Source organism: Leucopleurus acutus (assembly GCF_964270905.1).
Source record: "Leucopleurus acutus genome assembly, chromosome: 13".
Lineage (NCBI taxonomy): Eukaryota > Metazoa > Chordata > Mammalia > Artiodactyla > Delphinidae > Leucopleurus > Leucopleurus acutus.
The window spans coordinates 58,696,144-58,918,720 of NC_139155.1; the positions used below are offsets into that span (position 1 = coordinate 58,696,144).

Consider the following 222,577-nt stretch of genomic DNA (forward strand, 5'->3'; position numbering starts at 1 on the left):
TTCTTATCCACTTTTATGTGGTTTTAGATGTCAAAGGCTTAGCCCAGTCAATAATTTTAATCACTTCAGTGCATCCAAGGTTGTGTGACAACTTTCAAGTAACTATATGATATGGAAGCCCACGTCAATACCAATATCATTGGATATAACCTGAATTTTTAGTCATCAAGTTAACAAACTGATTAGAGAAGAATTTCCAGTAGACACATAAACTAATTTTTGTGTGGTTAAAGAAGTTCTTTTTACTAATTTTTACTTTTCTTTTTTTTACTAATCTTATTCTTAATGAATAATTTTATTTTTAATGAATAAACAAACCCCTACAATTAAAACTCAAAATTGCTGGTCACCTAAGTGTTGAAAAAACTGTCTTTGCCTTATGAAGAGTTGTTTTTTAAAATAGTTACAGTAATCTGTAACAGTGAATAGTGTAAAAGCAAACATGAATAGTATATCTGCAAACAAAAGAAGAGTCAGATACTGGGCTTCTAAATTCTTTTCTTGATAGCTTCCCACCTCATCTCTTCCCAAGCGCTCTTGGTGTACAGTTAGGAAAATTATATCTACGAAAACATTAGAGAAAGTTAACGTTTTAGGAACAATTATTCAGAAAAAAAACCCCTAGAACAGGCTCATTCTTTCCTCCATTCTATGAAAGAAGATCCCTTTGCTAAACAGCTCACTTGGGGATATGATTCTTGGAGTCATTGAACAATGAGTTTAGTGAGTTCAAGGAGTGACCTTTGAACAAACTGGAATATTAATCTCTTTACAATGTATATACAATATAAACTACCTCACTTGTCTTTCTTGGGAGAAAAAAATAACAGACGTTAACAATTTTTGTTACAAACTGTTCCTGAATCTTATTATTTAAGTCACTTCAGTTAGCTTTCAGTGTACATTTAATAATAGACATTTAATGATGTAAAATATTGTTAGCAAAAGCTTTAAAACCAAATACTCTGTAACTATGATGTGTGGTGTAGACGCTGAGAGAATCCGTGTCCCTTAGTCATTGTCTTGTGTGTTTAACTGTGCTGAATCACAGGTTTTCAAATGTAGAAATGCACTTCATCTTCTTTCATGCATTTTCAACCGCTTTCCCCACATTGCACTTGACTAAAAGTAGCGTGAGATTAAACTTCTATCAAGCATATTTCAACTGTTTTTCATAAATGTATCACATGTCTGAAAGGAATATATATTACAGGATTGAATAGTTTCTGTTTTCTGACAGGCACTTTCAACTGTTTTTTTTTTTCCATAAATATGTCACTTAATAAAAAATAATATGACATGGATTAAAATGTTTCTTTCAAACATTTTCAACAGTTGTACACACACACACACACACACACACACACACACACCTTAATTTAAAAATAACATCTTTTAGGCATTTTCCAACTTTTCTAAAACTATGTGCTTTGATTGAAAAATCATGTTGTCACTAGGTTGCCAATTTTTTATGTTGTCTCCCATCTCAAAAGTTAATGTTCTTTCATCCCATCAGTTTCATTGTTAAGTATATGTATGTTGCATTTTATCCATAAAAATAAAGAGGAAAAAACTAAAAACATTATCATGAGAATTCTTATATTCAACTAGTCTGAGGTTACCATGGTGCTGGTGAAAGAAAAGGAGCTTTAAATTCAAAAGGTTTGTGTCTGAGCCCAGTTTCTGTCACCTACTAGCCAGATGGTGGTCTTGTGCAAAAATCACGAGGCACTAAGGTAATGGTGGATGTTTGTGCAAAAACTATTTACTAAACTTGTTTGAGTGCTTTTTAATCTGCGCTTAAAAAAAAAAAAAGAATCTTTTCAATAGATAAGAGTCAAAAGAGGCCTTTGAAAAGGCCTAAAGGTAGGAATAAAGGGAGTTTTCCCAGTTTGTGTTCTACATCTCGACATGGGTAGAGTTGCTAGACAGAGCCTTGGCTTTCCACTCGGCGGAGGAGGACATCGCTGAGCCTAGCACGGCAGGGACCTCTGCAGCCTGTGTCTCTGAAACCAACAGGGAAGGTCCAGTGCTCACCCGGGCAGAGCAGGGCCTGCAGCTGCCCACACACATCGTGTGGATCGTGCCCTCCAAATTGGACAGTTCATGGATTCCTCCACTGAGGGGACATGGTTGCTGCTTCCTCGGGTGGGGAAGGAACCCTGTCCACCTTCCTTCAGTGAATCACAGCTCCTCAAGATGAAATGACAAAAGTCAATCATCCAAAGAAGACCTATCAGGGAACCAATGTGCCAAATGACATTCCCAGAAGCCTCCATCCTAGGCTAGCCCTCTCTCCCCTAACGCCCACCGCAATAGAGCTCTACCCGCCAGATGCATTAATATCGTTTCGTGAGGAAATGACACGCCTGCCTGCAAAAGAGCAAAGGCTTTCCGGAAAACCCATGGATTCAGCAAACTAACCCTCCGAACCCCACCTGGAGAAATCCCATCAACTCTTACCTTTACTGCAGGAATCCTTTCCAGCCTGTGTCAGCTACATCAAGCTCATCACCAGTTCTGAATAAACCGTCAGTGATGGCAACCAAGGACAGTTATCTGAGGTCTGTCAAATCCACAGAGAACTGAAGTCCCCGGTCACCACCTGAACCTGACCTCACAGCAAGGGGACAAGCTGCAACCAGGCCCTGCATGGTGGTCTGTGCATGAAGTGAGGGAACTTGTGAAGGAGGCCGCTCCTCAGACTGTGGCATTCCTGGAAGAGCTCTGCAGTGGACACGGAACTGTCGAAGGTTCCTGAGGGACTGATGTGATGATGCAATTCATGAGACTGAGGCTAAGGTAGCACGAATGCTGGTCCCCACATAAAGAGACATGACAGTCGACAAACTGTGAGTCCATCCAGACCGTATGTACTTCTCAGGCACACGGATGCCTTCTTAATGTTCAAGTGTGTGTGCTGCCCCAAGCTGTCTTTCTTTAGCAGAAGACCACCCCCCCTAAAAAGTGTAAGACTGACGTTCAAAATCTACTTCTCTAAAAGCTTCTCGAGGTATTAGTATACACAAATTTGAGTTCTATATATCTTAATTTTTAAAAATTGTACAGTTTACAGATATACTTTGTTCAGGAAAATGGAAACGTTTTCTTGATTTAGGTAAATACATTTAGAACAGGTAAATCCCAAAGAGTAAAATATCAGGGATGAACATTTTCCATACGTAAGTCCACAAAAAAGTTTCCTTAGAAGAAAACTTGAAGAGGGAACTACCTCGTGCTTTCTCAACCTGGCACTGTTGGTGTTTGGGTCCAGATCATTCTTGGCTGTGCAGGCTGTCCTGGGCATGGTAGGGTGTTAGCAGCACCCCTGGCCTCTCCCCACTAGATGCCAGAAGCCCCTCCCCTTCCTACTCAGTTGTGACAACTAAAAATATTTCCAGACCAATGTCCCCTAGGGGGCAAAACTGCCTCTGGTTGAGAACCACTCAATTAGATGTACCTTCTCTTTCGTGAACATTCTCTCTGTGTGGTGCTATAATGCTCCATTCATGTACTATTTGTTTCCAGAAAGGGAAGAGCCATATAAAGTACTTCCTTTGCTGTTATTAGTTTATATCCTTTCTTTTTTAAAAAAGAAAAAGCTTGTAAGCTTTGGGGGAAAAAAAAAAAGAAAAAAACTTAGGTTTGCCTGAGTTCAGAGCCTCTGCCATGAGGCTGGAAAATCTAAAGACGGGTCATTGTACCCTAGTTTCTGGAAAGGCTGTAGAGGAGAAACATTTGCAAAGTATTTTTCATAAGAGGCTTTGTGAGCAGCTATAACAATGAAAGCCCCAGATGCTATCAGATGAAGGGCTGGTCTTACAGATCAATCCCGTGAAACTCAAAAAGAGAGATGCAATTTCTATTTCAGAAAAAAAAAAAAAAAGTAATTTCGGTGTCTGGATATCTCATGGGTTTAATGACTGACTTTCAGGGCACTCAGGAACTTCAAGTACCAAACATGGGCTGTGGTCACACATGTCTGCCTTGGGTGTCCCACCCTCCTCCTCTGAGAACAGATGTGTGTTCCTGACATGCATTTGACATGTAACTTGGGATTCTGCTTCCACGTCTGCCAAGTTGGGGTCTGGGCTGGGAGCAGGGGAAGGACACCGGCTCTGAACTGTCAGACTCATGAAAAGGCATTGCATTATCAGCTCTGTAACAGTGAGGAGACCTCTCCACTCCATCAGCGAATAACTGGCAGTTGGTGATAGGTGTTTCTACTGTTTCTCAACTGCTCTGACACTGGGGTGAGGCGGGGGGACCCCATCCAGATTCAGCACCCACGTTGCCATTTACAATCTCTAATCCCATGGCATCCACTTTGGTGCTGCTGATGCCCAGGAGGACACCATTCTCTGAGGAGGTACGAAACTCCAATGTAATGTTCACACCTGATTGCACTTTGTAGCCTTTTTTTTTTTTTTTTTTGTGGTACGCAGGCCTCTCACTGCTGTGGCCTCTCCCTTTGCGGAGCACAGGCTCCGGATGCACAGGCTCAGGGCCATGGCTCACAGGCCCAGCCGCTCCGCGGCATGTGGGATCCTCCCAGACCGGGGCACGGACCCGTGTCCCCCACATCGGCAGGCGGACTCTCAACTACTGCGCCACCAGGGAAGCCCTGTAACCTCTTTGACTGAAAAACAAAAGGAAGACCCCCAGTTGGGGGGAACAGTAGCATGTTCTTTTCTTAAGGAAAGAGGAAATACAGGCTTGGAGAATTAAATGATGAATTTAGAACCTTAAGCAGAGAGACGTCTCATTGCCAAAGCCATGCTCTTTTCACTGTCAAGCTCTGTCTGCCTGGCAAATGGTTGCGCAGTGCTAGGAATGGGGATGACCATTGTTCTGGTGGCTGCATCCTTACCTTCAATCAAGTTTAAACTGGCCTCCCTGTAGCTTCCACCTGTTGGGGCTGGCCTTGCTGTCTGAAGCAAGAGAATTAAAAAGGTAGATGACACCTCGAGTTCAGAGGAGACCGTGCCTGCCCCCAAATCCACATTAATCGGGAGAGCTTCCCCAGGAGCGGCGGCAGCCCCGGGGCCCCCACTATTTTCAACTTGCCCTCAACTGAAGGTCACAAACGGCCTCCTTTTGCTGCCCGCAACCTGTCCCCGCATTCCTGCGCCTCAGAGAATTCTCCTGTTAGAAGGTGCCCATCACGCCTCTAGCAACTGTCCCAGGTGAGCCTGGCCCGTTCCAGGGCTGCTTCACTAACGGCACACGCTCGCCTCCCCTCCTGAGTGGCTTAAGAGCCCCAAGTCCACTCTGGATAAACAGAGTAATTTTACTCCGCTTTCTAATTTACGAAAAGAGATCATGAAATCACGATGTCCAGCTTCTCTGCAAATACCCTCTGGCTTTTGAGCAATCAATCACTGAGCATCACTAGGTGACAACGCACCGTTCCCAGCTTCTCTCCCCACCTCTCAGGCCTCGCAGGGTCCTTGCTTCTCGGAGCAGATGCTCTTTGCAGCGTGGGGTGGCGGCGGGTTTCTGCTTTCTACCGAGCTGGACAGCCTGGGTATGACTGACCCCGCCCCCGGGGCTGAGACCACACCACCAAACCGTCAACGGCCACCAACTGTCCTACCAAAGTCACAAAAGGCCGGGCAGTCACCTCTGGGCCCTCTAGCAACTTCCCTACTCCGCCCTCCGCCCCGGCTGCAGGTCGACTCCGCCCACTCTGCCAACCACCACGCCCACCGCCAGGCTGGTCCCATCCCTCTGTGCACCTTCCCGCTTCCCCGACCCCGCCCCTCTGAGGAAGGCCAACCCCGCCCATCCCACCCCATCGCCACGCCCACTACCAGGTCGGCCTCACTCCCCTCAAGCCCTGCGTGGAGCTCAGGCCACACCCTCTGACGTGGTAGCTGCGCGCGGCCTTCAGTTCCGGGGCGCACATCCTTTCCCGCCACGTCTAGCGCCCGCGGGCCTGACTAGCGTGATAGACGACGCTTTCCGCACTTCAGGGCGTAGCGCGCGCCTCACAACGCTAACCTGAAAGGTGAAGCTCTGAAGAACTTTGCCCCGGGTTTCCCGGTCTAAGGAGAGGAAAGGGCCCCAGAGAACCATGAAACTGCCCAAGCCGGCGGGGCCGAATATTCCATCAGGAGTCCAAGGCGGGCGAGGGCCGGGCCTCCGACGGAGAACGGCGGCTCCTGGGACTCCCGAGACCCGAGGCCGGGAGCGGCCCGTCCGAGGGGGCGGCTCGGCCGCGGAGGGGGCCCAGGCCCCGGCCACTCCGGCCCGGTCTCCGCGCCGGCCTCTGGCCGGTCCCCCCGTGTTTTCTCCTCCCGGTTGTTTGCACCGTCCCTTCCGCGAGTAAATGACACCCACGGCCCCGTGACAGTGACCGGGAGGCGTGCACGCGCTGGACCCGGGCTGGGCCGGAGCTGCGGACCCGAGAGGCCGCCGGGGCTCGAGGCGGCGAGGCTTCCAGGTGAGACCCGGGGTCAGGGAGCCAAACCCGGGCCGAGGCGGGGCTGCTCCGTGGGTGAGTGGGGGCCGCGCCCGGTAAGAGTCCGGTGCTGGTGGTGGGAGCTCAGGTTCGGCGTGGTCTGGCCGATGCCCCGGGGGACACGGTAGGGCGTCACCGGCGCTGCCCCGGGTGGACGCTGATGGCTGCTGAGCAGAGAAGTGGTCCCGGAGAGGTGACCTTTAGAGTCACCCTGGTCTTCGCTGGTGACCTCAGTGCAGACCGTGTCAGGGGACCTTGGGGTGGACGCCGCATTGAGGAAAGAGGGAGAAAGGGAGGCGGGGGTGGAGACAGCCCTCTAAGAAGCTCAGACTTCATAGGACGTGCTCCTCCACTCCCATATCTCAGCACCTCTGCGCCAGCTGTCCCTCCTGCCTAACAGCCTTCCAGTGCCACTCTAACCTCCTGCCCCGCAGCAGCAGACCCGTGCTTCATGCTCAGCCGTCAGACCTCAGCGTCTCCATCACGTCCTCAGAGAAGCTTCCTCTGGCCCCCCAGAGGACCAGGTTAGATCAGTCCTCCGAAGTCCCTTCAGGCTGCTAGGACAAAAATGCCGTAGCCCGGCTGGCTTATAAACGACATCAGTTTACTTCCCCTAGTTCTGGAGGTGGAAGTCAGATCGGGGTGCCAGCATGGTTTGTAATCATATCGTTTTGAGATTTCTTTTAAAAACTTGGTATATATCTCATTCATCCTACACCCTACACACTGGATTGTAAACTCTGTGAGGATGGGAGCAAATACCTGTTTTGCTTACCGTTGGATTCCTAACGTCTAACATGGCGGCTGGCGCGCGGTAGTTGCTCAATATATATTTATTGAGGAAGGAATGTTGTCTTTAACACCTTGGAAGTATAAGATTTTGTGGCTCCTTTCTTTTTTTCTGTTGTTCATTATCTACATTTGATCCCTGAGATCCATTTCTGTAATAAACAAAACTCCATCAGCATGACCTTGATTAATAATTTGGCCTAAAAATCCTTCCCTATAGATTACTTTTGGTCTAAGTCATCCAGGGAAAACTTCGTTTGTCAGGTCAGTGCTGCCATTCAGGAAGTAGGTAGCTGTTTCCAAAGGTTTTTAAAACAACATTCGGATTACTTGTGCCTCCTTGTTATTTATTAGGTGTGAAAAGTTTCATAAAGGATTTTGACACTGAGCCTCAGCTTCCTCCTCTGTAAGGTGAAGAACCTTACACTTACTGTGCCTGCTGCCGGGCATCAGTATGGTAACATGAGGTCGTATACGTAAGAGCACTTTGAAAATTCTAGAACTCTTTCTAGAACCCTAAAATTCTAGAAACTTGAAGAAATATTTTTGTTATTCTTCCTTTTCAGTAATTGATCCAGGCCCCACTTCTCCAACCTTATGCGTTGTTTACAGCTCACATTACCCATATGGAAGAATGAAAACACACTTTTTTGCTATCCTCCCTTTAAAACTTTGGTTTCTTCTTAAAGACACTTGGTGTCTTCTGAAAGGTTTCTTAAAGGTACTTAGAGTTGCAAGTAATCCTTTTATCATCTGTGCAGGAGCTAAGCTCTCTAATGTTTTATTTGCATCTTACAGTAAATGTAATGCAAAGCACATTTTCTAGTTGCTGCTCAATGGCAAGAAAACAATTCATTTGTGGATTGGAATCTTTAGGTATAAAATGTGCCATTCTTGACTATAGTATCTAAAAGCACATTAAACTTGACGTATTTCTACAGAATGCAGACCAGTGCTCACCTAAGACAACCCATGAGAAGTCTTTCTAATCAGGCATAAATATTGCATAGATGGTCTCATTTACATGATATATGCAGTACCTATAAATTTGTCACAAGCCATACAGAAAAATCCATTTCATTACTTTATAATCTCCCTTAATCACTATAATCATACTTAGTATGGTAATTAAGAGCGAGGGAATAGGGAGAGGTATACAGGTATAAGCACCTCTATTCAGGTTTCACTCTGCTACCTACCAGTTGTATAAGTAAGTGCAAATTATTTAACTTCTGTAAATGTCTTAACCCAAGGCTGGGAGGATGAAGGTGGCCAGGTGGAAAGCTCTGCTGTCCTAGAGGAAATGGGGATAGGGGTATGGGATGGAAATCACCTGAGCAAGTTAGGAGGGGAGTTTGTTTGCACTAGTGTGGCCCAGGGTGAATGGGGTAAGGGAAAAGGGAAAAGAAGGATCACTTTTTGGCTAAGCATTCAGCAGCAGGGAGAGAGTGGAAGCAATAGGGAATAGACTGAGGCCTAGGCAAAACAGGTGACAGTATTTTCCTAACAAAAACATGAGAACTTGTGGACAAGTACAAAGGAACTTATGCGGATAGTGTTACTAAATATCTAATTTGAATAGTTGAAGAAAGTATGGTGTTTATGGTAGCCATACAATAGGAATGATCATTGGGGTGGGCTTGAAGAGATGGCCTTAACTATCCCTTGGTGTCTGTCATCTTTTCCCCATTCCTGGAAATCAACAAATCTTATTTTCTTCCTTTCTCCATCTTTTCTCTCTTTCTAAACAAGCCTTAATAAGGAAATTAAGAATGTTTTTATTATTAGCTTTTATATCTTAAAGAGTGGGAGAATTGAATATTTTACATTTTTCTTCAAATGTCAACTAAGCTATTATTGTATAGACTCTCAAATGATATTTTCCCCTTTGATTGAAGTCCCCTCACTTCTTTCTAACAAAATGTAAACATCCTTTGTTACTGAGCAAGGGCTTACTGCCCAGTGTGCATGGAAGCCAATACTATTGAACCAGGCTTGAGGAAATAAGAGCTTTATTACTAGGTCCACCAGCAAGGAGAACAGGAGTCAGGGCTCACCTCTGTCTTCCTGATCTTGGGTTTGGTCAAACTTTTATGAGTTCGGGAGGACAAACTGGTATGCAATTTCTTGCAGTCAGATATATTGCATCAACTATTGTTTAACTTAACTACTTAAGATTGGTGAAAAGACAAACATTTAAAGATAAATAACAATGCAGTTAATAAGGAGTCTTTTGCAATGCAATAGATGCCCCAAGGTAAACCATGATTAATTGCCAGGTATATGTGATAAAATAATTCAGAAGTGGGCAAGAAAGGTTGAAGTGGGCTGGGAAGAATTCACATAAGAGGGGGAATTTAAGAATGTCACATGTAGAGAGATGAGAAGAATAAATTTTAGATGGAGAAGTATAACAGGCAAGAGTAATGAAGTGGGAATGAGCCAAAAGCAAAGATCCAATTTTGGCTGGGACAGAGGGCCCGGGAGGTAAGGAGTTTGGGATGGTCCTCTATAGACTGTAGGGGATGGAACTCTAAGAGGGTGGAATTTATCTGACAGAGCCCTTGAGAGGCAAGAGGGGGCATAGTGACATAGCAAAGGAGCACTTTAGCAGTGCAAGCAGGCTGCATTGAGTAGACAGCCCCCTCAAGCTGGAAGAGACTGACATCAAGGTGGTAGGATAGATGAAGTCAGGAGGGCGTGACTTGGTCTGTTTTGTTCGTACCCCAGGACCAAGAATAGTGCCTCTCATATAGTTATTGCTGTATATGTATTTATTGAATGAGTGGAAAAAGACAAAAACTAGCAAATGGAAATAAAGTTGGGAATGCAAAACACATTTTGAAGGGAAAAGCAGTAACACTGGCTGACTAGTTGGATATGAGTATTAGCATTATCCTGACATTTCTAACAATGGGATAATTTATAACCTATTGAAAGAATAGTAGCACCAATAAAAATAGGGAAATCCAGAGATGAAATTAATTGTGTGGGCTAAAGGTGGGGAGGAAATAGGCATGTTTGGACAAGGTGAGTCTGAGGTGCTGGGTGACACATCCAACTGGAAATGCCTCGTAGCAGCAGGAACTGGATTTTGAAGGACAAGTCAGGACTGTGAATATTGATTTTTTGAATCTTTTGGAATACTTTGCACCTCGGATATGTTTGAAACCTTATATGTAGATGAGGTCAAAGTTAAAGACAGGAGAAACAGAAAGACAAAGTCAATATTGGAAATTTGGGGAGCATCCACATTTAGGGGATTGGAAGTGAAATTTATTAACTTTATCTGAGAAAAACACACACTGAATGTCTGCAGAGTGTGAAGTCAAGCAAAATGGAATTTTAGTATTTAAAGACTATTTTGTACATGATTAAAAACATAATATTAAGAGTGATAGTGATCGATGACCTGAAATGACTGAAATGAGTTCTCAATGATTTAAGATCAGACTGGTAAGAGAAAAAAATATATAACAAAAATCAAGAACCATATTTTATTTTTTGTGGGGAAAGCATAGCATAGCAATAAATATTCTCTTAGCCAGCCTTATATTCACCTCCCCCGCTTCTAAGCCCACCCCTTCCCAAGCCCTCAATGTTCATTCCCTGGCATATTCTCCTGTTTTCTGCATGGGCGTGTTAGACAGGTCTGAGAATTGTATTTAATTTTAAAAATTTCCTTCCAGAGTGTTTTGGGTCAGATCATATAAGCCTTCTGTCTTTTCTTACCTGCTATTTGTACAGGTTTAAAATGACTACCCTGAGGCCTAGCCAGATCCTCAATCAATTAAAAATTCATTTCTCATCATTTCATAGACAGTAAGTTAATTGGAGAAATCTGAAACACATGGAAATTTGTAGTTAATACTGACATAAGCAGAGATTTCAATTACCTTGAATATTTCACTTAATGAAGAACTGCAAACCCCCCAGGTCCCTGGTCAGTCATGTAAAGTGATTGCAGGGACGGTGTCTTCCCTGCAAGAATGTTCAGTGTTATAAGCATGCTTTGATGTATCACATTCAAATGCCCTTGTGGAATTTAAATTGAGCCTGTTAATAGCCATAGGACTAAAGAGAGAGGATTTGTGTTGTCAACATTTTTTGTTTGTTTGTATTTTGTTTTTGTTTTGTTTTTATTTAAAATTAACTATTTTTTTTTTGCTTTACAATGGTGTGTTAGTTTCTGCTTTATAACAAAGTGAATCAGTTACACGTATGTTCCCATATCTCTTCCCTCTTGTGTCTCCCTCCCTCCTACCCTCCCTATCCCACCCCTGCAGGCAGTCACAAAGCACCGAGCTGATCTCCCTGTGCTATGCGGCTGCTTCCCACCAGCTATCTACCTTACCTTTGGTAGTGTATATATGTCCATGCCTCTCTCTCGCTTTGTCACAGCTTACCCTTCCCCCTCCCCATATCCTCAAGTCCATTCTCTAGTAGGTCTGTGTCTTTATTCCTGTTTTAACCCTAGGTTCTTCATGACATTTTTTTCCCTTAAATTCCATATATATGTGTTAGCATATGGTATTTGTCTTTCTCTTTCTGACTTACTTCACTCTGTATGACAGACTCTAGGTCTATCCACCTCATTACAAATAGCTCAATCTTGTTTCTTTTTATGGCTGAGTAATAGTCCATTGTATATATGTGCCATCTTTATCCATTCATCCGATGATGGGCACTTAGGTTGTTTCCATCTCTGGGCTATTGTAAATAGAGCTGCAGTGAACATTTTGGTACATGACTCTTTTTGAATTATGGTTTTCTCAGGGTATGTGCCCAGTAGTGGGATTGCTGGGTCATATGGTAATTCTATTTGTAGTTTTTTACGGAACCTCCATACTATTCTCCATAGTGGCTGTATCAATTTACATTCCCACCAACTGTGCAGGAGAGTTCCATTTTCTCCACACCCTCCAGCATTTATTGTTTCTAGATTTTTTGATGATGGCCATTCTGACTGGTGTGAGATGATAACTCATTGTAGTTTTGACTTGCATTTCTCTAATGATTAGTGATGTTGAGCATTCTTTCATGTGTTTGTTGGCAGTCTGTATATCTTCTTTGGAGAAATGTCTATTTAGGTCTTCTGCCTATTTTTGGATTGGGTTGTTTGTTTTTTTGTTTTTAAGCTGCATGAGCTACTTATGAATTTTGGAGATTAATCCTTTATCAGTTGCTTCATTTGCAAATATTTTCTCCCATTCTGAGAGTTGTCTTTTGGTCTTGTTTATGGTTTCCTTTGCTGTGCAAAAGCTTTGAAGTTTCACTAGGTCCCATTTGTTTATTTTTGTTTTTATTTCCATTTCTCTAGGAGGTGGGTCAAAAAGGATCTTGCTGTGATTTATGTCATAGAGTGTTTTGCCTGTGTTTTCCTCTAAGAGTTTGATAGTTTCTGGCCTTACATTAAGGTCTTTAATCCATTTTGAGCTTATTTTTGTGTATGGTGTTAGGGAGTGATCTAATCTCATACTTTTACTTGTACCTGTCCAGTTTTCACAGCACCACTTATTGAAGAGGCTGTCCTTTCTCCACTCTACATTCCTGCCTCCTTTATCAAAGATAAGGTGACCATATGTGCGTGGGTTTATCTCTGGGCTTTCTATCCTGTTCCATTGATCTATCTTTCTGTTTTTGTGCCAGTACCATACTGTCTTGATTACTGTGGCTTTGTAGTATACTCTTAAGTCAGGGAGCCTGATTCCTCCAGCTCCGTTTTTTGTTCTCAAGATTGCTTTGGCTATTAGGGGTTTTTTTTGTGTTTCATTACAAATTGTGAAATTTTTTGTTCTAGTTCTGTGAAAAATGCCAGTGGTAGTTTGATAGGGATTGCATTGAATCTGTAGATTGCTTTGGGTAGTAGAGTCATTTTCAAAATGTTGATTCTTCCAATCCAAGAACATGGTATATCTCTCCATCTATTTGTATCGTCTTTAATTTCTTTCAGCAGTGTCTTATAATTTTCTGCATACAGGCCATTTGTCTCCTTAGGTAGGTTTATTCCTAGATATTTTATTCTTTTTGTTGCAGTGGTAAATGGGAGTGTTTTCTTGATTTCACTTTCAGATTTTTCATCATTAGTGTATAGGAATGCTAGAGATTTCTGTGTATTAATTTTGTATCCTGCTACTTTACCAGATTCATTGATTAGCTCTAGTAGTTTTCTGGTAGCATCTTTAGGATTCTCTATGTATAGTATCGTGTCATCTGCAAACAGTGACAGCTTTACTTCTTCTTTTCCGATTTGGATTCCTTTTATTTCCTTCTCTTCTCTGATTGCTGTGGCTAAAACTTCCAAAACTATGTTGAATAAGAGTGGTGAGAGTGGGCAACCTTGTCTTGTTCCTGATCTTAGTGGAAATGCTTTCAGTTTTTCACCATTGAGGATGATGTTGGCTGTGGGTTTGTCATGTATGGCCTTTATTATGTTGAGGAAAGTTCCCTCTATGCCTACTTTCTGCAGGATTTTTATCATAAATGGTGTTGAATTTTGTCGAAGGCTTTCTCTGCATCTATTGAGATGATCATATGGTTTTTCTCCTTCAATTTGTTAATATGGTGTATCACGTTGATTGATTTGCGTATATTGAAGAATCCTTGCATTCCTGGAATAAACCACACTTGATCATAGTGTATGATTTATTTAATGTGCTGTTGGATTCTGTTTGCTAGTATTTTGTTGAGGATTTTTGCATCTATGTTCATCAGTGATATTGGCCTGTAGTTTTCTTTCTTTGTGACATCCTTGTCTGGTTTTGGTATCAGGGTGATGGTGGCCTCGTAGAATAAGTTTGGAAGTGTTCCTCCCTCTGCTATATTTTGGAAGAGTTTGAGAAGGATAGGTGTTAGTTCTTCTCTAAATGTTTGATAGATTTTGCCTGTGAAGCCATCTGGTCCTGGGCTTTTGTTTGTTGGAAGATTTTTAATCACCGTTTCAATTTCAGTGCTTGTGATTGGTCTGTTTATATTTTCTATTTCTTCCTGATTCAGTCTTGGCAGGTTGTGCATTTCTAAGAATTTGTCCATTTCTTCCAGATTGTCCATTTTATTGGCATAGAGTTGCTTGTAGTAATCTCTCATGATCTTTTGTATTTCTGCAGTGTCCGTTGTAACTTCTCCTTTTACATTTCTAATTCTATTGATTTGAGTCTTCTCCCTTTTTTTCTTTATGAGTCTAGCTAATGGTTTATCAATTTTGTTTATTTTCTCAAAGAACCAGCTTTCAGTTTTATTGATCTTTGCTATCGTTTCCTTCATTTCTTTTTCATTTATTTCTGATCTGATTTTTATGATTTCTTTCCTTCTGCTAACTTTGGGGTTTTTTTGTTCTTCTTTCTCTAATTGCTTTAGGTGTAAGGTTAGGTTTTTTATTCGAGATGTTTCCTGTTTCTTAAGGTAGGATTGTATTGCTATAAACTTCCCTCTTAGAACTGCTTTTGCTGCATCCCATAGATTTTGGGTCGTCATGTCTCCATTGTCATTTGTTTCTAGGTATATTTTTATTTCCTCTTTGATTTCTTCAGTGATCACTTCGTTATTAAGTAGTGTATTGTTTAGCCTCATGTGTTTGTATTTTTTACAGATCTTTTCCTGTAATTGATATCTAGTCTCATAGCGTTGTGGTTGGAAAAGATACTTGATACAATTTCAATCTTCTTAAATTTACCAAGGCTTGATTTGTGACCCAAGATATGATCTATCCTGGAGAATGTTCCATGAGCACTAGAGAAAACTGTGTATTCTGTTGTTTTTGGATGGACTGTCTAATAAATATCAATTAAGTCCATCTTGTTTAATGTATCATTTAAAGCTTGTGTTTCCTTATTGATTTTCATTTTGGATCATCTGTCCATTGGTGAAAGTGGGGTGTTAAAGTCCCCTACTATGAATGTGTTACTGTCAATTTCCCCTTTTATGGCTGTTAGTATTTGCCTTATGTATTGAGGTGCTCCTATGTTGGGTGCATAAATATTTACAATTGTTATATCTTCTTCTTGGATCGATCCCTTGATCATTATGTAGTGTCCTTCTTTGTCTCTTCTAATAGTCTTTATTTTAAAGTCTATTTTGTCTGATACGAGACTTGCTACTCCAGCTTTCTTTTGGTTTCCATTGCATGGAATATCTTTTTCCATCCCCTTACTTTCAGGCTGTATGTGTCTCTAGGTCTGAAGTGGGTCTCTTGTAGACAGCAAATATATGGGTCTTGTTTTTGTATACATTCATTTAATCTGTGTCTTTTGGTGGGAGCATTTAGTCCATTTATATTAAGGTAATTATTGATATGTATGTTGCTATTCCCATCTTCTTAATTGTTTTGGGTTCGTTATTGTAGGTCGTTTCCTTCTCTTGTGTTTCTTCCCTAGAGAAGTTCCTTTAGCAGTTGTTGTAGAGCTGGTTTGGTGGTGCTGAACTCTCTCAGCTTTTGCTTGTCTGTAAAGGTTTTAATTTCTCCATCAAATCTGAATGAGATCCTTGCTGGGTAGAGTAATCTTGGTTGCAGGTTTTTCTCCTTCATCACTTTAAATATGTCCTGGCAGTCCCTTCTGGCTTGCAGAGTTTCTGCTGAGAGATCAGCTGTTAACCTTATGAGGATTCCCTTGTGTGTTATTTTTCCCTTGCTGCTTTTAATATGCTTTCTTTGTATTTAATTTTTGACCGTTTGATTAATATGTGTCTTGGCATGTATCTCCTTGGATTTATCTTGTATGGGACTCTCTGTGCTTCCTGGACTTGATTAACTATTTCCTGTCCCATATTAGGGAAGTTTTCAAGTATAATCTCTTCAAATATTTTCTCAGTCCCTTTCTTTTTCTCTGCTTCTTCTGGAACCCCTATAATTCGAATGTTGGTGCGTTTAATGTTGTCCCAGAGGTCTCTGAGACTGTCCTCAGTTCTTTTCATTCTTTTTTCTTTATTCTGCTCTGCAGTAGTTATTTCCACTATTTTATCTTTCAGGTCACTTATCTGTTCTTCTGCCTCAGTTATTCTGCTATTGATCCCATCTAGAGTATTTTTCATTTCATTTATTGTGCTGTTCATCGTTGTTTGTTTCATCTGTATTTCTTCTAGGTCCTTGTTAAATGTTTCTTGCATTTTGTCTATTTTATTTCCAAGATTTTGGATCATCTTTACTACCATTCTGAATTCTTTTTCAGGTAGACTGCCTATTTCCTCTTCATTTGTTAGGTCTGGTGGGTTTTTATCTTGCTCCTTCATCTGCTCTGTGATTTTCTGTCTTCTCATTTTGCTTATCTTACTGTGTTTGGGGTCTCCTTTTTGCAGGCTGCAGGTTCATAGTTCCTGTTGTTTTTGGTGTGTGTCTCCAGTGGCTAAGCTTGGTTCAGTGGGTTGTGTAGGCTTCCTGGTGGAGGGGACTGGTGCCTGTGTTCTGGTGGATGAGGCTGGATCTTGTCTTTCTGGTGGGCAGATCCATGTCTGGTGATGTGTTTTGGGGTATCTGTGGACTTATTATGATTTTGGGCAGTCTCTCTGCTAATGGGTGGGGCTGTGTTCCTGTCTTGCTAGTTGTTTGGCATAGGATGTCCAGCACTGTAGCTTGCTGGTCGTTGACTGAAGCTGGGTGCTGGTGTTGAGATGGAGATCTCTGGGAGATTTTCGCCATTTATTATTATGTGGAGCTGGGAGGTCTCTTGTTGACCAGTGTCCTGAAGTTGGCTCTCCCACCTCAGAGGCACAGCACTGACTCCTGGCTGCAGCACTAAGAGCCTTTCATCCACACGGCTCAGAAGAAAAGGGAGAAAAAGTAGAAAGAAAGAAGTAGTAGAAGTAGAAAGAAAGAAAAAGAAAAAAAGAAAGGAGGGAGGAAGGGAGGAAGGAAGGAAGGAAGGAGGGAAGGAAGGATAAAAAGAGGGAAAGAAGATAAAGTAAAATAAAGTAACATAAAATATAATAAAGTTATTTAAAAAATTATTAAGAGAAAACAAAGAAACAAAAAATGGACGGATAGAACCCTAGGACAAATGGTGGAAGCAAAGATATACAGACAAAATCTCACACAGAAGCATACACATACACACTCACAAAAAGAGGAAAAGGGGAAAAAATCATAAATCTTGCTCTCAAAGTCCACCTCCTGAATTTGGGATGATTCGTTGTCTAAAGGAGGGAAGGAAGGAAAGAAAGAACGAAGATAAAGTAAAATAAAATAAAGTTATTAAAATGAAAAGTAATTATTAAGAAAAAAATTAAAACAAAACAATACAAAAACGGATGGATAGAACCCTAGGACAAATGGTGGAAGCAAAGCTATACAGACAAAATGTCACATAGAAGCATACACATACACACTCATAAAAAGAGGAAAAGGGGAAAAAAATCATAAATCTTGCTCCCAAAGTCCACCTCCTCAATTTGGGATGAGTCATTGTCGATTCATGTATTCCACAGCTGCAGGGTACATCAAGTTGATTGTGGAGCTTTAATCCGCTACTTCTGAAGCTGCTGGGAGAGATTTCCCTTTCTCTTGTTTGTTCTCACAGCTCCCAGGGGCTCAGCTTTGGATTTGGCCCCGCCTCTACGTGTAGGTCGCTGGAGGGCATCTGTGTTTTCGCTCAGACCGGACGGGGTTAAAGGAGCCGCTGATTTGGGGGCTCTGGCTCACTGAGGCCGGCGGGAGGGAGGGGCACGGAGTGCGGGGCGGGCCTGCGGCGGCAGAGGACGGCGTGACGTTGCACCAGCCTGAGGCGCGCCGTGCGTTCTCTCGGGGGACTTGTCCCTGGATCCCGGGACCCTGGCAGTGGCGGGCTGCACAGACTCCCCTGAAGGAGGTGTGGATAGTGACCTGTGCTCGCACACAGGCTTCTTGGTGGTGGCAGCAGCAGCCTTAGCATCTCATGCCTGTCTCTGGGGTCCGCGGTTTTAGCCGTGGCTCGTGCCCGTCTCTGGAGCTCCTTTAAGCAGCGTTCTTAATCCCCTCTCCTCGCGCACCAGGCTGTGTTGTCAACATTTTTAAATTATTTTTTTTACAACTCTCTTGAGGTATATTAAGTACAGTTAAACAGCAGATATGTAAAATGACTGGTTTTGTTATATGTATAGACCCATGAAACCATCACCACTAACAAAATAGTCAGCAGTTCCATCACCCCAAAAAGGCTCCTCATGCCAATTTGTAAATCTATTCCTCTCTCCTTGACCTCAGTCATTTTCTAGATTTTTATATAAGTGATATCATACAATATGTATTTTTGTGTAAGGCTTTTTTCATTCAGCATAATACTGATATTTCTAAGATTCATCCATGTTGTTGATATATCAATTGTTTATTCCTTGTTATTTCTATGTAATATTCCAGTATATGAATATACCACACTTTATCAATTCTTATATTGATGGACATCTGGGATGTTTCTAGTTTTGGGCTACTACAGATAAATTTCCTAAGGATGTGTATCTACAAGTCTTTGTGTAGATATATGTTTTTATTTCTCTTTGATAAAAACCAAGAATAGAATAGAATGGATATGTGGTGGGTGTATATTTCACTTTTTAAAGAAATTACCAAACTGTTTTCCAAGGTGGTTGAACCATTGTACATTCCCACCAGCAGTGTGCAAGAGTTACAGTTGCTCAGCATCCTTGTGAACACTTCGCCATTCTAGATGGTATATAGTCGAATCTTTTTGTGGTTTTAATTTACATTTTCCTAATGACTAATGATGATGAGTATCTTTTCTTCTGCATTTGGTCATTCATATTTCTTTTTTTGTGAAGTATCCGTATCTTTTTCTCCTTTGTAATTGGGTTGTTTGTATTATTGTTGAGTTATAAGAGTTCTGTATATATTCTGGATACAAGAGCAGGACTGCTCCTGATGAATTATCTTTGTTTTCTTTCATCTGAGAATGTCCTTATTTCGCTTTTATCTCTGAAAGATACTTTTATATTTTCACCGGATGTAGAATTCTGGGTTGATAAACCCGTTTCTTTTTGTACATTAAAGATGTAGTTCTGCTATCTTCTGGCCTTTGGGATTTCTCCTGAGAAATTCATAGATATTTGAATCATTGTTCCTCGGTATGTAATGTGTACTTTTTTCCTCTAGCTGATTTCAATAATTCTTTAATTATTTTTGGATTTTAGAAGTTTGATTATTGTTGTTGAGGCATTGTTTTCTTTGAAATTTTTCTGTATGGAGTTTGCTGAGTGTCTTGAATCTGTAAATTTATGTATTTCACTAAATTTGGGGGACTTTTTGCCATTCTTGATGAAAAAATTTTTTTTGTTCCGAACACTCTCTCTTCTGCCTATAGGACTCCAATTATGCTATGTTAGATCTGTAGAAGTTATCTACCTGACACTCTGGGGTTTTTTTCAATTTTTTATCTCTCTGTTATGTTGGATAATTTTCATTGTTCTATTTTCAAGTTTGCTGACCCTTTCCTTTATCATCTACATTCTGATACTGAGTCCATCCAGTGATTTTTTTTCACTTCAGATATTGTATTTTTCAGTTCAGTAATTTTCAGTTGGTTCCTTTTTCTATTTTCCATTTCTCTGTTGAGAATTTGTATCATTTCATTCATTTCAGATGTGTTTACCCTGACCTTTATGTAGCATAGATATAATCACTGCTTTAAGGTTTTTGTCTGATAGTTCCATTTTGAGGTTGGCATTTTTTCCCCTTGAGAATTCGCCCTATTTTCCTGGTTGTATATATCAATATGTTGAAAGATTTTGAGTTGTATCCTGGACATAACAAATGTGAATGTTATGTATTGTAGACCCTGGGTCCTATTATACGTCACTGAAGAATTGTTGATGTTTTGTGTTTTAGTAAGAAATCGACTAGATTATGTTCAGACCATAAGTTCTGTCACACTTTCTGTTGGTTATATATCAACTAACACACACACACACACAAATGCATACCTTTCACTTGACTTCGGGAATTGCTATGAGTCAGCAATAATTCACTGATTTGTCTAGTCACTTTATCAGTTTAGGATTCCTCTCCTTTTTCTCCCCAACTTTACTCAATTCCAGTATAACAACGAGAGGAGGAAAAAGTGTTCTCTTTTAGGTTAGCCTATTAAGAAGTGCTTTCTTCAGTTCATTTCTGATCTCACCTAGAAGATTGAAAGATTTTCACAGAGTCTTCTGAGTTTGAACATATTTTTCCAGCCAGACTTAGTGAGTTTAGCCTGCCAGATGATTTTCCACATTTTGCCTTTCTCACTCGTATTTTTTTCTTAAACTCCATGATCAATTTAATCAAACTTCAAGGTACAGAATTACACTTTAAAAATTTTTTATAAATTTGTTTATTTATTTAGGGCTGCATTGGGTCTTCATTGCTGCGCACGGGCTTTCTCTAGTTGCGGTGAGCGGGGGCTACTCTTCTCTAGTTGCGGCGAGCAGGGGCTACTCTTTGTTGTGGTGCATGGGCTTCCCATTGCAGTGGCTTCTCTTGTTGTGGAGCACGGGCTCTAGGCACGTGGGCTTCAGTAGTTGTGGCTCGTGGGCTCAGTAGTTGTGGCTTGCAGGCTCTAGAGTGCAGGCTCAATAGTTGTGGTGCACAGGCTTAGTTGCTCTGCGGCATGTGGGATCTTCCTGGACCAGGGCTCGAACCCATGTCCCCTGCATTGGCTGGCGGTTTCTTAACCACTGCGCCACCAGGGAAGTCCCAGAATTACATTTAAATCAAACAGTATTAATCAGACTCATTAATTTCCTAACCACACCTAAATGCTGCTTACCTTTCTAGTCTGGTTGCAAATGGTTACACACCATTTTGGTTACATACCACATGTAACCTCTGGTGTGTCTGTTCCTCACAAACTCCCATCTGCTCCCTTGACTGATGTTCTTTCCCTAATTGTTCTCTTCTGAGCACCTAATAGCGACACAACTCAGTGCTTTTCAATTTTTATTAAAGCTTTTTACTGTGTTTTTATTCATAACAGACAGTCACATTTGGACTTTGAACACATGCTAAAAATTAAATTGTTGATGAAATGCTTGATGTTTATAATGGTTCTGACTAAAACAAACTGCCATAAACTTTACTCTTTCATGTCAATGAAATTCCTCTAATTATGTAAACAGAGACCACCACAGCTTTTCAATATTCAAGATAGGAGTTTGTGTTTTAGTAGTTTATAATTAAATATTACCCACTACATATACTCTGAGAAGAAAATATCATTTCTAAATTGTGTTACTCAGAAAAAAATGATTTCCATTATGTTTTCACCCAAGTCCTTGCTTCAGACAACTGTGATGGGTCCCATTGCTGGACCCTGAGAGAGTTTGAAAGGAACATGAGCTATGTCTTTGTCACAGTTTGAAAAAATCCTGATAGTTTTGACACTTCAGAATATTAAGCTGAAAATTGCACTACATATTGATATTATGAAAACTGTTCAGCCTATAGAACTTCTTTTGGGAATATCTTGCAAAAGAGGCTTATTCTGCCGTTTGCTCTGTGCTTTTTAGATGGCTCAGAGGAATTACATTTGCAAAGAACTTTTGACATTTATAGGAAGAACTACACTGCTGAGGTATTTTTGGAAAAAAATGATAAACTAATATTCAACTCAACAATTATCTACTAATAATCTCCCATAGGTCCTAATTATTTTAGCTCCGGGAGAAATGCCCAAGAAATATCCAACACAATATAGACCTTCCAGGAGCTATGAACCAATTAACAGATTGTTGAGGAGCACATACAATCTGAGGGGGAAAATGAGCATAAATAAGAACCATTAAAAAGCAAAAATACTAATTTGAAAAGATACATGCATTCTACTGTAGCACTGCAATATAGCAGTGTAGTAGCATTATTTACAGTATCCAAGTTATGGAAGCAACACAAGTGTCCATCAACAGACAAATGGATAAAGAAGATGTGGTACATGTACGTGCAGTAGAATACTATTCAGCCATTAAAAATGTAAAAAGAATGAAATTTTGCTCTTTTGCAACAACATGGGTGGAATTGGAGGGTATTATGCATAGTGAAATAAATCATACAGAGAAAGATAAATACTGTTTGATATATAAATGACAAAGCTTGCAGTAGTGAGACGAGTCCTGGGCCAGTCCTTAATCCAGCCAGCTGGCTGAGACACCTCCATTCAGACGTTCTCACCATTCTCTCAAATTCAATACATTCAAAGCTTAAGTTCATAATTTTTCTCAATTTACCTCCTGTCTGTGGAACCACCGTTCTCATTGTCCAAGCTCCCGGTCTTTTACTGCCTAAAGCTAATGTACTGCTGGAGCCTCTAACATTCCTATACACCTCTCTTGTCCTTTATCACTGCCCTGGTATCAGCCACCACTCAATTAGTGTTGCTCAACTGGCTGACTCAGGCTGCACTCTCCAGCTAGTTTATGATTTCAAATGCACCGTTTCATCACACCACTCTCCTAATGGAAAACCCTGACACTTCATAAGGCATTGCATCCAGTCTCTTTCCTATCTCCTTAACTTTTGGGCTCTCCATGATTAGGCCCCATCCACTCTGTTCTCTCTCCACCTACCCGTTCTCCCACCTGCCCCCCATTATTCCTAACAGTCCCCTTTCTTTCAGCTGGGCAGCTTAGACCCATGTGTCATGGTTCCACACCTCCTCTCTAGACCCAAACAGCACCATGCATAAAAAAGCACTTTGTAAATTGTCTGTGGCCCACAAAAGCTACTGTTGTGCATTCTGCAAAGCCTAGTTACAGCTGCCTCTTTAAACCTTCCCAGACCTGTCTTTCTCATGGTACCACAACTTAGCCCTTGATTTATAGTGTTCTAAGGTGAGAATACACGTGTCTCCTGGCCCATCAGTTCTAACAGAGCATTTTATCTATTTTCATCTCAATTTCTGGTTTGGATACTAAATTGGCACTTAATTCATAAGCCTGTGTTGAATATGGTTGTTCCATATCCAGTCACATGTACATCATCCCTAATTATGATGCATCCTTTTAGAGATGGTTGTACAGACAGACAAAATAGGAAAATCAATAAGGTATTATATAAATCAGGCTTCATAAAGGTTATACCAGCTGTGTTAAATGCATTGGTTAGTTTTCTTTTTCTTGTTGCTGGTGTTTAATAAAGCTTGTCTTTAAACCAACTGATCCTTGCACTTTTTTTTGCCAGCAGCTGTGACTGAGGATTACATTTCACTGAGGATTAAGGTCAGTGTTATTGGCTTATCCAGATGTTCTCCTTTTTGAGTCAATTTTAGTAATATTTCCAAATATATGCCTTTCCATGGTTGGTATCATAACCACACCTTACAGGTAGAAGATTGAGGCTTAAAAACAGCACTGGAGGGCTTCCCTGGTGGCACAGTGGTTGAGAGTCCGCCTGGCAATGCAGGGGACACGGGTTCGTGCCCCGGTCCGGGAAGATCCCACATGCCGTGGAGCGGCTGGGCCCGTGAACCATGGCTGCTGAGCCTGCGCGTCCGGAGCCTGTGCTCTGTAACGGGAGAGGCCACAACGGTGAGAGGCCCACGTACCGCAAAAAAAAAAAAAAAACAGCACTGGATACTATGGGAAAAAAGTATGGTTGTTCCTCAAAAAATTAAAAATAGACTTAGACTTACCATATGATCCAGTAATTCCACTTCTAGGTATATACCCAAAAACATCAAAAGTAGGAACTCAAAGAAATATTTGTTTACCCATATTCAAAGCATTATTCACAATAGCCAAAAGGTGGAAGCAACCCCAGTGCACACTGATGGATGAATGGATAAACAAAATATGGTATATACACATGATGGAATATTACTCAGCCTTAAAAAGGAAGGAAACTAACACATACTACATCATGGATGATCCTGTAGGACATTATGCCAAATGAAATAAGCCAGTCACAGACAGACAAATGCTGAATGACTCCACTTATATGCGGTGACTAGAGTAGTCAAACTCCTACAGACAGAAAGTAAAATGGTGGTTGCCAGGAGCTGGGGAGAGAGGGGAGCTGGGAATTAGTGTTTAATGGGTACACAGTTTGTTTCGCAAGATGAAATGAGTCTTGGAGCTGGATGGTGGTGATGGTTGCACAACAGTGTTAAAGTACCTAAAACCAGAGAACTATACACTTAAAAATGGTTAAAATAATGGTTAAATAACTTAAAACATGGTTAAGATAGTGGTAAAAATGTTTTTAAAATATATTTTTGGCTGTGTTGGGTCTTTGTTGCTGCTTGCGGGCTTTCTCTAGTTGCAACGAGCGGGGGTTACTCTTGGTTGTGGTGCACGAGCTTCTCATTACGGTGCCTTCTCTTGTTGTGGAGCACCGGCTCTAGGCATGTGGGCTCAGTAGTTGTGACACATGGGCTCAGTAGTTGTGGCACACGGGCTCTAGAGCGCAGGCTCAGTAGTTGTGGCGCACGGGCTTAGTTGCTTCGCGGCACGTGGGATCTTCCCAGACCAGGGCTTGAACCCGTGTGCCCTGCATTGGCAGGTGGATTCTTAACTACTGCACCACCAGGGAAGCCCCAGTAAAAATGGTTTTATGCTATCTATATTTTACCACAATTTTAAAAAACAGTGATGGATTAACAAACTAAGCAAATGCTTGGGCCACCAAAAATAGGTTTTGAAAATAATCTGATGTTTCAATAAAAGCATCATGGGAAAAATATGATCTTCAACAAATTATGTTGCATGTCTTTTAAGACGTAGATTTAAATTTTTTTTTGAATTATTTGGTAGGGAGGGAAGGGGTATCAATCTTTCTAGGCCCTTGGAGACTGTAGAGTGGGATTGCCAGATTTAGCAAATAAAAAATATATGATATCATGGAATAGTTAAAAACATGTTCATTGTTTATCTGAAATTCAAATTTAACTGGGAGTCCTGTAGTTTATCTGGCAACCTTACACTAAAGACCTGAATCCTGCCTTGCTGAGAGAGGTTAAGGAACCAGCAGAAGGCCCTGCAGTGAGAGTCAGAGCCAGGTGTCTTAGCTGCAGCCCAGGTTCTTTACCATCACGGGGAGACAGCCAAACCAAGGGTGGCTCTACGCATGCTCTGTAAAGGCCAAAGCGGACAGAGCTGGGTGCTCCCTTGAGGGGGTCTTCTAAGAGAGGCCTTGGGAATAGTTATAACCACAAAAGGCCCAAACTCTGTTTTAGCTTTATTAATAAGTTGGGAGGGGGAGAGAGGGGCAAAAGCCCATGGCAACTCTATAACCTGCTGTCTGTCCTGGTTTGGATCTTTTCCTCACCCAGTGTGATAAACCAAGGTCTAGAATGTCTGAGCTGTCATCTCCCGCTGTAGATGGTTTCCATAGAAACATGAACAGAAAGGCCACCCACGGCACAGTGAGGAGGCCCCTTGTGCATTTTCACTGCTGAGATGGCAAATGCCCTTTTCCTAATCCAGCTGTTAAGTGAGCTGCCTTAAGTCTGCAGTTGTCTGAATTCCTTAAATTGCCAGATGCTACAGAACAGACGGCACTCCCGCAGTGGGCTGCTACCTTTCCTAATATCTTCATGCAGTTGTTTACTGGGAAGGAATTGCATCAGCCAGGAGGTGCAGATGGCCACAAGTGTTCAGAAACATGAGCAAGGTGCAGAAGGACAGGGCCCAGGACCACATTTGTCTTCCTTGTTTATGAAATTAACCTCTCTCACAGAAATAGAAATTGAACCTATCACCTTCCATATTATAAAAGCAGGTCATTTCTAAGAGTGGTAGAGACCTCTCTTCAAGTAATCATTTGCAAGGTGCAATCATTTTTCTGAAGCAAATGGAATAGTAGCCATTTTTTTAACATCTTTATTGGGGTATAATTGCTTTACAATGGTGTGTTAGTTTCTGCTTTATAACAAAGTGAATCAGTTAAACATATACATATGTTCCCATATCTCTTCCCTCTTGCGTCTCCCTCCCTCCCAACCTCCCTATCCCACCCCTCCAGGCTGTCACAAAGCACTGAGCTGATCTCCCTGTGCCATGCGGCTGCTTCTCACTAGCTATCTACCTTACGTTTGGTGTGTATATATGTCCATGCCTCTTTCTCGCCCTGTCACAGCTCACCCTTCCCCCTCCCCATATCCTCAAGTCCGTTCTCCAGTAGGTCTGTGTCTTTATTCCTGTCTTACCCCTAGGTTCTTCATGACATTTTTTTCCGTTAAATTCCATATATATGTGTTAGTATACGGTATTTGTCTTTCTCTTTCTGACTTACTTCACTCTGTATGACAGACTCTAGGTCTATCCACCTCATTACAAATAGCTCAATTTCGTTTCTTTTTATGGCTGAGTAATATTCCATTGTATATATGTGCCACATCTTCTTTATCCATTCATCTGATGATGGACACTTAGGTTTCCATCTCCGGGCTATTGTAAATAGAGCTGCAGTGAACATTTTGGTACATGACTCTTTTTGAATTTTGGTTTTCTCACGGTATTTGCCCAGTAGTGGGATTGCTGGGTCATATGGTAGTTCTATTTGTAGTTTTTTAAGGAACCTCCATAGTGGCTGAAGCAATTCACATTCCCACCAGCAGTGCAAGAGTGTTCCCTTTTCTCCACACCCTCTCCAGCATTTTGTTTCTAGAGTTTTTGATGATGGCCATTCTGACTGGTGTGAGATGATATCTCATTGTAGTTTTGACTTGCATTTCTCTAATGATTAGTGATGTTGAGCATTCTTTCATGTGTTTGTTGGCAGTCTGTATATCTCCTTTGGAGAAATGTCTATTTAGATCTTCTGTCCATTTTTGGATTGGGTTCTTTGTTTCTTTGTTATTGAGCTGCATGAGCTGCTTGTAAATTTTGGAAATTAATCCTTTGTCAGTTTCTTCATTTGCAAATATTTTCTCCCATTCTGAGGGTTGTCTTTTGGTCTTGTTTATGGTTTCCTTTGCTGTGCAAAAGCTTTGAAGTTTCATTAGGTCCCATTTGTTTTTTTTTGTTTTTATTTCCATTTCTCTAGGAGGTGGGTCAAAAAGGATCTTGCTGTGATTTATGTCATAGAGTGTTCTGGCTATGTTTTCCTCTAAGAGTTTGATAGTTTCTGGCCTTACATTTAGGTCTTTAATCCATTTTGACCTTATCTTTGTGTATGGTGTTATGGAGTGATCTAATCTCATACTTTTACATGTACCTGTCCAGTTTTCCCAGCACCACTTATTGAAGAGGCTGTCCTTTCTCCACTGTACATTCCTGCCACCTTTATCAAAGATAAGGTATCCATATGTGTGTGGGTTTATCTCTGGACATTCTATCCTGTTCCATTGATCTATCTTTCTGTTTTTGTGCCAGTAACATACTTTCTTGATTACTGTCGCTTTGTAGTATAGTCTGAAGTCAGGGAGCCTGATTCCTTCAGCTCCGTTTTTCGTTCTCAAGATTGCTTTGGCTATTCGGGGTCTTTTGTGTTTCCATACAAATTGTGAAATTTTGTTCTAGTTCTGTGAAAAATGCCAGTGGTAGTTTAATAGGGATTGCATTGAATCTACAGATTGCTTTGGGTAGTAGAGTCATTTTCACAACGTTGATTCTTCCAATCCAAGAACATGGTATATCCCTCCATCTATTTGTATTATCTTTAATTTCTTTCATCAGTGTCTTATAGTTTTCTGCATAAAAGTCTTTTGTCTCCTTAGGTAGGTTTATTCCTAGATATTTTATTCTTTTTGTTGCATTGGTAAATGGGACTGTTTTCTTATTTTCACTTTCAGATTTTTCATCATTAGTATATAGGAATGCCAGAGATTTCTGTGCATTAATTCTGTATCCTGCTACTTTACCAAATTCATTGATTAGCTCTAGTAGTTTTCTGGTAGCATCTTTAGGATTCTCTATGTATAGTATCGTGTCATCTGCAAACAGTGACAGCTTTACTTCTTCTTTTCCGATTTGGATTCCTTTTATTTCCTTTTCTTCTCTGATTGCTGTGGCTAAAACTTCCAAAACTATGTTGAATAAGAGTGGTGAGAGTGGGCAACCTTGTCTTGTTCCTGATCTTAGTGGAAATGCTTTCAGTTTTTCACCATTGAGGATGATGTTGGCTGTGGGCTTGTCATATATGGCCTTTATTATGTTGAGGAAAGTTCCCTCTATGCCTACTTTCTGCAGGGTTTTTATCATAAATGGGTGTTGAATTTTGTCGAAAGCTTTCTCATCTATTGAGATGATCATATGGTTTTTCTCCTTCAATTTGTTAATATGGTGTATTGATAAATTGCATTGATAAATTTGCATATGTTGAAGAATCCTTGCATTCCTGGAATAAACCCCACTTGATCATGGTGTATGATCCTTTTAATGTGCTGTTGGATTCTGTTTGCTAGTATTTTGTTGAGGATTTTTGCGTCTATGTTCATCAGTGATATTGGCCTGTAGTTTTCTTTCTTTGTGACATCCTTGTCTGGTTTTGGTATCAAGGTGATGGTGGCCTCGTAGAAGGAATTTGGGAGTGTTCCTCCCTCTGCTAAATTTTGGAAGCGTTTGAGAAGGATAGGTGTTAGCTCTTCTCTAAATGTTTGACAGAATTCTCCTGTGAAGCCATCTGGTCCTGGTCTTTTGTTTGTTGGAAAAATTTTTTTTTTTTTTTTTTTGCAGTATGCGGGCCTCTCACTGTTGTGGCCTCTCCCATTGCGGAGCACAGGCTCTGGACATGCAGGCCCAGCGGCCAAGCTCACGGGCCCTGCCGCTCCGCGGCATGTGGAATCCTCCCAGACCAGGGCATGAACCCGTGTCCCCTGCATCGGCAGGCGGACTCTCAACCACTGCGCCACCAGGGAAGCCCTGTTGGAAGATTTTTAATCACCGTTTCAATTTCAGTGCTTGTGATTGGTCTGTTCATATTTTTTTATTTCTTCCTGATCCAGTCTTGGCAGGTTGTGCATTTCTAAGAATTTGTCCATTTCTTCCAGATTGTCCATTTTATTGGCATAGAGTTGCTTGTAGTAATCTCTCATGATCTTTTGTATTTCTGCAGTGTCTGTTGTTACTTCTCCTTTTTCATTTCTAAATCTATTGATTTGAGTCTTCTCCCTTTTTTTCTTGATGAGTCTGGCTAATGGCTTATCAATTTTGTTTATCTTCTCAAAGAACCAGCTTTCAGTTTTATTGATCTTTGCTATCGTTTCCTTCATTTCTTTTTCATTTATTTCTGATCTGATTTTTATGATTTCTTTCCTTCTGCTAACTTTGGGTTTTTTTTGTTCTTCTTTCTCTAATTGCTTTAGGTGCAAGGTTAGGTTTTTTATTCGAGATGTTTCCTGTTTCTTAAGGTAGGATTGTATTGCTGTAAACTTCCCCCTTAGAACTGCTTTAGCTGCATCCCATAGGTTTTGGGTCGTCGTGTCTCCATTGTCATTTGTTTCTAGGTATTTTTTGATTTCCTCTTTGATTTCTTCAGTGATCACTTCGTTATTAAGTAGTGTATTGTTAAGCCTCCATGTGGTTGTGTTTTTTTACAGATCCTTTCCTGTAATTGATATCTAGTCTCATGGCGTTGTGGTTGGAAAAGATACTTGATACAATTTCAATTTTCTTAAATTTACCAAGGCTTGATTTGTGACCCAAGATATGATCTATCTTGGAGAGTGTTCCATGAGCACTTGAGAAAAATGTGTATTCTGTTGTTTTTGGATGGAGTGTCCTATGACTATCAATTAAGTCCATCTTGTTTAATGTATCATTTAAAGCTTATGTTTCCTTATTGATTTTCATTTTGGATGATCTGTCCATTGGTGAAAGTGGGGTGTTAAAGTCCCCTACTATGAATGTGTTACTGTCGATTTCCCCTTTTATGGCTGTTAGTATTTGCCTTATGTATTGAGGTGCTCCTATGTTGGGTGCATAAATATTTACAATTGTTATATCTTCTTCTTGGATCGATCCCTTGATCATTATGTAGTGTCCTTCTTTGTCTCTTCTAATAGTCTTTATTTTAAAGTCTATTTTGTCTGATACGAGACTTGCTACTCCAGCTTTCTTTTGGTTTCCATTGCATGGAATATCTTTTTCCATCCCCTTACTTTCAGGCTGTATGTGTCTCTAGGTCTGAAGTGGGTCTCTTGTAGACAGCATATATATGGGTCTTGTTTTTGTATACATTCATTTAATCTGTGTCTTTTGGTGGGAGCATTTAGTCCATTTACATTTAAGGTAATTATCAATATGTATGTTCCTACTCCCATTTTCTAAATTGTTTTGGGTTTGTTATTATAGGTCTTTTCCTTTTCTTGTGTTTATTGTCTAGAGAAGTTCCTTTAGCATTTGTTGTAAAGCTGGTTTGGTGGTGCTGAACTCTCTCAGCTCTTGCTTGTCTGTAAAGGTTTTAATTTCTCCATCAAATCTGAATGAGATCCTTGTTGGGTAGACTAATCTTGGTTGCAGGTTTTTCTCCTTCATCACTTTAAATATATCCTGGCAGTCCTTTCTGGCTTGCAGAGTTTCTGCTGAGAGGTCAGCTGTTAACCTTATGAGGATTCCCTTGTGTGTTATTTGTTGTTTTTCCCTTGCTGCTTTTAATATGCTTTCTTTGTATTTAATTTTTGCCAGTTTGATTAATATGTGTCTTGGCATAATTCTCCTTGGATTTATCTTTGTATGGGACTCTCTGTGCTTCCTGGACTTGATTAACTATTTCCTGTCCCATATTAGGGAAGTTTTCAAGTATAATCTCTTTAAATATTTTCTCAGTCCCTTTCTTTTTCTCTTCTTCTGGAACCCCTATAATTCGAATGTTGGTGCGTTTAATGTTGTCCCAGAGGTCTCTGAGACTGTCTTCAGTTCTTTTCATTCTTTTTTCTTTATTCTGCTCTGCAGTAGTTATTTCCACTATTTTATCTTCGAGGTCACTTATCCTTTCTTCTACCTCAGTTATTTTGCTATTATTGATCCCGTCTAGAGGATTTTTAATTTCATTTATTGTGTTGTTCATCGTTGCTTGTTTCATCTGTATTTCTTCTAGGTCCTTGTTAAATGTTTCTTGCATTTTGTCCATTCTATTTCCTTGGATCATATTTACTATCATTATTCTGAATTCTTTTTCAGGTAGACTGCCTATTTCCTCTTCATTTGTTAGGTCTGGTGCATTTTTATCTTGCTCCTTCATCTTCTGTGTGTTTTTCTGTCTTCTCATTTTGCTTATCTTACTGTGTTTGGGGTCTCCTTTTTGCAGGCTGCAGGTTCGTAGTTCCCGTTGTTTTTGGTGTCTGTCTCCGGTGGCTAAGGTTGGTTCAGTGGGTTGTGCAGGCTTCCTGGTGGAGGGGACTAGTGCCTGTGTTCTGGTGGATGAGGCTGGATCTTGTCTTTCTGGTGGGCAGGTCCGCGTCTGGTGGTGTGTTTTGGGGTGTCTGTGGACTTATTATGATTTTAGGCAGCCTCTCTGCTAATGGGTGGGGTTGTGTGCCTGTCTTGCTAGTTGTTTGGCATAGTGTGTCCAGCACAGTAGCTTGCTGGTCGTTGAGTGAAGCTGGGTGCTGGTGTTAAGATGGAGGTCTCTGGGAGATTTTCACCGTTTCATATTATGTGGAGCTGGGAGGTCTCTTGTTGACCAGTGTCCTGAAGTTGGCTCTCCCACCTCAGAGGCAGAGCCCTGACTCCTGGCTGCAGCACCAAGAGCCTTTCATCCACACGGCTCAGAATAAAAGGGAGAAAAAGTAGAGAGAGTTAGTAGAAGTAGGAAGGAAAAAAGAAAGAAAGAAAGAAAGAAAAGAAAGGAGGGAAGGAAGGAAGAAAGAAAAAGAAAAGAAGAAAAGAAGGCAAGAAAGGAGGGAGGGAGCAAGGAAGGAGGGAGGGAAGGAAGGAAAAAGAAAGAAGACACAGTAAAATAAAATATAATAAAGTTATTGAATTAAAAAATAATTATTTAGAAAAAAAAGGGACAGATAGAACCTTAGGACAAATGGTGGAAGCAAAGCTATACAGACAAAATCTCACACAGAAGCACACACATACACCCTCACTAAAAGAGGTAAAGGGGAAAAAATCATAAATCTTGCTCTCAAAGCCCACCTCCTCATTTTGGGATGATTCGTTGTCTATTCATGTATTCCACAGCTGCAGGGTACATCAAGTTGATTATGGACCTTTAATCTGCTGCTTCTGAGGCTGCTGGGAGAGATTTCCCTTTCTCTTTGTTCAGGCGTGTTTTTTACTCAGACAGGACGGGGTTAAAGGAGCTGTTGATTCGGGGGCTTTGGCACACTCAGGCCGGGGGGTAGGGAGGGGCACGGCATGCGGGGCAGCCCTGTGGCGGCAGAGGCCGGCATGACGTTGCAGCAGCCTGAGGCCCGCTGTGCGTTCTCCCAGGGAAGTTGTCCTGGGAACCTGGCCGTGGCGGGCTGCACAGGCTCCCCGGAAGAGGGGTGTGGATAGTGACCTGTGCTTGCACACAGGCCCCTTGGTGGCGGCAGCAGCAGCCTTAGCGTCTCCCGCCTGTCTCTGGGGTCCGTGCTTTTAGCCGCGGCTTGCGCCCGTCTCTGGGATCCGCGCTTTTAGCCGCGGCTCGCGCCCGTCCTTGGGGTCCACGCTTTTAGCCGCGGCTCACGTCCGTCTCTGGTCCATGCTTTTAGCCGTGGCTCGCACCCGTCTGGAGTTCCTTTAAGCAGCGCTCTTAAGCCCCTCTCCTCGCGCACCAGGAAACAAAAAGGGCAGAAAAAGTCCTCTTGCCTCTTCGGCAAGTGCAGACTTTTCCCCGGACTCCCTCCCGGCTAGCCGTGGTGCACTAACCCCTTCAGGGTGTGTTCACGCCGCCAACCCCAGTCTTCTCCCTGCGCTCCGACCGAAACCCAAGCCTCAGCTCCCAGCCCCGCCTACCCCGGCGGTTGAGCAGACAAGCCTCTCAGGCTGGTGAGTGCCGGTCAGCACCGATCCTCTGTGCGGGAATCTCCCCGCTTTGCCCTCCGCACCCCTGTTGCTGTGCTCTCCTCCGCGGCTTCGAAGCTCCCCCCTCTGCCTCCCGCAGTCTCCGCCCGCGAAGGGGCTTCCTAGTGTGTGGAAACCTTTCCTCCTTCACAGCTCCCTCCCACTGGTGCAGGTGCTGTCCCTATTCATTTGTGTTTTTTTTTTTTTTTCTTTTGCCCTACCCAGGTACGTGGGGAGTTTCTTGCCTTTTGGGAGGTCTGAGGTCTTCTTCCAGCATTCAGTAGGTGTTCTGTAGGAGTTGTTCCACGTGTAGATGTATTTCTGGTGTATCTGTGGGGAGGAAGGTGATCTCTGTGTCTTACTCTTCCGCCATCTTCCCAGCCAGTAGCCATTTTGACTCCAGCCACAGCTGCAGAGCAAAACTAAATTATATTTGCAGGGAATTAAATGATCCTTCAGAGATCTTAGTTTAAACTGCTTAGTTTGTTAAAATGTATTTATGGCTTTAAAATTTTCCTTCTTCTGGAATTTACACACATTCTCCCAGAAAAAGTAGCTGATCAAGGAAAACTGTTTCATCCCAAGGAGTGAAAATAAAATTAACAGTAAAGGAAGAGCTAACTAGTTATGATGCCACTTTTTTTTTCTTTTGTCTTGCAAAATACTCTGTTAGGTTCGGTCCTTACCAAATAAGGATATATCTAGAGGAGGCTCTGCCTTCTTCCTGTGTTCCCTTTGCCTGTGACTTGCTGGAGTCTGTTTAAAGTGCTTTTGGGTCAAACAGCTGGTGCCCTCAGCCGGAACGTACCCAGTAGTATTATTGAATACATGTTCTTTGTAGGAACTGGAGCTTAAAATCTTGATAAAGAAATGAAAGTATTCATACTCTGCTCTAATCTATTATCGTCTATAGTGATATTTTATTTTTTAAAAGCTCAAAATGCAAAACATGAAATACTGTCAAGTAATCAATAGAATATTCAACATTTTAAAAGTTTCATTTAAAAAACTTTAAAGAAAGAGCCAGTGAATTCAATTTACATTTTAAACTATTTAATAGAGGTATTTGTTGTACATGTGGTTTTAGTTTTAGATTTTTTAGAGAAAAAAATTTCTCTCTGGAAACATTTAACCTGAGTTGGAAATGAAATCTGAACTAAAGGTTTTAATCCACCAAATAATTTTCCTCAAAATATAAATGATGATTCCCAACTGAGGAGTTCCCCAAAGTTCAGGACTCAGTCCCAGGACAGGAATGAGGGAAAACTCCTTGTAGGTCAAAAGCTGTGCTGAAGTCATAGGATTGCACTTGTGGGCCCTTAACTAGAGTGAGTTTTCTCAAACAGCCCCGGAAGGAGGTCTGGCTGCTCAGGCAGTTTTGCTTTACATCAGCTGTTTAGGAAAGAAGAGAAGATAGTGTTAAATTTTGCTAAATGACATAGGTAGCACAATAGGAACAAAAATAACTTCTTGTGGTTTCCAGATCAAAATTAGAAGAATATTTTTCTACATAAGTGGCTTCAGTGATAGCAGAATTCATAGAAAACTATTAATAAACAATGTTAAGGTATAGTGACTTAAAAAGTCATAAAAGGGATTTTTATTTTATTAACATTTGTATCAATTACTTGGAACATCTAGAATGCATAATTTGAATCCAAAAAGCGATATGAGAGGATAAGACACATTTTTATCCTCTAAAATGATTACTGACCCCTAAAATGATTCCCAACTTGGGGGTCATCTGAGAAGATGTTTCTCAGTGAAGTCATCCAGCTTCCTGTATATCACATCTGATGTTCTCGGAGTCTTACCTAGTGATTACCTTATATGCGTAGATTATTTTAATTTTTCCAAGAATTCCTAGGAATTTGAAATAGACTTTCTAAAATGGTAAAGGATTTATCACCCAAGCCATGTATTTTTCTTCATCCCTATTCTATATCCACATGAACTAAGACTTTCCCCAGTGGCAATGCCCCTCAAAAGTGAATGAGCAGAGCAGACGACATACGCACCAGGATAGCCACCAACATAAATGGGATTGTTGGTGTCAGCAGAGGTAGACTGGGTGTGTAGACTTTCAGCTCGAACTGCATTCCCATCGACAATCAGAACCACGCGATGTTTGCTTTTGTTTGCCTGAAGTGTGTGCCATCTTCCATCACAGAGAGTATTGGGAGCACTGGGTTCGTATGTGGCTGTTATCCTACCAGCGCCATTGTTAACGTGAAACAAGAGCTAAACAAACAATAGACACAAGCAAATATCTTGGTGAATTTTTCCCTATTTAAGGAAACCAGTCCATTCACATAATGTTCTTGGAGTGGAAAACATCAGAGCATTCTTCTAAAAAGGAGGGCTAACTATGAAAAACAAACAATGGTTTTGAAAAATAGCCTCTTAAGGATTCTGATGCTATCCTAGGCCCGAGGTTTCAGAATGGAAAATGCCCACCTCCATGGGAACAAGCCTGAGCCACGATCTTAGCAGCGCATCCTCAGATCTGTGCCTCATTTTCAGCACAACAGGAGTGCATGGGTTTACTGAGGGTGTCAGTTCCTAGAAGTTGCTATAGCACCTGTGAAGGAACATTTACTAACTCCCTTCTGACAAACCATAGATGCTCTACTACAGCAAGTGGTAGCACAAAAAACTGGAGACCTGCAGAAGGTGCGAGGGAAGAATTGTGACTATCCTGTTGTAAGGTTCTTATGCTATATGTGAAGCTACTCATTTCAAGGTAGACTGTGACAAATTAAAGAGATATACTGTACAGACTTGGGCAACCACCAGAAATATTTTTAAAAGAACAATAAATAATAAGCTAATAATAGAAGTAAAATATACAGTACGTCAGAAATTACATTTTTGCAACTTACACTTATGATAACATTTTTCAGATGTCACATAAAAATGTGCAAATGGGGCTTCCCTGGTGGCGCAGTGGTTAAGAATCTGCCTGCCAAGGCGGGGGATGCAGATTCGAGCTCTTGTCTGGAAAGATCCCACATGCCACGGAGTAACTAAGCCCATGAGATGCAACTACTGAGCCTGTGCTCTAGAGCCTGTGAGCCACAGCTACTGAAGCCCACGCGCCTGGAGCCCGTGCTCCACAACAAGAGAAGCCACTGCAATGAGAAGCCCGCACACGGCAGCAAGGAGTAGCCCTCGCCAGAACTAGAGAAAGCCCGCACGCAGCAACAAAGACCCAACGCAGCCAAAAATAAATAAATAAATAAAATAAAAAATTTTTAAATGTACAAATGGATAAAAAAATTTTCAAAATTCTTTTGAAGTACAGCTAAGAAAAGATATTGGCTATAAGCCAGTGCAGAGCGTCAGCAATAGGATGTAAAGGCACTTTTGTTTCAACATGAAGATGACATAAAGGGGGAGAAGAGGTGAAGGACTTGTGACTTTATTATATCCTCCCCACCCCCATTCTAGGATATCCTAGGGGCCAAAGTCCCAGTGGGGAGTAAGTAGGGAAATGCGAGAAACAAGCTAATAAGCTTGGGAGAATGAAGAGACTTGTTCCTTGCCTTCTAGGAGGCAGTAAGCAGCTCAGGAAGAGTCAAGCATCATAGTCCCACAACATGAGTTGACCACAGTGCAGTAAAAGTGCATTAGGGAGGGAGAGGACCCGAGAGACCACCACCTTGACTCCCCATGTCTGATGAGTGGTATAGCAGACCTTCCCAAGTTCTCATCTGGCCCTCTGGGGATAAGGAAGTTATAGAAAACAATTATGTTTTTGTATTAAAAAAAATTAAGACTGTTATGCATCCATCTTATGGAATACTCTGCAATAAAAAGCAATGAACTGTCTTCGACATTCACAACAAACCTGGATGAACTGCCAGGAAATGAGACAGTGTAAAAAGCCAATCTCAAGAGAATACATACTACATGACTTACTTTATGTAACAGTTGTGAAATAACAATCAGAGCGACAGAAAGCAGATCAGTGGTTGCCAGGGGTGAGGGAAGCAGGGAGAGAGTCGGCGTGGATATGAAGGTGGTGGCTTGAGGGAGCCTTGTGGTAATGGTACCACTGTCCTGATTGTGGTGGTTACATGAAGCTACACGTGTGATAAAACTGTGAAGAGCTACACACACTCTGGTAAACACGTATAACTAGCGTAACTGAATAATCTCTGTGGATTGAGCCAATGTCAGTTTCATAGATTTGATATACTAGTTATGCAGGATGCTAACCCTGGAGAAACCTAGGTGAAGGGCGCACAAGGACCTCCCTGTACATTACATTGCAGCTTCTATCATCTATAATGATTTCCAAATAAAAAGTTAACCAATATTACGGAGAGTGGGGCATTAGGTTGGTAACTTACTTTCAGATGGTTTTCAGGGGAAAAAAAAGTTTTTTGTATTGTAGTTGCAGTTTTGCTTTACATTTAATTTCAAAAATATAAAAAATTATTTTTAAAAAGCTTTTTTAGGATTATCTATTTTTAAATACTAATCAGCCTTTTCTCCATTCCACTAAAGTGAATAATTGGAAATTTGGTTCTAAATATGTCTACTGTTTCTTAACTGCTCTGTCTCTGACACTGGGGTGAGGCGGGGGGACCCCATCCAGATTCAGCACCCACCTTGCCATTTACAATCTCTAATCCGATGGCATCCACTTTGGCACTGCTGATCCCCAGGAGGACACCATTCTCTGAGGAGGTACGAAACTCTAGCGTAATGTTCACATCTGATCGTACTTTGTAGCCTTCTTTGACTGAAAAACCAAGGAAGACCCCCAGTTGGTGGTGAGGCCTGCCCTGCCCAGGAAGGCCCAGGCTCAGAATGGCCTCAGGCTGGGCTGGCTGGCTGTGCATTTGGGCTCCTGATGAGGGTCAGGAGAGCTAGCTCCACCTCTCTCTCTGAATCCGGCTCCACCCCCACCAGCAAGTCATTTCCAACCCCTGAGCCTCAGCTTGCACCTCTGTAGGATGAAGCTGACTAGAGCTGAGGTAGGCACATCCTCCCAGCTACAGCCATGTGGGTAAAAAAATCACAAGGGATTTGATCCATGTAACTCCATCATCATCTATCCAGGAAGAATGCACTTTATTTTCCCAATATCTACTTACTGGGTATGTCATTATTTGCTGAGTATATTAGTCGGAGTCCACACTAGGCTTTTTTTTAATTGAATGAATTTTTCATTCAGGTGATAAAAAAGCAGAGATAGGTTAGGGATATTAGCAATAGCAGGCAGTTGTTCCCGTGCCCAGGGCTGAAGGAAAAATGGGAGAAGGTGGTGCTACTAGATCTTGGAAGCACAGAGTGAAGGAAGGAAGCCTGCTGGCTTTCCCCTCCTCCCTCCCAACCTCAGTCTTCCACTAGAGCCTTCCTGGAAGCCAGGGCAAAGGAGCCCAGAAATTAGTTCTCTGTGATAGAAAGAAGAACAGGGCCAGAGAAGCACGGTTCTGAGTGCAAACAGGAAGTTAATCAGCAAATCAAACATCTAAAATGGGGAGAGAATGTAAGATATATTACAAGGGCTAGTTCTACGCCTTGAGGACTTTACATTCTAAGGCATTTTAGAGATTTACATTCCTCTACTTATAACTGATTAATATTTCAACAACCTAAATGGGGTTAATTTCTTCATCAAATCTGACTCACATTTGGCTGGCTGGTCCAGACATTTTATGCTACTGATTTTGAATTCAAAGGTCCTAATTAACTTGGACAGCGAAAGTATGCCTTATGTAAATTTGGGGAAAGTACAGATGAAACCAGCACCACGTGCTGCACTCCATCTGGAGTGGCACCACCCCTGGTGGGAGGAAGCCACCTGGATAGCATAAGAGGTGAGAAGGCTTTTACGCTAGAAGCTGAGAAACCAGAATACACTAGAACATTTCACGAAACATGGTCTTGCTGCAGCTTGTGCAGTGGGTCCTGTCCTATCATATAGTTCTTGGACCCATATCATCTTAGGAGTGCAGGTGCGTCCCAGAGATTTCTTTCGAGATTGTTGATTATACATACCAAGGGCTGCATATCCACTTCCTTCAAAGAAAGTTCCTTCCTGGGCTGCTGCATAGCACCTGTTTACTGCAAATGCAGACACTGGGCTGTCCTTGTCCAGCTGTTTGCTGTTCACTGTCACCTCCCCAATGCAAGCAGGGATGCTGTGGGTGATCTAAGCCAAATGATGCAGGAGTAGATGATGGTGAGGACAGTGAGAAGGGCAAGCACAAATTTTCCCTACACGTCAACACATTAAAATACTGCTTTTCGGTTTTAAAAATCTAATTGCCACAGTACTTCACATGAATGTCTAACTTAAAGCTACTATAATGTAGTAAAAGGGTTTTATATTATTTTGAGTAAATATTGTGGAAATTAAGAATGTGGGGTAATTAAGAATGTGGGGTTTTCTAATCTGCAAATACAAATTTGCCAGACTTTCCTGCACTGTACTGGGGCTAAGTGGCTGTAGAAAGGGAACTGTTTGTTAACTAACCAGCAGGAAGGCTGGTTGGGCTTCAAGGAGGAGCTCCAACACACAATCTAGGAATGTGGATTGAAAGGCTTGCATCTTGCAGCCAAGCCCTGGGCGCAAACAAGATAATGTAAACATAAATATATTCCTCCACAAAACAAACACAACCACAGTAAAGGCAAAATGGGCCCAGAGAGAAAATGCTGCTTACATTTCCAATGTTCCTGGCCCTGTACTCGGAGGGAAGGCCTCCTAGGTACAACTTTCCTTCCACATCCAACGTGGTAGCATCTCCCGCCGTGGTCACCATGGGCGATTCCTGGCCGTCAACTGTCATGAAGCCCTTCCTTTTAAAGTACTCTGTCTTGACCTAGAGCGATGTGAAAACATGCATAATTTCTAAGGAATCTGAGAAATAGCAGTAATAACCTGAATGAAATCCTAAAGGTATGGCTCAGGTTTTCACACAGTTGGTGTTGAGAGGAGGCTGAGCCTGGAGCCGGTTAGAACACAGCGTGCTCCAAAAACAGAAATAGAGATCAGTGGAACAGGATAGAAAGCCCAGAGATAAACCCACGCACCTATGGGCAACTAATCTATGACAATGGAGGCAAGGATATACAATGGAGAAAAGACAGCTTCTTCAATAAGTGGTGCTGGGAAAGCTGGACAGCTACAGGTAAAAGAATGAAATTAGAACACTCCCTAACACCATACACAAAAATAAACTCAAAATGGATTAAAGACCTAAATGTAAGACCAGACACTATAAAACTCTTAGAGGAAAACATAGGGAGAACACTCTAGGACATAAATCACAGCAAGATCTTTTTTGATCCACCTCCTAGAGTAATGGAAATAAAAACAAAAATAAACAGACGGGACCTAATGAAACTTAAAAGCTTTTACAAAGCAAAGGAAACTACAAACAAGACAAAAAGACAACCCTCAGAATGGGAGAAAATATTTGCAAATGAATCAACGGACAAAGGATTAATCTCCAAAATATATAAACAGCTCATGCAGCTCAGTATTAAAAATACAAACAACCCAATCCAAAAATGGGCAGAAGACCTAAATAGACATTTCTCCAAAGAAGCCATACAGATGGCCAAGAGGCACATGAAAAGCTGCTCCACATCACTAGTTATTAGAGAAACGCAAATCAAAACTACAATGAGGTATCACCTCACACCAGTTAGAACGGGCATCATCAGAAAATCTACAAACAACAAATGCTGGAGAGGGTGTGGAGAAAAGGGAACCCTCCTGCACTGTTGGTGGGAATGTAAACTGATACAGCCACTATGGAGGTTCCTTAAAAAACTAAAAATAGAATTACCATATGACCCAGCAATCCCACTACTGGGCATATATCCTGAGAAAACCATAATTCAGAAAGACACATGCACCCCAATGTTCACTGCAGCACTATTTACAATAGCCAGGTCATGGAAGCAATCTAAATGCCCATCGACAGACGAATGGATAAAGAAGATGTGGTACATATATACAACAGGAATATTACTCAGCTGTAAAAAGGAACGAAACTGGGTCATTTGTAGAAACATGGATGAATCTAGGGACTGTCATACAGAGTGAAGTAAGTCAGAAAGAGAAAAACAAATATTGTATACTAACACATATATGTGGAACCTAGAGAAATGGTATAGATGAACAGGTTTGCAGGGCAGAAACTGAGACACAGATGTAGAGAACAAACATATGGACACCAAGGGGGGAAAGTGGTGGGGATCGGGGGGTGGTGGTGTGATGAATTGGGCAATTGGGATTGACGTGTATACACTGATATGTATAAAATGGATAACTAATAACCTGCTGTATAGAAAAAAACAAATTAAATTAAAAAAAAAAAAAGGAATACGGCATGCTCCAGAGTCCTAGTCACAAGAACACAAATGCCATGATGTCAGGTTTGGCCCATTCATGCCACCCTGGGCTTGATTTACTTCTCATCAAGCCAAGGACATTTCTGGTGACTTTTTTTCATTTACCAATGTTTGCTGAGTGCCTACTAAGTGTCAGGCACTGAGTGAGGCCCTGAGGATATTTCCAGAAGCAGAAAAGGTCCCTGCCCGCAAGGAGTTTACATTCTATGGGGCAGATGTCAGACACAAAGCAAGCTGGAAATCAAAGGGGATGATCCCAGTACCGTGAAATGGCGTGGACACTAGGGACACGTGGAGCAAAACTCAGAACGAGTGATCACAGCTTCCTGAGAGCGTACCGTGTGCCACTGGCCATCACTGAGCAGCGCAGGGTGCGAGACTTTTGTCCTGCCCTTCCCAAGATCGAACATGAAGTGGAGGCGGCCCCCGTGCAGCTGCAGCGTGGCGTAGTCAACCTGGTTCTGATGAGCCATGTAGTAAACCAGGCCACTGGAGGCGAACGTTCGGATACTTAGCTGGACCAAGAGCCTGGAGGGAAGAAAGAGCTCAGCTCTCAGGGATATGCTTTCACTTTTACTCTTTAACCTCAAAGAGAGACCCCAATAAGTGTTTCAACATTTATATTTAACATCTCAGGTCACTCATCCCTTCATTTACTTGTTATCCATTCATTCAACTCATGGTTACTGCGTACCTCCACCTGCCAGGAACGGTTGTAGGAGCAGAGGATCAAGCAGTGAACCGAGGAAGGTTCCTTCCCCGCTGAAACTAATACCAGAAATATATCAGAGGGTTAATACTGGGGCATGTGAAGGCCCAAGTGGTGGCTACATTAAGTAGTCAGGGCAGGCGACTGAAAGATGGTTATTTCTGAGATCTGAAGGAAAGACAGGAGGAAGCCCCACAGACCTCTGCAGGAAAGGCCTGCATTTCGTTTTCAGACAGTGCAGAGTATGTGAAAACAACCGGTTGATTCTGGTGGTCGGCCAGGAATCCCCAAGGGGGCCATGTGGGAGACGGCCCCACATAGGGGTGGAGGAAGGTTTCGTCTGGGTGTCTTCCCACAGAAGGGAGCACAGGGTCACTGAGGCACACGGGGACAGGGGAAGGAGAGTGTGGCGGATTTCAGTGTAAGTGCAGTGGGAAGTCACGGGAGGGTTTTAAGAAGGGGGATGGGCATGGCTGGACTTATGTCTTAAAAAGAAACTGTGATGCGAAAAGCAAATCAGATGGGGCCAGGGTGACAGCAGGTGTCAGGCTGGCAGCTGTTACAAGAGTCCACAGAGGCCAGGTTGGGGCTCAGACCAGGGTGGTTGGGGGGCGGGAACGCGGAGGAGATGAAATGTTTTGGATGAAGAAGCCTCAGGACTTGCTAAGGGACTGAATTTGGAGAGCAAGGGAAGGAACAAGCTCTAGATGTGGGCCTTGGGCAGCCAGGTGAATGGTGGTGACGCCTACAGAAATGCAGGTTTCGGGGAGACAGTGAATTCTCTCTGGGTGCACTGAGGCTGAGAGGCCTGTCCCCATCCACGTGGAGATGTCCAGGCGGTTGGGTGTACAGCCCGAGTTCTAGGTGGAGCTCAGAGCTAGTGATGTGGATGCTGGTGCGAATAGATGGCATTTCACAGCCACTGGAACACAGAAGGCACCGTGGAGGGGAGGTGGGAGGGGCGCTGCCCCCTCTGATAGCAGAGGAGCCGGAGGAGGAGACTGAGCAGCGGGCGGGGCAGGGGTGAGGGGAGCGTGGCGCCTCGGCCGTGAAGGACGCAGAGGGGCCCGGGGCGCTGATGCCGCTGAACGCCTGGAGGGGGCGGCACCACCACGCACGGACATGGCTGCAGCAGGGCTCCGACGACCTGGCGAGGAGTGAGGCGAGGCTGACCGGGTGGGGAGAGGAGGGAATGGGAGGTAGGGAAAGACAGACAGCCACGTACGGCAACTCTTCCAAGATGTTCCACTGTGAAGCAGAGCCAGGATATTGAGTGGGGTGGGCTGGGGTGTGCAGTGTACCAGAGCATTTCTGTTTTAAAAGTTAGGAACTCCTAGAGAGGAAGTCGGCGCAGTGGTCACAAGCACCTGGGTGGGAGTCTGAGCAGGTGCCTCAATTTCCTGGTCTATAAAATGAAAATAATATCCTCCTCACAGGATAATTATGAGGACTAAGTTGGGGTTTGTGTGTAAAATACCGAGACGGTCTCTGGTACAAGTGTTTGCTCCTTGGTCTCCCTGATGACGCGGTGATGGAGGTGATTCTGTGTGCTGACAGGATCAGGTACGAAAGAGGGAGAAATGGATGCTGCCCGTGTCCTGGGAGGAGGGGTGACGGCTCCAGTGGGCAAGACGAGGACCCTTCCTCCATGTGGCAGGGGAGGGGCGGGGGGACAGAGGCAGGATGCTCCTTCTGATGGTGGACAGAACGGGCTCTTTCTTCTTAGTGACGCAAGACAGCAGCTGGGGCATGAAGGGAGCTGTGGGGATGCATAGAGTTTTGAAAGAAGAGAAGAAGCTGCGAAAAATAAAAAATGTGAAGGTATTAGAGACGTATACTGGCTCCCCATACGTTTGGAGTTTAGAGGTTCCATCTGAGATCTGTGGCCACAGCTTTAAAGTCAAACCAGGTAGAAAAAAGAGATGCATCTCTGCAGCCCTGACCACCAGCTCGGGTTCTGGCATGGATTAGGCCCCGTATGGGCTTTACCTGGGGCCACAGTGAAGAGATGAGAGGGTTAAGGGAGTTTGCAGAGGAATACCTGTAATGAAGGCATCAAACCTATCTGGGTAAGGGGGTAAACTGTGCTGTGGGAGATAGAAAAAGGGTGATGATGCTGAGAAAGCATGAGGGCTCAGGGGTCTTGATGCGGTTGAGGGACTGCTGGAGCCAGAAGTAAGGAGGAGGAAGAGGGTTTAGTAGGATGCTTAAGGTAGAGGTTGTGGAGGTGGGGTGGGTACTTATGTAGTACTCAAGGGTGTGAGCGTGGGAGAGGGTGGCTCAGAGGGAAGGACGAAAAGACAGATCTAAGCCAGAGGACCTCAAAGATGAGGTGCTGGGCAGCTGCTGAACTCATGGGGAACGATGGCAGGGGCTGCAGAGAGAAGACGCTGAGCCGAGATGTGTACTGGGGCGGTGAGCTCAGATGACACGGCAGAGGCACAAGAGCATGGCAGGCCTGAAGGTGCGGACCTCAGGGCTGAGCCACAGGAAGAGCAGGGAGGACTGTGGGTCCTCGGCCATGAGATCCCTGGGATGTGAGCCGGCTTCACTGAACGGAGAAGGGTACCTGGGACAGGCATGTGTGAGGGCCGGGGGAACGTGCAGACTGGTGTGGGTGTGGCACCAGGAATTTGGGGGCACAGTGAAAGTTTGGGTAGGCAGTTTCATCAGATTAGTGAACGCTTACTGTAGAATGGGGTTCAAAGGCCAGATGATAGATCCAGAGAACCTGGGATTCCAGAAGGAAGGGGGATTTAAGATACCTACATGCTTTCCTACATACACACAGACAGGCAGCAACCAGCCATCATCAAGATGGGGTAAAGACAAACCACAGCACCCCACTTCATCACGTTTAAGCATCTGAGGTCCACAGAGGCTGCCTTCCCCTCTTTGCCTTCTCACTGCTGCCTTGTGGTGGCAAGTTGAACACTCCATGGTGAAACACAAGAAGCTTCTTCTAGAAAAGACCCATTGCTGAAGAATACGTCCTGGACTCATCTAGCAGTGAGATACCTCATGAGGACGTTAGAGCAACGCCTACCTCTTTCTGACAGCCAGCTGATTAAAGGGCAGCACCAAGTGGCTGCCTCCTGCGAGGCCGAACTGGCGGGCGTTGGGGACGTACTCCGGGGCTCTGTCCACGGCACACAATTCCTGTAAGACATGCACATGGTTCTCAGCCACACACGACCAGGACCCCCACTAACACTGACGCGTTTTTCCACGAGGGAAACATCTCAGAAGCAACTGTGTCAGAGCACCAGCAACACAAACACACAGCACCGATTTTACCTTCTTTGCTTCGAACAGTTTACTACACATCCCTTTATCTCTCTGAGAAGGCAATTAGAGTTTTTGTTTTTCACCTCAGCCCCACTCAAGTTCACCTAAATTCCCATGAATTTTCATCAGGCCTAAGGGGCAAAGGCCTTGCTCTGCACCCCTGTGCCCCTGAAACCCCTGCTCTGGGGAGGGCCTGAGGATGTCAGCGGTTACAGGAGCACCTGCCTCACAAGCACCGGGCAGCTGTAAGTGCCCACAGGTGACAGGCCGAGCCAGTTCCACCCAGACAGGAGCGGGTGCAGCCAGGAGGAGCTGGCCTGAGGGGCAGGTGCCCTGACTCCGGACCAAGTGAGGCCTTAGACTCAGTTTTCCAGGTTGGTGGATGGATGCTACCAAGACAACTGTCCTGAACTCAAAGATGGGCCCTGCTTGCAAGGTACTGCTTTTGTGTGATTGTGCCATCTAAATCAGAGTGTAAACTTTCAACCAAGGAAGTAGAGAAATCAGAAATAGTGAAAACTGACAATGGCTACTGTTAAAAATACTTGGTCAAACTGGCCTTTCCTAGATGAATCAAATCTTTTTTTTTTAAAGCAACAATGATACGTACGATGGCCTATATAAATACTTATTTTCATGTTTCTGACTAAATCCAAAGTGATACTGAGTCCTTATTAAAGCCTCTGCCTCAGAGCTGGCTGTGTGGCAACCAAAAGACGCACCCGAGCATTGGAGCTTGCAGCTCGGGACACTCTGCCATGTCTGATACGCTGTTTTCTCAGAGAGCCATCCCGCTTGCCCCGCTGCTTCTCATCACAGGGGTGACCCTGTAACTCTCCCAGATTCCTTTGGAAAGTGGCTTCCAGCTGGTTCATCCAGCCAATGGAAGGCAGTGCTGGGAGGCTGGAGAGTGAATGGGAGAAGCCGCGTGTCTCTCCCTCCTTCCTGCCTCCCTGGCAGGGCCTGTCTTCTCTGTGCTCCAGCGCCCACTGGGAGACGCTCTGCTCAGACTCGCTCCCTGGGCAGCCCCGGCTCTTCCCTCTGCTCCTGCGGCTTTATCATGAGGTCCCCATTTAATGTCCTCTGGGTGGTGCTCTTTTTTTCTGACTGGACCTGAACCATAGAATTAAAGAAAGCCCTTCTTACTGGACTTGGTAAAGGCTGGGGCTCTGGCGGGAGTTCGCCGTCCTCTCCATGGAGAGCCAGCTTTGGCCGTTCTGAGAGCAAGCAGGAGTCCAAGTCCACGTGTTCATAGCCAGTGGCACTAGTGAAATCCAAAAGTCTAGATACAAACAAAGTGTTTTCAAAATTAATGGAGACAATACAAACCAACCCATGAACCAAGGTCATGTGATTATTGAACACTTAAAATCCATTAAAAAACATTAATATACGCATGTCACAACTACTGAAGCCCGAACGCCTAGAGCCCATGCTCCGCAACAAGAGAAGCCACTGCAAGGAGAAGCCCACGCACCACATAGAAGAGTAGCCCCCACTTGCCGCAACTAGAGAAAGCCCGCATGCAGCAACAAAGACCCAATGCAGCCAAAAATAAATTAATTTTTAAAAAATCTACACACTACAATTCTGAAAGGCAAAACTATAGAGACAGAAATGAGATTAGCAGCTGTCAGGGACTAAGCATGTGGGAGATGACTGACTATAAAGGGGCACAAGGAAACTTTTTGGGGGTGATGGCAATCAAATGTGTAGTAGTTAGATAACTATGTATTTGTCAAAGCTCATCAAACTGTACACCTAAAAGAGTTAATTTTGCTGTATTTAAGTTATACCTCAATAAACCTGACTTTTTAAAAAACAAACATTAATATAATACTCTTAGAGTAACCAAATTGACCGTCTCCCACAGTGACTAGAAGTCCACATAACCTCCCTCCCTTATCTATTGTCTTGTTTGATTCTTCTGCCTGAAATGGCAGCCCATCCCCCCGTGTCCACCTGGCCATTCCTGAGTGTCCCTCAGGAGTCGGCTCAAATGCTGTCACCTGCTCCTGCAGCCTTGGCTGGGCTGCCTCAGGGCAAGAAGCTGGCTGTGGCTCCCACAGTGCTGCACAGCAGCCTCCATGAAACACTGGCTTCTTTCTCACAGTTTCCCTTTGCCAGGAAGTCGTGAACTACCCTTGTCATATGTCCCTTTACTCTACAACATGTCCCCTGTCTGCACGTCCTTTGTTGGCACTTTCTGAGGACATGGCTGTGAACAGTAGTACATAGATGTTTCTGCCCTATCAGGTTCCCAGTCTCACGGCTTTCAGGAACAAGAAGGTCACTCTCCACACCTCCCCTCCCAGGAGCCTGTGCGGCCCACCACTATCAGGGTCCCGTGATCCAGGGACAACTTCCCCGGGAGAACACACGGCGTACCTCAGGCTGTTGCAATGTTACGCTGGCCTCTGCCGCCACAGGCTCGCCCCGCATCCGTACCCCTCCCTACCCCCCCCAGCCGAGTGAGCCAGAGCCCCTGCATCAGCTGCTCCTTTAACCCCATCCTGTCTGGGCGGGGAACTGACACCCTCAGGCGACCTACACGCAGAGGCGGGGCCAAATCCAAAGCTGAACCCCAGGAGCTGTGTGAACAAAGAAGAGAAAGGGAAATCTCTCCCAGCAGCCTCAGGAGCAGTGGATTAAATCTCCACAATCAACTTGATGTACCCTGCATCTCGGGAATACCTGAATAGACAACAAATCATCCCAAAATTGAGGCGGTGGACTTTGGAAGCAACTGTAGACTTGGGGTTTGCTTCCTGCATCTAATTTGTTTCTGGTTTTATGTTTATCTTAGTTTAGTAATTAGAGTTTATTATCGTTGGTAGATTTGTTAATTGATTTGGTTGCTCTCTTCTTTTTTTATGTATAGATATATATATTTTTTTCCTTTTTCTCTATTTTTTTCCTTTTTTCGTGGCACGTGGGCCTCTAACTGTTGTGGCCCCTCCCGTTGTGGAGCACAGGCTCCGGACACGCAGGCTCAGCGGCCATGGCTCACGGGCCCAGCCGCTCTGCGGCATGTGGGATCTTCCCGGACTGGGGCACGAACCCGTGTCCCCTGCATCGGCAGGCGGACTCTCAACCACTGTGCCACCAGGGAAGCCCTCCTTTTTCTCTTTTTGTGAGTGTGTATGTGTATGCTTCTTTGTGTGATTTTGTCTGTACAGCTTTGCTTTTACCATTTGTCCTAAGGTTCTGTCTGTCCATTTTGTTTTTGTTTTTCTTTTTTTAGTTTTTAGCAATTGCTATCATTGGTGGATTTGTTTCTTGGTTTGGTTGCTCTCTTGTTTCTTTCCTTTTACTACTTTTAAATTTTTTTAATTTTTAATAATTTAAAAAATTTTTATTTTAACAACTTTATTTTATTCTTTCTTTCTTTCTTTTTCTCTCCCTTTTCTTCTGAGCCATGGGGCTAACAGCATCTTGGTGCTCTGGCCACATGTCAGGCCTGTGCCTCTGAGGAGGGAGAGCCGAGTTCAGGACATTGGTCCAGCAGAGACCTCCCGGCTCCACGTAATATCAAATGGCAAAAGCTCTCTCAGAGATCTCCATCTCAACGCTAAAACCCAGCTCCACTCAACGACCAGCAAGCTACTGTGCTGGACACACTATGCCAAACAACTAGCAAGACAGGAACACAACCTCACCCATTAGCAGAGAGGCTGCCTAAAATCATAATAAGGTCACAGACACCCCAAAACACACCACTGGACACAGTCCTGCCCACCAGAAAGACAAGATCCAGCCTCATCCACCAGAACACAGGCACCACTCGCCTCCACCAGGAAGTCTACACAACCCATTGAACCAACCTTAGCCACTGTGGGCAGACACCAAAAACAACGGGAACTACAAACTTGCAGCCTGCAAAAAGGAGACCCCAAACACAGTAAGTTAAGCAAAATGAGAAGACAGAGAAACACACACAGATGAAGGAGCAAGGTAAAAACCCACCAGACCAAACAAATGAAGAGGAAATAGACAGTCGACCTGAAATAGAATTCAGAGTAACAATAGTAAAGATGATCCAAAATCTTGGAAACAGAATGGAGAAAATACAAGAAACGTTTAACAAGGACCTAGAAGAACTAAAGAGCAAACAAACAATGATGAACAATGCAATAAATGAAATAAAAAATTCTCCAGAAGGAATCAATTGCAGAATAACTGAGGCAGCAGAATGGATAAGTGACCTGGAAGATAAATAGTGGAAATAACTACCACAGAGCAGAATAAGGAAACAATGAAAAGAATTGAGGACAGTCTCAGAGACCTCTGGAACAACATTAAATGCACCAACATTCGAATTATAGGGGTTCCAGAAGAAGAAGAGAAAAAGAAAGGGACTGAGAAAATATTTGAAGAGATTATACTTGAAAACTTCCCTAATATGGGAAAGGAAATAGTTAATCAAGTCCAGGAAGCACAGAGAGTCCCATACAAAGATAAATCCAAGGAGAAATACGCCAAGACACATATTAATCAAACTGGCAAAAATTAAATACAAAGAAAGCATATTAAAAGCAGCAAGGGAAAAACAACAAATAACATACAAGGGAATCCCCAAAAGGTTAACAGCTGATCTTTCAGCAGAATCTCTGCAAGCCAGAAGGGAGTGGCAGGACATATTTAAAGTGATGAAAGGGAAAAACCTACAACCAAGATTACCCAACAAGGATCCCATTCAGATTCGACGGAGAATTAAAACCTTTACAGACAAGCAAAAACTAAGAGAATTAAGCACCACCAAACCAGCTTTACAGCAAATGCTAAAGGAACTTCCCTAGGCAGGAAACACAAGAGGAGGAAAAGACCTACAATAACAAACCCAAAACAATTAAGAAAATGGGAATAGGAACATAAATATTGATAACTACCTTAAATGTAAATGGATTAAATGCTTCAGCCAAAAGACAAAGACTGGCTGAATAGATACAAAAACAAGACCCATATATATGCTGTCTACAAGAGACCCACTTCAGACCTAGGGACACATACAGACTGAAAAGTAAGGGGATGGAAAAAGATATTCCATGCAAAAGGAAATCAAAAGAAAGCTGGAGTAGCAATTCTCATATCAGACAAAATGGACTTTAAAATAAAGACTATTAGAAGAGACAAAGAAGGACACTACATAATGATCAAGGGATCAATCCAAGAAGAAGATATAACAATTGTAAATATTTATGCACCCAACATAGGAGCACCTCAATACATACGGCAAATACTAACAGCCATAAAAGGGGAAATCGACAGTAACACATTCATAGTAGGGGACTTTAACACCCTACTTTCACCAATGGACAGATGATCGAAAATGAAAATCAATAAGGAAACACAAGCTTTAAATTATACATTAAACAAGATGGACTTAACTGATATTTATAGGACATTCCATCCAAAAGCAACAGAATACACATTTTTCTCTAGCGCTCATGGAACACTCTCCAGGATAGATCATATCTTGGGTCACAAATCAAGCCTTGGTAAATTTAAGAAAATGGAAATCATATCAAGTATCTTTTCTGACTACAATGCTATGAGACTGGATATCAATTACAGGAAAAAATCTGTAAAAAATACAGACACATGGAGGCTAAACAATACACTACTAAATAACCAAGAGATCACTGAAGAGATCAAAGAGGAAATCAAAAAATACTAGAAACAAATGACAGTGAAAACATGACAACCCAAAACCTACGGCATGCAGCAAAAGCAGTTTTAAGGGGGAAGTTTACAGCAATACAATCCTACCTCAAGAATCAAGAAACATCTCAAATAAACAACCTAACCTAACACCTAAAGCAATTAGAGAAAGAAGAGCAAAAATCCCCCAAAGTTAGCAGAAGGAAAGAAATCATAAAGATCAGATCAGAAATAAATGAGAAAGGAATGAAGGAAACAATAGCAAAGATCAATAAAACTAAAAGCTGGTTCTTTGAGAAGATAAAAAAAATTGATAAACCATTAGTGAGATTCATCAAGAAAAAAAAGGGAGAAGACTCAAATCAATAGAATTAGAAATGAAAAAGGAGAAGTAACAACTGACACTGCAGAAATACAAAATATCATGAGAGATTACTACAAGCAACTCTATGCCGATACAATGGACAACCTGGAAGAAACGCACAAATTGTTAGAAAAGCACAAACTTCTGATACTGAATCAGGAAGAAATAGAAAATATGAACAGACCAGTCACAAGCACTGAAATTTAGACTGTGATTAAAAATCTTCCAACAAACAAAAGCCCAGGACAAGATGGCATCACAGGAGAATTCTATCAAACATTTAGAGAAGAGCTAACACCTATCCTTCTCAAACTCTTCCAAAATATAGCAGAGGAAGGAACACTCCCAGACTCATTCTACAAGGCCACCATCACCCTGATACCAAAACCAGACAAAGATGTCAGAAAAAAGAAAACTACAGGCCAATATCACTGATGAACAAAGATGCAAAAATCCTCAACAAAATACTAGCAAACAGAATCCAACGAGCACATTAAAAGGATCATACACCATGATTAAGTGGAGTTTATCCCAGGAAGGCAAGGATTCTTCAATATACGCAAATCAATGTGATAAACCTTATTAACAAATTGAAGGAGAAAAACCACATGATCTCAATAGATGCAGAGAAAGCTTTCGACAAAATTCAACACCGATTTATGATAAAAACCCTCCAGAAAGTAGGCATAGAGGGAACTTACCTCAACATAATAAAGGCCATATATGATAAACCCACAGCCAACATTGTTCTCAATGGTTAAAAACTGAAAGCATTTCCTTTAAGACTGGGAACAAGACAAGGATGTCCACTCTCACCATTATTATTCAACATAATTTTGGAAGTTTTAGCCACAGCAATCAGAGAAGAAAAACAAATAAAAGGAATCCAAATTGGAAAAGAAGAAGTAAAGCTGTCACTGTTTGCAGTGACATAGAGAATCCCAAAGATGCTACCAGAAAACTACTAGAGCTAATCAATGAATTTGGTAAAGTAGCAGGATACAAAATTAATGCACAGAAATCTCTAGCACTCCTATACACTAATGATGAAAAATCTGAAAGAGAAATTAAAGAAACACTCCCATTTACCACTGCAACAAAAATAATAAAATACCTAGGAATAAACCTACCTAAGGAGACAAAAGACCTGTATGCAGAAAACTATAAGACACTGATGAAGAAATTAAAGATGATACAAACGGATGGAGAGATATACCATGTTCTTGGATTGGTAGAATCAACATTGTGAAAATGACTCTACTACCCAAAGCAATCTACAGATTCAATGCAATCCCCATCAAACTACCAATGGCATTTTTCACAAAACTAGAACAAAAAATTTCACAATATGTATGGAAAAGACCCCAAATAGCCTAAGCAATGTTGAGAAAGAAAAACGGAGCTGGAGTAATCAGGCTCCCAGACTTCAGACTATACTGCATAGGTACAGTAATCAATACAGTATGGTACTGGCAGAAAAACAGATATATATAGATCAATGGATAGAAAGGATAGAAAGCCCAGAGATAAACCCCTGTACCTATGGTCACCTTATTTTTGATAAAGGAGGCAAGAATATACAATGGAGAAAAGACAGCCTCTTCAATAAGTGGTGCTGGGAAAACTGGACAGCTACATATAGAAGAATGAAATTAGAACACTCCCTAACACCATACACAAAAATAAACTCAAAATCGATTAAAGACCTAAATGTAAGGCCAGACACTATAAAACTCTTAGAGGAAAACATAGGCATAACACTCTATGACATAAATCACAGCAAGATCCTTTTTGACCCACCTCCTAGAGAAATGGAAATAAAAACAAAAATAAACAAATGGGACCTAGTGAAACTTAAGAGCTTTTGCACAGCAAAGGCAAACATAAGATGAAAAGACAACTCTCAGAATGGGAGAAAATATTTGCAAATGAAGCAACTGACAAAGGATTAATCTCCAAAATTTACAAGCAGTACATGCAGCTCAATATCAAAAAAACAACCCAATCCAAAAATGGGCAGAAGACCTAAATATACATTTTTCCAAAGAAGATATACAGATTGCCAACAAACACATGAAAGGCTGCTCAACATCACTAATCATTAGAGAAATGCAAATCAAAACTACAATGAGGTCACACAAGTCAGAATGGCCATCATCAAAAAATCTACAAACAGTAAATGTTGGAGAGGGTGTGGAGAAAAGGGAACACTCTTGCACTGTTGGTGGGAATGTAAATTGATACAGCCACTATGGAGAATAGTATGGAGGTTCCTTAAAAAACTAAAAATAAAACTACCATATGACCCATCAATCCCACTACTGGGCATATATCCTGAGAAAACCGTAATTCAAAAAGAGTCATGTACCCCAATGTTCATTGCAGCACTATTTACAATAGCCAGGACATGGAAGCAACCTAAGTGTCCACTGACAGATGAATGGATAAAGAAGATGTGGCACATATATACAATGGAATATTACTCAGCCATAAAAAGATACGAAATTGAGCTATTTGTAGTGAGGTGGATGGACCCAGAGTCTGTCATACAGCGTGAAGTAAGTCAGAAAGAGAAAAACAAATATCATATGCTAACACATAATATGGAATCTTGAAAAAAAAAATGGTTTTGAAGAACCTAGGGGCAGGACAGCAATAAAGACACAGATGTAGAGAATTGACTTGAGGACATGGGGAGGGGAAGGGTAAGCTGTGACAAAGTGAGAGAGAGGCATGGACATATATACACTACCAAATGTAAAATAGATAGCTAGTGGGAAGCAGCCACATAGCACAGGGAGATCAGCTCGATGCTTTGTGACCACCTAGAGGGGTGGGATAGGGAGGGTGGGAGGGGGATGCAAGAGGGTGGAGATATGGAGATATATGTATATGTATAGCTGATTCACTTTGTTATAAAGCAGAAACTAACAAACCATTGTAAAGCAATTATACTCCAATAAAGATATTAAAAAAAAAGCACATGCCAAAATGTATTTGACCTCTGCTGTGTGTTGACAGTACTATGGAACTAATGTTTAGTGGTTCTTTTTTTCTCATGCATGATGGCCCGATTTTTCCATCATTCTAGTTTAATAAAGCCATTTGGGGGAGTTTATAGAACACGGGACTCGCTTGTTATTCGGGAACTTGTAGAATTTGGGGCCATCTCAAACAGCAAAATTACGTTGTACGTTAGTGTCAGTGCTGGGCATTAAAAGATCAGGAAGTGCAAAATCATGCTGAGAGCACAGTCACACTTACTCCATGTTAAAGATCAGGTTTTGGATACAGCCATGGAATGAGCTTCTCATCTTGAGCATGGGTGTCCCCTCGCCCTCTGGAACACCACCTATGTACAGCTTGGACACACTTATTGTCCTGCTTTCTGCTGATGGGCCCAGCTTCATTTCCACAGGAGCTGTCTCATCCAGTTGGACAGTGATAATTCTAAAAGGTTAAAGGAGAAAATAAAGGTTTTCAAATATAATGAAACATAACTGTCCATTTTAATATCTAATTCCAGCAAGTTCTTACTGAATTATAAAAGTACCTTGAAGATACATTTTAACATGACATTTAACATGTGTGCGAATAAAAAAGTGAATCTTGAATATTAAAACTTACAGGTAAACGTTCTCCAAAAATGAATGGAATGTGATTAAATATTGTTCAGTTCAATTGCTTTTTGGAGAGAATCTTTTACTTCTTTACCTGTGACAAAATGTGCAGTGTTTTTTTTAAAAACTTTTGGTCTACAGTTTTGGAGAGAAATTATACAGAAATGTTGATATGACACTGTTTACTATTTCACTGTTTACATTCTACTATTTACTATGTCACTATTTGCTATTTTACCATTCACTATTAGAATTTACTAATACTGTAACACTATTTGACACAGAATTATTCCAGTGTAAAGACACTTTATGCCGGGCCCCAGAAAAGGGCAGGTTTAAGGCTGTTCAATTATGAAAATTCTGCAAATATCTTATTACAAAGCAGATCAAATTGTTTTCCAAAGAGGTATTCTATCAAGCTTCTAGAATTATTTTGGAATTATAAAGACTCTGAATGACATCATACTAATTATCCCAATCATTTCACTGCATACAGGCCTCCTACTGGGGAGCCTTCGTAAGGTGACGCAAATACCTCCCGGTCCTTATCAAGGAGATGGAATGCTCTTGACCGTCGCCATATGTGCCCGTGGGAGCATGCAGGAGAGCTCTTCTCAGGCTGGTTCCATCCCCAGGATTAACATGCACTTCAATGTGGCCTTCAATTAGCATGATGGAAAAGAAGGGCTGGGAAGGTCACACAGAGAATTCCCAAAGAAAAGACATTACTATAGGATTTAAAGAATTATCATCTTATGAAGGTAAGGTGGGAGTATTGGCACCAAGGAAGCAGTTCCTTAAGAATATCACCATCTGACAACTATTTTATACTTTGTATATTGCTTTCTAACCTCTGCTGACATAACTTACATTCTGCATTATGCTATTATCACTAACCATATCAAAGATTTCCATTTCTACAGTCTTCATACTTATTATTTATTGCTACATTATGTACTAACAAACAGTTACATTGTAAGTAATTGATCTGTTTCTCCCTTTCCCATTTTACTGAGATATAATTGACATGTACCATTGTGTTAGTCTTAGGTATACAACAGAACCATTGGATATTTGAATATACTGTAAATGATCACCTCATATAGTTACAAAATTTGTTCTTGTAGTGAGAACTTTTTAAGATCTACTCTCTTGGCAACTTTCAAATATGCAATATGATATTGTCACTATAGTCACCATGCTGTACATCACATCCCCAGAACTTATCTTACAACTTGAAGTTTGTACCTTTGACCCCCTTCACCCACTTCTCTCCTGCCCCTACCTCTGGTAACCACTAATCTGTTCTGTCTCTATGAGTTTTTTTTAAGATTCCACATATAAGTGAGATCATACAGTATTTGTCTTTCTCTCTTTGACCTATTTCATTTAACGTAACGCCCTCAAGGTTCATGCATGTTGTTTTCAATGGTAGGATTTCCTCCTATTTTATGGCTGAATAATATTCCACTGTATAAATAAATAAATAGATAGATATTGATATATATGTATACATATACACACACCACGTCTTTATCCATTCGTCTACTGATAGACACTCAGTTTGTTTCCATGTCTTGGCTACAGTAAATAATATAGATATCTCTTCAAGGTAGTGATTTCATTTCCTTCAAATATATACCCAGAAGTGGAATTGCTGGATCATATGGGAGTTTGATTTTTAATTTTTTGAGAAAGCCCCATACTGTTTTCCATAGTGGCTGTACCAATATATTATACATTCCCACTAGCAGTGCACAAGGGTTCCCTTTTTTCCACATCCTCACCAGCACTTGTTATCTCTTATCTTTTCTTTTTTTTGTTTTTGCGGTACGCGGGCCTCTCACTGTTGTGGCCTCTCCTGTTGCGGAGCACAGGCTCCGGACATGCAGGCTCAGCGGCCATGGCTCACAGGCCCAGCCGCTCCGTGGCATGTGGGATCTTCCCGGACCGGGGGCACGAACCCGTGTCCCCTGCATCAGCAGGCGGACTCTCAACCACTGCGCCACCAGGGAAGCCCATCTCTTATCTTTTTTGATGGTTGCCATTCTCAGAGGTGTGAGGTGAAACCTCACTGTGGGATCTATTCCTTTTTTAAAAATGTAGGTAGTTTCTAACTTTTTATTACCATACGTAATGAACATTTAACTGTTTTTTTTTTTTTTTTGCCTGTGAAATTTTTCTAAGATTTCTAAAGGTGGGATTAAAGAGTTGAAGGTTTGAAAATGTTTAAAGCTCTTAACACTCTTTTGCCACAATGAGAGAGGTCCACCAGCAGAACTGGAATGGGAATGTTTCACAAGGTCTTGCCAGCACTGGATGACACCGTTCCTTTTTGCTGACTTAGTAGCAAATTTTGATTTACAAGAGGTCCTATTAAGATTGGTGGAGAGGGCTTCCCTGGTGGCACAGTGGTTGAGAGTCCGCCTGCCGATGCAGGGGACACGGGTTCATGCCCCGGTCCGGGAAGATCCCACATGCCGCGGAGCGGCTGGGCCCGTGAGCCATGGCCACTGAGCCTGCGCGTCCGGAGCCTGTGCTCCGCAACGGGAGAGGCCACAACAGTGAGAGGCCCGCCTACCGGAAAAAAAAAAAAAAAAAAAAAAGATTGGTGGAGAAAAACAGTTTGATAGTTCCTCAAGAAGTTAAACATAGAACTCCCATATGACCCAGCAATTCCACCCATAGGTATATACCCAAAAGAATTGAAAACAGGTACTCTAACAAATACTTGTATGCAGATGTTCGTAGCAGCATTATTCACAATAGTCAAAAGGTAGAAACAACCCCAAACGTCCATCAGTGAACTAATAAATTATGCTCTGTATACAGTGGAATAACATTCAGCCATGAAAAAGAAGGACGTGCTGATACATGCTACAATGTGGATGGACCTCGAAAGCATGCTAAGTAAAAGACAGTATATCACTCATTTGAGTCCACTTATATGAAATATACAGAATAGGTAAATTCATTCCTAGATACAGAAAGAAGACTGGTGGTTGCCAGGGTTGGGGAAGGGGGTGAATGGGGAGTGACTGCTTAACAGGTATAGGCTTCTCTCTTGGGTGATGAAGATGTTTTGGAACTTGATAGAGAAAGTGGCCTCACAACATTATGAAAGCACTAAGTGCCACTGACTGTTTCACCTAAAAATGGTTACTTTTATTTTATGTAAATTTCATCTCAACTTAAAAAAAGGAAAAAAGCTTGGTGGAGCGCATAAACCAATCTGTCCTTGTCAGACCTTCACTCAGTGTCTTGTGAGGTATCTGGGGTCTACAGACTGGTGTTCCAGGTCAGGCTCTGAAATAACGGCTGTGTGATCTTGTGCAGGTTAGCCAGGCTCTCTGAATCCATTTCTCCCTCAGCAAAATACAGGAAGCAGCATTCACCCTGAAGTGTGGCTGTAATAATTATACAGCAATGTCTGTAAAATACCTTGCACAGTAGAGAACAGTACTCTAAATTGTAGCTGCATGGCTTCTACTTCATTAATACAATACATTAGTATTCTGTGAATCTCTTCAAATTACATAATATATCAAGTTCAAGCAGAGGAAAGGTAAATATCACCTATCCTATAAGAATCCTAGGTAGACAGCAAGGATCTTTCTTCTCAATGGCTAAACAAGGAAGATGGATTATGCAACACAAAGAGACCGCTGATTCCTAAGGGAAAGACATTCAGCAATAATCTCTTTTGCTTATTAAAAACGCACACCCATTAACAACCAGGCACACATGTTGTAGAATACATGTTATGACTAAGTCATCTTCCATCCAGTGTTTCCTGAAGTCATTTCCTTCCTGAGCTCCTGGCTTGAGAGCCTTTGAACCACTCACCTTGTGGGCCTGCCGGTGACCTTGCTTCTCCCCATGCTGGCCCAGGGCAGCCAGGATGATGCCGCTGCTGTTCCTGGTGGCAAATGTTGCCAACAATTCCGAATCTGGTGACAAGGACTTGGGTGGCAATTCAACGTAGCCGCCTCTCAAGAAGCTAACGCTTCGGACAGGCTGGTCACAAAGGAGAGGAGAAAGCACCGTGAGGCCCACTCGCATGCTGAACCTCCCACCCTGGAGGCTGCTGCCGTTTTCCCCACCACCTCTTTTCTGTTCACACCCCTGGTTTAGATCCTGTTGCCTTATGATGTTAGTAAATCAGTGGACATTTATAGAAACTCATCCCAATATTAATAAAACACTTCCACCTCCAGTATACAGCCTTTTCTCACTCCGTAGGAATTTCTGAGTAAATCAAAGGTCGATCTAGATATTTCCAGGTTTTTGATACAGCCCACGTAGCTTTTGCTGGTGACACCTTTCCTGTAGGGAAGGGCAAGAGAACAGCGGCAACAAAATTGGATTTTATAACTCCAGTTTTGAAAGAAGAAATAAAAATGGACCTACAAATAAGAAAAGATCTCTTTCCATGTGTCATTCTCATAAATGTCTAGGTCTCCCTCTAACAAGACTACTGATGGTGAGAATTCAGGTCAAACATGTACTCTCCTTAGGACTAAAGAAAGGGATTGAATTTGGTGAGGCTGATTACCTAGACGGCTACCTAGATAAAAGCATGCTTAATATTTTAAGGGAAACTATTATAGTCATTACCATTTAGATATACTCACTAAAACAGAGGCTAATTATAAGAGAGACAGTGCACTGCCATAAGGAAATTATAGCACTTAGATTTCAATCCAGTCTCCGTGTAGAGCAAACATTCACCTCCCACGGGGGCAAGTGTGGGCAATGTGATTTCCCAGGATCTCTTGGTTAGAGACAGCATCGGCTCTTGTCCATACCACATATTCATGAACTTCCTCCTGAAGGAAATAACTGCATTTGGTGAAGTCTGGGATTATCCAGAACCCTTATTTCTTTGATACTAAGCCAATTCCATATTTTTATTAACAGAAATTCCCACTCTGCTGGGTGAGGTGAGCTTCAATGTACTCAGGCTAACATTTCCAAATGATGGAGACTACTGAACATCTACCAGTTACACCCTGAAGCATCAGCTAGTGACAGGAGAACTGTGCAGGAACATGGCTTCTTGCTACATGTCATATCTCACTTTTTCTCTGTGCTATTCAATGAGCTGTCGGCCATTAAGAAACCACATGATTTAGGGCAAATTTCAACCTTTCCAATCTCCGTTTCTTCCATTGTAAATGAGGAGACTGGCCCCGATGATACCCGAGACCCATCTATCATGAAAGTCTGTGATTTGAGATGTCTTCCTAGTAAAGGAACTCTGTCCTTTTCTCCAGGGTCTACGCTGTGTACCATTTAGGTAAAGAACAAATGAATTACAACACAGCTTGTAACCTCAGAAACATCCCCAATGCCACTATGTTAGGAATGACATCTGTAATCAGGGATTAGGGGAGAGGCTTCCAGTCCTGGCTCTGCCTTGGCAGAGGGGTAAGACCTGGGACAAGTGACCAACTCCCCTGAAGTTTTGGGACATTTATTTCCAAGACCCTGAAGGTGGGTGACTGCGGTTGTAAACTATGTTCCTTGGAACTTTCACACATTTCTGGCAGAGAAGGGGGTGTGTCAGGAAGTGGATTCTGGGCTGCTCAACCCATAGCAACTGGAGTGGCTGCACTTCTGTATAAGAACCCGGCTTGAAGATGAGGTACTGCTACAAATATACATTTGAAAACCACGGGGCTGAGTGACTCGGTTTGGACATTTGGTGATTCCACTCCCTGGAAGCTAGGCTGCCTTGACTGCTGGCCGTATATGCCTTTTTATAATGGTGTGAAAGAAACTTAGAGCTTACTTTGTCCCCAGTCCAAAATTACAAAATTGAGGACAGTAAACTACAGAAAGTTTATGAAATTATTAAAGTCACAAAGCTAAACAAGAACAAGAATCAGTGCATCTCTCCTCTGCTACCTTTAATCCAACTTGCTGATGCTGGTCTTTAAACTTTCACATACATTATTCATTCTAATCACCAAAAGGGGAATCCAGATAAGTCTGCAGAAAGCATGATTCCTTTCTTTTTGTCACCAAAAAGATTCTACCACTCTAGAATGTCTGGACAGGAGAGTGACGTGTGATGGAAAGTGGGTCTCCAAATATTGCACAGTAACAATTTTTAGATGTTTTATAGGCAATAAACAGAAAATCATCAATTCTATTGCAGAAGGCTTTCTTTACTTCCCAATTATATGGCATTCTAATCAAAACAGAACGTTATAGGTTAAATGGTGTTTCCCCACCCCGACCAAAAGATTTTGAAATCCTAACCCCCAGTACCTGTGAATGTGACCTTATTTGAAAATAGGGTCTTTACAGTTGTAATCAAGTTAAGGTGAGGTCAGTACGGTAGGTCCTAATCCAGTATGACTGGTATCTTTATAAAAAGGGGAAATTTGGACACTGAGAGACACACACAGAGGGAAGACAGCATGTCCACACAGATAAAGAATGCCACCTACAAGCTGAGCAATGCCTGAAGCTACCAGAAGCTCAGAGAGAAGCATGGAACAGATTCTTTCTCACAATCCTCAGAAGGAAGCGGCCCTGCTGACACCTGATTTTGGAACTGTAGCCTCCAGAACTGTGAGAGAACACATTTCTGTTGTTTAGGCTGCCCAGTCTGTGGAACTTTGTTACGGAAACTAAGGCAGTTGGTAATTAGGGACATGAAAATTCTGCAATGTGATATCATACCTTACAACTCTTGACCTAGGTAATCCACCCACATAAATTGGATCCTTATCTAGACGATTGAGGTCAGAAGATGCTCCTGGAGTTTCCCCTTGCTTGGTTTCTTTGTAGCTGGTGTTATATGCATCAATAACTGCCAGGAGTCCTAGAGAAGATCAAGAGGAATAGACAAGAAAATGAGTCATTTTCTACAATAAAGTAAACACAGACGTCTAACAAAGGTCATTTACAAAGACATATTCTTTTACATTCTGCAAATTTGACCAGGGGATGTTCTTGACTGTTAAAAGACAAATGAAAACCCTCTTTACAAAAGTCAATAAATCCAGAATATACATGCTAAATGGTAGCAGTATGTGTGTCAAAGAAAACAGAATCAATTTTATCCTTGATTCCAATTCAGCATTTAACGTTAAATAATGCATTTGGAAACCATAGACGAGAAAGAATATTCCTCCAGCAAAATGTGAATCCTGGTGCTCAGTATTCCAAAGAAAACAATAGCTTTTGATTAGAATATCATTTAAGAATACCTAGAAAGCTAAAGTAAAAAAAGACTGCTGACCTTGGAAAGATTTCTATTCCTATGAGGGCAACCGACATTCCGTCCGTCTACCTGTGCATTTACCTTGCTTTCTGTTTCGCTGGAAGGCAATTTTGTACCAGGTTCCATTATTATAGCGTCTGTCAGTAGTAAGAGCAAGAGACCCAGAACCCAGGTCAACTGTAACTCTAACTCTGCCGTCGACCAAGTCGATGGATAAAAAGTCTTTCTGTAATAAAGAAAAGTTACCCAAGCCTCCATTATTATCACAATATTTCCTTTCTCTTCAAGTCAGGGATGGCGGAAACCTCCTACAGTCAAACTAAGAAAACAGGATCTGGCCCAACAGTCCAACATTAAAAGTGTCCACAAAGGCTTTCTAGAATAATATACAGACATATGTCAGATAAACTCATGGTCATCATAATCTACAATGCAGGAAGAGAAGTGGAATCTCTATTTTTTTCCTTTAGATTGACAACTGGGCCAATCCTAAAAATAAAACTAGAAGATTGAGAAAAATCAGCAGCACATAAGATAAAAATAAGAACATGAACTTCCTGCAATGGAATTCAAATAAGGTGGTCAGAGTGAGTAAAACAAGACGTCTTATTCAAGCTCAAAATTTAATAATAAATGTTCAACTGATATTTATAATGATAGGAAGCTATTTTCTACTTGATATGCTTCTATGTTTTCCAAACATTCTTCAATAATTTTGTACTGACAGATCATTTAAAAGGGGACTGACATGGCATACATACGTATATATTATACTAGCATGTGCTCATAAAACAATCATCAAACATAAATATCCTCATAGCAATCCAACTGTATACACACAGTAGGGTGCAGGGCCCCACAGACTCTTACGGTGCCATTTGAAGCCAGGTAGAGAAGCAGCCCATTAGGTGAAAAGGTACTAAAAAGCATAATTATCTGCGTCACAGTAGCCCGGAGCATCTTCTCCACGACAGAATACCCACTCCCGTCAAAATGGAAGGAAGCACCTTCATTTTGGGGGCTGCAAGGACAGAAGGTGAAATACAATCTGTTCTTAGGAAGGTAGTTAAATAGAATACATGATACTTTTACTGAGTTCTTCCTCACTAAAGTTGTGATAGAGCATTTATTTCCATAATTTGATAACAAGTGTAAGTCATAATATCTTAAAATATGCTCCCCATGAGATCATGCGAGGCAAGCACCCAGTTGCCTTGTAAGGAAATGAAAGTTAACATGGGCAGTGTTCACTGTAGTAAAAAGAAATTCCCTCAAAGGATGGATTACTGCTATAAATAGTTCTACTTAGTGACTAGATTTTCATTTGTTCTAATTCTCTTTAATGTGACTTTGATGTCCCTTAATGTCTAGTTTCCTTTAATGTCCTTTCTTAATTCCAGCACTTTCAGAATAAATTTTTTACTGGCATGTATCACCTTATGCTCGTTTTTAACTAATTCAACTAAACTGGACTAATGATGGAAAACAAATATGTACCAATGTGCCAAAAGGATCAGTTTGCAAAAATATTGACAAAAAAAAATCTCAAAAATCTGCAGGATAAGCTTACAGCAGTTATATACCATGGACCCCAGCACTTCTTAGAGTGTTTTCCAGTTTTCCCAACGTCTCAAAAAGCTGACTTGATTCACTCTTCAGGTACAAAGTACTTACAACATATTCTTGTGTTCAAAAAGTACTTTTCTGGAACGTCATAGGGCTCGAAAGTGAATTAGATTAGGGTGTTTTGGGGTAAGAATTTGCATTTTTCCCAGTTGAAGGTGCAATAACCACTCTGTGTCACATCTCCAAGCAGAAACAGAATAACCCAACAGTGAAACTGTTTCCATTAACAAAACAAAATGTAGCAGTGCTTTGTAAAACCTGAGGTTTCAAATTTATAGCTTTCTACAGTCCTTTTTCTAAAAATTTCCGTCTTGAGATCTCTTATAAGGAAGTATAACTCTAAGGAAATGCACTCTGCATAAACAAACTGTGGCCTAATTCTCAATTATTTAATCCTTAAAACTTTGGCCTCCTAGAAGCATGTCCCATTGCTTTATCTTTTGGCAACCGGTTTCATGTAGCTAAGGACACACACTCTAGAACCAGATTGCTAGGGTTCAAATCCCAGCTCCCCAACTTACTAGCTGTGTAACCTCAGAGAAGTTACCTAACCCCTCTGTGTCTCATTTCCTTCATTTGTAAAATAGGGGTAACACTAGAACCTCTCTGGAAGAGCTATACATGATTTAATACATGTAAAGTTCTTTAAATGGTGCCTGGTACATAGCAAATGTTCACTCTGGTTTAGCTCTGAGAATTGTACTGTGTTCAGAGGTCCTAGTGGGGTCCCATTTTGCCTATTAAAAGCTGAGCCTAAAAGATTAAGTTCTTGCCCAAGAACACACACAAGAAAATGCAAAGCCAGGTTTCAAACGAAATTCCAGAAATCCGTCTGCCCTCTCCCTCCCCAGAGCTCAGGAGTTCTCTGTTCTCAGGAAGGTTGAGTCTTTGGTTCTGGCTTCTCTCCTTCAGCAGGGCCTGCCCCAGTCAGGAGGCCACCAAGAGGGATGACTGCAAAGGAAACGATGACTGAATGCGATTCTCCTGAGAAGGCTCACATCCCTCGGGTCAGCGGCACATTTCTGGGGCTCGTCCCCTGTGGGTCGGACTTCCGTTCTATAACCATGAGGCCCATATGCCTTTCCCCAGCTGGGCCTCAGGAAGGCAGCTCCAGGCCCCTGCCTGGGTAAGAGGCCGGGACAAATGACAAAGGGTCTGCCACAGCACTTCATGGCTGGCTCTCCTCCAGCGCCCAGCATTTATGGGAGGCTGGGGGGAGCCCTGCGGTCAGGAGGACCGGGCAGACGCCCTCCCTCCCAGCTCTCAGCCCCGTGACCCTGGAAGAATGACTAGACTGCTCTGATCCAAGCTGGCACCCATGAGATGGGGACCTGTCAGACTCCGTGCAGCTGTCCCGTGAGTGAGGAGGCATCACTCGGGCCCCACGCCCAGGATGCTCTACCTACCATCGCCCCTACAGCGCGGAGCTCTTTTTTATGTTACCACAAAAAAGTATTTTAGGTAATTTTCCGTAGACCATGAGACATTGAAGGAGATAAGCTTGGGTGGCTGATGTTGCCATCACCAGTACCGAGCAGAGGGCCCAGAAACAGATGACTGTCCGGTCAAGGTCAGCCATGCAGCCAATGCTCTATTGCAACAGTCTCTCAAAACTAACACAAGAATAAAGGCCTGGGCTTCCTTGGTGGCGCAGTGGTTGAGAGTCCGCCTGCCGATGCAGGGGACATGGGTTCGTGCCCCGGTCTGGGAGGATCCCACATGCCGCAGAGCGGCTGTGCCCGTGAGCCATGGCCGCTGAGCCTGCGTGTCCAGAGCCTGTGCTCTGCAACGGGAGAGGCCACAACAGTGAGAGGCCCACATACCGCAAAAAAAAAAAAAAGAATAAAGGCCTGTTGACTAAATGGAAGTTTTTTTCCCATATTTAGATGTGAACTGTTAGAATCAATGGTTTATTTTATACTATCCTTGAAGGATCTGAGAGATTGTTCATAATTATAAACATATGCTGACACCATGTTAGAGAAGTGTAAGTATATTCAAAGAAGAATAAAAAAAAATCAGTTAGCTTACTTGGTAATATAAATCAAAGTTAAAGGTAAATGATTATATTAAGAAAAAAAGTTTTTAAATCTAAAGGACATCAATGGACCATGCTAATGATTTAATAATGGAAAATTACACACAAAGGTAAAAAGCGCAATGAATTCTAATTACTGGCCCGCTCAAATGGATTCCGTTGCTAGAAGTAGTTTATTAACTCACTGAGCTAAAGTTTTTGGCTAGTAGGTAGGGGCACTTATCTAAAATGAAGACAGTTTTAATCCATTTACAAATGTAGACATAAAGTACCTGTTTGTGTCTACTTCAGCACTTGCAAAGTATGTTCTATGGAACATAAACAGCTCTGGAATGCTCCTTTTTAAAAAGAGATCAGGGTCAAATGAGTTTGGGAAATGCTGCAACTCTAACCTCCTCCCGACACAGTGTTACCGTGCATGTTAGCATCTTATGTGTTACTCATGGGGCACGTTACCTTCCAAAGCAGCCGTGGCACTTTCCCTCCCTTTCAATATAGTTCCATAGGCCAATCGACTGTCCATTCAAGAAGGCCTCTCCCATGCAGCCTTTAAAATGAGTAACCTTCACAGCAGGAGACTTCTAATGTAAACAAACAAACAAACATAATCCAAGTATATTTGTTGAAAAGAAATATATTCTCTAAGTGCACAAAACTCCTCCTTGGGAGCTCAAATCTAACAGATCCAAATTTTGAGAAAACAACATCCAGGAAAATGACCAGTTTGTAATCACTGAACTTCCTTCCAATTATGAATTGGAATCCTAGAATCAACACAGCAGGACAAGATCTCAAAGGTCATGTCAGTTACTAGGGTCACTGGAGAGAAGGCCCTTTAACTAATGAGGAAAGAGACCCAGAGAATGTGGTCAGTGGTGAGGGCCTGCCGGGAACTGGGACCCTTACTCTCATTTCAGAGCACTGAACCAAGTCCAGGTGAGTGAACTTTATTGGGTGAGAGGGTAACTGATGTAATAAAATATACGATGGGCTCCTTTGCTAACTGCTAATTAGTATTAGTCCACCACTAGAGTCAGAATAGAGATAAAGGGAGTTTACAGAAATTCATGTGGAATATTGAGTTTCCTCTTTTATTATTGGGGAAAAAACCAAATAATAAAATGAACCACTGGCTTCTTTTCCATTATGCTATCTATTAAGCATGATCCTTTACAAAACCAACCCAACTCTGCAGATGAACTGTCCTTAAACAAAATAACAGAAGCAGGAAAATCTTCATCTGCCTAGAATATTTTCAACAATTTAAACATATTCATTTTCTACGTTGGTAAAATCAGCCAATCAGCACTGTTAAGATGAACGTTCAGAAGATTACCTTGATCTGTCCTCCAAGCCCTCCAACGAACATTAGTGTTGAATTGTTTACATCCAGAACATTCGCTGTTCCAGGGGATTTACTTGTTTTTGGTGGTGGCTTTTGAGATGCGCTCATTTCCTTTACACTCACCGAACCAATGTTTCCAAACCTAAGGGTCACGGAGTTGCAAAAAGAGCACCTGCAGAATTGCCAAGTTGGTCCACATACACACACATCTGTTTCACACACAGCCTCCACCTGCTTCTGCCCATGTCTCCAACTGGTCTCCCTGCTTCCAGTCTTGCCCATCCTGCCCCTAGTTTGCACTCCAAAATCTTGTGGAGTATTTCTTCTTAAAACATAAATTCCATCATGTTACCTCCTTGCTTAAAATAGTTTCAGATAATGAACTAAATATATTTGGAATGGTCTACTGCCTTTATCATTACCCCATTTTTTCAAATAACAAAGTAAAAATCAGAAATTTCCAATAACACACCATCACCAACCAACTGTGATATTACAGAAAAGTGAAAAGAAAGCTATACCTACAGCCACTTAACAGCAGTTGCCTCTGGAGAGGGGCTTTAAAAGGAAGAATTTTGCTTCGTGCCTGAATTTTGAGAAAACGCATCCCCTACTTGTACCCTCATCTTCTGTCCTACCTGTACCACTGCCAGCCACGTGGCATCTCCACCACGCTGCACTTTACTCCCCTCTGCTGGGGCGCAAACATTTTACTGGGTTGGCTGCCTCAGACTTGGACCTAACATTCTAAAGGCAACATAAACTTTTAACTTTTTTCTTCTTTTGATTGTTGGTTTTGCTAACAAACTTTATTTCTTCTGTAATAATGAAAAAAAATTATTTCTATAATCTAAACCAAGTATCCTTTCACTGACTTCCCAGAAATTTCGAAGACAGTTATATGATGTTACAAACATGTAATTACTTATAAGATGCGAGATGCTCAGAGAGAACTTTCTCTGCTACCTGGTTACATAGATACTGTGCCATTTGCTGTCATCAATCGGGAAGTCTGGAAATTCCAAACGTGTGGACCCGGAGCCCAAATCCCAGAGGAAGGCCACTTTCCCTCGCCGCATCTCCACTGCCAGGAAGTCAGCCTGGGATGCAGGGCATGAGTTGGGATGAATTCACACGCCAGACTGTGTGCATGACCACCAAAACACTTTAAAAGATGATTCTTACAGCATTTTCTCTGAATTTTTTTAAAGTAGAAAACAAAAAAGATCGTCTTTTGTCTTTAAATGCTCCCCTCCCTGGAGCTGGAGCATGACCTGGAGTATTGGTACTGGAGATGGTGGCCACCGTTGGCCATCAGTGCCCACCACCCTTGCCCAGCATAGCCCTCCATGAAGCCTCCCATGAAGTTCTCCAAGAAAACTTGCTAGGGGTTACCAGCCTCTACAGGGGTCATGTGGGGAGGCATTGCACTTGTTTGTTTGCCCGGTCTGAGAAGGCAATGCACGAACGTGAGATGTACAGCGAGACAGGAGCCATGAAATCGTACATCACGGACTGACCTGTGCTTTGCACTTTGTATCTTAAGAAGACATCTCAGATGGCATTTATGCTTGCTAATATTTTCTGCCCTAACATACCCAAGGGCTCTGACCTGTTCCCAATGACACAGTCAAATGAATCAGTAGTCTTCCATAGGGGACATGCCCTCTGGGAACCCTGGGAGTCTCGCTGGGTGGAATAGCCTGGGGGGAAGCTTGACGATTCTGATATGCCCCTTGTGGTGCACGCCTCCACTCCTGGTAACAGCGGCCAATGTCCACAGACCCAAAGCATAACTCTGTGGCTTCGGAGGTCACAGGAGACATTAAGAAAAGCTCTGTCCCACAGCTCACAGTTAAGATGGCAGAGGGAGGTACGTTTCATAAATGCCACTCTTCTCCTCACGGGCTGATTGTTTTTAATCTAATGTTACCGGTTTAGCAAAAGATTAGTTCTCATAGAATAATTAGTGATTTCACAAAGGCCCTATTTTTTTTTAACCGATTCAGAAAATATACTCTGTCCCTAAGAGACTCAGCGCTGCTTTTGCGGGTCATACTCACACTGATGCTACTCCCCAGGTAGAAGAGAAGGTTGTCAGGTTCGCTTGTCTTCACATTTAGTGTTAAGCTGTTATAGTTGGTAGAAGAAATCTGAGGCTGGTAGGCCCGGATACAGTCTCTGTCTGCAGACACAGCAACTTTGATCTGTAGAAGGAAAACGGAAGTGTCCCTAAGTGCCTAAAAATCATTTAGGGCCACACGGTGGCAGCACGCCTGGCGCTGAACAGTGCTATTCTGTTCCAGATCCTCACTGCTAGCAGGTTTCCTCTCTGGATAATGCACAATGCTTCGTGTCTCACAAGGGGAAAGTCAGATGATGCTGAAACTTATTTTATTTGGTAAAATATTTTAATATGGAAAAGTCAGTCAGGTTTTAAAAGGGAATTTTATGTTGGGAACTCTATCATGTGAGATTTAATTCCTTAAAGACAAGGAGCTTATCCAGATCACCTTGGAATCTTATACCTGACACAGGACATTTGATGATCATGTATGGAATAAATGGAGGGTTGATCTACTTACTCAGCAAATATTTATAGAGCAATTATTTCACTTACATATTTCTCTGATAAGTAATTACTTGCACATAATCCTTGTATTAACCTTCAAGATTGTAAGTTTATATTAACCAGAGCACTTGGAACCATCCATCGGGTTTACATTTATTTGGTGACTGGAACTAAAACAGATGGAAACCAGAGCTCTTGTAAACCTACAGCCCTTTTCCCAAAGTGAAGTCACTCAGGGATCAAAGAATCCAGAGCTCCTTTTTCTTGGCTAGAAACTTCAGGAAGATACTCTTCAGACCAGAGGTCACATCTATTGTCTATAGGTCCCCAGGATCAAGACAAATGATATTCTCTCAAGTCTTATTTCCCTGAAATGCTTCTCCTTTGGTGCACAGCCAATGCCATGTGCCGAGGATGACCAGGAAGCAGTCTCTCAAATTGTGTGTTTTGTGCAGTTAGTGACCTGGATTTGTGCAGCATTCATGCAGTTCAAGCTGTTTTGTCAGAATCACAGAGATGAGGCCCACACTGTATGAACCTTCTGAAGAGTACTTGGATTATGAACACAAAGTTGGTAAAATGATGGAAATAGCACCATATGTAACCAGTGAGACTTACAGGGATGCTGACACTCAGGCCTAATGTGTTCTGCACCATCTAGCTAATTGGTGCAGATCTATAAATCTAGGCCACGATGATAAATGTCCATAAGGACACAGAGATCTCTTTGCTAACAACATTCTGAAACACATCGAAAAAAGCAAGACTCAAAGAAAATGAGACTAATTAAATAGACTTAAATATACTTAGGTAAATATATACAAGGCAAGGCTGTGAGGAATCGGGGGTTACTGAGAGCTGGTTAGTAGAAAGTGTGGCCAAAGGCCCTTTGCACAGGAGGCCTCTGGGACTTGCAGTTCCAGGAGCCTCAGCTGCAGGGGTGCTGGGCACTCACAGACGCTGCTTGCTTCCGGGCCTGGCTGATCAGCAGTTTGATTTCTGATAGGTTTCTGCTCAGGTTCTCTTCTAACATCTTCAAAGGCTTCAGCCGATCAAATAAAAGGTTCGCTTGTGTTTCCACATCTTTGACTTTTCTCCCAGCCAACAAAGCTAAAATATGAGGTGGCGAGAAAGTTGGCAGGAGGGAGGAAACGAGAGAAATGAATTGGTCATTACTAATGCACTGGATAAACCAGAATATCTTAATAATCAAATCCTTGGCATTTTGGTAAATATATGAAAAATGCACCAGCACAAGGCATCAAGGCCCTTCTCTTTTTGTAAGTGCAAATCCAGATGTTGGTGCATTTTTATTTTTTAGGACTGCTGTTTGTGAACAAGGCACCACTGTGCCCTTGGCAAACTCAAACGGCTCGACGCAGACTTTCCTAATGGGAGGGGAGACCACGACCTACTGGTCACTGAGGAGTCACGGAGGAGTTCTTCTGTTTCTCGTAACGTGGCATTAACCCTGGACAGGTCAGTGGACGTATTCAACAGTTTCTGGCCCAATCCCACGACGTTCTTTAGAGTGCTCGTAGCGCTCTGATTTGCAGATGTGGCCAGCTCTTTGATTTTGGCGCCTTTGTCTCTGACACCTGAAATAAATTGATACGCAAGCATGCACTCTGGTGGTTATACACAGAGAAAACCAAAAAACCACAACAAATGTTAATTTTACATAGACACATGTTACAGAATTTTTTGCTGGTTGTTGAACACAAAAGGGGGCTTCTGTTTTTAACGGCAATATTAAGGCTGCATATCATACGCTCTACTGCTTCCTTTTATGGGTGAATGAAATATTTTTGATGGCAACCCTCTGTATTGACATATGATTTCAATACACAATGAGATGCCATGTGCTCAGCGTCTTACATGTTAATAATCTAAAATTCTTTCTTTGGTCCCTTTCCTATCACTCCCTTCTCATGGTCATCAACGCCATCTCCAAATCATTCTGCGTCTAGATAAGAAGGTTTGGGAATTTAAATCTGTAAGTGACATGGAAGTATCCTAGGCTAGAGGAAGTGTACCTGCCCTCAACATCAACTGGCTGCTGGAAATAACAGTGCAATAAAAACTAAATGGTCACTAAAGATAAAGTGGAATTCAGTTATTCTAGAAAATCTGGGGGATGGGCTTTTTTAAAGGCACTCGTATTCGTTTTTAAAGTGTTTAATCACAAACGGGGCAAAGATTAACACTAGAAGAAGCTGGATGAAGGGTATGCAGGTGTTCTTTTTTTACTCTTCTTGCAACTTTTTGGCAAGTTGGAAATTGCTTCCAAATAAAAAGTTATTTTTGAGTGCTTGATCAACATACACCATGTATCCTTAAAAACAGACAAATAAGAGCAAAAGAAATTTCCATATCAGAAAATGTTCCATTGATTTAAGTCAGTCCAAAGCGCCGCAAGTCCAGCTCCCCACGGTAACTTTCATGCTTATAAGATGAACCAGCAGACAGAAGAACTTTGGAGATGTTTATCTTATAAGACTTTTAAAATAATCTTATAAAAAAAAAGGTTGAAGGAGTGTAAAATAAATCACTGCAGCACAACTCGCCTGTGTTTTACTTTTAAAAAGTATACTTTTATCCTATTAAAAATTTTAATGAACACTGCATTTCCAAACCATCAGTATTCAAGTGATCTATTTTAGAATGCTTATCGCCTCACAAAGGAAGATTTCTTTAATTTCCAAGCAAGAATTCTCTAATTTCCCACATTTGTAATGAATCTAGCATTTCCCCCTAAAGCAGGAACGTTCCAGCTTCTTTACTTCCTGGCTTCTTTGAATGGCCCTTCTTTCATCTCAGGCCCATTTTAAAAGTAAGCAATTAATACGGTAGCATAAAGAATCTAAGGCTTTTGTTTTTCAGGTATAATTCTACTACTTCAATGCAGGTGTTCTGATGTTATAAAAAACATAATGATCTTCACTTCCAAACCATATTCCTCTACCAATCTTGGCCTCATTTCGGGTGAGGGGTCTCCATCAGACTTGAGGCAGGTCTTCTCACACTCATGTGTAAGGGTTTTGCAATGAGAAGATATTAATTAAATCAAGAACCCCCCTTCCACTTACCTTCAGGAATTGCTCTAAGTATCAAAAGTGATTCATCGGTCTGCTTAGTAATTTTATCAGCATTCTCTTGAAATCTCTTTGCAGTATTTTTCAATTCACTCAGTTCCAACGCGATACCTATTCGAAGGGGAAAAAGTGTTCCCTTTTAGGCTAGTCCTAAAAAGTTGCCTAGATGAGAGCTTTATCATTCCTGACCCATCTATAAAATCAGCAGCTTTCTACAGAGACCCCAAATATTGAAAGTTTTTCCAGCAAGACTTACCACCACTCATTATAAAAATTGTGTGTTTTGGGGCTTACTTGATCATCTTTTCTACTTTGTTTCCCTTCGCACTAACATTTCTTCCTAAATTCGTGTCCAATTTAATTAGAGCTCTAGGGTGAAAAGCCGTGTTTAAGTCACTCAGTCTTAATCGGACTTACTAACTTCCTATCCACACCCAAGTCCTGGCCACCTTTGTCCCCTAGGTTGTAAGACCCCAAACATGGGCTCCTGCTCTGGAATCTTCTTCTCAGTCCCCCACCTGCTTCTCAGCCAGGGTCCCTCCCCTACTTTCCTGCTCCCTTCTGACCACCCAATAGGCACTCAACTCATCCTCCTTCATGTTTGATCAAAGCTGTTGGATCAAAGCTTTTACTTTTAAAATTGCTGTTCATAATACACAATCACATTTGGATTCTGAACACCTGGTTAAAAAATAAATTATTGATAAAATCCACGATGAACATGATGGTTCTGCATAAAATTTTAATTGCCAGAAAGTTCACTATTTTGTGGCCTACAAAACACCTTTAGTTATGTAAACTAAAGCTACCGCCCATCAGCAGCGATGCTAGAGTTTGTGTTTAAAGCTTTATGATTGAGAATTAGGGACTTTTTATATTTTGAGATGAACATAAATTCTAAATTGTGCCACTCACAAAGAAACAAAAAATATGCACCTATCCAAGCCCTTGGCTGTGGAAGGGTCCAGGACTGGACATGGAAGTAGTCTAAGGGGTATGAGCCTTGTTTATGGCCCACCATTTACTCCCATAGGAAAAGACAATATTTTTGTTGTATTAGAGTATATTAAGGTGACAGGTACACTATACGTTATAAAACTTGTATGTTTCTCTTACACAACAGATTCCTCTGCCATTTTGTGTTATGCTTATTGGATAACTCTTACATATGCCAAAACTGCTTACTGAAACTCTTGGGAAAAATGAAACTGCATAGGTATTTTTTTAAATAGATAAATCAATAATGATTTAATTCAGTAATTATTTAATAAGAACCTATCACAAGTCTAACATTACATTAGCCCTATGAAGAAGACACAAGAGGAATCAAACATAATACATCTTGGGCTTCCGTGGTGGCGCAGTGGTTGAGAGTCCACCTGCTGATGCAGGGGACACGGGTTCGTGCCCTGGTCCGGGAAGATCCCGCATGCCACGGAGCGGCTGGGCCCATGAGCCATGGCCGCTAAGCCTGCGCGTCCGGAGCCTATGCTCCGCGGCGGGAGAGGCCACAGCAGTGAGAGGCCCACGTACCGCAAAAAAAAAAACAAACAAACCATAATACATCTCTTCAAGAAACTGTGAAACCCTGAGAGATGAATAGAGAAGCACATGAAATCACAGATAACCTGACAAACGCTATGAAGAACAGCCAGGGCTCAGGCACTAAAGCAGCGAGTAGAGATTTTGGTTCTCACGGAAGGATTATCAAGTCTATGGAAGATTGGAGGGGACTGCACATTAAATGAGATATCACTAAAATAAAAATTATATGATGTGTCTATGATAGGAAACTGGAATATGATTGTGACAAAGAAATGTTAAGCTTCAAATTGCTCCAGGAAAGATGAATGTTCTGGAAGTACGTTCAGAGATGTGTCCACAATAACTCCGATATCAACACAGTCCAAGCTGGAAACTGACCTCCATGCTTTCTGCTCAGGCTATTGCCTTCTTTTAGAAATTCAGCACTGCGCTGGAGAGCCGCTTTCCCATTAGAAACAAGAGATTCTGAGGCCTGTGAAACAGAACAATTTAAACATAGCAACTGGAGGGCAGGGCGGAGGTGGAGAAAGCAACTCCCTTCTGTCAGAACAGCCTCCAGTGTAGTTCCAAACAAGGAGGTCAGCGAGGTAACAGGCAGGGACAATTTAAACTGTCCTATCTTATGTTTAATATATGTTCCAGTTTGTGGCTGAAGAGAAGGAACACAGCCATTTTTAAATCTATAAACACAAAAACAGCCATTAAATGCAGATCTTCACCACAGGTAAGAAAAGCTGTCTCAAGTGGATATCAAGTAGCATTATCATTTTTGTTCTAAGAATTATTTATGACTTAGGAAATGAAAACTTACGTCACATGATGACAGAAGCCTTAAACAGATCCCACCAGAAAAAGAATGTTGACAAGCATAGATTTAAGCCACTGCATGTCTGCTCAAGCACCTCATGGCAGGATCGCTGCCCCACAGTGCCCAGAAAAGGAAGGCGCACACGGAAGCCCCCAGGGCATTTCTTACCACGCTCGCCTTTCTTTCAGTCCTGAGAGTATCTTTCACCAACTTCTCTGATTCTTCAATCAGGCTCTGGATGTTGGAATGGACATGGGTTGCACTGGTCGCATTTAGGGACACATGACTAACATTTCCAAGGCCACTGTGAAATCAACATATTTAGAGATGTTATGATCAACTAAATTGAACTACCCCACTATTCTTAAAAGCCTTCCAGTTTCTTCCCCCTTAGAGAATTATCATCAACAAGGAAGACAGGATTTCATGTCAACATGTGGATTCCCCTCAAACTCCAAACGTAATCTTAAGAAGTGATAACACTAAGAACTGCTGTTTAATTAACACCCAAAGAAGAGATGACTGCTGTGTCCCATCTTTTAAACCATCCATTCTTTGATCTCTGTTCAAACCCCCTGCGTGTGTCTGGGGTGCCGCTGCATGTTTGCATTGGCTGTAATCTCTCCTGCTATGGCATGTGTTAATTTAAAAAAAAACAAAAAAGGCTTTCCTAAGCATATATGAGGATGCTGAATCTTATTCCTCAAATAGTATAGACCAATTTGAGGAAATTCACTAGGGGTTTTGGAGGAGCATCAGATAATATTTCAATCATCTGAACTTTACTCTTGTAAGTGGGCAAATCACTCAAGAAGTTGCCAGCTGGTAATGGTGCAATTTCATCCAGCTCACTCTAGCTTCAAAATGAAATCTGACAATTGACACATCTTTGCCTGCTGAGTAACCTACTTCATTTTCTTCCCGAGGTTATTGAGTTGCGTGATTCCCAAACCAGACACCAGCAGTTATTACTTGTTACTACTTCACTGGCAAAATTCAGTGACTTATAAATAAAAAATAATAATGTTATGTAACTTTACGTATCATACCAAATTGCTTTTACTACTCATACTAAGTAATAAAGATTTTGTTGTAGCTATGCCTGTAATCAGAACATTCTTTTGTCTTTTGGGAAACGATGAAAGATGAAGAAAGGAGAAGAAATGAGTATGTAATTCCATTTTCTGATTCCGATGGCAGACACAGGCGGTAGTGCTCAATGCAGCACATAATTTAAGCAATAGTCTATGTTATTCAATACATCGTTTTCAATTGCTTTCATTGTGTGGGCTAATCTTTTATGGCAGCATTCCTCAAACTGGAAAAATATTTATTTTTCTCCTTCCACAAAACACACCCAGCACACAGAAACACATATATTCTAGTGTGTCCAGACTTTTTCCACTCATAATTTATAACAGATTCTAAAAGAAATAAATGTACCAACTAACAATATTGTGTAAATCACTGATAAGGCCTAAAACCCCGATTCCCTCATTTGCTGCACATTAGGTCACCTGAGTATCTTAAAAAAAAGGAAAAGTACAGCTCACACCCCACAGTCTTCGGGGGATGGGAGAGAGGCAAGTGGACACAGGCATCAGTATTTTAAAGTTCCCCAGGGTATTGCTGCAACAATTTGGGAACCATTGGCCTAAAGCTGTGCTTCTCATTTAAAGGTATTTCTAACAAGCTGAGGATATATTTGACAAATATCCAAAAATATATGTTAAAATTATGATAGTACAATGGTAGACCTTCAGGTAGTAGAAAGTAATGGAGATGGTATCTTTCAGTAGTTGGAAAATAGATTCCCAACACTTCCAATAGCCCGGGACAGGCAACCACTACCTGCATCCACGCATAAAGCCCGCTGGATCACAAGGTCCAAGAAGACAAGATGTATAAATAAATCAATATCTGGTTCTGTCCATATGCAACCTAACAATAAAGTCCTGAGCACCAGGTAGATACTTAAGGCCTCGACGGCTTGATATCAGAGCATAATATTTGTTTTCATTCCTATCTGGTTCGGTTTGCATTTTTCCATCATACGGTCCTGCTGATGGTCAACCACGTTACCAGACATGGGAGAAAATCCTCCTTGCCATGGAAATAAAAGAGAAGTCTTCATTTTTAGACAAAAAAAGAATTTCACTCAACACTGTGATCAAAATAGCCATGCTTTTTCTCTCTGATCCACAGATCACAACCTGAGAATTCCTGCAAGGTGTGGTCTCACCTGTCCAGAGCACCTGCCAGTCTCTGGAGCTCAGTGGCATGATCCTCCGCTCTGTAGACAAGGTCCAGTGCTCTTCTTTTGGACATCTGCATGACCAGGTCATCTACGTGGTGCCTGATTTTGGCAGTCCACAGAAGCAGCTCATCCCGGTGATGCTCTAACTGCTACATAGAGAAATTAACATTGTGACTACATGTGCAACTATTTAACAATGTATCTGAGACGTGGGAAGATTCTTTGGAAACTTTGAGTATTGCAGCTGTGCTGAGTTGGGACTTACTGCTAGAGCCTTTCCTGAAGCATTTGCAGGTGCAGTGGCAGCATCAAGCAGTCCTCTTCCTTCTGCGATTAGCACTGACGTCAAGTTTTGTTCTTCTTGAACACGCAGCTTTTTATCCTGTAGCAAAAATCACCTCTAAGGATGCTTCATAAAAGCAAGTCGGCTTCTGAACCGCGGTGCCTGACACTATGTGCTGAAGTTAGCCTTCGGGGCTCTTTTTTTGTGTGTGTGTGGTACACAGGCCTCTCACTGTTGTGGCCTCTCCCGTTGCAGAGCACAGGCTCCAGACGCGCAGGCTCAGCGGCCATGGCTCATGGGCCCAGCCGCTCCGCGGCATGTGGGATCTTCCCGGACCGGGGCACAAACCCGCGTCCCCTGCATCGGCAGGCAGACTCTCAACCACTGCGCCACCAGGGAAGCCCCGGGGCTCAGTTTTTAAGAAGCTAAGACTGGTATCATTTACATGGGAGAATGTGGTACCAGCTCTAATGGGGAGAGAGCTGGTAAGACTCACGCTGAACTCTCGCAGGTTGGCCCTGACAATGAACAGCAGGCGCCTGCTTTCCTGGGTCTTCCTCTCTGCCTCCCTCAGGAGCTCTTCTGCGGCCTGCACTTTACTGCTGTGTCTTGAAAGGAGGCTGCTTGCTGCTTCTTTTAACACCTCCAACTCTTCCTGTGGTTTCTGGTAATTTTTCTGAATTTGTGACAATAAATCTTCAGCAGCCCTGGGAAAATAATAGACGGTTCACATGGTAAGAAATGAACAACAAAGCTCGTATCATTGAAATGACAGTGGAAGAAACTTTTTGTTTTATACAGGAGGTTCTTATTAGTTAGTTATCCATTTTATACATATTAGTGTATATCTGTCGATCCCAATCTCCCAATTCATCCCACCACCACTCCCCCTGACCCCGATAGTGGAAGAGACTTTTACATAATCGTTCTGAGTTTCTTTGTGACGTCCTAAGTGGTACCTCGTAATCTCTTAAAAAGGGAAACAATTTTTCTAAGACAGCTATTAATATGGCAGATTTACATTTTATCCTTAATAAACTCTCCTTATTCACAAACTTACTAACGTATTTTAGTAATGGAATTAAAAGAAACCATCTCAGTGAATCTTGATTCAGAAAATTGGGACCATAGTCTGTGAGTGACGGCAACTGAAATCTTTCATTATAATATGGCCAGAAATTGAAAAAAGGAGACTCTTCAGTGATTTGCTCTCAAGTTACCAGTGTATTTATACAATATAAAAGTTTTTCTGCAGCTAGTTAAAAAACAGATTTTATAAAAACTTTCAAATCCAAATTGCCATAAAGATATAATTTGTACCATTGATAAAAGCAAGCTTTAGGAAATCGAAAGACATTTTCCCCTATTCTTTTGTAAATTGCTATTTCAATCAAACTTAAACTTAAAGCTCTATAGAATGATACAGTTTTCATACTACAGAACTTTGCAGTGGTTGAATATATCCCATTAACTTCTTGCTTCAATTTGTCAGAAGAACTTTGAAAAATTTCATGGAAAATGCCTTGTAAATCACCCTTAGCTTTCACATATCATCAGATCGCTGGGCTAAACACCACAAAAAAACATTTTCCAAAGATACATATTTGAACTCTGACATCATTGAGCATTATCAGGAATTATTTGAACATTCTTATGATTTTTAATGATTACAAAAATGATAGCAAGATGTTGCATTATGATACAGGCAACAAGAACCAAAAAGAGCACATGGGAAACACACAAATAAATCCAATATATTCCTAACATGTGGCCATGAATCTGTCTACTCACATTGTTAAACAAGGTATCTCTCAAAGAAATTTAAATATAGAGGTCAAATTTTCATCTATGAAATGAATTTACCACCTAAACTGTGATCAGATGAAATGATATAGTCAGCAGTGACTTGAAAGACTAAAAAGAAAAAACACAAAACCCCTCAGCACTCTTAGCTTCTTCTTGTAAAATTTATTTAGTTAACACAGTAAAACAGTGTTTTTCAAACTGCGTTTCTCCACAACACTAGTGCCGTGAACAGGTAAGCAAGTTCCATGAGAAAGGGTTGCGTGCTGCAGTACATTTAGCTGTGTTCTCCAGGCTCCTTTTGGAGATCCTGAAACATCAGCCTGAAGACTTGTAGTAAAGACCTTGTCTCTCCTTAAGACACTGCATTTACCAAATTATCTGGGCACAGGACACATTTCTTTACTGAAATACCTTTTGATAGGTCTGGGGACACCTGCGTGGAAAACAGTTGGGAAACACAGCTACAAAGGATAATTTACAGGGTGCGGTAAAGGGAAAGAGCAGGCCGGAGTTGGCTACCCTTAGAAAGGCCTGCTTGCCAGGCTGGCCCTCAGCTGGCGTCTGCAAGTGCTCCCGCTGTCCCCTGACTGATAAGGGTGGCTCATTGCCTCGACTGTTTGTGCAAACAATGTGGTTTAGGCTGAACACCTGCTTCCCTCCTGGGAGTCTGGAATGTGGGTATGTGCTGGGCAGAGGGAGCCTATGGGACCAGCCCCCACTGAAAACCTCAGATGCTGAACTCTATGGGCTTCCCTGGGCATCACACACAAGCTGCTGCATTTTCATTGCTGGGGGGAGAGTGTGTTCCGTGGTCCCTCCTGGGATGGAGAGAGTGTAGGGAGCCTGCATGGGCTCCTCCCAGCTCCCCTGCATCTTCCTCATGATCCAGCGGTGCATCCTTAATACGCCGCTCTAGGAAATCTCAGCTCTGAGTCACAGGAGTCCTGGTGAAACTATGAATGTGGAGGTGGCCTTGGGGACCCTGACACATGCACAATAAGCAACTAGGTTGTGTGCTAAGTACTCTCACTTACAGGATTGCCGTACTTCAGCATAAATTATCAATCTTCTAAGAATTACAATAAAAAGGCTGAGAAATAAGTCCTAAAATAATCCATGAAATTTGAAATGACTTAAGTACAGGGATTATCTATGGAAGAAAGTGGAGGCCTAAGAATGCATTTAAAAATCTTTTTAAAATAAAAGGTCTCAGTAGTAATAATTTAACTTACAAATTAAAGAGAGAGTTCAAGAATCTTATTAATAACTTAATTCCAAATAGAAATAGAAGAGCTACAATGACAGAGAAAGGGTGACAGGAGGAGAGCCTAGTGGGGACGAGGGTCAGGGGGCACAGGTGGGGAGAGGGCCCCGTGCCTTCTCCCATTCCTCTCAACTGCTACTCAGTAAGTCAACTTTTCCCAGTTGGACTGTGAGTTCCTAGTGGGCAAAAGGCTTTATTGTTCTCTTTTGTGTCCCCAAGTCCTAGCACAATGCGGGACACCTGTGGGCTCAATCCACTTTATTGACCGAATGACATGACCGTGGAAGGTACTGGTGGGGGGAGGACCCCTGCAAAATGACTCCTGGGATCTGCAGGGATTCCCCGTCCGAGGGAGAGACGTGCAGCCGAGGGAGAGAATGAATGAGATGACCGACCACGTGTGGCGCTGGGAGGACCTTGAGCCTAGGATGAGCTGGAGCCGGGTGGATGGGGGGAGATGGTGAGTGAAGAGGGAGGCTGGAATGAATACGTGATGTTTACATGTTGTCCAGGAGGCAGTGGGGAGCTGAGGAAGGTGGGGAGAGAGCAGGGTGCCCTGGGGTGGCTGCCTCAACTGCAGGCGGGTCCTGGGACCACCTGCATGGAGGTATGAGCCTTTCCCTGTGGGGGTCCCCGCACCATGCATCCAGTGAAGGGAGGATGCAGGGGAGGGGCTGGGTCAGGGAGAGGTGATTACAATCCAGTGTAGGTACACAGCCATGGTCTCTGAGCTGACCATGGAAATTCCACCCACCCATCTTCTATGGACTGGGTCTAAAGTGTACTTCCTGTTGTTTAGGGCTGGAAAATAACGGAGTTTAATGTCAGACAGATTTAGGTGTGTAGCCAGATTTCATATTGTCCTGCACGTGGGGCAAGCTACTAATGTTCTCTGGGCCTCAGTTTCTCCAGCTGGATATTTCCCACCTAACAAGGTGGCAGGGATGAGCCCCTGCAGTCCATGAGGGGTGCAGTCTACACCACCCAGCACAGAAGAGGTGCTCTGTAGGCGGCGGCCCCTTCCCCATCCCCTGGGTCCTCGCCCACTTCTGAGCCCCCCTCGACCAGTCCATAGTCCTCTCAGGGCCCTTCTTGGGCCCTAACAAATGTTCTAGTAATTAGATTATGAGTCCCCTCTCCAAATCCCATGCAACATAAGTTCCTCCTTTTGTTTCTCATAGAACAAATTAACAACAATGTCAAAAATCCCATTCAATGATGAAAAAAGATGTAAGCTCAGCTCTCCCATGTGTGCCGGTAGAAGTGGATGTTGTTTTTAAAAACGTTTTAGAAAATAATTTGGCAATGCAAGTCGAGAATCCTCAAAATGCAAACTCTTTGGTTAAATGATTTCACTCCTTAACATGTACCCTGATAAAATAATAATGTGAAATACAGAAAAAGATTCTTATCTAAGTTGTTCATTACAACATTATTTAAAATAGTAAAATATATTAAAAATAGTTTAAACATCTCACTATAGAGACTGGAGTTTTGATGAAGTATTATGTGACTAAACCAGTACTTAAGACATTTATCACAACCTGGCAGAGAGACAGCTTTGCTATTACATCAAGTAATTACTGTGTGAAAATACTAAGAAAAAAGCCTGAAAGCAAATTACAAGCTCCTAGTGACCACGTCTAACAATTCTTTGTGATCTGTCATTTCACATCATGGGTTTTGATGACAGTGTGCATGACTGAGCTAAATTAATCTGGCATGATGCCAAACTGTCCTAGAGTTCACAGCCTCAGTGGTAGCCACTGCCTGTGTCTGCTTCCATGAGAGTTTACAGCATTACACTTAATCTTCAAGAAAGACAATATCATGAGTGTTTCTTTTTGTTCACACAAAGTAGAAATGCTGTTTTAGGGTCGCAGAGAAAAACCAAACCTATGACGTAATAGCAAAGATAGAAATTCTACTGATCACACTTTTCTCTTGTGGAGGGGCCAGCACCCAGCTCTTCTCCTATGACCTTCTGCCCCACTGAGAGCTTTCTTTCCTTCTCCTCCACTTGCCTCCTTCCCCCTCAGCCTTCAAGTTCCTACCTCTAATTGGTTGTGTCATGAATGGTATTCAGGCACTTACTTGAGTCCAAGAGTGGCATTTTGGTGCAACTGCAGGAAATTCCTTTTCTGAATGATTTCCAGCAATGAAGTAATGTTCTTTTGCATATTCTGAAGAGTAGAACTGGGTAACTGGACATCTTCATCCAAGGTCTGATTTAGAGTTGCTGCCCTTTCGATGATTTCTATGGAGAAAATATATCAATCATTGAATAAGTTTCTCAAAAATGGACAGTACTAAAATGGAAAAACTTAGAACCTTCTCCAGTAAGGCCTGCTCTGCTCACCTAAACTGGATTGAACCTCTAGCCAGGCCAGGTCAGCCCATATATCCCAATGCACTCTGGACATCCTCTGTCAGAACACTCATGGACTTGGGATTACTGGTTTATTTCATGTCTGCTTCCCCAGTACCCATAAACTGTAAGGGCACGGGCCGTGCCTACCATGCTCACGGCAGCATTCCCTGCCCCTGGCATGAACATCTGCATGTAGAAGCACTCAGTAATATTTACTGCAGAAACAAACCACCAGTACTGGATACTACTCTTTTTTTCTTTTTTTTTTTTTTTGCGGTACACGGGCCTCCCACTGCCGCGGCCTCTCCCGTTGCAGAGCACAGGCTCCAGACGCGCAGGCCCAGCAGCCACAGCTCACAGGCCCAGCCGCTTCGCAGCATGCGGGATCTTCCCGGACCGGGGCATGAACCCATGTACCCTGCATCGGCAGGCGGGCTCAACCACTGCACCACCAGGGAAGCCCGATACCACTCTTTTTTAAAAAACATGTCATTTGTTCTAATAATATCCTTACCTTTTGCCCTATAAAGTCTGATTCGTATTGGAGTCTATACTTTTTATGCCCTTACGCCATAATCCAAAAAGAAAAGCCAGAATTTCTGGTAGCCAAAAAACTGACAGTAGCATTCTAAAAGCCAGATCAGATGGGACATCCCAGTTGAGTAGGGAGTAAGTTACTCTGATATTAGGACATACTTTGGGACCACACTGAAGCTCCAAATCCCATCAACTCCTATTCTGGGCAGAGACGGTGTTGAGAGTTTAGCTAAGCTACTCTGTGGTATTGCTACCTCTGTGTCCATTTCATTCAGCTAAGTGGCCTTCAGGGACCTTAAACTAACACTGGCCCCTCATGCAAGCATATGCCCTAGACGCAGCCGCAGAGGCAAAGCAAATATAAGTTCTAGATATGACTTCCCCAATGGCCCTAGTGATCGACAGTCTTCCTATCTCCCAGCACCTTCCCCTTCCATGCCCTGTAGATAAGGTCCCTGGGGACTTACCAAAACCCTGCTCTTTTGCTTTGGATTGGGCAATCTGGCCTTAGCCCAGGAACCCCAAAGCTCTCCACGCACAGACCCTAATAAAGGCCTGTGCTCCAGGTCCCGTCTCCCTCTCTCTGCCTGCACCCTGCCTTGACCACATCGTGTGGCCCCTTAAGATGGGCTGGCTACTTCCTCAGGCTGGACCCCCCCAAGCAATCAACTGCTCTATCTCATCTTCTCTAGTGGTCTGTTGTTGGACCTCGGCTCGCCACTCGGCAAATGTGCTCCGTTTAATAAGTGTTCATTTGACAAATTCATAATGGATGGAGAGGCACCATATCTATTTGATACTAAGGACCGAAGTGTACGGCATGACGTGGTAAAGGAAACATCCATTTTTTAAAAGATAAAACTCTCAATGAAAGACAACGATGTGGACATTGGGAAGGCTCCAGGTGTCCAGTCTAGGAGTCTAGGACATGGTTACTCATGTGCTGAGTGAAGCGAACAAGCTTCTCCTACTGAGGAAGCCAGACCCGCCAGACAAGGCTCCGAGGACACTACCTTGGATGTCTGCCTGCAGCTTCTCCGTAAACGTCAGGAGGTCACGACTCTTGCTGAGGATCCTTTTGGTGGCCCTGGTCACGTGCTGGCTCCGTGTTAACACTCTGTCCAGCTGATGGAAAATAAAGGCCTCAGTTTAGTTTGACTCTGAATACAACGTGAACTTCGGCACTCCAGATGTTGTCTCTTTTAAGCAACAAACATATTCCAGAACACAGAGTGAAGATGTACACCATCACCTATGCTAAGGTCAACAGTTGGGTTGGAAGTGGACGAGGTCGTTCATGAAATGATTTACTGCTCACTCTGTGTGAGAAAAGGTGGTCTATTTTTTTAAAGGCAACCTAATTGGCCATGAAGCCACAGACTCCCCCAATGTCTCCATTGTGAAGACCTCATGTTCACTTTAGGACCCAAATATGCAAAACCTAGAAAGTAAAATCTTATTAGTTTCTACTGACCGTGAGAACTTAGTCAAGGAGTTAAGACATAGAGTTAGGCAAATGGGCCTGCTTCTGCCAGGCTGGAGACCTGGTACTCAACACCTCCCAGTTTCGTCAGTAACCTGCAGTAATAATGACACTGCCTCACAGGACTTCATGATGATTATATGGGATGATGTCTGTTAGGCCGGCAGTCCAGGGGCTGAGAGCTGCTCTCAGCTGTTATTTTTATTAGGAATGCTCTAATTTGTGAAAAGAAAGGTTTCATAAATTACAAACGTAATTTCCAGGAATGTAAAGTAACTCAGAATGGTTCTAAAAGTGTTTTCGAGTCAAAATCCAAACAGAATCTTCTTTAATGGATACAAGAATTTATTTTCATCAGCTTATCACTTCCTACCAAATGTTTGCTTGCAGAGGTACTTTAAAGCCCACATATAAACCCTTAAACTCTTCCCAAATCATCATTAATTCCAGGCTAATACATTTTAGGGTGCACGATTGTATACGTGTGTGGATGTTGAGAGACAGAGACAAGATACATATATATACAGATACACTATCATACACATATCAATGTGCATACATGCATACCTATGTGTGTGTGTGCGCGCACACACACACACACACAAAATCCATGAGTGAAAATTATAAATTTAGCAATAGGCCTCCCTCACCATCTGCAAATGAGCAGATTCTTTTTCGGTCACTAGAAACCATTTATCTGGCAGGGGCTAAACAGAATAAATAACCCCCTGCTGACATCAAAGTCCACAAATCAGAAGCACAGGGCTGAAGCCTGAGTGTTGCTGACACCACACAAGGAGCTGCGCTGGTGTTGGGGGCAGGGGTGGGGACCTCCGTTCTCACCTTGTGCAGTGAATCCGGGACAGGGAAGAAGCCCCATCTTTTCATGCCGCCCACCCCTGGTTCACAGGAGGAAATGAGAGGTGATGGTACAGTGGCAGCCCGACTCCTCCCTCAGTGGACAGGACAGCAGAAATTAAATCAGGAGCCTCTTCCCACTAAAGCACAGAAGCCGGCAGCATCAGAACCGATTTGAACACAAAGCACCCGGAGCACAGCTCCTGGGAGGAAGAGGCTGCCCTGACCTGATCAGAACCTTCCAGGCAGCCACCGGCAAGGGATCACAAGAGCTGGAGTGGGTGGGGGAGCGGGCCCTTTACGTGAAGAACTTACCTTCCTTTGCAGGTCCTCTGTTTGTTCTGAGACACCTTCAAGCTGTATTTTTGCCAGTTCTTTCTGTATATTTTCTTTTAAAAAAGAGTCCTAAAAGAATGAAGAAAACAAATTATAACGCTTCAAAATAAATCTTCTGGTTCTTAACTAACAATCACCTGTTATTACTTTTGTTCATAGAAAGAAATTCTCTTTTCCTTGAAATTGCATTAAAAAATAAAATGAATCCCATTCACTGGAGTTCTGACTTCAGCAACATGGTTCCATACTGCCATCTTTTGCACTGAACTTCCTATGTAGATATGAATTTAAAGTCTGGTGGGTTATGCAGAACTGAACTGCTGCAATTCCTGGGTGAGTCGGGCCGAACTTAACAGTAGAGTCACATAAATTTTAACTATAATTGCTAACACCTCAAAAATGCTTACTAAGCTAAAATACAAAAGTATTAAGTAAAGAAAAGCCTTTCTAATTACTAACAACGAGGTGCTTAATTTATGCCAACACTCTTCTAATTTCTTCACTTGTATGACTTTATTCAAACCTTACAACAACACTTGAAGGGGCTAGATTATTGTTTATGGTCAAGACAGTTATCAACTTGCCCAAGTCGCAGTGTAGGTCAACAGTGAAAACAAGAAAAAGTGAAGGGTTCACAACTTTAAACTCCTGAGAACTTTACATAAACATAAAAAGTCATTTAAGGGAATTAACAAGGTGGTTTAAATGAGGGAAGATCACTCAAAAAGAGTTAAAGTTGAAATCAAGTGTTTATTTCACGTGGTAAAAAGAAATATAGTTGTACTGTTGGAGCCCAAACTGACAGAGTAGTACTTACTGACTGTGTCTATAGTGAGTGGAAAAGAAACTTAAACATTTCTTTCCTTCCTTTTTTTTCTTATCTTTCAAAACATTTCGTTCTATTTGAGGAAAAATAATATAGAAACATCTCTTAGAGTTTCCTAATCTTTCTTAACTCCATTATATCTACAGAGAAAAGACCGGGATTAACAAGAGTGGATCACTGAAGCAGCTGGATTCCACTGTGCGCGCACGCACACACACACGCATTACTGCATAGCACAGTGAATTAAATATCTCAAATTCTAATGCATAGGCTTTAAGCCAAATTAAGAATCACATTTTTTCCCAATTAGAATGAAAAAACGCTGTCTAGTAAGTCAATTTCTTACCTTCCCACCTTCTTTTGGACCCAGATCAAAACACAGATTTTAACTAAACATAAAACTATGATTTACCCTCAGAGATTTTCATATAGTCTTCCAGGGAGGAGGAACTTTTGTGCCCTGCAACTCCAGTTAAGAATAATACACTGACAGAAAATAGTTCATCTTCATTCAGCACATTAAAGAAGATGCCATCCTGATTCCTTTTCTGTGTTTGTATTAGGTCTGCTGTTTTCAACTATCCAAAGACCTGTTATAAACAGGGGTGAGTGGACTTTGTCTTATTCCAAAAGGCAGGAGAAAGAGGAACACAGAGGAAGAATCTACAAGGAGGCATCTATGGATCAATTCTTGACCAATTAGAGCTGCCCCACAGTGAAACGAGTTATCATGTGGATGATGCAGTCCCCGGTCAGGTTCAGGGGAAGGCCTGGCGCCTACCAGCGCTGGACACTGGGACTGAGGCTCCTGCACCTATGCAGAGCATGGACAGAGAAAATGACCCCTACTGTCAGGCCAAGTCTTCACCTCCCCATGACACAGGTTTCTATCCATCTCTGTATTCCTAGTACCTACCCGGAGATATTTCGTTGTATTTTCCAGGTTTGACAAAATCCCATACGGGACAGGGATGATGCCGGAGAGGTTCACAGAGACGATGGCATCACCCACATGGTCCATGTCATTCAGCAGCACGCCTCCACATTCATCATCACAGGCTACAGGGTAGAGGAAGTTCAAGTTAAAGCAAAGCGGCCAGCACGTTTTCCCGTGTGTGCGCGTGGCATCCTGTAATAACAACATCTACAGTGCTTCCGAGGACTCATCCCATCTCATCCTCATGCCAACTGTGCCTCGGGAAGTAAGCAGGTCCCAAGCCCCTGTTCTCAGATGACGACGCCCAGACGCAGGTCACATTAGTGACTCCCCAGGGCCACACAGAAACGCTGCTCCAACCTTTACAGCACGTTTGCCCATCTTTGACTTGGACCTACGGCCATGAATTCCAAGTGCAAGTCCTGTCAGGGCCTGGCCTGTGATTTCCTCAGATAGTTTGCAGACACCTTCAGCAAGTACAAATGAAGGGGAGTGGAGAAAGTAACGGATGTGTCTTGCTAATGACAAACACACGAAGAAAAGCAAAAGAGCTCTGGACTGCCATGATCCTGACCTTGCTTCTTCCCTACCTTCCCCGCGAACCACTGAGGAGACATCCCAAGGTCACTACCTCAAGTACTTGCTATTCAAATAAATCAGAACTGGCGAAAAAAAATTCCACAACAGCCAAGAGCTGAGGCCACACGTGAAATCTGGTGACACAAATGAGCAGCCACAGGTGTCCTCTCTGCTCTGACTGACCCTTGGCTCCACTAGAGGGGACATTAACCAGCTGAACCATGAAGCTGGCATTGCTGTGCTGCTGATAGTGATGGAGAGATAAATGCTGTTATCCTAGAACCTTCTCCTCGGCTCCAAACGCACTTCACAGAGTTCAGTTCGGCAGATGCAAAGGAATCTATGATTTGTTAAAATAAAGTAGGACTTTCTCTATCCTGCCAACGCCACTGGGCGCCGTACCGGGAAACCATCTGGGAGGAGAAACCACCTTTCATCCTTGAGAGGAGTGATACCCACACACACAGTCGCTCTCCACCAGAATGTGCCTTGGTTCACAGTCCTCACAGCGGAGCCCTGTGGCCCCCGGCCTGCAGACGCACTGCCCGGACCCGCGGTCACAGTCACTGTGGACAGAGCCATGCGGGCTGCAGTCACACCTCTGGCAGGTGCCGCCCGGCATCTGAGGGTTCCCATGGTAGCCCAAGGAGCACCTGCAGAAGGAGACACGCAGGACAGACAGGAGGGTCAACACCAGTGAGTAAATACACAGAGCAGCTTCCCAAGGACAGTAATCACTTCTGCCACATGAAGTGCAGAGAACACAGGCCACTCACCTTATTCTGCATTTTATTTCCTGAAAGGAGGATGAGATGGTCACAAGGAAGTGCATTTACCTATTTTGATGCCCAGGGGGTTTCATTTTGCATTATCAATCGCGCACATCCAAACTGATAAGGGCTCCCGATCACGTTCATAAATATGTCCTATGTGTATAAAAGGGGCAGGTGACATACCTTTCACAATATTGTCCTTCGTAGCCTGGAAAACAGGCATCACAGCGAAAATCGTGATCACCTTCCAAGACACAAGTGGGACTAAAACTGGAAGAAAAGAATTTTTTTGAATTTTCAGATACACAACTTCAAATCTTTCTTAGGGTACTTATTCGTTACTCTTAGGGTACATGATACTGTCCTAAAAAACAACTGATGACACTGGACAATTGGACAAGTTTTTTAGAGCTTATACTCTTTGGGGCAAAAAAAAGGAAAATAAACACATAATCGATACAAGCGGTTGCATCTCTTGTATCTAGAAGATACTCACAGATGCCTGTCCAGTGACAACCATGTGAGTGCTGAGGAGATGCAGCCCGATTTACAGAAGACAACTACTTAGTCACCAAACAAGAAAGCTTCCCAGGTGAAAAGGGGCTTGTTCTGAGATGTACGTGAATTATCTGACTTATCAGATGAAAAGGTGGCTGGAGAGAGCTGCACGTGCGCAAACGTGCGGAACAGCAGGGAGAAGGGAGCTGGACCAGCGCTGGGGATACACCTGACTGCAGTGAAAGGCAAAAGGGAAAAGCAGGGGAAAGAAGCAGAGTGAGGGCGGGATCTCAGGGTAACTGGACCTAAAGGTGGGGAGTCGGGCGATGGGCTACAGCAGCAAAAGGACAGAGCACCAAAAACTGGATGATCCACTCAGATTGCGACCCCTCACTCGGGGACTGCAGCTTCTGACGCGTTCCTTTTTCTCAATAGCCTCTGCCTCCACATTTTAAATCACCAACTAGAGGCTCAGCTGGGTACCTGCAAACCACTAAAGAAACAGCTGGGGTATCTGGCCGGTAAGAGAAGTTCCCAGCATGAGTTACAGGGTTGCTATGAGCCCTGCTTCACTTCTGACTTTTTTCCCTCCTTAAACACTAAAGGGACAGACTTCAGTGAAAACACAAAATATGTAGAAAACAAAGCACGTCTTTCGAGGCCTCTCAGATGCACAGCACACACGGAACGTTCACACTCTCACCGTCTCTTCCTAACAGTGTACTAATTTATTAGCGTGTGTGTGTGTGTGTGTGTGTGTGTGTGTGTAGGGGGTGTGCTGTGGGGATGGTGTGGACTTTCTGTAACTGAAGAAGTAAAATACACAAACAGTATAGAACTGTGCAAAGCAGAAGTGTAAAACACCCGTCCAGACATTTCTCTGGGCATGTACAGCTATGGAGCTGGGGACATGGACATACATACGGATATGAATGTTTTCCAAAATGGCATCACACCGTATGTTCAGTTTCATAATTCCATTGGCCATTCCTCCAATTCTGTACATACAGATGCTGCCTTATTCTTTTCTCAGTGTTGGTACAATATTTCACTCTAGGTACGTACCACAATACACTCTAGGTATTTAATCAGTCCCGTGTAGGGAGATATTTTAGTGCCCTCCTCCAATTTCTTGTGAGTACAAGCAATGCCCATCTTTATACACATATGCAAGTATTCATATAGCTTAGATTACATGAGTGAAATTGATGATTCAAACTTTATATACAGGTTTTATACAAAAAATAGCAGCAGCAATACATCTTAGGATGCTTGATAGTTTACAGGAGTTTACACAGTGCCTCTCATTAGGTATTCGTTGTCAAGCAACACTTACTTGGAGACAATAAAAGACAGAAGATTAGAACAAATATTAAAAAGAAAACTTCATTTTAGTATACCAAAAGTTGGTATTTGATCTATACATGGTCAATGCCTTGTCAAATATTCTAAGCAATAATGAAATGTTATTTATGAATTACAGTTTTTGTTGCAACCAAAGAGGACCCACGGATATTCCAATTCCTGCCTAAAATCTCTTGTTTCTTTTATGTGTTCAGATAACTCTATACAAGCATCATGAGTATGAGGTAGAACCTGGCCCCAATTTCCTTACCATGCAGCATTTCTGCACTTCATCAGACATCAGCATGTATAAATTCTAACCCCATTCCCTTGCATTGAACAGGAACTGAATTCTTCGTATCATTATTCATAAAATTAATAACAATTCATCTCTAGGCACACTGGTTCCACACTGGCTAAAATTAGTCTTCAAAAAAACAAAACCTGGGGCTTCCCTGGTGGCACAGTGGTTGAGAGTCTGCCTGCCGATGCAGGGGACACAGGTTCGTGCCCCGGTCCGGGAGGATCCCACATGTGGAGCAGCTGGGCTGCTGAGCCTGCACATCTGGAGCCTGTGCTCCGCAATGGGAGAGGCCACAACAGTGAGAGGCCCGCATAACGCAAAAAAAAAAAAAAAAAAAAACCTGAAAGTCCTTTCTTTAATGGGTTCCATTCTAACACTCAAAACTAACACACAGATACTTTGCTTTTGAAAAGATTCTCCTCAAATGCTGGAAGAATGAACACTTTTTCTTAAAATTAGCCTTTCTCGACACACACAGAGTATTCATTAAGACAGATCACGTGGAGACCCTGGAAAGTGAAGCTGAGAGTGGAAGCAGCCCGCCTTCAGCAGTGGGTGGTGTGGGCGTGCCAGTGCACCTGCAAGGCTCACCTGGCAGGGAGGCCATGAGGACAGGTGCAGAGAGAGCAGTCGCTGGCCGAGCCGGTCACCTTCCCGTAGTAGCCGGGGGCACACACATCGCAGTGGTCTCCGGCGGTGTTGTGGCTGCAGTTCTGGGGCCCCATGTTTCAAAAGGAGAGGAAAACAATGGGAAACTGTTAGAACTCATTCTCATCTGGCAATAGCCCAGCACTACCACGTTTCATATCAGTTGACTTTTTTTTATTCTCAAGGAAGGGTGAGCATTTTTCTTCATATTTTTAAAATCCTGGACACACTGGCAGCTCTGTGGCCTTCGTTCATTATAAGATTGCATTCATCCGACACAACCTAGAAGTTACTGATAAATTCTTCTTATAGAAAATATACCCAGTGCGGCCAGCTTTCAGAGCCTTAAAATATGGATCTAAAATGTATAGGGACCCAAACAGCGATGTGAAGCACACTGATTTGTGCATAGTTGGGGTTCAGTGATCACACTGGAGGGTTGAGAGGGCAGAAGAGAACGGATAGATGATTCAAGAAATCGACGGTGGGTTAAGTGGGCTGTGTTCTTTCCTGAGTATAAGTTGACAGGTCAGCCGCTGACCTGAGAACTTTGTTCTGGTAGGTCAGGAAAGGGAGGGGAATCATTTAATGTCCTAGGAGTACCTAATCTTGTCAAAGTGCTTAGCTGCACCAAGGAAAGATGCAGCATGAAAGAACCAATTAACTTCTCAAACTATCCGTGTGACTTTTGTCCCCGTGATTGGCCAAGGGACCTTCTTAGCTAATTACATCTCACCTGAAGTTGCCTGAAATCAATTCTCCTTAAATTCTTAAATGAGATTTTCTCATTTTCTGTATTAGGACTTTACTTCTGCCCGGAGCGTGAGCTGATTAGAATGAATAACTTTTTTAACAGTGTTGCAGCTATCTGCATCTTCATTAAGTCCACTTTACCTTGAATGACTTGGAATAATTCTTTAATTCCAGATATATAATGAAGTCAGCCAAGGTGAACACACATCTTTTTAACTGAGGAGAACCAAGCAGTGCTTCAGCTTCTAAATTCACCTGGGCACTGCTATGGTTTAACAGTTTTCCCAGTGGAGACTGCCTTTAAATTCCACATATGAAAGATGCTTCCAAACAGAAGAAGATGCATCTGGTGTGGGAACCCTGGTTCCTGTGTTTGGGCCACAGCCAAGATCTCTAAGGCTTTGGTGTGTCTTTCTTGGTGGGGAGCTCATTTTCCTTCAGTGAGTTATTTTACCTGAAGCAGGTTAGTCTTGGCACAATTTAGACAAGGAACCAATGTTCCCACATGAGTTATCAGAAAGAATGAGGTTTCACGAGTAGGGAAAGAATATCGGGTTATTCTATGTTATCAATAAGGTCTCGTCAGCTTAAGGAAAATCCTGGATGCAAGAGTTTGTCCTCAGGAACACAAGACTTCTGTCTGGGTCACTTGGTCCTTTGCAGTGGTCAGAACTCTCCTTGTGTCCCTGACGGCCTAGGGGTAGGTGGCCAGGAAACAAATGCACACTAAGACCTCTAGGACAACATGCAGTTTTTAACAAATGCAAGAAGAGGGCATCACTTTACACAGAGAAACACATTTTCAACTTTGACATTAACTCGTTTTGAAACCTCCAGGTGACCCTTCAAATTCTATGACAGAAAGTTCTCACGTACTTTGACTACAACCACCAGTACTGCAAGTAAAAACAAGAGACGGGCTTCCCTGGTGGCGCAGTGGTTGGGAGTCCGCCTGTCGATGCAGGGGACGCGGGTTTGTGTCCTGGTCCTGGAAGATCCCACATGCCACGGAGCGGCTGGGCCTGTGAGCCATGGCCGCTGAGCCTGCGCGTCCGGAGCCTGTGCTCCTCAACGGGAGAGGCCACAGCAGTGAGAGGCCCACGTACCGCAAAAAAAAAAACCAAAAAAAAAACAAGAGACACTTGACTAATTCCCAAATTGATGTCCATAAACAGATTCAAGGAAGTAAAATTTATAAGAGAATTTCCACCAACATTATCAGACCACTTAGCTAGACCTTTCTGAAGGAAATATACGTATATCTTACATTTAGCTAAATTTAAACTCTAAATCAAGAAGCTTGTATGACCTCGAACTGGAAATGTAGATGCTCAGGGCCTGCTCTAATTCTAAGCGTCAGGCAAGTACCCAAACAAACCAGCCTACCAGACACTTCCCCGTTTCAGGGTCACAGGTGTCACTGTGTTTGTTGCAATTGCAAGGCACACAGGGAGCCAGCAGAGGGCGCGGTCTCCTGCCATCACCTTCTGGAAGCTTCCCTCTGTGGTAACCAGGTGCGCAGTCCTGAGGGAATGCAAAAGCAAAGGAAATGAACAAGAAACCTGATTAACAAATGCGCAAAGGACTTGAATACACACTTCTTCAAAAAAGAAACACAAATGACTAAACAAGCACATGAAAAGATGCTCATTAACACTAATCATCATGGAAATGCAAATCAAATACCAGCTCACACGCATTAGGATGGCTAGTATCAAAAAAAAAAAAAAACAAAAAAAACCCAAAACAAAAAACCCCCAGAAGATAACATGTTGGCAAGGGTATGGATAGACTGGAAGCCTTGTGCTTTGCTGGTGGGAATTAGAAAGGTGTGGCACTGTGGAGCAATATGGTGTTTCATCAAAAAGTTAAAAACAGAGTTACCGCATGATCCAGCAATTCTACTTCTGGGTATAAACCCCAAGAACTGAAAGCAGGATCTTGGAGAGATACTGGTACACCCATGTTTGTAGCAGCATTATTCACAATAGCCAAAGGTGACAGCAACCCATGTGTCCACTGATGAATGGATGGATGAACACAATGTGCTCCATCCATCCAATGGACTATTATTCAGCTTTAAGAAGGAAGCAAGAACTTCCCTGGTGGCGCAGTGGTTAAGAATCCACCTGCTGATGCAGGGGACATGGGGTTTGAGCCCTGGTCCGGGAAGATCCCACATGCCACTGAGCAGCTAAGCCCGTGCGCCACAGCTACTGACGCTGCGCTCTAGAACCGCTCTGCGCTCTAGCGCTACCGAGGCTGTGCTCTAGAGCCGTGTGCCACAACTGCTGAAGCCCGCGTGCCTAGAGCCCGTGCTCCACAACAAGAGAAGCCACCGCAATGAGAAGCCCGCGCACTGCAACGAAGAGTAGCCGCCGCTCGCCACAGCCAGAGAAAGCCCACAACAAAGACCCAACGCAGCCAAAAATAAAGAAATAAATTAAAAAAAAAAAGAAGGAAGCAAATTCTGACACATGCTACAACATGGATCCATCTTTAGGGCATCACGCTAAGTGAAATAAGCCAGTCACAAAAAGACAAATACTGCATCATTCCACTTACATGAGGGGCCTACAGTAGTAGATTCATAGAGATAGGAAGTAGAAGGGTGAGACTGGGGGAGGGCCCAGGGGGGTTAGTGTTTACTGGGTACAGAGTTTCAGTTTTACCAGATGAAGAATTCTGGAGATTGCTTGTACAGCAGTGTGAGTGTACTTAACGCTATTGAGCTGTACACCTTAGAAATGGTCAAGATGGTGAAGTTTATGTTTATGCCTATTCTACCACAAGTAATTTTTAAAAGGCAAAAATGACGTAATAGAGACACACAGTTCTCTTCATCACTCGGAGCTGCTGTAACAAGCATATTTCAACCCCAAACCAGGAAACGGAGTTAACCACAGTCTCCCTACCTGACATGAGAATCCAGCTGTGCCAGGAGGACAGAGACACTTCTCTAAAAGGGATGCCACCTCCCTCTTGGGGTGCGACTCTTCAGCCTTTCTGCCAACCTCCATAGAAATATTTGAGATTCTGTGAAACCGTTGGGTTAAGAAATGTGAGAGGAGACACTAATATTTAAAAAGACACTTTCTTGAAACAGCACATTACTGAATAATGTTGGCACATATATGAAACCAGAGCTTTCCTGCCAGTTTGAGAGTAGCTCCTACTCACAGCTGTAAAGGAAATGGGTAAAAACACACTAAAAGCACACTAGTCATTATACAGGGAAGGTCCACAGCCAAAAGTTTAGAACTTCAATATAATGTTAGAGAAAGCACACCTAAAAGAATCTGAAGTACGAGCTTGGCCATAACCTAGGCGGCTTTCTTTATGGGAGTAGTACTACGTGAGCAGGGGACAGCATTCTTGATGCCTTGTGACAGAGAAATGGGCATTGCAGTTTAAGTGCAGAAAATAGCAGAACTGTTTTGTTGTTTACATAGAAGATATCACCATTATGTACTTACATGTTATATCCACATTAATACAGGAGATGGATAATCTATGTCACTTTTCACATACTTCATAATAATATTAACATTTACTAAAGTTTTGGTGAGGGACAGAAATATATATGATATTAAAGATAGGAGGTAAAGGGGGTAAAGTGAATCAAATCCCTTCAGTTTGCTTTCAAATAAGGAATATATTTGGAAACTTCTAGAAGTTTCCAAGTACCTGCTTTGCTGTAATCCTTGGCCATAAGATGCTTTGATGAGGATGTACTCAATGTTGCTAAGAACAGACATAAAATCTGAGCGTGTGACAGGTTCTTCAGAAACAGAGTTAAAGTATTTCCAAAAATTCTGTGGATGAGAAGTACATTCAATTAAATTCAGGGTACAGATCCTCAGAGGCACATGAACTTAATTCCTTTAGAAATTTCTCCAGCAGTGAGCCCAGTTCTAAGTGACACTGAGTTTAAGTGAGGAAGCTCTCGTGTCACCTCCCAGGGGTGGCAGCCGCACCATCTCATTTATCAACGGCCTCACATCACCTCTGGCAGCGCTAGCCACGCAGACAGTCAGTAAACATCCGCTAGAGGAAGGAATCCACACTTTCCAAATTCAAGGGCAGCCAAAGACTCCAAACCATCATATCCAAACAGGTTGAGACTCGTGTGCCACGATAAAGGATTTAAGATGCAATTTGCACTAAATTAACATAAGCCTAATATACATTTCTTGAGAATGTGAAATTTGAATTCTCTGTAGAAGTTCTGCTAAACCCACTGGAATTTTGACCCAAAGCCGCCTTCTTCACTCTCTTATTACAGCAGCTTCATGATTTCATTGCATGCAGAGCAGAGTTCCCAGCCCGAGGGGCCTGCGTGAAAAGACTGCTAGGTCACCTCTTTCATCCCCACTTCCTGCTCTTGTCTCAGTCCGTTCTTGGGGGCGGGCGCGTCCACATAGATGACTTGCTTTCTGGTCCGGCCTCCTTTGATGAGCACCTGAGGCTCCAGGTTGGAGGTGCCGATCCCACTGGAAGAATAGAAGGCCACGCTGTACCGTAGTTTGCTGCCGTAGGCCATGAGCTGTCGAAGAGTACAGTGTTGTTTACTTCTCTGGCATAGCACTGGTTTAAAATTATTTTATCATAAGCCTGCTGCCATTTGAAAGAAATCTTGTGTCTTAAAAATACATCACGTGGGTGGAATACGTTGTCTGATATGAGTTTCCTTCTAATTCTACTTAATTATGGATCGTTAAATTGACCTAGGCTACCGTTCCTAAGTAAGCAATCCTTCAAAAGTTTTAAAAACCGCATCATGAAGGTGTGATCGGTTGTAAAAAGCTGTACTTATGTATTGTATACAGGTTGATGGATTTGGGGATAAGTATACACCCATGGGACCACCATCACCAAAGCCACAGCCACAGCCATCACCTCCCAATGTTTCCTCTTGATGATACTAACAAAGGTAAGCTCCAAAGTAACAAAACAGTCATTCTAATTACTTTCAAGCTCCTTTGAATTAAAAATTATGTATAGCCATCAGAGCACATGTTTTCAAGTTTTAAAAATCAGGCTGAATTCGTATACAGACTGCTATATTTATATAAACAAAGATGCACATTATGACTTCAAGTCTCTGTCCCCCCCCCAAAATGAATGCCCATTTCTTGAGAAGACCCTCTCAGGCCACAGCACCCAAGTTTGCATTGAGCCTCTATTAGTAAAAACAATAAATGTTTGTCGAATGACTGCTTTAAGAAGAAAAATAATATGTTTTGAACTTTAAAAGACTTTCAAAATTGATGGAGAAATTTAAAGAGCCATTCATCCGGGGGATTTTTACAAGTGTTAACCTTTTCCATCCCCACTTAGAAGAGGAAATTAATAACTACTCCAGTTAGCAATAGGCCAACCCAGGCCACTGTGATTTCAAAGTGCACCCAGGAAATGTGGATGGCTGGAGGCTGGGTGCACGTCTCACCTGGTCTCCCTGAAATTGCCCGGGCAGCCGCCAGTAAAACGGCTCTGTGTGGACATGCCGCCTGACGGTCACGGCATCCAGGAGGACATCAGGGGCCTGGTAATACACCCCCTCGGTCGTACCCTTGAGGTTACTCTGAGAAACCACACGCAGAAGAGGCTGATCTGAGCCCAGCGTTACCTAGTCACGGAGGGGAGTTGACAAAGCCACTTTAGAATGTGAATTAACGCCGCACCTTTGACCGTCAGATTCTTCCACTGTTTCAGACGAGACAGTTTCATTATTAAAACAGGAATAAGAAAGACTTTTCTTTTCAATTTAAACACCTGGATTAAAATGAACTGAAAATGCCTTTAAACCACTGCATTTAGGGTCAAACTCTTCCTATACTGGGCCAGGTCCAATTACGTGAAGGAGACTGCTGAGAGTTTTCTCTTCACTCCGACTAAAGCTGCAGGCAGATTAGCACAGAACGACACTGACGCCCTGGTTCCTGCTCCATTTACTTCCTGGACAGCAGAAGCAGACCTCTGACTCTGGACTAACCCAAATCAGCTTCCTAGAATTTCTGATGCAGTAAGGGCAAAATTTAATGTAAGTTCTTGGCTGCCTTTCCCACCCTCACCCAACTCCCAAGGGTAGAGGCTTGCAAACAGAACATTTATCTGCGTGTGTAACCCACCGGCATTCTCACGTAGCCCTCGGCCTCGGAGCAGAGCTGTGACAGCCCAAAGCAGAAGCATGGGGTGCACCCCCGAGGGTCCGCCTCGTCCAGAGCAAAGGTGCCAGCTCGACACTCACTGCATTGAGGGCCAATGACATTTTCCTAAAGGGGACAAAGTGACAGACTCATTTTTACCTGAAAAAAAGAGACACGGTTTATGAACAAACAGAAATGGGAAAAAACACAAAAATAACTTTGGATGAACAAATATGGCTAACTAGCTGCTCCTTAGGCTGGTTCCTTAACCTCTCTGAGCATCAGTTCTCTCAGACTCAGTGATTCCCCAACTCAGCTGATCATCAGAATCGTCTTGGAAGCTTTTGGAAAATGGAGATTCCCTGGTGAGTCTCCAGGAGCGGGCCTGGATCCTCTTGGAGGTCCCAGGTGACCAGTCAGGTGGAGAGCCACGGGCCAGATAATTATTAGGGCAGGTCCTCCTGTGCTGACCATCCGTGGTGAGAACTGCTACCACAGATGTGGTGAACCAAGCACACGTCCACTGATGTTCCCGTTACCCCGCAGCCACATGAGTTTCCCCTTCCTCCTCCCCCACCGCTAATCAACCAGGATTCCATCTCTCAGACCCTGGGAAAGGAACAGAGAAGATGGCCAAGGACCTTCTAATAACAAAGCACAACGGGAAAATGAAAGGAAATACACGGAGTTAAGTATGATGTTGAAATCTAACCTCCTGGGAAAATAATAAACACAAATGTCCTCCAGTCTGGCCAGCACGCACAAGAGAATAATTACTTACCAGGTATAGAATCACAAATCTTCCTGAAGCCCTGTGTTATCTATTTTACCTGTATATTCAAGATAGATAGGCTACTCAGCCAACTGAAACACATGATAGAAAACTCAGCGTGTTTTTCAAATCAGTCCCATCATCTGACACTTGTGATTAACAGTACAAATTCCTTCTAAAGAATCATCCATCATTCTAGAAGAGCATACACAGAATTTAAACCCAGACCCAGAAGGTGGTGCAAACTCATTATGAGAAGCGTCTAAAACCCAAGTGCTTATTTAAATAGTTAAAGCCCCGAAGTCAGAATGGCGAGTGGGAGGGAGGGAGGAAGTGGAACCGGGCGCTAGTACCTTGCAAGAGCAGGTTCCGGTCTCCGGGGCACAGCTGCAGAGACCCTGCTCCTGGCCACAGGTGTCGGCCAGTGTCCCTCTCAGGTCGCAGTCACAGGCCACACAGTCCGGAAAGTCTCTGTACCCCAGGGAGCACTGATGGCAGGTCTGTCCACCAAATGCAGGCTTACATTGGCAATGGCCAGTGAGCACATCGCAGTGATGACTGGTTGACCCCGCGCTACTGCAATTGCAGGCCTGCAAGAAAAATACTGAATAAATAAAAAGGCAGCTTTTATATTTTCATTATGTACACATATGGGGATTACAGGAAAACACTAAACGTGGGGAGATTATACACACAAATGGATCACTCTCACTATTGCCATATGGACTCACTTTGCCACAAGCCATCAAGAGGTCAGGACTTACGCTGCTGGACGTTAGTGAACCTTTGTGACACATGCAGGCTGGGCCACAACCATGGCCTGAAATTCAATCTACTTAATAGGACAAAGCAGTCCAGCAAAATTATTTTAGAAGTCCAGTAACACTCCCTCTGTTTCCAAAATGCAAAGTCTAAGTTTAACTGACAAAAGTAACACAGAAATACAGAACCAATGAAGATCGGACATACCTCCCCCACCCCCAATAAAGTGATTTATGTCTTTCTCCTGGAAGATAGCATATATTGCAGAATATATTTAAAGGGCACCAAAATAAATTTTTAATCTTCTAACCATCAATTCCACAGCTAAACTCTTGAAGAAAATTTAGAATACTGTATTTTAAGGACGCTGCTTCTTCCACTTTGATTCCTACAATCGGTACTGAGTTCTGAATAGAAACCATCAAGCTACTCAACAGGTTAAAATCAAGCGAATAGATAAAAGAAGAATGACACGTGACACAGCAAAGTAATTCTCAGTTGAGAAAATGTGCAGGTGACAGTGCACACCTGGCATCCGAGCTCCGGGTTGTGGCCCCAGTATCCGTCTACACACCCCTCGCACGCTGCACCCCGAGTATGAGGCGGGCAGACACACTCCCCTGACTCCGGGTCACAGGTGTTCTGAGTGTGAGCGCAGTCACAGGCTACAACAGAGACACAAGGTGTTGTTACAGATCAGGACCGTCGGGTCAACCGAAGGGGTCAGAGATGATGCTGCAAGTTATTTCCGTTGTGTTAAATAATCTCAATCACTCTTCTAGTTCCTGAAAGAAAACTCGTGATCCCCAACACCCCGCCGTGTCTCACGGGAGGTGAATGCTCCTCCTTGTGGAGAGTTGCTCCTGGATGAGAGAGAATAGGGCACAGTGGGAGAAATAGAGAAAAGACCGGGAAAGGCCTCCACAGGTGGGGAGAACAGAGAGTTAACACTTACCGAGCACTTGTATGACAATCGCCATGCTAAGGACTTTAAGCACAATCTTGACGGTAACTCCTGGATGGAGAGAATAATCGACTTCTCCATTTTACAGATGAGGAGACCAAAGCTAAGTAAAGTTAAGTAATTAGTCTAAGCTCACACAGTTAGTACAGCCTGACCAAGGCTTGTGGACTTACCCAGAATAGGGATCAGGAAATAGAAAAAAGGTATGAAATCTTACACGTTCAGAAAAAAGAATGTAAAGGAACTTAACAGAATTAGACAGAAGTCAAAGGAGAGCTCAAAGAAAAGTCTGGGAATTACAATGAAGTCTCAAACACTGAATTCAGGAGCTTACGTGTACAGCCACCGTCCTGGTAGGCATGGAAGCCGCGGGCACACCTGTCACACCTCTCCCCAGCTACACCTGGGCCACAGCGACACTGGCCTTCCTCCGTGCAGTCGTCCGACAGGGAGCCCGATGCACTGCAGTTACAGGGCAGGCACCCGAGCCCCGTGTCCAACCCGTAGTAGCCGTGCTGTTTCACAGGGGCAGAGCCACGGAAGACAAAATACATTTTAGTAAGTGGCTAGTATCTACTAGAACATTTCGCAAATCAACAACTGCATGTGTCACAGATTCCTAAAGTGTTCTTGGCATCATTCCAATGGTCTCTGTAAACCGAATACATACTCTCCAGGTAGGGCTGCATAGCACTCACCATCCATGCTGCAGGAACCTGCTCTTTCTGGTGGTCGGGATTCCATTTCATTTGAACCAGTTAAGGCATCATTTATAGACATTAACACTGACACACACGTTAATTGTATGTAATGACCAGGAGGCGTCTTACCAGGCACTGGTTACACTGCTGTCCAGTCACGTGTGGTTTGCAGTCACAGAGTCCAGTCTCAGGATGGCAGGCAGCAGAAAGGGAGCCTTGGCCATGGCATTCACAGGCTAACACACACAGAAGGCATATCTGTGCCCATTTCTGGGTACGGCGGTTATAAAATCCCTTAATCCCCAAAGGAGAAATTTTAACATTCATGTTTCAAATCATGAAACAAAATTATTGCTTTGCAGTAACTTGAAAATTTTAGTATTTTTCTGAAGAGTAAGCCAAAATAAGGTTGGTGAAAGGAACCATCACAGAGAAAAAAAATTATCTGAAGCTGTTAAGATAATAATTGGCAAACGAACTTAACCAATTTCATGAATTCTTTGAAATTTTTAAAATGAGCCACCAATGTATATCAACCAATCTTCATTAAAAAACATGCAAAGAAGATTTCAAAATCAATTTAGCCACTTGCTCATTCCAATCATACGTATTTAATATTTTAAAGCTCAGTTATAACGACCTAGATAACTAATACTGCACATCATAACTTAATGAACTATTTCCGTGTTCTGAGTCATGAGTCCTTTGAGGTTCTTACCTTCTGGCCAGATGCTTCCGTTTTATCTACAGCCAGAATATTGATGTTTAAAGCCACAAAGTCCCCCCCGCTTCCCAAAGTGTTTCAATTTAACGGGTCCAAGAACCGTTTACTTCGTACCACAGCTGTCAATACGTGCTTCATTTAAAATTTGTAGTATGTTCACTGACAAGATACCCCAGGACGTATACCATTTATGAATGCTTGGGCTCGGAAAATGCACACTCTCCGTCCTATGGTATAACCACGTTAAGAAAAACGTCACGAATTATCTCAAGCCCTAGCACACTTTGTGTGGCAGCCTTTGTGGGGCAGGGCAGGGGTGGGCACTGGAAATTAGAAGGCTGATGGCCAGAGGAAAGGAGGTGGGATTCTGCTTCCTTGGTGGACTATGGCCATGTCACTGGGCCTCTCTCCCCTAGTTTTTCCCTTGTGTGCATGGATCGATGTTCACAGCTCTTGTAAGAGGCTGGTCAAGTGTCATGGGCACCACACAGTGCTGCCCATTCTTGTAGTTTAACTTTTATTTTCTGTTTTTCTGATACTTTGACTTCTGGAGCCTTGCTGACCCTGGAGAGACAGCCACGCCCAGGGCTAGTCAATTTCCAGAGACTGTAAACAGCTCACCTGCTGGAATGCCTTTCATATGCAAACCATCCAATCCAGAGCCCGCACCCCACGCCTTCCTCACTGGCTCTCAGGTTCCTTTGGGCCCTGACATTCCACTGTCCACCAGTCCTAGTCACCCCAGGGCCCGGCATCAGACAAGAGATACAGTCCCTAGGCCCCCCGACCGGCTGAAATGATTCAGACTAGCCAGTCCCAGACCTGCTTACCCTGCCCACCCTTGTCTTCCTGCAGATAAAGGCTCCTGTCCACACTTCCCCTCGTGACCAACCCAGGTGCTTCCCCGTGTAGCCACCCCCATGCTGTGGGGTGTCCCCTGCGCCCCCGACTCCCCCCTGACCTGGCCTCCAGAGTAACAAACTGCCTTTGTGATGGCGGTCCTCTCCTCATCTGCTGGCCTTGCTGTACCGAAATAATAACAAAGCCTGTATTTAAAACCGTCCTCAGCCTCCCACCACTCTTAACTGTCTCCCAGGGAAAACATCACACACTCACACCCCGCCATCCCCCCCCCCACCGCAAACCCTTAACTCTAAGTTTTCATCCCCGGCTCTCCCTCCCGTCTCCCTCCCTCCCTCCCTTCCCCTTCACACCACCCAATCTTCCAGCCCAATTCTTGACCCCTGGGCTGCTACAACTGCTCCTCCTAAAATGTCCAGGACTCCCGGGTGCAGATCCAGTGAGCAGATCCTGCCTCCGTCCTGATGCATCTTTCGGTGGGACGGGCCATGCACCCCTCTCTCCCTTTTGAACCTCTCTCTTACCAAGGTCTGGGGACCCCTTCCAAACTCTTTGGTTTCCTTCCTCTTTCTCTTGTATTTCCCTCTGATCCTCCCTTTCTGTGCCTTACTCAAACCCCACCCTTCCTCTGGGGAATATTGCAAGTTCACTTCGAGTATGATCATCACCAAATATTGATGATAATAACAAATCTCATTTATCACACACCCGTCAGCCTGTGTCTCCACGTTACAGCCAATAATGAAATAAATGAATGAACCTTCATAGCAAACATACGAGGGAAGTACTATCATTTTCTCTATTTTTGGGTGAGAAGTCTAACACTTAGAAAGGTGATGTAGCTAGCCAGAGATCACACTGTTATTTGCAGTTATCCCTCTATAACAACAATTATAATAGCAATTATTAATAAAAATTGTTCATGTTATAAATAAGACTAATTTAAAATATCTGGCAATTACCTTCTGCCAGGTTCTTTACAGGTATTTTAATTCTCAGAAGAACCCCACAATATAAAAATTATACCTACTTAAGTTATTTCGCACAAGGTTTCTTTAATATTAGCGCCCAGGAGGCTTCCCACCAACCTTTTCTCCCTCCACACCACTCTCTGCCCTGGACAACTGTGTCCACAGCCACTACTGCATCTATCACACCAAAGCTGATGTCAGTAATACTGAACGCTGGCATTTTTACCAGGTTCACCTAATAAAATACGGTATTATGTTATCGTGTGGAGACTTCTGAGAAGTTCATAAGAAGGACCCTTATTATAGACCTGGAAGGATTTCTAGTGAAATATTCAGAAACAGTTGTAGGAATTCATCTCATCAAAGCTAGGAATGGGGGGAAAAGGAGATAGGAAAAGAATAAAAAGTGTAAATGCTCAGAAACTAGAGAAAGCCAGGCAGGGTCAGCCCATAACCAGTCCAGCTCCCTGGGCCAACAACGAGGACCTAGACCCAAATCCCACCTGTTCTGACCCCCCCACTCCCCCGCACTCTCCACTCATCCCTGAGACCTTCTATTATATATTTTCCCTTTTATCCCCATGGCAAAATGCTGACGCAGTTTGTCAGCGTGGATGCACATAAAGGAAAACACGATGGAAAACTTTTAAATATGTTTGAACAACGTGGGTGTCTGAATCCATTTCTTCAACATTGAATTTTATGTAATCTAAATACAGATCAAATATTTCTGATGAAAACTTAGCATCCTAATCGAGATGGGCTACAAAACACTGAATTTTGAAGACAGTATTAAAAAGAAAGAAAACAGTTATTAATACTTTGAAAACTTGATTACATGATAAAATAATACTTTCTATATATTGAGTTAAATAAAATGTATTATTAAAATGTATTTCACCTGTTTCTACTTTTTAAAAGGTGGTTACTAGAAAAATTTAAATTACATGTGTGACTTACATTTCTGTTGGACAGCATTGTACAGAAAAATAATAAAAATGACTGCTCTTATTACCAGTAATTGTAATAGCTACCATTTACTGTCTAGGACTTTATTATTATTATTTTTTTTGCGGTACGCGGGCCTCTCACTGCTGTGGCCTCTCCCGTTGCGGAGCACAGGCTCCGGACGCGCAGGCTCAGCGGCCATGGCTCACGGGCCCAGCCACTCCGCGGAATCTGGGATCTTCCCGGACCAGGGCACGAACCCGTGTCCCCTGCATCGGCAGGCGGACTCTCAACCACTGCACCACCAGGGAAGCCCCTGTCTAGAACTTTAAATTTGTCATCTCATTGACTTTTCAGAAAGGCTTTAGTGTATACGTATAATTATGTCCATTTTATGTATGAAGAAACAGTTGCTAGGAGAGGTTAATAAAATTTGCCTAATGTCACAGGGCTGGTTGGTGACCAATCCTGGACTCTAAACTAGTCAGACTCCAAAGCCGTGAATCCACACACGTGCCTCTCTCCTACACCATCGTGTGTAGCTCCCAAATAGACTTGGGATTTTCAAGTCTGATTAAATAAATTTCCAACTCCAATCACAGTATTTGGCATAGTGCCTGGGAAGTAACATACACTTAATAAATGACAAATGAACTAAGAAATTAATCATCAAGGTTTGCAGTAAGGATGAAAAGAAATGCCATGAGAATTGTGAAAGCATTCCATAAACTTTGAAGCTTTATACAATTACCGGTTATCATAATTATCTACCTATGATAACCTGTCAAGGTGCTGAAGGTCGGGTTCATAGGCCCAGAGCAACAGAAGCTTGTCAATCTCTTGACGTGTTCCTAGGAAAACATCTTTTCTGGATCTCTTGCTCCCTCTTGTGTCTCCACGTTGTAACAGCACAGTAGGACCAGCATTTATAGGAAATTATCAAAATAATTTATAATTGTCACTTTTACTCTTTCATTCCTTTTTCAAGAACTGTGTGAAAAAATCTGAGAGCTGTTATCAGCCTTAAGGCTATAAGTTTGTCATTCTAGGAGTTTGAAAATCTACTTTTCTAAGTAACTGGCTTTACATGGTCTGTAATTTCAAGGGTCTAAGCAGAGTCCTGCCGAGCGACGTGGGGATTGGTGACTCAGGCGCAGACCACTGAGACGCACCAGTTTGGGGGGCTAGGGTCTCCCCAATTCCCATTCCACGTCCTGAAATCCCATCTGCCTCACAAAGCCCGTAGCATCTCCCTGACAAACGGGACAGGCTTCCTTTGCCTCCCTGGTCACTGGGAGCAGTGCCAACGCTCTGTGAAGGACCACTTCCTCCTGAAATGGAAGGGCGCGTGCTTTCTAGGCCACCTGACCTTCATTTGGAGTAACGGATCAACCTAACCCAGCACAGACCGGGTCAAGTGACCTCCTGGGCCGAGCGCTTTCTGATGCACGTAAGTAAATGGATGGAGACTTCACAGGGTGATAAGTAACGGACCCGACCGCCAGGTCACACACTCACCGCGGCAGTTTTTCGCAGTCACGGCGTCCCCATAGAACCCGTAGGCACACCTCTCACAGTGGGGGCCGTCCGTGTTCCCAAGGCATCTCAGGCATTCTCCGGTGACGGAATCACAGCTCCTGGCCTCCAAGGGGTCCACATTGCCACTGCAGTTACAAGGGACACAGGAATCTCCGGGCACTGTTGGGTTTCCAAAGTAACCGTCTGCACATCTATATAGAAGATTGAGAGAGGGATGCAAACAAATGCGATTACTGTAGACATCACCCCACCATCCAGGGACTCTCTGAGTAGTTAATCAACCACACTCTTTACCGAAGATTTACCATGAGAGGAATGCTGCTCGAGTTCAGGCATTCACAGATTCCCGTCACTCATTGTGTGGCAGGGGGAGGGCGTCCAAAAGGAGCCACACACCCCAGGGACATGCTCCGGCCCCAGCCAATTCGACCCGCATCCCACCACTCAGCGATGTCACCTCCCACGGAGTCCAGCCAGACTTGGCACCGGGACGTACACGTGGGACAGACAACCCTGGCTTCCAGGCGCCAGAAGACAACTACTACATCAAACCACCCCTTGCTTATGGAATCATCCAGAGTAACGGGACATTCAAACGTATGAACAGAAGTACTGACTCCTGGCAGTTTCCTATTGATACTGATGAAAACTAAGATTAGCTCAAGGAGATCAAAAAATCCCCAGGGACTTCCAACATTAATTTTTTAATTGATCGACTGTTTTTCTCTGTGATCCGATGGAATAATAATGACATACCAAAGGCTCTAAAGCCACACTTAACCACACATTTAAGAATAAACACATAGAATTTATAGTAAAAAAATGTTTGGAAACCGGTCGAGCAAAGCAGAGTACCTCTCGCACCAATCCCCCGCGTATCCTGGGGCACACTGGTCACAGAACACTTCATCTCCATCGTCGAGGTGGCAGGTGGGGCTGAAACTGACAAAGCAGTAGAAATGAATGCAGTTCTCCAGTGGATGTTGCAGAATTCCTAAATATTAAAATGCTTAGTTTCTACCACTCCTGTCCTTACAAACTTTCACCACGTGCTCACTCCTTAGCCCAGAACCCAAGGCCCCAGGCCACGCAGCCCGCCCATGGGCACTGGACACTCCCTGCTCGACCCTCGGCCCGGACTGCGCTTCTCCCCATCTGCCCGGGTTCACCGGCTCACCCCCAAGGCCCAGCTCAGCAGCCCCCTCCTCCAGGAGGCCGGCTCCGATGCTCAGGCAGAGTTCCTGTCCTCGAGTTCCCGGGACTGGGCTGCCTGCCTTAGAGCTGCCCACACTGGCCAAGAGTGAGCCCGCTTACAGGACAGAGCCAAGGGGCTCCGCACTTCAGTGAGTGTAACCAGCATCCCCCGAGGCCCCCATGCAGCCCGAGGTCCCTTCACACTCCATTCCTGGGTCTTGGGAGGACCGCGAAGGGAGGCCTGGGGGCCATAGCGAGGTCCCCACGATTTCACCAGAGCAGCCCTGATTGCTGTTTTGTACACTGGAGTTCCAAATAAAACTCCCCGTGGGAGAATCCTCTAGGCGTGGACGGGAGGAGAGTTCTAAAGGGTAAACAGTGAGAGAGACTTTCAGACCGCTGGCCTGGGGGCACACAAGTCCCAGCATGTTGGTCGAGGCCTTGACTGTAACGGTCCTCTGCCTCCCCTTGTGCTCTGTGCCCCGGGACCACCTGCAGCTCCACAAACCGACCTGCCCCTCACGCTGCCAGACCGCGGCACCATTTCTTCCCGCCTAGCAGGCCCTTCTCCTCCATTGCCTTCAAACTCCCTCTCATCCTTCAAGTCCCAGATGGAGAGCTTCCACAGGGAATCGCCCCACACAGATTCCCTCTGCACAGTGGACCCACTTCCTCTGCCCTCGTGACCGCACTGTGGATTCCATGGCGTCGGCAGCCACAGAGGAACAGTTTGACACTCAGGACACCTACCATGATGCCCAGAATATACCAGGCGCTCAGTAAAGATTCGTTGAATTAAACTAAATGAATTCAGCCCATTCTCAATGAGCCTCGTATTTACATATTTTGGTCATTCGCTCAAATACTCCTGAAGCCCAGGAACGTGTTTTATTCATCTCTGCATCTCCTCTGCCTCTTAGCACAGTGGTAGGCACACAACATATACGTGTGAAGGAACTGACGGCCAACATTAGACCAAGGGCAAAAAAGGCCATGCAAATGTCCTTGCCTTCACACAACTTGCCTTACATAATTTAATATATCAAAGTTTTTGTTTGTTTTTTTTTAAAGAAGAGAGAATCTTTTTAGAGATGTTCCTCCATCTCTAATCCCAATTAATTGCCCCAGGGCAAAATTAACACTCTCATCACACACAGGTCTTGCTCTGAAGGTATCAGTGCACGTCTGGATGGAGACCCAGGCCATGCGGGGCAGGATCGGCTGGTGGAGGAGCCCGGCTTACTTGTTGGAGGCCGTGGAGAGCGGGCAGGCACACGGCTGGCAGTCCCCAGGGGTCCCTCGGGAAGGCAGCCCGTAGAAGCCGGGCAGGCAGCGCTCGCAGCGGTCCCCGGTGGTGTTGTGCTGGCATGCCTAGGACACACGCATGGAAAGAAGACTCGGCTCAGGCCTCCTTAAAGGAGTCTCAGGTTCACCTTCAAACAACTTGAAGTCCAAGTGAAGAAAAAAGGCAAAACGCTAAAGCAAGTCACCAAACTCTTATATGAGGAGGGGTTGCCTGTTTCCAGATCCGCTGATAAAAAATTTAATTTATACAAACGGGAAGCATAAGACCTTTGATTTCCAACCGTGTCAGAGTAACTGGCAGCAGACTTGCCCTCTGTGGGGACGGAATACAATACATCAAAGAGCTGCTCTCAGACCCCGGACAGCTGAGGTGCAGGATGTGCAGGGAAGGGAGACAGCGGGATGGGTCCTGCAACTGCATGTCTTTCCCCCTGGAGACAGTCCAGGAAATCCTGAATTTATACTACGGCATGGAGAACATCGGAAATGGTAAATACATGAATAAGTACGAAAGATTTCTTTTCCTCATTTAAAACACCTCTTTAGAGAGTGAAATTACCCTGCGTCAGGTGTAGGAGGTGTGCGGGAGACGGGCCCCTGGCGGCTCCTCTCCTGCCCGTTCCTTCCAGGCCCCTCTTCTCCCATGGCTTGGTCTCCCTATTGCCCCCACCTGGTGCTGATGCCACCCAGAGCTCTCCCCTACAACCTCTGCCCTCCCCTGCCCGTACTCCCAGCCCCAGCCCCACCTGTGGGCCCTCTCCTCTCACTTCCTCTCCCTTGGGGTCTTCCATGTCCTTTTATACCCCTTCTCTTAAAGCCACTCATTTTACACACATTTACTGGACATTTTTCATCTGACTATTCAAATATTATTTCCAGTTGTTAACTACATACTTTTCTGTCATTCCTGAGGTTGATAAAAGTTTTCCCATCTGTTCCATTTAGTTGTGTTGCATCCTCTATATCACGGTTTCACCAGTTTTATTTAGGGTCATCCCAGAACAGAGCTTCCAAATTTGAATGTGTATACAGATCATGTTGGTTAAATGTTGACTCTGATGCTGGAGGTCTGCGATTTTGAGTTTCTAAAAAAGCTTCCAGATGACGCCCATGCGCTTTTTTTTTTTTTTTCATCCCTCATATGACCTTGGTTTTGATCATTAACCCAAATCTACACAAAATGCAACCGGCCTTGGTAAAGAGCTACATGGTTGTGCTAAAAGACTTATGCAAAATAATTAGTTTCGTTAAAATCTATTTGATTAAGCTCAACTGCAAATGTCTCTGATTTGCTTTCTTTCCTCAAAGGGCCAGACTGGGTCTTCTTTCTCGTTGGGAAAACTACAATGTGGTTCTGTTGAAAAACCTGCTGAAGGTCTGTTTCAATGCTTTCTCAGGCGGGCGCCAACACCCCTTTACGTGATGATCCCTGTTGGTGGATCTGGAACGTGAAGGGATAGGAATGCTCATCTCCTTGGGGAGCGAGCACATCTTCTCTTGATTGGAAAAGGAAAACCAGGAGGGCCCAAGACATGCACAACTGCATTTTATGCCCCTGTCTTTCCAAAGAAAAGAAATTGATTCCTCCTTGGAGTAAGAGCAGAGAAAGCTCAGAGAAAATAGTAAGGACACAGGTAAACTGTGGACTCTGGGTGGCTGTGATGTGTCAGCGTGGGGTCACTAATTGTAACAAATGCACGACTCTGGGGCGGGGGGGATGTTGATAATGGGGGCGTATAAGCATGGGTGCCCACAGGGGGTAGATCGGAAATCTCTATACCTTCTTCTCAATTTCACTGTAAACCTAAAACTACTCTAAAAATAGTCTTTAAAAAAAAACAATAATAGGAGCACTAAGAACGACTGGAAACTTCTAATAAAATGTATATAAGGAGTCAACCCCTAGAATCTAGATAACTATATACAAGGCCAGGGGCTAGTTACAGCTATGCTAAAGGAAGAATTAAAGGTTTCTTTTTAAAATAGAATTTAAAAAGCAAAGTAGTTTAAACAGATAAGTGATCTTACCAAGTTTTTATATTTCCCTGTATTCCAATCTAAATTTTTATTACTTTTCTCCTTTAATTACTTAAAAAAGGAAAAATAATAATTTTACAGCAGAAAAACCTGGCAGAGACTCCCTTATCCGAGTGACCCAGCTAATTAACATCCCCCAGAAGAAGCCAGTGGCATCACGGACCCTGACAGCACACACTGGGAGGGCACGTCACCTCAAGGTCCTCTCACCAAAAATGGATAACCTCAACCTCACCACGAGCAAGTGGACCAGCTCCAGTGGAGGGACAGTCCACAGAAGGTCCGAAGATCTCAAACGTGCCCTAGTCCTGAAAACCAGGAACTGTCACAGCCTGAAGGAGGCAAAGCCACTAAATGCAGTATGGGACGGTAGGTTTGATGCTGGAAAGGAAAAGGATGAAACCTGAATGGAATCTGACCTTTAGCTGATGGGACTGTGCCATGTTAATTTCTGAGTTTTGATACCCATACAGATTGTGTAAGATGAGCATCTGGGGAAACAGGGCGATGCTCACACGGGAACCCTCTATCCTATTTTTCTAACCTTTCTGTAAATCTGAAATTATTCCTTAAAAAATTTTACACTATAAAAATTATTATCTTCTATACTTAGAACTTTAAGGCTATTTAGTATCTTCACTTTCATAGGAGAATATATTTTTGGAAATATATATTAACAGAAGCACGTGCAAATCTTCCAGCCTGCCTGTCACTAAAGCCATGGGTGGTACAATCACGACCTGCTGACCACTCCCAAGTGCTGGCAGAGGCCTCCAAACCCAAATGGCAGGGGGAGAGAGGTTTTAAAAAAGCAGCGACCAGGACTTCCCTGGTGGTGCAGTGGTTAAGAATCTGCCTGCCAATGCAGGGTACACGGGTTCGATCCCTGGTCCAGGAAGATCCTACGTGCTGCAGAGCAACTAAGTCCGTGAGCCACAACGAGCCCACACGTCACAACTACTGAAGCCCAAGCACGTAGAATCCTTGCTCTGCAATAGGAGAAGCCACCACAATGAGAGGCCCATGCACTGCAACTAAGAGTAGCCACCGCTCGCCGCAACTAGAGAAAGCCCGTGCGCAGCAACGAAGACCCAACGCAGCCAAATAAATAAATTAAAAAAAAAAAAAAAGCAGCGACCTCCCTTCCTTGTGGGAAGTTGCACCTGAGGAACTTATTCTGGAGGGACCGAGTAGGCGTGCAAACATCATTCCACGCCATCCTACAGACGCTTCACTTACAGAACAAAGACATTGACAAAGAACAAAACAAAACAAAAGCTGTACTTGCAGAGAAAAAGAAAAATTAGGCTCTAGAGAGAAAAAGCAATCAGCGGCATCATGCCGATATCTTCCCCATGGGTCTGATCGTTAATTTTCCTAACCCTGTAACTCAATCAAGCTCTTTTGGAAAAAGCATGATTCTTTCCCTGTGCAGTGAATAGGGTTCAGCTGATTACCATATGCATTCACTCCATCTCTGAGCAGTGAATCCACTAGAACCCAGGAGTGTGGCCTGGCTCCCAGGCATAAGAGCCTAAAAGAATTCCTGACTGAAGTTAAAAAACAAGTCTTGCCCTGTATCTGCCCCAAAGTTCATTCTCAAGATTAACTACATATTTGCTAAGCCCTATTTCAACTCCAATTGCATGAAAGAGGTACTTGTTTGCAGAGTTTATCTGAACTAACATCTACGAAGCATTATATATTATACAAGGGAGTGAGATTATTAGAAATTTTTATTATTCCTCTTACGATATACTATGTAATATAATGTTAAAATCTACTAGCACTTGCGTTTAAAAGATCTGATCTTTTTTATTTAATCAGTGGTCGTTTTCTCCCTTTATACTGCTTTTTAATCTTGCAAAGTAAATCATTACTTATTGTTCTAATAAAAAACCTGCAGTGAAATCATACATCTTTTTTCTACTATCACCAAAGCAACTTTTCTTCACAAAAAAAAGAAGGAAAAAAGAAGGAAAAAAGCAGGAAACATTTTATGACTTAAACTTAAACCTGCAGATTTCCTCTGGGGTCCACAAGGGCAGGGATATTCCCTGTGGAGGAAGCTTCTTTTTTAATCACTTCTGTACAGTGAGAGCTTCAGGGTGGGAGGAGGGCGTGCACTCAAGGTCTCAGCCAGACTCACAAAGCAAACGCCATGAACATCACACTCAGCTGCATGGCCGTGGCATTCACAGGGCTGACAGATTCCTCCAAAGAGTATTCCATCCACGCGGTAATAGCCAGGGAGACAGGACTGCAAAAGAAGGACGGGTGACTGTCCAGGTGAACGCAAGTTTACAAAAAACACAAATCATCTTCTTCCCAGTACGTTAGAATCATAAACCGCTCAATTTTCCATGAATGGAAACTTATTTTTTTTGCCCAAACGTGCCATAAAGTGCACCCATATTAAGCATACGATTCAATGGGGTTTTTTTAGTAAGTTTACTGAGTTGTGCAACCATCACCATAATCCAGTTCCTTATATATTTTAAAGGTAGAAACACGCACACAAAAATGTAATGGCTATGCAATGAGTCAGCGTACATCATAGCGGTTTTCCACTGTAATATTCTTAGAAATCATGTAACAGCCTTTTAATCAAGGCTGTTTCAATCAAGGGGATTTATTTCTCTCAACACTTTTTCTTTTGCTTAAAATTTAGTAAATGTTGCCGTCAAAGTGTTAAATGCAGGTCTGCGTCAAACGGCATCAGTTTAAGAGAGCAAACGTTGCAGGTGAGCTTCCCTCTGGCTATGCGCTGGACAGGCAACATGGGCGTTCAGGGGCAGGGAGCCACCCCGGACACTGTACTTCATGTCGCCCTTGTGACGACCCTGAGAAATCGGCTCTCTATCTGACAGACTCGGAATCCGGAACACGGCGCGTTAGCTACGGTCCATGGCACCCGTGCAGTGATTCCACACCAGGTGTGCACACCTCCAAGACCCATGTCCACGGGCTGCCCGGGGCCACAGCAGACAAGAAACACATCCAGAGTGCAGACCAGGGAGTAATTAATTTGGAGGTTGGCACACTCCCTTGGGGGCATGGGAGGAGGGGGTGTGGATTTGCCTTTTATTGTCCTAAGAATTCTTAAAGAGCATTTCATTATAGTAATAAATATATAATGCCTTCATTCACACTGACCTTGGGAAAGTCCCCTGCCACCTCCCCCACGACCCCGCTCCGCAGCCAGGCTCCCCCGGGGACAGCAGACTTGTCTACAGACAGGCACTGAGCAGGCAGCTGCCTGGGGGTCCGTGTTGCGGCTACAGGGCTCCCCCAAATTCCATTCCCAACCAGTAGCTGCCTGATTCTTTAAGTCAGCTTCTGAGTAACAGCTGGATAAAAGAATGAGTTCTTCTGCTCAACACAAACTCTTGCAAAGGAGTCTTGAGCTGCCTGTGTGATGCTAGAGCCATCAACCCAAGCACACCAGCACTTCTGGGAACAAAGCCCCCGCCCACTTGTTCTCTAGCAGCAGCTGCTTCCTGCTGTCCCCTCCCAGTCCAGCTGGCTGGGCTCCCACTCCCACGGTTGTCCCTGCTCTACCTGTCGCTCCCCTAAGCCCACATCCACATACTATGAGGTGGTCTGAGGGTCATTTATCCATTAAGCACTAGGCCCACAGGGATTAGGACTTATGGACATTTGCTGGTCCTAAAAATAAATGAGATGTAAAATACGTTCATTGGTCCCGACCCTGTGGCCAAAAAAAATCTTGCAAAATATTTAAAATAGACATAAAAATATTTAATTAAATATGTACACCATGAAGCTTTAGGCCAACTTTATTACCTACAAAGCTAATATTATAGGTTAAATGTTCTTACTTTGTAAAAATGCTTGCCAAGCAATCACAGCCAATGACAAATGTTCACAACCACAGTCATGGGCTCATGAGAGGCAGGACCTCATGGCAATTAGCAGGGATGAAGTTCAATGACCACTTCCTAGCTGTGTGACCTTGGTCAAGTTACTTAACCTCTCTGTGTCTCCGTTTCCTAATCTACGGAACAGAAAGTATATGAAGGGCCTACCTCATAGGATTGTTGTAAGGATTAAATGAGGTAACATGTGGAAGGGGCTCACAATAGTGCCAAATGCGTAGAAAGTTCTCAGTAAGAGAGAGTTACTATCAATACGTATGTCCAAATAATTTCAAAAAATATTTCAAAATTTTTAAGCAACAGATTACTTTCATCCATGACTGCAAGTATGGTTTCATACTGCATATGTGAAGTAGAGCCCACCTAAGTAACATAGCCTGGGGCCATCAAAGGTCTCCAAAAAGGCCTGGCTTGTCTGAAGCTTTCCAGGGTCGCATGTTGGTAATTGGTAAATGTTCAAATACAATCAAATTCAATCCTCCTTAGAAATGCAAAATATGGCATGGGTGTCTCAACTTTCCTGTTGACTAAGCAGGACAGTGACACTTAGAGTATTCCCAGATGCCCCAGAGGAATTAGATTTCCTTAAACAATGTATTTCCAATGTTCCAATAGCCTCCAAAAGTCTGATGTTTAGAAACACTGGGTTTCCAAAGTTAAAATTCAAACACGCATTACGACATCACGTTCAATATGCTTTTCCCCCAACCCCGCAGGAAGGAGAAAAGGAAGACGACGGGAAGGGGGAGGAGTGTTACCTCACAAGAGATGCCCGCATAGCCTTGGGGACACTCGCAATGCTCCACCTCTGTGGCCAGGGACAGGTCTATAACGTTAGGGCTGGCTATGTCCAGAGAGACAGAATCCAACCTGCAAACAGACAAACAGGCAGGGCCGTTACAGGACTTACACACTCGTACACGGCATCTAACACCTCAAAGAAGACGAATTCCTAAGAAAGATTTAATTCAAACAAAATGGTGATGTGATTTTTTAAGTAAGTAAAGATTTTCACAACAGGACACTTTCTGGGAGCTGTTCATTAGTCCCTGGAAATGCCTTGGACATTTGGTACAAGACGAGCGGCTGTCCATACACAGCCGTGGGAAGGCTCTGAGAAGCCCGTTCTGAAGAGTGAACTCCAGAACGAACCCATGCAGTTGAACTCTCTCTAGTGCAGAGAGATTGTCCTGAATGTGCAGTTCTCTGTTTGCTTTAGCTGCATCCAACATGCATGCTTAGCCTGGCATTGCCAGAAACTGACCTTCTCAGAGTAACAAAATGACTAAGGATGGACTCATGAGCTTAAATAGTTTGTGAAAACCTAAGACCATTAACATCAGGAGGGTGAAAACCAGATGCGACACAGTTAACAACTGTCACCTCATCGGGCATTTCTCAAAAATCCACCCTGAAAGTTTCTGATCCCAATGCCAAGTCTATCTCCTACTAGATACATTTGTCATGGACAACAATTGTTATGCCTTTGATAAAATTATAGTGATAAAAAATAATTCCAAGACAGTTCCGTTAGCTGTGTCCTTAAAATAATCAAGTAAAGTATATTCAGCTTAAAACTGTATGATAATAAAGACAAGATCACCTACGTTTTCCCTCCTTTTCAGTACACACCTGTAAAGAGCCATCTTTGCAGAATTGTAGTTGGCTCTGATCAAGAGATGGGTCACATTGGCAAGCACGGTCATCAGCTGGTCGCGATCTACCTCCCTCCTGCTATGAAAATCTCGGAAGTGCTCAGGCACGAGTCTAACCACGTTCAAGTGCTCTTCATAGGGCTGCAATAACAGGCCCTCTGCCTGGGTCCTTAAAGTGAGCCCATTCCCCTAACATTTAAAAACAAGAGGAAATATATTCATAATTCAATTTCATGATCAAACACTAAAAGCAGATTTTGTATTCAGCCACATGGCTTTTCAGTTATGTGCAGGTTTTTGGCAAACATGTAATGATGTCCATAGCCCTTGGTCCAGAACGACCAGAGAAAACATATCACTATCTTCCTCTCAGAGGGATTCGGATAAGTCTAAAGACTGTGCCTGTGCTGGGATCTCAGAAAAGAGACAAAGTCATGCACTAGCCCACAGTTTCCCTCAAAGCAACAAATCTGACACCTCTAATCTTTTTTTTAATTGAAGCATAGTTGATTTACAGTGTTTCAGGGGTACAGCAAAGGCCAAGGCCTTGCTGGGTCTTTCTGTGATGGGAGTGAGGATACAGGAACAGGGACAGAGGTGGAGGACAAAAATGACAATGCATCTCCAGTCCCCACACAGCCAGGCACTGCTGCCTAGTCATTCACATGGGGAGGACGCTACAGGAGGGGAGGAGGGACCCAAAGGGCCTAAAAGGAAGTCCCAACATCGAGGAAAAACTCCTCTCCCTCTAAATTGTGAATAGACAGGTCAGCTACAGGAGCAAGCGAAGAGCTACAGGTGCTGCCCTGAGGCAATTCTGGAAATTCCCAGTCTCAGCGGAGTCCAGACAGGCAAAGCACCGCTGAATGGCCACCTGGCCCTGAGCTCCTGCCACTACGGCCTCGCTTAGCCACCTTCAGTCATAAAACTGCTGCCCCACAAAGCCCTCGGCTCTAGCAAACTGATGCGAAAGCAATTACCTTAATGATGACGTCGGCATGAGACATGGGGTCACCGTCCACCGTCTCCACTGGGACCTCGTAAGACACCGTGTACCTCAGGAATCCACCAAACGCCGTCAGCTGGAATGTTTAAGTGACAATGAGCACGGAGGGGAAGGATCATAGCCCTTGGTAAGGGGACACGGTCACTAGGATCCACCTGGCAACAACTAGGCTGCGAGGTGTCCCAGAGGCCACTATATGTAAGGATTTCACAGTAAAGGCAGTGGAAAGGAAGCACGTTATACGAATGTTCTGTTTAACTGATACCACGAAACGTAGGATACTGTCTAAATGCACAGAAAAAAATGTACTCCTTCTTAGAGACCCTGAGGTAAATTACTCTGAACTTGTGCTAGTCCCACGATAGACCTTTATTTCACTTGAGGACTTTAGGGGGCAGGGAGTGTGATCCAGGACTACAATCTCAACACTGGGGCTCACCGCCCTGCTTATAGGAGGGCAACAGCGCTAAAGGAAGGACTAAGGATTTCCTTCCTGATCAGACATCCTTTAATGTAAAAGAGAGATTTTCTTTCTGCCAGCTATGGTACAACGTTCAGAATCCAATCTTTGCACCATAAAATTGGAGAGGTGCTCCCCAGACATGAAAACAAAACAAAACAAAACTATTGAATTTTGGTGATAAGATCCCATTCTAAATAGAAAATGTCTTCTAAGATTATAATTTGATGGGAAAAGTAATCATTTTCAAAAATAAACACTACTTAAATATACACAAAACAGCTATAAAATTAAAATATAACCAACAAATTAACTGGAAATGTACCACGGTACGAGACCTAAACTACATATACCATGACTTCAAACAAACCAAAGGCCTGGATAAGGTGAGCAGGGAGCTGTAGGTATTGAGAGAGATTCCATTGGATATATTTTCAGATCGATCAGAGTCTGGAGGGAAGCTGCCTAATTGGTGAGGAGGGACAGGACCATGTCATTGAAGGGAGAGGTTAAATCGTAGCCACCAACTTCTCACTTTGTGGAATCACCTTTGAGCGTTTTCTTACAGTGGAAAGTATTCTACCTGTTCTTAAACATGAACTTCACGTGAGCAACAAGCATAATAAAGAAGAAGGGGGCAGTGCAAGGCTTCCTGCACACCTTTCCCAGGGGTGTTCTATACGCCAGGTAAGACAGGTACACGGCTGGCTCCACAGGGCAGGGATGCGAGGGACCTTCACTAAGGCCCAGGTGACCCAGGAACCCAGAGCAAAACAGAAGGTCTGTCGGGGAGGGGACAAGATTTCATACAACAGACCACCTTCGACAGGGCCAAGAAAGACACAGGTTCATATTTTAAAGATGCAGTAAAGTCTAACAAGGATAAAAAGACCGTGTGAGTCAGGTGTCAGTAAACGCTGTGTGATATTCTGCTAAACTCAAAAGAGACCAACGACAGTACTTGAAAAGCCAACACAAGGTCTTCCTTAATGTGCTCTGAGATCTCTGCCCCAGACACCGGCCCTGAAGTACCTTGTTTCCCAGGTAGGCCTCCGGGGCCGACCAGTAATACTGGGAAGTCAGCCTCTGCACCACCGCCGAGCTGTTGATGCTGATCTGGTGACGCCCGCCCAGCATGTCCTGCTGGGACCGGAGCTGGCTGGAACTGACCAAGTCGGTGACCAGCCAGCCGGACATATCTTTCACCTTAAAAAAGATCCAAGAATTTTAGAACATGAAATTGAAGTCACCTTAGGTTTCACCCAGCCCAGTGTTAGTATCTTCACCATGAAGGGACAGACCCAGAAAGCACGGCGAGGACGGAGCTAACACACGGTGGCCCTTGCACTCGTCAAAGGACCCGGAAAACCTGAGAACGAGTCACACGTCCCCCAAACCCAGGTCAATTAGAAGCAAATAATGAGCAAAACCATAAAGGCCACGGGTATATAACTTAGATTAAAAAACAGCAAAAAACTCAATAAACGCATTGAACACAGTGTCTCTGGCTAACTCTGACTTCGTTGTTGCCCCCTGCTTCTTAGCCAAATGCCAAAAACCGTATAAAACAACCTCCAGATCCTATCCTCCCAATTTGTCATCTACATAGAGATGACAGGAGATCACCCACAGGAACGCACCCCATTCTCAAGTACTGATCCGAATCCCTCCTCCCCATACGCTGGTGAGGAGGGAGGAAGGAGGGGAGGAGGGAGGGTCAGGGACTAGCCCTAACCTCCAGCCATCACCCTGTCCTCCCTAGAACCCACTCAGCACTCACCCAGAACTCATTCCCCCAGAATTCTCGATTCCCCAAACAAAGGGAGTACCCTGCCTCTCCTCATAAACTGTGCCACCTGCTGCGTTCCCACCTCGCCTGCTTCTTAGAGCTAGAAAATTCTGCATGTCCCCAGGTCCTGCTATGCTTCCCGGCCTGAGACCGGGGTGGGGCTGGTGGGGTAACATCTGACCCCACAACTCCATGCATTTCCCCACAGAAGAAATTTACACACGATGCATTCTGCAATGCCGCAGCATCCTATTGCTTCCATAGGAAAATGTATGAGGGAACAAACACATGATCTAGGAATTTTTGACACTTTGGTAAAGTGGGCAGCCTTTGATCCACGCCGACGTCGGTCCAAAGGATGAGAGTGGTGTTACAGAAAAGACAGCCTCATCGCTTTCTGACACAGTTCCTGGCTCTCAAAGGATTCCCCCACCTGACTGATTGGCCAGGAGAGGCTGTCGCAAACGTCAGAGACACCAAAGCAGAAGCATTCCGAGCAGCCCTGGGGGTTCCTTTCCTCCAAGTTATAGAATCCTGGTTTGCATCGATCACAATGTTTCCCCTCAACATTCTCCTGCAAATTGGAGTAAAAAATTAGCTTTTGAAACCAATAGGTAGGCAGACTACAATGACATTAACATGACATTAGCAAGAAAGATGTCTGGTGATCCAGAGACACAGGTAAACAAAAAGACACTCAAAGTCAATGCAAAGCCTCATGATGTCACGATTTCCAGATAGTCTGAAATACGTATCATTTGATTTTGTAGTCAAGACTGAGGCTAGGAATCTTAGAGCTTGGTCCTTATATTTAAATGGCTTTTTCGTGTTGCTTTGTTTTAAATCTTCTATGTCTGCAGATCTTTCAAGCATTTTAAAATCTGAAGAGGACTATGTAATTGTCTTGTTAATAAATGCTCAAGATAATTTTCCATCATATGTAACGTACCTAAGACTCTGCTTACATGGGAAGGAACACAAGACACAGCTGGAAGTCCGCTGAATTACGGGGAGATGGTTATTAGTGTCAGATAGCCAGAAAACGCCTCCCTGGTACCAGAATCATGCATTTCTTATCATTGTTCAATTGCTTTTTAAGAGAAGTCCAAAAGAATCTATCTGCCTTTAATTAATGTTCTTAGAAATATAGTGTTTACTTGGTTCTCCTCTAAACATAAAGCTTAAAAAGGATGTCACAGAAGAGGCATTAGGCCAAGGCCTAAGAAAAGCAGTATTTGGTTTCAACCAGGAAGTCACAGAAATACTTCTGGAGTATCTGGCCATCACCCAGAAGGCACCAAAAAAGAAAATCAGGTGCCCATCTAAGTCCAAGGATATATTCTCTGGCCAGTTCACTGTGACATAATGTCATGCTTCTCAGGAAGGCTCAGGGGAAGGGATAGTTCCACTTTCACCTCGATGCTTTGCTTAGGACCTGATCATCTGAGCCAATGAAATGCATCCCATTTTCAGGACATCTCAAAGGAAACTCTGGGGCAGCTTTAACCTCCACACATACCTTACAGAGACAAGCCTCAGAGCAGGGTTCCTCATTCACGCTGCCGGCTGGGTTACAGTCACAGGGCACACACGCAGGGTAACCCTTATAACCAAACTGGCAGCGATCACATTTTTCTCCCGCGTAACCTTCCTTGCATGGACACTGACCCGGCCACTTCCCTGCGAAGAAAAATGGCAAAATGACCCAACAGGAAGGTAAAAGAGGTTTAAAGCAGGGGTTGGCCAACTATTTCTATAAAGGGCCAGCGAGTAAATATTTTAGGCTTTCTGGCCAGAGACTCTGTTGCAACTATTCAACTTTGCCCGTATTGCTTGAAAGCAGCCACAGATGATACATAAATAGATGGGTATAGCTTTATTTATAAAAAACAGTGGTGCCAGATATGGCCCATAGACCATAGTTTGACAACTCCTGGTTTAAAGAAAGAACAAGACAGATGGAAAGCACAGAGGCTGGTGGGAATGTAAAATGGTGCAGAAGCTTTACAAAAACATTTAGTACTTCTTCAAAATGCTAAGCATAGTGTGACCATAAGATCCAGCAATACAATACCTAAGTATTTAGCCAAGAAAAATGGAAACATACATCCTCCCAAAAACTTGTACATAAATGTTTGTAGCAGCATTATTCACAATAGACAAAAAGTCAAAACCACCCAAATATTCATCAACCGATGAGTGGATAAGTTAAACATGCATACAATGGAGTATTATTCAGCAATCAAAAGCACTGAAGTACTGACACGTGCTACATGGATGAACCTTGAAAACATTATGCTCCGTAAAAGAAGCCAGTCACTAAAGACCACATAGTGTATGGTTCTATTTATACGAAATGGCCAGAATAAGCAAATCTCTAGAGAAAAATTACATCCGTGGCTGCCTAGAGCTTGGAGCTGGGGCAAAGGGATGGAGGAAAACAGGCAACAACTACCAGTGGGGAAGGGGTTTCTTTATGGGGAGATGAAAATTACCAATATTGGATTGTGGTGATGGCTGCGCCCATGAATATGCCGAAACACAATGAACTGTACACTTTAAATGGGTGTACTGTATGGTAGTCAATCATATCACAAAATCAAGCTTTTTTTTTTTTTTTAAAGCACATAAGCCAGTGGTGGAGGGCAATAAGCACTGTCTTTGCTTCTAATGCCAGCTTTGAAAGTTGTGTACTCTTGGCCAAGGTTCTTAAGTACTCTAAGCTACAGTTTCCTTGCCTATAAATTGGGTAAAATAATTTTTATTGGCCATGATTTAAAGTCGAAATGAGGGCTTCCCTGGTGGCGCAGTGGTTGAGAGTCCGCCTGCTGATGCAGGGGACACGGGTTCGTGCCCTGGTCCGGGAAGATCCCACATGCCGCGGAGCGGCTGGGCCCGTGAGCCATGGCCGCTGAGCCTGCGCGTCCGGAGCCTGTGCTTCGCAACGGGAGAGGCCACAATAGTGAGAGGCCCACGTACCCCCCCCCCCCCAAAAACAAAAAGTTGAAATGATATATATTTGAAAATGAACCCAATCAAGGGTGATTGTCATCAGCCCCAACATCTCATCACGCGCTGCGGGTAAGAATCAACTCCCTCCTGTGATTTACCCTCCCCCTTGTCAGCAGGGCCCACAGACAGCACATCCCTCCCTGCTGAGCAATATCCATCCTCACTGCTAGTGACGGAGCACTGGAGGGGGTCACAGGGGTCTCTGGACAGATGCCACCTCCTCAGGAGACTCTGGTATTTGCAAGTCCATTTGCCAGTTTTTGAAATGAAAAGAACACTGACATTTACAAAGTTAACTGGGGGATCTGACTGCTTTGTGGGAGGATGTATGCTAAAGGCTCTGCATGTCTTCTGAGCGCTAAGTAGAGTGATTGCTATTTACTGTTTCACGTATGACTTGAAACCGAGCCTTATTTCCTCTTTCGTCAAAAGCTAATTAACCTCTCAAATGTCATTTCATTGTCCCAACATTGCCATTTCCACCCTCTACCTCCCTCCTATCACGATTCCTAATTTTGCTTTATGCCCAGGGCACTGATTCCTACCTGGCTTTATATTATTTATGTACTTGTTCGTTTATTGTCTGCTTGTGAGCAGGGATCTTGGTCATCTTGTTCGAGGATATTTATGTTCCTAGGTCCTAGAAAACTGCCTGACACGTAGTAGGTGCTTAGTGAATATTTGCTGAGTGAAAGAATCAATAGAGAATCACACCACTAAATTATTACACAATGGTAACAGTCTCACTAGGTACAAATCTTACACACATACACACACAAATCAATTACAAGCACAAAAATGAATCAAGTACTCACCTCTGTGTAAGTCAGAATGAAGGTCATTCTTAATACAGACAGAACTGAGGGACCCCAGAGGGTCACAGTCACAGGGATGACAAGGGTTGTCATCATAAGGTGACACCTGAAAGACAGAGGTTGCCCTAGATTATCTTGCTAGAAATAACAGCAATATTAGTATTAACATTGAGAATAATACCAATGACAAGGTATTGACTTTTTATCCAAGATGTGACTATCACAATGATTCTGTGTACCCAGAGGGTGTAGGTCAAGCCAGAAAAAAAGTGCAAACATCTTTTTGACAGTGACAGCAGCTGGCGTCATTAGCAAAGTGTCATCCTTCTTCATTTTCACTGCTACCCGTCCCCTCACTCTGCCATCTCTTGGAGACATGTAGAAGCCTCTCCTATGACTTAGCCACCATGGGATTCCCGTGACAGCTACATATGGTGTCAACTGAGGAGTGAGCACTTCCTACTGGCAAGATACAGCTGCTTTAGTTATTGGCTGACTCTCCACAGGGACACTTACTATCACAAAACTCTGAGATGATGTAGCCAGTAGACCCACAATTCAAGTTAAGTAACAATGGTGAACATCCTACCCTGAGCAAGAAAACAGGATGGACAGAGCAGGAAACTGATATCTGAAGAACACTACCAGCATATTGTAAGAATACAGATGAAATGTTGCAAAAGGAAATGTCTTCAATACTGAGACTGATGCGTGGCGGCCTGAATGTCTTTCCTACCGCAAAGCTGGGCGACAGTTGAGGCGCTCTTACCCTGTGTGGTCTGTAATATCCATCCACGCAGGTTTCACAGTTGATGCCCATGGTTTTCTGCAGGCAATCAATACAAACCCCTCCTCCTCTGAATTGTCCGGCAGTATTCAGACTTCTCTTCTGATTCGCCACATTTTCATCATAGTAACAGTCTTTGGCTTTATTGTGGCAATTGCATTCTAGGAGAATATTTTAACATCTCAATTAATACAAATACTGTGTCCTAGATAAAGAAAAGCCTTCCCTCCTTTAGTAAATTTTGATGACTATAAATTAAATTAAAAGTATAGAAGAAGTCATTTTAGTAACAATCTTTCAGAGGCACTGGGGAGTAGCTATCTGAATTATACGTATGCATATCCACTTGATTCATCAACCTGTCTCCTGGGATCATATCTTGCAGAAGCACTTGCTCACTTGTCAATGACAAAGGTGAATTACTGCACCACTGCTTGTGTTAACAAAGGACTTGTAACAAGCAAAATACCACGGGTAGGTAGCTGTTTTGATTATGTTACATCCATATAATGGAGTTCAGTGCAACTGCTTTTAAAACAACATTTCATAGTGTTAATATGGAGATATTTTATTTAAGATATATTGTTAAATATAAAAGTAATGCATAGAATGGCACGCATAGCACATCAGGTTCTGTGTACGAACAGTGTGATGTGTTGGAATATACTAACTTATGCTTTACTTGTATAAACATTTCAGGAAGAACCTACCAGGAAATAATAAAAAGTAGGAAGGATAGAGACAGAAATATATATATTTTTATATACTGTAGATATTAGAACCTTGTGAATATATTGCCTATTTAAAATTTAAATCCAAATTTATAAAGAATAAATTAATATATTGGAAGCAGAATCTTAGAGAAATAGCAAATTGATAATCAATGCATTCGGGTCTCAATCCTTCAAATTTTATTAAGGTAGTCTGCCTCTTTGTGAACTACTTGAATAACTAAGAAAACCAGTTATTTACTACTTACAGATGTTAAGTCACCATAAACTGAAGCATATGAAGGGGGAAAACTTCACATCCTTGCAATTCTCAGTGAACTTACCTTCACACGTGTTACCAGAGGAAACAGTGCCGGGCCTCCAGGGCTGCTGACGGTACCCAGGACAACACCGATTGCAGCTGTCACCACACGTGTTATGTTCACACTGACACTGGAATTTCTAGGCAGTAAGGAATATAAAATTGCATCTGAAAATTTACCTGTATGTTTTTCTTAATTTTATTTAGGAAGAACCCATCACAGTCAAATACACAGCAAGAGTTTACAATCAAGCAAACTGGCATTTAATTTTTAGAGGAAAAAAATAAACATATGACCTGGTTACAAACAGAAGTGAGAAGGAATAAACCAAAACTAACATATGGCTTAACAAAAACAAACTTTTCAAAAGAGACACATTGACCTGAAAGGTTTGGAAGCTCCTACTAGTAACTTTCTTGATACTCATCTCTGTTTTTTCAGCAATAATAAAAGTCCTAGGCTTCCCTGGTGGTGCAGTGGTTAAGAATCCGCCTGCCAATGCAGGGGACACAGGTTTGATCCCTGGTCCAGGAAGATCCCACATGCCACGGAGGAACTAAGCCCGTGCACCACAACTACTGAGCCTGTGCTCTAGAGGCCGTGAGCCACAACTACTGAGACTGCAAGCCACAACAACTGAGCCCAGGTACCCCAACTACTGAAGCCCGCGTGCCGAGAGCCTGTGCTTTGCAACAAGAGAAGCCACCGCAATGAGAAGCCCACGCACTGCAAGGAAGAGTAGCCCCTGCTTGCCGCAACTAGAGAAAGCCCGTGTGCAGCAACAAAGACCCAACGCAGCCAAAAATAAATAAACAAAAATTTAAAAAAAAAATCCGATTCAGGAGTTAAATTATTACGAAGATTGGGTAAAAATAAGTAGCTTCGTGTAAGTTTTAAAAGAAGAAAAGAGGATGCCATCTTCTTCACTTAATACTACGTTAAAAGAGGAAAACTTTATTTTACCTTGATTTAGCACCACAAAAAAAGAAAGAGGGCGAAGTCAGAAGGAGGGGAATCCTTCTTTTAAAAAGTATAGGAGACGAGGGGAAGATGGCGGAGAGACATGGGGAAGATGGCGAAAAGACGAGGGGGGAAGATGGCGGAAAGACGAGGGGGGAAGATGGCGGAAAAGTAAGACGCGGAGATCACCTTCCTCCCCACAGATACACCAGAAATACATCTACACGTGGAACAACTCCTAAAAAACACCTACTGAACGCTGGCAGAAGACCTCAGACCTCCCAAAAGGCAAGAAACCCCCCACGTACATGGGTAGGGCAAAAGAAAAAACCGAGACAAAAGAATAGGGACAGGACCTGCACCAGTAGAAGGGAGCTGTGAAGAAGGAAAAGTTTCCACACACTAGGAAGCCCCTGCGCGGGCGGAGACTGCGGGTGGCGGAGGCCGGTGGAGCTTCGGAGCCCCGGAGGAGAGCGCAGCCACAGGGGTGCGGAGGGCAAAGCGGAGAGATTCCCGCACAGAGGATGAGGGCCGACCGGCACTCACCAGCCCGAGAGGCTTGTCTGCTCACTCACCGGGGCGGGCGGGGCTGGGAGCTGAGGCTCGGGCTTTGGTCAGAGAGCAGGGAGAGGACTGGGGTTCCGGCGTGAACACAGCCTGAAGGGGTTAGTGCACCACGGCTAGCCGGGAGGGAGTCCGGGAAACGTCTGGAGCTGCCGAAGCGGCAAGAGACTTTTTCTTCCCTCTTTGTTTCCTGGTGCGCGAGGAGAGGGGATTAAGAGCGCGGCTTAAAGGAGCTCCAGAGACGGGCGCGAGCCGCGGCTAAAAGCGCCGACTCCAGAGACGGGCATGAGACGCTAAGGCTGCTGCTGCTGCCGCCACCAAGAAGCCTGTATGCGAGCACAGGTCACTCTCCACACCTCCTTTCCGGGGAGCCTCTGCAGGCCCCCACTGCCAGGTTCCCGGGATCCAGGGACAACTTCCTCGGGAGAACGCACGGCGCCTCAGGCTGCCGCAACGTCACGCCGTCCTCTGCCGCAACGTCTCGCCGTCCTCTGCCGCGACGTCATGCCGTCCTCTGCCGCCGCAGGCCCGCCCCGCACTCCGCGCCCCTCCCTCCCCCCGGCCGGAGTGCGCCAGAGCCCCCGAATCAGCTGCTCCTTTAACCCCGTCCTGTCTGAGCGGAAAAACAGACGCCCTCCAGCGACCTACATGCAGAGGCGGGGCCAAATCCAAAGCTGAGCCCCTGGGAGCTGTGAGAACAAAGAAGAGAAAGGGAAATCTCTCCCAGCAGCTTCAGAAGCAGCGGATTAAAGCTCCACAATCAACTTGATGTACCTGCATCTGTGGAATAAATGAATAGACTAACGCATCATCCCAAATTAAGGAGGTGGACTTTGAGAGCAAGATTTATGATTTTTTCCCCTTTTCCTCTTTTTGTGAGTGTGTATGTGTATGCTTCTGTGTGAGATTTTGTCTGTATAGCTTTGCTTCCACCATTTGTACTAGGGTTCTATCCGTCCCTTTTTTTTTCTTAATAATTAATTCTAATAACTTTGATTTTACTTTATCTTCTTTCTTTCTTTCTTACTTTCTTTCTTTCTTTCCTTCCTTCCTTCCCTCCTTTAGAAAACAAATATTCCCAAATTGAGGAGGTGGACTTTGAGAGCAAGATTTATGATCTATTTCCCTTTTCCTCTTTTTGTGAGTGTGTATGTGTATGCTTCTATATGAGATTTTGTCTGTATAGCTTTGCTTCCACCATTTGTCCTAAGGTTCTATCCATCCGTTTTTGTTTTTCTTTAAATTTTTTTTCTTAATAATTATTTTTTAATTTAATAACTTTATTATATTTTACTTTATTTTATTTTACTTTTATCTTCTTTCTTTTTTTCCTTCCTTCCTTCCTCCCACTGTCCCTCCCTCCCTCCCTCCTTTCTTTCTTTCTTGCCTTCTTTCCTCTTTTCTTCTTTCTTTTTCTTCCTTCCTTCCTTCCTTCCCTCCTTTCTTTCTTTCTTTCATTCTTTCTTTCTTTATTCCTACTTCTACTAATTCGTTCTCTCTACTTTTTCTCCCTTTTATTCTGAGCCGTGTGGATGAAAGGCTCTTGGTGCTGCAGCCAGGAGTCAGTGCTGTGCCTCTGAGGTGGGAGAGCCAACTTCAGGACACTGGTCAGCAAGAGACCTCCCAGCTCCACATAATGCCAAATGGCGAAAATCTCCCAGAGATCTCCATCTCAACACCAGCACCCAGCTTCACTCAATGACCAGCAAGCTACAGTGCTGGACACCCTATGCCAAACAACTAGCAAAACAGGAACACAACCCCACCCATTAGCAGAGATGCTGCCTAAAATCATAATAAGTCCACAGACACCCCAAAACACACCACCAGACGTGAACCTGCCCACCAGAGAGACCAGATCCAGCCTCATCCACCAGAACACAGGCACTAGTCCCCTCCACCAGGAAGCCTACAGAACCCACTGAACCAATCTTAGCCACTGGGTACAGACACCAAAAACAACGGGAACTACGAACCTGCAGCCTGCGAAAAGGAGACCCCAAACACAGTAAGATAAGCAAAATGAGAAGACAGAAAAACACACCGCAGGGCTTCCCTGGTGGCACAGTGGTTGAGAGTCCGCCTGCAGATGCAGGGGACGCGGGTTCGTGCCCCGGTCCGGGAGGATCCCACGTGCCGCGGAGCGGCTGGGCCCGTGAGCCATGGCCGCTGAGCCTGCGCGTCCGGAGCCTGTGCTCCGCGACGGGAGAGGCCACAGCAGTGGGAGGCCCGCGTACCGCAAAAAAAAAAAAAAGAAAAACACACCGCAGATGAAGGAGCAAGATAAAAACCCACCAGAACTAACAAATGAAGAGTAAATAGGCAGTCTACCTGAAAAAGAATTCAGAATAATGATAGTAAAGATGATCCAAAATCTTGGAAATAGAATAGACAAAATGCAAGAAACATTTAACAAGGACCTAGAAGAACTAAAGATGAAACAAACAATGATGAACAGCACAATAAATGAAATGAAAAATACTCTAGATGGGATCAATAGCAGAATAACTGAAGCAGAAGAACGGATAAGTGGCCTGGAAGATAAAATGGTGGAAATAACTACTGCAGAATAGAATAAAGAAAAAAGAATGAAAAGAACTGAAGACAGTCTCAGAGACCTCTGGGACAACATTAAATGCACCAACATTCGAATTATAGGGGTTCCAGAAGAAGCAGAGAAAAAGAAAGGGACTGAGAAAATATTTGAAAAGATTATAGTTGAAAACTTCCCTAATATGGGAAAGGAAATAGTTAATCAAGTCCAGGAAGCACAGAGAGTCCCATACAGGATAAATCCAAGGAGAAATATGCCAAGACACATATTAATCAAACTATCAAAAATTAAATACAAAGAAAGCATATTAAAAGCAGCAAGGGAAAAACAACAAATAACATACAAGGGAATCCCCATCAGGTTAACAGCTGATCTTTCAGCAGAAACTCTGCAAGCCAGAAGGGACTGGCAGGACATATTTAAAGTGATGAAAAAGAAAAACCTGCAACCAAGATTACTCTACCCAGCAGGGATCTCATTCAGATTTGATGGAGAAATTAAATCCTTTACAGACAAGCAAAAGCTGAGAGAGTTCAGCACCACCAAACCAGCTTTACAACAAATGCTAAAGGAACTTCTCTAGGCAGGAAACACAAGAGAACGAAAAGACCTACAATAATGAACCCAAAGCACTTTAGAAAATGGGAATAGGAACATACATATCGATAATTGCCTTAAATGTAAATGGACTAAATGCTCCCACCAAAAGACACAGATTGGCTGAATGGATACAAAAACAAGACCTATATATATGCTGTCTAAAAGAAACCCACTTCAGACATAGAGACACATACAGACTGAAAGTAAGGGGATGGAAAAAGACATTCCATGCAAATGGAAACCAAAAGAAAGCTGGAGTAGCAATTCTCATATCAGACAAAATAGACATTAAATAGACCCTATTACAAGAGACAAAGAAGGACACTACATAATGATCAAGGGATCGATCCAAGAAGAAGATATAACAATTGTAAATATTTATGCACCCAACATAGGAGCACCTCAATACATAAGGCAAATACTAACAGCCATAAAAGAGGAAATCGACAGTAACACATTCATAGTAGGGGACTTTAACACCCCACTTTCACCAATGGACAGATCATCCAAAATGAAAATCAATAAGGAAACACAAGCTTTAAATGAAAATCAATAAGGAAACACAAAATGAAAATCAATAAGGAAACATAAAGAAAACTACATCTTGATACATTAAACAAGATGGACTTAATTGATATTTATAGAACACTCCATCCAAAAACAACAGAATACACATTTTTCTCAAGTGCTCATGGAACATTCTCCAGGATAGATCATATCTTGGGTCACAAATCAAGCCTTGGTAAATTTAAGAAAATTGAAATTGTATCAGGTATCTTTTCCGACCACAACGCCATGAGACTAGATATCAATTACAGGAAAAGATCTGTAAAAAATACAAACACATGGAGGCTAAACAATACACTACTTAATAACTAAGTTATCACTGAAGAAATCAAAGAGGAAATAAAAAAATACCTAGAAACAAATGACAATGAAGACATGACGACCCAAAATCTATGGGATGCAGCAAAAGCAGTTCTAAGAGGGAAGTTTATAGCAATACAAGCCCACCTTAAGAAACAGGAAACATCTCGAATAAACAACCTAACCTTGCACCTAAAGCAATTAGAGAAAGAAGAACAAAAAAACCCAAAGTTAGGAGAAGGAAAGAAATCATAAAAATCTGATCAGAAATAAATGAAGGAAACAATAGCAAAGATCAATAAAACTAAAAGCTGGTTCTTTGAGAAGATAAAATAGATAAACCATTAGCCAGACTAATCAAGAAAAAGAGGGAGAGGACTCAAATCAATAAACTAAAAAGGAGAAGTTACAACAGACACCGCAGAAATACAAAGCATCCTAAGAGACTACTACAAGCAACACTATGCCAATAAAATGGACAGGCTGAAAGAAATGGACAGATTCTTATAAATGTATAAACTTCGAAGACTGAACCAGGAAGAAATAGAAAATATGAACCGACCAATCACAAGTAATGAAATTGAAACTGTGATTAAAAACCTTCCAACAAACAAAAGCCCAGGACCACATGGCTTCACAGGCGAATTCTATCAAACATTTAGAGAAGAGCTAACACCTATCCTTCTCAAACTCTTCCAAAATATAGCAGAGGGAGGAACACTCCCAAATTCATTCTACAAGGCCACCATCACCTTGATACCAAAACCAGACAAGGATGTCACAAAGAAAGAAAACTACAGGCCAATATCACTGATGAACAAAGATGCAAAAATCCTCAACAAAATACTAGCAAACTGAATCCAACAGCACATTAAAAGGATCATACACCATGATCAAGTGGGGTTTATTCCAGGAGTGCAAGGATTCTTCAATATACGCAAATCAATCAATGTGATAAACCATATTAACAAACTGAAGGAGAAAAACCATATGATCATCTCAATAGATGTAGAGAAAGCTTTTGACAAAATTCAACACCCATTTATGATAAAAACCCTGCAGAAAGTAGACATAGAGGGAACTTTCCTCAACATAATAAAGGCCATATATGATAAACCCACAGCCAACATCATCCTCAATGGTGAAAAACTGAAAGCATTTCCACTAAGATCAGGAACAAGAGAAGGTTGCCCACTCTCACCACTCTTATTCAACATAGTTTTGGAAGTTTTAGCCACAGCAATCAGAGGAGAAAAGGAAATAAAAGGAATCCAAATCGGAAAAGAAGAAGTAAAGCTGTCACTGTTTGCAGATGACATGATACTATACATAGAGGATCCTAAAGATGCTACCAGAAAACTACTAGAGCTAATCAATGAATTTGGTAAAGTTGAAGGATACAAAATTAATGCACAGAAATCTCTTGCATTCCTACACACTAATGATGAAAAATCTGAAAGTGAAATCAAGAAAACACTCCCATTTACCACTGCAACAAAAAGAATAAAATATCTAGGAATAAACCTACCTAAGGAGACAAAAGACCGGTATGCAGAAAATTATAAGACACTGATGAAAGAAGTTAAAGATGATACAAATAGATGGAGAGATATACCATGTTCTTGGATTGGAAGAATCAACATTTTGAAAATGATTCTACAACCCAAAGCAATCTACAGATTCAATGCAATCCCTATCAAACTACCAATGGCATTTTTCACAGAACTAGAACAAAAAATTTCACAATTTGTATGGAAACACAAAAGACCCCGAATAGCCAAAGCAATCTTGAGAAAGAAAAACAGAGCTGGAGGAATCAGGCTCCCTGACTTCAGACTATACTACAAAGCTACAGTAATTAAGACAGTATAGTACTGGCACACAAACAGAAAGATAGATCAATGGAACAGGATAGAAAGCCCAGAGTTAAACCCACGCACATATGGTCACCTTATCTTTGATAAAAGAGGCAGGAATATACAGTGGAGAAAGGACAGCCTCTTCAATAAGTGGTGCTGGAAAACTGGACAGGTATATGTAAAAGTATGAGATTAGATCACTCCGTAACACCATACACAAAAATAAGGTCAAAATGGATTAAAGACCTAAATGTAAGGCCAGAAACTATCAAACTCTTAGAGGAAAACATAGGCAGAACACTCTATGACATAAATCACAGCAAGATCCTTTTAGACCCATCTCCTAGAGAAATGGAAAAAAAAACAAAAAAACAAATGGGACCTAATGAAACTTCAAAGCTTTTGCACAGCAAAGGAAACCATAAACAAGACCAAAAGACAACCCTCAGAATGGGAGATAATATTTGCAAATGAAGCAACTGACAAAGGATTAATTTCCAAAATTTACAAGCAGCTCATGCAGCTCAATAACAAAAAAACAAACAACCCAATCCAAAAATGGGCAGAAGACCTAAATAGACATTTCTCCAAAGAAGATATACAGACTGCCAACAAACACATGAAAGAATGCTCAACATCATTAATCATTAGAGAAATGCAAATCAAAACTACAATGAGATATCATCTCACACCAGTCAGAATGGCCATCATCAAAAAATCTAGAAACAATAAGTGCTGGAGAGGGTGTGGAGAAAAGGGAACACTCTTGCACTGTTGGTGCAAATGTAAATTGGTACAGCCACTATGGAGAACAGTATGGAGGTTCCTTAAAAAACTACAAATAGAACTACCATATGACCCAGCAATCCCACTACTGGGCATAGACCCTGAGTAAACCATAATTCAAAAAGAGTCATGTACCAAAATGTTCATTGCAGCTCTATTTACAATAGCTCAGAGATGGAAACAACCTAAGTGCCCATCATCGGATGAATGGATAAAGAAGATGTGGCACATATATACAATGGAATATTACTCAGCCATAAAAAGAAACAAAATTGAGGTATTTGTAATGAGGTGGATAGACCTAGAGTCTGTCATACAGAGTGAAGTAAGTCAGAAAGAGAAAGATAAATACCGTATGCTAACACATATATATGGAATTTAAGAAAAAAATGTCATGAAGAACCTAAGGGTAAGACAGGAATAAAGACACAGACCTACTAGAGAACGGACTTGAGGATATGGGGAGGGGGAAGGGTGAGCTGTGACAAAGCGAGAGAGAAGCATGGACATATATACACTACCAAACGTAAGGTAGATAGCTAGTGGAAAGCAGCCGCATAGCACAGGGAGATCAGCTCGGTGCTTTGTGACCGGCTGGAGGGGTGGGATAGGGAGGGTGGGAGGGAGGGAGACGCAAGAGGGAAGAGATATGGGAACATATGTGTATGTATAACTAATTCACTTTGTTATAAAGCAGAAAGTAACACACCATTGTAAATCAATTATACCCCAATATAGATGTTAAAAAAAAAAGTATAAACATGATTTCTAACTGCACGTGATTTTCACTTGACTATCTTATAGAGAAGACCTTCAAAATTCAAAAGGTCACTGAATTGCACACTTAAAAACGATTAAAATGGTAAATTTTACGTTACCTTTTTTTTAAACACCTCCAAAAAAAAATTTATGGAAAGAATTTAATTAGAAACATATTCTCCTACCAACACAAAATTAAATTGTTTAAAAAAATTAAACCAGTTAAATTATCTGAAAATCTCTTTTTGTGGCTTGATTTTATAACTTTCAACACATGCCTTGAATAAAAAAGTGCAATGCAAATATTATAGCTACAAGTGCTATTTTGAATTTTTAGTAAAATGTGAAATACTATAACTCACCTTTATAGTTTCATCCCATGGGCAGCTACTAGCATGGCCATAACAAATACACATTCCTCCAACAGAAATGTCTTTTATTGAATAGTAATACTAAGGAAAAAGAAAGTAACAAGCAAAAATTAAAACCTCTTCTATTTCAGTGAGAAGAAAATGTTGGCACTCCAACAAATATCTCAGTTGTTATTGGTAATCAAAAACACAGATATGCATTTTAAACTATATTTCATGCACAAGTAAATATAAATAAAATATTTATGTTCAATTAATGTAAACAATGTTCAGGGCTTCCCTGGTGGCACAGTGGTTGAGAGTCCGCCTGCCGATGCAGGGGACACGGGTTTGAGCCCTAGTCTGGGAAAATCCCACATGCCACGGAGCAACTGGGCCCATGAGCCACAATTACTGAGCCTGTGCGTCTGGAGCCTGTGCTCTGCAACAAGAGAGGCCAGAACAGTGAGAGGCCCAGGCACTGCGATGAAGAGTGGCCCCTGCTTGCCACAACTAGAGAAAGCCCTCGCACAGAAACGAAGACCCAACACAGCCATAAATAAATAAATTATTCATTAAAAAAAATGTTCAAATTAGCTCATCAACAGAAACCAAAGGAGTTTAAAAAGAATTTCTCAACTTGGCTGCATCTTAAACCGAGGCAGTCATATTCAAACGCCATGTTACTGAAAACCCTAAAAATATTCCTAAATTGAACACAGCCCTATATAAAAAGGAATAACTCATGACCAATTAGGATTTATCCCATGGGTGCAGAGTTAATTTAACACACAAAAAAAATCAATAAATGTAAATCACCACATTAACAGAATAAAGGAGAAAAATCATATAATCATTTCATTAGATGCACAAAAAGCATTTTACAGAAGGCAACACCATCAATTAAAAAACAACTCAGCAAACCAGAGTAGAAGAGAACTTCTTCAGTCTAATGCAGGCGTGTCTATGGAAAACCTAGAGCTAACAGTGAAAGATTAAGTGCTTTCCTCTTGAAATCTGCTCTTACCATTTCTATTCAACATTCTATGGGAGGTGCCAGCCAGTTCAATAATGCAAGAAAAAAGAAGTCAAAAGCAAACAGAGTGCACAGTAAGACGAAACTGTCATTATCTGTAGATGACATGATTGTGTACATAGAAAATCTATCAAAAACTACTAGAATATGTGAATTTGGCAATGTCTCAATCAACAAAAATTAATTGTACTTCTATACACTAGCAATGAACAAATGGAAAATAAATGTTAGAAAGCAAACCATTAACACTAATATTCAAAAACATGAAATACTTAAAAATAAACTGAACAAAAGATTGACAAATAAACAAATAATAGATCATTGCCAAGAGGAACTTAAGAAGACAGAGGTAAGTGGGGAGGTATAGCACATTCATGGACTAGATGATCCAATATTGTCAAAATGTCTTCCAAAATTCCTCCTAACTTGATCTACGGAATCAATGGAATCCCAATGAAAGTCTTAGCAGGATTTCTTTCTTCCCTTCTTTCTTTATTTCTTTCCTACTTTCTTTCCTTCTTTCTTTCTTTCTTTCCTTCTTTCTTTCCTTCTTTTTGGTATTAATTGACAAACTGATTCTAAAATTTATAAGGAAACACAATGAACTTGGAACAGCCTAACCAATCTTGAAAAAGGACTGAGTTGGACTATTATGGTACCTGACTTCAAGATTTACTGCAGTAATCAAGAAAGACTGTTATTGGCATAAGGATAGACAAATACATCATTGGGACAGTATAGAGTCCAGAAACGCACCCACAATAATACGGTCAAGTAATTTTCAACAGGGCCCCAAAACAATTTAAAGGGAGAAAGGAAAGTATTTTCAACACATGGTGCTGGAACAATTGTATATACACATGGGGAAAAAACAACCTTCGCCTCTACCTCACACCAAATACAAAAATTAACAAGAAAAGGATAATAGACGTGAAAGCTGAAACTATAAAGCTATAACAAGAAAGCATCGGAAAATATTTTTGTAAACTTGCGATAAGCAAATATTTTTCAGAAATGAATAGAAAGCACTAACTATAAAAGAAAAACGATAAACTGGACTTCATCGAAATTAAACCATCTACTCCTCAGAAGTCATAGTTAGGAAAAGCGGATAAGCAAGAGACAAACCAGGGCAGGAGAAGGGATTTGCAGTATAGACACATCTGACAAAGGATTTCTACACAGCATATATAGAGATCTTTTATAACTCAGGAATAAGGAGATGGATAACCCAATTTAAAAATGGATAGAAATGTCATCGGATACAAATAAGGACACGCTCAACATCAGTCATCAGGGAAATACAAATTAATACCCCGAGGAGATGCCACCGCACGCACATCAGCACGGCTGAGGTGACAGTGACCGACGCCCCAATGTGTGAAAGTGTGCGGTGCACCCAGAGCCCTCACACACTGCTGGTCTGTAAAATGACACAGCTGCTTCTGATAAGGCTTAGAAAATTCCTAAAAATTAAACACATAGCTATCCTGTAACTAAGTAATCCCACTCCTACTTTATCCAAGGGATTTGGAAATGTTTGTCGCCACAAGCCTTATACGTTTACTATACCCTGAAAATATGTACGTTTTCCTGGATGTAGCTTCTATCTCAAACTTTAAAATTTTCTTCTAAGTGGGAAAAAACCCCAGCCATTCTCACTTGCTTGATCAGATGTAGAGCCAGATTAGAACGTGAAGAAATGACCACTACATCCGCTGCATGATGGCGTTATGGGATGGGTGGGGACAGGGGGACCTGAGGGCACCACGTCACAACCATAACCTCGTTTAAAGGTGGCATTTTTAACAAAGCATAACTAACGTTCTTCAACAAAAATAAGAAAAAAAGGCCAACCTGGGAGGAAAAGTCTATTTCCCTGAAACAACATAAACTTTTCAGCGGTCAGGAGCCCTGCCACACTCACTCGTCTTGTGACAATAGGGTCGAGGTCTTTAGGGTCCCGGTGGCTGAGGGTCATAAGATCGGCATTGAGGGTTCGAATGCGCTGTAAGCGCAGGCGGATGTATCGTGCAGAAGTAAATTCCAACAACTTGGGTGAAAGATCATCAGAGCTTGGTCTGCCATTGATTAGCGATGTATGAATCTAGAGATAAAGACATCAAAATAAACAAATATCAATTTTAAGCATGCAAAAAATAGCCCTGATTGTTTACATTCAGGACATAATCTTTACAGATACTATCTAAAATCAAACCAAACAATGGGGTTCTTATAGAAATCTGTCTAATATTCATTGACACTTGTGAACAGCATGATCACAGCCCAAGTTCAGTTTATTGAAGTTATTCATTGCAGTGTCTCAGAGATTGCGGGAAACTTTTAAACAGAACCACTTCTCCCAGTGAGGTGAGGGCATTTTAACGTGTATCCACAGGCTTCTCTGAAACAGATTCTAAATGTCATGAATAGACTGGCGAGAGTGAGGGAAAGTGCCAGAAAGCTTTGTAACTCCCATTTTCTCATCTCTGCTCTTGAGACAATGCAGGGCTTGCTGCAGAGTTCCTGCTGTGAAAAGCACTTGCAGGGTTTTTGTAGTTTTAGCTCATCAAGGTATGCTACCAAGGCATGGCTTGTTTTTGATTACACTCTGACCTAAGGATGTGTGTGCAGTCCGGGCATGGAGAGCACGGAGCTGGAATATTTCATGAACCATCTCCAACCCTGAACACCTCCAGGGACAGGGAGAACTTCCCAGAGAAAACTGGAAGCTCTATATTTTAGAAGCATTTTCGCTCTCTTTAATATTTTAACAAATCTTGTTGCCTTGGTGTCATGAGAAAGATGCTCTGAGAATGATCTGATGGAGTTATTAAATCACAGCACAGTGAAGGTTGAGGGATCTCCCTGAAGGGAAGAAATCAATAAAGTAAAATGTGTCAGTGGTGACATTAATCATCAGTAGACACCAGTCAATGGCACCTTAACTACAGCAGCTAGATAGTTAAAGATCTCTGTGATCTGTACCAGGAGAGCTCTATTTTGAGTGTTTCCTGTTGGCTCTGTGATGGCTAGGTTGTCCCTGGAGGTGACACTGATGAAAAAACAGATCTCCTGGCCAGCAGGGGGCGCCATACCTCTCCGTGCTCAAGCGGTACCAGCCTGGAGTAATAGGAGGTGCAGATCACTTCGTCATCTGCCCTGTAAGTGGGCGGCCCCCGTCTTGGAGTGATATTGTAATGAGTCAAACATTCCGTGTCACTAACTGCATAGTACTGCCAGGGGCTGAACTCCATGCCGTCTAGAGAATGCTCCAAGATCCAGTTTCCAGGCCGAGGGGCATTAGCAGCTTTGATGATGACGTAAGCGACTTGAAAGACCTGGAACAAAGACATTGAAAACTGTCCATCGAAAATCAGTAACAAGTGCTCAAAAACCAGAGTGCCTCTTGAGAGCGTTGCCACCCGATGATGGCCAGTGTCTCTCACTGCTCTTGAGGCTAACTGCTCATAAGTGTTAATCAGAAATGTATCTTGTAAATGTTTTCCTGGTGGCATTTGTCTTCAAAATAAACTCAAAAAATACTCACAAATAAATTTGTATTATTATTATTATTGTTGTTATTAACAGTGTTAATATTGACATGAGTGCTTGTTTTCTTGTTTCCAATGTCTTTTTCCATCAGGATTCTGAATGATAATAGTTGTATTATATTTCATTAGTAGTCGTGTTAAATGTATTTCTCATATAGTGATTTGGAGATAACACAGCTAAATATGAGAAAAAACGTCAGCCCGTTACACACTTATCACGATGGTTAAAATCCACAACACTGACAACACCAGATGTTGGTGAAGATGTGGAGCAACAGGAACTCTCATTCGTTGCTGGTGGGAATGCAAAATGGTACAGCCACTTGGGAAGACAGTTTGGTGATCTCTTAAAAAATTAAACACAGTCTTACCATACAATCCAGCAATCATACTCCTTGGTATTTACCCAAAGGAGTTGAAAACTTCCATAGGTGAATGGATAAAGGAAGTGTGACACATCCATACAACAGAATACTATTGTGATTTAAAAAATGAACTCTTAATACACAAAAAGACATAGAGTAAACTTAAATGCATATTGCTAAGTGAAAGAAGCCAATCTGAAAAGGCTATTTACAGGATGATTCCAACTATATTGCCTCTAGGCTTGTTGTTTTTTTATTTCTGGTTTTAAGCTTCTCCCCATCTTAGCCCTCACCAATTCTAGCAACACAAGAGCCCCTTAAAATTAACCCAGCTGGGGCTTCCCTGGTGGCGCAGTGGTTGAGAGTCCGCCTGCCAATGCAGGGGACACGGGTTCGTGCCCCGGTTCGGGAGGATCCCACATGCCACGGAGCGGCTGGGCCCATGAGCCATGGCCACTGAGCCTGTGCGTCCGGAGCCTGTGCTCCGCAATGGAAGAGGCCACAACAGTGAGAGGCCCGTGTACCACAAAAAAAAAAAAAAAAAAAAAAAAAAAAATTAACCCAGCTGAAGCCACAATATTTCACATTTATCTACTGAATTATTCCCTGCAAAGGACGGTTTTATCTCATTATAATAACTCTGTTCACCTACAAGAAATGTCTCCCAATAAAATTTAGTCTATAAATGGTGTAAGTGTGAAATGTTGAGTACCCATGTTCATGTGCAATTTTCCTCTAGAACACAATCACTGTTTCTAAAGCACATTAAAAGCAAAATGATGTTCTCAGATTTCAATAATCAGGAAAATAAGGAACTGTGTATCTGTTATGAAAGTTTATATCTGGAGCTGAATGTCCAATGTTTAAAAATCTAGAACCGTCTTCATCGATTTAAACCACTTATTATTTTTTGTGTGCGTGTGGTACGCGGGCCTCTCGCTGTTGTGGCCTCTCCCGTTGCAGAGCACAGGCTCCGGACACGCAGGCTCAGCAGCCATGGCTCATGGGCCCAGCCGCTCCACGGCACGTGGGATCTTCCTGGACCGGGGTACGAACCCGTGTCCCCTGCATCGGCAGGCGGACTCTCAACCACTGCGCCACCAGGGAAGCCCTAAACCACTTTTTTAAAAATTAAAATAATGCAAAGGCCATTTTGTCCTAGCATAAGTATCTCCAGAACATTCTCCTATGAACATAATTACATTTTTTTCTGATTGGAAGTTTATTTTTTTAAAAAAACCCTTTTCCCCAATTTTGTAATTCATATATTCCATAATTTATATTTTTAAAGTCTACTATTTTTTAATATTACTGGAAAACCAAACACTTCTCAGAAACACCTGGCAATTAATCTTACTGTCTCCTCTACAGCTAGTCCTGAAGAACATCAGGGTTTTTTTTAATGCAGCTTGGGGGAGGTTAGTTTCACCTTTGCAAAGTTCCAGCACTGTCCCAGAACACCATGATGGAAACCGGCCTAAGTAGCTTTTGGTTTTCATACTGATGCCCAAGCTAACTGGAGGGAGGACACCCTCTTCTTTACTCATCACTGTCCAATTGCCTTGCAACTATTTTCACCATAAAAGGAGAAGTCTATGAGCATGTGGACCACTGTGGAATATATTAAAATAGACTTCACAAATTGCAGGTGCCAAGTGAGATGGCATGATCAGGCAGCCCATTTGAGAGGGACGGAAATCAAGGTCATTTACAAATGGACTGACTGCATTTACCTTCTGTTTTCCAATTTCACATTTGAAAATGGACAGAACCAACAGGTTCCCCTCCTGTGTGCTAAGAACTTCATGTATATCATCCCATTTGACTCCAAACAACCCCATGAGTTTCAAGTCATTGTGGTTCCCATTTTACATATTTGGAAACTGATGCTTAGAGAGGTTAAAAGACAAACTACTGAGAGTTGCAGGTCCCAATGAGAAACCAGGGGTCTCACTCCAGAGTCATTAGCATCAACTAGACACCCCCCAAATGTCCACACACACTAAGGTCATTGAATTTTCTTTTTGTAACCCCAGAAAAAGACTCCTACATTCACTTGGGCGCTGGGTTCATATCTAAACAGGCACCGTGGCAATTGTTTCTGTTAACTCTGCAGTTTCTGTTGTGACGGCCCAGGATGTGTGGCGGGGAGGGGATGGAGAGTGTGCAAGGAACAAAAACTAATGCTACGTAGCGCCCGCTGTGGCCAAGGACAATGCTAAGTCCTTTATTAGAATGACTAGTCTTCAGACCCTTCCAACTACGTTCTTCTTATGAAATGTGTAGTGTCACTTCCCCCACTTTACAGATGAGGAAACCGAGGCACAGAAAGGTTACATAATCTTCCCAGGATCTCACATGTACTAATATGTAAACCACACTTCTACAGATTGCAAGGAAAAAGAATGAAACTCCCAGCTGAGCAGCTGGTGGGTACCAATCTGGTTTTCCAAACCACTGACCTCAACCAGTAGCAATTATTTCAATACCATGTTCTTGTACTTTCATCAAACCCTTGTCAGCTTTTAGACGGACAGCTTAGTCACATGTAACAAAACGTAACCCAGTGGAAGAACAACCATAATGGGAAAACTTCAGGACCATCCCTCCAAGGATCAAGGCCTTCAGCTATGAAGCTGGGCGTTGTTCTCACAGTGTCTCACTAGTTCTCTAGGTCCCCAAATTGGAGACTAGGAAACAAGCCAAGAAAGGGACTATGAAATATAAATCTGCAAAAGAGGAAGAGGAAGCTATGAAATATCTAAACGCTATTTGTTTTCACTTAAGTCACGTTATTGGCTGACTTATGTCTCCCCAAAATTCACAGGCTGAAGTCCTAACCCTTAGTACCTCAGAATGTGACTGTATCTGGAGAGGGGGTCTTTAAAGAGATAATCAAGGTCAAATGAGGTCAAATGGGTGAGCCCTAATCTCATCTGACTGGTGTCCTTTTAAGAAGAGAAGATTAGGACCCAGACGTAGGGGCAACCTTGTGAGGATACAGTGAGAAAATGGCCATCTGCAAGCCAACGGGCAAGGTCTCAGAAGGAATCAACCCTGCCAACACCTTGCTCTTGGACTTCCAGCTTCCAGAACTGTTTGCTAATAAATTTCTGTTGTTTAAGCCCCCAGGTTTCGGTATGTGCTACGGCGGCCCTAAGCAGATGAACACAAGCTAGTCTAATTCACCAATTGTGTGTTGACAGACCAGTCTTAACACCCCCTATAGAAAACGTAAGGAATTCTCTGTTGATATATAGAATTTTAAACCTTTGCCCAAATGAAATCCGTGATATTTCTGTCGCTGCTTTTTAGCATGGTTGACTAAAGTGCCTTTTCTCTCCATATAAGGTTGGCTGAACACAAAGTGATGATGAAGGGCTTTCACTAAATGCAGAGTCACTGAGGTCTTGCCAAACCTGCAGCTGATACAGCCACTTTCAAATCCACTTTCATCAGGGTTTTCTACCAAGAGGCCTTTGTTAATGATCACTGGAATGCACATAAACAGTGCCACATAAATAAAGCACACATACACCAAACACCGCTTTCTACACAGGAATCCAGACAGGAATTTCCATGTGGGCCTCAACCTTAAATATATTAAAACCCCCTCAGGCACAGAGATAAGAAAAATACACAGAGCGTAATTCTCCAATATCAGGGGCCAGCTTCAGACGTGCTCAGGGAAGCAAAGTGTTTCTTCTCCACAGAAAGCTCAGCTGCACAGGCTGCAGGGGCCCAGATACCACATGGGACCCCTGGCTGGAAATTCTCCACACAAGCACTTACCTGCCTCCAAGGCCATAATGAAACAGTGAACGGAGAATTGTTTTCTCTTACCCAATGGGAAAAACCTTTTCACAGGCAAAAGAGGTTTAGTTTTAACAGTCAAATTAAACTTTTAAAAAAGAGTTCGGTCTATTTGGTAAGTAACATTGCTCAAGTTATCCCTATAAAAGTGGTGAATCTGTGCTCTGTCAGCGTTATTTCTTAGGACCTTATGAGACAATAAGATTCAAAATGATCGTTTGAGCTAACGTTTATTACTCAAGAATAAAGAAATAACTATTTACTAGAAGTCTAATTACTAACGCAGCTATGACTCCCTTGTGGTTTTACAGAGTATGGATCACGGAACTAACTAATCAATTGATAATCATGTGAAGTAGCAACAAACACTTGGCAGAACAAGAGAAGTTTGGGGCTTGGACGTTCACTTGGCACGTAGGATCCGTGGGATACACGTTTTAGGTAAATCTCTTACGGGCAATGATCTTGAAATGTCATTTCTATTTGATTTTAGTGGCTGTTTTACTATTATTGCCTCGGTTTAGGACCAGTATACAAAATTAACAGACAAAAGGAAATAGCTTCATGAGTGAGAAGAGAAGTGTGGAATAAAATAGGTTTGTTTCTCTTTAAATTTGCTGCTGTCAATAGAAGTGCGGGATAAACACGTCAGAATCCAGTCTCTCTCCCCCCCTTTCTTTTCTTCTTGCTTTTTCCTTTTATTGAGGGTAGGAGGGACTGGCTACTTGTAATGGCAAATTTAGATCAAGTAGGTTTTTTTCCTTAAAATTCTTAAGCTTCGTGTCTCAGGAAATCAAGGAAGACTCACTTCGGAAGCAAGCTCAGATTCTTCAGGTGGACCCTGAGGAAAAGCCAGGGTGAGAAAGATGATGAACAAGGAAGGAAGGGCAGAGAGACGGGCCCATCACAGAAGTACAGGGGAACCAGGACCAGTTACCTGAAGGTGGGAAAGGGGTATTTAAAGCTCCTTCAGAAGAAGTTCTGTTTCTCAACAACTAGAAAAGTTACCTCAAAAAGAGCCCACGGGGCTGCCCTGGTGGCACAGTGGTTGAGAGTCCGCCTGCCGATGCAGGGGACACGGGTTCGTGCCCCGGTCCGGGAAGATCCCACATGCCGCCGAGCAGCTGGGCCCATGAGCCATGGCCGCTGAGCCTGAGTGTCCGGAGCCGGTGCTCCGCAACGGGAGAGGCCACAACAGTGAGAGGCCCGCGTACCGCCAAAAAAAAAAAAAAAAAGAGCCCACTATAAGCTGTCCCATGGTCCATGAGCCACTAGTTCCGTCTCAGGATGCTAGGGGGATTATCTCAAAGGATACCTGTTGCGCTACATTAAGAATCAAAACTGGAAAGTAAGAGGCTGGTTTCCGTCCTTAGTCTCCATGGATCTCCCAGTAGAATTGCTCCCAAAGTTCAATTTCACCAAGGGTTCTGGGAAGATTTTGCTAGGTTTTGTGGGAGGTGAGTTGGAACGACCTCAAAAGCACAGCCAGGCAGGTCACCAAATGTCCTTTGTGGGGATCTTCACTGCTTTCCCCCACCTGTAGGTGCCGGGTGACAGCTGAGCCCCAAGAATGAGATAAACCCGCTGCAAAATGCAGTTACCGGCCATTCTAGGACCTGGGAAATGCAAAGAGCGGCTTTCCCATCCCCCGACTCCTGACCACCGGTCAGCCAGAGCCATCGGTTTTCACCCAGGAACATCTCAGTCTTTGCAATTACATTGGGCTTTTCCCCCAAATGCAGTGCAGTTTGTTCACAGGGGAACAGAGGGGGCAGTAAATACCATTCCTTCCTTTCCCTCCCGAATGTGCAGGGGGCTTGGGAGTCCATCATGGAGATGGAAGGAAGTCAGCAACGTTCCAGGAAAAAGCTAAGCTGGAGGTGGCGGCCTCGACGGTGGCTGCAGAGGTCAGCCTGACACTCTGCCTCTGGTGGCACAGGCTGAGTGGACACACGCTCGATGGCCTTGTCCTGTGGGTCAGGGACCTGGGCCTCCTGAGAACAGCCTGCCCAGAAGAGAGACAGATGGAGCCCCGGAGTGATGTGGTCAGCTCGTCTCCCAGTTAGAAAAATGGCTGCCCCTCTCCTGGGGGGAGGGCAGGCAGCAGAGATGTTACTGTCAGAGAAGCTCGCCTTCCTCCCCCAACCAGGACACAGGACACTGGGACCAAGGACGCCCCTAACACCTTTTCACTGGAGATTCATTCAGTGAACACTGATTGAGCATCTGCTTTGGAACATGACCGTGGCGGGTGCCACAAAAACAGCGGTGAAGTGGGGGACACGGTCACGGTGGCCTGGATGCCCTGATGGGGAGACAGAGGTGGGCCAAGTCCCCCAGGAGAAGGACGGAAGGCGGCCAGGGTGTCTGGCGGGGGCCAGCCTAGTCTGGAGAAGGGGTGGTCAGGGAAGGCTTGCCTGCAAAGTGGGGGAGACTGAGTAGGAAATGTCTAGGTAAAGAGAGGGAGGTCAGAGGGATGGAAAGTGGGACCCTGCGGGGCCAGAGCATGGAGTGTGGGACATGGCAGGAGGCCCGGTTGGCTTGAGTGTCGAGACGGGAGGGGACTGGACAGGGCAGGGCTCTCTGCGAAACGTTAAAACTTCTAGACCATTCGAAGACCCTAAACCAGGGAGTTACCAGGTCACCAGGGATGAAAAGATTGGGTGCCGGAACTGGATGCTGGTGCCGGGAAATCGTGAGAGCTGGTGGTGTTGACACAGTGAAGACCAAGACTAAAGTAGAGAAAAAAGCCAGCGGGTCTTAAAGAGTTTGCCAGAAGGTCCAGTGTGAGTGAGAAAGAAAACACGGAGGCCCAGCAGGGCTTTCCAGCTTTGGCCAGACCCCCTCTCCACCTCAGGAAGATGGGACAGGTCTCCCCGACATGGCCCCAAAGCCCACACTTTGCCCTTCTTCCCTCAGTCCCAGAGAATGTCTGGCTGAAAACATGTGAAAGCTTCTTTTCACTTCCTCTCTTGGTCCTCACGTTGACCTATGGTGCCCGGCAGGTCCAGCAACGGTTAGCAGCAAACCGCCTGACAGCCCTCTTTTCATCCCTCATCGTGAGAAAACAGTTCAATTGCACCTCAGAAAGTAAAAGGGGCCCCTAATCATTAAGCCTCACAAATCCAACTGGCGACACCGTCTAGAAAAGCTGTGCAAATCTGCACTTGACTAACTCCATTAAACATTAACCTGTGAGTTACACATTTACAACCTCTAGACGCAATAATTTTGTGTTTCTTTCACTAAATCTAGCTGAATCGCTTATAGTTTTAGCCCTAGAGAGATTAGAAAGCATTTTTTGTTTTTGCAAGATTTCACTCAGTACATGGACCCTTGGTCTACATGCTATTTGAAGATTCTCATCTTTCTTTAGGTACCTCTAACTTCAATGAGCATCTATCATTCGTCAGGCATCAAGCTGACACTTCATCACATTTAAAGCTTTTTTTAAAAAGGAATATCTAAACAAAGGTCTTATACAGGAAGGCTTTTGTTTATTTAAAAAAGTGCAGTGGGAAGCTAAGTGGCACAGCTGCATGGAAAACAAGATGGCGGTTCCTCAAGAAAGAAACTTAGAATTACCATGTGATCCAGCAATTCCACTCTGGGTATATACCTACAAGAACTGAAAGCAGGGACTCAACAACAGATATCTGGACAACAATGTCTATTGAAGCACTATTCACAGTAGCCAAAAGATGGAAACAAACCAGATGTCTACCACGGATAAATGGCTAAACAAACTCTGGGATACAAGGGAATATTATTCAGGTGTGAAAGTTTGATACCCGCTACAATATAGATAAAGCTGGAGGACATTATGCTAAATGAAGTAAGCCAGACACAAAAGGACAAATACTGCATGATTCCACTTACATGAGTTACCTAGAATAGTCGAATTCATCGAGACCCAAATCAGAATTGCGGAAAATGGGGACAGGGGAGGGGAGGATGGGAAGGTACTGTCTAATGGGGACAGAGTTTCAGTATGAGATGATGGGAAAGTTCTAGAGAGGGATGGTGGCGATGACTGCACAACAATGTAAATGCACTTAGTGCCAGTGAATTGTACACCTAGAAATGGTTTAAATGGTAAATTTTATGTTATGTATATTTTACCATAAGAAAAAAAAAAGATGTGAAAATAAGGAGAGAAAAGTGAATGATACAAAGACTCAACTTTTTGTGGAAGATGGAGATTTCTAAATTGAAAATGACGAGGGACCAACCCTGGAGAAGCCAACCGAGCCATCTGGAGGGCAAGCTAGCAGCTCAGAGGGGATGCGTGAAACCCTGTCTTTCCCATGACCCCATTTCTCTCAGTTTCTTACTAAGCTCTAGTGGGGCCTGATGACACGTCACAAAATACAAAACTGGAGCCCAAACTGTTAGGGTTTGAGAGTGAAAGGAGACCCCTGAGTGACGTGGCTGGAGACTCTCAGCTCAGAGGGCGGCATCTCCTCCTGGTGACGTTGACTAAGTGCCCGGCTGACCTCTGGGCAGCCCTATTCTTGGCCTGGCCCTGGAGTCTGGTGCAGCATTGTAAATGATCCTAAATGGTGAGCATCTCAATGGAGGCCTAAGAAACAGTTATTTCACGGGCTTTCTTGTGCTTCTAGCACCTGAAGAACAAAGATAAATATCTTCTGATTGTATGCCATAAAATAGAGAAAACAAAATTTTAAATTATAAGACTGACAATTCTCATGGTCACCTAATAGCGGGGAAAAGGTATTGGACACTATTAAAACAACACTAGATAGGTCACTTTATGATCTTACTTTTAGAAAGATGATTAAGAATAACTCAAATTTGATTAAAAAAACTATTATAGAGGGGGTATATGGAAACTCAATTTTTCTGTAAATCTAAAACGTCGCTATAAAATAAAGTCTATTAATTTAAAAAGACACACAAAACAAAGGAACAGAACTATTTACACACATTATAATAGTTATCAGTTATTCTAAGAAAGCTTAAACCCCTCCGGTTGGCTGCACAGAAGCTAATAAGTGGTTTTCAGGCTTCACCAAACTTCTCAGGTATGTGGGCTTAGATAGCTGTGGCATCCCAGCTAATTATCTGCAGGTTTTAAATTGATCTCACAGTTTTCCCAGCCTTCATTTCCGGACCTTATGGGGCATGGAGGCCACCAAGCCAGGACGAGCCAGTGCTCTCCAAGTATCTGTGCAGAAATTTCAAAGGAGAACAGAGCTGAATGCACTGGCACAAGCAGGCCCAGTCCCTAAAGAGTTTCCACCTTTGTCACTACGTTGGCAGCCTCCTCACCTCACCAAGGCCAATGCTTGCAGAGTCAGACTTCCAGAATTACTCTCCACCCTCCTCCCAAAAAGGCAGTGATTAACAGATCTTAAATTTCTTACAATCCAGAGAATTACAGAAGGTAATTTAATGTTTCCCAGGATTCAGGCTTAAAGTGATAAATCCAGCTGTGTTCTCTACACCCCACTGCATTACTCACAACGAATACTGTGAATACGGATCTACATGTTATTCCGATTTCTCACATTGTAAGTGTGAAATAACAAATAGAAAAACACTTTATAAAATGCACGATACAGATGTAAGGTATCACTATCAGATTTGTAATCACTTTCCCTAAGCGCCATAGTTATTCTGCTGACAACTGGCACCTCTCAAGATGATGATATTTGCAGTTCATTCAATTTTTTTCTCATTTGTTATGACTTGAAAATTCTGTTCTGCCTCTTACACTGATTTTCAAATATCTGAAACTGTCACCACCATTTGACAAAGCATTTGCCTCATCAGAGGTAAATAATCATGGCATAATTTACACATGTGAAGGTTATAAACAAGACCAAACAGATATTGTCTAAGCATCTGAAGTCAGCCCAGTGCTCCCAAATATATGTTCAATACAGTGACCAAATGTAAATAAATGAATATATGCTATATCTGAATGAATGAGTGAATGAATGAATAAGTAAGTTCCTTGCTATTCAATTAACAGAGAACAAAGAAAGAAAGAACCTTGCTGCTGAGAGGTTGTGAGACACACTCTTTTATTCACTGTTAGTGAGTATATAAATCGAGCAATATTTTTGAAAAAAAATAATAAAAATTAATTTTCAAAAATGTTTAAGCTCTTTTGTTTTTGTTTTTTTGTTGTTGTTGTTGTTGAATGAGTGAATTTATTGCATGTTTCCTTATATAAGCACCACTTAGCAACATCATAAGTGAATTCAGTAAGCTTTACAGAATTTGTAGAAATTCTCACCATTGGGCCATTTTTTTGTGCTGACCCTTGCTAACACCAAGGGTTTTAACAATAAAATGGAAAACATCTTTAGGGGGTTAATTAATGAAACCTTGGTAAACATCTTTTTTAGTGATTAACCTTAATAAAAGACAATCTCAAGTACTTGAGAAATGTATGGATAACATGTATGTACTAGAGTAATTTCCTCAAATATTTATTAGTCAAGTTTCTCACAGGAGCTGGACAATGGTCCGTTCAAGTCTGGAGTATCTATGCTGCTAAATTAAAATCATGCTTTGGCTATCCAATGCACAGGTGACAAGACTGACGTTGTTTTGGAGGTTAAGAAATTGAATGTAATTTCCTCTGAGGGGACAAAAGTTTTCTTCTCCTTAGGAAACAACTTTTAGACTTATTCAAGAGCTGAAACAAAACTCAGCTGACTAGTTTTGTAAAATGTAGTATTACAGAAATTGCTTTAGTCTGGAAAAAATGTAAACATAGTTTATTACCAGTTTGTACCTTCACCATAGAAAAACCTTAAAATCATTCTTGTGGAATGTCTGATTTTCAGTGGCATTGTCAGATGGTTGAGTAGTGAGTCTGAAGAGACAAAGCTGGGGCCAGTATATGGAAGGCTGAACTTTATAAGGTATTCAACAGGATCTGCTGAAAATATTTCAGCAGAAAAATGAAAGACAGTTCTTGTGGCAGTGATGTGAGGAATGGCCTAAAGTTGGGGAAGATGAGGTAGCGGATGGGAGGTAATAAAGTCTTTTACTGGACTGATGGCTACGAATATATTTAAGAAATGAATGCGACTAATATTCAAACAATTAACAAGACCCAGTAAGAGGCTAGATAGAAAGAATGGAGAATCCCTGACTAGAATGGGAGAAAGCAGCAACCCCTGAGGAAAAGCTTACTATCAGAGACAAAGCCAAAGGTAGAGCTCTGATCTCCTGATTCCCCATCCAATTCTCTTTCCACTGTAGCTGTTGACTGATTTGGAATGTTAAAGCTGGTCTGAAAGACCACAGGCTTCAGTAGGCAACCTGATATGGCATAACAAAAACTCAGTTAAATTACTTTGAGGATTATTTTTTCTTAGACCATGGTTATAATTCTAGCTTTTGTGCTAACTAGCTTTAATCTTGGGCAAATCATTTGCCTTTGACACCTCTTACGTTTTTATATGAATTTATTTCTTTTGTTAATATTGCACAGACGTTTTTCTTGTCTCCCACAATAAATAATTTCTTTGAGGGCAGTAATATGGACTATAGGTGGATCTCCTACCGTTGATTGTTTATCATACCTAAGCAGTGGCTCTGTGAAATGGTGTCAAGTTAATGAATATAAATAGTTGAGAACATCTTGTTAGAAACAACACGAAATGTTAATAGAAACACAAACAGGGCTTCCTGGGTGGCACAGTGGTTGACAGTCCGCCTGCCGATGCAGGCGACACGGGTTCGTGCCCCGGTCCGGGAAGATCCCACATGCCGCAGAGCGGCTGGGCCCGTGAGCCATGGCCGCTGAGCCTGCGCATCCGGAGCCTGTGCTCCACAACGGGAGAGGCCACAACAGTGAGAGGCCCACGTACCGCAAACAAAACAAAACAAAACAAAAGACCCCCACACAAACAGAACCTGAACTGTTCACATTAATTTCGGCTAGTGGGGAAGCTTCCCTACCTTTCATTAGGCCTCTGACTACTTAAAAAGAGTTTCTAGCATTCATAAGTACCTGATAGCCACCGCCATGTTATACTTTATCAGGAGAAGAAAATGTCCCATTTCACAGGAGAACCATTTCCCCACACTCTTCTTCATCCTTCCTCCCAAAGGTTTCATGTGGCAGCAACGAAGGGCAAGGGGCACCCTGAAAACGACCTTTCCATTTTTAAGTTAACACAAAGAATGGCTTGGTTTGGCTTCTGTGACTTTCACTGGAGAAAAAAGCTGTACACTATATATGTAAGTTTCTTAGTTTCTTGTGATAGATAACCCCGGTATTCAGTCCTTACTCCTGTGCAAACTACTTTAGGGCACTTACAGGCAGGCAGGCAGCCCACAGAGGAAGGCTTTTGGATTCGCAGAACTCTCCCTATACAGCACTCGGTGTCAGTATAACCTGAAAGTTCTTGCCCCAGGAACTCTGGCCAGCACACCCTTTTCTGGGGCTTCTTAGGTTATTGGCTCCAGCATAGGTGGGTAGGAGAGCTAAATCAGCAGAAGAAAAGCAAAACTGAGGAAGGAAGAGAGGAGAGGTCATAAGAACAAGGGAGCAGAGTCTGCGACTAATAAACACTGAGATGGCTTTTTTATGTGATTTGTAAAATGTCTTTAGAGGCAATTCCAAAAGAAAAGTTTCAAAAATATTCTAAGTAATATCAGCATCACTACAATAAGTGCATGGCCTCCCAAGCGTACCATTTTAAAGAATAATCATTTGATTCTATGAGTTATATGATTGTTTTAAAAAATATTAGAGTTTATTTTAAAATTCAATATAAAAAGCACGCTTAAGTGATGGCTGTGACCCACAAATATAAGGAAATTTGTAGGATGTGTGGGTGGGATGGAAACGCTATTAATTTTATAGTCTAAGGACTAAATTCAGTGCTATGTACTTCTGCACTGGCCACCATTAAAAACTGAGGCTGCTGGACATTTGATGAGGAAACACAAGATTTTAAGAAAAGTGAAAATGAACGGCATGTGTAATTTCAAAGCAAGCCTGCCTTACAGAATATATGGGTGTTTGGGTGAAGCAGAGCGAATAGTCCATCTCAATTTTAATATACAGAAGCAACACCGTATGAGAGTAACAGAAGTTTTTGTAGCTCAACAGACCTAGTTTACATCCTGGCTTCACCCTTTTGTAGTTGAAGAACCCTCTGAAAATTATTTAGCTTCTCTGAGACCCAGTGTCCTTACCTGTAAAATGTCTAGTGAAGGGCCTGGCAAACAGAAAATATTCCATAAATAACAGTGCCTCTGTAAGGGTGGGTTTTTTTTTTTTTTCAAACTAAGGGTCAAAACCCTTTGGTAGATTATGAAATCAATTTAGTAGGTTACAACTAGCATCTTTTAAAAACTAAAACAATAAAAAACATCAGAGTGCACTGCACATAATGGTAAGTATTGTTCCATAATGCATATGCTGAGTTTTGATATAAATGCTTTTTTACTCTGGATTACAACCAAAAAGTTTCAAAGTCTCTGTTCTACAGAGAAATTATCAGATTATTATATTAAAAAGGCTTTAAGAGTGCTGCCTTTATCCAAATGAGACTCTGTAAATTTTAAGAACTTAATCAAAGTGTTCCTTACCTTCTAACTTGTTGCAGTAAAAATAAGACATGAATCATAGAGAAGATAAATTTAATCTGCTACTGTAGGGCATTAAATTCCATTTTAAGATTGGTTTCTGTGTTATATTGACTAATTTATACTTCTAAACACTTTATAGTTTATACGTACATCATTTATAGTTGATTAAACACATCTAGAAATTTCTACAAAAAGTTGGCTATTAGCTTCTATTATGGGGAAATTAGATACAATTTCTAAATAATTTTAAATTATAAAACTTTTAAAAAGGATTGCAACTTGCCTAAGCATGAAGACTGCTAGAGTAATATTCCCATCCTGATGAGTAGTAAAACTCAAAGGCCTCTATGAGCACATACAGTGATGTCCCACACTGGCTCAGTAAAAAGGAGAGCTCCCAAAACAAACTGTGAGGGTCAATAACAGGCCTCTTTTCTCCTTCAGGTCTTGATGTAGAACCAGCCTGACAGTAGAATGAGTCCCTAGTGCTGTTAAGATGGTGAGCTAGCCAATTTTAGGTTGGCAGAATAGGAATTTTAGGTTGGCTGAAGGGTAGAATACTAGAAATTACAGGATTCAATGATACAGCTGAATCTTGATATAACTGTATCTTAAATTTATAATTTTAGCTGACCAGGCCAGATTGGCTATTAGTAGAACCTATGGGACTGAAGTTTAGGAATCTTGTTTTAAATTAGCGCCCTGGGCAATTCTGATCCTCATTCTGGTTTGAACGCCCTGTGTTAAAGGGACAGCAAGGATCCAAAAATACAAAAGGATGGAGTTCAAAAGGATTTATCCCAACCTTACAGGTATCCAATGTCAAATACTGGATCAGACTCTGACACTCAAAGTACTTCCTTCTTGGTATTATATTAAAGATATGAGTCAGCAGGTAGAAATACTTGATGTTTTCCAGTTACTTAAGAACAATAAGAAATGGTATGCTGCTTCATTGGAATTCACTGATGAGAAGCAAAAAGTATGAATGAGAAAGGTCTCTTTAGATCAGACACAGAAGTAAAAGGTAGCAATCAATAAAAGTTATTAAGAGTAAACTCAGCAAGAGAGAAGTGATAAATCATTCAACAGCTTGATGAATCCATTTGGCGCCTGAGCAGAGATCTCATACCTTTTGTGGTGTAGGTGCCCTTTCCTCTGTCCTCAGAAAAAATAAAGAATAAGGCAAAAGGTGGTTCCTTCCTATTTCAAATGAGGTGAGAGTACAGGATAAGTCTGCCTATAATCTTAAGTTCTTTTTTCCTAAATTTAAAACTTTTCTGCTATTTGAGATGGACATTGGGTTGGGCTGAGCCATGCTTGCTGTCAATGTCAAGTGTTGAGATTAGCACCACAAATCCTCCACCAGGACTGAGTCTTGGCATCAGGCTTTGTCCATCATCAACCTTGAATGTGAGAAAAGGCAAGCATGAATGCCATTCTTGGGAAGAAACAGCAGCTGTGCAAGGTGAAAGAAATCACAGGAGACAGCAAAGCCTGGGGAAAAGGATGGTAGTAACAGAAGTGAGGTAGAAAGCTAGTCCTTAGCTCCTCCAACTGCCAGCTGAAGAGACTTAGGGTCAAACACTCCCTGCACGGCAAGTACATGAGTCCCCTGAAATTGTAAGATGCCCCAAGAAATGATCTGCTGTTCCCCCCTTGCTTATTTTTTAGCTCAAACTCTAACAACGTTGAAAGTATTTGGAGACTGACACCTCTCTTTCTCTCACTTTCTTTTTTACCTAGAGGTTACAGGAGAGGATGAACAGAGATGGCAGCCAATACCAAAAAGAACCAAAACAACAGCAACAAAAAACAAACAAAAAAACCAAAACAGATTATGAGAAAAGTCTGCATTACACATGGGTAGAATTCACCCCATAAGTCAAAGAACTTTTCAAAATTACAAGGCAGGGAAGGCAGAGGGGACTAGATATTTCAGGTGTTAAGAGACAGGCTGTTAAAGTCCCCCACTATTATTGTGTCACTGTCGATTTCCTCTTTTATAGCTGTTAGCAGTTGCCTTATGTATTGAGGTGCTCCTATGTTGGATGCATATATATTTTTAATTGTTGTATCTTCTTCTTGGATTGATCCCTTGATCATTATGTAGTGTCCTTCCTTGTCTCTTGTAACATTCTTTACTTTAAAGTCTATTTTATCTGATATGAGTATTGCTACTCCAGCTTTCTTTTGATTTCCATTTGCATGGAATATCTTTTTCCATCCCCTCACTTTCAGTCTCTATGTGTCCCTAGGTCTGAAGTGGGTCTCTTGTAGACAGCATATATATGGGTCTTGTTTTTGTATCCATTCAGCGAGCCTGTGTCTTTTGGTTGGAGCTGTATACAAAAATAAATAAAATAAAATTCAAAAATTAAAAAAAGAGGCTGACAGAGCAAGCTTAGTGACTGGCCTTATAAGTCTACCACTTGAGACTCTGCGTTCTTTATTTACAGAGAGGCAGAAAAAAGAGTTCAGAGAAGAGGCCAGTGTCACAAATTAAGATATCTGAAAGAGAAGGCGGGCCTTTCTTTCCATTTTCTTACACTATTTGTTTCCTTCACTTGAAACTATTGTTAGACCAAATTGCAATAGGGTTCACCAAATGGACTCCATTAATGCAATTCAATTGTGCCCCTTGCTAGCTCCTGATTTCCCTATTTGATACAAAAAGCTACTGAACTTCCATTCTTTTCTCTGCTAAAATGCCTAAATAATCTATATTTAGGAGATAAAGAAGCATATTTACAATATGCTTAGCCTTGGAGTCTCCATGTCAGAGTTATGGAAGAAACTGTTCTGAAAACTGTCCTTCTGTAACCCAACATGTTCACACATCGCAAGTCCTTATCAAAGTTATGGGTTGGGTTTTCACATTTCCAGGTAAAGAGTCTGCTCCCTGGCAGTCCTTAAACTTTACCTGCCAAACACTGTACACCCTCAGTCCAGGCTTCTCAGTATCTAACATCCCCATTAACACCCCAGCAAACAACAAAATATATGCACTTATCACAGTTCAATCCCACTTGAGCATTGATAGCCACTATTTTGATATAATCATGTTCATGTTCCAAAAGCTGATGAGTGTCCAACAGCAGCAAAGGATAGACATGTTGGCACCAATAATACTGAAGTTTGGTTTTTAACTGCATTTTTTGTCAGTTTGGCTGGAAAGATTTGGACAGCTGGAAGTGAGCTTCTGCATCACTTTCTGTTTCTTTCTTTGTAACAATTTTCCACCTGTGAAGCCCACCACCCCACCACCAAGCGCAGCTGCAATTCCTGCCACTCTGAAGCCTGCAAGGAGGCCAGTCGGGCCCCCACCATTCCTCCGATGAGATTACCTGCCACAGGCAGAGCTGCCAGCTTGTACTTTGCAGCCTTCCCCAAGTTTTTGGTTCCCTCTTCAACACTCACAGCAGCACTGTTGATATGGTCTTCAACGCTGTCAATCTTCTCCTGCTGAGAATTCACTAGGAGAGAGAAATCAGTGACCAGTTGGCTAAGTTCAATTAAGTTCGCCTCTAAGGTTTCCCATGATTCTGCAGCATTTTGATCTCGAGGAATTTCAGGCAACACATATATCTGAGTCATACTCTGAGGATTAGCTTCAACTTCAGTAGCGTGAAATGTTCCACCAACAGCCATGGATCTGGTCAAAGAAGGCTGTAATAAGGTTTCTTCATCATTAAATTGTTTCTTAAGTTCTTCTACAGATTCTAGATGGAGTTGAAGAAATTCTGCTGTGGCTGCTGATGCTTCTTCTTTAACAGGATCTATCATTCTCTTCAGAAGTCCTAGGCCATCCCTTTGGACTTTCAAACAAAGCTTCTCCATTTCTCGGATACTGGAGTGGAGTTGCTGAACTGTACGTCCTGCATTGATATGCTCTTCATGCAACCTGTCCCAGATTCTGCACCTCCGATACTTCTCAATATTTAGCTGGTGCTTTCTTAACCTCTCCAGGTCTGTTGGGATTACTCTCTTAGTAAATTTCTGAAGAGCTGGTTCAAGACGGCGTAAAAATTTCACTTTTTATTCATCTTCAGACATCCTAAAAAAAAGTTGTGTCTCTTCTACTTGCAACAACTACCTCCTCCACTCATGTAGAATAACCTGGTGCCCTGCTCCCTGCGGGGCAACCCTCCCGCGCGCGGGGCTGGCACCCAGCCCACATTGCGGCCAGGGCCCTACGCCCCCAAGGCGGCCTCTCACGATCCTGTTTAAGCTCTTTGACCCAGAAATCCCATTTCCTGGAATCTACGCTAAAACATAATCAGCACTGCAGCTGCAAAACTACTCAGATGTTTGTTGCAGTGTAATTTATAAAATTACAATCACCTTAAATGTTCAACAGTGTAAGCAGGTTAAACAAATCTCTGTATACCCAGATGATGACATTATTCTGCCATTAAAAATTGTTACAGAAATTCAGATACCAGCCATGAAGAAGAAATTGGTACTGCCTAGCCCTCTGGCAATAAACAACTAGAAACTGGACGAAGGGTTTTCTACTGAAGCCACTTTCTAGGCTGGTGTGTCAATGTCTTACAAAGTTAAATGTGCACACGTCCATTGGCCAAGCAATTTCACTCCTTAAGAAATAAAAACATATGTCCAGAAAGACTTTTATAGAATGTTCACTGCAGCTTTATTTACAATAGACAAAACTGTAGCAACTAGTAGACTAAAAAGTTCTGGAGAGCTAATGCACAATATTGTGATTATAGTCAACAATACTGGATTATAAACGTCAGAGTTGGAATTATTTTCAATACAGAAAAAGAAATGATAATTATGTGACGTGATAAAGGTGTTAGCTAACACTGCTGTAGTAATCATATTGCAATATATAAACCTATCAAACCAACGTGTTTTGTACCTCAAACCTACACAACGTTATTTTCAATTATATCTAAATAGATGAATAAAACAGAATAAAATAAAATAGGCACTGACAGAAGAAATTATAATAACCCAAACACCCTAACAAGAGGATGGATAAACAAAGTGTGGTATATTCACGGAGTGAAATATTGCTCAGAAATAAAGGAACAAACCACTAAAAGCAACAATGGGGGAATCTCGCGGACATAATGCCAAGAGAAAGAAGGCAGACACAAGAAAGACAGGTTGTGTGATTGCATTTATATGACGTTATATAACAGGCAAAGCCAATCAAAGTGAAAAAATATTCAGAACAGTGGTTCCTCTGGCCAGCGGGTGTCGGGGAGGGGAGCTGGTGAACGGAACGGGATGGACACAGGGGAACATTCTGGGTGATGGAAACGCTCTGCATCTTGATGGCGGTGAGGCTTATACATGCGACTGTATTTGTCAAAGTGCATCCAACTATACCCTTAAGATGTGTGCACAGCAGTGCATGTAAATTGTATCTCAACAGAAAGAAAAAATGAAAGACAACGGTTATGATCACACTGGATGAACTATTTTGGCTCCACAAACAGGCCTTTTCTATGATGCTCTCTCCCAGGTACCTTTCCTCCACCTGGTCCTACATTCGGGTCGTTTCTCTGATGCTCTGAGCTGCCCTTCCTATATGTGCCCCATACCTGCTCAGCTCCCCTGACCCCCATATCAGCCAGCAGAAGTGATCGGCTTACCTGCCTCTTTCCCCAACTAGCCCAGAAGCCCCTGAGGACCACGGTCAGCCGTAAGCAACAACTGAAGTACAGTGATGATACCAACATTTATATGGAAGCTACGGTTTGTTGAATACTTTCCCTGGATGTCGCTACTGTCTTGTTCATCAAGGAATCCTGAGACCCCTGCCATCAATAAGCAGACGTTACAACTTATTAAATATAGGCAATGCTCTCAGATATGCTGGAACGGATCAGAAGATAATTCCTGGTTGTTAGGATCACAAGGGAGTTTTTTTAACAATTCTTTTCTTATGTTAAAAAATTTCTGCTTCTGTATCATAATAAAGGAAGTTCTATATAGAGAAAAGTTCCACTGAAGACATAAGAAGCACATGAGTTATTCTGAGGTATAGCAGAGGTATTCAGGAGCTACTTTGTTTTTTTACTTTGTTACAGCTTTCTTTTTAAAGATGAAGATGTTAGATGTTTCAATTTGAATACACTGCTAAGTAAAAAGCAGAAAGGAAAAAAAAAAGCAAACACTAGAATGGATTCCAAAACGTATTTTTCAAAGAAAAATTTTTTCAGAAACTAAAACATCTTTTTTCTAGCTTTACTATAACAGGAAGAAATAATTCCAGAACAGACCTCCCTTTCTTTCCATAAATATACAAAAAGCTTTATTTTGAAGCCAAAACAGTTGGAGATATGAAAAGTATATTTTGACAGAGTCCTGCAAAACTCTCTTCGCTCATTTCCCAGAACCCTCCCAAGGCCGATCTAAGAAGCCCTGTAGAGCAAGCAACACTGTAACAGTATGGCCAACCCTCTGCCATTCAAAACAGAAAAAGAAAAAAGGGGGAAGGTTTGGTAAACTAAGTTGTGCTAACTGGAAAAATGGTTATGCTTGACTGTTTGGCAGACCACCGTTCATGACAGACAAAGGATAAAGCTCAAAAATAAATCTTGCCAGGAAAGGAAGCTCCACATATGGCCTCAATTATTTTCATGTATTCAGCTCACTAGTCATTAACATTGAACAATTTAAGGTACAATATCTGTATTGCCACTTGGCCCTATAGCTCTTTACATCACCTAAAGATAAAGGTATAGCCCCTAAAAGGTAAGCTATGGGAGACCAGCAGAGAGAAGCCTCTTTTCAGAAGTGTGAGGAGGCAATGGGGGGTTCAGACGTGTCTCAAAGTCTTTACCCCTCGTCCTGTGGCAGGCTGGGGTTGCCTCATGTTTTCTCCACTTGAATCTTTGCCCACTTCAGAGACTGGGAGGTCCAAAGAGCACAGAGGAAGATGCTGTGTGACACTGAGGCCAGGTCTTAAAGGGATGCAACTTCTGCCTCTTTCTCTGGAACACTTGTGCTGGAGTCCTGAACTGCCCTATTCACAATGCTGCCTTAGGGCTGCCATGCTGTGAGGAAGCCCCTAGCCCACAAGGAGAGTCCACACAGACAAGCCCAGAGACCACATGAAGGGAGAGCCTTGGCCAGCCCTCAGCTGCCCCAGCGCCCCCTCCCCCAGCAGCTCCATCCCAAGGACTGCAGCCTGAGATACAACCACTCACAGTCAAGCCCTTCCTGAAACCTTGACCCCCAGAAACAAACCCAGAAAGATATAAGATGGATGTTGCTTTAAGCCATAAAGTTTGGCAGTGGTCTCTTACAAAGCAGTAGATAATTGGAAAAGCCGCTGTGTAGGAGAAAACAAAATGAGATAACAAAAATGTGAAAACAAAAGACAGACATATCTCTGAGACAAGCAGCTTCATGGAGAATAGGACGGAAAAGATAAAAATGAAGGAGAAGAATTTCATGTGGCTTACTTCCAAATAGTAATGAAGGGCTTGATTTCTTCCAATCTATTCATTTTGCCAAACAAATTCAAGAAAAATTTGAAATTGGTTGAGCCCAGTATGAAGTAATATAAAATTGAAATAAAATCATTTTGAATAAATACAAGTACACAGTCATGGTCATTTCTACCAGGGTTTCCAGGAACAATTTCTGCCTGAACTCTTTTAACAAACACCCAAGACTCATTTGTAATGAGAAGCTCCAATTTACATGCAACTCTTGTTCTAAAAGTCTTTCAAGATTTTCTGCCTTAAGAATGTGCAATTTGCCTGTTCTTTTTTTATTTACTGTGCCAATGTGCTTAGCAAACACTCTACTTATGGACGATACAATAATAAACCTCAATCCAGCTCTGGCCAATTTTTCAGAAATTTTTTGGGGAAAAAAGACAACAGCAGACGTCCAGATTAATGAGGTTTTATAAAACCCAGCAAACAAGCAGCTCTTGTCTAAAGGTTTGCATAAAACAAAGGCCCTTCTGTGATTATGTGCCCACAACAAAGTGTTACTTCCTAATTAAACCTACACAGAGTATAGAGCACTGCTTCAAAAAAGCAGCCTTTATTTTCAATGCCATAGGAAACGTTTTCTTTTTTATGAAACACACTTTGTCTTCTAAAGGGACACTTCACATTTTTACTCACAAATCTGACCACTCCCAGCGAACATTTTGCCCAGGTTTAAACATTTTGAAAGGAGATTACTAAACATTGATTCATTTTCCTGCTTCTTGGCCAAAAATCACGTTAGACAGCACCCAGATTTACCATGAGAGAAGCGTTGATACTCTGCCCCATTCCCAGGCGAGAGGACCCCATTGAGTGACAAAGAAAACAGGGGTTTAGGAAGAACTCAGACACTCCCAAATCAGAAGGAAGTTGTCAGAACTCCTGCGAGCATCCCCAGGAAATCATAACAGAAAGTGAAACAAGGATGGGAGACGGGGAACAAACGAGGTGAGACTGTGTGGGTGGTGTGGAAGGAACCAGAAGTCGTGGTGTCTGGCCCCAATTGCAGCAGGTACAGCCATGTGACACTGCGCAAGCCAGTGGACCACTCTGCACTGCCACTTCTTCACCTGCAAAGAGGGGGCCATCTCCTCTCCAGGATTGTTGGAGATGAAGCAACATGGATGAGAAAAAAAATGCTGTAGAGTCTATAACCTATACCTATACAGATACCTATATATATGTATATAGACACACATATGCATAGTATATGAATATACAATATATAGGTTGAGTGTTCATATACATATGTAGATTCTATATGCTGCGTAGATAATATACTGTATATATTCTATATACTATATTACTAAATTCTATATTATTCTAAATTCTATAATACTAAATTCTATATATTACATATAGATTCCTATACATATACACGATATATATGAATATATGTATAGATTCCTATACACAACAGGCAATGAACATTTCTTTTGAAAGGGATACTCAAAACTAAACAGAAACTTGCCATATGAGCCTTGAAACTGATTTGTATGCACTGCACTCCTTCACTGGCATGCAATCCTTTTTCACTGAAACCTCAAGTTATTATCCATAACAGAAAAGCAACCAACATGTCAGGCGTGGGAGCTATTATGCAAATCATGGGTAAGCCATAGAGTAGGATGTTAACGCAGCTTTAAAATTATTAATAATGATTTTAGTTATATTGGGAAATGATCATGCTATCAAGTTAACTAAAACATCAGGACACAAACGTACTTGTCACAAACCTCAGCCGGAAGGATGATATCGTCCAAGAATGCAGACAGGGATGAGTTCTACCCTTGAATTACTTCAAGTAAGGCTCAGTTCTGCCATTTGTCAAAAGGAGATAATGCAGAACCAAACTCCTAGTGTGATTACGAGGGTTCCATGAGCTAGTCCAGAGCAAGGGTTCCACAGAAAGCCTGGCCTGCAGGAGTATGGAATAAACGGCAGCCCTATGACTGCATTGTTAATTTAAATACATAGACATGCATGCAAAAGTCTAAAAGCAAGTACACTGATGTTATTGGTGATTGTGTCAGCGTGAAGGGATGACAGGTTTTTCTGTCTCTTTACACTTATCTGTACTTTCCAGTTTTTCTACAGTAAGCCTATATTACTTCCCTAATTAAGAATAAAATAAGAATTATTGACTTATGAGTTTATTTTCTGGAAATCTGCATAATTGCACTTCTTAGCTAACCCTATTAGCTAACTCTAATTAGATTGTATCTTGCTTAATGTTTCCCATGTGATACCTGAAGATTTTTAGGACTCCTAAGTCATTTGTGGACTACCAGTGTGACGGGGGAAAGGAAACATATTTTTTATAAGGAATTTGTCAGGTGCTCAACCAGGAACCCTCCTTCATTTTTTGTTTTAAATTGAAGTACAGTTGATTTACAATGTTGTATCAGTTTCAGGTATAGAGCAACGTGGTTCAGTTTCATATGTTTATTCTTTTTCAGATTCTTTTCCATTAAATTATTATAAGACCTTGCATATATTTTCCTGTGCTATACATATACAGTAGGTCTCTGTTGCTTATCCATTTTATATAGAGTAGTGTTGCATTTTACTTTGTAAGCTGTCCGAAAGCATAGCACCCAACCACCCTTGACGCATCTCTGCCACGATGCCACACGATCAAAAAGGAATAATAAATAAGTACATACAGAAATAAATAGACCTGCTTCTACTTCCCCCACCACTGTCCTTAAAGTCACAGTGTCACCTACGGCAGCCTCTCAGCTGAGATCCCAGGACGCCTAGTCTGTCCACGTATTAGAAGGCAGTCCATGATTTCGCCATGAGGATTATGAATTTTGCATTTTCATTCCAAAGTTAACCTAAAAACTTATAAAAGCATATTCAGAATCTGGCTGACCACTGTATAACAAAATTCTGACCCAGGATTTCAAGGCTGCCGATCTGTGTTCATGTCACTGCCCTGGCACAGTGATCACCTACTGAGATGACAGTATTACTGCCGGTTGCAAAGCGACTGCAAATCCACCTGCTGTACTCTGCTTCTCGGGGTTTGAAGGCACTAGTGGGAGGCAGGGAGGCCAGAGGAGGGAGGCAGGGAGGCTGGAGGAGGGAGGCTGGAGGAGGGAGACTGGGAGGCTGGAGGCAGGGAGCTGGAGGAGGGAGGGAGGATATTTCCCCTCTGTCTACTTGCTGTTCCGGTCAATGTCTTTCGCCCAGCAGCAGTTGGCCCCAGTCTTTGGCTTTCCAGAACTCCCCACATAAGCCTCCTCACCCCGGCTCAGAGGTGGGGTACTCTCCTGCAAGCCTCCAGCTGTGAGTAACCCCAATCGCCTCCCTCAGTTCCTCCTCAGTGGTTAACTCTCAGTTAGCTAGGGACTCTCTTTCCCAGTTCTCTCACACCCATTAACCAGTTCCTCCTACTAGACCTGTCCTTTTAAATAACTGCTGTGGTTTCTGTTTTCCTGATTGGACCCCTGGCTGATAGAAAACAGCATGTATTTCACAATATTTAACATTTTTTAATTGTGGTAAAATATATATAACATTAAAATGACCATTCCAGCCATTTTAAGTGCACAGTTCAGTGGCACCAGGTGCATTCACATAGTTGTGCAACCATCACCACCATCCGTTTCCAGAACCTCATCATCTTCCCAAACTGAAACTCTGCGCCCATTAACACTCACTCCCCATCCCCCTCTGCTCAGCACCTGGTGCCTTCTGCCTCCATAGACATGGCTATTCTAGGAACTGCATGTACGTGGAATCATACAGTGTTTGTCCTTTTGTGTCTGGCTCATTTCACTTAACACACTTTCAAGGTTCATCCACGTTGTTCATATATCACAATCTGCTTCCTTTTTAAGGCAAAATAATCCATGCTATGTACAGACCACATTTTGTTTATCGATTCACTGTTGATGGACACTTGGTTCCTTCCACCTTTCAGCTACTGTGAATAGGCTGCCATAACACGTGGGTGTGCAAATATCATTTTGAATTCCTGCTTTCAGTTCCTTTGGGGATATAGCTAGAAGTGGAACTGCTGGATCATACGGAAATTCTGTTTAACTTTTTGAGAAGCCACCACACTGTTTTCCGTAGTGTTGCACCATTTTACGTTCCCAACCAGCAATGCACAAGGGTTCCAATCTCTCCACACCCTCACCAACCTTTATTTTCTGTTTTTTGATAATAGCCATGTTAATGGGTGAAAAGTGGTATCTCATTGTGGATTTTCTTTTCTCTAATGATGAAAGATGTTGAACATCTTTTTATCTGCCCAGTGTCTTAACTTAGAGTATCTCAAACTGGAAATCCTTGAGTTCTTAAGTTGAGAAACTCTACCATAGGAATACATTTTAATATATTTAATAGAATATATACAGTTTAATATAATTAACAACTAAAATAATGCGGACAATCACAAAATTCACGATCTATCAAATGGGTATGCTCCCTCTCTCAGAATGATTTCTTTAAAATTTTAAGTTATCACAGGAGATCCTGGGCTCATGTCCATGGTATCATGCTAGGTCATTGGACAGTGAGCAATAGTTTACGACTGGACACCACCCATGTATATGTTAGTTTTACATTTGTTAAAGTGACTCGTCAGTTTTATTTTTTTTCTTAAAACTACCGCACTCATTCAATTCCCACAGATTGTTTTCTTTTTAAGTAAGACATTGCTAGATATCAGCGTAAATTCTAAAATATGGTGAATCGATGCAAGAAATGAATAGCAGGCATTACTTTAAAGAAGTGAAGAAATAAATCTAATCGTTCCTCTTGTAATGTGTTACTAAAGCAAACACTCTGTAGTTAAATCTTATTGCAAACCACACAACATTTATGGACTTTCTGATAACACCACTTTTTATCTTTTCTTTAGTTTATCTTTCAGGTAACCAAACATTATATACAGAGGCTAAAATGTCATAATTTCTACAGCTGTCATCAACTAGAGAATGAAGAATGGTATCAATGTCTTTGGCATTTGCCAAAACAGAACGAAACTGACTGATTTGGTCATAAAACCTCAGGGGCTGACATCTTTATTAAGTTACATGAACACATTTACAACATGAAATTGTTGATTCCTGATAACACTGAGGTCTGCCTAATTTTACTTTAGAGACCTGTACTTCAGAGTTTATATTATATTTTTTTTTTTTTTTGCGGTACGCAGACCTCTCACCGTTGTGGCCTCTCCCGTTGCGGAGCACAGGCTCCGGACGCGCAGGCTCAGCGGCCATGGCTCACGGGCCCAGCCGCTCCGCGGCATGTGGGATCTTCCCGGACCAGGGCACGAACCCGTGTCCCCTGCATCGGCAGGCGGACTCTCAACCACTGCGCCACCAGGGAAGCCCCCAGAGTTTACGTTTTTAAAGGAGTGAAACAAAGCAGTCAATGGGTTATTAGTTGATGGTCATCTTTTAATCAGGCTGTGAACCAAAAAAAGGAGGGGAGTGTGAAAATAAAGCACTGATTCACAGTGTGATTACACACTCACTGCCTCACCTCTGCCGACGTCAGGCTGTGAAGTCAAGCCTCCATAAACGTTAACAGGGAAGGAAAAGGGAAGAGGAAGAAGAAAGGAGGAAGCAGACAGCTGTGGTCCCTGCCCTCATGGGGTGTATAATCTAGAAATTAACTAGCAGCTGGTGAATTGTTGTCCTGACAGGGAAATACACAGACTTTGATGACAGAAAAGTCATCAGAAGGTATAACCACATCCTAGAGCTGAGTGTCAATGAGGCCCAGGAAACAAGGATGAGATGAGGCGGAAGGGAGCCATCCAGCTGTCAATACCTAAGCAGGACCCAAATATAGCCTCACTCCTCATGGGACAACCAGCTCTGGATGCAACAGAGCAGCCAGGATCGCCAACGGTGGGTTCTGGCCAAAAATATTTAACTGGAAAGTAATCAAGACTTTAGAGCTGAGTTTAGTTCATAAGAAATAGAGGGCATAAAGGAACATGGTAACAAAATCACAATGAAACCACCAGACAAATCCAGAATGTAGGATATTCTACAAGACAACTGGCCTCATCTATTCAAAAATTGAATATCATTTTTGAAAACGTAAGAGAGGACAATTCAGATTAGAAGAGATTTAACAAGCACATAACAGGCATCAAATGCAATGAGTGTTCCTTACTGATCCTGGTTTGAAAAAGAAAAATAAAAGCTATAAAAGACATCGGTGGCTAAAGTGGGACAACTGGATATGGGTGGAGAAATAGTTACTAGGAAATTACTGTTAGTTTTGTTAGCTAATGGCCTGGTGCCTATTCAGAACAAATGTCCTATTTTCTGAAGATACAAAAAATCTTGTATTGGTCCAATGTCACCATGACTGCAATTCACTTGCAAAGTGTTCCCAAGATGAAACAAATGTGACAAACTGCTTAAAAATTCCTGAATCTCGGGGGTGGGTATGTGTGTGTCACAATAATACTGTTTTCTACATATTCGAACATTTTCACAATAAAAAGACTCAATAAATAAATATCTGAGAAAGGTTTGCTCAGCGATAATCATATTGCACTTTTTTTAAACTGAAAGCACAGTAGAAACTTTACGTTGTGTAAAAGGTAAAGAAAATTCTGAGTATTTTGTTATTTTAAATAATCTCAATTTAGAAGCTTATGTAAAAACACTAGAAAGTACTTAGAAGCCTATAATTCTGTGTGTATGCTTGTGTTTGAATATGCCTTAAAGACCTAAAAGTGAGGCCCCCGAATTCCTCAAGCTGATTCAGTCCAACTTACAGCAAAAAGATCTCCTGTTAGGAGAAGTCAAAATTGACAAATTGCATGACAAACTGCAAGATAAACAACAGTTGAACATGGATTTGAAGTCTATTCGTAAAATGTCCAGCTGTTAATTTGGCCAAACTCACGTAGTATTGCATTTGTAATGATGAAAATGTTGTAGTTTTTCCCTTAAAGAAGGAAAATACATTGAAAAGATGATGAGAAAACCAACATTTCCTGCAGAAGCATCCTTACCACTGAAACAAAAACAAAAACCAGGGCAAAAAGGGGTTTTTTTCTCTCTTCCTTCAGGCAGATTTGAAAATACAAAGGCATGACATATTAATTCAGGATTCGTGGCTGGAAACACCCAGAAGTATTATTTCACTTACGTTGATACTATGAACCTGAACTTTAAAAATGTCTTCTGAACTTCACATTTTACTACCTCATTTACTGTTACGATTAGAGCTCAAAAGTTCCTTGTGCACGAACAGACACAGTATTGTCTTGTTTTCTACTTAATATCCTACTTTTTTTTTTTGGCGATATGCGGGCCTCTCACTGTTGTGGCCTCTCCCGTTGCGGAGCACAGGCTCCGGACACGCAGGCCCAGCGGCCATGGCTCACGGGCCCAGCCGCTCCGCGGCATGTGGGATCTTCCCGGACCGGGGCATGAACCTGCGACCCCTGCTTCGGCAGGCGGACTCTCAAGCACTGCGCCACCAGGGAAGCCCCCTACGTATTTTTTAATGATCACTTATTCAAAGAATTATGACTTTTCATCATAAGATCTCCAAAATTCCTATTTCCATCCTACAGTGCGCATTTCAACTAGTTGTCTCTTTCAAGGATATTTCACACAACAGTGATGAGTTCTAACCCAAGAGAAACGGAATGGACATAAACAAGAAGGCTATGCCATCACTTTTCTGGAGAACTGAAATCAGAAATTTGACAATAGCTGCCACCTTTCTTTTTCATCCTTTCCACTCAGATTTCTTTCCTTCTCCTTCCCTTCCCCAGAAATATGTGGAGCAGCCAGAGCCCGTACCATGTTTCTCTCCATTCTCCTATGTGGTCTTAAAGCAAAGCAAGGGGATGCAAGTGGGGTCCGAGCCATTTAAACGCTGCCTGTCCCAGCTCGTGCTGAAGGCTTGCTCACAGCAGTAATGGACAACCCCAGGTACTCACAGCCCTCGCAGACGGCGTGACGGGGTGAGGCTGTGTCCAGAGGTTTAAGACTATCCTCTTTTGTTTCCAAGCTTTGTTTTCTATGTAGAACCCTCTTACAACAGCTGCATAGCGATAACAGCAAGATAACAAGCTCAAAAGGCCGGAAATGCATGCGTTTTGTGACACCACCTGCAGTGTGTGTGGACACCTGGGTACCGCCTGGCGTGGCATCCTGGGCGGATGGACGATCAGCGTCCCGTCCCGACATGGCTTCTAAGAACATCAGACCACGTGGAAACACTCCACTCACCTCCCCAAGGATACCTGGGCACGATAAACGTGACAAGAAACGGTACCAAGGACAACTTCTGTGTCTCACTTAAATTCACCGGGTGGAAAAGCAGTGAGACCAGAATGTAAACGTATTAAGAAACAAGTGGACTTTCCGGAAGCTCATGAGATTACAACCCAGCCACCCACAGGCCTCCTGCAGGGGCTCTAGCCTTACCCACCTGTCTCAAGTCCAGAGTGATTGTGACCCAGTGGTATTCTCTCCCGTTTTGGATGCTAGGACTCTGCCACCAGCTATTCGTGCCATCGATGGCATTTGATATGGGATGGCGTTCTGTTGAAAGAAAACAAGAACACGCAATGCTCTCAGCTTCTGGTTTAAGTTTTTTAACTTCTAAACTGTGAAATCAGTGGAAATGGACAGGTGAGGAGAACGCAGGTCTGTGGCTCCCTAACGCAAGTCTCCAGTAGTCGGCTCGGAAGGTGTACATTTCCACGGGTCCTCCCAAAGGGGGCGCCACTTGCCTTTGGGGTTGGCACTGCTGCCGTCGCAGAGCCGGCACTGGGCGTTGCGCATGGCCCTCCTGGGCACGTGCTCCACCAGCTTGCAGTATGTCTCCGGCCCCTTCTCTCCACAGGTCGCGTTGGTGCTGATGTGGGCATTGCTGGCAAGGTTGAGAATGGCAGGGAACAGCCCTGAAAGTCAAAAGGCACCAGATCAGCTCCGCCACTTGAAACCGAAAGGTCAGATCACTTCATCTCACTTTGCAAGTAAATCAGAAAGAGATGGCAAACTTACAGTTACCAAAGGGGAAAGGAGGGGAGAGGGATAAATCAGGAATTTGGGATTAACAGATACACACTACTGTATATAAAACAGAGAAACAATCAGGACCTACTGTATAGCACAGGGAACTCTACTCAATATCACAGAATAACCTATAATGGAAAAGAATCTGAAAAAGAATATATCTATATATATAAATGAATCATTTCACACCTGAAACATTGTAAATCAACTACACTTCAATTAAAAAAAAAAAGGAGGGGAGTTCCATGGTGGCCTAGTAGTTAGGACTTGGCACTTTTACTGCCGTGGCCCGGGTACAATCCCTGGCTGGGGAACTGAAATCCCACAAGCCACGCGATGTGGCCAAAAAAATAATAATAATAAAATAATTTTAAAAAATAAAATAATAAACAGAAAGAAAAAAAGAAAAAGATGGTAAGTTCACATGCTGAGCGGAGGGAGCCCTATAGGAAAGCAGTATATATGTCAATTTCATTTACATGAAATTCTAGGACAAGCAAAGCTCATCTATAGGAAAAACCGAAGAGCAGTTGCAAAGGATGCGGACTAACCATGAAGGGACTGGAGGGAATTTTGTGGGGTCGGGCTCCATTCTCTACCTGATAAAGGTTTGCATTGCACAGGCACACGCAGGTGTGAAAAATCACAGAATGCACAAGGTTTGGGTAGATTTGTGTATTCCGCTATAGGTTGATGTGACCTCAAAAAATAAAAGTCATAAAAAATTTTTTTTTAAAAAGAGTCATAAAAATATTGATGCAAATGCTGAACAGTTTAGGAGCAAAGTATACTTAGGTCTTTAACTCACTTGGAAATGCATCAAAAAATTAATCTGGATTGAAGGGTACAGATGGATACATGGACGGACAGGTGAGGAAGAGAGTAGGTAAATGTTCGTTGCAGAATCTAGGTAGGAGCACAGATGTTCACTGTACAGTTCTTTCCACTTTTCTGATTGAAAATGTTCATAATAAAATGTTGGGAAAGTAGGTTTTAAGACAAGGTTCAAATGACCCAAAACCCGTATTTGCCACTGAAATTCAAGCAACTTTCACTTAGGACATCCATCCTGTGTTCACTTTGTTCCAGGTGCCTCTGCTAGTACTTACGAGGTCTTTCCTATGATTATCTAGGATTTCTCTCTCTTTGCTTTCTTTACTGCCTGTTTGTTTTGGTGAAGAAAACATTAGAACACAAAGAACCAGTTTTCAAAATTCTCTTCAAGTCAGTATGAATCTCTGTCTTTGTATAATCTCTTTGTCTCCAGAGATTTTTATCTTTAAGCAGCTGATCCAAACTCTTCAGAAAACAGCCTTTGGATGACTGTGAGAAAAATAACTCCATTGGGTTCTTTAGAGATTTGACTTTATCTTGGTAAAGGGGATCATAGCAGTGAAGATTCTATAAAGTTCTAGAAAGGATGGAGCAGGTGATACAGAAGAGGTGTTCTTCACGAATGGATGTTGTGAACTCAGGTAGTGTGAGAAGGAGGGGTTTCAGTTAAGCAGGCTTCCTCTAATTTACCAGAACTTGACTCAAGGTCACAGAAGATAAACTTTTCTTTATAAAGTGCATAGAATCAATATTATCTCTAAAATATTTCTTTTCCAGTGAAATTTGAAAAAGCACAATATAATTTTAGTAATCTAGAAGGAACTCATGTATTTATTTTTTAGGTACTGCTTAATATTTTCAATGACCTTTTCTTTTTTTTTTTTTCCTTTGGCCACACCTCATGGCTTGTGGGATGTGGGATCTTAGTTCCCCAACCAGCAGTTGAATCCAGGCCCTCAGCAGTGAGAACGCGGAGTCCTAACCACTGAACCGCAAGGGAGTTCCCAACCTTTTCTATTACAAATATTTTAATAATTTAAATTATAAAATAAAAATGGTTATTTTTATGAGTTTCTATATTTAAAAAAAACTCACCATGCAACTATTAAAAAAAATAACTTATGGTTCAGTCAAAATAAAAAGAAATATAAATAGAAAAAAAAAACTTATTAGATAGTCTTCCAAAGACTTTCCACATAAAACAGAGCATCTATTAGCAGTTCTATCCTAGGAGAATGGCCCTACTCAAATCAATAGACGCTTAGTCTCTCAATAGAATATAGCTATGGAATATTGTATTCTAGAGCATTACTCTTAATTTTGAAACATAACACAGACTTACATCATATAAAGTTTTAATATGTTGTGTATTTTTTTGTTTTTAACGTAAAGTTGGTCATTTTTATCATATTCTTTTAAAGGGATTTCTTTGTCAATTAAAAAGGCTTTATGAAAAAATAGATGCACCTTTACATTTAATTATGCAGGTCGCCAAATTATTTTTCTCAACCAGTAGTTAGACACTTACATTTTAGGCAATGATCTAGTTCCTAAAGTGACATGTAATTCTTGAGAGTCGTACTTACATGGGGGGAGGAGCTGATATTTATTCTGTTTGGTACCGAGGTAAATATTAATTTTAATAACTGTGGTGTTACATCCAAATAGCTGCAGTGGTGTTTTCCAGGCTCTGGAGCACGTCTATGCATTTCGATTGGCAGTGCAATCAACTCTACCCCTTCCCTTCTCACAGACTAGCCAAGCAAGGAGAAGAAAAAAGGTCGCAGGAACTAATTTAACAATGCATTTCTCTATCAACAAATCCTTTACCAGTTAACTAAAAAAATGTTCCCACTTTCTCTTTTTTTCTCCCCCTCCAGTTGCTGGACATCAAGAGAACAGCCCACTTCCTGCCCGGAGCTCGCCCCACCCCGACCTGCAAGGGCCTTGAGTTATTGGGGGGGTGGAGGGTGAAGGGGGCGGGGGTCAGGAGGGCACCTGCCTCTTCACTCAGGAGCCTGTGCTCTGAGTCACTGAGAAAAAGAAGTTTAAACCTTGTGAACATAACATAACTTTGGTGAATAATATCTCAATTGTAGGAATCAGGTAGGTCTTACACTAGACAGGTTTTAAAGCACTTCCACACCTCCTTACCTGGCTGGTATTCTAAAAACACTTTTAATAAAAAGAAAGATAAGTCCCTTCGTTAGCATGGTTGTGTAGAAACACCTTGAACTGACTAATTTCTAAAATCTATAGGGGTGCCTTTCACTAAAACTAAATCTTTCTTCTCAGATAAGCTCATATTTGGGAAAAGAAAACTTCACTAAAAATTATTCCTTACCTATTACATTCGCTCTCACTTCATAGTTCTAGAATAATTATTATTCCTTGTTGCATATGACCACAGCAGCTAGAATATGAAAGAAAGTTGGAAATTTGTACTGGAGGAAGCATGTTTGAAGAAGAATTTTAAAAAATTCCTCAGGTTGCTGAACCTTTTCAAAGACTACTGAAATATTTCAATAAAGGGCAACTAACGTGAGCTTCAGGTAGGGGGAGAAATAGGAAATCAAACGGTCAGAAAGGGCGCTGGGATCAAGAACCTGCCAAGAACAAAAGTTCAGCTTTGCACATAAAAATCAAAGGCAGAACGAGGTCTGCAGCAGGCACATGTGACACAGTTTCCCATCACCTGGCCGTGCACTTAATATATTAGACGACTATACATTTTTGTTGAGAGACATTATTTACTTTAGTTAGTGTTAACTGTGATTTGTACTTTTGCCCCCATTCGGGACACACAATGGAATCATTTTTCCACCCCTATACTTAACCAGTAGCTAAAGACTTCATGACACCAAACTCCATCGAGCATGAAATAAATTCCTTCTCACTCACCAGTAGTTCCTTTTCTTTTTTAAAACCCTTTATTCACAGTCTGGGTCCACTTGGCCTTCTTAAATGCATTTTAGGACCACTTTCATCTACTGGAAACTCCCTCATTAATAGTAGGTGAAAACTACCATGAAACTGAGGGCAAAAAAATGCTACTACATGTGATTAGCGCAGTTTTTAGCTGAGATACTTTCCACATTGAATAATTTGTTTTTAAAAGTTTCTGGGCTTTTTCCCAGTAAAAAATATTTTTGCTATCTTAAAAATAGGGTATCTAAAACACTGACTAGCGCCAAGGTGCAAGGCTCACTGCAGCAATTTCTTTATCAATATTTCTCAAATTATTCGGGGCCAACCGTTCGTGGCCTTAATGCATTTGGGGTGTAAGAGAAGCATGAGTTTTTTCTAATGAGTTTTTTTTTCTTTTTTGGAAAAAAAAATTGGGGGGTTCTACCAAATGTTATATTTGTCTAATCCATACTCAGAGTCATTGTGATATTCTGAAAAGGAAACGATTTGCAATTCTAAGGTAAAGTATCTGGGAAAATATGTTCAGATCGTTTTTAATGGCATATTTAATATCTAACCTGGAGGTGTCCAGGCTTAAAATGGACTGTCCATTCTAATCATGGGTTTACTATCACCTCTATTAGAATCACTAGTGCCTGTAACAGCAGCTTTGGGTAAGAAGTGAGCATATGGGATTTTGAGTCAGAAAGCCCTTGGCTTGAATTCCGGGTCTACCAGTTGCCTGCTGAGGGCTTCCTCTCTTGAGTCTCCTTGTCTGTGTAATGAGAAGCACTATGCCTGGGAATATTTATGAGCATTAAATGAGACTGTGTCATAAAGGGCCTAATACAATGTATGAAGGGCTCAATAAATAATTACTATGATTATTTTCATATTATCACTGGATATCACTAATACAAATATAATTAGACTTTCATGGTTATATTTCATCTATTGGGGTCTCTGTATCTCTGATTAAGTTTTAGATGAAGTAGTTGGTTTGCATTTAAGGGTCACCAAGTACGAAAAGGATCTACCTTTAAAGAGAAGAACCATGCAGCCCAGAAAGCTGTGCATCACGAGAGAGGCGTGGAGGAAACTCAGACCCTCGGGTCACCCCACCCTCCTCCAAGGCAGGGGGTCCCTGCACAGAAGGCTGAGCAGGAGTGTTCGCCCAACTCACTCATCCCACCTCACCCTCCGGCCCTCCCTCTCCTCTTTTCCTTCTTATTATTCTTTCTGTTGTTGCCTTTGCAACACTGTATAGCTGGATCCAAGTTAAACGTACATTTGTAAACAGCGATCCCCTCCTCTCATTCTTCTGTAAGCTGACAGGGAAGGCATCTCTGGGGTGACATTTGAGCAGCTGCCTCAAAAATAAGAAGGGACTAGCCATGCAGGGGTAGCACTATCGTTTAACACATCTGGCTTTCTTTGTACTCTCCTTGCATTAAAAACATGCTGAGAATAGGTCTGTGAGCTTTGTCAAAGGGGTCCACTGGCGCCAAAAGGTCAAGCACCCAGGCAGGGAAAGCACTTCGGCTAAAGTGCTGGGAGCCAGGAGTTCACGGTGTAGGTGACTCTGTAAGTCTGCTTTCCCACCTCCTCTGCCAGGAACCTAGCTCATCCCTGGACAAGGGCAGCCAGGAGGATCCAGGTGGATTGTGAAGGTGAGAGGGGCTTGGACCAAGGCAGGAGTTAATGTCCTGCTCAGGTGAAGTCCTCAGCCACCTGACCAGGTGGCCTGGAGAAGCAGCTGCCTCCAGCTCAGGGGCCCTAAGTGGAAAATGAGTCCTTAATGCCAGCTAGGTTGCAGGACCAGAAGACGAGATGCCTTGAGGAAACTAATGAAAACTTTCCCTCTCTCCCAGGGAATATAATCACCCTCATGAGATGTAGGTTATCATCTGATTTCCCACATTTGGCACACGAGCGTATTTTCAGGGCACGCTCTCTGTGGATGCTAAGGACCACACATGAAAGGAGAGAGGGGTAGAGACAGAGGAACGTTTAAACTAAAATTACTTAACAGTAATGCATCCCAACCCCTAAGATATGTTCAGGAGGCTCTTGACAAGCTGTGGCACAATTCATCTTAACTCAAACTTTTTTTCCCAGAAAACAATACAAATATACCTGTATATTATGAAGTAGGTGTATTTGAAAAATATTATAAATTAAACTGTTTTCCCACTTTTACTTCTAATTCATCAGCCATTGACAGCGGCTTCTGACAATAAGGGATTCCTTATTCCTGTTTCTTTCCCACAAGAAACCTACAACCAACATTTTGCCAAACAGAACTACACCATTTAAAGACATTCTATTTCAAGTTATTTATTATAAATTAAAATCACTTTAATCATTACTTGTTTTGTTTATCAAATACCAATAGTTTCAGAATGTTGAAACAATAAAACATCAACACTAAAGTTGAAATAGATGAAAGTTTTGCTTGCTTTGTGTCAAACAGGGCTTCTGTTTCCGATGAGAATTCTGCAAACTTACCAGTTATTTTATTTCTCAAAATATCTACCACTTGGGAGCACTTGTGAAGGAGAGTGACTTGAGTCCCCTGTGGGCTGTAGCGGACCCCTTTCAGCCGAGACAGAGAATGAATGGCCCCTCCCTCCGTTCCCAAAAAGCAAATACTTGGTTTTTGGACGAAACCTATTTAATCATTGGTGGCTGTTAGTAAAAGAAAAAGCTTTAAAATATTCTAGGGATTCCAAGGCCCTTTCCAGGACAGTGAAAAAAAAAAAAAAAAAAAGATGGGAAAGAGAGAGAGAAAGACCCCACAGGAACTTGAGGGAGAAGTCAAATCCCAGCTCCTGGGAGTACGGCATTTAACACCCTTAACTTTTTTTCTCTCGTGGGAAGATGAAAAGAAATTTAATCTCAGAAAACCCAGATGGGGTGGTGGGCAAAAGGCCTTGGAAGGGTTTTGCCAGAGTCCATTTCCATAGCAATGGGCTCGAGGTGTCCTTGACAAAGACAGAGGTTATAAACAAGCTATGAGGACCTAGGCCTGAACACTGTTTGTAGAAACTAAGACCTTATCAAGACTGCCTCCTCCTGCCACAAAGGTTCCTTAATGCTTATATTTGATGACACTGCGGGTTTTGACTCAATACCCAAGTTTAGTTGCAGAGACCATAACTACAATTCATCCATCAAGAGGTTTTCTCTTTTGTTGCCACAAAACTGAAATTTAAGGGCAACAATTAAAAAGCTCTACAGGATCGAAATCACTATAGCACACAGGCAAAGTGCAAAAGCACCTCAACATCCATAAGTATTTTGATATTTCATATTATTCCCATTACCCTGGGAAGCCACTGCCCCTCCTCCCTCCTCTAAATTCTTACAGGAGGGAACTCAGCTTAAAGGGAAATCAAAAAGCAAGTGCAGCCTTTAGGTGGAATGTTGACAGCTCTGTTGAATGAAAATGCAGTTATATTCTGCTTGTATCAATATCATTTATCATGTCTACAATGTTGATATCATTTGCTTAAATACCTAAAAGCATCAATTAATTCAACATTTCCTAACCAGCTAAACGCTTCCAAAAACACCAACTTTTCTACGAACTCTTCAAGGTCTTAGTTATTTCTTCCCCCTTCTTCTGCCACTTCTGTGCTCCATTATATAAATTTTACTTGCTTATGCTTTAAAGCTTTGGCATGCTCTTTAGGGACGTACCCAAGGCCACTTCGTGGGTGTGCAGTCGCCCTTGGTTTACAGCCCTGTTCACGCTGTCTTGAAATTTCTCATAATGTAAACAAGGGGGCCCACATTTTCATTTTGCACCAGCTCTTAAAATTACGTAGTTGGTTCTGGATATGCCTTGTGAAAGCGTCAGTCAGGGACTGTCCTCGCGAGCATCCGTGGACCTCTGACTGGATCACTTGGCATTCGAGATGCCCGATGCGTCACCGCTTCTAACACCAGGACAATGACCCCAAGGAGGCTGGATCCACCGGATTACAGCTCCATTTATTCCAGAACATACTGAGAGGGACAGCTTACAAACCACGAAAGCATTTGCAATATCTTCCACCTCAGAGTCCAACAGCAGACAAACACATTTGACAGCTAGAGTAAACACCCCAATCAAAAGTCCAGAGTCACATTATCTTGGTATCATTCTCACTGGGGCTGATAACACTGTACTTTCTGAGTTCTGGTACCATTGTTTTTTCTGAGACTGGGCTGCTTCTTTATCTAGATACATACGCTTAAAGGAATAATCTGTCTATTTTTTTAGAGCTATTACTAAGTCAAGGATGTATATGAGAATCGTGATCACTCTCTTCAGTTCCTGGCCTCACGCTGGCTCTTCACTCAACTTCAGTTCGGATTCTCCTCCTTTAAATCACTCAAAATGCCCTCGTCAAGGTCTCCATCCCCAGCGTGCAGTTCACCTGCAGTTTACTGGACCTCACGGTAGCTTTTGTAAACAAGGACCCTTCTCTCTGGTTTAAACCCCTCTTCTTTTGGCCCTGTCATAACTGCAGACACCTAGTTCTTCCCTCTGTCACAGCAGCTTGCTGGCCGTCTCTGCCAGTGATCCAGACTCTCCCCATGACCCGATGTCCCAGGGAAAGCAGAAGAGGCCCATCCCCCATACAGGCACATTCTCAGGGGGAAAGCGGGAGGCGTATACTTTCCCCCAAAACTATTTACAAACACTATTTCGGTTTTCCACCCCACGTGCCCAGCACTCCCTTGTTCGATATGATTAGTCCCCATGTGGATAACAACAGAACAAGGCATCACACACATGGGAAGTGAACACACTGTGTCCTGGAATGAGTGGAATCTCAACAGTGGCTAAAATAAATCCAGTATAAGTTTCACAGGGATAGATGCAGGACCTTCCACGTTTCCCCAAACCCACCTGCAAGCACAGCGCAATCTGGGTGAAGACGGAAAAGATGCTCTAGTTCCTGGTGACAGGGACACACAACATGAAAACGGTGCTATGAGAAAAGTGAACATGACCTAAGGTTGAATGAATAGAAAATGACCCTTGGCATCCACAGATTTGATCTTTATAATTGAACTATGCACAAGATTTACGAAAGTCATTCTGTGCTCAACTGGGCAAAGAGAGGGTTGGAGCAGAGCTTCTCAAACTTTTATCAAATCAGCTGGAGATCTTGTTACAAATGCAGATTCTGATTCTGCAGGGCAGGGCTGGAGCTGAACTACTTCCTGGTTAAGTATCTCCCTGGGGCTGCTACTCTGACTTCAGCAGATGAAATGGTCTCTTGGGGTTTTTCCAGCTCTAACTCTCTGGGGTTGGCCTATTCAGCCGCGCCCTGGAACAAAGTTCATCAGACTGATGAGTAAGATCACACTTCCTCCAGAGTCTTCTGTCACTATTTAACCAGAACTCCAGATTCCCCGCACTGCATTTATGTTTTGGAAACCGCTGGCGATTATTTTTAGAGGGAATTCGGGACTTTGGTTAAAACAAAGTTTTTTGGCTTATTGTAAAGAGGGAAAAAAGGTGAAGGCCTCCAAAATTAAAGATGTAACATACAAACAAGGTCACCTGAGCATCAACCAGGACAATCTATTAATCCAGTGTTTTGATTCCTCAGTCCTGTTCGACCCGAGTGATGCTGCCACTGGCTGGTTCATCCATGTTGAAAATGATGCTATTGAAGACATGGTGAAATGCTTCGATGATGTTAAATTTTAAAGAAGGCTCTGTACCTGCACTGCCTATTGCTGACAGAGACCCAGCCCTTGCAGCCTGTCCTGTCCTGATGGTGCTGGTATTCTGACCTGATGTCTTTTCACAGAGGCCTGGAGGGGGCTTTACACACGGGGGTGGGGTGGGCCAGAGGGGACAGCATGGCATCCATCCCCTGGCTGCCCTGGGACCTTGCCTTTGAGCTTCCGGGACATGGTCCAGGTCTAGGTGACAGAGAAGAGGAAGCATTTTCAAAAGAGCCTCTGAGCAAAAACAGGGCCATCCTCAGAAGGTGGGGCCGTCTCCCCAACCTAGCGAGGAAGACAGCTGGAGAGACTTGGGAAAGGTCAAGGACACAGCAGTGCCCTTGAGCCCTCCGCCCCCATCATGTTAAAGTAAGATTTCTAATATTATTTTTCTTTCATTTTCTGAATTTTTCCCTATATTTTCATTATGATAATAGGGAAAATTTAGTCTATTTCCACACATTAGTAGTGAATCAGAACCCAGCCTGGACTGCATGAATAGGTGACTCTCAAACAGGCCACATTTATATACAACTTCTCTTTTTATATTTTAAATTGAAGTACAGTTGATTTACAATGTTTCAGGCGTACAGCAAAGTGATTCAGTTATATATATATATATATGTCCGTGTATGTGTGTGTGTGTGTGTGTGTGTGTGTGTGTGTATTCTTTTTCAGATTCTTTTCCATTATAGGTTATTATAAGATATTGAATATAGTTCCCTGTGCTATATAGTAGGTCCTCGTTTCATATTCATCTTCTTTAATACATTTTCTTTTCAAACAAACCAGTAAAAACCAAATAGCCTGTCTTTCCTGCACACTGCAGTAGGATTCACATATAGGTCCCCCACTCTGAGCAAAGTACACATCTTCAACCAATGGACTGTGGACGGTGAGTTCTCTGTTTTAGTCCTAAGTGGCACTTTCCATACTTGCCCCTCCCGCTCGGGTCAGCACCTCAGCACAGACCTCCCCCTGCTGACTCTCCAATCTTCTGCCCTTTACACTGGACAAGCTGGCATGGTTAGGAGCCTAATTTGTTTACAGGAGGATGTCAGCCCTTCTTTCAACCTCTGAGATTGGTTCCCCACTGGCCAGTCCAGAACTTCTGTGAGTGCGGGAATTGTTCCCTCCTGGGGGTTGCAATTTCCAGAGCCCTCCCCGACTTGAGTGTCTTGAAACCGAGGATGTAAACTGATTGACTCAAGATGAGCATCCTCTAAACATAAACGGTAACTAGTACAGTGTCTGAAATTAAGAAACTTCAACATAAAGACAGTGACTTGGTGCATGTGATATCGTGTGTGTGTGTGTGTGTGTGTGTGTGTGTGTGTGTGTGTGTGTGTGTGTTACTTAGGTTAAACTACCCATTTGCAGCTGGTATTAAAATCAATGATGCGTCTCTTGGGGTGGTCAGGGCATATTCCAATAAGGAAGACTGTCCAGGGTCGGGGCACTCACCATAATGTTCTCTGTCTCCATCAACACCAATACTTTGCTAATTAGCGAGGAAAATATTTAAAATGGGCTATTAGTAAAATTAGTGGATTGTTAACAGAATCACGAACAACAGAAATAGAATCTCATAAAGAGAATTTCATGGTAGTCAAGATATTTATATAAATTAAAATATTTTAGTGGGACTTCTGGCTATGGTAAGTAAAGAGATTGAAAAAAACAGTTACATAACTGAACAAAATTTTCAGAAACAACCATTTCAGGATTCTGAAACTAACCAACAACAAACAAGTTGGGAAGCTTTTCTTTATGAAAAGCTACTCTCTCTCTCAGACTGTGAGAGAGAGTAGCTTTCTGCCTGGGTCTACTCCATACTCATCCCTGCTCCCAGGGCAGGGTGAGCCCTGAAAACCAGCAGCTTTAGTGCTGGAGATGGACAGCTGACTTGATTTGGAGCAGAGAGTGGAAACAGATGCTCCGTGATGCTGACAAAGCTGTAAACTCAGTAGAAAACAAATGGGGAAACCCTGTAGTTCGGCTAACTGAAGTTGCCATCCTAGTAGGAGAAGATACAGATGGCTAGACCAGCCAAACACTTAACAGGGGATCCTGGGCACACGGGCAACAAAGAAGGACCAGATCAGCTCTCCATACTTCCCAGGCTTTTTTAATTGAAAAAGAATAAAATAGTTAAGAAAAGATTTAACAAAGGAAATTCAAGACCAATACACTGAAAACTGTGAAACATTTCTAAGAGAAATTAAATAATATCTAAATGAATGAAGACAGGTTTCTTATTCATAGACAGGAAGAGTCAATATTATTAGACAGCACTTCTCCCCAAACTGATCTACAGATTCAATCTAATTCCTATCAAAATCCCAGCTGGCTCTTTTGTAAAAATTGACAAGCTGATACTAATGGAAATGCAAAGGACCTAGAACTATCAAAGCAATTTAGCAAAAGTGAATTGTGGAATGGCTTAAATCACCCAGTTCAAAACTTACTACAAAGCCAAAGGAATCCAGACAGTGTGATGTTAGCACAGGGACAGACACGTGGATCAAAAGAACAAAAGAGGGTCCAGGAATATACACTGAAAATCTATCTGATTCCTTCAAATATTATTTCAGAATTATTTGAATACTGAATTTGAAATTACTTCCTTTACAGAAAACTGTCTTATGCACAAATTTTCGGGGAATGTTTGACCACAGAAAACAAGGCACATCTTAACTTAGTCAATTTTAATAATTAAAACTAAACCAACCAGGTTGGAAACTACTAAAGGCACACTAGATGTTATGCTCATATTTCTAAAGAGAATAGGCCATTCTTCCATTCAGTAATAAGTGATTTTTATCACACAAAAATCCATCTGTGACATAAATTCTGTATGCCTTTGTTCTGCTCCTGAGAAGACCAGGCTGGCTTAGCCCAAAATGCCTGGAGGAGAACAGCTGTTCCCCACTTAAACGATGTCCTCCAAAGGCAGGCAGGTAGAGTTCCTTTAAACAAAAACTCTATATAAAAATGTAACTCCAAGAGCTAGTCAACAAATGCCAAAAAGACCGAAGTCAAGACAAAATAGAGTGTTCCATAGTCACAGTCTTCAAACTAAAAGGAAACACATTGCAGTAGAAATGCAGTGTTTACTCAGAGCTCTCTCTCTGTTTACAGTGACACTATTTTACAGCAATAAGTGGGGTGATAATGGTGGTCCAGGCATTCAGAAACAAAAATCCCTCCAAATTTGAACTGATGGACACACGTAGCCTAGGATTCCTTGGGCACTTCTTGTGCGTCCTTGACTACAGCTCTAGGGGTTCAAGGACCAGGGTGCAGAACTCTAGAAACTCAACAAATACCTATTGAATATGTGAGTTAATGAGTTGTGGGCTTGAGATGCCTAGAAGTCAGTGGCCCCAAATCTAGAAATAAGATTTTGTTAAATATAATCTGGGCTTCAAGCCTTATTCGTCATTCAATATTATTTCAATTACAAAAACGTAATCCTTTTTTCTCCTTTGTACTGAATTGGTATATGGGGAAAAAAAGGTGAATGATCTCTTTAAGCTGCCAAGCCCCTCCTGATTTCCAGATTCTGTGGCTCTTCTCTCTCTGTATTGGACCCCGTCTGTGAGCAGGGAAAGTATCTGGATTCAGTGTTTCTGCTACTAGGTTGTCCCTGGTCATGTGTTTTGGTTCAGAATGTGAGCTTTGGTCCCCAGAATGTCTGACCATCTCCTACCGTAGCTTGGTTACCTGCATTCTTGTTCCCCATCCCTGCATCCTGTCTGGGTACCTGCTAAGGCCTCCCAGCCTTCTCGAGCTGGCATCTGTCCTTTCCCAGCCCATCTGTGCCCAGGAATCATCACTCTGCCTCTTCATTAGGGACTTTTCCAAATCCCAACCGCCTGTCTGTCTGAACCTCTCAATACTATCCATCCACTGGGTTCCCTCACAATCCCTGGTGCTTGTCTGAATTGGGACTTTCATTCATTCATCCAACCAATATTTACAGAATCAACACTAAACGCCAGACGCTGAGTAGGTATTAGAAATAAGAACAAAAATCTCTGCCCTTCAGGAGAGACAGGCAAGGTAACAAACCGTTACAAAATGACGTGCTGGTCAGAGGTGTGCACAGATTGCTATGGCAGGAGCAGGAGGCACACCTGGATGACTGGGTGGACCAGAATAAGGCAGTGTCACAGGTGAACCACGATGTCACATTATGGGAAGCACGGATGCGTCAGAATGGCCCGAAGAGGGTACGCAGTGGGAGAAGCAGCTGTGGAGAGGCTGCAGCAGGGCCAGACCACAGAGGGCCGAGTAAGTCCTGCTCAGTAGAGTGAGAAGCCACTGTAACAGTTCCACAGGGACAGGATGACCCCATTAGCCTCACGGCCTGCTAACCCCTGGGAGGCTTCGGATGCCAACGGCTTTCTGGGCCCTGGGGAAACTTTTATTGGCCACATTAGACTCATTCCAGCATCTGCAGCCCGGCTATCCATTCCTGCAGAACCTGCCTCAACCCAGCAGATGGGCCGGGTCCAGATTCCAGCTCCATCAGTCTGGGGTTAGTCCAATACAGCACCCTCCAGTACCGTTAAGCCTTTAGGTGGGCGCTGGTCTGCAGGTCACTGTAGGTGGGTTGCGGGTGTGTGTGGTGTGCGTGTGGTATGTCTGGTGTGTGTGTCTGTGGTGTGTCTGGTGTGTGTGGTGTGTGTGTGGTGTGTGTGATATGTGTCTGGTGTGTGTCTGTTGTGTCTGGTGTGTGTGTGGTGTGTATTTGTGGTGCGTGTGGTGTGTGTGGTGTTTGTGGTGTGTGTGTGGTGTGTCTGCTGTGTGTGTGGTGTGTGTGGTTTATGTGTGGTGTGTCTGGTGTTTGTGTGGTGTGTGTGTGTCTGTGGTGTGTGTGGTGTGTGGTGTGTGTCTGTGGTGTGTGTGGTGTGTGGTGTGCGTGTCTGTTGTGTGTGTGGTGTGTGCTGTGTGTGTGGTGTGTGTGTGGTGTGTGTCTGTTGTGTGGTGTGTGGGGTGTGTGTGGTGTGTGTCTGTTGTGTGGTGTGTGTGGTGTGTGTCTGTGGTGTGTGTGGTGTGTGTGGTGTGTCTGTGGTGTATGTGGTGTGTGCGGTGTGGGGTGTGGTGTGTGTTAGGGACGTAGAAGGTAGAAAGGCTCTTATTTTGCTCTTGGAGCTTGAAGGGAAGTCAAAAGCCAAACACTGAAAACACCTTCTAACATGCAAATGACCAGGCCCCACCCCACCCCACATAAATTGTAGTCCCTGAGGCGGGGGGCCCTGGGCATTCATGGGATTAAAATCTAACGCGCAGCCCAGACAGAGAATTTCTGAATTAACTGTACCTGCTCTCCACGCACAAAGAGCTGGCCAAGCAGGAGAGCTGTGAGGCCCCCTGAGACAAAGGAGTCTGGAGGAGTAGATGTCACCCAGCAGGGGGTTGGTGAGGAAGCTAAGGCAGGGCACTCGCTGCCCCTCCCCTCTCCCCACCCCCACCCCACCCCCACGGGGCCTGCTTGCTGCAACCTGAACTTAGGTGACGGGGAGCAAGCAAACTACAGATGCTAACTTCCACCTGTGCTACTTGAATCCCCTCAACCATGGTTTCTCACGGAGAACGTTTCTTTCTAGCTATGCACTTGGACTTCCTCAAAAACAATTCCATCAAGAATGTCCAGGGCTTCCCTGGTGGCGCAGTGGTTGAGAGTCCGCCTGCCGATGCAGGGGCCACGGGTTCGTGCCCCGGTCCGGGAAGATCCCACATGCCGCGGAGCGGCTGGGCCAGTGAGCCGTGGCCGCTGAGCCTGCGTGTCCGGAGCCTGTGCTCCACAACGGGAGAGGCCGCAACAGTGAGAGGCCCGCGTACCGCAAAAAAAAATGTCCATAGTGGAATCATAATGAGGAAAGCAGCTGAGAAGGACCTCAGGACACACCCCGACTTGGGGCCTGGAAGGTTGAGGGTCCACTACACGTTTGGTGCATGAAACTGAGCAAGTAAGTGAATGAGCAAACACAGGGGGAAATCTATAAACACTGACCAGAAATGACAACAATCCCACAAGAAAACATTATTCCCTACCCCAAGAAGGTGTCAAGGACTTAAAATGCCAACTCCCTTACAAGGAAAGCAGTGGGAGCTCCCAAAGACACTTCACAACGTTCATGAATATCTCAAACTCTCCCCACCCCAAACTTCTAGAATGAACAAAAGTGCAGCCATGAAGCCAGGGCAGAGTTGTAAAGAGCTGGGAAAACTAGATCACGTACAAAAACAAAGACAGAAATGCCTGAATTGGAGATTCAGAAGGAAGGGGCTGAAGGATGGACAGTGGGAATTTTGAGGATGGGGAAAGAGGACTAGCCCACCACAGGACAGAGCAACAGGTACAGAAACTACACCAAGTGGCAAAGATAGTTCTGGAAACAACTATGTAAACTAGAAACCCAACAGGCTCAGCTTGAAGGCCAGTTGGAAAATTCCTTCCGCCTCTGGTATCCAGATAGGAATAAGGTTTCCTAAAACACATTCTAGATCCTACTCAGACCTGTGGAATCCTAATTCCCTCCAGTGGTACGAAATCTAGGAAGCTGGAGGACCTCCTGCCCCGAGAGAAGCCGGGCTCAGGGCTGGGTTTGCAATCCAGGGGCTGGGTAAGGGTTTCATCGTTGTTAAGGCAACCCCGTTGCCTCTGCGGGGGGCTGGGGGGGCGGTGTGTTGGCGTTACTGCCCTCTCACTGCCTAGGGCTCAGGTCCCAGCACTAGAACCTGTGCCCCCAAGTTATCTGTGTGTGGAAAGAAACGCGGGGAGCTAAGGTTTTGCTCTTTGAAAGAACAATGTCCCCTCTTTCTGACCTTGATCGATGGCATTCTGGGCAAGCCATCCACAAGGGGACCAGATGGCAACTCTGGCTGGATGGGAACCCCGACTGATCACAAAATACAATGCAAGTTCAAAAACAGCCATAGAGACCATAAAAACAAGTCTGCCCTGGGGCGGGGACCAGCTGGCCATGGGGGATCGGCTGAGGTTTCAGGTAGAGAGTGGGGACGCCACTCAAGTGAGGGAGTCATGGGAACAAATCACACAGCCCAGAGTCAATACCTGACTTTGTGAATCTGGGGGGATGACGGACGGCTGTGGCCAGCGGGTGAAGCCAGGGGGTGCATTATGAAGACAGTGGTTAAGGAGCACCAGTCTCACCGCCATGTGGGACTAGACTAGATGAGCGGATGCTGCCATCAGAGACTTATTCCAAGTGGCTGGCTATAGTCTTCTGGACAGACAGTGATCATCTGCAGTGTAATAAAGAGGAACAAAGGCAAAAAAAAACCAAAAAAAAATCAGGGACCTTTTTAAAGGAAGAAACAAAAATGCAGAGGGATGATTTAGATAGGGGGAATACCAAAAAAAGAAAAGAAAGAAAAGGAAGATGAAACCAAGGCGACCGAAAGAATGCCATAAACTGGGAGAAACAGGGAAAGAAGTCATTGGAGCAGGAAAGAATTCCTGTGCTGGGCCTGAGATAACGAGAATCGCTTTTAGTGAGTAAAATCCTGCCATTACAAAGAGGTTGGAAGACATTTAAAAGTGGGGTGTACAATAATCAGCATCGTGGAGCGAGGTTTTTCTCCTTTCTGAATGTCCCCTCTTAACTAAAAATGATCTGCTAAACTTAAGCATCTTTTATATTGTTGTACAGAGTTTCCTGAGGTTCTGGCAGGAAATTATGGAGCAATGCCACAAAATGCAGGAAATCCTTCAGGGAATGGGAAAAGACGGCACTTTCCATAAATATTCATGGAGCTAAATCTGACATTCCCATCAGCAAGGCAGGAGGTTCTCTGGCACAAGAACTGGAGTCATACTGCCTGCTGGGCCAGCAGATCTGACTTCAAAGATAAGTTCAGGAATGAAGAGATTCGGACTTCAAATGGTTGAATCAAAAAAGGGAAAAAATGCACACACACGCTGAAATCAGGATCTGATGTGTTTCCACAGCATCGTTTCTGGATTAACCTCTGAGGTAAATGCTTACCTAGGCAAGAATGTTATCCACCACGCTGGTGTGGAATCTCAGTGTTTCCATTGTCTGTCTCCTGCCCCTAAGCAAGACACAAAATCACTGGGAACAAGTTACCCCAAAGAAAGCTCTCCCGATCCAGCCCTGAGAAAACAAAGACGCTGGTGGCAAGCATCTGTGCCGTGAAATGGTTACTCTGAGCGCTGTCACCTCAGTACAAAGGACATGAAGATGCAATGAACCCAGCTGGAGTGCAGCATTTTACACTGAAATAGCTCCCTGGCAGGCATGTCCCAACAGAACCCAAGTTCACGAACTTACCTAAATTACTTCTATAAAGGAGTTTCTTCTCCTCATTAATTTTGAAATGCATTTATTTACTCAATTGTCCATGGATACACGCTAGGATTTTAGAAATAAAACGAGTAAAATTATTTGCAAGCATGTAAATAAGCTACATACATCCTTCTTAGGAGACTATAGTTTATCTTGTTCATCCAAACATTTCTGAGGAATATCAGTAACAGGTTCAGCTAAGGTCTCAGAGCAAGAGTTCTCTCTGGTTATCTCCACTTAACTTTGTATTCAAGGTACAGGTACAGGCTTAACTTTATTCATCAAGAATTATTATTATTACTTGTTGTTGTTGTTGTTGTTTTGCGGTACGCGGGCCTCTCACCGCCGCGGCCTCTCCAGCTGTGGAGCACAGGCTCCGGACGCGCAGGCTCAGCGGCCATGGCTCACGGGCCTAGCCGCTCCGCGGCATGTGGGATCCTCCCGGACCGGGGCACGAACCCGTGTCCCCTGCATCGGCAGGCAGATGCTCAACCACTGCGCCACCAGGGAAGCCCAGGAATTATTTTTAAAATTTAAGTTTTTCTGTGTCTGCCATTGTCGTTCCAGTAATAAATCATACTTTTTAGAAAAATAAATAACACACTATCCTTAACTTCTGATAGAGTTATTCTTAAACTTAACCTCTCTACATCATAAATCATCTAAATATATTTTTTTTAATTAGTTACAGCTTCAGGAATAGCTTATTAATGCTACAGTAAGCAATACTTTCAGAAGGAGTACAGGGTCATGAAAGCAATCAATGAGCTAGTTTTTAAATTCCAAAAGATTTAGGAAACAAGTCTCCAATACCGTCTGTCAAAGGCCACGTTGAAAGGGATAAGTTGGAAAGTGAAAAGTCGGTAAGTGTAGACATTGATTAAGTGATGCATTTAACATCCGGCAGCAGGGATATTAAAGAAATAGCATGAAGGAAAGGCAGTGGAGATAGGAAGAGTGTTTCCTGTTTTATCAGGAAATAACTAGTACCTTTCTTATACTATTAGGAAGTGCTAGGGAGGAAGCAGGTTTTAGGAAGTAGCTTGCTTTTAGGAGTTACATGAAGAAACATGTAAGGAAAGATACTCAAGAAACTCGAACCCGTAGTTGCCTCAGAAGTAGGTGACTTAACCTTTTCTATATACCCTTTGGTATCTTTTGAACTTTGTACCATGGGCATGGATTACCTATTCAAAAATAGTTTTTAAAGTTACTTGATTCGTGAATAAAGATATTAATCTCAATGTGGCTCAACCAAGACAGGTGGTTATTAACCACCAGGAACATGGCACAGCAATGGACATCCAGTTGGGAATAAAACAGCCCCTGCCCTCAGGAAGCCCAGGTCAGTGGGTGAGACAGATCAGTGAGCCACTTGCTTAGGCCACCAGGAGAAGGATGACAATAGTGCTAAGGGACCAGAGCACCAGGAGTCCAGGGAAGGGCACATCATAAATACTTCAGCAATGATGTACCAGGGAGGTTTCTGGGGGTCTTAGACTGCAAATGGGAGGCTTGTCCAGCACTGAATAGCCCATGTGCCCGGCATCACTGGTCAGCTATGAACAGGGGCACGTTCGTCCCCAGGTAACACCCTGAGCTCTGGGCCAGCAGGCCAGCTGGGTCCCAGCCTCCTCCTTTAGCCCCATGGGATTCTCCAATGTCATTTTGTGTGTCTGTGTTATGAAATCAGGAGTTTGAGAGGCATTAGTCCAAGCCTATAGGGTGGTATTCTAGAAAAATCACGGTGATGGTGGTGCCGAAGATGGAGAGGAGAGGAAGAGGGAGGCCCAATGAGAGAATCGTCGCAATATTTCATGGGAAAGACAAACAGTTCCTGAGCCTAGTCAGCAGTGGGGACAAAAATGGGAGAAGGATTGCACAGATTTTCAAGAGGTAAAATCAACAAGTCTTAATGCCCAAATGAATGTGGGTCCAGGATGGTGAGGACGCACCACAGGCGGGACAGTTAAGGCCATCACCGTGGACTGCGTGCCTATGATGCTGACATGCCCAACGCTGGGCCAATTTTCTCCCTGTGTTACTGAATCACATCAGTTCTCTGCATTTCACAGATCCAGAGATGCTGAGAAACTTAACCAACATCACGGCTCGCCAAAGTGACAGGTCTGGCATTTGATCCCAAGACTACTTGATTCCAAACCCAGACTCTAAATTCCAGAGAATACAGCTGGCAAGAGGGCCTCCCAATAGTTCTGTGCAAAACAGTAATAATGATGCTTAGATAATGCTTATTGAGGGCTGATCCTGGGTTAGGCACTGTTCTAAGAACTTATCTTGCATTCTTTCATTTCATCATGAACAGCCTCTCCAAGGAGGCACCATTACTACTCCCACTTACAGATGGTGAAACCAAAGCACAGAGAGGTTAAGTAACTTGCCCAATTTCCCACAGCTTGTAAAGCCAAAAAGTAAAACACCTAAAGTTTAAAGGCAAATCTTGCCCTTTCTCCATAAAAACCTACTGTAGGGCTTCCCTGGTGGCGCACTGGTTGAGAGTCTGCCTGCCGATGCAGGGGACACGGGTTCATGCCCCGGTCCGGGAGGATCCCACATGCCGTGGAGCGGCTGGGTCCGTGAGCCATGGCTGCTGAGCCTGTGCGTCCGGAGCCTGTGCTCTGCAACGGGAGAGGCCACAACAGTGAGAGGCCCACGTACCGCAAAAAAACAAAACAAAACAAAAAAACCTACTGTAGATGATAATGAATATCTGTAGAAACTTATGAATTATTCTAAAATTGTAGGGTGTCTCAAGGAAGATTACCTTGAAATAAGTGATCATATAAACATTTTACAATACTCGCGATTCTAAGAGTGGCACGAGAACTAGGGAACAGCATGTGTTTATTTCACATCCTTGTTGCATTTGAATTCTCGATCGTGCTATATTAACTACAGATGTAGGCTTTATATTAATGACTGGAAAAGTGGAAGAGAAAAAAGGAATGGGCCAAAGTCTGGGATACGTAGGAAGTGGGCAGTGATGTTTTTATTACACAATCCTTGTTTCCAACTGCTAAAATAAGTATTTTTTCTTGGCCCTTACTTGGGGAATACAGCTACAGGAAAGAAAAATGCACCTTTGAAAGCCATTCAGGTACACACTTCACTGGAGAGCACATACACGCTAAATTTGAATGCTGTATCATTTATGAGAATGAAGTAAATTTCCTCTAGTCATAGAACAGATTTTTTCCCCTATCCTTGGAATTGTCTATTTTTACTAAGAAAAAAAAAAAAAACCAGTTCAAAACAAGAGTTGCTGAGCTGACCTGTGAAGCAACTATAATCCATGTAATTGCCAGCTGTGGACGTAACACAACATTATTGTTAGAAATATACCACCTAGTATTTTATACTTAGGAATAGCTCACTTTGCACAGGTTACATCTCAAAGGAACTGAGCTATTGGGTCACATACCATGAGATGTAAAGTAATCCAGAGAGGCTGTGAAATGATAGAGAATTCCTAATAATCTGAACGCTATGATTGCTTTAAAAAATATAAGCACCAGATAACTAACTCACTGATGATGCTAGTCAGAATTATTTTATTATTATATTATGACCAGATTACACCATTTCACTAGTCATTCATGCTATATACATGGGGTCCCAACTTATATTTTAAAAAGTCAAAACTCCCTTAAAGGTGCCTGTTAGGAAGGGTGATGGTTGTGGGGTAAGGACTGAAAATCTGGAAGGTAGTGTGAAGGATTCAAAGGCTCCCACGCAGTGGGTGGTTTTCCGCAGCATCTTAAAGCAGGAAAGCCCCACGCGGTCCCACTTTCTCCAAACACCATTCACAGCCGCCCAGGCCAAGTGCTGAGCCCAGAGGGGGGCGGAAAACACTCAGGGCATCTCCCCAGTCCAGAACTTTCAATTTCTTAGAACAAGGAAGCTGAGTCCAGCTGCTCTCCCTCCACCCTGTGGGAAACCAGGCTTTTCACTGTCAGCAAAACGAGAGAAAGGCGCTCAGCTCGAAGAGTCCAAGCCCGCTCTCCCGCAAGGCCGGCCCCTTTCTTCCCGGGATAACTATGTAAATTCCCTGCATCCCAGCCCCCGCCTCGCGCAGAACGGACGCCCAGCCATTCAAAGCGTGTCGCTCGCTCCGGTCCAGCGCTTCCACCACGAATGCGCCAATGAATGGGACGGGCTGCAGAGTTCACAGCTCAGCACGATGCCAAACACCCATCTTTCCCACGGGGTATTTAGCGTTCTGCCTGCCTACTTTTTTTTTTTTAATTGAAGTTTAGTTGCTTTACAATGTTGTGTTAGTTTCTACTGTACAGCAAAGTAAATCAGCTATACGTATACATATATCCCTTCTTTTTTGGATTTCCTTCCCTTTTAGGTCACCACAGAGCCTTGAGTAGAGTCCCCTGTGCTATACAGTCGGTTCTCATTAGTTATCTGTTTTATACATAGTAGTGTATTGGCATATATACACCGCCTACCTACTTTTGGCCTGTACTTTCCTCCGTTTTTAATGGCACATGTATTTGTGGGAGCATGCCCACGTATTGCATACATTAAGACGTTTTCAACAAATATTTGTGACCGCCTAGCCAACAGCCGGCGCCGAGAAGCCTTAGCCTCTGGGGAAAGCGGGCACCGTGTTGTCCACAGAAACCGGAGGGGGGTTTCCCTTTCTCTGGGGCACTGACAGAAGCTTTGAAAGTTCGCTTCGGGTTTCTGTTCTTCGCCAACGTTGCCCCGCGAGTCAGCGTGTCCGCGCAACCAGCCAGCGTCCAAGTTCCCGCTCCCTCACCCCGAAGTGACCACCGTCTATGCTGCGAGGGAACGGCCGGTTCGGTCACTTCGGGGCCTGCACCCAGCGCGCCCGGGAGGCGCGTCCGGGCCCTGTACGCCGCCCGCGGCCGGTTCCCACGTCCTCTCCTCCCCGCGCACTACCCGCGCGCCGGCCCGCCCCGAGTGGCCATGGGACCGCCCCCTTTCCCGGCCGCGGACCACCAGCTTTCCGCCGCCGGTCAGTGGCGGGGACTCTGTGGGCGCCTTTCCCATTCATTCTCCGCCCACCCGCCGCAGCCCAGACCGAGAGCCGGGCCAGCGCGGCTCTCCATAGGGGCTCCCGGGTCGCCAAGCCAGACCCGGGTACCCAGAGCCCGAGGAGGGGAAGCCCGAGGCGCGGATGAGGTGGCTGCGTCCGTCAGGGGTGCTCCCCCAGCCCTCTCCCCACCCCGGCCGGGCGACCTTTCCAGGGGCCGCGCGGGAGACCCACGTGTCTGGTCCCCGCTCAGGGGTGAACGCGGATGCGCGCACCGACCTCAGGCGCGGCCAGGCGTGGGGCTTTGTCCCGTAGCCTCCCGCCCGCCAGGGGACCGGGACGCGACCGGGGCTCACCTCTCTGCTGGCCCTGCACGGCGACCCAGAGCAGCGAGGCCAGGAGCGCCAGCCCCGCGCCGCCGCCACGCATCTCGTCTCTGCCGTTCGGGTGCCTCCGGGGAAAGAGCGGCGACCGCGCGCCGGGACTCGGCGGAGCGCGAGTCTGCGCTCCTGCGGGCCCCTCGGACACACCCCCGCCGACCTCCGCCGCGCCCGGCCCCGCCCCGCGGCCTTCATCGGAGACCCCTCCCCCTGGAGACCTCCTCCCCCAGCCCGGAGACCCCTCCCCAAGGAGACCTCCCACCCACTCCGAGAGCCCTCCCCATGGAGGCTCCTCCCCCCGGAGACCTCCCCCCGCCCCGAGAGCTTTCCTCCCCTCTCCAGAGACCCCTCCCCACAGAGACTCCCTTCCCCCAAGGCCCCTCACCCCCGAGGCCCCCGCGCTCGGCCCGCGGGGACCGCCAGAGCCATCCCACAACTCGGAGGTGGCGTGGGGGTCGACCCGCTGCAGCCGCGGGTTCGGAGTTGGGGGGCGGGCGGAGAAAGTGGGATGGAGGGGGTGCGGGGGAGATCTGCCGAAGTTGGCCGAGGCGGATGGATCCGAGAAAGTATTTGCCCTGTTGACCTTTCCCGCCCCAGCGCGGCCCTGCAGCCGAGCCCCCGCCGACGCCGCCGCTGCCCGGACCGCCGCTCTTCTAGTCCGCATCCGAGGGGCCCCGGCCTCGCCCCGAGGATGGGACCCCGGGCCTACTGACCGGCGCCCCTGTCCCCCAGGGGGTGGTGGCTCGGGCCTGGCCGAGAGCCTCCCCTCCCAGGAAGGGACTCTCTGGGGCTTTTAGCTGCCAGCCTCCCCGCTCTGCTGTTGGCAAAGGATTTTGTGAAGATTTTTCTGAAAATGAGTTGTAATTTGTTTCCCACTTTGCCTAAGAAAAGCAAGAAGGATTGCTTGGATTTAATTATTATCATTAGCATACCCTTACTGTTAAAGAAAGAGGGCTTATGGAGGGGAGCGGAGTTCAGTCTTAACAGGAGATTTCAACAGCTTTGTTCTTTTTTTAAAACTACATCTGGTCCCTGTTAAAGAATTTTTAATTTCCTCTGATTTTTTTCCTATTGAAAGTATTCATAACACTTTGCAGATCTCACTTTCTCACAATATAAACATGCAAGATAACGTAAGTCACTTATTACGGCCCACGCTCTCATTTTTGTCTTTTTTTTTCTTTTTTGCCTCATAGGGAGATAATTTTATTTCAGTTGTGTCAATCAATTTGACAACCTCACCAACTACAGTTTTTCTCAAGACATATCCTTCCGCACTTAATAAAATATCATTATAATATTAGCAATTATTATTACTTTTAATCATAGAAGTACGGAACAAAAAGGTAGAATTTGGCCCTTTAAAAAGGATGCAATATGGCTGGGTAAGAAGGTACTCATCACAGTACTGAATTTAAAATGCAGACGTTCTTAACTATTAAAATATTTAAGTATTAAAGTATTAAGTATTTAACAAATCAATGATGACATTCAGTCATCATTTAATACGTACTCAAGGATTGAGCATTTAATATTAAAAGAATTACAAGTGTTTCTGCACTGAAATAACTTTGTATTTACATTATACACATACAGATATATCTTTTTGAGTGTCTTAAGAGCATTCATGTAGATTAGCTCATGGGATCTTCCCAATTCTAAAAGATGCAATTACCCCTGTATGAGAGATGAGGAAGTGAGTTCAGGGGGTTTAGGTCCCAATGTCAGTGAATGTCCCGTCCAGAGCTAGTCCCCAGATCCGATTTCTGGTCCTGCGTTCTCTCCCTAGCTGCACTGAGACCGTGGAGGATGAGCTGAAAGGCAACAGGGGAATCACGAGGGGTCACCTGTCCCCCCCATATCCTGGGTTCCTAGAAAGTCCCTCCGGACTTCAATCAGACCTTGTCTTTGAACTGCAGACAGGGAACTCAGGCTCCTGATTTAGGGAAACGAAGGGTCAGCACATCTGAGGAGTGAATAAGAAGCATCAAAAGTTGCCAAGTTGGCCTGTTCTGTCACTGCTCAAAATTAAGCAGAAAGATTTCAGTGAAAGAAGAATTTCAGAAGCCACTTTAATGACTTGGATAAGATAATGACTTTAATGACTTGGATAAGATAAATCTTGGATAAGATGGAACAGTAAAAATGTCACAATTCTACGTGTCTTATGAAACCCTGCAGTGCAAATGTTCCCATTCTTTAGCAGGCTTGGAAATATCTAAATTAGCTACAGCACCATGGAAGGTCAGAGGTGGCCTGTTCAAGGTGAAAACGATATAAGAATGTTCATGTTTTGTGAGAAAGTAGAAATTCAGCTCAACCAGGCACCCAAAGATGCTGGCTTCAATGTCACCTGTAAATAAAGAACAAGGACAATGCCTAAATGCTAGGCAAGGGTTAAATGGTTAATAATTTATAGTAATCAAGTGATAAGCTAATATGTACCCATTTTTAAAGTATGAAAACTTTAAAAACTTACAAAAAACATTAAGTAAGAGAAGCAAAATTCCAGTTAACATGGGCATCCTGGTTATAATTATATAAAATAGCACATGTGTAAACAAGACACTAGAAGGCAGGTTACAGAAGAAAACTGTTGTGTTCAGCTGATAAGAGGGCAAATGGTGGGGTAGGTGCTTCTAACAATGATAAAGAACTTGAGCCAGGCTCAGAGACGGCTCTCATTCCCCCTCACTTACTAGAAATGACATTGTGGGCAAGTTTCCTCATCCGTAACATAGGAATAATAATAGTGCCAACTTCCTTCATTCAACAAATACTTTTTGAGTGCCTGTTAAGTATCAGGTGCGATGGATTCACCATTAAACTAGACAGGGTCTCACCTCTGTGGAGTATTCAGTCTGACAGTTAAGACAGAAAGAAAAGTATACTAAAATTATAAACGTAATAAGTTCTGTAAAGGAAACAACAGTTCACTGAGATAGAGAATTTGAGACCAAGCATTGATCGGGCAGTTTGGGAAGGTTTTGCTGAGAAACTGCGTCGTAAGGATTCAACGATCCAATGTCTATAAATCACCCACACTCTGCCTAACATACACTAAATGCTCAAGAAAGATGAATTATTATTTCAATTTTTTTCTAATACTACTATATTTTTCAATTAAAAGAAAAAAAAAAACCCTGCTCAATTATGAACATGTTTCAGAACAAGAGTTCAGACAGAGTGAGACGGGCTAGATCAGAGCTTTCAGAACCACTTGGGGGATCTTGTTAAAATGCAGACTCCAGTGCAGTAGGGCTGGGATTGGAGGCCTGAGTTTCTGCATCTCTAACAAGCTCCTGGGTGATGCTGATGCTGTTGGTAGGCAGAGCTCACCTTGAACAGAAGTCCCTGGCTTGCCTGTCCTTGATCTTGCCTGCAAATTGGAATCAATGGAGGAGTTTGAAAAGATACTGATGTTCATTTCTACTCCCAGAGATTCAGGTTCAGTTGGTAAGGGGTGCAGTCTAGACATTAAAATATTTTAAGGCTCTCCAGGTGCTAACGTGCAACAAAATTGGAGAAACCCTGGGCTAGACTGGCCAGCTCCTGCAGGGAAGTTAATCCAGGTCTAGTCATTGGTGGCTGGGCAGGCTGGAGGAGCCAGTCTCAGAGAAGTATGGTCACAGGCAAGAGGAGGAAGCACGGCCTGACAGATGTTTTCCCTCGAGGACAGACAGCCACGTAGCAGGAACCCAGCCAGTGATGCCCAGAGCATGAGGCAGGACCGTTTCTCTGGAGGCTTGGAATAAGCAAGGCTGCCCTTTAGTTCTAAAGGAATTTAGATTCCAGGCAGGGACATCATACTAGGATCCAGGCACCAAGCCTGGAGTATACAGCTGGGGGAGTTAATTACCAGGAAAGAGGTAAGAGGTCAGTCACTAAAATTGGGTTATGGTGTCAGAATCTGATCCAAGGCAAAGCTAAAGAGGCTGAGTGTAAGCTAAGCTTCTTAACGTCCCGCGGCAATAAATAAGGTGATTAGGAGACTAAGCCTTAGGCAGGGGTGAGGGGTGCTGGTCCAGTAGACAGAGTAAGGAAATTAGGGATGGAGGCCGAATAGTGCACCCCAAAGATGTGCACGTCCTAATGGCTGGAACCTGGGAGGATGTTATGCTACGTGACAAAATGCATGAAAAGTTGCAGCATGATTCAATAGGAATTTTTACAATAACTTTATCTATTGATATTCATTCATTCATAACCCCAAACTGGAACCAAGCCACGTGTCCATCTCCAGGAGAATGGATTTTAAAATGTTGGATGTTTAGCAATGGAATGTTACTTGATAGTAAAGCAGAATGAACTACTGGCTCACACACCACATGAATGCATTTAAAAAAGAATTTTGCTGGGCTTCCCTGGTAGCTCAGTGGTTAACAATCTGCCTGCCAATGCAGGGGACGCAGGTTCGAGTTCTCATCTGGAAGATCCCACATGCCGCAGAGCAACTAAGCCCGTGCGCCACAACTACTGAGCCTGTGCTCTAGAGCCCACGAGACACAACTACTGAGCCTGCATGCCACAGCTACTGAAGCCTGTGAGCTACAACTACTGAGCCCATGCACCTGGAGCCCGTGCTCTACCACAAGAGAAGCCACCACAATGAGAAGCCCACACACTGCAATGAAGAGTAGCTTCTGCTCGCCTCAACTAGAGAAAGCCCGCGTGCAGCAATGAAGACCCAACGCAGCCAAAAATTTAAAAATAAATAAAAAATTTAAAAAACATTATGGTAAGAGAAAGAAGCCGGACCCAAAAGAGTCTATTAAGGGAAGTTTAGCAACAGGCAAAACTAATCAGAAGAGTGCTTGCCTATGGAGAGAGTGAAGATTGACTGGAAAAAAACAAAAGGGAACCTGGGGTCATGGAAATGTTCTGTATCCTGGTTGGGGTGTTGGTTTTATGCATACAAACATTCACCAAAATTCATTCAATTATATAGATTTAGGGTCCATGCATTTCTCTGTATAAATAAGGATCTTGAGATGAAGTGATTCTCCTGGGTTTTCTGGGTGGGCCCAATGTAATCCCAGAGGTCCCTGTAAGTGAAACGGGAGGTGGGAGGGGAGGGGAGGAGAATCAGGGAGATTTAGGGTGACACAACCGAACCTGCCATTGATGGCTTTGAAGACAGGGGAAGGGGACCGTGTTCCAGAAATTCGGCAGCTTCTAGAGGCTGGAAAGGCAGGGAAACACATTCTCCCCCAGAGGCTCCGGAAAGAACCAGCTCTGAGGACACATTGACTTCAGCCAAGTGAAAGTCCATTTTGGACTTCAGACTTCCAGAACTGTAAGACAATAAATTCCGGTTGTTTTAAGGCACTAAATTTATGGTGATTTGTGATAGCTGCAATGGGGAACCAAGATACTAGGTAAAGACTGTGGCCCAGAAATCAGATATAGATGATATTAGGGAGGAAAAATAATAAGTAGCTAAAATCTAAGCAGATAAAAATTGAGATCTAAGCACATACTAAAGATTCCATTCGTGTCCATGATAAAGAAAGATCAGAAAAAGGAATAATTTGAAGAAATTACATGAATTATTAAGGAGAAGGGAAAAAAAGAATAGGTCTCAGAGCTCAGCAGTAGAGGAGGGCCTGGGGCCTGGGGAGGGACAGGACTGCTTTTCTGAGGGACCGTGAGGTTTTTAAGCTTTGGTCTTCGGGTAAGAACTGATGTTCTATAAACTCTGTAAACGAGTGGGCAAAGCAGCTATAAAGTGACAGGCAGGACTCTGCTTGTAGCCCAAGGGGACAGATAGCTACTTGCCTCCTGAGATCCAGGCTTCTCTTCTGAACACATGGTCACCCAGGTGGGACTGCATTTCCAGCCTCCCTTGCAGCTAGGCAGAAATAGTATTAGTCTGCCCAGGCTGCTGTAACAGAATACCACGGACTGGAGGCTTAAGCAACATGAATTTATTTTCTCACAGATCTGAAGTCCAAGATCAGGATTCCAGCTTATTCTGTTCCTGGTGAGACCTCTCCCAGCCTAGTAAATGGCCAGTCTTCTTGCTGTGTTTCCATATGGCCTTTCCTGTGTGTGCAGATAGAAAGCTCTCTGCTATCTCTTCCTACAAGGACATAGTCCTATTGGATCAGGGTCCCACCATATTAACTTCATTTAACCTTAATTACTTCCTGAGAGGCCCCATCTGCAAGTACAGCCACACTTAGGGGTTAGGGCTTCAATAAGGAATTTGAAGAGGACACAAACATTCAGTCCATAACAGACTCTGACCAGGTTCAAGCCAACAGGATATGAGCAGAGGTGAAGTCTATGACTTCAGTCCACCTTCAACTGAAGACCTCCTTGCCCTGCATGCTGGGTCGGCCTCTGTTCCACCGGCTTAAACTCACATGTTGTTTTGCCATGAAGCTTCTACCCCACAACGGTGGGCCAGTCCGGGAGGATGGCAAAGGAACATAAATAACTTCATGAAAGAGAGCTGCCTTGCTGCCAGGACTGCATTTTGGAAGAAAGAAATAAAATGTTGTTAAGCTAAGCCACTGTATTTTGAAGTCCTTTATAAAGCCAACATAGTCTTACCCTAATACATCCTATAACCCCCCAAAACAGGCTCTCTATGTAGTTAACAGAAGTAACTCATCATGACTTTCCACCAGATTATTTTAAAATTAAAATAGAAAATTTTTAAGATAGCTAAGCTTACTTAATGAACTAGCCACTCCACAAGAGTCAGCTTCAAAAGAAGTTAAGAGGGCTTCCCTGGTGGCGCAGCGGTTGAGAGTCTGCCTGCCGATGCAGAGGACACGGGTTCGTGCCCCGGTCCGGGAAGATCCCACATGCCGCGGAGCGGCTGGGCCTGTGAGCCATGGCCGCTGAGCCTGTGCGTCCGGAGCCTGTGCTCTGCAACGGGAGAGGCCACAGCAGTGAGAGGCCCGCGTACCGCAAAAAAAAAAAAAAAAAAAAAAGTTAAGATAAATACCATCTCAAAGCCGAAACTTACCCTCAGTGTGCTCCAGGCCTGAGTAGAAAGCTATTTTCTCCCTCACCCTGAATTTCTTAACTTTGAATTAATTTTGATTCAAATAGTATGTCCTCATTTCATTACTTCTTACAAGATTTTTCTCTCTTGTTTTGGCTAGTCATAGCTTTTTCTTTTGCCTCAAACATTGTGTCTTATATCTGCTTCAATGTCAGGGAAAGTTTTACTTTTCAAAACTCTGTTATTAATATTTGTTTGCAAGAGTACAGAACCACATGAGTAGAATTATAATTAATGTCAGGAGCCTATCATGCCTTGCCTGGTCTAGAACTGCCTTATCAAATGAGAACATTTCTCACCGTTCAATTTAGGCCTGTACTTTTGACAACATTTCTTAGAAAACGTTTCTTAAGGAAATTTCCTAGCTTCTCCACTGTCTTTGTAGACATGGATGGGATAGTTTAACCACACTCCCACACACTCTCTGAGAACTACCTTCCCATGGTTCTGTTGTTACCGCAAGAAGACCCAGTTTGCACCACATGACCTTATTCTACCCACCCATATCCAGGCCACCACTCCCCGCCTCACCCCCCGTGGCTTGGCCAATCACAGTCACTGTCTGAGACCCCACCTAGGTGGTGTACCTGAATCTTGGCACCATCTTGGTTTTTCAGCCTTCCTTACATCCACCTGCCAATAAACACTCCTCTTTCTTTAACTATTTTGAGTTGGGTTTTTGTCACTTGAAACTGAGTCTTAATGCACTTTTAAAATATTTATATACCTTCCATTACTGATCATAGAGAATGTCAGGTAGCATGTGCTTTCTGACCCTTAATGGTTTCTTAAAGTGCTTGTATCATTTTACATTTGCAAATCTAAGTTTTCAGAGCATACTTAAAAAATACATTTAATTAGACTTTCACAAGAATTTCATACACAAAACAAGCCACGGCAAAAAATACAGGAATCAGACAGCCTAAGACCAAATACCAGTTCCCACATTTACTTAATTGGGTGATCACTGGGAAATTATTTGGCTTTCTTGTCCTTAGTTTCCTCATCTGTACACATAGAAGACCTATATCAAAAGATGAAAATCGGGCTTCCCTGGTGGCGCAGAGGTTGAGAGTCCGCCTGCCGATGCAGGGGATGCAGGTTTGTGCCCCGGTCTGGGAAGATCCCACATGCCGCGGAGCAGCTGGGCCCGTGAGCCATGGTCGCTGAGCCTGCGCGTCCGGAGCCTGTGCTCTGCAACGGGAGAGGCCACAACAGTGAGAGGCCAGCGTACAGCAAAAAAAAAACCAAAACAAACAAACAAACAAAAAAAGATGAGAATAAAGGTTCTTAGCATAGTGCCCAGTATCAAGTCAAGTAAGTGTCCAATAATTATTTTCTTCAATTATTGTCATCATCATCATCAGAGGATTAGAAAGCAATGTTGTTACAGCCACTGTCATGAAGATGGGCAGATTTGTCAGCACAGGCTTATAAAAGGCAGTTGGACACACATGAAGAGATAAACCATTTTTCATCTTCTTATTTATATGGAAGAAGCACAAGAGACCCTAAGGGGAAAGGCAAACTAGAAACGAACATCTTCCTGAAAGCCAAGTAGTAGATAGTGATTAATGTAAAATAGTGACCAGCTACAGCAAAACCCAAAAAGATTTTTAAAAAATTTTGGCAGGGAATTGGTCATTAGGGAACTTGGTAAGTGTGTTTTTTCTTTCATCAAGGAAGAGGAAGCCAAATTGGGAGGTGGGGGGTGGTCTGGAAGACAGCTGTTCATAAGGACATGTAAACAGCATTTGTCCCCCAGACCCTGCAGGACATCCCTGCCTGCTGGGTATTTGTAACAAAGAAAACCTTCAACAGGAAAGTTAGATTTTGAAATCAAGGTTTGCAGCACACAAGAAATTTAAAGCTGGACACAAATTATCTGAAAATTAGGAAATGGATGTTTATTTTAAAATTTATTTTATTGAAGTATTTACAATGTTGTGTTAATTTCTGCTGTACAGCAAAGTGATTCGGTTATACATATATATACATTCTTTTTCATATTCTTTTCCATTATGGTTTATCACAGGATTCTGAATATAGTTCCCTGTGCTATACAGTAGGACCTTGTTTATCCATTTTGTATATAATAGTTTGCATCAGGAAATAGATGTTTATAAAGATACTTGCCATGTCATTTTCATCCGCCCTGGTTTGGGAGAAGACGCCTACAAACCATCACTTCTTCTGTTTTTTATTAAGGTCTCCTTCTATTCACTCCTTGCGGAGGCAGATATTCTACAATATTCTGCACTTTCAGTTCTCAGAGCATTTCCTTTCTCCATGTTTACCTCCAGATTCCCGTCTTTCCTCTCTTTATAACACCTTCTACATACGTTTCATCAGGAAGTCAATTTATAGTCAAATAACCTATAAACCTGGTAGTGATCTAGTGGCAGAGACAATATTCAAATTTTAGGAAGAAGACGTTACTAAGAAATAGGATTTGTGGTAGGAATAGACAGCATTCTTCCATCAAAAGGTCCTTTACAGGATTCAGGAAGTAGTTAACTCTGGAAGGCAACGTTGTATATTGGAAATTCAGAAGATCTAAGATTAAAATTGTGTTTCTGGAAAATGTGAGCTATTTGACTCTTGGACAGGTCAATTACCTTCTCTGAGCCTCAGTATTTCTCCTCTGTAAAATCTGGAAAACAACAGATGTTGTAATTACTGCCTCTAATGACAGCAATAATAATAACAGCTACCAGGTACTGAATATTGAAAGGGTACTTTACACCTGTGATCTCCCGTCTTCTGCTTCAATCTCTGTCCCAGGACTGCATCATGTCCACTGGACTGCATCATGTCTGCGGAATGAGGCTAGAGAACTACACTGACCAGTGTCTCTTCAACACATGCCCACAGTCGTTAAAGTCGACCTTTAGAATTGCCTGGAGATCTCAGGACCTGCTCTAAACTGTTCACATGCCACTGATTGACCTCATCCTTTCAGAGCTCAGCCGCATTTTCCTCCGGCTAGGATGCCCATCTCTTCCTTTTCCTCCTGTTGAATTGCTGGCCATCCTTCAAGACCCACCTCAAACATCCCAACCCCTAGGCAGCCTTCTGTGATTGGTCCAGTGCTCAAGGACTGCTTTCTCCTTTTTGTCACCAGCGTACCTTGTAATGCAATCTCCTTCATAACCAACCTGTGGATTTTATTAACCTCTTTTTCACATTAAGCAACGAATGCCTGCCCCTTTCTATTTTATTTTGTCTTACACTTCCCACAGTGTCTGAAACTAGACAAATGCTTGTTGAAAATGATAATAACGTTGCTGCATTCAACACTATGTAATAATGTTGGTGCAGTTCCTGCGTTATGCTAACACGTCACATAAACTATCTCCAAGTACTCTAAACATCCCAAGGTGGCAGAAGGCAATGTAAGCTACTAAGTATAAACAGAGTTCTCAGTTACAAGCAACACAAGCTGACCCTGGTCACCTTAAAAAGGGCAAGTTAATTCCGGAGATATTTGTGGAGTGGGGAGAATGGGGGTCACAGAATCCACAGGAACCTGGAGGATGGGGCTTGGAGAATGGGTAGGAACCGAGAGAGTTCCAGACGCTCGGCAACAGGCCCAAGGGCAAGGTCTCCCATCCAAACAGAACAGCTGACGTGGACTACAGCCCAAGAGCCATCTGACCTTCAAATGCCTGCTTCATCTTTGTTTTTCTAGCTCAACTTCCAAAACCTGGGGAACCAGTCACTGGCAGAGCTTAAATCCTGTGCCCACGTAGTTTTTTTTTTGCGGTACGCGGGCCTCTCACTGATGTGGCCTCTCCCGTTGCGGAGCACAGGCTCCGGACGCGCAGGCTCAGTGGCCATGGCTCATGGGCCCAGCCGCTCTGCGGCACGTGGGATCTTCCTGGACCGGGGCACGAACCCATGTCCCCTGCATCGGCAGGCGGACTCTCAACCACTGCGCCACCAGGGAAGCACTCCGGTAGTTTTGACCAATGGGAAATAGAAGACAAATGAGCCAGACTGAGACGCCCTCTTGCTTCTCTCTACCAGGCACTGCGGGAAGACCCTGGGTCTCCTTCTCCGCCCAGAGAAGCCGGCAGGCAGACGGGCCTGTTGAGCACCCGTGAGCTGCTCTGGCTCATGCAGAAGCAGAATCAGCCCTGGCCTCACTCTGCTGCCTCCCCCTCTCCCACCTCTCTTCATTCTCCTCTTCTCCGTTGCCATGGATTTCACCTCCCAGCTAGAGTATCAGCATTTTAATCTTTGCCTCTGCATCTGTGTTTGAGATGCTGGGCTCGGAACAGAGCAACTAGGGACAAGTGGGAAGTTGGTTTGGCTACAGCAGTGAGACCACGGTGTGTAGGGAGAAACTGGGGCGAGGAATTTGAGCTTGAAACAGAGTGATGGGAAGGGATTATAGATTCTTAAGCAGAGAAACAAGAGTGAAGTCTTTCTTAGAAAACTCTGTCTGCTGGCAGTGAACAGAAAGAGTGGAATCAAGCGAAATGGAAGGTGGGTGACTAGGGAGGTGATGGAGGTGAGATGGGGAGAACGGAGAAGAGAGGGAATGGGGAAAAGTAGGATAAAACGAGATTTCAAAAGAAGAAACACGACTTAGTAACTAATTGGATACAGATGATCAAGGAAATCGGGGATTTACATTTTTCTTTCCAAAACCGCAAAAAACTGGTTACATGGGCAGGTGAGCCACTGGCAGAGGAAATCACGAGTCCAGTTGTTTGTTGTAGTTTTGATGTTACAAGAGAGTCCAAGGGAGATGTTAGAAAAACAGCTGGAAATTCGAGACAGATGGAGAGTTCCATTCTCTCTGCGTGATCATGAAGCCACAGACAGAAGTCAGCTCACAAAGTGGGATGCTCAGAGAGAGAGGTAGTGAGGACTCAAGTGAGAACAAGGCGAGGAGGGGCTCCTGGCAGATGGCCGAAGCCTTCTGTGGAAAGGAGGTGCAGAATCATCCACGGAAGGCGAGAGCTAGAGGAAGGAGATTCGAAGAAGGAATAGGACAGAGGATGAACTAATGGCTATGGTGAGCACTCCAGGAAGCTGTAGGGAAGACGAGTGACACCCACTTTACTGAGCGGTCATGATGCCAGCTGCTTAACCCTCACGTGCAGAATCAACATTTCATTTGTTGAAATGATTGTTCCTTTCAATCATCCATTTCAAGGGTAAAACAAAAAGAGGCTCCGAGAGGTTAACCAACTTGCTCGAAGTCACACACCTAACATGTATATCAGTTCGTTTCTGCTATGGTCACAAACCACCCCCAAACGTAATGGCTTAGAGCAATCATCATTTCTTTTCCTCCAGACGATTCTGTGGGTGGGCAGGTGGTCCAGTTCAGTGGAGAGCTTTTCCTGCTGGTCCTCCCTGGGCATGTTCACAAGGAACTAGTGATTTAGGGGGTGCCACGGTCGGGATGCCTGGAGCTGAAACCACAGGAGAGCAGCATGGTCCGAGGACGCTAATAGATTCCGTGACTTAGAAATTAATAAATTTAGAAGAGATGAAATTAGAATGAGAACAAAATATCCAAAGTAACAGGACCGGAGAGCGAATCTAATGTGTGGCAGAGAGCAGCTGCCTACAGCACATGGTAATAACAACAATGATTAGAGCTAATGGCTGTTGAGCATTTGCAGTGGGCCAGGCACTGCTCTGAGGGCTTTTATGCATGATCTCATTTAATCCCCACCGCAATCCGATCCGGCACGGTCTTTAGCTTTATCTTTCAGTGAGGAAACAGGCTCAACATGCCTGGTAGCTTAACCAAGATGAATCCAGGCAGAGGGGTCAGGAGTTTGGAATTTGGAAGAAAGGTTTGATTGAGTGATTACAGTCTTGGTGTAGATGTCTTCGAATAATGAATTCCAGGACGTGAGCCTGTTGGATACTGACTAATACAAAGAAAAGTTTTAAAGGTAATGAGGACACAACTATGAGCCGAAGATACTGAAGGTCATGAACTTGGCTGTGGAAGTCAAAAAGAATAAGGATGGGGCTTCCCTGGTGGCGCGGTGGTTGAGAGTCCGCCTGCCGATGCAGGGGACACGGGTTCGTGCCCCGGTCCGGGAGGATCCCACATGCCGCCAAGCGGCTGGGCCCGTGAGCCATGGCCGCCGAGACTGAGCGTCCGGAGCCTGGGCTCCGCAATAGGAGAGGCCACAACAGTGAGAGGCCCGCGTACCGCAAAAAACAAAACAAAACAAAACAAAAAACAAAAATAATAACGATGGATAGATAATAAGGCAAAAAATTTAAAAAAGAATGCAAACCAAGTCCTGAAGGCTCCAGTAAAATACAGGATGTGAAAAGTTTATACAATACTGTGAAACAAAAATAATAGACAAACACAGGAGAGGACGTATTGTCTGGACATGCCAGCTATACTGTAGTAACAAACAACTCCCGAACCTCAGAAGAGAAAATAACCATGGTATCTTTCCTGACCAACCATGGTGGGTTAGCTGTGGGTTCTGTTCACCCTTGTAACTCAGGTATCCAAGCTGACGGAGGCTTCATTCAATGCCTGCTTCCACAGGGAGATCAGCTGGGTGCTTTGTGACCACCTAGAGGGGTGGGATAGGGAGGGTGGGAGGGAGGGAGACGCAAGAGGGAGGGGATAGGGGGATGTATGTATATGTATAGCTGATTCACTTTGTGATACAGCAGCAACTAACACAACATGGTAAAGCGATTATACTCCAATAAAGATGTTAAAAAAAACCAAAACCAAAAAACACGTGCTTCCATAATCACTGTGTCCGCAAAAGAGGTACATCGCAGGCCAGCTCTTAAAGTTTCCATTTGCATGTTTTGGGCCAAGGCAAGTCACTGGGCCATACTAGCCTCAGGGGAATCTTATTGTGTGCCTGTAAGTGGAGAAGACCCAGAAATACTTGGAGAAAGGCTGCTAATGACAACCGCGGATACATTCTTGAGGATTCTGCTACGACATGAGACACATAACTAGAACACAGGTGTGGTATAGTCTACGGATAGCACAGGGACACCAGCTGAGTATGCAGAATGAAATGGGGTGCAAGGGAGACAGAGCCGGGTGGTGAGGCCAGGTGAGGGGCAGCGGGATCAAAGCACAGTCAGGGTCACTCTCCAAACGGCAGCTGTGCGGATGGAAGATGCTGCAAACAGGGAAGCTTACTGTTAGAGCAGCTTAGAGTTCTCCTGAGCTCTCTCCTATTCAGGAAACTCTATTCCGTATTAGGATGAGAAGGTTCTTTTCCTTTTGGTCCAGCCATTCTCCAAGTCTGCCCTGGGATAATGTATTAGCAATTCAAGGGTAGGGTGAGAACTTCACTGGGGACAAGAAAGGCCTTAAGTAGAAGTGGCCAGAATCATGTTATCCCCAGGGCCCGGGGCTAATCGGTGTCTAAGCTGGGCTCATCCTTACAATTCTTCAGAAGGTTTTAACTTTATGTTTCCTAACAACCAACACAAAAATGAAAATGCCCCGAGCTACATAGTTTTCATTTTCTAATAAAACAAAACATGGCTATTTATCTGCAAAGACAAACATTTAAGTGTACATACATTCCAGGATGAATTTACTATTTGTGAATTACTGGCATAACGGACAATATTTTTCGTTACAGGTTTCCAAGTGACAGTGCTATTCAGAGATTGTTATATTCACCTACTTGAGTGTCCAGGGCACAGCTTCACATCTATCACTCTGGGAGGGCTTTTAAGGAAGGAAAGGGACTTTTGAGATAACGTTTGTTTGTTTTTTGATTACCTACATTCCTAAGGTATTTAGGACCTAAAGAAAGTAGAAGAATGCATTGATTATTTTTCTGCTAGATTGTCTTTCTTACATATCAGATGTTTCAGCTGAGCTTGTACTAGATCTCAGTCAATTTATGCATGAATTCTTTGACAGCTACCAGGAACGCATCATGAGTAGAGAACTTAAGTTATGCACAGTCCTGTAACTCACCCATAAAGAGCTTTTTTCCTGAAATCTAGATAGTAGCAGGGACCAGCCTAGGCCTATTTTAATGAGAACCGTTGGTGCAAGGCAGGCTTCTTAAATTGCAGCACAGACATCAGAAATGGAAGCAAAACCTATGTAGTGGGGAAAAATAAACAGATTTTAAGAGGGAAGCGGCATATTCTTTCCTCTCTGAGAGTTTGGCCAGAAATGTCCTCCCTTCAAAGCCAGCAGGACAAGCAAAGTAGCCAAGGATTGAAAACAAAACAACCCAAATGAAGGGAAGGAAAAGAGACGTTTAAAGAAGGTCACTCACCACATGTGCCGGTCACACTATCACAGCTCGTTCAAGGGGAGCTTCATCTTCTCTTCCCCGAAGTGCCAGCTCATGGAGCTGCAGGATTGGCTTGAAACGTGTCTTTTCATTGAAGAGCTGTCATTCAGTGACATCTACACACTTTGGGTCCTCAGGAAGGGTTCAACACGTGATTACCTATTCATGACAGGCTGCGCTGTAATTATGAGATGACCATGTATGGTTAATTCGAATAAGGATGTTAGTGTTCTCTGAAGCCTGTAGATCTGACCTTGGGTAGAAGACACACCTGGTTGTAACCCCACCTTCCTTCTTGCTGACAAACCCCCAGTTAATCCAGGTTTCAGATGGTCTGTGTTTGAGGGAAGGTGAGCTCTTTCCCCACCCCAGGGCGTGAATCTCGATAAACCCAGATCCATCAGAGAATTCTATTCTGTTCACCAGGGATTGGCTTAGATAAGGCTCGTGACTCAGTTCTTTTCTTAATCAGCATTAGTGAGGTATCTACTTCTACACACAATAAAATCCAGCAATTTTAAGTGCACAATTTGAAAAGATCGACAAACGTAAACAGCCCTGTAACCACTGCCAGGTTCACGACATACATTTTCCTCACCCCCAGAAGTTTCCTGTCGTCTTTGTGCAGTCGGCTCCTTCCCCCACCTTCTAGAAACAATTGCTCTGCTTTATGTCACTATGGAATGGCCTTCGCTAAGTCATCACGTGTATGGAATCGTACAGTATGAGGTCTGTGTACCTTCTTTCACTTAACCTAACGCCCTGAGACTCTTCCATGATGCTCGGTGATTCAGTGGCCTCTTCGACACGTGGCTGAGCGGCTCTCCCCTGGACACCTCTAGTACCATAATTTACTCGTCAGTTTGGATGGCTGGCAGACCTTGGGCTCATACTTGCAAAGCTGTTGTGAACATCCAAGGACAAATTTTTGCGTGGACCTGTGTCGCCATTTCTCAGTAAACACCTAGGAGTGAGATTGCTGAGTCATAGGCACGTATATGAGAACTCTTTAAGAGGCTGCAAAAGTGTTTCCAAAGCGGCGTTGCCATCAACAATTCTTGATTTCCAAGATTTCCGGTTGTTACACATCCTCGCTTACATTCGGTATTGTTCCTCTTTTTTTTTGCGGTACGCGGGCCTCTCACTGTTGTGGCCTCTCCCGTTGCGGAGCACAGGCTCCGGACGCGCAGACTCAGCGGCCATGGCTCACGGGCCCAGCCGCTCCGCGGCATGTGGGATCTTCCTGGACCGGGGCACGAACCCGGGTCCCCTGCATGGGCAGGAGGACTCTCAACCATTGCGCCACCAGGGAAGCCCCTGTTCCTCTTTTAAATAGCAATGATTCCAGTGGTGGGAATTCAGCGTAGTTTAATTTGCATTTACCAGTGACAACAGATGATATGATAATCATTTTTTCACGTGCTTATTTGTCATTTGTACCTCTTCTTTGGTGACATGTCTGTTCAAATCATTTGTCTTTTAAAAAAAAAAACTCAGTTTATCGTCTTAATATTGAATTGTCAAAGTTCTTTATGTATTCTGGATATCAATCCTTTAGCAGATATGCTTCAAAAACATTTTCTACCAGCATATGGTTGTCTTTTCATTTTCTGAATAGTTTACTTTTTAAACGAAAAGATTTTCATTTTTAGAACACTTTTAGATTTACAGGAAAAGTGAGCACCTCTCATTTCCTCACCCCACAAAGCTCCTTGAACACTGGTGGGCATGGAGCAGTCTTTTTCTGAAGAAACTATAGGAGAATTAACATTAATAAAGGTAAGTATCCTAGTCCATGAAACACCCGACGTCTCTCTAGGAATGTCTGCAGGGGACAAAACGCCAGGTGACATAAGTGAGCTGACTCCTGACAAGCCCCTACTGCGTTATCTGGTACATTCTATTAAATACTGTGCAAATTTAAATTAAATGAGGGAGCAAAATGAAACAAAAGAGCAAAACCCTCCCAAATAATAAGTTTAGTCATAATTGTTGTAATTATATTTTCACTTCTAACATAGGCCTAACAATAGATTTTAAATATATAACATTATATATAATATATATATAATATATATTATATATATATAATATATATATATCCTTCTGCTGGTATTGCTTATTTATTTCAATTGACGGAAAAATCCTAAAGAGATTCCCTCACATTTTGAAAGCAAACGTCAAACATTTTATTTGGGAAGTTATTACTGTTATCCTCTTGTTTTCTCAATTAGGGATGGTCAAGAATATAATTGAGTCCTTTTGTGGAAAAAAATCACGCCTGGCAAACTATGAAGGAGCAGGACTTCGCTTGTCCTAAGAACCTAATCTAACAAAGCGACTTCTTTTCCCCTTATGTGTGGAACTGGTTGCAACACGTCTACAGACCTGCTTGAGATGATGTGGAAAATGTGACAGAAAAATCACCAGAGTCGTACGTTAAAGGGGACTATTTCTCAATACCCGAGGGAAAAGAGAAAGAGTAACTACAGCCAGGAAATCCAGGAGCGCCTTGGAAAGGGATCCAGAAAGGCCTGGTGATGGCAGACAGGGGAGATTTTGGCAGGAGTGCCAACTGGACACGAGGAAGTAGATGGCTGTGGAGGATCGCCTCTGGCACACAGACAGTTAAAATGCAGGGGGCAGGGGCTTCCCTGGTGGCGCAGTGGTTGAGAGTCTACTTGCCAATGCGGGGGACGCGGGTTCAAGCCCTGGTCTGGGAAGATCCCACATGCCGCGGAGCAACTGGGCCCGTGAGCCACAACTACTGAGCCTGCGCGTCTGGAGCCTGTGCTCCGCAACAAGAGAGGCCGCGACAGTGAGAGGCCAGCGCACCGCGATGAAGAGGGGCCCCCGCTCACCGCAACTAGAGAAAGCGCTTGCCGCAACTAGAGAAAGCCCTCGCACAGAAACGAAGACCCAACACAGCCAAAAATAAATAAATAAATAAATTTTAAAAAGAATTTACAGAAATACAAAAAAAAAAAAAAAAAAAATTCAGGGAGCAGGACAATCTCCCTATTACCTGTTTTCGGGGAGAAGACAAACATCCAAGAAGCGTGTACGTCCCAATGATGCTCTTGGCAGGAAGTGTGGGATCCAAGCAAAATGGTGGCAGGTGGGGCCACGGGGGAATGAGCATGGGGTGAGGGTCTCTCCATAACTGTGGAGAAACTGAACAACAGTGATGTGTTCCGGTAACTTGTTTAAAAACCCTAAGACGGCCTTTTCTTCAGAAAAAGACTGTTCCATGCCAGTCTTAGAGGAGTTTTGTGGAGTGAGGAGAGAGGGACGGTGTCCGGGGTTAGGAGGAGGATGGAGACGGAGGGAGGACGTGATGGTGTGTGTGTGGGGGGTGACACAGGGGATGACGGAGAATTCCTCGGAGCAGAGAGTCTGAACAGGAAGTGACCCAGGGGTCGTGAGGGAATCCTTCAGAGAAGCTCCAGAAGAGGCGGCAGGGCCCAGACTTGCTACCCTAGATGGGGTGGGGACTGCTTCATTTCAATGTGCTCCTAAAGGAAGAAACAGTCCTCAAAGGAAGGGGGATTTGAGGACATCGGTGGGACAGACACGTAGTGAAACAGATGCAAAAAACAGCCCCTCCTTATGGTTTGTCTATTAACCTGATCAGGCCTTCACTGCTTTGCCCTTTGTGCAGTGCACAGAACTACCTTCCAGACTTTCTCTTCTGTACATCATTTACCGCGTTTGATCTTACATCTGTTTACATCAAATTCAACTGCATATAACAGAAAAAGCAAAATAATTGTATTTTCTCACAAAGAATTTTGGAGGAGCCAGTTCAGGACTGGTTTGGAGATTCCAGAATGTTTCTGCTCCATCGTTCTCTCTCTGAGGCGTCTTTCTTGAAGGTTACCTCGTGGCCCAATAATGACCCTGGAGTTCTGGGTGCCTGCAGGTCATCTTTGGGGAGATGACTGATGGGTGTTAGGAAATGTGGAGGGAGACTGGGAAGGGCTGTAGTGTATGAGTCACCAGCATAGATGCTGCAGCTAAAGTCGAGGGTCTAGGGGGACATGGGCTGAGGACAGCTCCCAGGGGGGCACCTGTAGTCAAGGAGAGTAGGGAGTAGCAGAAATGAGCCTACCATTGGGATGGCACCGATAATACTAATACTCAAAACTAAAAAATTTTAAATTAGGACGTTCCTTGTATATCAAAAAATGCAGACCTTTGAGTGTTCTAGAAAATTGTAGACACTCCAGATTGTCTCTCTATAAGTTCCTAGGATGCAAATGTGTGAAGTAGATTCTCTGAAATATGAGGGGGTGCCCACACAAGACTATGCATTTCTCACGAAGGCAGGGTTTTGTGGTCCCCCCACTGCAGCCCAGGGAGGGTCTGGTACACGGTGGGCATTCAATATCTGTCAAATGATAAAATGTTGTTCCAGCCAAAGATCGCTGTTTCCTCCCTTCACTCCCCCCAAAAGTCTTTTCTCTTTAAAGCTATACCCTAATCTGGAATAAATTAAGTTGAACACATGCATACGGAGTCGAAAGGGAAAGAGGACGTGGGTCCTTACCTGTTCCGGACCACGGGCAGTTTGTTCGGGGAGCCACTAGATGGCGGTGCGTATCCACTCATCAGGAGAAACCCGCACTCTGAGCCAGTTTCCAAACGTCTCATTCAAATGTAACAGGTGTAAATTCCTGGATGAGATCACAAAGCGAGTCTACCATTTCATTTGTCTTTAGTAACAGTCTGATTCACTAAACAAAAAAACACTACCTCCTGATAATGGGTAGCACGCCGAACACAATCAACTATCAAACCCTATCCCCCAAGCCCGGGTCCTTTTCCTGAGGTTTCCCAAACAACAGCAGAAGACTACCTTCCCTTCAGTTAAGTAGACGCCTAGAATTTCCTCCTTTTCCTTCTTTCCCATCTACCTCTCTCTTCCTCAAAACCCTACTGCTGTCCTAAAAGAGCCAGAGCCCTTGACCTCTCATCCTAGGGTCCCACGCCCTTCGTCAGCCATCTGCCAGGACCACCTGCAAACACCTGGCCTGACTCTGGAAGCCACCAGAGGTGATGCTGAGCTTGAACCAGAAAAGTTCACTCAGCGGAGGGTTGGGGATGGGTGGGGAGGCCCACAGCGACCATCCCATGCAGCCCGACTAAGAAGTTCCCCAAGCATGAGTGTAGAGTCAGTGGGAGGGTGGCTGATTGTAAGATGGGAGGGACTCCTGAGGATGGACCGTGTGTGCCCCTCTGACATCGAGACCTAAACACTCTGAGCTACGAGGAGCCGGCAAAGGCTTTCCAGGTCTGTTACGGGTTGAACTGTGTCTCCCCCTCAAAAGATATGAAGTCTGGACCCCAGTCCCTTTGAATGTGACCTTGTTTGGAAGAAGGACGTTGCAGATATAATTGGTTAAGGTAAGATGAGGTCCAACATGGCTGGCGTCCTCGGGAGAGAAGAGACACATGCACGTGACGAGGGAGACAGAGACTGGAGCCCTGTGGCTGCGAGCCAAGAGAGGGACACCAAAGATGGTCCCCAAACACCGGAGGCTGCAGGAGGCAAGGAAGGCCTCCCCACCCCCGCTGCAGATCAGAGGGAGTACGGCCCCGCTAAACCCTTGGCTTTCGACTTCTGGCCTCCAGACCCGTGCGGAAGTACCTTTCTGTTGCTGTAAGCCCCCCAGTCTGTGGTGCTTCGTGACAGCAGCCCTAGGAAATGAATACAAGGTCATTGGAATGTGCCTGGCCACTGGAGCCTGGCCTGGAAGGCTCACCCTGGCCTCACCCCTTCCCCGCTCTCCTATCTGTGCTTCAGGGATGGACTCGAAGCCCACCTGTCCCTTCAGGGAGCAGCAGCCTTAGAAGTCCGTCCCAGCTGTGTGTGTCTGAGCCCCGCAAGAGCAGCCATGGGACTAGCCCTCATCCTGGGACTCCTGCCGCAGGCGGGGAGGGAGGACTTCACCCAGCAGCTCCTTCCTCCTCCCTGACTCCATCCTGCCCCTGCCCTGTGAGTTCCCAAACCCCGCCAGGCCTGAGCTGTGGAAAGCTTTGACTTGAAGGACAGACTTACATTTTGAGTCACAAGGGTCTTGACTTCTCAAGGTCTGAAAATGAGACGGTTCTAATCCTTGAAAGCGACAGGAAAAGCTTAGGGACATCCTCAGGCCTTGGAAATAGGGATCCTACAGGTGTGAAGACAGTGGGGTGAGAGGGGAAAAAGTTCCCCTTTCCTTGCTCTGAACAAGGTCAGTTCATTCAATAAATGAGTTAAACACACCGAACGTTTTCTCCCTACTGACTTTATTAGTTTTTGAAGAGTTGGCATCTTAAGTGATCCTAATGACACCAAATCTATCTTAATTATAACCCTTCCTCTCAGGGCACAGAGATGTCTATTGGAGAATTTTCTAAATTTCTTAATTAACCTGCCCTGACTTTACGTTGCCAAAGATTGTGCTCTGAAACCATTATGAGATATTCTATATAGGCTACCCCAGAGTAGTTAAAAAAAATTTTTTTTAACACCATAAAGCAAACAAAGTATAGCAATAACCTGCTCAGTGACTAAAGGTCAGAAAGACTAAAGAAAACAGACAACGATCAGAATTTAAAGGTCAAGGGTTATAGAGATTCATATTCTGCAACACCATTTCCAAGGGAATGTTTGAAGATAGATTTTTTTTTAACCTGCCCCAAATCTAATGTTTGATGGTGAGGGTTTTATAAGCAAGCTTGAATTCATTAATATGTGGCTGTTTACTCTCTACTTTATCTTTCAGAGAAAGTACTTAATCCTTCATCTAAACAGAGACCAGACCTGGAGTTTAATGAGCAGAGGTTTAACTGGGAGGAAAACTCATCTTTTTCCCTGTTTCCCTTTAAGCTCTGGTCCCTCTCAGCAAGAGGAGGACTTACCTGCAGACGTAATGAACCTGCAGCTCCTTCCTCCGGTCCCTTGTGAGGCCTGAGAAGGACCCACGCTAGTGTCACATGGTCTTAATGGCATATCCGACTGACAAAATTAAGATGATTTAACTGCAGTGGGTCAAGAGCATCCTATCTTTTCACTCCAGCTTGTCCTTTCCGAAAGTTTCTTTAAGGTCAGGTGGCATTGGGGAGGTCGTGGGCATTTTGGGGACCCAGCTAAGGCAAAGTCGAGCTAGTGTGGGTTCAGGGGGCAGGGCTCTGAGGTGTTATTGGGGGAACCTCTGGCCTCTGGCTGGTTCTTGGTGGCTGCTGCCCTGGGGAGGGTCCCTGGGCCGCCGGGGCCGTCTGAGGCCCACATAGGTTGCCTCTCTGACCCCTCCGAGGGCCCTGGGGTCTTTGGCCTCCCCCCACTGTGGGCCCCGGGCCCCTCTTCACCTGCATGGCTCCTGGGTACCTTCTCCTCCAGACCCTCCTGGGCGTCTCCTTGCTCTGTCCCTGGGGCCACACAGGCCACTCAGCACTCCCACGACAGGGCTTCCTGGGGAGAGCACCCCAAATTCCTGTCTGGAGCTACCACCAAGGCCATGCCAACCTGGAGATTACACCACTGAAACCACTGTCATTGCTTTTCTAGAACGCTGCCCCGGGGGGGTAGTAGTGGGTGGAGAGCAACAGTTCCTTTCTTTGCTTCCTGAGCTTCCCTGAGAGAGGAAATGAGGAGCCTTAGTTGCACCAGACCCCCATCAGGCCTCCCGGGCAGGAGCCCGCCCCAGTGGGGAAGAGGGTTCATAACCGCTGCCCTAAAGGGTGCTGGAAATCCACCCGGAAACAGATTTCCTACTGGAGGAGACTGCTGACCACCTCCTGCCAGCCCTTCCCCTTAGTCCAGAGACTCAGAGAAGAAGGCAGCCTACCCCACCCCCCCAAATGCACACACACACGCACGTACGTATATATATACAACACAACACAGACCACACGCACACAGTGCACATAAAACACGTACAGACATGCGCGCACAACACGCACACCAAAAACTCTTAGTAAACAAGATAATACCTTAATACGATATTTTCAAAAATCAAAATTAACATAAAAATTCCTGCTGAACAACATATTAAAATTCTAAAGATCGGATTCGACCCTGTGTTTGCACAACCTCACTTGCCTCGTGCTCATCCCAGCTCTGAAATAAAACGTTATTTATGAAAAGAGGGGGCCAGCCTGGGAGCCGTGGTTTGCTAACATGACTTCTTTTTATAAATTTATTTTTTTTATTTATTTGTTTTTGGCCGCGTTGGGCCTTCGTTGCTGCGCGCGGGCTTTCTCTACTTGCGGCGAATGGGGGCTACTCTTCATTATGGTGCGTGGGCTTCTCGTTGCGGTATCTTCTCTTGTTGCGGAGCACAGGCTCTAGGCGCCCAGGCTTCAGTAGTGCTAACACGACTTTTTAAAATACTGCATTAAGATGGTATCTGTCCTGATTAATGAGTTGTCTGGAAGCCTCTTAAATTCTGTGCCCAAGGCCAGGGCCTCCGTCTCCTTACCCTGGTCCTGCCCTGGGTAGTGGAGTCAGGATCTGAACACAGAAAGCCTGGCCCTGAGCCTGTGCTCTCAAACACTGGGCTCACCTTCCCTTAAAAGGCCTGGAGGGGAAGGAGCATTGGGCCATCCTTGAGGTCAGAGACCTGGGGATGTGAGGAAGCCATTCCTTCATTTACCCGTCCTGGTCCTGGCTAACTTGAGAAAACATCTCTACATGGCCTACACTATGCTCTTAAAAATTTTGTTTTAAACTGGCTCATTTTTAAGATATGGAAACAGATTCAGTGATATCTGAAGCAATTTGCCTACGTTTACTCAGCTGGTAAGGGGAGGGGCCAGGGTTCATCCTAGGACTCTGCTTCCAAAGCCAAGCTCTTTGACCAGGACCGCCTGGAGTGCTTGTAATCTATGATACATGTATTTAGTGAAATTAGACAAATGTAGGCCTGGAATAGAGATTTTACCCTGAAATGAAGCCCAAGACACACAAAGAGATAAATAGAGACACAGGAAGAGATGGGTGGGGGGTGGGTGGGGAGGGGAGGAAAGGTGGAGGAGGGATGTAAGGGCGATGGGGGAGGAGAGGTGGGAAAGTGCAGGGCAGGCCCCAGAAGGATGCTCTCATTAAAAGAGGACGTTTGACGGACAGGACGGTTTGTCCTTCCATCTCAGGGACAGCCCTGTGAGGTACACAGAAGAGATGGCACAGGTGGGAAGTGAGAGATGAGATGCTAGGTGACTCGTCCAAGGTCAGGCACTCAGTTGTGATGTCAGGACCCGCTGGGAGGCGAGCCTGACGCCCTCAGCTCCAGGCCTGCTGCTCTTTCTATTTTATCAGACGACTGTGTTTGGGAAAGAGACAGGGCTGGAAATGCGTGGCCATCAGAGCCTCCATCTGAGCTTGGAGTGGGGACCGTCGAGGGAGGAGTCGTGGAGGCTGACAGCAATGATTTCCCAAATCCCCTCAATGAAGAGATGCCTCTCCCTCGGCCCACCAACCCCACTTCCTTTAAAGCTCAGCTCACTGGCCTGTTGATTCCTGGAGCTCCTAGAAACCCCTGCTTCCCACCCCGGCCTCTCCTATGTGACCTTCAACTCCAGGAATGCTGGAGGTCTTTGAGGGCTCAGGAGAGAGTCTGATAATATTAGAGCGAGGACGCGTTATCTCCCAGGCACTGAGGTTGGGTAACTTGCCCAAACCCCTTGAAGAATAAGTGCAGAGCCAGCGCCCGCTCTCTCCAAGCCAGGCTCTCCCCGGACTGAGACCTGGAAGGAAGTGTCTCCAGTTGCCAGCTCGCTGTCTGCGTTACCATGACTCCAAGGTCCTCCCCAAAGTGTTTCCTATTCCAGGAAGCTCTCACCCAGGAAGCTGCCGATTACTTTGGCTTCCCAAATCTTCTTCAGAGACCCATCAGCTTTTCAATCGAGAGCATCAGAAATAGCTCACAGCCCAAGACGCTTTCAACCTCTGCCTCTCTAATCCTTGCCTTGCGGTGTCCAGCCGTCCTAAGGGGTGGGGTTAGTGAGCTCACCCTACCTTAATCCAGGCTCCATCCCATGAAAACCTACCTCAACCAGCCTTCAGAATCTCGGTGAGGATCCTGGCTCTGGCCTCCTTCCTGTGACTCTCCTCCCCGTTCCCCCCCCCTCCCCCCGCACAGTAAGAATAAACACAGCTGGGTCTGCTAATCAGCAGATTGTTTGGGTGATATTTTTTGCGGAGCTGGAATTTGATAACAGGAAGAAAAGAGGAAAAGAGAAGTAAGAGTTCTCTGTGCTATACAGTAAGTGCTTATTATCAATAGTTATTTTATATATGGTAGTGTATGGGACAAGAATCTAAAAAAAAGTGGATCTATGTGTATGTATAACTGATTCACTTTGCTGTACACCTGAAACTAACACAACACTGTAAATCAACTATATTGCAATAACAAAAATAGCAATATAAAAAAAGAGAAATAAGACAAAGAAGGACGAATAGGGGCATTTCACTGGGGAACAGGGACCAGCTCATGCAGCAGCAGGACATCCTGGGGCTCGGGCCTTGATGGACAGCAGAAGTGGAGGCAGCTACGTGGAATCCCAGGGTTAAATCTGCAGCCCTCCTGTGGCCTGTGTAGGCAGATCGCAAACTTGGTTCCCCATCCGCCAGGTGGAAGGGAAAGCTGTGTCTGCTAAAGAACCATCTTTCAGTCTCCTTTCCGGGAAAGGTTCAGGGTTTCAGGTTCCACAGCCCACGTCTCCCTCCCCAGGATGCTGTCTGTCTGGCCAAGGGGAGCCTGCTGAGCCCCAGGGCCTCGACGGTCCTCAGCCGCGGCCACTACTCACTCTGCGGGCATTTGCTGCCAGTGGTCCAACCCCGACTCAGCTGGGCCTGGTGTGCTCCCTGCTAGCCTGGCCTCACCGCCCTCTCCCAGGAACAAGGTCTGAACTTGACTCCCATTTGCCCCCTGCAGGGAGTCCAATCCGCGGTCTTCCTAGAGTCCGGCCTCCTCTGCCCGCCCAGGTGACTGTCCTCCAGCGTGGGTGCTGCCTGCCCCGCCCTCCGCGGGGCCCACACAGCGGAAGCCACTCTCCAGCCCAGCTCTGGACTCATGGCACACAGGCGGAACCCCTACACTAGATCGAGGTCTTGTGGAGGTTTTCTGCCCAGAACCCCAGAATGTCCAGACAACAAATGACCTGCCGTCAGCCTCCCCTCAGCCTGTTCACACATCATCCCTTCTCCAGACATCAGCCAGGAGACGGAGGCCGGGGCCTGTGTTACCACCAACTGGGCGCTCAGCCAGCAGAAGCCTATTGTCTCCCAGTGCGGGTGCTCGAAGTTGAAGAGCAGGGTGTGGGCAGGGCTGGCTTCCTCTGAGGCCCCTCTCCTGGGCTCGCAGATGGCCGTCTCCCCGCTGTGTCCTCACTGGTCGTCCCTCTGTGCCTGTCGGTGTCATAAATGCCTCTTTTTAAATTCTTTTTCCTTTTTGAATTCCATTTTACTTTTTTTTTTTTTTAATACAGCAGGTTCCCATAAGTCATCCATTCCACACAGGCTAGTGTATACATGCCAATCCCAATCTCCCAATCCACCCCCCACCCCTGCTTTTCCCCCCTTGGTGCCTCTCTTATAACGACACCAGCCATACAGGATCAGGGCCCACCCATAGGACCTCATTTTACCCCATCACCTCTTTAAAGGCCCTGTCTCCAAATGCAATCACACCCCGAGGTGCTGGGGGTTAGGACGTCGACATATGAAATTGGGGTGTGGGACACAATTCAGCCCCAAGAACCCGGCTCTTCTCTGCTGTTTCCCTCACGTTCCATTCTGTTCTCTTCCAATCCCCAGGGGCCAGAATCCCCGCCTGCCCATTTCTTTTTTCTTTCCAGATGGGAGTTTTCTCATCACGTCCTCTTTCTAATCTGCCGTCTCCCCTTCCATAATGGGGAAAAGGTGACCATGGGACATGACTTTGAGGGGAAAGATGAGAAGTCCTTTGACTTCACATTGTCAAAGTCTTCTCTTCCTTAGCTTTATGTGGAGGTCGAGGATCCCCGTGGATAAGCCTGGCAAGATGGTGAGGAAAGGAGGTTGATAGAACCGACGAGCAAGAGGAAGGGCAGGGCCTCCAGCAAAGGAGGGTGAGCTCGCCTGGGCTCCAGGATGCCTGGTGCTCTGCTCCCTCAGCCTTTCCTGCCCGGGCCCCTGCAGCACGTTTACATCCTGGGAGGAAAGGCTCTGTGCCAGTGGGGAGAGTTTGCTCCCCGCTTCCGTAACCATTTGGACCCCAGGAGAAGTTAGAACCGTAAAAGAGGGAGCCTTTTCCCCACCTGGAGAGACTGCTGGGGCTCTCAGATTCTAGAACAGCGGGAGCACTTCCCAATGGGGACAAGATTCCACAGTGACAAAATGGGTCGAGCAAGCCACTGAAAATCTCAGTGATCATATGAACTCTTTTGCACCCTCAAGCTGTGAGGGTTAGGAAGATCCAGATTCTTTGAAGTGGATTGGAAGAAAAAAAGTAAAAAAAAAAAAAAAAAAAGGAAGCTAATGGACAACATTTTCGTGGTAGTTTGTTCTTTAATAGGCAGTATTGAGACCACTTACCATGTCCCTTTTGACCTACCATTCCTTTCGACTGTAATGAAATGAGTTTGTTGTATGGAATTTTTATAATTCTACTTTCTACGTTAGAGTGGTTAGTATTTGATGATGGGCCTGAAGCCAGCTGAACATCCTTTAGAAGTTTTCAAGGTATCTGACTGAGTTTATCAGCTTCTCTTTTGAAGCTTCTTTACTGCCTCTCTGAATGATTAGAGAGTTTTTTTATAATTGTGCAGAGCTTGACGTGGTAATGAGACAATCAGAAAGTAGCTGCACAGACAGGGCAGAGCCACTGCTGCTTTACTGAGCAATGAAGGACCAACAGCTCTCCCTAGTGAAATAACAGGGGTACTAAACGTTTCTATGAGCTACCTTAAAAACCCCATTCCATCCGCACAAAGTTGGGATCAAACCTCTTTCTACTGCAGATCTTCACAAGTAGAATCGAAACGTATCAGTAAAACTTCTGATTATCAGTTAGGAATAAGTTAAACAATATATCAATTATTATATTTGTGACTGAAAGACTTTATAATATGCCCTTATTTAAAGAGTCTTAAATCTGAAAAAAACAGATAAAAGTGAATTTAATTGTCTCAGAACAATCATTCATCTTAACTTATCAAAACATAATTATAAGGGCTTATTAAAAGAATAGCAAATATTGATAGACTACTGGTAAGACCAAAAATATTTTGACTGGATTTTCATGAGAAATTGATAAATAT

At 43.4% G+C, this 222,577-nt stretch overlaps 1 protein-coding gene and 1 pseudogene across 2 annotated transcripts; both read right to left on the reverse strand.

Annotated features, from left to right (window-relative positions):
• Positions 1–34,309: 34,309 nt before the first annotated feature.
• Positions 34,310–194,058, reverse strand: LAMA1 (laminin subunit alpha 1). Its single transcript, XM_082853408.1, has 63 exons — positions 193,964–194,058; positions 170,480–170,650; positions 170,176–170,288; positions 140,040–140,282; positions 138,869–139,048; positions 135,918–136,007; positions 126,628–126,745; positions 125,556–125,734; positions 124,787–124,892; positions 122,479–122,639; positions 121,393–121,533; positions 120,203–120,376; positions 118,685–118,786; positions 117,682–117,893; positions 116,808–116,919; positions 114,300–114,410; positions 110,052–110,179; positions 108,470–108,556; positions 107,594–107,805; positions 102,701–102,807; positions 102,205–102,385; positions 101,435–101,571; positions 100,498–100,734; positions 99,355–99,498; positions 98,673–98,852; positions 97,584–97,769; positions 96,911–97,038; positions 96,139–96,259; positions 94,610–94,747; positions 92,414–92,535; positions 89,860–89,946; positions 89,363–89,556; positions 88,304–88,446; positions 86,541–86,630; positions 84,898–85,009; positions 83,071–83,233; positions 78,403–78,613; positions 77,889–78,005; positions 77,609–77,772; positions 75,535–75,670; positions 74,937–75,030; positions 73,008–73,124; positions 71,334–71,516; positions 70,874–71,028; positions 69,410–69,553; positions 68,313–68,446; positions 67,338–67,488; positions 66,458–66,582; positions 63,208–63,358; positions 62,419–62,563; positions 61,794–61,935; positions 59,312–59,426; positions 58,947–59,117; positions 55,636–55,787; positions 54,745–54,930; positions 46,602–46,737; positions 45,214–45,326; positions 41,797–41,986; positions 39,760–39,918; positions 39,092–39,245; positions 37,696–37,829; positions 35,098–35,320; positions 34,310–34,471 (listed from the first exon to the last, which is right to left on the reverse strand). Exons 1-63 carry the CDS (start codon positions 194,034–194,036, stop codon positions 34,311–34,313), a joined length of 9,246 nt encoding a protein of 3,081 aa, XP_082709534.1. The 5' UTR covers positions 194,037–194,058; the 3' UTR covers position 34,310.
• Positions 157,404–158,314, reverse strand: LOC309970524 (syntaxin-17-like; annotated as a pseudogene). The gene has a single exon. The product of its transcript is annotated as a syntaxin-17-like (transcript).
• Positions 194,059–222,577: the final 28,519 nt, after the last annotated feature.

What these genes read in the sequence shown, in the direction of transcription:
- LAMA1 (XM_082853408.1), bottom strand. Translation starts at nt 194,036, where the DNA reads ATGCGTGGCGGCGGCGCGGGGCTGGCGCTCCTGGCCTCGCTGCTCTGG. An exon ending in GAAGGACAATATTGTGAAAG is followed by an intron (nt 89,557 to 89,859) that starts GTATGTCACCTG and finishes CTCCTTCTGCAG; the next exon opens with GTGCTCCTTGGGCTACCATG. An exon ending in GCTGCAGGCAGACATCCAAG is followed by an intron (nt 83,234 to 84,897) that starts GTAGTGTCCTCG and finishes TTTTCTCCATAG; the next exon opens with AAATCATCGAAAGGGCAGCA.